Source organism: Sorex fumeus, unplaced genomic scaffold, assembly GCF_029834395.1.
Source record: "Sorex fumeus unplaced genomic scaffold, SorFum_2.1 ptg000063l, whole genome shotgun sequence".
Taxonomy (NCBI): Eukaryota; Metazoa; Chordata; class Mammalia; order Eulipotyphla; family Soricidae; genus Sorex; species Sorex fumeus.
Window position 1 is genome coordinate 28181195 of NW_026606120.1, and position 288358 is coordinate 28469552.

At 39.9% G+C, this 288358-nt stretch overlaps 1 non-coding gene and 1 pseudogene across 1 annotated transcript; both read right to left on the reverse strand.

Moving 5' to 3' along the window:
- Positions 1–47794: 47794 nt before the first annotated feature.
- LOC130034974 (contactin-associated protein-like 3) lies at positions 47795–231138 on the reverse strand (annotated as a pseudogene).
- On the reverse strand, positions 214104–214210 carry LOC130036262 (U6 spliceosomal RNA). The gene has a single exon (XR_008794315.1). It is a non-coding gene; the product is annotated as a U6 spliceosomal RNA (small nuclear RNA).
- Positions 231139–288358: the final 57220 nt, after the last annotated feature.

The window sequence follows — 288358 nt, forward strand, 5'->3', positions numbered from 1 at the left end:
CAAGGTAAACACCTATTGCAGTGCTACCCCTACAATCCAACTCTTATTAAGAAGTAGAATTAAGACGTTAATTGAGATGTTAATTCAGAGATTAATTAAGTTATTGGACTGAGGAGAAGAGAACCACCCCTAGGTGTTTTTCCATCCTTGAGCCTCATGGGCAGTCAGGAAGGGCTTTCTTTTGTTAATTTTGCTACCTGACTGGCCGCAGCCTCAGAGCTTATCGGAAAGCCAGGTATGAGCCAGCGGGGAAGGGGCAACTAAGGTCTCATGGGAAGGGGGGGCGGTACTTGCTTGTCCTTCACGCCCTACGAGGTCACAAGTTGCGCCCAGGAACGGCTATTCGGTAGAGCAATAACACCAGACGCACAGAAACCAATCTTGTAATTATCTGGCTCTTTGCAGAAATCCAAAACCACGAGGCTGCTATTGCGGCCTCGGGAGATAACATGATTTTCATAACCAGCTATAGAAAAGAAAGTATTTCACAATGCCTTGTCAGCAATTCTCATTGTTGGGGAGGAAATTCTAAGCAATAATGGTGCATCTTTTGTCAAATTAATGAATGTAATCAATGTAGAGAAGAGTGAAGTGGAAATCATCTGCCTCACAGGCATTGGGCAGGGTGGGAAGGGGGTATATTGGGGTTCTTGGTGGTGAAAAATGAGTACTGATGAAGGGAGAATGGTTTGACCATTGTATGACTGAGACTTAAACCTGAAAGCTTAGTAACTTTTCTCACAGTGATTCAATAAAGAAATATAAGAAGAAAAATATATAAATTATGAAAATAAAAGTAAAGTGTAGTTCATGCCCAATACAATCAGCTTATCAGTGGCTGATAAAGAGCAGTACTCCTACATAAAAAAAAGATAAAATAACCGAATACAAAGACATTCTACAGAATGGGAAAGGATATTTACCCCAATACCCATCTGATAAAGGGTTGATATCAAGGATATACAAAGCAGTGGTGTTGAACTCCACAAGAAGAAAACATCTAACCCCATCAAAAAATGGGGTGATGAAATGAACAGAGACTTTCCAAAGAAGAAATCCGAATGGCTAAAAGGCACGTGTGAAAATGCTCTGCATCACTAATCATCAGGGAGATGTTATCAAAACAACAATGAGATATCATTTCACACCACAGAGACCGGCCCACATCCAAAAGAACAAAAGCAACTAGTGTTGGCATGGATGCTGCGAGAAAGGGACCCTCCTTCACTGCTGGTGGGAATGCCGACTGGTTCATCCCTTTTGGAAAACAGTATGAATGATTCTCCAAAAATTAGAAATTGAGCTCCCATTTGACCCAGCAATACCACTCCTGGGAATATATCCCAAAGAGGGAAAAAAGTATAGTCGAAGTGACATCTGCACTCGTTTGTTCATTGCAGCACTCTTTACAATAGCCAGAATCTAGAAAAAACCCAAGTGCCCGAGAACAGATGACTGGTTAAAGACACTTTGGAACATCTCCACAAGGGAGTACTATGCGGTTGTTAGAAAAGATGAAGTCATAACATTTACATAAGTGGTACTACATGTACTGCCTGCTTTGGTCCCCCTTCAAGTTTTCTTTTAAGAAGTAATTCATAATTCCACAGAGGCTACACCAATTTACATTCCAATTGTTACTTTAGTAGGGTTTCTTTTTCCTTAGCAACATTTGTAGTTTTCAACCTTTTAATATAGCTCATTGCAATGAGTGTTTATTCTGAATTTGAGCTGAATTTCCTGAACAACAAATAAGTCCCATCCCCGCCTCCAATGTGTTTTTGGGACAAAAGTCTATTCAGATCTCTTTCCTATTATTTTTTAACATTTCTTATTCTTTTGTTTTTAAATTCTTTGTAAACTTTTTCTGGTATTATGATTATCAACTCCTTGTCCAGTTTGCAGTGTGAAAATATCTCCTAAAATCCAAGTCGCTAAGGTGTGATGATGTGTGTGATGTTGGAATTACGTGCGTGAGAAACCATCATTGACAGTATTATAAATCACAGAAACTCAATAAAAACATTTAAAAAATAAAATAGTTGTTTATAGCCGTTCTATACATTTTGGTGCAATTTATTATGTACCAATGACTAATATATAAGAAGATTAGCTAAAGCAACATGATTGTTGGTAGTCACAGAAATAAATTTCTGAGGACACTCAGGCCAGTCGGTAAACTTTCTTTAGTATTTTAATTTTTCTGTAGTAAAATTGCCTATAGTTCTGTTTTTTTGTGTCCTTGTTTTAAGATCTCTAAGAATCATCAGTGTCCTTTTAAGAAGAGGATCACCGGAAGCAATTAGCATGGTGTACTTCTTTTTGCAGGAACAAGTACCTTTTACGAGGAGTGAAAAATGATATTTTTATCCAGTGAACAAATCCCTGAAATGTATGCCTATCCAGTGATCTGACAAAATAGTTTCTCATTATTATGGACCCAAACTACTGCATCTAAGAAAATGTAAGCACTCGTCTATCATTTTTAAATGCTTTAGGAGCAAGATAAAATAACATGGTATTTATTTTTGCTTTTAGTTTGCTGTTGATGATATTTTGCACATAGCACTATTTACAGTGCTAAAATATAAAAATAAAGGTAAAAAAATCAAACAATTCCATAATTTTAACATGCAGTGTATGAAAAAAATGGCAAAATGCATGTACTTTGAAATATCCTATTTCCTTCTATTGTGCCGGGTCCTGGCAGTCGACCCCAGCACACTGAAGTATGATCCCCCCCGAAGTTCCAGACTTACTCCCTACAGGAGAAAGAGTGGGAAGGGTAGAAGCCTCTGCCCTGGCTCTCTGCTCACCACGAGATTCCTGCCACCCACCGTCCTTCCTTGAGAAAGAAACCAAGCAGAGTATGAGAGACTGGTGGTCAAGCAGTTCTCCGGTTATTGACTCTTACACAGGGGTTGTGCTAATGCACACACACAATTGTGGGCATTCCATACATGTATTGAGTTTATCTCCTGGAGCTCAGTGCAGGTGCTAGTTAATGATTTGTATTCCCCAATCACAGGCCCGGGTAAATGAGCTCAGGCAAATGTTTACTGTCACGACCCCATCCAATTGTGTCCTCTACCAGAATGCGTATATGTGTGGAATGCAGGGGCAAGCCCCTGGGCCCCAGGAAACAGGGATAGCACTTGTGATAAGGTTGGGGGGGTGGTTGAAGTCTCAGGCTGGCTGCTGAGACCCCAACACTATTGTTTATAAGAATATATATTAACAGTTGAGGGTGTTACAATTTGACAATTCTATGTTATCCATCATTTTAACTACCAAAAATTTAGAAACCATTGATTTTCAGTGAACAAGTGAACTCTGTCTAGGATTCATCTGTGCAACACCAGGGCTGTATCCCATAGACACAGATGTGTCCTAGATGACAGCTGGCACTCGTGCTCTGAAATCTTGGAAACAGAGTTCAATCACCAAACTTCCAGCAGACTATGTCAGAAACCTGTGGTCATCCTTCTCATAGGCAAAGTATTTATTCACATTTTCTTTGTGAATCCCAAAATGACTTCTTGAATCTTAGTCTAAAAAGGTAAAGGCCCTCCCGTTGATCGTCGATTTGCTCGAGCGGGCCCAGTAACGTCTCCATTGGAGACTTTGTTGTTACTGTGTCTGGCATATTGAATACCCTCGGTAGCTTGCCGGGTTCTCCGAGAGGGGCGGAGGAATCGAACTCGGTTAGGCCATGTTGGCTGCATGCAAGGCAGACGCCCTACCCACTGTGCTATCGCTCCAGCCCGAATCTTAGTCTATCTATCTTAATTTATTGACCCAAGTGCAACTTCTTGACCAGTACTGGATTTTCGAGATGGAAGATAACATGTTCACACATGGAGACTCAGTGCCTCCATTTTTTTCAAAATTTTCTTTTTCTCTCTATCAGATACAAGGCAGCAGCAAGTTCTACTCATAAACAAGTGGGTCTGAGATTCAAAGTGAATTTCATTCTCACCATTTGTGAGAAGGCCTGTGACATTCTCTTCCCTTGAAATAAAGTTCCAAATCTTCAGTGAGGGACACATCAACTGAAAAAGCATCAATTTTTTTTCTTGATTAAGACTTTTTTCTTCCATTTTTTGGTCATGGAGTCGGAAATGTTCAGAATAGATGTTCTTCCTCTTTTCCTGTAAAAGGCTATTTGGATGGTTTAGAGGGACATTTTAAAGCATAGGCAAAATTGGAACTGCAAAGCACACATAACTTGACAAAACCAAAAGCTTGTAGGAGATGTTGTTTGGTATGGTGTTGGTGTTATTTTCTTCTTGTTTACTCAAATTAAAACATTAGGTTTACTGAATTTCAGGATTAGTTCCCTTAGCACATGGTAAACAGTTATATTTGCATCTATTGAGGACAGAGAAATACTCGAGAGGGTAGGGTGCTTGCTCTTCTCTTGTGGAGTTCAGGTCTGATTCCCCAGCATCTCATATGGTCCCCCAGCCCCATTAGGAGTGATCTACCAGGAATCAATTTTGAGCACCACTGGGTGTGGTCAAAGAGCCAAAAAATACTTGTGTCTTTTATTCCTTTAATAATTCTCATTTCAATCTAGCTCATCTGTTTATACATTGATAAAAAGACGCTAGTAAATCAAACATGAACATTTGCATGTGGTGTAACTCAAGATCATTAAAACATCTTATTGAAAACTTGTGCTGTCACAGTCAATTTCCTCAGACCTAATTTGTTTTTCAGACAAAGTGAATAAGAACACTGTACTGTCCCAACATGTTGTTCACTTACAATGTTTGATCATTCTCCTCATCCTAGAACACCAAAATTTCCTTGTTTGAACTCAAGGTTTTCTCTTACCGATAGTTTTAAAGTCCATACAGTAAGAAATAGATTATTGATATAGATTTCCTGGCACATATCTCACGGACGGGGCCTGTGCCGTGTGGGAGTGAATGTTGTTAATGTGCTTGTAAGTTCGAGGTTCTCAACAGAAGCAGAAGTTTCTTCCAACAGGGAGACATAATGGACACCGTCTATACATATTTTGGAAAAGTGGGATGAAGGTCCAGTTGCTAGGGAATGCCTCCAAATATTAGAAATTATGTTACCATATTACCCACATCTGGGCATGTAACTTTGGGGTGCAAAAAAGCACGATAGGAATTATATCTGCAACTGTATGCTTATAACAGCATTGTACACAATGGCCAGAATCAGGATCCAACCCGCGTTCCCAAAAACAGACGACTAGTTTAAGAAGCTATGGTGCCGCTGTTATAAAAGAAAACGTCATGAAATATGCATATAAGAGGATGGATGGGGAGAATATCATGCTACACGAAATGAGTCAGAAAGTCAGGGACAGAATATAATGACTACACTTATTTGTTGAATATAAAAGAACATAATGTCATAATGAATTGAATATTATCTGAAATGGACTACTTTGAACAACTTGATAAAAATAAAATAATATTTAAGATAGCTGAGAAACAACAACAACAAACAAACGATTCTACTAAAGTCTTCTATAACCTGGACATTAACCCCTTGTCAGATGGGTAATGAAAGTATTTTCCACATCCTGCGGGGGCTCTGTGTATTTGACTCTCTGTTTCCATAGAGGGGCAGGAGCTCTTAGATGAATGTAGAACCATTTGTTTAGGATAGTTTGCACTTGCTTGGTCAGAGAGGTTTCATACTTCACGATGCTTTTAGCTTCCATATCACGGATGGTTCTGCCTACCTTATCCTCTCTGTACCTTATGAGGCAGATCAGACATTGAGGTCTCTAATGCACTTTGATCTGACTTCTGGGCCTGGCATTAGACAGAGGTCAGAGTTCGTATTTTTTCTCAGGTAGCTTTTCACTTATGTCAACATGTTGAAGAGCCTTTCCTCCCTCCATTTCACATTTCTTGCTCCTTTCTCTAAGATGAAGTGGTCATATAGTTGAGACTCTACAACAGAATAACAGAATATTGAACTCTGTACCATTGATCTGCAGGTGTTTTTCTAGTGCAATATCATGCTCTTTGAATTACTACTGCATTGTAATACAGTTTGAAGTTGGGGAAAGTGATGGCACTCATTTGCTTTTACCCAAGGATTGCTTTAGCTATCCGTGGGGGTTGATTGTTCCATATGAATTTCATGGTAAAAGGTAAAAGGTAAAGGCCCTCCTGTTGATCGTCGATTTGCTCGAGCGGGCCCAGTAACGTCTCCATTGGAGACTTTGTTGTTACTGTGTCTGGCATATCGAATACTCTCAGTAGCTTGCCGGGCTCTCTGAGAGGGGCGGAGGAATCAAACTCGGGTCGGCCATGTTGGCTGCTTGTAAGGCGAACGCCCTACCCGCTGTGCTCTCGCTCCAGCCCTTCTTTGAAGAATGTCATGGGTATCCTGATAGGGACTGCATTCAATCTGAATAGAACTTTGGGGATTATTGCCATTTTGATAGTGTTAATACTCCTTTTCATGAGATGGGATGTCTCTCCATTTCCTAGTGTGTTCTTTTATTTCTTGAAGTAGTGTTTTGTAGTTCTTTGTAACATTCATTCACGACCTTACTCAAAGTGATTCCGAGGTACTTGATTAACTGAGGCACCATTGGGTAAGAAACTGTTTTTTTTGTTGTTGTTGTTGTTGTTTGGTTGTTGATTTTGTAGCCTGCCACTTTACTTTACAAAGCTATTTTTCTAGGAGCTTTTCTGCAGATTCTTTAGGATTGTCTAAGTATTTTCTAAAGGCCTCCTCCTTCCCTCTCCATTGCTTTGATATCTTTTTCTTGCCTGACTGCTATGGTCAGAACTCCCAGTACTACATTGAATAGGAGAGTGGGAAACCTTGTCTTGTTGCCGATCTTAGTGGGATGGTTTTTAGTGTCAACACATGGATAATGATGCTCGCCTTTGGCTTGTGATAGATGGCTTTGACCATATTGACATAATATAGTCAATGCCCTTTTTGCTGAGACTTTCATCATCAACAGGTGCTGGAACTTGTCAAATGCCTTCTCTACATCTATTGATATGTCCATATAATTTTTTATGTTCTTTTATTGATGTGATGGAATATGTTGATTGACTTGCAAATGTTAACCCATCCTTGCATCCAGGAATAAATTCTACTTGGTCATGGTGTATGATCTTTTTGATGAGTCGTTAAATTCTTTGTGCTAGGATTTTGTTGAGAATCTTTGTGTCTGTGTTCATCAGGGATTTTGGCAAGTAAGTCTCTATCTTTGTGTTATCACGGTCTGCTTTGGATATCAGGGTGACATTTGCTTCCTAGAAAGTGCTTGGAAGTGTTTCTCGTTCTTGCTCATGGTGCACCCAGGTACAATGCAGAGAGTCTCATCTAAATGTTTCTGGGGGCCACACAATGCTGGCAATATAATCCAGCCCTACAGCATGCAATACCTAAACTCATGCCACTAGTTTATCTCTCTGGCCTCCTGCATTTCCTAATTTTTATTAGAAAATATTAGTATTTGATTAGAAACTGTGAGTTTCAAAGAAAAACAGGTGGATGTGAATGTTGTTGGTGGGTAAGTACCATTTCCACAGGCTGGTCCACGGCGGCTGATGGACGAAGGACCCGAGGAACTGACGAACGGGGCCCGGGACTCTGGCTACTCAGCAGACAGTTTATTTTTCTTTCCACCCCAGTGTGTTTGATCTCTCCCCTTAAGGTACAGTTGTTGTCATAATTTTGGTGGTGGTCCCAGTGATTATATTTCCATCATCCTAGTATTCCCCCAGACCTGAAAGTACTCTAACACTTTGCATTTTCTTCCTTTTTTCTCGTAGTCTCCTAGTCCTCTTCCAATCTTCATTGACATATAGTCCTCCTTCTAGTCCCCAAAGTTCCACAGTCCCAAAACTCCAAAGTCTCAGTTCTCATTCCCTTTGTCGTTGACTTTCTAGTACTTGGGTCTGTCACATTTGCAAGTATTTAAACTATGGCTGTGACTCCTTTGTCCTCTGGGAGCAAGAGGATTCGGGCACATATCGTACAATTCTAGAGAGCAAATTCTCAATTCTCAGAGAGTGTCAATAATGGCCAGCATTTTAAGATCACATGAGATCCCATACTCAGGAACAGTAATTCGCTGACAGGAGGCCGGGGTCTGAGACCAAAAAGAGGCACCACCTTCACTAAAAACCAAGTCAATGTCCTGTGACATTTGTATGATTTCAGTGAAAGTCTGTGTCTTCCGGACACAAGATTCCTGTCACTGAACTGCTGAATTACACCAATCGACGTAATCCCGGGACTGGAGCAATAGCACAGCAGGTAGGTCATTTGCCTTTTATGCAGCCAACTGGGGTTTCATTCTTACAATCTCTCAGAGAGCACAGCAAGCTACGTAGACTATACCCCCGGCACGGCAAAGTCTGGAAAGCTCATCTTCAAGTATTCTATATACCAAAAACAGTAACAACAAGTCTCACAATGGAGACGTTACTGGTGCCCGCTTGAGAAATTCAATGAACAACGGGAGGACATTGCCACAGTGCCATGTAATCCCTACTGTACCTCTGCTTTGAGTTTAACAGAGCATATACAATGTCCACCTGGGAACATTTCATGAAATTTTTCTGTGGGAGGTCCATTATGATTTAACAGAAATTTCTGCCACTCTCAGAAATCTTGTAATCAGTGAAAATGATGCTTGTCTTCCCTGAAAAAATTGAACATTGCTCTTCAATATTGTGTTTCCCAGTGCTTTATTTCACTAATTTTACTAAGAAGGCTGCAAATTGTTGTCCACAGAGGTGGTACAAGATAACATTCCCACCAGCAGTTGTTAAGAATCCTTTTACATGACATGCCCACTAACAGTTACTTCCTACTATTTTTGATGTGTGCCAAGTGAATGTGCATTTCCAGATTGTTTAAAAAATGAATTGTACCAGTCTATCACTTCATTAAGTGGAATGTTAGGACTTTGTCCTATGTCGGAAATATGTGACATTCTATTTGAGACCACTGTCACTTTCTAAAGAAGAAAGAGTTAAGGAATAGAATGCTGCTAGGAGACAAAAGAGCACTGTCATCAGATACAGTCATTTGTAAAACTCTTTCCATAATAGCTCTCCTGGTTTGATTGAGAATAAAACGAAGCCCACACAAGGACAGTAGTCTTTGTGTATACACTAAAGTGCTGGCTCCCAATCTCCCATTTTGGTGGCCAGAACTGCAAGTGCTTCAGCTGAGTTTCTTTTCAAAGGCCCCTTCACTAAAGGTGTCATAAGGTTCGAATGAAGCAAGATATTCTCAATTCAGATCTTGTCCCCAATGAAATAAAACACATGACACCATGCCTAGGTGACTGAAGTTTAAAACGAATAAAATATTTTCTCTGTTTTGAGGCTGAAAATATTTTCCTTAGGTTTGAAATTGGTGATTCTCTGGACAGTGGTTCAGAGCACAAAATAGAAACACCCGTGCAAAACAAGAATATCGCTGCCCCACACATGGAGTCTGAAAGTTTTGCTTAAAGGCCATGACATGGCAAAAGGAAGAACCTTCAGAGACTCTGCCCTCTGGAGATATACCCATGAGCCAGTGGTGGAGAGAAACTCAGGGATCCTAGTGGGGCATAGTCAGGCTTTGCTCAGCGTCAAAGGTCTCTGGGGAGACCCAGGCACAACCCTGACTGCACGGAGTCACAGAGATCTCATCCCACATTGCTGTCTCAGTACACTGATGTGCCCTGTTGGGCACCAAGTCTATACATTCCACTGACATTAGCTTCAGTCAGGCATTTCCTGGAACAGGACCTAGCCGGGTGAGGAAGTGATGGCATCGCTGTGTGTGTGTGTGTGTGTGTGTGTGTGTGTGTGTGGTGTTGTGTGTGTGGTGTTGTGTGTGTGAGTGTGGGTGCAAAAAAGTATGATAGCCACGTGTAGAGGCCCATGTGAGCCTGTAGCTTACCTGGATAGGTCACTTGAGGCCCACTGTGACACGCCTTGCCTGCAGGGGACTGCTTCAACTGGTGTGATAACAGATGGAAAGGCAGGGTATACTTTCTTCCTGGACCCTTACTAGACGCAACCTCTCTCCTGGGAGTCATCCTTAGGGAGCCCAGTGTCATGGGGGCTGGTTAGAGATGCATGTGATGGGCATCAACCTCTCCGTTTCAGGGGTTTCTCCTCCCGGGGCCTGACTCCTTGGGGAATTCTGGGCTTTTTTGAGTTGCTGTCCAGACCAAGGTGCTTCTGTGATCTGAGATGGGGATGGAGTGCAGGCCCCGTGTGGGGCACACTGAGTCACTGAGACCCTGGTGTCTTTCTCCCGCAAGGCCTGAGAAGAGGAATGAAGACACTGGCTTAGACTGCCTTAAATTCTACACCATTGGGGTGTACAATTGAAACCATGCGTTTATTGGTTAATGGGGACACAATAACACTGATACCGAAATCAAAAGTAATCAAAGAGTTATTTCAACAATAAGCTGGTACTACAAAACAGTAACCTAATCATTTGGGCTACACTCATGAAGAACAGAGGAAGATACATTTTAAATAAAGTGTATCAAGGACAAAGGAGGAAAAACTGCAATAGTTCCTCGAGAAATTAAAAAATATCATAAAGGTCTCTATGAACAAAGTATGCTGTAAAGTTTTATAAAATAGAACTAAAGAATAGATTCTTAGAATCATGTAATCTCCCATACTTTAATGAGGAAGAGAGAGAGAATCTGATCAAGCGAATCAAAAGCAAGGAAATTGAAAGAGTAGGTAAGAATGTCCAGAAGAACAAATGCCCGGGTCTAAATTGGTTCACTGGTGAACTCCCTCGAAATATTACAGGAAACTCACTCCCCTTGTTCTCTAAGCTCTTCCCAAATATTGAAGAGTCAGGAACCCTTTCTAGTAGGTTCTATGAAAGCCATGTTATACGGATATCTAAAGAAAGTAGAAATGATACTGGAAAAGAAAATATCGGTCTAATATCCCTGATGCACTTCCATAAAATATACTCAACATAATTAGGTGTTTCTATTTTACATTTTACCTTTGTATATCACAAATGTTAATTTTAATATAAAAGTGTTTCTATTTAAAAATAAAGAATAGTCTAGTGCCAGTTTAATTTTTTCAAATTTTCAAATGGGACAGAATTGGACAAACAACTTTTCAAAGTGGAGACAACTGTGAAATAAACTGAAATCATAGAAAAAATGAGAAAATTTAATATGCACTATAATAAATATTAGTCACTTGACTGGGTTACTTCAAAATGACACACATTATGGGGGAAAGATAGGGGTTAAAGACAGGACATTTGGAAGGAGAGTTTTTCCTGAAAATATAAAACAAAAATGAAAGTCAAGTCTAGATTTTTCAGAAGGTGAAATTGGTGTAGCTCAAGTAGACATGCGAAATCAACCAGGGAATAACAAGTTGTATTGGAATTCACAAGAAATGAGCTTAGGTCTTTGTGGCAGCGAGAGAGATGGTTCAGCAAAGACAAGGAAGGGTGCAGGAGCTGAGGGCAGGGCTGGGACTATCCACCTCCACTTGCTGCAGCCACATGTTGCTGGCTGGTGTCCTTTGTGCCAAGTCACAAAGCAGTGATGAGGGTCTGAGATTTAAGTGGCCAAACTGAAGCCCAGGGCTCATTTGCCTACTGGCACCTGTGCGATTCAGATGGCGACTTTGTTCTCTGCTCTGAAAAGCCTGATTCTTGTTTGGTTTAATATAAAACTCAATAACTGTGTGATTACCACAGTCCTTCTCATCCTTTGTGTTGTGACCACCTTTCTTCTAATATGGCCTTTTATCCAGAGGAATCCATACGTACCACCACCTGAAAGACCTAGGAACATCAACGAGGTAAGAAATCATATACGCAACCAAGAAAACAAGCTTCTCTCTCTTCTTTTTTAATTCTCTCTCTGCTTTTTTTTTTAATTACTTCTGCTTTCTTTAACCAAGTGGCGATATTTTTGAGATGGGCAAGATCAAAACAGCTGTTCTCAGGAAAGAATAAACAGGATCTTTCTGGGGAGAAGCCAGCCTAGGCAGAGTGGGGAAAATATAATTCAACACTTAAGCTATTTCTATGCAAAGACATCACTGTGGGCATCCTGAAGGGCTCCTGGGAGTGGTCCCAAATTTTGTGAGAAGCAACCTAAGACAAGAGATCTTAGATTCAGGGTGTCTGTGGGAAGCCAGCTCCCAACCCACTGGCAGGCATCTGACCCCTGCATTTGTGCAGTGGTGGCCAACAGAGGTCACTGATGAGAGTCCCTGTGAACTGGCCCCACAAATTTGGTCCTAGCTGACAAATCTGAGCACCCAGATGCCTGAGAACATCCGTGTTTCTTGAGTAGCAGAGCAGGGCGGGAAGGAATCCGGGGAGAAGAGGGGATGCTCATCGAGAGCCTGCTCTGATATTTCTTCTTGAGAGTGAAGTGAAAGAGAAGACCACCACAGGTCCTGAGTTAGTGAAGGCCCAATGTGTTCATGATCAAGAGGGTCCTTAGCTAGTCCAGAGAGGGAGCAGTGAGAGATGAGTCCCAGAGTCTGCCTTTTCTGCCTTCTCAGGGTCGAAGAAAGTCTTGCAAGAGATACAAGACAAGGACCCACGACAAGGTCAAAGGTAAGCTGCTGCCACAGCCAGCCCCTGACGTCACACCTCCCCTCATTCCCCTGGGATTTTCCTCCTGATCCCCAAAGTTGGGAAGTAGCAGAGTCATCCCTCAGAAAAGGCAGCCCGAGGAAGACGCTTGGATAGAACAAGGAACCTCGCCACAGTTCGGGTCTCCAGGCGCAGGCCCCTAGCAGCACGGGAATGGCCCTACCCGGTGGATTGTGTGTCTGGAGTGGACCTGCAGTCCTGGTCAAGGAGCAACCACCTTGTTCCCAGTGGGAACAAGAGGTTAAGCTGTGCTGAAACTCCTCTCCTGGGAGGGGGAGGTGGGGCTTATGCCTCTTCCCTTTGTCCCAACCTTGTCAACATTTGTCCTCCAAGGGGACACTGGCCTCAAGGACAATGAATGGGGAAGCAGTTCGTAAGTGATCTTGCACTGTCAAGATATAATGGCCAGACATAGGCAGCACCATGTGGCCTTGGACACTGACACTTGGGGTCCACAGTCAGATCCCTCAAAGATCTCCCCTGGGGAGAGATGTTAGGGGGCGGCCTGGGGCGGTACACAGGTCTCCCTTCACCCTGTGACGCGCTCTCCTTATGTGCAGCTTTCAGGGAGTGTCTGAGAGAATTGGATGAGGTTTGGAATATGGCGTTAGACATGCAGAGGTAAGGAATCATTCTCTGCATCCTGGGGCTCTCAGGGTTTATGGGGAAGGAGGCTGGGGGGTCACAGGATCCCCGGACTAAGGCAGCCTGAGGCTGACCTGAAGGGAGGGCCCTGGCTCAGCACTGGGGTGAGGCCTTCAGGCACATTGTGAAGTCGTGAAATCACTGTGGGACCCTGGAGGTGCTGTGTGCTGCATGCGCCCGTCTTGCCTGCCCACACTCCGGGGCCCAGGAGGCCCTGTCTGACACAGGTTCCCTCAATCTCCCACAGACAACTAAGGAAGCACATAAAAATAAAAAACCTCTCAGCTCATGACCCGCCCTGGCCAGACCCAGACTCTGGCCAAGAAACTGCAACTGTGGACTCTCCACTGGCTCCGCCTCCTCCTGCAGCCCCGTTGCCACCACCTGGGACCTTCACTCCCAGTTCCAGCTGTACCAACTTCTCTAATTCTGTCCGTTTGCTCCAGAGCAACTTGAGATCAACCTTGCCCCGGAAATGCCTCTGGCCATCACCACCACCACCACCACCACCACCACCACCACCACCACCACCACCAGCTCGTCTCTGCTCTCCCTTCTCAGCACCCGGAGAGCCAGACAGCTGTCCTCCCTCCACCACAGCCTCCTCTGTCTGCTGCACCTCGCTCTCCCTGGGGGAATTGCAGGCCCCACCACTGGCCAGCACCCCACATGCCTCCTCCGCCAGCTCGCGTGCCCACTGGCCAGCTTCTTCCATCAAAACCTTCTGGGGTGTCAGCCAGGCTGAGAGTCCTGGGCCGACTCTGTCCTGGCGGGAGACGAGGACCAAGACCCTGAACCTCCGGGCTTTATCCCCTTCTAAGTCCCAAGAGAAGCAAATTTCCTGTGTCTCACCAGCACCCCTGGTCTGCAGAGAGCCCATGTACCAACAGGCTGAGGCTACCCGCCTGTCTTTCATCAACCCTGCCTTCCAAGACTTGCTGGAGATGCTCATCAGCAAGAAAGTGGAGCAGAATGTCTGCAAGAGGGGAAGGAGGGAAGATTTTTCTGATGGCCCCGTGAACTCTTGGGCAAAGGTTTTGGCATCCCACCGTGGCGAGCAGGACTCTACAGGTTTCCAGTCCTGGAACACCAGATGCAGATCACTGCAACTGTTGGATCCTGAGAAGTCTGTATACCCTGACGACTGGAGAGCATGCATTTCGCAGACTTTCATGCAGCTCTACTGGGGTCTCCCCTTTCTGCACAGTGAATCCTTAGTGGCTCCTGTCAGGTTCGCCGACCCTCTCGTAAGAGGTCCATCGACTGTCTTTAACCCCAGACGTGTCCGTCTTGCAAAAAGACGCATCCTCAAAGCAGGGCCTTCTCAGCTCAAGACATTAAGTGAGCCTTTGCCTGCTGCTGCAGCCCCACCTCCACCTCCACCTCCACCTCCACCTCCCCCTCCCCCTCCCCCTCCCCCTCCCCCTCCACCTCCACCTCCACCTCCCCCTCCACCTCCACCTCCCCCTCCCCCTCCACCTCCACCTCCACCTAAGATTGCAACCAGGCCCCCGTGCCAGAGTCAGTTTCAGATGGACACTGAGGTCCGTCGCATATTCACACCACCTTCCTCACCGCCAGGAGAGCTAAACCAATCTCTCTTCACACTCTGGCCTAATACAGGGTCTTCTTCGCCAAGTGCCCTACAAAATACGCAAGGTTACCTGTTAAAGACAGAACGAGAAAGTGGAGGGACCTCACCATCTATTGCCACAACATCTCAGCATAAAGACCCTCCTGACCTCCACCAGCGCTCTGGAGGCTCCCCGGCCCACTCGCTCCCAGGGCAGTCTAAGATGCAGGACAGTCACAGGCTCTCAAAACCAGCTACTCTAAAGGGCCAAACTACCCCATGGAGGAAAGATCATGGGTGGAGGTGCCCACGGGAAATGGCATTAACAAATCAATTGAGCCAGGATCTAGGGCACAGTGTGGCGGAGATCCTAAGGGATGTTCTCACCGGCTCACCCAATTTCCCTGTAGAGATTGTCCATTCAAAACCTACCATCTCCAGAAGGGACTTTCTGAAACTCCCCACAGCGGACCAACAAAAGAGGCACCTCGAAACCTTTTTGAAAGGGAGTGCAGGCAGGAAATGGGAAGAGGCAAAGGCCAGTCAGGTCTCGAAAGATGCTCAGAGCTATGAACCTCATGACTATCGTGGTCAACCAAATGCTGGCCAGAGGACAACAAGTCTCAGTACACACCACCTGGGACTGAGTCCACAGCAGGTTGCGCAATGGCCCTCAGCAGCCACTCTCCCAGGACAGAGGAGCAAGTCCTCTCCTCAGATCATCCCATACAGGTTGGTGAGTCAGCTCTGGAACCATGAAATTGCCAGAAAGGAAGAGGACCACAATGATTTCATCAAGTCAAGAACACCGATTCCTGGCCAGAAGAAGAGTAGCAGGGCTGAACCCTCCCCAGACACTTACCAGCGAGCAGGACTACCGGAGGCCACATTAGGCTCCCAGTTGGTGGGGGTGGGACAGGACGCTAAATTGGCCAGCATTCGGGAGTTCTCGGCTTTACAAATCCCCATGGAATGTGATTATGTTCGAGGCATTCGAGTTTACGTCCCAACACGCTCGTCCACTTGCCATCAAAGCCTCTCACATCATCAAGACTCCAAGGGAGCACAAGAGAACTGTGTTCGTGCGTCCGCACTCCCAGAGTGGCCTGAGAGTTGGAAGAAGGCTCCAGAGCCTGAAAAGGAAATTGTCCTTCAGGATTGTTCGAGTGGGGTTCTCCTCTACAACAGTGCCACAGAAACACTTCTTCGAGACTGCCAGGATAATGAGTATGTGGTGGCCGATGTTTTGGCCAAAGAAGTTCCAAAGGCCGAACTCCACAGTGCCTCCAGAGAGGACTCCATATTTTCCCAATTTCTGCAGTGGTTTTCTCCCTGCACTGACAAAAGACTTAAAGTCCGGCTGCCCCAGTGCCAGCCCACACCATCCACTACCCGTAAACATGGGAGGCCGGGGAAAAGCAGGTCTCTCGCCTCAGAAGCAGAGACACTTAAGGCTGCTGTGGGCAACATTCTGGAGGAGAAAATTACCAGTCAGCAACCACAGCCGGCCTCCAAGGCAAGCAAGTCGAGAAGTGGTCACTTGCATTACCCGAGATCCCCTTGCCGAGAGCCAAAGGGAATGGTGACGAATAGCTCCCACACGGAAAGAGCCAGCCACAGGAACGACGACTATGACGCCAAGAAAGGGTTTTCCCAAAAGGGCCATTTTAGAAAATATGAGCTGGGGACCGCAGACAAACCCCGTCAACACAAGGCAAGGAAGATGGGAGCCTCAGACCACCATCCACATTGTGGACGACACTCTCAACAGAAATACATTGCAGACCCTCATTCAAATGATGAGCAGAGTCCTGTCATGCTTGGAAAACACCATTCTAAGCAGAGACACATCTCCTATCATTCAAGGTTCTGCCCTGTCTCTTAGGGGCTGCTCTCTCTACACTGCTCCTAATGTAACCGAATAAATTACATGGTCTCTCATGAAAGATGGTGGTCTCGTGCTGTGCCTTGCTGAGTAAGAGGACAGGGTGGGGTCCACTCTTCCTGAGTGCTAGTTCTTACTTTGAAGGGATGGGATCATAGAGATTTGCTGTTCACCTCAGAGTCTCTTGACTGCTTACACACCTCTGGCCCTCTGATCGCACCTTAACACAGCCCATCCAGAAAAAAAGGAATTCAGAAGCATTCATTCAGACAGGGGAAAACACTCTGTCCTCTTCCCAAAGCGAACAGCTCCAGGGTATGCAGAGGCTGAAATTCCCTTTGGGCTCTGGAGCACACATCACAGACTGGAGTGGGGACTTGACTAGCCTGAAGCTGGGAGAAATGGGAACCCACCCTTTTGGGGATTGGATGGCCCTGACCTGAGAAGCTTCTTCTCTCCCACCTAGAGGGATGGAGGACATATGGTTGTGGGTGGGTAGATGCTGAGGTCCTTGTTACCTAGAGAAGAGAGCAGCCCTCTAGGGACTTCAGCTGGGGTGAGACTGAGCTGTCCCCATTAACCACTAAACGCATGGTTTCAATTGTACACCCCAATGGTGTAGAATTTAAGGCAGTCTAAACCAGTGTCTTCATTCCTCTTCTCAGGCCGTGAGGGAGAAAGACACCAGGGTCTCAGTGACTCAGTGTGCCCCATATGGGGCCTGCACTCCATCCCCCTCTCAGATCACGGAAGCACCTTGGTCTGGAGAGTTCCTCAAAAAAGCCCAGAACCCCCCAAGGAGTCAGGCCCCAGGAAGGGAAACCCCTGAAACGGAGAGGTTGATGCCCATCACATGCATCTCTAACCAGCCCCCATGACACTGGGCTCCCCAAGGATGACTCCCAGGAGAGAGGTTGCATCTAGTAAGGAGTCAGGAAGAAAGTATACCCTGGCTTTCCATCTGTTATCACACCAGTTGGAGCAGGCCCTGCAAGCAAGGCGTGTCACAGTGGGCCTCAAGTGACCTATCCAGGTAAGCTTCAGGCTCACATGGCCCTCTACAAGTGGCTATCATACTTTTCTGCACCCACACTCACACACACCACACCACCGACACACACACACACACACACACACACACACACACACACAGCGAGGCCATCACTTCCTCACCCGGCTAGGTCCTGTTCCAGGAAGTGCCTGACTGAAGCTAATGTCAGTGGAATGTCTAGACTTGGTGCCCACCAGGGCACATCTGTGGACTGAGACAGCAATGTGGGATGAGATCTCTGTGACTCCGTGCAGTCAGGGTTGTCCCTGGGTCTCCCCAGAGACCTTTGACGCTGAGCATAGACTGACTGTGCCCCACTAGGATCCCTGAGTTTCTCTCCATTACTGGCTCATGGCAATCTCTCCAGAGGGCAGAGTCAGTGAAGGTTCTTCCTTTTGCCATGTCATGGCCTTTAAGCAAAATTTTCAGACTCCATGTGTGGGGCAGCGATATTCTTGTTTTGCACGGGTTTTTCTATTTTGTGCTCTGAACCACTGTCCAGAGAATCACCAATTTCAAACCTAAAGTAAAGTAAAGTAAAGGCCCTCCCGTTGATCATTGATTTGCTCGAGCAGGCCCAGTAACGTCTCCATTGGAGACTTTGTTGTTACTGTGTCTGGCATATCGAATACTCTCGGTAGCTTGCCGGGCTCTCCGAGAGGGGCGGAGGAAACGAACTCGGGTCGGCCATGTTGGCTTCGGGCAAGGCAGACGCCCTACCCGCTGTGCTCTCACTCCAGCCCTAGAAAATATTTTCAGCCTGAAAACAGAGAAAATATTTTATTCGTTTTTAACTTCAGTCTCCTAGGTATGGTGTCATGTGTTTTATTTCATTGGGGACCAGATCTGAATTGAAAATATCATGCTTCATTCGAACCTTATGACACCTTTAGTGAAGGGACCTTTGAAAAGAAACTCAGCTGAAGCACTTGCAGTTCTGCCACCCAAAATGGGAGATTGGGAACCAGCACGTTAGTGTATACACAAAGACTACTGTCCTTGTGTGGGCTTCGTTTTATTCTCAATCAAACCAGGAGAGCTATTATGGAAAGAGTTTTACAAATGACTGTATCTGACTACAGTGTTCTTTTGTCTCCTGGCAACATTCAATTCCTTAACTCTTTCTTCTTTAGAAAGTGGCAGTGGCCTCAAATAGAATGTCACATATTTCCGAGATAGGACAAAGTCCTAACATTCCACTTACTGAAGTGATAGACTGGGAGAATTCATTTTTTAAACAATCTGAAAATGCACATTCACTTGGCACACATCAAAAATAGTAGGAAGTAACTGTTAGTGGGCATGTCATATAAAAGGATTCTTAACAACTGCTGGTGGGAATGTTGTCTTGTACCACCTCTGTGGACAACAGTTTGGAGCCTTCTTAGAAAAATTAGTGAAATAAAGCATTGGGGAATCACAATATTGAAGAACAATGTTCAATTTTTTCAGAGAGGACCAGCATCATTTTCACTGATTACAAGATTTCTGAGAGTGGCAGACATTTCTGTTAATTTATAATGGACCTCCCACAGAAAAATTTCACGAAATGTTCCCAGGTTGACATTGTATATGCTCTGTTAAACTCAAAGCAGAGGTACAGTAGGGATTACATGGCACTGTGGTACTGTCCTCCCGTTGTTCATTGAATTGCTCGAGTGGGCACCAGTAACGTCTCCATTGTGAGACTTGTTGTTACTGTTTTTAGTATATCAAATACTTGAAGACGAGCTTTCCAGACTTTGCCGTGCCGGGGGTATAGTCTAGGTATCTTGCTGGGCTCTCTGAGAGATTGTAAGAATGAAACCCCAGTTGGCTGCATAAAAGGCAAATGACCTACCTGCTCTGCTATTGCTCCTGTCCCGGGATTACGTCGATTGGTATAATTCAGCTGTTCAGTGACAGGAATCTTGTGTCCGGAAGACACAGTCATTCACTGAAATCATACAAATGTCACAGGACATTGACTTGCTTTTTAGTGAAGGTGGTGCCTCTTTTCGGTCTGACACCCCGGCCTCCTGTCAGCGAATTACTGTTCCTGAGTATGGGATCTCATGTGATATTAAAATGCTGGCCATTATTGACACTGTCTGAAAATTGAGAATTTACTCTCTAGAATCCTAGCATATGTGCGGGAATCCTCTTTGCTCCCAGAGGACAAAGGAGTCACAGCCACAGTTTAAGTACTTGCAAATGAGACAGACCCAAGTACTAGAATGTCAATGACAGAGAATGAGAACTGAGAGTTTGGAATTTTGGGACTTTGGAACTTTGGGGACTAGAAAGAGGACTAGATATCAATGAAGATTGGAAGAGGACTATGAGACTACGAGAAAAAAAGGAAGAAAATGCAAAGTGTTGAGTACTTTCAGGTCTGGGGGAACACTGGGATTATGGAAATATAATCAATGGGACCACGACCAAAATTATGACAACAACTGTGCCTTAAGGGGAGAGATCAAACACACTGGGGTGCAAAGAAAAATAAACTGCTGATTAGCCAGAGTCCCGGGCCCCGTTCCTCGGGTCCTTTGTTAATCAGCCGCGGTAGACCAGCCTGTGGAAATGGTACTTATCCACTAACAACGTTCACATCCACCGGGTTTTCCTTGAAACTTCCTAGCCTTATTCCTCATTTTTAATACATGAGAAAGAGCATTCACGGTCCATTTCAAAAATAGGCTTAATTAAGTGCTAACAGGCATTTTGTCTGAAACTTCTGATTTCATTATCTTGTTTCATATGCTCTGGACACATGTAACCAAATTTGTTGTCTATCGCCTTATACTGGCAAAAAAATTAAATCAAAATTTTCTCATTTAAAAATGCCAGGTATTAAATTAAGCACGGTAATTTTAATAATCTTTCAACAAATTCACAATGGTTCATAGTAACCTAGAAGATTCTTTTAAATCGTGAGAATATGTTTTAACTGATGTATTATTCTAACTGAATACTCTCAACAAAGATGGTCATATTAGAATTGTGAAAACTTTATTGAGAGAACAAGGGGGAACACCCTGCCACAGAGACAGTGTGGGATGGGGGGATGGGGGGTGAGGGGATGCTGGGACCCGTGGTGGTGGATGATGGGCACTGGTGGAGGGATGGGTACTTGATCATTGTATAACTGAAACCCAAGCACAAAATTTGTAAGTCTATAACTGTACCTCATGGTGTTTCACTAATAAAAAAAGAAAAAAATAAAAATAAAACTTCATTGAATCTTCTTATTCTGGAAGGCTAAATAGTAATTTGTGTAAGTTCTATAAAATTTTTCTTTCACTGTCAGAATATGATTGGGATAAATCTTCTCCTTCAAATATTCTTCCTGTTTTCCATTTGTTCCCACATAAACTTCAATACTTATCAGAAATTATGTATCAGAAGTATGCTGCAGTGATCGCACAGTGGGTCGGGCATTTGCCCTGCACTCAGCCAACCAGGCTGACCCGAATTCGATTCCTCTGCCCCTCTCAGAGAGCCCGGCAATCTATCAAGAGTATCTCTTCCACAAGGCAAAGCCTGGCAAGCTACTGGTAACTTTTTTTAATATGCAAAACTCAGTAACAACAGTCTCACAATGTTACTGAGCCTGTTCCAGCAAATCGATGAACAATGGGAGAACAGTAACAGTGGTGTATCAGAAAAAAAAAACTATCAATATCGCAGGACAAATGTATGATTGAAGAGCACCTGGATTTCACCATATGAATCACTCATCATGAATCCATTCCTCTCTCCTTGTTGTCCCAGCCCCTAGCCCTTTGGTTTAATTGGGATAGATCTGTTTATTTTGCACCATTTCTTTAAAATCCATATACATGTGGTTGCTCAATACAAATGTAATTAAATTTGATTTTTCTCCTACAAAACTCATTAATGTTAATCCGATTACTTGATCAGCCAAAGAAGAATGCAGAGGGGCAGGGGGGATTTTTTTTTTTGCCCATATAGTCATCGTTGATGTCAAGAGAGGGGTGCGGCAGGGTGATACCATTTCACCAAAACTCTTCAGTGCCACCCTCGAGAACATCATGCGACGACTGGAATGGGAAGGAATGGGAGTGAAGATAGATGGTCGGCAACTACACCACCTCCGCTTTGCTGATGACATTGTTTTAATAACACCAAACATCAGCCAAGCGGCACAAATGCTGGCCGACTTTAACCGTGAGTGTGGAAAGGTAGGACTACAGCTGAATCTTACGAAGACAATGTTTATGAGAAACAGCCTTGTTCCTGACGCCCCATTCGCTCTCAATGGAACGACCATCTCCGAATGCAACAGCTATGTGTACCTAGGTCGAGAGGTCAACATGACAAATGACCTGGCACCCGAGCTGCGCAGGAGGAAGAGAGCGGCTTGGAACGCCTTCAAGAACGTCGAAGAAATAGCTAAGAGGACGAAGAACCTCCGGCTCCGGGCACATCTCTTTGATTCCACTGTTCTTCCTGCATTAACATATGCCTCAGAGACCTGGGCCCTACGCAAACAAGATGAGAACGCCATTCAGGTCTCCCAAAGAAGAATAGAAAGAGCTATGCTTGGAATATCACGTTTCACTCAAATGAGAGAACGAATCCGGAGTTCTGACATCCGTCGACGATCAAGGATCAGGGACGCTGTCTCATTTGCCAAGGTGTCGAAAATCAGATGGGCTGGTCACGTAATGAGATTTAAAGACGACCGTTGGACTAGAGCTGTTACTGATTGGATTCCACGGGATGTCAAGAGACCGCGTGGCCGCCCACCTACCAGATGGTCAGACTTCTTTGTCAAGATCATGAACGATCGGTTTGAGGCCCTCCATGTTCCCGGAGCGAAGAGATGCCATTGGGCTACACTAGCACGCGACAGGGACAAATGGAGACGTTACTGGCGCCCGCTCGAGCAAATCGACGACTAACGGGAAGTTAAGTGATTAAGTGATATAGTCATATTTGGACCAACTTACTGAAAAATAAGAGCTAGAACAGATTATTTTCCTTCTGTCAGAGGAAATCTGATCCTTGTGTGAAAGTTATGTACATGAAGAAGCCTCTCCAAGCTTAATTGCCACATGGAACCTTGTTACCCAGAGGCTCAAGAAGAGCAAGCTTAAGTATGCGCTAGTAATAGAGGTTCCAGATGATCGCAAATAGGAGGATTTGTAAGTTGACTTTCAAGTTGTTATCCAAACTTAGAAAATATCTCTCTCCAAGCTAGCTTTTATTTTTGCTAATTATTTCATGTTCTTTATACATTGTAAAGGCTATCTCAAGTTCTCTGAAATCCCGTGATTGCTCCAGAGTGTATAGGCTGTTGCTTCCACAGCTGCAGAGGTGAAAGGTACTGGCTGTTAATCAGTGTGTTAATCATGTACTGTTAATCATGTACTGGCTGTTAATCAGTGTGGGGCAGAACAAGTCTGAGATAACAAAAGCCCATCAGATAAACTTTGTGGCTACCTATTGTCATGTCTTATTTTCTCAGTGGTTTCTTTTCATTATATGACATAAAGTCATGCTGTGTTCCACTACCAAGTAAAAATCTCTATAATAATGTATTTCAAAAATTAAATCTTACTAATTATGTTTGAAGGTCTTATTGTCTGCTTTACAACACCTGAACTCTTCTGATTGACTTTTCCCATTATGTTCAGAGCAGTTTTTTTTTTTTCGTAAACAACATATATCAACTGTGGATCATCCAATGATATTGCAGTGCCTCGTGGAACTTGGAAGGAATTGTTTTTCTTTCATTTTTTTCTTTATTCACTGTGTGATTACAAAGTTATTCATGATTGAGATTCAGGCACACCTTGTTTCAACACCAATCCTTTCACCAGTGTCCACTTCTCTCCATAATTTTCCTGCTTTCCTGTGGGCTGGAGCAACAGCACAGCGGTAGGGTGTTTGCCTTGCACGCAGCCAACATGGCCGACTCAAGTTCGATTCCTCTGCCCCTCTCGGAGAGCCCGGCAAGCTACCGAGAGTATCTCGCCCACAGGGCAGAGCCTGGCAAGCCACCCGTGATGTATTCAATATGCCAAACACAGTAAGAACAAAATCTCCAATGGAGATGTTACTGGGCCCGCTCGAGCAAATCGACGAACAACAGGAGGGCATTTACCTTTACCTTTCCTGATTTGACTGCCTCTATGAGGGCACTTTTTAAGATATGTTTTTGCGTTGTTCTTCACAGTGCTGTTGCTGATAGGGTTTCATACATAACGTTTTACCACCTTTCAGCATCATCTCCTCCACCAGGTTGAATGCTACACTACACCATAGACTATGCCCCTGCCTGGCCTCTCCCCACGCCTCAGTAAGTGGCATGTTCCTACTGGAAACCAATTCTCATGGTCTTTGTTTCCACTGTATTTGGGCATTAATAATTACCTCATTACGTTTTCTAATTTTATCTGAAAAAAAATAAAGACTACCAGATTTACGTTCAATTCTAGGAATGGGTCTGAGAGAAAACATTTTTATTTGCTTTTTGGGTCACACCCAGTGGATGCACAGGGGTTACTTCTAGCTCATGCACTTAGAAATTACTCCTGGCAGTGCTTGGGGAACACATGTGATGCTGGGAATCGAACCCGGGTTGACTGCGTCCAAGGCAAACACCCTACATGCTGTGCTACTCTCCAGCCCCGAGAAAACATTCTCAAAACAGGATAAATATCTCAAGGCAAATTTTTGTCATAGTGAAAAATTATCCTCATGTCCACGACTTGCATACTCTTAGAACTTTAAAACAATCAAAGAAGGTAAAAAGAAAACCGAATACCATAGTTCACTGAATCAAATCATCGCATACATTTGCAGAAAACAGGCCTCTTATGTGAGACAGATGGAGCTTCCCCACCTCCCCACCCCCATTCCACTTGTAAAGATTTCTATTGTTCTTTGAGCCTACTCTGGACAAAGAAATTATTTTTGGAAAGCAAAGCCACCTTTGCTTTCCTATTTGGAATTGTCAGCTGCTTTGCGACCTAAGAATTTCTAGTCATTGTAGGCCAATGGACTATAGCAGAAGCAAAGATAAGACATTTTCATCTAGAAAACAGAAATGTCCTATTGCTTCAGGGCTGACTGCTTAGGATATTAAAAGCAGGCATTACCACTGGCAGTCAAAGGGCATTTTCTGACTTCACAATAGTTAGTCGCAAAAATCAACCAGAGTGTTTGCTCAGGAGTCCCCAAGAACACTCTCAGATTCAAAGAGACTTATTATAGGGACAGGGTCATGAAATCAGAAGAAAAAGTTGCTGCCTTATTTGCTATGATTTATGACAGCAAAGGGAAGCAGATGAAAACAAGATAACAGTAAGTAAAGGAAGCAAAATGCAATCTTTTCTGCTCCTTCTGCCACTGGGGTTATGCAGGTGGTACACAATAGCCCTCAGGTCTCCCAGCAACAACAAATGACTGCATGCAGGATTTCAACCAGAGAGCCTCAATGAACAGGTCTCCCACAAGATGTTCAGTTGGGCCTCCCCAAAATATTCAGAATGACTGAGCAGTCTGAAGAGTCAATTTGGCCAGAGAGACAATACAGCGGTGAGGGTGCTTGTCTTGAACAGACACAACTCAGGGGTCAAGTATGATACTCTACACTATCCCCTGAGAAGCGCCAGGAGTGAAAACTAAGATCCACTTTGGCGTATGAAATATTTCAAGATGAGACCAATCAAGGCTCTACAGCCTCACAATAAGTTTTTACTACTCACTTAAGTGTCTGAAAAAGTAGATATTAGGGAAATTACCCAAAACTGTGTTGTATTTTTTTACCAGAAATAAAGAAATCTACCTTTGTAACACAAAACACCTAATTGCAAATATGTGTTTCTATCATCACCTCAACCTCATGAAAGCTCTCCCCTCAATTCAGCTTTTTTAAGCCCCAGACCTACATCTCTATACTTAGCCCTGGACTCGCACATTCAAGATGCTTCATTCTGACTGGAATCCACATCTACTTGAACCTCCTTTAAGTATATAATTAAATGTTTTCTTCTTCCTACTAATCTACCTGATATCTTATTAGCTCATGAACTATATAGAGGAGTTGGAGAATGCACTCTGCTCCTCACCCAGGCTGAGAGGATGTCTTCTACCAGAATGCACAACACAGGCTCCTAACATCACAGTCTGACTGTTCGCAAGGACAAAGAGGGACTGTCAGTTAAGTCAGTGCTCCATTGGTTGACCGAGAGAAAGTGAAGACTAGAAATGGGAAAACACACACATCTTTGTGGGTCACTCCAGGGGACCCCTAGCACAGAGAGAGTCCATTCCCGTAGAGTCCCCTCACTGCTACCACACAGCTCACTAGATGGCTGGCAGTGAAGAAAGTGCCTAGGAAGTTCAGAACTAGAGACTGCACTGATTCCTGAAGAGCAGGACAGTTGATTTCATTGATATTTTCAGGAACCAGATTTTAGTTCCATTCACTCTCTCCATTGACAGCCTCTTTTCAATAGTTCATTTCTGCTTAAATTCTTCAATGTTTGTTTTCACCTTTTACTTGAATTTTTTTTTGATTCAATTAAAGAGCTGCCCTTTACAGCTATTGACAGTTGAGTCAGGCATATACTACTCGAATACCAGTCCCACCACTGGTGTCAGCTTCCCTCCACCAGTGTTTTCATGCTCCATCCTGCCCTTCTAACTCCCAGGTCCCACCCTCTATCTGCCACCTCGACAGGCATGTTTCCAAGCCTGTTTATTGGAGTCTAGCTCTCATGTTTTCTGTGTTGTTGAGTTTGTGCTTTGGAGATACAGCAATACTAGTCTCCCACTTCCCTAGTATGTGTGCCCCAGCCCCGAAACACTGTCCTCCCATTACTGCCATTTCTCATGCTCTTCCTTTGCCCCTCAATTTCTTTCCTTCTCTGTCTGTCCTTCTGCTCCATCTACTCTGGAGTCACAGGTGATCTAGGCAACACTCTCTTTACAACATTACATTTTCTATAACAAATCTACGTTCCGGTAGATATGTGAGATAATCCTGTGTTTGTCCTCCTTCTGGGTTACTTTGCTCCACGTGATATCTTTCAATTCCAGCTAGGTTGCAGCAACTTACATGATTTCATATTTGCTTCCTGCTGCAAGGAGCACTGAAATCATTCAATTTACTCCTATTACTTTCAATTAGACATGCTTCCCCCACCCTCTAGTTTCCTAAGGTGAAGATTAGATGATTTCTTATGTTCCTTTTTCCCAAACACAGGGATTCATAGCTCTAAATGGCCCTTGGAGTGTTCTATGTCCAGTGGGTTTTATACAATTGTATTCTCATCTATACTCAGTTCAAAGTATTTGGGAGGCACAACACTGAGCTGTGCTCAGGATTTACTCCTGGATCTCACATCAGGGATCACTTTTGGTGGGACTCAGGGAGACCATATGCACTTCCAGGGACTGAACTCGATCAACCATTTACAAGGCAAGCGCCCTAATAGCTGCACTCGGTTGCAAGCCTTATCAAAACTATTTTAAATTGGAGATTTATTCCTTGACCCATGCTATATTTAAAGTGTACTATTTAATGTGCAAGTGGGTTTCTTTTGTTTGTTTTACTTGTGTGTGGAGGGAGGGGCCATTAAGGGAGATTTTTCTAACCCTGATTTTGGTGATTGATTTTTAAATTTAACTCTATTGTAATTTAAGAGAAAATAGTTATAATTTTATTCTTCTTTAATTTTTGAAAGTGTGTTTTAGAATTCTTAGTTAACAGTCTATATAAGTTGAAAAAAATTGCTTTTCTAGCTTCGCGTGAGTAGTCAGTAGATGTCAATTGTATCTAGCAGGTTTTCTACTTATAGCAACTGTCTATTGCTGTCAAAGGAGTATCTAAAGTGAATAAATATATTTCTCTTTACAGTTCTATCAAATTTTCCTTGATTGCTATTAAATTTAAATTTTACAATTCATAAAGAGTAAGGATCATTTTGGATCCTTGGCTTTCCTTTCTCTCTCTGAATATTCCTCCTTATAACTTTCTTCCTTTGAACTTTTCTATCTGAACAATTATATTACCTTTTGGTCATAGACTGGAGTGGTAACAGAGTGGGTAGGTTGTTTGCCTTGCACGCGGAAAACCCAGGTTCATTGTCCGTCTCTCTTGGAGAGCCAGGCAAGCTGTTGAGAGTATCCCGCCTGTATGGCAGAGCCTGGCAAGCTCTCCGTGGTGTATTCTATCTGCCAAAACAGCAACAACAAGTCTCACAATGGAGACTTGTAAAGTCAAGTCTTTACTTTATGGGGACTTTACCGCGCCTGCTTGAGCAAATAGAGGAACAAAGGGGGGACAGTGATACAGACAGTGCTACCTTTTGTTCAGTATGACTATAAGATGTATTTCCCTGTTCATTTATGTTTTACGTGTCCTTTTATCTAAGGTGAATTTCTTTTTAATAAAAATCGCTGGTGTTTTTACTTATTCTGATCATGTGTCTTTTAGGTGGCATATTTTGGCAAGATATTCATCACGATTACTGATACAAGCTAATATCTAAATTTGCTGATGCCTTTTATTCATTGCTTTTCTTCTTTGCTCCTCTATGTTTTCCATTCTTTTTATGAATTTTTGTTTAAATGACTCCTCATGTATGATATTCTGTTATTTCTTATCATAATACTTATACTAGCTGGAGCTATAGCACAGCAGGTAGAGCGTTTGCCTTGCAAGAATCCGGGTTTGATTCCTCCGCCCCTCTCAGAGAGCCTGGCAAGCTACTGATAGTATCCCGCCTGCACAGCAGAGCCAGGCAAGTTCCCCGTGGCATACTCGATATGCCAAAAACAGTAACAGCAAGTCTCAATGGAGAGTTTACTGGTGCCCGCTCAAGCAAATTGATGAACAACATAGGACAGTGCGATAGTGCTACAATACTTATACTCTAAATCTATATTGCCTGGGAGTTTGCTTGAAGTGTTTTAAAGTAATTTGCATCTATTCTAATTAACACTATATCACTTCATTGTGCTAGCATTTTTAACAGGAAGATATTCCTATTCCTTCCATAAACAGATTCCTTGAATCTTTTGCCATTTATTTCACTAATACAAAACCATATGTTAAATATTTATGTACATTCATCGGCATGAGCATTCTATATACATGAGCATACATAAGTGTTGGTTTTGCTTTGAAATAAGTTATTACTTGTGGAACAAATTAAGAATACAAATAATTTAATAGCACAGCGGTAGGGCATTTGCCTTGCACGCAGCCAACATGGCCGACCCGAGTTCGATTCCTCCGCCCCTCTCGGAGAGCCTGGCAAGCTCCCCGTGAGGTATTCGATATGCCAGACACAGTAACAACAAAGTCTCCAATGGAGACGTTACTGGGCCCGCTCGAGCAAATCAATGATCAACGGGAGGGCCTTTTATTTATTATTATTATGACTTCCCTAATATTCTTCCTTTTTTTGGATTAATGATTTATTTCAATTTTCCTTTAAACACTTTTTTCATACTTTTATGAAACTTGGAATGCACAAAATAAATTCTCTCAAATTTGATTTGTTTGGGGCCTGGAGAGATAGTATGGGAAACGAGGCTCTTCCCTTGCCTGCTGCGATCCTGATTCAACCCCTGGCACTGCATGTGCTGTCCTGAGAACAGTCGAAGGTCACTCCTAAACAGAGAGTCAGGAAAAGTCTATGAAAATTAAAGGGTGGATCCCCAAATAACAATTACAAAACTTAAAAAAAATCTGTTTAAAATGTTTATATCTATCTGTTATGTTTGAAAAATAATTTGATCATGTGTAGAATTCAAGGTTGTTTAGGTTTTTCTCTCAACACAAAATTTACTTTACCCTGCTCCTCTTTTGGCTTGTTTCCTATGAAGCTAAATAGAAATTTTGTTGTTTGCTCTTATATTTTTTCCTTCTACTCTTTTAGAGATTTTTTAAATTGTCTTTGATTAACTTTCGATTATTATGTGCCTTGTTGTTTAAAAACATTGCCTTGCACGCAGCGAACATGGCCAACCCGAGTTCAATTCCTCCGCCCCTCTCGGAGAGCCCGGCAAGCTACCAAGAGTATCTCGCCCGCAGGGCAGAGCCTGGCAAGCTCCCCATGACGTATTCGATATGCCAGACACAGTAACAACAAAGTCTCCAATGGAGCCGTTACTGGGCCCGCTCGAGTAAATCAATGATCAACGGGAGGGCCTTTACCTTTACCTTTACCTTCACTTTTTGTTCCTTTGACAGACAAATGTTGGTGATTTTTAAAAAGAATCTTAAGATAGAGGAAAGTATAACGTATATAATGGCTATCAGCAAGAGGAGCTATCGTTGAATCATAGGAATATCTGAAGGAGAGGAAAATAAGTCAGGGGAAGAAACGATAACATATGAGATTGTAGCTCTAACCTTCCCCAGTCACGGAAGGGAGAATTGTGCATAGATTGAAGAGACCCAACAAGTACCAAAATAAACAAACAAACACAACTTGCAAGACAAATTGTAATGAAAATACCTGAAACTAATAAAAAACTGATTATTAAAAACAGCAATAAATGAGCCAAATCTAAAATACAAAGGAAAGAATATCACACTTACAATAGAACTCTATTATGAAACCATAGAAGCAAGACATAGAATGACATACCCAAAAGAAAGTTCTGCCGCCTCGGAGGGAGGAATCGAAACCTTCTCAAACAAACAAGTTCACCCTCAAAAAAACAAATATCTATGGGAAAATATAATCAAAATCACCTTTAGAAATTTGATTAAAACTTCATTTATATCAATAATTTCCTGGAATGCCAGCGAGGTGAACTCTGCAGGCAATGTCATAGGGTGACTGGCTGGATCAGGAACAACATACATTAGTTTTCTGCTTATAGGAAACCCATCCAAATTCACAGAATAAATACAAGCTTAGAAAGGATGGGGAGAAAAGTCATATAATGCAGTGGGAGGAAAGAAAGAGAGAGAAAAAAGAAAGAAAGACAAATCGAAGAAAGGAAGAAGGAAGGAAGGAAGGAAGGAAGGAAGGAAGGAAGGAAAGAAGGGAGGGAGGGAGGAAGCAAGGAAGGGAGGAATAGACTGAGGGAGGGAATGAGAGAGGGAGAGAGGAACAAAGGGAGGGGGAAGTAAGGAGGAAGAAAGGAAGGAAGGAAGAAAGGAAGGAAGGAAGGGAGGGAGGGAGGGAGGGAGGGAGGGAGGGAGGGAGGGAGGAAGGAAGGAAGAGAAAAGGAAGGAAGGAAGGAAGGAAGGAAGAGAGGAAGGAAGGAAGGAAGGAAGGAAGGAAGGAAGGAAGGAAGGAAGGAAGGAAGGAAGGAAGAGAGGAAGGAAGGAAGGAAGGAAGGAAGGAAGGAAGGAAGGAAGGGAAAAAGGAAGGAAGGGAGGGAGGGAGGAAGGGAAAAAGGAAGGAAGGGAGGAAGGAAGGAACAGAAGAAGGAAGGAAGGAAGGAAGGAAGGAAGGAAGGAAGGAAGGAAGGAAGGAAGGAACAGAGGAAGGAAGGAAGGAAGGGAGGAAGGAAGGAAGGAAGGGAGAGATAAAGGAAGGAAGGGAGGGAGGGAGGAAGGGAAAAAGGAAGGAAGGGAGGAAGGAAGGAACAGAAGAAGGAAGGAAGGAAGGAAGGAAGGAAGGAAGGAAGGAAGGAAGGAAGGAAGGAAGGGAGGGAGGAAGTAAGGAGGGAAGGAATGATAATACTAAGACAGCTATATTTATATCAGACCAAATACTATAAAATTTCAAGAAAGTAAATAGAGATAGAAGTAGAGATAGGATGGACAATATTTATTGATTTTGGGAGTACTAGTTCAAAACGACTAATTCTTAGCAATATATATGCACAAAATGAAGGAGCAGGAAATTTTTTAAGGTTCTGTTCAGAGACTTAAGGAACTCACTGAAATAATCACAATATCTTTAGCCTACAACATGCCACTTTTGCCATGAAACATCAGCTAAACCAGTAAGAGTACCAGTAAACAAACAGAAGCTCTAAATGAGAAAACTGGAAGAACTGGAATTAATTGATTCTTCATTCTCAAAAATTAATACATGTTCCCTTTATTCCAAGGACACGAAAGAACATTCTCCAGCAAAGATCACATGCTAGTGCATAAAGAAACACATATAAATTTACAAATATAGAACTCATAGCAGCATCCTCTCAGAATACAATGCCACGATATAAAAGTCGTCCGTAATTATATGACATGTAGAAACTGTAACACTTCGGAGCTGAAAAATGTTAAATAACAACAGGGTCAAAGAGGAAGTTAAGGAAAAATAAATAATCCTTAAAACTAGTGAGAATGATGTTTCGGAATCCATGGGGCACAACAAAATCTACACTATGGAGGAAATTCATAACAATAAAGGCCTACATTAGGAGAGAAGGTAAAAAGATCAAGTAAACTAAACACAGACTTTAAATACCTAAAGAAGCAAAAATAATATGAATTTCAAAACTAGCAGAAGGAAAGATACATTTTGAAAACTAACACAGAAATCAATGATATAGAAGTCAAGAAAGCAATCAGAGTTAGTTAAACAATAAATTGGTTCTTCAAAGCAACAAGCAAGAAAAACAAGCACTGGTGGAGGGATGGGTACTTGATCGTTGTATAACTGAAACCCAAGCACAAAAATTTGTAAGTCTACAACTGTACCTCATGGTGTTTCACGAATAAAAATTTAAAGAAAAAAATTCAAAGGAAACTGACTGCCTTTATTCTTTAAGCTCTTCCAAACTATTGAACAGAAACCCTTCCTAAGAGCTTCTGTGAAACCAATGTTACACTGATAGCCAAAGCGGTAGAACAATACTAGAAAAGAAAATGTCTGTCTAACATCCTGATATTACACCTCAGAGACCTGGGCCCTATAAAAACAGGACGAGAACACTATTCGGGTATCCCAAAGAGGAATCGAAAGAGCTATGCTTGGAATATCACATTTCACTCAAGTGAGAGAAGGAATCTGGAGTTCCTACCTCCACCAACAATCAAGAATCGGGAAGACTGTCTCTTTTGCTAAGGCGTCCAAAATCAGATGGACCGAACATATAATGGGATTTAGAGATGACCGCTGGACTAGAGCTGTTACAAACTGGTTTCCACGGGATGTCAAAAGGATGCGTGGCCGCCCAGCCATGAGATGGTCAGACTTCTTTGTCAAGACCTTGAACAAATGGTTTGAGGCTCTTCGTGTTCCTGGAGCGAGCACCCTTGGGCTACACTAGCACACTGCACGGACAAATAGAGACTTTACTGGCACTCACTTGAGCAAATCTATGAGTAACGGGATATCAAGTGATCAAGAACATTCTGATGAACATATGATAAATATTCTCAACATAATTAGCTATTTCTGTTTTATACTTTAGATCTGTAAATTATAAATTTTAATGTGACATGCTGGAGCAATAGCACAGCGGGTAGGGCGTTTGCCTTGCAAGCAGCCAACATGGCCGACCCAAGTTCGATTCCTCCACCCCTCTTGGAGAGCCCAGTAAGCTACCAAGAGTATCTCACCTACATGGCAAAGCCTGGCAAGCTACACAGTGCTCCCAAGTCACTTCCATTACTACATTTGTCTGTAACCACTTCTTTGTGCTCTCTTCCCCAACCAATTTGTAAGGTCTCATCCTTCTTAGACACTGAAACTTTACTGTAAGTTAATATTGCCTTTCTCCTCTCCTTATGTCTTTTGAATAGTTCACTTTAACGCAATGTCCTTTTTGTATATATACAGGAAGACAATTAATATTATGCTTTATAATTTAGGGTTTAATTGGCTTTGAATATTATTCACTCCCGGGCATCTGCTTTCTCAACTTAAGCCTCAGTTGCCCTCACTTCCTAGCACCCCCAAAGCAGGGTCTCGACATGGGACTGGATGGAACCAGGGCAAGCCGGTAAGTTATGTACTACCCTGGCATCGTGATGGGCCAGGCCATGATGCCATGATCCTTAACTATAGGTTAAGAGTTTGATCATAGGCAAATGCTGTCATGATCCAAAAGTAACGACGAGACTAGGACCCTGCTGCTAGGAATAGGAAAAATATCTGGCCTGAGCACTGCAGTCTGAGTTTGAGATGGCCCTGGGAGAGCAATTCTATAAGCTCAATGTATTTCTTACTGTGTCCATAAAAATGATTTATATTATGTATGCTTATATGTTGGTCAGACAAGGAGAGGAGAAACACACCCAGAGAAATCTGTTCTAGGGTGAGTTGATCTGCTAAATGAGAATCTGTCCTAGAAGCAGTTTTCCTGTGTGTCCTGACTAGCTTGGATGAGACTGAACTTTTCTCCCCCTCAAACTGCCTTCAGTAAATGATTTCAGTATACTGAGGCACTTTCCCTTATCTCACAGGAACCTAGCTGGTCTTAGGTATGCAGATCCCAGGTGCTAAGCCAGGCCTGATATTTGAGATATAGATGCCTGGCTCCAGGCAGGCTGATCTTGAAGATGTAGATTCCAAGCTCTAGAAGACTGGTCTTTGTGGTGCTAATCCAAGTGTTTGTAGCTTGTAAAAGGTGAGGCCAGGATTACTGGCCTTTGGATGTAAAGAAACAATGTATGTTTTGCCTCAATGTTCTTTCTGTAACTCCTTTTGATGACATCACTATATTACGCCTTTAAAGGTCCTATGATCTATATAAGGGAGATTTCAGGGCTCTCTGGGGGACAGGTGCAGCAGAGAACCTGGAAAGATGGGGCTGAGGACAGAAGCTGAGAGAACAAAGGTGCACGTGCTTGAGAGATCCTGGGGCTTCCATGACATATATCTCTTCCATGAAATAAATTGCTGCTAAGACCAACCAGCCTGGCCGTCGTTTCCTTCCCTCGCCTGACCATAGCCATCGACCTCCCTGGGGTGGGAAATGGCCTGCAACTACCGAATGCGGGCGGCGGGAGAGATAGGCCGTTGCCGTCCCTTGCCCATCCTTTTTTGTGTGTTTACAGAACCAAGCACAGTAACAATTGTCACAAAGGAGATGTTACTGGGTCCACGCAAGCAAATCGATGAACAACAGGAGGACAGTGACAGTGACAAATGAAAGTACTTCAGATTAAAAGTAGAGCATAGTCCAGTGCCATATATATTTTCAAGTTTTTAAAATGGACAAAATTGATCAAATAACTTTTCAAAGTGGACATACAGGTGAAATAAAGTTAACTAATCTATAATATAAGATTGAATATGGAATATAATAAATATAAATCATATGATTAGGTTACTGCAAAAAAATATATTATTTGGAAAAGATGGGGGTGAAAGACAGGACATTCTGAAATAAAGGATCCTGAAAAATTTAAAAACAAAATTCAGGTAAACCTCTAGATTTTTCAGGGTATGAAATTGGTAAACCTCACATACACATCAGAAATCAACCAGGGAATAAGAAAATGTACATGAAATTCACAGGAAATAACTTTAGGTCTTTCTGGCAGTGAGAGATGGTTCAGCAAAGACAGGGAAGGGTGCAGGAACTGAGGGCAGAGTTGTGACTATCTACCTCCACTTGGTGCAGGCACTGCAGCTGGCAGGAGTCCTTAGTGGCAGGTCACTGGGCATGATGAGGGGCTGAGGTTTAAGAGACCAAACTGAAGCCCAGGTTTCATTTGCATCTGTGCAATTCAGATGGAGAATTTTTTCTCTGCTCTGAAAAGGCTGATTCTTGCTTGGTTTAATGTAAAACTCAGAAACTGTGTGATTAGCACAATCCTTCTCATCCTTTGTGTTGTGACAACCTTTTTTGGATTATGGCCTTTTATCCAGAGGAATCCATACGTACCAACACCTGAAAAAACTAGGAACATCAATGAGGTAAGAAACCATACACAACCAAGAAAACAAGCGTCTCTTTTTTCTCTCTCTTTTTTTATTAGTTCTGCTTTTTAAAACCAAGTGGAGATATTTTTGAGATGGGGAAGACAATGACAGCTGTTCCCAGGAAAGTATAAACAGGATCCTTCTGGGCAGAAGCCAGACTAGGCAGAGTGGGGAAAAATATAACTCAACTATTTAGCTATTTCTATCCAAAGAGATCACAGTGGGTATCCTGAGGGGCTCCTGGAAGTGGTCCCAAATTTACTGAGAAACAAGCAAAGACAAAACACCTTAGATTGGAGAACAGGCCCACAAATTCTTGGCATATGTCTGACCCCCATTTCCTCAGTGGTGGCCAACAGAGGTCACTGATGAGAGACCCTAGCACCAGACCCACAAATAGGTCCTAGCTGAATGATTGAGCACCCAGATTCCTGAGAACATACGTGTTTCCTGAGCAGCAGAGCAGGGAGGGAAGGAATCCATGGGAGGGCTCATCAAGAGCCTCCTCTGTTCTTTCTTGTCTAGAAATAAGCGAAAGAGAAGAAAGCCACAGCTCTAGAGTAGTGAAGGACTAAACTGTTCATGACCACTGAGGGGCCTTAGCTAGTCTAGAGAGGGAGCACTGAGAAATGAGTCCCAGTGTCTGTCTTCTCTTACTTCTCAGGATCCAAGAAAGGCCTGTAAGAGAAACAAGGGAAGGACCCATGGAATGGTCAAAGGTAAGCGGCTGCCACAGCCAGTACCTGAGGTCCCCTCTCCCCTCCTTCCCCTGGGGTTTGCCTCCTGATCCCCAAAGGTGGGAAATGGCAGAGTCATCCCTCAGAAAACACAGCCCGAGGAAGATACCTGGACAGAACAAGGAACCTCGCCACAGTCTGGGTTTCCAGGCACAGGCCCAGAACAGTGCAGGACTGTTGCTGCCAGGTGGACTGTGTGTCTGGAGTGAACCTGCAGTCCAGGTCCAGGAGCTGGGACTCAGTCCCGGTGCGAGCAAGTGGTTTATCTGTGCTGACACTTCTCTCAAGTGAGGGAAAGGTGCGGGCCAAACCGCTGCCCCTTTTCCAAACTTTTGCCAACATTTGTCCCCCCAGGGGACAATGTCTTCAAGGAAAATGAATGGGGAAGCAGTTCTGAAGTGATCGTGCACCCTCAGGATAAAAAGTTTCAACACTGAAAGCACCATGTGGCTATGGAAACTATCTCTTGGTGTCCACAGTCAGATGCCCCAAAGTTCTCCCCTGGAGAGAGATTTTAGGGAGCCACCCGGGAGGCTCCAGGTTTCCCTTCACCCTGTGACCTGGTCTCCTTATGGGATTTCATACCATGGCATTAATTGTGCAAAGGTAAGGAACCTTACTCTGCACCGCTGCATTACAGGAGAAATGGAAGGAAAATTGGAAGGACCTTTCAGAAAAGGTCTTGATTACCATAAAGACAGGAATGGCCAAGTAGCCCCCAAACCGAGACAAACACCTAGGAGGAATCCAGTTGTGTATAAGACACAAGACAGACACAGGCTCTCAAAACCACTTACTTTTATGGGCTAAAGTAATTAATGGATGGAAAATTGTGGGTTGAAGTGCCCACAAGGAATTTCATTAGAAAATAATTAGATGCAGGACCTAGGGCACAGTGTGGGTCAGATCCTAAAGATGTCCTTACAGGCTCAGTCAATTTCCCAATTGAGATCATGAACTCACACAATACAAGATCGAGAAGGGAGTTTCTGTATCTCCCCACAATGGACCGACAGAAGAGGGATACAGAAAAAATTTGAAAGCAAGTGAGGTAGGAAATGGGTGGAAATAAAAGCTAGTGAGAGTTCTAAAGATGCTTATGACTCCAATCTTCTTACCTATTGTGGTCATCCAGATGCTGGCAAAAAGAAAAAAACAGCAAATATCATCTCCACCAGTGGATGGTGCTCAACATAGACGACAACCAGAGAACACCAGAGTTCTTCCCACACTTTATGAAGGTGCTGGTGGGTCATATTGTAAAGCTTCAGGTGAGACATAGGTGGCTCTTACCTCTCATGATTTTCAGTCCACAAATATCTTAAAGATACAAAAGTTCAACCTTCTCCTCAATCAACAGACTGTTCTTGCCAGAAAACCCAGCAATTTAGTTGAGACTGATTGTGAAGACTGATAGGAAAGTGAAGTTAGCCGGAATCTCTGAGAAACCACCTCTGGCCCGCCTGGAAGACAGGGCAATGAGAATAGAAGCCATTGGCCTTCCAGTTTTCTCCCAGTCTTGACAAGGGCTCTTTCTGTGCATAAGGACCCACAAAATATGAGGACACACCACCTGGGACAGAGCACACAGCATGATGCTCATTCACCTTCAGCAGCCACTCTGCCTGGACAGAGGAGCAAGTCCCCTCCTCAGACCGTCCCATATAGCTTGGTGAGCCAGCTATGGAACTATGAAGTGGCTTTGAATGATGGGCACTGCAGGGAAGAACTGAACTCAGGAATACCGATTCTCAGGCAAAAGAAGATGAACAGGGCTCAACCCTCACAAAACTCTTACCACTGAGCAGGACTGCCAGAGCCATTTTAGGCCCCCACAGATGGGGATGGGACAGGGCATAAAAATGGTCTACATTTAAGAATTATCAGCTCAAGATGTCTCTCTGGAATGGGAGTCTGTTACAGACATTCAAGTTTCTTTTCAAACAGGTTCTTACACACATTGTCAAAGCCTCATAAAACATACAAACTCCATGGCGGCACCAGCAGAAAAGACCTGTGATCTTGTGTTGGCACTTGCAGAGTCGCCTGAGACTCGGATGAAGGCCCCAGAGCCTGCCAAGGACATCGTACTTCAGGACTGTGAGAGTGGTAGAGTGGTGTCCTCCTGCGTGACAGTGCTACAGAAGCACTTCTCCAAGAGTGTAAAGCAAATTCATATCTCATTGCAAATGTTTTGGCATCTGAAAGAACAAAGGTTGACCTCCATGGTAACTTCAGAGAGGACTTACCCATTTCCCAGGCACTGAGTGAAATCATGTCAAGGAGGAGAAGCAGCCAGGGGTATCAGGAGTTTCCCACAATTAGCCATGACCATACCTCCATCTCACATGAGAAGGATTCTAAGCATCCCCAAACTTTGCAAATAGGAAACCGGTGTTCAGAAAACACGATATGTCAAAGAATTGGCTAGCATGATCCAGATCAGTAAGTGGAGGCCTCTGTGACTGAGTCCCAAGATCTGCAAGAGAGACAAGAACCTCTAGAAAATTTATTCAAAGCAAGTTCAGAGAATTTCTTGAATTCAGTGCTTTTCCCTCATGAACAACAAGAGACCTGAAAACCTGGTCTCAATCACGCACTAAGCAGAAATATGGGGGAACGGGGAAAAGCAGGTCACTCACTTCAGAAGCAGAGACACTTAATAAGGGTGCTTTTGGAAACATTCAGCAGAAAAAAAATCACCCTTCAGCAACCATAGCTGGCATCCAAGTCAAAGCAAGTATAAAGATAAACACACCAAGTATTTACTTACACTATAAGAGAAACCCTTTCTGAGAGTCAAGGGTTATGTGCGTGGAAAGATTCCACACTGACAAAGATATCCCCAAAGTCGATGTCTATTATGCCAAGAAAGTGTTTTTTAAAAAGTTCGTTTTGGAAAAGTTGATCTGAGGACAGTGGCCAAACCCAGTCAGTACAACTCAAGAGAGACAAGAGGCTCAGACGACCATCCACTTGGTGAAGACACTCACCGCAAAAATGATGCAGCCTCTCAACCAATCGTTCATCAGACTGCTGTCATGCTTGGAAAAATTCATTCTAAGGACAGACGCACCTCAAGGTCCTCCCTTGTCTACTAGAGGCTGCTCTATGTACTGTGCGACTCAAAACAAAATAAATCTCATGTTTTCGTGAGAGACGGTGGCCTCTGTCTGTTCCTTTCTGAGTAAGAGTACAGGGTGGAACCTAGTTTTCCTGAGATCCCCAAGTTCCTTTGAAGAGATGGGGTCACAGAGAAATGCTCTTAAACCTTTGAGCCTTGTAACTGCTTACACCTCTGAACAGAGGAGGGGGAGGATGGGTCCCTGAAACAGGCAGGTGTACTGAAGGAGGGGAGAGTGTGAGTTGATGCGAAGGGAATCCCAATGGAATTCCCAGGTGGTGGCTGAGAATCCCTCTGGGATGGATCTGAAGTACAAGAGACTGCCTCTGTTGGGGGTGTGATGGGAAGCTAGCTAGAGAGCTGATGTAGAGTGTGGTCTGTCAGAGTCGCTGTGGGTGTCACCAGAGATCTAGCAGTAACATGCTGCCCTAAAGGACTCTGAGTTCCAGCAGACGCTGCGTTTAACTCCTCCCCAGGCTGCTCTTCCATAGGGAATGGACAAAGGCTGCCCTTGTTCTGATACGTCCACTCCATGCTGCAGGAGACAAGAGGCACAAGTTCAATTCAGAGGGTATAGTGACAGGGAGGGTGGAGAAGAGTGAGTAGCAATGAGAACCTGCAGCCCAGAGCCCCTGCCCTGTCCCCACCCCTCCACTGCCCCCACATTTCCCTGACATCTTCACTCCAAGGGAGTTTTTCTACTTGGTGTATTATTCAATACCCTCTTAGTTCTCTCCCAGGTAGCCAGCAGCCATGGGGTTACACCACAGGCCCTGGTAAGCAGAAGAACACTAGAAAGGAAGGGGAGATGCTTTACCTTTGTGGACATGCACTCAGGATCCAGGTCCTCTCCAATTCTTTCAGGTCAGTTGCAAATGTGAGGATGGGTTCATTTGATGAGGAGAAGAGGCGAGAGCTCTCACTGGATGTTACCACCATATCCATCTATGGGAAACCCTGGGAATTGGGTCAAGCTTATAGTCATCAGAACCCTACTAGGAGTTTTCTCTGAGTTTAGTACCAGGACTAAGACCTGAGTACATTTTGGTTTGCAACCCCTTGAGTTAACACCATTCCCAACACTCAGGAAGTGCATTTATAAGAATATTTGATTAGTGTCTTTTTTTGTTAAGGGACTTGATTAAAGGAATTGTAGGTAAATGTGCTATTTGCAATGTCATTTCTCTTAACATTTAAGCTAGGGAAAAGATGGTTAGAGAGCTTTTAGTCACGACTTATTCTCTAAAACTAAATGATAGATGAGTAGATATTAAGAGCACTGTATTTGACAATTTTACATGAAATAGCGTGATTTGTATTATAGTCTTTGGAAGTTCCTTTTTCATACAATAACAGCTGCAATAATTACATTATATTTTGGATGTCAAAAGTCAAATTTAATTACACATTCAAATTAGATCTGTAACCAAAATGCAAGATTTTTGTTCCACACTTTCTTTTATCTGAGATATTTTGGAGTTTTAACTTTGTAGACTTTGTCCATAAATGCTTTTCAATTTTCAAGACACTCCTTTGAATGGATAGTTTGAGATGGGAGAAGAATGACTTTGGGGTACTGCAGAGAGAGTACAGTGATCCAGGCTCTTGTCTCGCCCATGTTGGACCCGAGTTCAATTCCCCACACTCCATGTGGTCCTTGAGATCCATCAGGACTGATCCCTAATCTCTGAGAGGGTAGTCAAGAGAAAAGCCCAAGAATTACTGGGTGTGACCCAACACCCCGTACCCAAGAAAAGAGCAGGTCTTTGGATTTCAAAAGAGCCTAAAGATCCCACCAACCTTTCACTGCCCATAACAAGACTTCGGTCCTATGAAGGTGACCTTAAGTCCCCAATAAGATGAACATATGAAGTATTCTACATCTCACTTCAATCTACATATCCAATGCTTTTTCATTGAAAATATTCATTTTGTCTAATAATTAGACTGCCAGCGAGATTTTTATATTTGCAAAACATCAGAAGCGGAAAAGATAGTAGTATGTACACTCCAGTATGTACCTTATTCCCTATCATGGCTAGAAAACTGGAATGATCAAGGCAGTGTCATGTAGGATCTATAAGGCAAAATAGCAAATAAGAAAACAATGAAGGCCCGAAAATCATACTTTGCACTTACAGACATACTGCTTTTGTTGTCTTGGTTTGGTTTTTCAGTTGACCCCTGCAGAGTTCAGGTTTATTCAGGGCTCTGAACTAAGGATCCACTGGGAAGCTATTTGGGGAACAAGTCGGAGGACTGGGGATCAAAAATGGGCCAGGGCCAGGGCAAAACAAGCAGCCCAACTCTTTACTAGCACTTCAGGCACCGGTTTCACTACCACACAAAATTTAACTTCCCCCAGGAGATGCCTGCCAGAGTCCCTTCATGGAATAACTGAAGCTGTCCGCAATGTCTTCACAGTTTGAGACCAGTTCTGAGTCAGGGCGGATGCCTGTGGTTTGTCCCTATGACCCTGGAGTTGTTCAGTGTTACAGCTCCTAGTTAAGAACTCAAATTGGTTGGAATGGCCATGGAAGACAGGAAAAGGTGTTCCTTGGACAACCCACACACACACACACACACACACACACACACACACACACACACACACACGCATTCATGCACTGCACCATCCTTCAGCCTTGAACACTCCCTTACACAGTGCCTAGGTTTATAAATATTCTCTCTCCTCACCCTGGCTTGTTTCTCCCATCAGATTACAGGAATTTAGTAGCAAGAGTAGGGTAAACAAAATATTTGTATTACAGGTTATCCATCAGAAACTCAACATTGTAAATACCAATATTGTCAAATATCCAATGTATTTCAAGTCAAAGTGGTAATGAGAATGCAATACTACTTACTAATTCTGCTTGGTTTGATTGGAAATGCATAAAAAGGAACTTGAAAATCTATAGTCCCAGAAAATGAGCACCACAGTTAGTTCAGATATCATAGAATATTGTGTCAGCATATCCCTCAAAATTCATATTCAAATTTAGCATGTAGCACATTCAGTGAGTATTCTCAATCTCCCTAAATGAATGGAGGGAAAATTGGCATTAAATCTCACAGAAATTGTACAGCATGCTATCTGAAGTAAGATTAAATGCATGAATTTTTTTAATACACTTAAACAGAACCATTCCACTCCTGCCCCATTTTTCACATATGTTTGAAATTAAGCCTTACTAATGATGATAATCGAATCAAGTTACCATTAATGATTGAAAATTGCTATAATTCTAATAACTTTGTAGTTTCAAACATTGACCAAATTATTAATGCAGACGTGTTGCTGGTGTTTCTGTCAACTTTGGTAAAAGTAGTACTTGCGTGAATTAAGAGATTAATTATTTTCCTACCCATTATGCATTTCGAACTTTTAAACATGAGCTCTCTGGTTCTTCAAATAGCTAGATATGAATACCATTCAAATTTTATGGGTTGATTATTGTAGCACTATAGCACTGTCCTCCAGTTGTTCATCGAGCGGCACCAGTAATGTCTCCATTGTGAGACGTGTTGTTACTGTTTTTGGCATATCGAATCCACCATGGGGAGCTTGATAGGCTCTGCTGTGCGGGCAGGATACTCTCAGAAGACTGCCGGGCCCTCTGAGAAGGACAGAGGAATTGAACCCAGTCAGCCCAATGCAAGGCAAACGCCCTACCCCCTGTGTTATTGTTCCAGCCCAGGATTGATTATTATTGTTATTTATTTATAGAAACGTTACCTTTACTATACTTGATGCTCACTATGATAATTTTTATACTTTAACATTTCTGTCACTGAACACTTTTAATTCTTATAGTATTGATACCTTAATGGGCTGGAGCATTAGCACAAATTGTAGGGTGTTTGCCTTGCACACAGCCAATGCAAACAACCTAGGTTTGATTCCTCCGCCCATCTCTGAGAGCCCAGCAAGCTACTGAGAGTGTCTCGGCCGCAGGACAAAGCCTGGCAAGCTACCCTTACACATTCAATATGCCAAATACAGTAACTACTGTCACAATGGAGACTTTACTGGGCCCGCTCCAGCAATACCGATAAAAAAAAATGGGATGACAGTGACAGTGACTTTAATGGGAATGTGTTCTTTCTAATAAAATTATCGAACAAAAAAAAACCTGCGAGTGATGTAATAAAGAGTCAAAAAAACAAAAATATAAAAATACACCAGATAATTATCCTGGAAGAATCAAGTTTTCTCAGCAGGACATTACACCACTGATATACCATTAGCAACCTGAAACTTTGCCATTTGGACCTGAAAAAGGTTCCAGAGGAAATATATTGAGATATTTTTACATCAAGCCTCTTTCAATGTCAAGTTTAGTACACAATTTCACAAACAGAAATTATATCAGAGACTTGTTGTAAGGTCAGATAGATTGCTTTAGACTTTTAGAATTGTCATCTTTGTATTTCAAGTGTTAATTACCTATAACATACTCCTTAATTTTTTTAGAGAAGGTGCAGTTTAAAAATACCGCTGGGCCCTGAGCTTTAGTACAATGGGTAGGGCATTTGCTTTGCTTGTGGACAAATTCTTTTTCTCCATCTTTTGGTATGGTCATTTAGATTTTATATTTTCTTTTATTGATATGGAGTACTATGTTTACTGGCTTGCAAATGGCAAATCATCTTTGCATCCCCGGAATGAATGCTACTTGGTCGTGGTGCATGATTTTTTTCCCCATGAGTTGTTGTATTCTCTCCAATAGTATTTTGTTGAGAATCTTTGCATCTGTGTTCATCAGGATTATAGTTCTGTAACTTTCGTTTTTGTGGTGTTTCTGTCTGCCTTGGGTGTCAGGGGGATGTTTGTCTCATAGAAACCCTTTGGGAGTGTTTCTATTTCTTCACTTTTCAGAAAATGCTTGAAAAGAATTGGCAGTATTCTTTTGGGGTAATTATTTTGGGGGTTGATAAGAATTCACTAACAAATCCATCTGGGCCTGGAGTTTTGTTTGGGGGAAGACATTTCATTACCATTTCAATTCCTCAATAATTATAGGCCTATTACAGTAATCCATATCTTTTGTGTTATGGGAATCCAGCCTTAGGAGGTTATAGGAATCCAAGAATTTATCCATTTCTTCAAGGCATAAAGGTTTTCAAAGTAATCTTTGATGATCCTAAGGATAACTGTACTTTCTAATGTAATGCCCTCCTTTTTTTTCTCATTCAATCACTTATATTTATTATTAGAGTAAGTTAATAATTATTAGTAATTAGTAAATTATTAGAGTTCTCGGTTTATCTACACTCCTCTCTCTTGTTTTAAGTCTTTCTATTTCTTAATTGATTTTTTTATTTTCTCAAAGAATCAGCTCTTGGTTTCGTTGATCTTTCAGATTTTGGGAGGATATTCCAACTGTTTTTTTACTCTATGCCACCTCTCTCTTTGTCTTCAGAGAGTTGAATCTGATGAGTCTGTGATAATTCTTAAGGATGCTCCTTGTAAGTAATTTTCGTCTTTGATCTTGCTGCTTTGGGTATTGTTGGTATCTTTATCTGTAGTTTTTTTCATTCTGATTAGGATGTGTTTTCCCGTAGTTTTATTAGGATTTCTTTTAGCTGGTATACTTAGGGCATTGGCACTACATTTCTGGCTTTGCTCTAGAGTCTTCTACCATACCTGGATACTCCTATATCTGGTCTTAAATCTTCAAACTGATATATGTAGATGCATTGTAACTTTTTCTGTGATAGCTTAAACCTAGGAGAATGATGTTTTGTTCTTTCTTTTTTTTCCCTGAGACTTTCTGTCTAAGAAATATTTCAGGTCATTTCTTCAAAGAGTAAAAGCAAATAAGAATAGAAAGGTATCATGGATTGCTGTCGACCCAAGCTTCCTCACTTACCTCCCTGACTTGTCTGTGCTTCCTACATTGTGCTACTTTGTTTTCCTTGAGAGAAAAGGGAGTAAGAGAAGGGAGGACCCCAGTCCACACAGGAGAGCCACGATGCCATCTTTCCAAGTAAAATAAAATGGTGAGCAACTTCCCTCCAATGAGATAGATGAGCAATTGTTTCTTTCTTCCTAGACAGTTGTTGGCTCCCTGGAGGAGGCTCCCCACCTCTTAGTTGTGTCCTAGACTGGCACACCCATCCGTGGCAACACTGTTCTCTTCATGCCCTTTCCGAGCAGAAGCAGTTACTTCCTTCTTCTATCAGAACTTTTCTCTCAGATATTACCTTTCCTATTTATGCTTAACTTTATCGTCTTTTAAGAGACACCGCAGGTTTTGTCTCAGTTTCGAAAACCTGGTTCCTAAGATAATTCATAAAAACGAAGCCAGCCTACTTGCAGGGAGAGCATGGCATAGCCCTTCCTAGTCATAACGATAGGAAAGAGCACCCTTATGAACTAGAGTGTAGGCAAAGAAACAGACTGAGTTGTTTCGAGTCTTTCATTTATGAACAGTTTGTGTCAGGTCTGAAGTTTATGAATAAGCTTTGCATGAACAAATCAAATGGGTATAATCGAAGGATTTTAGAACTGAACAATGGTGAACTCCATCCAAGTTATACCCATATGTACTACAGATAGATCAAACTTACAATATAATGTGGTTCATATATTCTTTTCTCTTTGTTGCTGTCTGCTGGAACAGGGGCTGTAGAGTTTAGTTAGACTAAAGGAGTGACTGGGAGTGAGGGCTGCTGATTTGTGTTTCTGTGTCTTGGGCCGTGCCTTCCTTTTGAAGGGCCAAATTGGCAGACACTTGTCTGCACAACGCTTCATGGAGGCAGGTCCCATTTCAGGTGGTAACCTGGAGAGGGTTGCTCAGAACTCTTTTTCTATTGTCCCTTTGGTGCGGTGCAGCCCAGGCAGAGCTCCCAGCATTCTCCAGGTGGCCTTGATCAGGGTCAGGGGCTAGTGCTACCACGCTGGGCTTTGCTTCTCCTCTTCAGACACCTTGATGCACCTGTTGTCTGGTTTTCCCATCCTGAACACAGCCTTCTCACGCTTCTCTGTAGGGAGAAGCATGGATCACCCTCGCTGATGCCGTCTGTGTTGCAGGTGAGGCCTCAGCTCAAGCCCCAAGTGATGACTCTCCTCAATATTCGGGGTCTTAGAGCCAATCAGTGGGGAACAGAACAAGAAACTTTTCATCTAGATAGTCTCTTCTTCATCTGGAGATTCCTCACTGGCCAGGCTGACTGATAAAAGTACAGCTTTTGTAAAAAGATAATCATGATTTAGGGAGTTAAGGAGCCCTAAGGATACTAGAGCAATTTAAGCTTTATTTTAAATGTTGTGATTTTGCTAAATGAGCTTGTGTTAGGTGGAATCCTGAGTAGGGTGTGGACCATGAACCAACTTCATTAGAGAAGTGGACTCTGTAAACGTGGCGGTACGGGTGCTGGAACAGTTGGATGGGTAAGTGGACGTATTAAGACAGGTAGAGGAAAACACCCTGGCAGATCTTGGGAAAACGCCTTTACAGGGCTGTAGCCGTGGAACACTTTGCGGATTCCTGGATTATGGGAAGTTGAAAACAAAAGCAATGGGGGTTTTGGTTTTTTTGTGGTGTGCTTTATCGAAGAGGCCAGCTGGGGAAGCAACTCAGAAGCAGGAGTCTTCATAGCAAGGGTCCTAGAAAGTCACATGCAGAACTTTTTACTAGGACATTTACTTTGGAAAGAAAGGGTCCTGTTAGTTCAGTGCACGTGCTGTGCCCCTTAGAACACAGATGAGGCATTGGTCCAAAATGGTTTGTTGAAGCTCTCAACATCCCATTTCATTCATTTTTTCTTCCTTTGTTTTTTGGTCACAACTAATAAAGCTTGAGGGTTGTTCCCAGCCCAGAGTAAACTAAATATCTGTTACCTCTCAGGGCTTTGGAGAATACCACAGGACTCTGTTTCACAGAACAATGGAAATACAGGTGAGGTCATCTAAGAAGAAGTTACTGGGGTAAAGATGTCAGTCTGTAATTGATGAAGAAAATACAGCACAGATTTGAACAAGGCATAAAACTCCAAGTCCAGCCCTGACCTTTATAAACCTTAATGATAAATTTTTAAGAGACGAAGTGTAAATCCATGTTTCTATTTAAAATCCAAGGTCATTATGCAAAATACAATTCAATTTTATAACATCATGTCAGAATTCTGAGAAAATGCCAAGGAGTGATTAATGAGTACACAAAGTCCCTGTTCCACATATCATAAAAGCCCTGAGCAGAGTGCATCTATATGCCGACTAGCTGTGGGCATTATTGTCACCACCTATTCCAGAAGGTCAAGAGGGGCTCTGGTTGAACAAGAAAGGCAAGTCATCATTGCAATAAATAAAGCATGGCGGCAGATCAGAAGAAGTACTCTTTCTGGCTTTCAGTGACTAAACTTTGCAGGTTGGGCTCACTTTTCAGAGCAGTCTCAGCATTGTCTCCATTCGGAGGAATTTTTGTCTCATTTTTCTGATGTAACCATCTCTGTTGGTAAATACATATTACTATGCCAGTGAGGCAGATCAAGATAAATATCACAACTGCTATCACTCCTAGAAAGAGAAGAATGTTAAAAATATAAATTCGGAACCTACATTTTAAAAATCAAATAGACTGCCTTAACATAATTTATATCAAAGTGCATATATCTATATAATAATTTCTATGAGCATATATATCCATAAACAAAGTCATATAAAACTAAGTTCACTTGTAAATCCATACAACTTTTAGATGTATCTAAAGTTTTAAACCTTTATCCAAAAGACATATGATTATTGAATTTATACTAATTTATACTAATGCCTTCACCCTTAGATACAAAAGTGTGACTTTTTAGAGAAGGCTCATTCTTCGTGCTAACAAGCAAGCAGGCATTGGTTATTTTAAAAGTAAAGGTAAAGGTAAAGGCCCTCCCATTGTTCGTCGATTTGCTCGAGCGGGCCCAGTAATGTCTCCATTGGAGACTTTGTTGTTACTGTGTCTGGCATATCGAATACTCCCGGTAGCTTGCCGGGCTCTCCGAGAGGGGTGGAGGAATCAAACTCGGGTCTGCCATGTTGGCTGCATGCAAGGCAAATGCCTTACCGCTGTGCTATCACTCCAGTATGATGTGAATAAAGGTAAAAAAGGTAAAGGGCTGGAGCGATAGCACAGCGGTAGGGCGTTTGCCTTGCATGCAGCCAACATGGCCGACCCGAGTTCGATTCCTCTGCCCCTCTCGGAGAGCGCGGCAAGCTAACGAGTGTATCTCGCCCGCAGGGCAGAACCTGGCAAGCTCCCCATGACGTATTCGATATGCCAAACACAGTAACAACAAAGTTTCCAATGGAGACGTTACTGGGCCCGCTCAAGCAAATGATGTAAATATTCTCATAATATTCTCATAATAGTACTGCTGCTGTACTATTGGAACTGCTGTAGTATAACATGTGTATCTTGTATCTGTATGAGGCCAAGGGGTGTCTTAATGGATCTGTATCCATGGAGACCAATATATTTCTCCCCTTCTATTGCTTATATGCAGGGCTTATGTCTTGTCTCTAATGAATACAATATAGCACATAAGTAATATACTTCATTATATGTACAGGAGCAATAGCACAATGGTAGGGCGTTTGCCTTGCACGCGGCCAACATGGCTGACCTGAGTTCGATTTCTCTGCCCCCTCAGAGAGCCCGGCAAGCTACCGAGAGTATCTCGCCCGCATGGCAGAGCATGGCAAGCTACCCGTGATGTATTCAATATGCCAAACACAGTAACAACAAAGTCTCCAATGGAGATGTTACTGGGCCAGCTCGAGCAAATCGATGAAAAACGGGAGGACCGTGACAGTGACAGTGACTACCAGATACATTAACATGGTGTTCTAGCATTGTCTCACTGGAGACTCTCCTTCTGAAGACTGATAGGTGGCAAATATTCATGCTGGGAGAAAGGATGTGGCAAGGAGAGGCTGAAAGATTCGGAGTGCCAAATGCAAGCTCTTGACAGCAGCCAGAAATAAAATCTAGATTTTAAAATCTTGATTTGTTCAGCCTTCTAACTTTATGATACTTAATGCTGTCACTGACCAGAAGATTCAGCTAAGCTATGACCAAATTCCTAGTCAACAGAAAATGTGATATAATAAATGTGGGTTGCATTACATAGTTAGAAGGGTAAAAATTCATCATACATCAACAGATAATAGATAATATGATAGTCTATTTGCAGAAATATTGATAGTTATATGTTAATTATTTGACATATCTTAATGGAAATGTTTTTAAGAATTGAAAATCTTGGCTATGATAATGATTCTCAATATTAAATTGCACAGCAGAGTAAGAATTTTGGGGTGGAATTCCTGGATAGAAGTATTATTTTTAAAAAATCACTTATAACTGCATTAGTGATATTAAAATTTCCATGCTATTAACATTAAACTGCTAACTGAAAATGTCATATTGGTATAGAACAGATATTCAATCTATATCAAATCAAGATATAAAAAACCTCTAGTCAATATACTTTTATGAGACTTGATAGTAATCATAGTCTCTGAGTCTTGGCCGCTGATGGGATTACACGGCCAAGACTCAGAGACTATAATATCCAGATCCCAGACGAGAACATCTTATTATCTCATTCCTACTTTGGACAAACTTGCAGGCTATCGAATGTAGCCTGCCCACAGGGCAGAGTCTGGCAAACTCCCCGTGGTCTACCAAATATGCCAAATACCAGTAACAATGATGGGTCTCATTCTCCTAAAGAGCCGTGAATATAATCTCAGGGCTAGGATGAAAGAGACGTTACTGGGGCCTGCTCGAGGCAATCGACGATTAACAGGATGATGAAAAAATGATAGTAATCATAGGTTAATGACATAATACTATAAAATATGTTACTGCTTAACTACATGATTCAAAATTTATATTATATACTTAGTTTCTTTAGTATATTATCCTAAAATAGTAAATGGTAATGTAATAATAGACTTCAATGTAAGTGGAATACAACAGACCCAAAGTTCTTTGGGTGAAGTTTGGGTAGACTATGTTTTAGGTAAACTCCATTTAAATGGAGATACTGCAGTGTTATTTAAAAAAAACAATAACAATTATAAGATTCCTTGATTATACACTTGTCACCATATACTAAAACATCTAGGATTTTATGTATATGATTGACTACTTTTCTTGTTTTGAGGATACAACCAATGGTGCTCAGGGCTTACTTTGACTCTGTGTTTAGGGATAACTATTGGCAGTGCTTGAGAGACCATTTGGGATGCCAAGGATCAAATTCAGGTCAGCCATGAACAATGCAAACATCCTATCTGCTGTTCTGTCTCTCTGGCCGTGGTTGATCAGTTTTGTTTGTTTTGTGAGGTTAAGTAGGATTCTGAAATAACCTTTCTTCATTCACTAGCTGGAAAGGATGAGATAATTGGCAAAATGCATCTGATTCCCTCCATTACCTTCCTATCAGCAACTCCAGTGTAATGTGCTTTTGACAAGTTTATTTGCCCAAATACAATATTAGTAATCCTTTGTGATCTTTGATTTAGCAGGTTTGAAGATAGTTAAAGCTAATCCTTCTTTCCTGTAACATTTTATTTTCTATACCATTCTTACCTTTCAATGAGAGAAAACAATAAAGTGCAAAATGTAGAAAAATCCACTCACTGATAACATCCCTTAAGCATTAAGTGGAATCTATTAGCAATTACACAAATACTTGGATTTGACAAGTAAATGATCTCAGTAGCCAAGACACTAGGGAACAATCCGTGACACCACTGCACAGATGTGTGGCAGATAGCAAGAGGACCCAGGAATATTGATCTGGGTTGTTACATTCTCAAGAGCTTCCTTGATCTCATTCTTCATTCCGTCTGTCAAGATACAAGTAGGATTCCTCAGGGAAACAACACTGGTGAGACTTAATGTTTCATATCCAGCCAATGATATTTGGATAAAAGCAATGAAGTTCTAGGGACCATGTATTTTGTTCTATCATACATTTGACTACTATCTGTGTTCTTCCTAGTAAGTGGGTACCAAATTTGAGGATATTGTGCAATTTTATCATCTTGGATTACTATTTTGAAGATACAAATCACATTGTCTTAAATTGGCTTTTACATTATAGTTGAGTCATTTCTTTACAAATCAACTAGAGGTTCAGAGAGATAATGCAGTAGGTAGGGCACTTGCCTGCACATAGCCAAACCAGATTTGAATCCCACAATTCCATATAGTCTCCTGAGCCCTGCCAAGAACGATCCCAGAGTTTGGAGCCAGGAATTCATCCTCAGCACTGCTGTGTGACCCCAAAAACCAAATGAAAAAGTAAACAATGTTTCAAGGTTTAATTCAGATTTTAACATGAAAGGAATCCCTTTAAGTGTACATTATAAGTAAGATACTTTTTATTCTTAGAATTATGTAATTGGGATTCCATACTACACTCACTGCAAAAAATAAAAGATTTTGATATAGGAATCAAAACATGAGCATTCCAGCCTATATTTGCTAACACATTAAAAAAAAGTCTGAATACTATGCCAATTTTGGGGAAAATATTGGTGTCCAGAAGAAAGTAAGCAAAATGAGGAGATCCATTCTGAGCTGGTGTCCAGTCTGGCTAAACAGTGGGCACCCAGCCAGATGACTCAGCCTGGGCGCAATTTTCTTACTGTGGACAGCTATCAAATGGAGAACAATTTACTTCCTACTCACCAGAGTTTATAAGGAACTAGCATTTCAGTAATGTCCTTAAAAGAGTGTATGTGTTCTTTGTATGGTAAGTAGGGATAATTGAAGGAAAATTGAATATTTATTTTTCAGACCAGAGAAAAGTCTATTTCAAGAACATATTTATATATTTACATTGAGTTTTTACTTCTTCAAATATACATAACCTAATATAAAATTAATCCAGGACAATATATTTATATGTACTATATGTATGCGTGTGAGATATCAAACCCAGCTGAAAAGGAATTACAGGTGGGGCCAGTCCCACAATCCTAGTGATTCTTGCTGCATTGGTGAGGGCCAACCAGCTTTTTGCTTTCCGCCTGTAGCCACCAAACCACACCCTTGCGATCAGCAAAGAGTATAGAATGCAAGGCCATGCCTATGCCAGGAATAACCACTTGAGCTACATTCCTGGTCCTAGTTACGTATTTTCACACTTAAGAAAATTACTACTTGGGGCCTGAGTGATAGTACGGTGAGTAGGGTATTTGTCTTACATTTGGCTTTCCTATGTTTGATCCTCAGCATCCCATTTGGTCTCCTGAATACTGCCAGAGTAATTTGTGAGTGGAGAGCCAGGAGTAATCCCTGAGCATCATCAGGTGTGACCCAAAAAAACAAAAAAGAAAGAAAATTGCTGCTCGCATAGTTTAGCTCTTTGTCTTGATATATACTTTAGTTTTAATCTAATTTCAAAATGTTTTAGGTCAATAGACTGAGCTGTGTAAGACTCTATGTCAAATCAAACAAATAAAAATAAATACCTCTTAAATAAATACATGCTGAGAAATATTTAAATATAAATGGCAACTTGCAAATGCAACTATGCTCCTTAGTTTAGTGTCTTTCAGCTATCCTTCATTAGGATCTTCAGGTGAAGGCAAGGCTGAGGGCCTCTGATACACCAGTGATGCAGAGAAGTGGTATTGCTCTATAGACAAACGACACACCCAACGAGTCTGAAAACATGAGATCCAAACTACAACAACCCGGCCTAACAATGTGCCTGGCAAGGAGGCCATGTGTAGGTAACCTGGGGACACTGGTGAGGGAAGGGGATTCTGGTGGGGGCATGGGGATAGGGCCATGCTGGAACCCTGCTTGTCTAAAAATCAACTATGAATATCTTTGGAAACCGTGTCATTTTAACACAATGTTTAAAAAAGAAAGATTTCCTTCTTCTAGCATGTCCAGAGGAGCTGGGTTGCTACATAACATTCCTGCGTCAAACAAATCCTTATGGCCTGCTATGGTCCTTGCAGGATGGGACCCGTTCTTCCCAGCTAGGTGCAGGGTTATTCTGACTTGGGGAACAACGGGAGGCGTGGTCATTCTAGGCCTCCTTACCTCCAATGACCGCGGAATCAGGCCTGTCCGCATTAACTAGGGGCTCTCCCTCATCTGTTGCTCCTGAACGACCTACAGCAGAAAAAGGGATAACGACCGAGTGGAGAGGAAAGGAGGGCTTCTGAGAGGGGGAAACCCACATTTAAAACAGAAGCACTGCAAAGGATGCGGACAGCCACGCAGAGGAGGGAGGCGAGGCTACAGAGCGGTCAGGAAGGTGCGGAGGGACAGAGCCCGGGGCTACAGGCCGACCACCGTGGCGCATGCACCTGGGTGGAGGGTACGCACCTGCACCGCCGGCGAGCGGGGTGGCCTGGCGTGCAGGGGCGCCGGACCCCGAGCGCCCAGCACAGCCGGACACTGCGCTCACGTGGCCTCGGACCCTGACCCGGGCAGGGGCTGCGGGGCGTAGCGCCGCCTTCAGGGGAGCCGCTGGCCCGAAGCGCACCGCCGACAGGCAGCCGGTGAAGCCGCTTCTTCCCGCGCGGAGCGTGTCGGCGTCTGCTCCGGGGGCGTCTGCAAGAGGAGGAGCGGGAGACCTTAGGGAACAGGGCCTGGGACACGAGGACGCGCGGGCACGGAGGAGGGACAGCGTGCACCTGCACCGCGGGCATCAGGTCACCCCGCACCCTCTGCCCGTTCTCCTTGGGACCGGTGAGCAACCAGATTAAGGAGAGGCACTGCAGCTCCCGCCTGCAAGCTCAGGGACGCCAGAACGGTTCCTCTGCCACTTTTCCTTTGTTAGTTTTATTTTGTTTTGCTTGGGGTGTGGTGGAGGGCGTTCCCAGCTAGCTGTGCTCGGCTCTTGGAGCCACATTCCACGGTGATCACCGCTTTTTCCTGGCTCTGTGTTCAGGCATCCATCTTGGCAGAGCTGAAGAGTAATTTGGCGTTGTGCTCAGGGATTACTCCTGGGAGTTCTCAGAGATTGCTCCTGACAGTGCTCAGCGCTTACTCCTGCTACTGCTTCAAGCTTACTCCTGGTTCTGGGCTCAGGGATCAGATGAGATCTAAGGATCAAACCTGACTGGCTGCATGCAAGCCAAGTGACTCACCTGCTACACTCCCTCTCTGGCCTTGCCACTTGGTTCTTTAAAAGTCATCATTCAAATAATTTGATGAGGAAGTGTGGCCCATAATCTAGGTACTGGACAGTGAGCGTACTGTGTTTGGGGGTGACAGGACTATGGCTCCCATCCCCAGGAAAGCCAACAGGCCTGTGAACACAGAATTCAGGACTGTCCACATGGCCCAACCTCACAGTGCTTGGGCGACAGAACCTACTCTTCTCAAATCATCTGTCTTCACGGTGGATGCTGTGTTTTATTCCTGTCCCCCAGAGCATTGATAGTTCTTGGCTTACTTATATACCATATATGTATGTCTGATATACATCACAATACAATATATGCATGTCTGATATACACCATACATACATTATATACATGTCTGACATACATCGTACATATAATATATACATTAGATTCAGTGCAGAAACTTAGAGCCCCTAATCTTTGGGGGACAATTTTGCTATTGAAGTCTTTTTCCCTTTTTGCTTTGATTTTCCTTTCTTTTTGGTTTTGGGATGCTAGGGACTACCCTCAAGCCACTTTTAATGCAATGTGGGGAACCACCTCATATTAATAAATGGTATGCAATAGCTGAAGCAAAAAATAAATAAAAGCACTAATGTCTTCACTTTGTCTTCACTGTCACTGTCACTGTCCTCTACTTGTTCTCATGGATTTGCTCGAGCCGGCCCAGTAATGTCTCCATTGTGAAACTTGTTGTTACTGGTTTTGGCATATCTAATACGTCACGGATAGCTTGCCAGGCTTGGCCATGTGGGCGAGATACTCTCAGTAGCTTGCCAGGCTCTCGAGAGGGGCAGAGGAATCAAAGCCGGCTCGTCCAGTCCAGCCGCTTGCAAGGCAAACACCCTACCGCTGTGCTATCGCTCCAGCACCTTTGTCTTAGCTGTCACTGTCACTGTCCTCCCATTGTTCATTGATTTGCTCGATCGGGCCCAGTAATGTCTCCATTTTGAAATTTGTTGTTACTGTGTTAGGCATATTGAATATGTCATGGTAGCTTGCCAGGTTTTGCTGTGCTGGCAAGATACTCTTGGTAGCTTGCCAGGCACTCTGCGAGGGGTAGAGGAATTGAACCTGGGTTTGCCAGGTTGGTCACGTGGAAGGCAAATGCCCTACCAGCTGAATTTAATTGAACATGATCATAATCAGAGGTGCCCTCATTGTCACTAAATGTACTGGATACATTGTACTGGATACATTGCTGAAGGGTGGCAGAACCCCTAAACACAGCACTTTGCCATTAGGATTATGCTGAGGTAGAGGCATTGGAAGAACAGCTGATTCGCAAAGGTTATTCAGGTCTCCTTTTTCTTCTTGATACCAGAAGATGAAACTTCTATGTGGAAACTTTGCTTCCCAAACTAGCAAGAAAGGAACATTACCACCAGAGCTGGAGATTCAAGTTCAGAATGTCTGGAGAAGCAAACTGTGTCATACAAACTCTTATCTTCTTTGCAATATATTTCAGCTACTCTTTTGTAATCACTACATTTTGTTCAACTTAATATACTAACAGGTGGGCCTATCTGCTTTGCCATCTTCATTTTCCTAACGAGGAATCTAGTACACATTATTTTTTTTAAATCAAGGTAATCTATCTTATATCAATTTAATTCTCATAACAAAGAAGGAAGGAGTAAAATATTGCATACTACAAACTCACGGATTGAATTTCTTAAATCATATTATAAATGTAACATTCATTCCTATTGAACTCATCTAATTATTTCATTCTTGTTCTTGAAAGGCAAATATTTGATATCCATATTTCTTCTGACTTGGAAAATTTCATTATGTTCTGTTGTTTGAAAAAAATAATCTAACTTTAAGACACATTTAAGGCAAATGTGCTGAAAGTCAAATGGGCTTACACATTCTGTTCAGTGATAATTTTAATGTTGCAAGCATAAGTGCTGACCACGTAAAGCATCTCCAAAAACAACTAAAATTAGTGCAGGATAATGATCATATATTTCTACTATAATGATAAACATTGCTCTGAAATTTTTTTATTAAATTGATTATATTTAGATAGATTTCAAACTAACATAAAATAATTCTGGTTCAAATCAACTAAATGATTATAAATTATAATAATTCTTTAGCAATCTATTTTTAAAATTTTACATTCAGACAATACATATATTTCTTAAACAAGGACATCTTTACTGTTATAAACTTGACAGACTACCAGGAAGAAATAAATTTCAAAAATAATAGCAATACAGAAGTTTTGCAAGTCTAAAATACTAAAGAAGAGGAAGAAGAAAACCAATTAAAATCTTAGTCTCAAAAGAGAGTTTTAGGGAAAGCTTATTTTCCTGATCAAATATAGACATGAATACAACAAATGCTGAGGTAACAGAGTGAATTACTTGTCTTAATAGTATTATAGCACTGTCCTCCCTTTGTTCATCAATTTGTTCAAGCAGGCACCAGTAACGCCTCCATTTTGAGACTTGTTGTTACTGTTTTTGGCATAACAGGAAGCTTGCCAGCTCTGCTGTGCGGACAGGATACTCTTGGTAGCTTGCTAGGCTCTCCAAGAGGGATGGAGGAATCGAACCAGAGTCAGTCATGTGCAAGGAAAATGCCCTACCCGCTGTGCTATTGCTTCAGCCCACTTGTCTTAATAAATAATAATTTAGTGAAATTTACTTTTTAAAGACCACCAACCTACATCTCTGTAGGTAGTGCCATTACTACAGGATGTTGGTTCTGCGACATATTACATTATATTTTTCTCTATTTCAGGAATTTGTGTTTTAGACATATGAACGTTTAAGGGTTCATGTACATGGATTTACGTCAGCACAAAAAGTACCCCTGAGCTGTGAACATGCTCATGCTTACATGCATGTATGGCAACAAGTCACATCAAAAAACTTAATGTTCACAGTTTCCATCTTGAAATCAACTTTGTGGTTCTTTCTTTTCTTGCAGGGCATACACGATGGTGCTCAGGGCTTACTGCTGACTCTGTGCTCAGGGGTTACTCAGTCCTGGCAGTGTTCAGAGGACACTGAGAATTTAACTCAGGGGATTAATCTCAGGTTGGCCACATTAAACACAAGCATCTTATTATCTCTCTGGCACCTATGTTTATTTTTTGATTGGAGAAACTGTCTCCACTTTTTTCTCAGAATATAAGATTAATATTTAATCTGAACCCTACTGTTCAAAATATAGTTTTAATCATTTTAGACAAAGTATATATTCAGTGCTTGAGTAATACTTCACTCTTCCTTCTCCAGAAGAATAATTATTTAATCATTGTCTCTTTCTTTCACAAATGAAAAATTGAATGATGATTACAAAAACATTATTTGTCACTGTAACTTTATTTTATCTTATTTTATTTGTTTTTTGGGTGACACCCGGCAATGCTCAGGGGTTACTCCTGGCTTTGCACTCAGTAATCACTCCTGGTTGTGCCGGGGGACCATATGGGATGCTGGGAATCGAACCCAGGTCGACTGTGTGCAAGGCAAATGCCCTACCTGCTGTGCTATTGCTCCAGCCCCTGTCACTGTAACTTTTGTTCAGAAAATTTTGGAAATTTTTCTCTGTGATTTTTTTGAAATTTATCTGTGCTTTCAGAAATGTTTCAAGATTTGTCCCAGAAATGTGTCTTTTCTCATGAATTCATAAGTGGATTTATGTCTCTTAAATTTCTTAGCTCAAAAAAAATGGGCCTGTAAGTATATCTAATTATTGTCTTTCTTCTAGTTTTCTTCTTAGATCTTCTATTATGCATGTTAGGTTTCTATATTTATTTCCAAATGCCTTTTTATTGTCAAACCTAATTTTTCTGATCAAAGTTGTCATTCACCAGAACCATATCCATACAAACTCAGCATCAGAATAAATAAAGTGTTATTAAAAATATATTGAGTATCATCCATCTTTCCTACTACTTGCCTTCTGAAAATCATCACTAAGGATCCTTCCTTTCAACTCAATTTGTTTGACTGTTTAAAGTGAAAGAAAATAAAATTAAAGTGGTGGAGGGGAGATATTAGAATTATTCATGCATTTAAAAATGTATACCTCAAGATGACAAAGGATTTGTTGTCATAATTGAATTAACCAAAACTTGAAAATACAGGCATATTAAGAAAAAAAAAAGTAAATGGAGACTTTAAAACAAGGGCAAAAATAATGTGAAAAAATGTATAAAAGTAAAACACAATTTATGACAATGGCCAAAAAGAAGGTGAACAAGTAAAATGTAAATGAAATATTTTAGGATTTTTATATAGTTTAGGATGCATTCAAAGTAGTAGTAGGTAATTGAAAGTAGCATTAAGTTATTCAAGGATGCATAGTTTATTCATAGGAGTAATTGAAAAAAATTGAGGCAAAAATATAATAATAAGGAAGTTAACTGCCCTAAACTGCCCATCAAACTACCCATCAACATAAAAATATAGACAAGACATTGTGATACATTTCATGCAATAAAAAAGCTGCAAAAGAATGAGTTACCATTACATGCAGCAGCACAGATACAGGCTCAAAATACTTTTTAATGGAGTAAACTGAGTATAAAATGTTTAGATTTTGTCATATCCAGCTTTACTCAGGGCTTATTCCTGTAGCTCTGTGCTCAAGGATCACTCTGGGCAATGCTCAGGGGACCATATTTGGTGTGAGAGATTGAACTAGGGTTGGCCACATCTAACCCCAGTAAGAGGGTGACTCCTTACTCCTGTATTATCTCTCTGGCCTATAAATATAAACCTTGCCCTACTATTTTGGAGTTGATAAAACAGTAAATTTCCTTTATTTTAAATAAAAGACATAATTAACAAATGACTACTTTGCAAACCTTCATTGTCTATGCACCAACATCTGATTATGATGAAGGAGAAATTGAGAAGTTCTACATGGAGCTGGAGAATTTCTATAAAGAAGACCACACCTTCTACAAGATCATTGTCGTGATTTTAATGGCAAGATAAGATCGAGAAGATCAGCCGAAGAACTCCACATCAAGACCCATGGCCTAGAATGGAATGCACAGGGAGAGTGACTGTCTGAGTTCATCATCCATGGTAACTCAGAGTTCCAGAAGGCCGAATCTAAACTTTAAAGTTTAAGAAGAGAACTCCCAGAAAGACCACCAACTGGGAGTCTCCTGGTGGATGGTTCTAAAATGAAATTGACCACATCATATTCAATCAATGGTCTTGCCTGACCAATGTCACTGTTGTCCCAAAATTCCAAAGGGGATCAAACCACCATCTCCTTTGTGCAAAATTATGCTTCAGGGAGTGGGGAGAAAGGGCTACAAAGTTTAAGAAGAGAATTCCCAGAAAGACCACGAACTGGGAGCTCTTTGGCACTATTGGGGCAACATGGGAAGATACCACCTTTGACAACATTGACAAAGAATACGATCGACTGGTTCAGCATCTCCATGATTGTTCAAGGAACACCCAGACAGAGATAGCTAGTAAAAGATGCCTGTCTTCAAAAACTGTCGAGCTCATTTGCCACCATGGCTTGACACAAGCCTCAGGTAACCGCAAGCGAATGTCTGAGCTCGCAAAGCAGTGTAGAGAAGCGATAAAGGAAAACCTCAAAGAGAGGAATAGCAGTGCTGCCTCATGCGGCAGAAGATAGGAAAAGCATTCACAACGTCCGACTGTACTTCGCCAACTACTAGACCAAGATGACTGCCCTCCGACGTCCTGATGGATCTATCACATCTTCCAAAAGGGCAATGGAGAAGATCATCTATGACTTCTTCTCGGATCCCTTTGATAGCCACATCCATCTGCACACATAACAAATTCCACAGGATGGATATGTTGTTCCCAAGGTTTTCCCTTCTGAAACCTGACACACCAATTGTTGGTAAAGAAGCAAACAGCACCTGGCCCAGACAATGTCAGACCCAAACACCTGAAGAACATGCAGTCAGTACTCATCGATACACTGGCTCGGCTTTTCACATGCTACCTGTCTGAATGCAAGGTTCTATCCCAATGGAAAAGCAGCAGGACTGTTTTACTATACAAGAAGGGAGACATCCATGACATTGGCAACTATCGCCTGATCTGCCTGTTGTCTGTGGTCTGCAATCTGTTCACTCGAGTCATCCTGAATAGGATTGGCAGAACACTAGATGAAGGACAACTATGCGAGCAAGCCGGGTTCCACAAAGGATTCAGCACGATTGACCATATTCACATGACAACCAAGCCCATTGAGGTCTTTCAGGAGTTCAAATGCCGCTCTGTCTAACGTTCATTGATTTAAAGAAGGACTTTGATTTTGTTGAGACTGAAGTGGTCGTCGAAGCCTTAGCTAAACAGGGCATTCAAACTCACTCAATACATCATGATCCTCCATGAGATGTATTATGGATTCACTACCAAGATCTCTCCATTCTACAAGAAAGTGATCATCCATGTCAAGAGAGGGTTTTGGCAGGGTGATACCATTTTACTGAAACTCTTCAGTGCCACCCTCAAGAACATCATGCAATGACTGGAATGGCAAGGAATGGCAGTGAAGATAGACAGTAAGCAAGTACACCATCTCCGCTTCGACGATGACATCATTCTAATAACATCAAATATTAGCCAAGCAGCACAAATGCTGGTCAACTTCGACTGTGAATGTGGAAAGGTTGGAATACAGCTGAATCTCATAAGACAATGTTTATGAGAAATGGACTCGTTCCTGATGTTCCATTCGCTCTCAAGGGAATGAACATCTCTGAATGCAACAGTTATGTGTACCTAGGTCGAGAACTCAACATGATGAATGACCTGGCACCTGAGTTGCACAAAGGAAGAGAGTGGCTTTGAACGCCTTCAGAGCGTTTAAGAAATAGCTAAGATGATGAAGAACCTCTGGCTCCATGCACATCTCTTGATTCCACTGTTCTTCCTGCATTAACATACACCTCAGATACCTGGTCCCTACAAAAACAGGATGAGAATGCTATGCACGTCTCCCAAAGAGGAACCAAAAGAGCTATGCTTGGAGTATCATGTGTCATTCAAATGACAGAAAAAATCCAATGTTCCGACCTCCGTGGACAATCAAGAATCAGGGATGCTGTCTTGTTTGCCAAGGCATCGAAAATCAGGTGGGCTGGATACGTAATGAAATTTAGAGATGACTGCTGGACTAGAGGCATTATCGACTAGATTCCACGGGACGTCAAAAGACCGTGTGGCCACCTATCTACAAGATGGTTAGACTTCTTCGTCAAAATCCTGAACAATCGCTTTGAGGCTCTTCGTGTTCCTGGAATGAGCAGACACCATTGGGCTACACTAGCATGTGACAGAGACAAATGGAGACATTCCTGGTGCCCGCCCAAGCAAATCAATGATTAACAGGAAATCAAGTGACCAAGTGATCAAGTGATGAATTTCTTAAAAGCATTTTCTTTCTCACTTCTTTTTAAATGAATACAATATGTATATAATCATGGTCATCCCATTGTTCATCGATTTGCTCGAGTGGGCCCAGTAATGTCTCCATCGTGAGACTTCTTGTTACTGTGTTTGGCATATCGAATACATCACGGGGAGCTTGCCAGGTTTTGCCATGCAGACGAGATACTCTCGGTAGCTTGCCGGGCTCTCTGAGAGGGTGGAGAAATCAAACTCAGATCGGCCGTCTTGGCTGCGTGCAAGGCAAACGCCCTACCACTGTGCTATCGCTGTAGTCCATGTATATAATAAAACATACAAAATATCTTCACTGACTGTGTATATTATTGTCATGGTTTATGGCCCATACCATGTCTAGAACAGCATTTTGGTGTTAATAAAAATTATACTCAAGTATTCAAATGCAGGGCATAACATTCCTTCTGAACTCTGCCTTATTTAAGTGTCAACTATATAAACATCTCATTGCATTCCTTTCCAGCGTTGGCATGGAAGTGGGGAGAAAGGGACCCTATACACTGCTGGTGGGAATGCTGACTGGTTCAGCCATTTCAGAAAACAGTATGGATGATTCTCAAAAAATTAGAAATTGAGCTCTCATTTGACCCAGCAATATCACCCCTGGGAATATATCCTGGAGAGGCAAAAAAGTATAGTCGAAATGACATCTACACTCGAATGTTCATTGCAGCACTGTTTACAATAGCCAGAATCTGGAAAAAACCCGAGTACCCAAGAACAGATGACTAGTTAAAGAAACTTTGGTATATCTACACAATGGAATACTATGTAGCTGCTAGAAAAGATCAAATCATGACCTTTGCCTGTAAGTGGATCAACATGGAAAGTATCATGCTAAGTGGAATGAGTCAAAAAGAGAGAGACAGACATAGATTGCATTCATCTGTGGAATACAAAGTAACAGAATGGAAGACTAGCACTCAAGAATAGTAGAGGTAAGTACCAGGAGCTTTGTTCCATGGCTTGGAAGTTGGCCTCACATGCTGGAGGTAAAGGCAGCTCAGATAGAGAATGGAACACCAGGTAAAGTGTGGTTGGAGGACCCACTTGGAATGGGAGATGTGCGCTGAAAGTAGACTATAGATCAAACGTGATGGCCACTCAATACCTCTATTGTAAACCACAACACTGAAAGGAGTGAGAGAACAAAAGGGAATGGTCTGCCACAGATTCCGTGTGGGGTGGGCGGAATCGCATGGGGTGTGTGTGGGAAGGCTACTGGGATCATCGGTGGTGAAGAATGGGCACTGGTGGATGGATGCGTACTCAAGCATTGTATAACTGAAACACAAGCACGAAAATTTGTAATTCTGTAACTGTACCTCATGGTGATTCATCAATAAAAAATTTTTTTAAAATGTTTGGAAGAATTCGCTAGTGAATCCATCCATTAATTCTTTCCTTCTGTCTGGTTTGGGGTACTTTTTTTTTTTCTTTTTTTATTAGGGAAAAACCATGAGGTACAGTTATAGGCTTACAAATTTTGTGCTTGGGTTTCAGTTATACAATGATCAAGTGCCCATCCCTCCACCAGTGCCCGTCATCCATCCCCATGGGTCCCAGCATCCCCCCCACCCTCAACCCCCCCCCATCCTGCCTCTGTGGCAGGGTATTCCCCCTTGTTCTCTCTCTCTTCTTTTGGGTACTGTGTTTTGCAAGAGAGGCTTTGAGTGGCAATCATGTTTGGTCTATCGACTACTTTTAGCATGCTTCTCCCACCCTGGGAGGACCCTCACAACACCCTTCATTTGGTACTCTCTTCTCTATCTGAGCTTCCTTTTCACCTAGAGCCTGTGGCTGGCCTTCCATTCATGGAGCAAAATTCCTGGTACTAATCTCAGCCATTCCTGGGTGTTACTCTCCCTTTTTGTTGCTTTATGTTCCCCAGATGAATGCAATCTTTCTGTGTCTATCCCACTCTTTCTGACTCATTTTGCTTAACATGATACTTTCCATGTAGTACCACTTGTATGTAAATTTCATAACTTCATTTTTTCTAACAGCTACATAGTACTCCATTGTGTAAATGTACCAAAGTTTCTTTAACCAGTCATCTGTTCTTGGGCACTCAGGTTTTTTCCAGATTCTGGCTATTGTAAAGAGTGCTGCAATGAACAAACAATTGCAGATGTCACTTCGACTATACCTTTTTGCCTCTCTGGGATATATTCCCAGAAGTGCTATATCTGGGTCAAATGGCAGATCAAATTCTAATTTTTTGAGAGTCGTCCATACTGTTTTCCAAAAGGGTTGGACCAGCCGGCATTCCCACCAGCAGTGAAGGAGGGTCCCTTTCTCGCCACATCCGCGCCAGCACCGGTTGCTTTTGTTCTTGTGGATGTGGGCCAGTCTCTGTGGTGTGAAATGATATCTCATTGTGGTTTTGATCTGCATCTCTCTGATGATTAGTGATGTAGAGCATTTTCTCATGTGCCTTTTTGCCATTCAAATTTCTTCTTTGCGAAAGTTTCTGTTCATTTCCTCACCCCATTTTTTGATGGGGTTGGGTTTGGGGTACTTTTGATGGTCCTTTCCTAAGATCTTAAGCTATGAAGTCAAGTTATTTATGTGGGTTCTATCTTCCTTCCTAAGAAACTCTTGCAGCACTGTAAATTTTCCCCTTAATAGCTTTAGTTTTGTCCCATAATTCTGGTAAGTCGTGTCTTCATTCTCATTTGTTTCCAGGTATCTTTTGATTTATTACTTGATTTCCTTCCTGACCCACTTGTTGTTCAAAATTGAGTTGTTTAATTTCCAGGTGTTTAATTTGGTTCTCTGCATTTGTCTGTGATTAACTTCTCTCTTCAATGCATCGTGATCTAAAAAGATAGTTGATACAATTCCTATATTCCTGATTCTATTGAGGTATTGTTTTGTGACCCAGCACGTGGTCTATTTTGGAGAATGATCCGTGTGCACTGGAAAGAAATGTGTATTCTCTCTCTTTGGGATGTAAAGCCCTGTATAGATCTACCAGCCCTCTCTCTTCTATTTCTTCCCCCAAAGTCAGTGTTTCCTTGCTGAGTTTTAATCTTCTTCAACTATCTAGAGGTGATAAGATGGTGTTGAAGTCTCCAACTACTATTGTGGTGCTAGTAATGTCCTTATTAAAATCCTTTAGCAGTTGTTTTACATATTTAGTTGGTCCCTCATTAGGTGCATATACATTTAGGAGTGTGATTTCTTCCTGCTGTACATATCTACTGATTATTAAAAAATGGTCTTCTCTGTCCCTTCTAATCTTTTCCACCTGAAATCAATGTTGTAAGATATTAGGATAGCCACCCCGGCTTTTCTGAGGGAGTTGTTTGCTTGCAGGATTGTTCTCCATCCTTTGAAGTAGAGACTATGTTTGCTCTGACTGTTCCAATGTGCTTCTTGTAGGCAGAAAAATGTTGGGTTCAGTTTCTGAATCCATTTTGCCACCTGTATCCTTAATTGGTGCATGTATACCATTGGCATTGAGAGATATTATTGGCACAGGGTCTTGTGCCATCTTTCTGTCGATGTTGTGCTTGTAGGATTTTTTTTCTTGCCCTTTTAGTCCTTGTTTTAAGTTTGCTTTTGAATCTATAAAGTTCTTGAGCTGTTGTTTATCCATGAAATAGTGTATAGTTCCTTCAAGTTTGAGTGAAAGTTTAGCTGGATAAATTATTCTTGGTGAGGTGTTAATTTCATTGATTTTCTTCACTACATCCCACCATTATCTTTGGGCTTGAAGGGTTTCCTCTGATAGGACTTCTGTAAATCTAAGGGGTGATTCTTTGTATGTGATTTCCTTCTTTGACCTTGCTGCTTGCATTATTGTGTCTCTACCCATGGCATCCATCATTCTGACTATGATATGCCTTTTTATTAGGTCTCTTTTAGCTGGCACACTTCTGCCTCCTTGGATCTGGATGCCTGCATTCTCCAGCTCTGGGAACTTCTCGGTGATGATATCTTTAACTGTGGCTTTTTCATTGGGTTTGCCTCCCTGTCCTTCTCGTACTCCAATGATTCTCGTGTTGTTCCTCTTGATTTCATTCCCTAGGACTCTGATTCATCCTAAAGCTATTTTGAGGTCTTTTCCCATTGCTTGTTATTGCCTGTAAGCTTTCTGCTGCTCATCTTCAAGCTTACTTATTCTGTCTTCAGCTGTAGTCATTCTACTGTTGAGGGCACCCACTGAGTTTTTTATTTTACCTACCGATGCTTTTATTTGTGACATTTCTATTTGCAGCTTTTTTACTTCTGCTCTCATTTCTTCCTGAGTTTTATTGGCTGTCCATTCCATTATTCGTTTCATGTCCTCCTTTAACTTGCTGAATGTATGTTCCACCTTTTCTTTGAGTTCATTGAACATCTTCAACATTTCATCTCTGAATTCTTTTTCGGAGACATCCTATTTGTGGGTAATTCCTGTTGAGCACTCTGGACTCTTCTTCATCCTCTCCCCGTGGTGGGGATTGTTTCTTCAAGTTGTTGTGGTGTTATGGAGGTGGGACCTTCCTGTTCACTATCAGTATTCTTCTCTTGCTTTGAGAAAGGATTCTGGATGAGCTTGGTTGATGGAGGTGGCTGTTTCAGTATACTTTGATTGGACTAGGCCAGTGGTCTATAGCCTAATGTGTTTGGGATAGTCAGGATGTCCACTTTAGAATAAGGAAATGGAGGTTTAGCTGTGAGTCCAATGTGCTGGGAAAGGGGGAAATAAGCTGCCGCTCGGAGGCTACACAAAGCATGCTGCCATACCTGTGGGTGGGAGGGGCCGCTTATGTCCCTGATGCTGTCATCTAATACCCTCTGAGGTGCTCCTGACGTTTCTGGGTGCCATCTTTTGGCAGTGCTCCGCATTTGCCTCTGCTGGCGCTGGGGTCTTGCAAGGCCCTGAGGTTGGGTCTGGGCCCATGATTTGTATTTAAATTAGGATTAAGCTGTTATTATATAGAACCTTGAGAAAGAACCTAATTAATCATCACTAATAAAACTGATTAAAAATAGGGAAAAAGAGAGTACATTGATTTGACAATAATGCTGAATTATCTTTTTCCAAAGGAAAGTCATAGTACATAACAATAGTAAATTGGTCATATAAGGACAAAAGATAAAATGGTTATTTTTAGCAAATGGATAGCTTAATGGATGAAAACAGCTTACAAGAAAAAAGTGCACGCTACCCGTGATGTACTCGATATGCCAAACACAGTAAGAAGTCTCATGATGGAGACGTTTCTGGGCCCCCTCGAGCAAATCGATGAACAACGGAGGACTGTGACCAGACCGTGAACATGAAAAAATTTGCAATAATTTGCTTTGAGAAATTGATGCATTTTTTTTACCAAGACTGATGGTGTATTTTACTATAATTTAATAAAAGGAAGTTTTCTTTATGCACTCTAATTGTGAACAAAAGAACTATAGGCTTCTTGTAGTTACTTATATAAAAGTAGCAACAAAATTAGATTAAAAACCACCCTAACATAAATTCATCTAAAACATGAAATATTTTATGAGCTTTTGATCAAGATGCATGCCCCTAGACACAGGTGAAATGAATATGTATAATTTTATTAGAGTTAATTGCTACAGGCTATAAATTTTACTTGAATTTCAACTTTAACTTCTAGCTGAGAAAGATAGTTCTTAACATATTACTCTTGAACCATGTCATTAATATTTTAAATTCTGTGCTAATAACTTCTATATTTAAATTTGTAGGAAAATTCAAATGTATATAATGAACTTTATCATTTTACTTTTTAATTAAAATGATCTCCTTCAAAAATGTGGTTAAATCACTTTTCATAGTTAACCACATACTTCTTTATTGTCTTGAAAAAATTTTTTTCAATTTTACACTTAGTAATAGCAATTTTCTATCTTGAATCATGGAAACTTCTGAACATGCCTCCTTTCTCCTCACAGACAGTGGAGTCACTGATGATAGGAAATTGTGTCTTTATTTATTTTGTTCATTGAACATGCCTGTCGTAATGACTTGGGGGAAAGTACATCTAGACATTTCTTTTGGCATTGAGAAAGAAATCAGCTCCCGGGGGTAGACTAAACCAAAATTCCACTCAGAGACTCCATATTTTCTAAGTGTGGGTCTGGGTGGTCTCATGGATTACTGGAAATAATCTATTACTAAGTCTTCTCAAATATAACTAGCATTAGGGCACCCAAAGAGCTCAATGATAGATTTTAAAAAAGGAACTCTTCTCATAAGAATGTTCTCATCTACTTGGATAAAATTTCCTCCACTTGGATGTTAAAAGCTCCATTTAAACAGTTATAGTAAATTTACTTCTTATAATATGTTCAGCAACGTCATTTTGTTGAGCACAGTCTTTAGGGAGGAAGGTCCATTCCACAGTTCTCTAAGGTAAATGTGGTCTTTGATTTTTATCTTTGTCCTTTTAAGAATTTTATTATATCTATATGCATTGCTGTTGTTATCATTACTGAATGCTAGGCGATCAGTTTATTTCTTTCAGTGGTTTTCCAGTTCTTTGTCATTTCTTATACTGTGTAAGTGTTTTAGATAGAAGTACAAAATTCAACTACATCATAAAAAATAGGGAATACAGATGACCAAGAAATTTAGTCAAAGTCATATATTGGGACTCAGATGCTCAATTCTACAACTGCACTTCTGTAGCTGCAAGTGTCTCCTATTCCAAAAGGGAAATAGTTGCTCCCATCTTCATTCCTGAACAAACTGATCCATCAGTGTATCCACAAAAGAGGAATGGAACTAGAACAGTGACCTCAAACAGGAGCCTAAATGTTAGCTGCCTTTCGGTCAAAGAATCAAGAAAGTCTTTATCCACTTTTAAGGCACCTTTATAATACAGAACCACCACTAGAGCAAGTCAAGAAGTCACGAATCTCCCAAACTAGTTTAATCTGTTTAATCTGGGATTAAAACCCTAAACTAGCTCAATCAAGAGGTAAAGTACACTCCTGATTTAGTTTAATCTGGATCTTCAACAGTTGCAACTAGAGATTTCACTTAAGCTGCATCACCACTTGTGCCTTGTCACCTTCACAAGAGCCCTGGCAAAGAACTAGAATTTGTAATATTTCCTTTGTCCATAAAATAAGAAATCATAATATTTGTCCATTGTCTGACCAAAAGTCATGATAGAATTTACAGTTACTGTGTATTTTTATTATCCATTCATGGGCTTTTCCTAATCTCAAGTTTTAACTAATGCACATGTATACAACTGGGATGTCCAGACCAGGAGTAGCAACAAGGTATAGTAACATTACTCTTAACAGTATACAGAGATATTATTCATAACAGTATAAGTCATAGTGCCTAAATAATCGTTTTAAAATTGGGGTAAAATAAATGACCTAAAGAAACAGTATATCATTGACTGAAAAGATAATACAGACTCTTTTGAACTATTGATCACAAAATATGAAGTATAGCAGAAGTAATAAACAGCCACAAAAGGGTTTTCCCCCATAACACTTAAATCTCAATAAAATTAATATCTTATATATGATGAAAAAAGATAAACTATGCCTTTCAAAGCTTATTTTAAACTAATTCTTGATGAAAAGGTAAAATTTAAATGTATAATGAGTTTTATATCCAGAGGTGAAGAGACAGTACAGTGGGTGGGGCATTTTCCTCGCATGCAGGCAGCTTGGGTCTCATTGCTGCACCACCTATTGTCCTTTGACGCCTCCCGGGAGAAATCCTTGAGGCCAGAGTGAGGAGTTAGTCTGAGCACAACTGGGTGGGTCCAAAAACCAAAGGGAAAAAATCATCTTCAAATAAAAGAGTATGATGAATCTGAAGAGAGTGAATAGTGGTCATGAAGGTATTTTGTAGAATATCACATCTGTAATTTGCTACTGTAGCACTGTCCTCCTGTTGTTCACCGATTTGCTTGAGCGAGCACCAGTAACATCTCCATTGTGAGACTTGTTGTTACTGATTTTGGCATATTTAGTACGTCACAGGTAGCTTGCCAGACTTTGCCGTGCAAAAATTGTTTTAATATATGGGGAAATACATGAATGAATATGAGTTAAGCGTAGGATGCAAAACTTGCAGTAGTCAATCAAACAAATTCTTATTAAAAACAGGGGAGGGGACCGGAGTCATGGTACAGCACTACCTGGGACAATAAAGGCACCTCTCCTCTTCACCCCCTTCCCAGGCAAAACAGGACCCAAAGCATACTTATTGGCTAAAGTAAAAATCATCCTTTCTAAAGTGTAAAAATCTAGCTTTATCAATAAGTCATTTATTGAAGCCTGATTTTTGTCAGTGTGAGTTTGGTTTATACAGTAGAATCCAAGAAGTTTAGTGTTTCCTAACTGCTAGACAAAAACAACCAATCTTCATTCTACTTGATTATCAAGCAAAGGCTGTGTCGAAAGGTCAGAAGCACTTATTCTTGATTACTTGTCCCCGAGACAAGGTCACAGCTTCTGAGAATTTTTCACTCCCTGGGATATCATAAATATGAGAAGGAATTCCTTTCAACATGGCAAACACCTTCTGGGTCTTTATCCTAACACTTCAGATCCTCATCATGAAGTGACAGCATTCTGACACTTACTGAAAATTGTCCCCAGTGTCAGGAATTTGACTGCATTGAATTCGGTCCCCGAGGACAGGATGACATGTGTCCTTGTATTCAGGTTAACCTATTGGATGTCCACCAGCATTGTCCATTCAAATGGTGAACAATTTTGATAATAAAAATGAGACAAAAATCATTTAAAAAATCAAAACATATGTTAATGATATTAGAAAGATCAAGGGAGAAAGCTGTTTTATAGAAAATTTTCATAATATATCAAATTCTACTCCACCCTGTCCCTTAATTTTTTTCCCCCGGTTAAGTACCTACCATAGATATATAATCAACAAAGAAATGTAATGAAATAGATATATAATCAACAAAGAAATGTAATGAAATCTTAAAATTTTTCAAATCTTAAAATTTTTATTATTTTCAAAAGGAAATTTCAAAAAGGAGATAGTATCCACTGTACTATCTCTCTAGTCTAGATATAAAATTCATTATACATTTAAATTTTACCTTGTTACCAAGAATTAAATTGAAATAAGCTTTGAAAGACACTGCTTATCTATTTTGATCATATGCAGACCATTTATTTTATTGAGATTTAAGTGTTACGGGGGAACCTTTTGTGGCTATTTATCACCTTTACTATGATACTTCATGTTTTGTTCTCAATGGCCCAAAATAATCTGTATTGTAACATGTACAGTAAACAAATATAGTGATTGAATATATAGATTATTCTTCAAAACACTTTTCAAATGCATAATTTAAATAGTCATTTTAAAAATATATTCTCACTCTCAGCCGGGTCTTACTTTCTCTGTTGAATTAAAATACTGGTAGCACTGATTCTTTTGTCATCCATTGGAAAATGTTCCCTTAGGAATGGGACCAATAGTCACTGTGATAAGCTGGACAACATTTCCATACCAAAGAAAAGGACAGCTGAGTATTTTAAATGGTCACATATTAATTACATTTAATAGGCTAAATAACAACTAATATCAAACAATAAAACATGCTGTTTATTGTCCTTGAAAGAACTATGGAAGTCTGCCAAAAGCATAGCTCTTTTCTTAGCATTTATTATCAAATGGACCACTTCTCTGAAAGTCACATTCTAAATTACTATTGATGCTGTTGTGTTTACTGTCTTACCTCTACAAAGACTGCGGCTGCTTCTCTGCTAATTGTCACCCGATGAAGTTTCCCATCAGCCATAGTTTTAGAGCCAAGATTAAAAATATCAGGTTCCTGGTGTCTGTCTAGTTTATATGTGATCTGCAAACTTCCTAAAGAAGGGGGAAATGGCATTTTAAACTAAAACAGAATTTCATAAAGAGAAAAGGAAAAAAAACCCCTTCCAGTGTGAAACCTAAACCTTTTACTTGTTGTTCAGTTCAATTTAAATCTAATGTGTATTTATTTGGGCTCACCTGATAATTAATATTTCTATTCAATAGAGCCAGTCTGAGTTGGGGAAAGACCCAGAATCAGGCTCTCACCAGACTGTTAGAGGCAGGAATAGGAACCTGTAGGTGGGCTTGTAAGAAAACCCAAGACAAACCAGGACTAAAATATGACCTGGGACCACTTAAAATTTCCACTGATCAGAACAGCACTCACTTGTGTGAAAAGGACCCCAGTATAGAATGGCTTTTTTTTTCAGATATAAGCTTTTCTATCCTAAGAAACAGTAAACCAAAGAACAAGTGTTTATTGAGCCTATGTCTTCTAGATTATGTCTGTGCCAGGGTTGTTGTAATTTACTGGATTTTGATCTTTTTGTGTACACATCCTGTCATTGTCACTGTCCTCCCGTTGTTCGTCGATTTGGTCGAGCGGGCCCAGTAACGTCTCCATTGGATACTTTGTTATTACTGTATTTGGCATATTGAATACATCACGGGTAGCTTGCCAGGCTCTGCCGTGCGGGCGAGATACTCTCGTAGCTTGCCGGGCTCTCTGAGAGGGGTGGAGGAATCGAACTCGGGTCGGCCATGTTGGCTGCGAGCAAGGCAAACGCCCTCCCGCTGTGCTATCCCTCCAGCCCTGAAAGCCAAATTCAGAGTGCCCTATTTTACTCTTAATTTCAATAGTAAAGACCTAACTGTCTCATTTATTTTGTGTTTTTACCTTTTGGGTCACACCTGTGGGTGCTCAAGGCTTAATCTTGGCAGGGCTCAGGGAGCCATGTACTATTGATGACTGAACTACATAGGGGGAAGCACACCACCACTGTACTATCTCACTGGCCTAAAATGTCTCTTTTTTCAGTTTTTCTTACATAAGGTAGAAACTTAAGTTAAACATAAGAAAATTAAAGCTTGGTTCTCAGTTAGTTATTCATGTGGTATTCATATTACTAAATGATAAAACCTCTGGCAATAATACATTAACATTCACTTTCCATAAACATAACTTCTTTTAATGTGGCTTATTTTGATGCATTTTAAATCAGTACCTGAAACACTGAAACACTGTCTTCCCGTTGTTCATCAATTTGCTCAAGCCCAGTAACGTCTCCAGTTTTTGAGACTTGTTGTTACTGTGTTTTGGCATATTGAATATGTCACGGGTAGCTTGCCAGGCTCTGCCGTGCAGGCGAGATACTCCGGGTAGCTTGCCGGGCTCTCCGAGAGGGACGGAGGTAGCTTGCCAGGCTCTCTGAGAAGGGTGGAGGAATCGAACCTGACTCAGCCTGGCTGGCTGTATTCAAGGCAAACAGCCCTATCACTGTGCTATCTGCATTTGCATAATTAAGTTTTGCAATTGCTCAAATTTTCTACTAATGTTTCTGAAGAATCAAGAAACAGGAAAAATAAGATAGATGTTAGTGATCTGCCATGATATGCAAATCCCTCTGAAGAGTGTACTATTACTCTTTTGTCCCTCTGCTTTCCTCCTTGGAAGGGAAACTTCCTCTTCTTTACTCTCTCCTTCTAAAGTAATCAGTGAGAGATAATGGCAAGATTTCTGAGAGCTCAGCTCCCACATGCTCAAGGAAGCAAGGTTGTAGCCTGGTTCTTTTCTCTAACTGAGCATCTTAGAATGATTTGGTAATCAAGGTTTGAGTAATCAAGTGTTGAGTAAGAACTCGCTTGGTTTTGGATACAGATAAGACATAAATAAGTGATGAGTTAGGTAAATCTTATTCATCTCATACTTATGGATATCAGCATACTTTGTTTGCTTTCTTCTTTTATTTATTTTTTTTCGGGGGTGGTGGTTAGACCAAACTTGGTGGTGCTCAGGAATTTCTCCTGGCGATGCTCAGGATTTACTGCTTTCTCTATACTCATGTATCATTCAGGGGAACATATGTAATGCCAGGGATCAGAATACAGATGCACAGAGTGCAAGGGAAGCAGCCTACATACTGTCCTATCACACTAGTCCCTGTTAGCTTATCTTTTCTTTTCCGGTTTTACCCAGTGGTGCTCAGAGCTTACTCCAGGCTCTGAGCTCAGAGATGGCTCCTTGTCATACCATGCAACCATTTGCACTGCAGGGAGTCAAACCCAGGTTAGCTGGTGTAAGACAAGTTTCTTTCATGCTGTGCTATCTTTTGGCCCCTTAAACCATATAAAACTATCTTTTATGAGGTTTAATGCAGCTCCTTGCTGAGATGGAGGAAATATTTTATGTAAAAAAAAATCTTATTTCATGGAAACCTATCCCTTGCTCATAGATCGGGAGGATTAACCTTACCAAAATGACACTACTCCCCAAGGCATTATACAGATTCAATGTGGTCCCTATAAGGGTACCCATGACATTCTTTAAAAAAATTGACAAAACATTCATAAAATTCATATAGAAAAATAATGTCCCACAAATAGCTAAAGCAATTCTTGGGAAAGTGTAGATAGGTTGCGTCATCTTCCCCAACTTCAAACTGTACTACAAAGCAGTAGTAATTAAAACAGCATGGTATTGGACTAGAAAAAGACCTGCAGACCAATGGAACAGAGTTGAATATTCTGACACAGTCACTCAAGTATATGATCACTAAACCTGTGACAAAGGAGCAAGAAACGTGAAGTGAAGCAAGGAAAGCCTCTTCAGCAAGTGGTGCTGGGAAAACTGGATAGTTATCTGAAAAAAAATTGAACTCAGATCTCTGTCTTGCAAGGTCCCTTGGGACCCTGAGGGAGATTCCAGAGTTAAAACTCTACTACTTAGTAACTCTCCATTTCCTTCCCCCTCCCTAGTAGAGCCTTAGCTGTGAAGCCCTTCCTTATTGGGATGTAAATTCTGAAACCATTTGTTGACTCTTCCCTGCTGGGATGTAAATTCAGAAACCATTTGTTGGCCCTTCCTTCTCTGTTACCTCTGTTAGGAACTTTTCCCTTATCCTCTTCCACCAAATCAAAGGGAGCCAGGTGATAACCAAATGTCCTAGTTACCCACTAGCCCACTAGCCACAATGCCTATGTACGTAAATGCTGATCTTTGAATCTATAGGCTAAGGAGTGATGTACTTTTAAATGGATTGGTTAAGAAAGTATATGTTGTTACAAATCTATTGGCAATGAAATGCATGGGCTTTGCTGTAATGGCCAGTGAAGGCCTATATAAGATCCCCTTTGAAGAAGTTCGGGGTCTTGCCTCACCTATCTGACCTGCCTGTCTGTGTAGGAGGCTTGACCCTGGCTTGCCAGTCTTACAATAAACTTTGCTTGCTCTTTGCAGTCTCTGAAGTCTCTTTGTTGTTAAAGGGAGATCACTATCCGCATCCTAACAGTCTAACCCAAGCACAAAAGTTAGATCAAAATGGATTAAAGACCTAAGTAGCAGGCCTGAATCCATAAGGCACATGGAGGAAAATGTAGGCAGAGTCCTCCACTATAATTGAAGCTAAAGGCATCTTTAAGGATTAAACACCACTGGCCAAGCAAGTGGAAGAAAACATAAACAAATTGGACTACATTAAACTAAGAAGCTTCTACACTGAAAAAAAACAGTTACCAAAATACAGAGAGAGTCCACTGATTGGAAAAAATTATTTATCCAATACCTGTCAGCAAGTTGTTAATACATAGGATATACAAGACATTAGTAGATCTGTGCCAAAAAATCCTCCAACAGCACCAAAATGGGGAGAGGAAATAAACAGAAACTTCCTCAAAAAGGAAATACAAATGGCCAAAAGACACATGAAAAACTGCTCTTCGTCAAAAAGTCATTAATCATCAGGGAGATGCAAATCAAAACAACATAAGATATCTTACACCAGAGTGACTGACACACATCAAAAAGAACAAGAACAAGCAGTGCTTCTGAGGAAGTGGGGATAAAGGAACTCTCTTTCATTGTCGGTAGAAATGCTGACTGGTCCAGCCTTTTTGGAAAACAATATGGGCATACCTCAAAAAACTAGAAACTGAGCTTCCATATGAGCCAGCAATACCAGTTCTGGGAATATATGCCGGGGTGCAAAAGTGCACAGTAGAAATGACATTTGCACCTGTATGTTCATTGCAACGCTGCTCACAATAACCAGAGTCTGGAAATAACACATGTGCCCAAGAACAGATGAATGGTTAAATAAATTTTGGTATATATACACAATGGAATAACATATAGCTGTTAGGAAAGATAATGTCATGAAATATCCTTATAAGTGAATGAACATGGACAGTATCATGCTGAGTGAAATGAGTCAGAAAGAGAAAGACAGACATAGAATGACTGCACTTGTTTGTGGAATATAAAATAACATAATGTAAGACTAACACCCAAAGACAGTTGAGTCAAGGGCCAGGAAGATTGTTCCAAGGTTGGAATCCTGCCTTACAAGCTGGGGGAGAAGACAGCCAGGATAGAGAAGTGATTACTAAGTCAGTGATGGTTGGAGGGATAGCTCAGGCTGGGAGATGTTTGCTGAATGTAGATAAAGGACCAAACATGATGACTTCTCAGTATCTATATCTAAACCATAATGCCCAAAAGTACAGAGAGAGTAAGAAAAAAATTGTCTGCCATAGAGACAGGGGTTGGTGTCGTGTGGGGGTGGATACTGGGGACATCTGTGGTGAATAATTTTATGACTGAAACTCAATTATGAAAGCTTTGTAACTATATCTCAAGGTGATTCAATAAAAAATGCTAATAAATTTACATACCAGATAAAAAATTTGTTTCCAAATTACCTGAAAAAGTCATTTAGATTATTGCTGAACAGAAAAATACATCCTGGGAGTAGTTTTATGTTGATCTCATAAAATGATCAGCATTTTATGGAAGACTCATTTGTTTATTCATTAAAATGTGGACATTATTTACACTTATTTGTGACAATAAGTGAAGCCTAATAAATAGAGATGTGTAGGCCACCCAATTATGCTGCACCTTAACATGAAAAGGACCCATCCCTGCATGGTGCTAACTTTCAATTTCATTCTTTTTAGTCTTACACTACAGACACTCACCATTTGTGGTGAGGATCACAGAAAAGTATTCCTCTGAGAAGGCCCCAACAAAGAGCAGTAGGGAGGGAAGCCCTGTTGTCCTGAAGCTTATTGCCGTCTCCTCTCCTGTCAGTGTTAGATCCTCATGGGATCCAGTTGCAAAGGAGCAGGTGTTCTTGCTGGGGGTGTGGTTGTAAGGTCCTTGAAAACTGTAAGTGATTGATGAGCCAGTTCTTAAATATGCAGAAACCTCTGGAATGACACACATATAACTCTTATATGTAAAAGCAAAAGACTTTTTAAAATTGAGTCCTTGTCATGTATAGTTGCAAACCTATTCATGCTTGCATTTCATACAATGTTTCAACACCCATCTCTCCATCAGTGTACATTTCCAACTAGTTCCCTCCCCCACACCTCTTCTCCAACCTGCCTCAATGGCATACTCTTTTCCTCTCTGTCTCTGCCTTTCTGTCTCTGTCCCTCTCTCTCCTTTTGAGCATTATGGTTAAATGCAAGAGTCTTGATCTATTTATATTTAAAGACTACCTAAGAGAGAAAACAAGAGTGACATCATTTTTACATGTTTTCTTGTTTAAATTTAGTTTGGATATTTTGGTTTGGGGGCCACACTCAGCAGTGTTCAGGCTTCTCTACACTCAGTGCTCAAGCATCACTTAGGGAAGTTCTCAAGGGACCATTTGGTGCTGTGATTGAATCCCTTCCTCCTACAGGTGCAACTAGCCCTCAGATGTCTTGCCTACTCGTGTGTGTGGGCTTTCACATTAAAAGTTTAAATTCTATTATTGGGAATGCTAATTCAAGTAGCCATCATGTATTGTTTATCCATTATGTATTGTCTATAATGGATAGCCAACGCTAATTGGGAAAATAGTATTTCAAAACTTAAAAATAGAATTACCATATTATTCAGCGATTGCACAGTTGTGTCATTACCTAAAGAATGTGCACATATCCATGTAAAGAGATATATTTATTAGCCATGTGCAGATCCCTGCTCATCACATCATTATTCATAATCACCAAGGGCTGGAAACAATCTAAGTGCCCATACATGGATGAATAAATAAAGATGCTGTGTGCAGAATTCATGAGAGAACGTTATTCAGCTGTGAAAAATGAATTAATGTCAATTGCAAAAACATGGATGGCCCCAGAGGATATCATACTCATTGAAACAGAAAACTAAAAACTAGATGATTTCACTCAGGTAGCAGCTAAAAAAATAAACAAATGAACAAATCAAATCAACTTTCTATTTATCCTCCTAGATCCAAATCAACCTGTAGCCTATAGAAGCAAAATAGCATTTACCAGAAGGGAAGATGAAACTTTTCACTAGACCTCAGGTGATGAGGTTCTTTATATTTATTACTGTGTATATATCTATAATTATATATAAATTACTGTCTATATATACTAAAAACTACATAATCTTATAGACCAATATTAATTCAGTGTAAATAGTCAAACTTTGCAATATTGATACAAAATAACTAATCCCGTCATAGACCCAAATCAAATGACATTATTGGTGATGCAACATGCTTCATTTCATGATAACTGAAAATCCAGTTCAGACAGAGTTGGAGGTTATGGGTCTCCTCGTGGCACTGCACTGAGGGGCCTCTGAGGACTGGCACCAAGATTTCATAGGATAGTATTTGAGGTCTGCAAACTGAACCTGGTCTCTTCTCCAGTTCAACAGCAAGATGGAGACAGAGCCCAGGGAGATGTTTCTGCAAGCCGTATACTACAACATTATTTTGTGTTTTCCATCCCTGGGATCCCTGTCCCGGGTTCCACTCACCATGGAAGCAGAAGGGCCCATCATAAGCAGAGGAGGTGCAGTCACACACAAACCCCCTAAGCCTCTCCTGGCAGAGGCCTCCATTGTGGCACAGATGTCCATAGCTAGCACAGTGACCTGGGCATCCTGGCTCCACACCTGGGGTCACTGTGGCTCTTTCTTCCAAGTCCAAGACCACCCCATTCAAACGCAGGGCCCGGATGCACCCCAGAAATCCTCTCTGCCTGGTTGCTGTACCTCCTGCCAGAGAAACACCCCAGATGTGTCATAGTCCTGTGTCTTGCCATGCTAATATTCCAGGGCAAATATATGACAGTACTAACACTAAAATACTGCCCCACGTGTTATGATCATATGTGGTTTTGAAACTATAGACTCTAGTCAATTTAAAAATCATCAAACAACAATATGGAAACAATATGGTTACATATTCTAACAGTATTTTTCATGTTTCATTTTGATTTTTGACATTCATTCCTTTATAAACAATGAAATATAAACTATCATTGTTTGTAAAGGAATCCTTTCAAAGTGATCCTTTGAAAAGTGATCCTTTTCAAAATTTATACTCAATGAAGTATGTGTGGAATACAGTTACATAATTAAAAATCTTTCCAATATATTATAAAATTATAGATTAGAATGCATAGAAAATATTACAGTTGTAATTTTGAAATATAAATATGCATTGCAAATTTATGTGCATTGTTTTGTAATCTTTGTGATTTATTATGTAATTAATATCATTATTGCTGGGCTAAAGCGATAGCACAGCGGTTGGGCATTTGCCTTGCACGCAGCCAACATGGCCGACCAGAGTTCGATTCCTCCGCCCCTCTCGGAGAGCCTGGCAAGCTACCGAGAGTCTCCCACCCACATGGCAAAGCCTGGCAAGCTCCCCATGATGTATTCGATGCCAAACACAGTAACAACAAAGTCTCCAATGGAGACGTTACTAGGCCCGCTCAAGCAAATCGATGAAACGTAACTGTGAATATGTCATAATATAATTTTATAATTTGTTTTGACTATCAGATATTGAACTATATAATAATACAAATATCATCTCTAAAATTTTTCTTTATATAACACAAATATTTATTAGAGATCTCTCTATTAATGAAGCTTTAGAAAGGAATAAAGGAAAGAGCAAAGAAAAAGAAATTTGAGACAATATCTATGGCTTCAGCTTATCTTATCTATCCTAACAATCTGAAGCTGGATGGTTTGAATACTACCTGAATAATAAATACTTTCCATTCATCACATCTTATGTGAGCCTAAGACAATTATTCTTACCTGTTGGGGGCTAGAGCGATAGCATAGTGGGTAGGGCGTTTGCCTTGTGCATGGCAGACCAGGGCAACACAGGTTCGATTCCGCAGCCCCTCTCAGAGAGCCTGGCAAGCTCCTGAGAGTATCTTGCCCGCACGACAAAGCCTGGCAAGCTACCCGTATTGTATTCAGTATGCCAAACACAGTCACAACTAGTCTCACAATGGAGATGTTACTAGGCCCTCTCACGCAAATCAATGAACAATGGGAGGACAGTAACAGTGACAGTTGGGAGCACAGGTGAAAGCTGGAAGCTTGTTTTAAAAACAGATCTGAGGGCTCATTCTAGAGATTCAACTCAATACTGGGATATGGGAGTTACCCAAAATGTGAATTTTCAGCTAAGTTCTCAGGCTTCAGTAATATTACCCTAAGGGATAATGTTAATTTGGAGTAGATTTTTCATAAATTCTTTTTTAAAATTTAACATTTCATTAGTTCTTTCTCTAGACTTGAAATCGGAAGATAGAGCTATTTAATATAATCTGCAATAATTAATTGAAGGAAACTCTAGCTCGGTAAGAACTAATTATGCTTGAAGTTGAATTTTATGATTCCATGAACTGTATACACACATAGTTTAACTCACTGCATAGCATTAGACTCATAGATGCTGGAGGTATCCTCTGGCAAAACAGACTGTATGCTAGTTTGTGATTTTTGTCTGTATCTAATTGGGTTGTGTCCTTATTTACTTAGAAATGTCTCATGTAAAACATAAAAAAATAGCCAAGTAAGAGTGAATCCTTTAATCTGCTTAGTTTCCAAATCACACTACTATTGTCTGAAATGTAATGTAGCAAAAATCATTTTTACCCCATGGAAGAAACTAACAGCAGTGAAACAATAAGCAAGACAATTAAGAGGGAATATTTCTAAGACTCAGATATTTAATGTTTAAAAAAGGATTATGAGGAAAAAGGAGAAAGCTTGGGCCCTAAATATGGTGCATGATATGGGACCAAAGGGAGGTGCAGAGAGAATTGAGGCTCAGACTGATGAGAGTCGTTCATGGATAAACACCCTGAGAGATGTCTGCATGACCCCTCAGATCTGTTTCCCAGGAGACAGATGATGACTGGGTCCCAGTTACAATGCATGTTCTCTAACTCCCCTGAGAGGCAAAGTAGGAGAAATAGACAAAAATTGGCAAGAGTTTTACAAAGACCATTGTTAAGATGTGACTGAAAGAAATACAAATAGACTCTATATGATATTGAGTGCAAACATGGGAAACAGTTCAATACAAGTTGAGAATTTTCTTTTGGTTGTATATGTGGTCAAGCCCCTTGATCCCTCTGGATCTCCACCCAACACTATATGTTAAATATGGAGACCTGAGATCATGGAGCCCATAGTAGTATTGTTTTGCCATTGCTAAGGTAACTATTTATAGTAACCATTGTCTCTTGGTCATTGTATCTATTCCCAGCACTGCACAGTTATGAATGACAGCACTCACCGACAAAGAGCTGGCTGTTGAGCTGTAAGCGGGAGTGCCCATCAGCAGGGCCCGACTGGGTTCTGACAGGGAGCTGATCCACTTGGAGAGTTGCTTCCTTAATGTTCCTCTCTGCCTTCACATAGTGCCACCGATTGTCATTCAAGGGGGTAGAGGACTTCACTTTGACTTCACAAGGTCCATTCCCCACATCAAATGAAAAGGTCACTTCCGCAGAAGCTAGAAATATAGATGTGAGTTGCTTATGGTCATTCTCAGGGAGAAAATATGACTTGAATAGATGTGAGAAGAGTATGGTGACATGCTCACATAAAGGGGACCTTGGGCTAAAACAGACTGCCATTCCCAGTTGGCTTAAGAGCAAAATAAGTCTGTACCTGGAGGGAAAAAGCAAAACTATTTTAGCATATTCCTTCTCAGGTGCACTATTCAACTTGCTAAGTAATTACTAAATCTTTAGTAACAAAACGAACAAGTTACCTGGTTTAATATGACAAATGTATTCATGTAAAAACGGTTTAAATCTTCACATAACTTTATTGCATGCACTGTATGAAATTTTGGAAGCAAGAAATTAACCTCTGCACAAAACAATTATAATGCACCTAATGAATTATATCAAACAGTTTCATAGCCTAGTAGGATGCTATTTGGCCCATTTGGTGTCAAATTCTGATTATACAAATTGCTATTCACAACACAAAATTGGCATAGGATATCACAATCCATTCCCTTACTATTGAAATGATCATTAAAGATTATAGAATTTTAGTATTTAATAGAAAAATACAACTGAAAAAGCAAACAGGCATCTTATAAAAATTAGGTCTATAAAGGGCATATTATTAATAATTAGGTACTCAGTGGTTATGTCCAGATAAGGTCACTCACCACGCAGCTCCAGCCGGATGAAGCCTGTGATTCCCAGGTTTTCTACAAACACTCCAGAAGGGGCTGTGGTCTTTAAAAAGAAAGACATGTCAGCACTAAGTTCTCCACGGAATGCTGGGAAATGGAGGTATGATGTTTCAGTATTTAAGGAAGCTGAATTCCAAAACGAATCTGTTTACAAAAAGAAGGGATACAAACAGTGAGAATAGGTTCGTCCCCAACGCTGCGTCTGACCTCTCCATCCCTCAGGTCAGTCTTAATTAGAACCCAGGACTTCGCTCTCGCTGCCTACGTGTACCAGACATTCTCTAAGACCCTGAGTCTACCATCCCTGAGCCTCCTCCTGTTCATCCTCAACACCTGATCTCTCCGTCCCTTAGGTTGTACTCCTCACACATTCCAGGTACCCATAGGGGGCATGGCCTCTTCCGCAGTGGGCATGGCCTCGCAGAAGTAGGCGTGACCTAATTTTGGACTGAGTGGCCACAGGTAAATTAATCATACCCAGCAATCTCATGTAACTCTCAGTCTCCATGCCACCATACCAACATGAAGAAACAGTGCAAATCCCCACCATGAGAAGAGGATGATGAAAAGAGTCCAGAAGCCTCATTAGGTATTACTCACCTATGGGACCTCTCTGATAAGAATTCAGATATGAAGTAATGAAGATGTTTAATGAATTCAAAGAAACAGTGAGACAGTTATCCAATAAAATAAGGAGGACATGACAGAAACAATGGATCGGAAAATCGAGAAATTACAGGAAGAAATGAGAGCAGAAATTGGAAAGTTATGCACAGAGGTGTCACGAATAAAGGACTCGGTAGATGATATAAAAAACTCAGTGTGTGCCCTCAACAGTAGAATGGCTACAGCTGAAGACAGAATCAGTGAGCTTGAAGATCAGCTGCACGAAGCTTATAAACAAACAAACAAAAAAATAGCAACAGACCTCAAAATAGCTCTAGAGCAAATCAGAGTCCTCGGGGATGATTCCAAGAGGAACAACATTAGAATCATTGGAGTACCAAGGATCAGGGAAACAATCCCAATAAAAAGCAACGGTTAAACAAATCATTGCTGAAAAATTCCCAGAGCTGGACAATGCAGCCATTCAGATTCAAGGAGCCCAAAGGGTGCCAGCTATAAGAGACCCTAACAATAACACTCCAAGACATAGCATAGAATGGTGGATGCTGCTGATAGAGATACAATACTGCAAGCAGAAAGGTCAAAGAAGTAAATCACATACAAAGGAACACCTCTTAGATTCACAGCAGACCTATCAGAGAAAACCTTCCAAATCCAAAGGAAGTGGTGGGATATAGTGAAAAAACTCACTGAATTGAGAGCTTCACCAAGAATACTCTATCCGGCTAAACTCTCACTCAAACACGAAAGGAACGGTACACTATTTTCTAGATAAACAGCAGCTCAGAAACTTCATAAACTCAAAACCAAACCTAAAAGAAGAGATAAAGGGGCTACTATAAGACAAGACAAACCCTACAAGCACAACAGACCCTTACAGAAAGATGACACAAAGCCCCATAAAATAATTTCTCTCAATGTTAACAATCTAAATTCACCAATTAAGAGACACAGAGTGGCAAAATGGATTCAGAGACAGAACCCAACATTCTGCTGCCTACAAGAAACTCATCTGAATAGTCAGAGCAAACACAGACTCAAAGTTAAAGGATGAAAACAATCCTGCAAGAAAACAGCTCCCTCAAAAAAGCTGAGGTGGCCATACTACTATCCAAGGACATACATTTCAGGTTGAAAAAGATTAGAAGGGACAGGAAAGGCCATTTTCTATTCATCAAGGAATACTTACAACAGGAAGAAATCACACTCTTAAATGTATTCGCACCTAATGAGGGAACAGCTAAATATTTAAAACAACTGCTAACAATTTTAAGGAGGACATTGCTAGCAAGACAATAGTAGCCACTGGAGACTTCAACATCACATTATCACCTCTGGATCAACAAGAACAAAACTCAGCAAGAAAAAAATTGGCTTTGAAGGAATAGAATAGAAAGGACTTATAGACCTAACAGAGCTTTACAGCCCAAAAAGAAAGAATACACATTCTTCTCCAGGGAACACGGAACATTTTCCAAAATTGACCACGTGCTAGGCCACAAAACATACCTCAATAGAATCAGGAAGACAGAAATAGTATCAACAATTTTTTCAAACCATGATGCACTGAACATAGAAGCGAATCACACACAGACATGGAGAACCAAATCAAATACCTGGAAATTAAACAACTCAATGTAGAACAATGAGGAAGGAAGTTAAGGACGAATTAAAAGGTACCTGGAAACATGAGAATGAAGACATGAGCTACCAGAACCTATGGGACACAGCTAAAGCCATGTTAAGGGGAAAATTTATGGCTCTGCAAGCATTTCTCAGGAAGGAAGAAAGGGCCCACATACACAACTTGACTTCACAGCTCAAGATCTTAGAAAAGGACCAAAAAAGAAGCCCAAACCAGGCAGAAGGAAAGAGATCAGAAAACTTGGAGCAGAAATCAACAATATGGAAACACAAAAAAACAATCCAAAAGATCAATGAAACCAAGAGCTGGTTCTATGAGAAAATAAACAAGATAGATAAACCATTAGCAAGACTCACAAAGAAAGAAAGAGAGAAAGGGAGAGAGAGAGGGAGAGAGAGAACCCCAATAAACCGAATCAGAAATGAGAAGGAGGATATCACAACAGAAACCAAAGAAATTCAAAAGATCATCAGAGATTACGTTGAAAGTCAGTATAACACAAAATAAGAGAACCTAGAAGTGGATAAATTTCTGGATTCTTATAATCTCCCAAGGCTGAATCAAGAAGATCCAGAATACCTAAATAGTCCTATTAACATCAAGGAAATTGAAACTGTAATCAAAATTCTTCCAAAAAACAAAAGCTTAGGTGCAGATGGATTCACTAGCGAATTTTTCCAAACATTTAAAGAGGACCTATTGCCAGTTCTTCTCAGGCTTTTCCAAGAAATTTAAGAAACAGAAACTCTCCCAAACAGTTTCTATGAAGCCCATGTCTCTCTAATACCAAAAAGAAAAAAGACATCATAAGAAAAGAAGAAAAGAAAAGAAAAGGCCGTTATCCCTGATGAACACAGATGCGAAGATTCTCAAGAAAATACTAGCAAATAGAATTCAAAAACTCATCAAAAAGATCGTTAATCATGACTAAGTGGGATTCATCCCAGGGATTCAAGGATGGTTTAACATTCATAAATCAATCAACATAATCCATCATATCAACAAAAGAAAAGACAAAAACCAAATGATTGTATCAATAGATGCAGAGAAAGCATTTGACAAGATCCAGCATCCGTTTATGATGAAAACCCTCACCAAAATTGGGATAGAAGCCATAGTTAAAGCCATCTACCACAAGCTTATGGCAAGCATCATAGTCAATGAGGAAAAACTAAGAGGTTTCCATCTAAGATTAGGGACGAGACAAGGGTGCCCACTCTCTCCACTGCTGTTCAATATAGTACTGGAAGTACTTGCAATAGTGGTCAGGCAAGAAAAAGATATTAAGGGCATTCAGGTAGAAAAGGAAGAAATTAAGCTCTCACTATTCGCAGATGATACGATATTATACTTAGAGAACCCTAAACCTCTACCAAGAAACACCTAGAAACAATAGACTTGTATAGTAAAATTGCAGGCTATAAAATCAATACCCAAAAGTCCATGGCTTTCCTATATGCAAATAGTGAGAGAGAAGAAAGTGACATGAAAAATACAATCCCGTTTACAATTATTCCCCAGAAAATCAAGTACCTAGGAATTAGCTTAACTAATGATGTAAAAGACCTGTACAAAGAAAACTACAAAAGGCTACTTCAGAAATAAAAGAGTACATAGGAAATGGAAAAATATCCCCAGCTCATGGATCAGGAGAATTAACATGGTCGAAATGGCAATACTCCCCAAAGCATTGTGCAAATTCAATGAGATCCTTATAAGGATACCCATGACATACTTCAAAGAAAAGGAGCAATTCATATGAAACAATAGCTAAAGCAATTCTTGGGAAAAAGAAAATTGGAGGAATCAACCTCCCCAACTTCAAACTCTACTACAAAGCAGTAATGGTACTGGAACAAAGGCAGAGCTGCAGACCAATGGAACAGGGTTGAATATACTGACATCTCCCCCCAAATTTATGATCATCTAATCTTTGATAAGGGAGCAAGGAATGTGAAGTAGAGCGAGGAAAGCATTTTAACAAATTGTTCCGACAAAACTGAATGGCTACATGCAAAACAATGGGCTCAGATCTCTACCTAAGACTATGTGAAAAAAGTAAGATCAAAATGAATTAAAGACCTCAACATCAGACTGGAATCCATTAGGTACATTGAAGACTAGGGTAGCAAAACCCTCCACGATATCAAAGTTAACGGTATCTTCAAAGATGACACGCCACTGGCCAAGCAAGTGAAAACATAGATAGACAAATGGGACTATCTTAAACTAAGAAGCTTCTGCACCTCAAAAGAAACAGTGACCAAACTACAAAGACAGTCCACAGAATGGGAAAGGATATTCGCCCCATACCCATCTGACAAGGGGTTGCTATCAAGGATATACAAAGTACTCGTTGAACTCCACAAGAAAAAAACATCCAACCGAATCAAAAAATGGGGTGATGAAGTGAACCGAAACTTTCTCAAAGAAGAAATCTGAATAGCAAAAAGGCACATGATAACACGCTGTACACCACTTATCATCAGGAAGATGCAGATCAAAACACATATGAGATACCGTCTCATACCACAGAGGCTGGTCCAGATCAAAAGAACAAAAGCAACTATGAAGTGAACCGAAACTTTCTCAAAGAAGAAATCTGAATAGCAAAAAGGCACATGATAACACGCTGTACACCACTTATCATCAGGAAGATGCAGATCAAAACACAAATGAGATACCGTCTCATACCACAGAGGCTGGTCCAGATCAAAAGAACAAAAGCAACTGGTGTTGGCGCTGATGCGGCGAGAAAGGGACCCTCCTTCACTGCTGGTGGGAATGCCGACTGGTTCAGCTCTTTGGAAAATAATATGGACGATTCTCAAAAAAGTAGAAATTGAGCTCCCATTTGATCCAGCAATACCACTCCTGGGAATATATCCCAGAGAGGCAAAAAAAGTATAGTCGAAATAACATCTGCAATTGTTTGTTCATTGCAGCACTCTTTACAATAGCCAGAATCTGGAAAAAAACCCTGAGTGCCTGAGAACAGATGACTGGTTAAAGAAACTTTGCTACATTTACACAATGGAGTACTATGTAGCTGTTAGAAAAGAGGAAGTCATGAAATTTACATACAAGTGGTACTACTTGGAAAGTATCATGTTAAGCCAGATGACTCAGAAAGAAAGGGATAGACATGGAAAGATTGCATTCATCTGGGGAACATAAAGTAACGAAATGGGAGACTAACACCCAAGAATGGCAGAGATTAGTACCAGGAATTTTACTCCATGGCTTGGAGGCCAACCACACATGCTAGGGGAAAAGGCAGCTCAGATAGAGAAGGGAACACCAAATAAAGGTGTTGGGAGCATCCTCCCAGGAGGGCAGAAGCATGCTGAAAGTGGACTATAGGCCAAACATGATTATCACTCAATGCCTCTCTTGCAAACCACAGGACCCAAAAGGAGAGAGAGAGAGAGAGAGAGAGAGAGAGAGAGAGAGAGAGAGAGAGAGAGAGAGAGAGAGAGAGAGAGAACAAAAGGGAATTCCACAGAGGCAGGGTGGAATGGGGGAGATGGGGGGTGTGTGGGATGGATACTGGGATCCATGTTGGTGGGAAAAGGGCACTGGTGGAGGGATGGGTATTTGATCATTGTATAATTAAAACCCAAGCACAAAAATGTGTATGTCTGCGACTGTACCTCATGAAGTCTCACTATTAAAAATTAAAAAAAAATAAGCAAAGTGCTGGAATATTGTGATTTCCTGATACAACACCCATTCACACAGGGCCCCCGAAAAGGTTTTGGCTTCACAGCCACCACTGACATCCTGGAAGGCCCTGGGGCAGCGCCACTTGGGTCTACACTGGTGATCACCCCATAAAAGCAGTAACATGGGAGAGTGATACGGAAACTGTGTTGTTCTGACTCATTCCCTCTGGCAGCTGTGTGGAGTATCAGTGAGGTAAACAGAGGTAGTATCAAGATCAGTTATGGGGTTCCAGCAACATCTAGATCAGAGATGTGGGCATGGAGGTGGCTTATGGATCTACATTTGATATTGAAGCAGTGAGATTTGTTGATGCATTATATGACTTTTGTGAGAGTAAAAAAAAGAAAATATGACTATTAGTCTAAGGAGCAACAGGAAGAATGGCGTGACCATACACATAACTAGTAGAGTAAGATTGTTGGGTAAATATTTTCTTCTTTATTTTTTGGCATATTGTGTTAAAATATGCTGCCACTCTTCAGTTCCATGAATCTCGAAATAGCAATTCTCTTTAGATACTACATTAAAAACTCGTAATACATGGGTCCAAAAAAAGCAAGAAGAAACATCACCTGCACTTCTATATTTATTGCAGCACTACTTACAATATTTACAATAGCTAGAGTTTGGAAACAACTTGAGTGTATAAGAAGATGTGACTAGATAAACTATAGTACATCTACATAACTAGTGCTACACAGGAAAAATGAAATCATGAAATTTTCCTATAAATAGAAATGGAGAGTATCATGTGGAGTGGAATGAGTCAGAAGGAGAGGGACGATATAGAATTACTGCATTCATTTCTGGGATACAAAAGAAAATAGTATGAAACTAATATTCAAGGCCATGGAAAACTGGAGCCAGGAGGACTGGTGAATTATTGGAAATCTCCACAAGTGTGTGGGAGGTGAAGGGTAGTCAAGATAGAGGTGGGCCTAGTATGACAAGAATAGTTGGAAATGACCACTCTGGACAAGAACTGAGAGTTAAGAGGAGGTAAAGAAATATACATCATAACATTTTAGTAACGATATTGCAAAATATAATGGCCAAAATAAGAGAAGAGAAAGAGAGGGAGAGAGGGAGAGGGAGAGGGAGAGAGATGGGAGAGAGAGAGAGAGAGACAAAGAGAGGTGCCTGCCATAGAGGCAAACTGGAGTGAAGGGGAGTGGGGGGCAGTGATGAGAGGGAAACTGGGGATACTGATGCTGGGAAATGTGCACTGTTGTAAGCATGGGTGTTGGAACATTGTGTGACTGAAACCCAATCATGAACAGCTTTGTAATTCTCAATCTCGTGGTGATTCAATTAAAGTATTAAAAACATAAAATAATTTAAAACACTCATCCAGTAGAAATGTAATGTTTTCATTTACAAGTAAGATAGTAAAACTTCATTTATGAGTGCTAATTGCATAGCGTTAGAATCCATGTACCCAAATTCCTCCTAGAGCACTGACATGTATTTTCAGGAGACAGGACAATTCCTTTATGTCACTTACTGTCCCCCTGGCAAAGCAGAGGCCCCAATATAAAGCTTGCTTCAGAGTGTCGTTGGCCTGTGTTTGTTGTCACTATCTGAGTGACAGGCAGATGCTCCTTATGGGAAAGGATGACTGTATCACTGGGCCTAGAAAACAAAGACAGCCACAAAACATTATTCTGAGCAACACACATCCACATAATAGTCTTTCATCACAGTTCAAGAGTTATCAAGCTAAATTTGTCCTTACCCAGCAGTGAGAAAAGAAAATGATTCATTTAAACATTGACAAAGATAGCAAAATATTTATTGGGGCCATCTGAAGATCAGAGATCATGTTTATTGACAACACAACAGTAAAGAAAGCAGACAGGTCCACAACTATAGTAAAGGGACAGACTAGAGGTAACATTTTTAATGCCACTAAGCAGCTCACTGCTCTAGGTTAGCCACTGTGCAAATTGTTATATGTAGAATTTTTATGCGAGTGATAGCAATCAGTCTTCATAAATTAAAAAAGCAAATAAACAATAACATTCAGGTGGTAAGCTTTATGTTTGGAATTCTCAAAACTTCAAAGGTATTTAAGAAACTCCTACTATAGTTGTCAGCATTTCCTTATTTGTTAATGAAATGAACTTAAAAAACAAATTACTGTCCAACACCAAGGCAAAAGGTGTGATGTGATGGACTCTTAAAATGATTAAAGAGACTCACTGTGTGTGTGTGTGTGTGTGTGTGTGTGTGTGTGGGTGGGTGCAAAAGTGGCGTGTCAATTATTGTCACAATATGCTCTCTTGACAATTATGAAGAATCTTCTGTATATGGGACATGTATAGAAATCATCACTTGTGGCCCCAGGAAACAGTTTATATTATAACAACAATGATGCTTCAGTACAAAAATAATGTTTTAGGAAGCATAATTCTATGGTTCCATCAAACAAAGAAAACAAAATGTAGGTGATAAGCTTGCTTTGTCACCTTTATAGAGAAAGTAAGAACACTTATAAACTCTAAATTTTTTATTTGTTGCATTTTAGTTGGAGGTTATGCCTAGCTGTGTTCAGGGATTTCTCCTGACTCTGTGCACAGAACTCTTTCCTGGCAGCACTCAAGAGGCCATATGGGGTAATAAAGATCAAACCCAGACTGACTGCACAGCGAGCATTTTACCTACTATGCTATTTCTTTGGTCCCAAAACTGTTGACTATTATACTGTGTACCTCAATTACATATGTGTATCTGATTTTTTAATAAATAATAACTTTTCTCACTTATCCTTATGATGCTTTGTGACAAACCTAGTAAGTTTTAATTTTTAAGATTACCAAATGACCACTCCTAGCTAGGGAAGCTGAAACATTTTCAACTGCAATTCCATAGGTTAAAAAAAAATACTTCGAATGGCTCAACTTAATAAGATTTGCAGAAAATCAAGACTAATACTTAGTCAAATTCTGCTTAGGTTCCAAAATATTTCCTTGAAGTAAAAAATTAAAACATTTGTTTTAGAGTTTTAGCCAAGAGACCATCAGTGCTCACGGTAAGACAATACATACACATACATATGTGAATGAAACATCTTGAATGTTAAAAAAAAATGCTTTGATTCTAGCTGTTTTTAAAACTCAGATAAAATTAAGTAACCGTTTTATCTGCCTAATCCCTGTATTTACCACGCACTGGCAGAAATCATCCCAAGCATATAATACCTGGTTTGGTCAGGAAGAGTGGTCAACAATCTAGAGTGCAAGCTTGGTTTATGGGGAGATCTGTCTGGAAATTAACTTTGCTAAAATAAGCTGAAATTAGTTTTAGTGTTTCATATCAGTAATGCTACAAATGAGGGCTGGAGCGATAGCACAATGGGTAGGGCTTTTGCCTTGCACGCGGCTGACCCAGGTTTAATCCCCAGCATCCCATATGGCCCCCTGAGAACAGCCAGGAGTAATTCCTGAGTGCAGAGCCAGGAGTAACCCTGTGCACTGCTGAGTTTGATCCAAAAAGAAAAAAAAAAGAGTATCATAGAAGGAGAATACATTCAGAAAGAACTGAAAAACACTGAAGTATACTAGAAGAAAAATAATTATATTATAACTTCTGTCACTGTCACTGTCCTCCTGTTGTTCATTGATTTGCTCGAGTGGGCCGGGTAACGTCTCCATCATGAGACTTGTTGTTACTGTGTTTGGCATATCGAATACATCACGGGTAGCTTGCCAGGCTCTGCCGTGCGGGCGAGATACTCTCGGTAGTTTGCCAGGCTCTCCGAGAGGGGCGGAGGAATCGAACTTGGGTCGACCATGTTGGCTGTGTGCAAGGCAAACCCCCTACCCGCTGTGCTATCACTCCAGCCCATTACATAACTTATTCGTTGAGTATTTTTGGTTTTAAATAACATTTTAAATGCTCTATTTCTCAAAGCAGTACAAAACTACACTTTCATTCTATTTTATAGACAATGCATAAAGAGCCCTGAAAAATCTTAAGAAATCGTAATGCAGATAGTGTTTATTAGGCAATAACAATAGTCTTTTTCATGTTGTTGCTTACTGTAAGAATCAGGCAGATTCCCTTTATCTAAGGGAATTTTGAGAAATTCTAATTTAACAGTTCTTTATGGGCACACATCATTGTTGACTATACTCATTTTATGCAGGATTTATTAATTTCCACAGTTCCCACACCCATTAAAATTTGCCTAACTTATAATTAAATGCTTTCCTCTTACCTCTATTTTTTTGTCTGATTGTGTCATACTTGGTGTTACTTTGGGGTTACTTCTGACTCTACTATCAGAGATCAGGACTGGTGGTTCTTAGGGACTATAGATGGTGCAAGGGCTTAAACCTGGGCAGGCTACATGGAAGGCAAGTGACTTAAGCCCTGGACAATCTCTGGCCCCTTGAGGACCTCTCTATTTCCTCCCAAATTTGTAAATGTTACATATCAGATAATTTCTCACAATAATTTTAAACATTCAGTAAGAGAACTTCTAAACCTATGTCTATTTTGTGTTTGGTTCCTTTCCTCATGCACCAGGAATAATTCTTACTGCTTGCTGTATTTCGTAGACTGCTTTTTGAGGCATAGCAGAACTTTTGACTCCTTACTTGCATTGGGAAATTTACTGGGAGAAATATTGGGTCAACTTTCAAGTTTCACAGTGCTTGGAAGAAAATAATTGGTGAGATCATAATTACCATCTAGAATTACATAATTTGAAACTCAAATATAGGCTCTCCTTTGGGTTTTGTTCTGTTTTCTCACTAATAAAGAGACCATTAGTCAGCATTGTAACACATTCTCATATTTATTAGGTGGGATTCTTCTCTCACCTGGCTCCTATTATAGGATGTTTTTTAGCTATTCATTCTTCGTTTCTTGTCCATATACATTTTGGAACAATTTGTCAACATTCTAAACAACAACAACAAAATGTTTGACATTCACTTGGAGCTAAATTAAATCAATAAATTATTTAATGAAAAATTAACTTTTCCTTTAAGGGAATTATTGCAAAAATGTGGTGTAGATGCTCACGTAAGTTTTCAGAACTTTTATAATTTTTTTCAACATCTTGCATATTGTGGTGCTTTCATTCCTCTCAGTTAATTTAGAAGGAAGTTTCATAGTATTTATTTATGTTTCTTCATAGGAATACAGTTCAATATTCATGATCTGTTATTAACTTGCTTTGTTTTGTTAGCAAGCATATTGCCTATGCATAATGCAATTTTTATTCATTTCCAGTGTTCTGTGGTTTGAATGGACACATTTATTTTGATGTTTTTAACATTCATTTCTAGCACCATTACATTATAATTAGAGAAATTGCTCATATTATCATAATTAAAAAATTTACTTAATGGAATCTTTGGAAAGTCACTTTATGAAAATTCACTATGCGTACCTAAGATAATCGTGTATTCTGTTAAGCTTATGGGCTGAAAAAGTCAACTTTCTAATTTAATTTAATTTGTTTATTAATTTCAGTTGTTTTGGAGAACACATCTGAAGGTACTCAGGGTTTACTACTGACTCTGAACTCAGGATTGATTCTTAGCAGAGTTCAGAAGACTATATGTGGTACGTGAAATCAAATCCAGTAGGCCCCATGAAAGCAAATTCCCTACTCACTGTATTATTCCTCTCAGTTGATATCTTAACTTTATTTATTTAGATTTAGGGTGGTGGTTGTGGGCTACAACCTCAGGGCTCAGGGATTTTCCAACTTGATTCTGTGCTCAGAAGTGAACCTTGGAACTCCGGAAACAATATGCTGTTCTGGTTTAGTTTCAAATCAGGTTTGGTCAAAATATACAAAAGAAAATTCTTAACCCCCTATTATCTCTCTGGCTCATTCATCTTGATAGTTTGTGTGTGTGTGTGTGTGTGTGTGTGTGTGTGTGTGTGTTTCTGGCCACACCTGACAGTGATCAGGACTAACTTCCAGTTCTGTGCTCAGGAATCACTCTTAGATATGCTTGGGGGTTCAAATGCAGTGCCAGAGATCAAACCAAAACTGGCTTCATGCATTAAGTAAATTTTTTAATTATGATAGTTTTTGTAATATGATAAGTTTCTCTAATTATAATGCAATGGTGCTAGAAATGAATGTTAAAAACATAAAAACCTTAGTCTCTGATCTATCCCTCTGGGTCCCATTCTTCAAAATATTTTACATCTTTAGTAATTGGTGTCTGACTTTTTAATTACTAAATTGTTTATATCACGGTTGGCTTATAAATTTCTTTTGCGGTTTTATTATTTTCCATATATATTGTGAATCATTTATATTAAAAGCATTTTTATTATAAAGTTAGGATCATTAGTTCTTTATGGTAAAATTTTAAAGTTTCATATTATAGTGACAATAAGTTTTCCCACATTAAAATTTTCAAACTTTACTATCTTGATTTTGTATTTGCTTATCAAATGGATTTTTGTACTTTTAATATTTCTGCATGAACAAAGAAGATATAGTTGTATTTTATGCAATAAGCTATAGGTAGACTTAAATGAATAATTTGTCAAATTCACTGTGTATGATTACTGAAAGGTTAATTATTTTCTACTTATTTAAAAAAAACACTCTATATTCTTTTGAATTAACAAAAATTTCAATAATTCATTAATTCTTTCTTCCTACATAGCTTTGAAGAGCACATGTTTTATTTCTATTGTCAGATATTTCCTTTAAAATTTTGATGTATGTACCTGAAGAAATTCTTGATAACATATACGATCATGATCATCCTGTTGTTCGTCGATTGCCCCGAGCAGGCACCAGTAACATTTCCTTCTTCTTAGCCCTGAGATTCTAAAAAGTGCCACATTCAAGGCTCTTTCAGCCTGGCTGTCCTCGCCGGGGATAATATATACTAAAATATTAATTCTAAATTTCAGTATTTTCAGGGCCAGAGCACTTTGGGCATTCTCCTTGCACATTCAATCCACAGCATTCCACATAGTCCTCCAAGCACTGCCAGGAGTAATTCCTGAGTGCAAATCCAGGAGTAACCCCTGAGTATTGCTGGTGTTACCCAAAAAAGCAAAAAAAAAAAATACAACCACTATTTTCACTGTAAGCATTACTTTGTTTTTGTAAGTTATTATCATTAATAATTGGATTTCTTTGTTTCTTGCATTTCAATTTCTCTTATGTAGTTATATGTTCTTTCTATATTATGCAACATGTCTGACATTTATCTCTTATATTGCACCCTCAAATCTTGTAAATTTCTTTCTTTGATGTAACTAGAAACCAATATTTCTCAAAGTAGGTGATGGTGAAGGGTTGGTGTTCATCTCAGATGCATCTTTGTTTGCTTAAAAAAGAGATTTCCAGGGGCATGGGAGTAATTTCTTAGTATACATAGATAAAATGTTTTAAATGTTAAAAATAATTTTAAAAAATTTAAGTTAAACAGTTTAAACGGAAATATTTCATATTGTTATAATAGTTTTAAAGTTTAAATGTATCTGAAATCTTCCCATAAGACTACTCTATCATTCTGAAAACTATTCTGTGGCAGAGGTGGAGAGTTAGGACAGGAGGAGGGTTATTTGCCTTGCAAACTGATGATCTGGTTCCCTCTAGGGATCTCAAAGAGTTCTCTGATCCCAGCCAGGAGTGATCGCTAAGTACAGAAACTGGAGTAAACTCAGAATTTCTAGATGGAGCCCAAAGACAAAAGCAAAAAACAAATAAATAACTTATTTTGTGGAGTCTAATGGCAGAAAATTTCTTCTGTGTTTGCTGCTTCATTTTATTTTACTTTTGAAACTAATAGCTTAGTATTTGAAAATTTAAAAAACTCTCTATTTCAGAGTTTTTCTGTGCTTAGTTTATTCTCTATGCTGTTGGAAGGAAATTGTTTATAATTGTCTTGACTTCTAAGTGCATCTCTGTTACTCTGTAGTCAATTTCTTGCATTTCTTTTCCATTAACTTTGATGTTCATGTTCTTTGATTTTACCATGTTATGTCCAGATCAGATTTTCCATACCTTTTGAGGCTTTTCAAAAAAATATTACTTAGTATCCCATTGAAAATCTATCTTACAAGCAAACAAAAAAACTACCTCTTTCTTCAACTTACCTGGGAAGCTAATATGATTCACAGGATGATTTCAGTAAGTCCCATGGTGAAGTATCCCCTACTGTGGGGGACACTGTTCTAGGTATTTGATGGTATAAGTAAAATTTCACTTGAGTCTAGAGGGCCTCTATCATCCTCTCATCCTATGATCAAACTAATCCACATGCCAAGGGAAGATTAGCTATGTGGCTATTGAAAACATATCTTTAAGCTAGAAAGGTCAGCATGCAGCAATTTTATTAATTGGGCTAAAGTTTACTGCAAGCTACATAAAAAAATAAAATAAAATAAAATTTACTGCAAGAAACTTTGGTACATCTACACAAAGGAGTACTATTTAGCTATGAGAAAAGATGAAGTCATGAAATTTACATACAAGTGGTACCACATAGAAAGTATCATGCTAGGCAAAATGAGTCAGAAAGAGAGAGACAGACATAAAAAGATTGCATTCCTCTGGGGAACATAAAGAAACAAAATAGGAGACTAACACCCAAGAATAGTCAAGATAAGTACCAGGAGGTTTGCTCCATGGCTTGGAGGCCAGCCACACATTCTAGGGGAAAAGGCAGTTCAGATAGAGAAGGGAGCACGAAACAAAGGGTGTTGGGAGGATCCTCCCAGGATGAGAGAAGCACGCTGAAAGTAGACTATTGACCGAAAATGATTGCCACTCAATGCCTCTTTTGAAAACCATGGCACCCCAAAGGAGAGAGACAAGAAAAGGGAATGCCCTGCCACAGTGGCAGGGTGGGACGGGGGAAGGAAGGGGGATGGGGAGTGGGAGAGATACTGAGATCTGTGGTGGTGGAAAATGGGCACTGGTAGAGGGATGGGTACTCGATGATCAGAGCCCGGCAAGCTACCGAGAGTATTTGATATGCCAGACACAGTAACAATTGAAACCCAATCACAAAAATTTGTAAGTCTACAACTGTACCTCATGGTATTTCACTAATAAAAATTTTTTTTTTTTCAATTTTTTCAATTTTTTTTTCTTTCTTTTTTTTTTTTTTCCCTTTATTTTATTTTATTTTTTTTAAAGTTGTAGGTTTACAATTTTTTGTGCTTTGGTTTCAATTATACAATGATCAGATACCCATCCCTCCACCAGTGCCCATTTTCCACCACCATGGATAATATCCCTCCCACCCCCATCCCCCCATCCCCCCGTCTCTGTGGCAGGGCAATCCCCTGTGTTCTCTCTCTCCTTTTGGGTGTTGTGGTCTGCAAAAGAGGCATTGAGTGGCAAACATGTTCAGTCCATAGTCTACTTTCGACATGCATCTCCCCTCCTGGGAGGATCCTCCAAACATCCTTTATTTGGTGCTCCCTTCTCTATCTGAATAGCCCTTTCCTCTAGGATACCAGACTGGCCTCTAAGTTATGGAGTAATCCTCCTGGTGCTGATCTCAGCTATTCTTGGGTATTAATCTCATACTTTGTTACTTTATATCCCCCAGATGAATGCAATCTTTCTATGTCTATCCCTCTCTTTCTGACTCATTTCGCTTAGCATGATACTTTCCATATTGTACCACTTGTATGTAAATTTCATGACTTCATCTTTTCTAAGAGCTACATAGTACTCCATTGTGTAGATGTACCAAAGTTTCTTTTACAAAGAGAGTATTTGATATGCCAGACACAGTAACAATTGAAACCCAATCACAAAAATTTGTAAGTCTACAACTGTACCTCATGGTATTTCACTAATAAAAAATTTTTTAAAAAAGAAATTTAATACTATAATGCTTTTGAATGGGTAGCATTAACTTGGTATTCCAATATTTTCTTATTAGAAAAATTAAACAGACAATGATTACTATGCACTGGTGAGCAGAAGAGTTAACCTTGATATTTTAGGCTTCAGATTAAATACACCATACACATAAAAGAGCTTATTTTTAATTTGCTTGGAAATCCTTTAATCTATTCTCACTTTAGTCATGTCTGATGTCTGCTAAGATACATGGTTTAAGCAATGAAAAAAATTACAGTTTGCACAGAAAAATGATATTCACCATTTATTCCAGCCAGCATCACAGTTGCAGTAATATTGAGAATCAATGCAATTCCCTCTAATTCACAGGTACAATTTTGTGCATCAGGCAGAGAGCCTTCCCAGTAAGTGTGTGTTTCATTGGTTCTTCCAACCCACCAGCTCACTGGGGTTCCATCTGCAAGACAAGAATGAGAAAGATGACACTTACATTGTCCCCCACTACCTGTGGCCCCAGTATCATTCCTGTTTTCTCCTTCTATTTAAAAAGTGAGATTGAAAATTTTTGTTTCAAAACTATAATAGCATGATTTATGTTTTATTAGAAAACGATCAAGGATGTCCTAGCTCATTCTGGCCTGGCATTTCCATGTTTATCTTGAGGATTGTAATACTTGGATACAATATCTAAAAATAATTGTCACTAGAAAACCAGAATAATTTAGACTCTGAATATAAAAATCTGTTTGATATCCTTAAAAGCTACTGGAAGAGTTTATGATTATGTGAAAAATGGGCTTATTTCGCTTGACTTGCTAGCTAAAATATGGATATTTTCTGTTATGTCTTAAAAGTTGCTTGGAGGAAAAACGTGTGTTCTTGCTCACTTTGACTAGGTTAGCACTATATTTGTAATGATGCTGTTCTTGGATCTTTAAGTCTCAGGTGAGCCCTGGAGCAAACCTACTTCTTCAACACAACCCCAACCTCAGTGCAAACGAAAATTAAGTGACCAGGTCAAAACCAGCCTCGACCCCACAGGGACCCCGTAGGCAATGACAGTTTACCTGGGAAGGAAGATTACAAGAGACGGAACATGAAAGCAGGCATTAGAGAAACACTCAGCAGAAAACAGCCAGGAGGGAACAGGAATACCATCAGATACACTGGCTCTGTCTGTTTCAGTGTGCTCTTTCAGACTGCTAGGTCATTCCCAACAGACGCCCCCCCCCCCCCCCATCTCCCGAACTGGACCATCACCCTGCTTTTCCCAAATATGCACAGCTGCCACTGTCCATTATTGCTCCTCGTTGGAAGAAACTTCTGCTTCTGCTGAGAGCCTCTGCGCTTATAAGCACATTAAATGCATTCACTGCCACCCGCCTCAGGCCCCTTCCATGAGATATGTGCCAGGAAATCAACATCAATGATTTATTTCTTACTATGTTGAAAACTTATCTCTAGGGAGGGGAAAATTTCCTTTAGCTTAAGAAATATTTAAATGATACTTTCCCAAATATTTTGAAAAGACAAAGTCCAATAATTATTCTCCCAGAGACTGACTAGCAAATTATTATACACAACTGCACTTCTGTATGTTTACATCAGAATTACTCATTTCTCTATAAAACAAGCAATCATTCAGAATACCCCAAAGAAAAGTTAGAGTCTAATTCTTCTTGAAAAGCAGCAGAAAAGATATCAATGTACAGAGAGCACGACTCCTCTTAATTATCTGTAGCGCCCTGCTTGACCCTCTTTGCGAACCAAAATACTAAAGGTTGCTATTGCAGCATCTTTGATGATCACAGAGTTCTCAGTGACGTGATCAAAGTTTCCAAGAATGTCAACGTCATCTTGTAACTTCTTTTACAGTCCATAATCAAGTCTCCTTAAACTAGCGCCAACATAAAGGCCCTGAAGATGTTAAAGAAAAGCATTCATATCCTCCCTTGACAGCATTCCTGCCTCACCCTCCCCAGCCCTTTGCAAATCCACCCTACTCCATGGACGCTGCAATGACATCCCAGATCAGTGGTATCCCCTCTTGTGATCAACACAAATGTCCAAGCGGCAACTGAATATTGACTACCATTCTCCAGTGGACCCATATAATTGTGAAGAATGTTCTCCCTCACACTGTAGCATTCTTTACTGCTTTCAAAATGCATCCTTTCTTGACGGCGTGGGAAGAGGGGGTAGAAGAGGAGAAGTTTAGGCAACACCCACGTGTGCTCAGGTTTTACTCCTGACTGTGCTTGGGATCACTCCTAGAGGCACCAGGGATCAAATCAGGATCAGCCATAGGCAAGTGCCGTAACACCAACTCAGAAGACTTCTCCTCTCCCCCTACCCCTGCCTCAGTGCAGCATTCCATAAAACATTACAATAAATAAAATCCTTGTGAAGGCTTAGTTATTTTTACTTCATAAGGATGGTATTGATTTCCTGCATATTCATTTGTGTATATTGGTTATTCAGAGAAAATCAATGCAACAATTTCAAGGCCTAGTAGGCTACACTATTTGTCTACCGCATCTTTACCTTACTTAAGAACTTCTAAAAATACATAGAACTGTACTAAAATTAAGTTTGTGCTAAAATTTAGTAGCAGCATATAAGTAATGTATATAAGTTGAGCATAGAAAGAAAATGAAATTTCTTATTTCATTTTCTTGCAAGAATTTGACAGGCTTCAAAGTATTTTCTCCTTCCATCTCCCCACTCCAATTAAATGTTTGTTTTCATTTGGTGATATGGCTGTCATATATCTTAGGTTTGACAACTTTAATCACTTGCAAATCAATAGGTAGATATTCATTCACTCTCTGTGCACAATTTTTACTTATCTTTGTGGGGTTCAATTTCTGGTATAGATTATATTCTGGGATATGTTTTTCCGGATACTCTGGGTGGGTTTGTTTTTAACTCTGGCAGTGGTTAATCACCTGGTTAGCACTAATTTGCTCTTCTAGAGGGTGCTTGTACGTTCTTCTACAATTTCAGTTTGGTGTTCCATTTTACAGTAACCAACTGCCAAACTAAAGTAAGTAAGTACTAAACCCTCTAGTACTAACTGTACATTCAATAAACTGAAAATAAGTAGCACTTACTTGATACACTTTGTCTGTGTGCAATTAAATCCTGCTGAGATTACTGTTTGAAGACAGAGTACTGAGATTATTTCCCAGCTGCTGGGTGATTTGCTGGGCATGGAAGCACAAGAGACTTGTCTCCCTCCTTCTGTCCCCCACCTAACTATGTCGATCAGAGAAAGAATAAAGTAGAAATCCACATGTTTCAAGGAACTGAATATTTTGGGGCTGAATATTTTGACAAAATGAGATATTGCAAAGGAAAAAAAATTAAAAAACTGATAATTATTAAAATTATAATAGATACTTTTTTTCTTGGGGCTGGAGCTATAGCACAGCGGTAGGGCGTTCGCCTTACAAGCGGCCAACATGGCCGACCGAGTTCGATTCCTCCACCCCTCTCGGAGAGCCCGGCAAGCTACCGAGAGTATTCGATATGCCAGACACAGTAACAACAAAATATCCAATGGAGACGTTACTGGGCCCGCTCGAGCAAATCGATGATCAACGGGAGGGCCTTTACCTTTACTTTTTTCTTTGGCTTGAAAAGCTGAAATCTCAACCTTCAGTGCTCAGAGCTTACTCCTGGCTCTACACTCAGGGTCACTCCTGATGGGGCTGGAAGGACCATATGTGTCAATCCTTAGCTCCACAGTACAAGGCAAACACCCTACCCTCTATCCTATTATTCTGGCCTCAACAGATACAAAATTAACAATCTACCACAATCTTCTATATCCTAAAAGAGACGTCTAGAGCTAACATTGTTTTCTAATTTGTAATTTCCTAAGACATAGAATAAATTTGGCCTGTGAAAAAAAATAGTCACGGTATAATAACATCCAAGCCATGTTCTAATTTACACTTTTTTATCGCCAAAAAATAAAGTGAAATGCTATCACCCTTCTTGGTGGATGAATCCTGAGCTTTCCAAGGACCACTGAGGCTCAGCTGCCCAGGTGAGTCTAGAAAAAGACTTCATATTGAACAAAAGACCCACATTGAACAAAGAGCAACAGATTGACATTATGTATTGCTTCAAGAAAAACGTGTAATTCTCAGACAATGAACTGGGCAGTGTGTTCAAAGACCTTTAATAGATCAGTGACTGCCCCCGTGACCCAGTTGGCCTCTAGCCCTAATGACTGATCACTTACCTTGGTGAGCTGGAAGCCTTGACTTCTTGCAGTGGAAAGCCAGCTCCTGCTGACAGTGATCTGCATGTTCAATCATTACTCGGAGCTGGTCCATGTTGACTGAGTACTTGAAGAATACTGGTTGGGGGCTTCCTCCATTTGAGCTCCCAGCCCTAGCAATATGGGACCCAGTGTGCCAAACGGAGGTCCACGTGGAATCTTGAGAGCAGATATGGTATGAGAGGGAGAAAGGAGAAGATAATGGATGGAAATTGTTAAAATAAACATTGGAATCAATTTTATCTGAATTGAGGGTTTTTTGTATATTTATCAAATATCTCTGAGATTAGAATAAAAAACCAGGATCCTATAATATTCAGATAGGTATTATCTATTATAATTTGCATTACTATGAATTGGTGGTCATTAGTTTTGATGAACTTTGTTGCAACAATACCATCAATACCATCGATGAGCCAATTCTTTTTTTTTTAATTTTTATTAGTTAAACACCATGAGGTAAAGTTGTAGACTCACAAATGTTTGTGCTTGGGTTTCAATTATACAATGATCGAGTACTCATCCCTCCACCTGTGCCCATTTTCCATCACCACTGATCCCAGTATCCCTCCCACCCCCATCCCCACATCCCACCCAGCTTCTGTGGCAGGGCATTCCCTTTTGTGCTCTCTCTCCTTTTGGGTGCTGTGGTTTGCAAAAGAGGTATTGAGTGGAAATCATGTTCGGTCTATAGTCTACTTTCAGCATGCATCTCCCATCCTGGGAGGATCCTCCCAACACCCTTTATTTGATCTATGAGCCAATTCTTAAGTTCTGTGTTTATGATATTCAAAGAAATAACTACAAATTTAAGACATAAAATTTTCTCATAATCTTTTTATTTTATTGCTATTAAAAGACAAGTATTTAATATGTATATCCTTTTCTTTTTAAATGTTATTTTTGTTGTTGTTTGGTTATTTTTGTTGCGCCACACTCAGTGGTCACACGTGGCTCTGTGCTCCTGATTATTCGTGGATCTATGGCTAGAGTCACACCCTGTAGAACTGTGGGGACTACATGAAAAACCACAATTTGAACCATTTTCATTTGAGCCACAGCCTCATACAAGGCAAGTGCCAAAGCTTTGTACTATAACTCTAGTTTCTTTTTCCTTTTAAATAAGTGTATTCCATGTTGGACTGAGAATCTTGTTCTACCTACTTGATGACCAAACAGGTCACATTAAGATAAAAATAACAGGAAGTAAATATTTTTGGCTAAACTTGATTTCAGTAACTCACCCACCACAGTGGCCAAAATCACAACAATTTGGAAATAACTAGGTTTTGTTTCAATGAGGTAGGAATGAGTCTCACAAACAGTGCTCAGGAAAAACAACTCCTCCATAAATAATTTTTGGGATTTAGGGGGGATACACCTGGTTGTGCTCAAGTCTTACTTCTGATTCTATGCTCAGTGATCATTCCCAGCAGGGTATGGGGGACCATAGAGGTGCCAGGGATTGAACTTGGGTTACCCACGTGGAAGGCAACCACCATATCTGTTATACCATCTCTTTGATCCTACCTTAGCACTGTTTTATTTTTGAGGCCCATCCCCCCCCCCCCCCCACACACACACACACACTCCTACCCCGACACTCTCCTAGCAATTTCTGGCCATTCCAATAGATAACTCAATTCAAGTGCCTGAGAATAAGGCTCTTCTTGTGCCCTGAAGTGGCGGAAATTATCAAGACAAACTTCTTCTAGGCAGCAATAGTTGTCCAAGTCTTGTCCTTCACACAAAAGCCTAATATAAACAAGTTTAAGTCTGAAACTTTTGTGTATATTTGTAGGTACAATGGGCTTTACCTCAAAGGACCATTCCACAGGATAATCGATTGACCACTCTAGGCCCACCAGCCCACAACCTATCTTTTCTAGAAATATGCTTCCCTGTTCTTACCTACAGAAAGTACTTCTTGTGGCCTTGCAGACATGCAGGATGGCTACCCTGAGGACATGAGCCTGCCGTCTTCTATACACTCGACCATCCATAAAGAAAACATCTTCACTATTTTACGCTTTCTACAACATACAGATCATACCATAAAGATATGAAAGTTTATGAACCCATAGTCTACGTGGCTCAGATGCAGACCAGAAGTTTCCCTATACAACTCAAGTCTAATAGAAAATCATATAAATGGACCTGTAATGTGAATTTGGTGACATGAAGAGCCATTTCCAAACTATAGAGGCAAAAATAGTCATGAATTGTATTTTTATTTTTAAATATATATCACATATTATATATATATGGACACACTTAAAAATAAAAACATTCTCTGGAAGACAATGAGGAGTTCCCTCTAGCCTCTGTCATGGGAGTTTGAGCCTGGGAAAAACTTAGCGAGCCTTTAGTTGTCACAAATCTTTAAACCATCAAGAACAGCAGAGATCCACATAGGTGAATCCAAGGAGCAAAAGGAATCCTGTCTCAAAAGCTATTGAAAATAATATCGCAGATCATGAAAAAACCAGGAAGAACAGAAATACACTAAATCAGTATGAGAGCTATTTTATGTTCAATAATGAAAAAGGGCTTAATAGAGCATTTCATTCTTTTTGCTTATGAAGCCAGTTGTGCTACTTGAATACTATATATCGTTCCCCTTTAATCTTGTCCTCACCAGACAGTCCACATTTCAAAACTTCCATGGAAAATTCCTTTAGTGACCCAGGATTATTTTTTGGTAATTACCGACTTCCATTTGTCCTCTGAGTTTATTCCTTCATAGGAAACAAGGGTAAAAGAAATCACATAAAAGATGGGGGAGGCTTGGGAACTCATCAATTATAATGCCAGTTTGTCATTTATTTTCATGGTTTATGGCACAAAGAAATATGATGTGCCTGAGTGGTTCATATAGGCCATTGGTCAGCATGATAAATTTATGGTCTCATATGGTTAAAATGTAATAGAAATATTTTTCAAGTGAGGAGAAGGAAAACGGTTGGGAAAAAGTCTCTGAAACTACTCTAGAAAAAAATAATACTAATTTAAATCACTGCTTTTTCTAAAATAACTTTAAATACCCCAGAAAGACATAATTATTTTTCTCATATTCCACAATGTGTTATTTGTATGGACTTCAAAAATATTAGTAAGACCTTGAGTTCAAGCAAGATGTTTTAACTATCCTGAGTTATACCACATGCAAATGTGCTTGTTTGTCTTACTGGAGTCTTTTTATCAATGCATAAGCAGATGAACTGGATTGAACTGAGAATTATTAAAGGTATAAAAGATACAAATTTTCTTTGGCTTTTTGACCATACCCAGTGGTTCTCAAAGTTTATTCCTGGCTGGCACTCAGGGATCACTCCTGATGGGGCTTGGGGGATTATTTATGATGCTGGGGAATCAGAGCTGAGCTCCACAGGAACAGAGCAAGCATCCTACCCTCTGTACTACTGCTCTGGTCCCCCAATAGATGCAAATTTAACTGTTTACCATGTGCTAAGGAAACTAGTCCTGAAGCTCATTTAATGTAATACTTTAATTTGAATAAACAGGAGGAAAATAACACAGACTCACCATACCAAACAACATCTTCTAATTGCTTTTGATTTTGTCAAATTATGCTCACTTTGCAGTTGCAAATTTGCCCTTGCTTTGCAATCTCCCCCTAAACTATCCAAGTAGCCTTTCACAAGAAACCAGGTGGTCAGATGGGGAAACTAAAAAACATCTTTAGTTTGCATGAAAAAAACACAAGTTCAAAGCACATCTGTTCTGAACATTTCCATCTCCGTGACCAAAAAAAACGGAAGAAAAAAGACTTCACAAGAAAAATCTGATGCCTTTCTAGTTGGTGAGTTCCTCACTCAAGATTTGGAACTTTATTTCAAGGGAAGAGAAAGTCAAAGCCCTTCTCACAAATGGTGAGAATGAAATTCAGTTTGAATCTCAGACCCACTTCTTTATGAGCAGAACCTGCTGCTGCTTTGTATCTGATAGAAAGGAAAATAAAATTCTGAGAAAATTGGAGACAGTAAATTCCTATGTGTGAACATGTTACCTGCTATATACAAAATCCAGAACTGCTCAAGAAGTTGCACTTTAGAACAATAATTTTGTTTTATATGTGTGTGTGTGTGTGTGTGTGTGTGTGTGTGTGTGTGTGTGTGTGTGAAACACCATGAGGTACAGTTTTATACTTACAAACTTTCATTCTTGAGTTTCAGTTATACAATGATCGAGTACCCATCCCTCCATCAGTGCCCATTCTCTACCACCAATTATCCCAGTATCCCTCCTACCCCACCCCCACATCCCACCCCGCCTCTGTGACAGGGCATTCCCTTTTGCTGTCTCTTTCCTTTAAGGGTGGTGTGGTTTGCAGTAGAGGTATTGAGTGGCCATTGTGTTCAGTCTATAATCTACTTTCAGCACAAATCTTGCATCCCAAGCGAATCCTCCAAACACCCTTTACTCGGTGTTCCCTTCTCTATCTGGGCTTCCTTTTATCCAGCATGTGCTGATGGCTTCCAAGCTGTGGAGCAGACCTCCTTTTACTTATCTCAACTATTCTTGGGTGTTCATCTTCCATTCTGTTACTTTATATTCCACACATTAATTTAGTCTTTCTATGTCTGTCCCCTCTTTCTGACTCATTTCACTTAGCATGATACTTTCCAGGTAGAACCACTTGGATGCAAATTTTATGGCTTCTAACAACTGCATAGTATTCCATTGTGTAGATGAACCAAAGTTTCTTTAGCCAATCATCTGTTCTCAGGCACTCGGTTTTTTTTCCCAGATTTTGGCTATTGTGAACAGTGCAGCAATGAAAATACAAGTGCAGGACAATAAATTAAGTAGATGGACTAAAATTCAAGTGGTTATTTTGGGATTCACAAAGAAAATGTAAATAAACACTATCTGTAAGAAGGATGACCACAAGCCTCTGAAATAGTCTCCTGGAAGTTTGCTGACTGAACTCCTATACAGAGAAATACGGGTGAGAGCCAGCTGTCATCTATGACACATCTGTGTCTCTGTGACACAGCCCTGGTGTCACACAGATGAGGCCTATACAAAGTTCAGTTGCTCAACTTCACAAAACTGCATCATTTTACCACAATTTTGGGGGCGAATTTTATGCCGTAAAAGAATAGTTACTGGAAGATGAGATGTTTGTTCACGGGCATTTATGAGCAAATGTGCTAGTGACTGCAAGTGGGAAAGCATGGTGTCCAATAGGAGCCCTGAGGAGCATGGTCAGATGGGACCACTTTCACCCAAGCTCAGGCGCTTTGTACTGAAGGCTCCTCAGGGCGAAGGTGACTCATATGTGCCCTTTCCTGAGTGGCAGAGGCCAGAGCTGTGAGTACATGGTCTCTCAGCTCTGAGAAAGGCCACTCCCTCAGACCTGGAACCCAGAGGATGGCCATTTCATTGGGAATACAGTTTTGTGTCACTCATCTGAGCACAGACTTCTATTGTTTTGCACAGCATGCCACTTACTCCTCATGATTTTACTCTTGATTTTCCCCTTCTTGTGGAATAGGGTGGTGGGGGGGGGGATAGTGGTCGGGAAACTGGGGACATTGTTGGTGGGAAATGTGCTCTGGTGGAACAATGGATGCTGGATCATTGTATGACTAAAACTCAATTATGAACAGCTTTGCAATGGTCTATCTCACGGATGTCCAATTAAAAAAATTTTTTAAAGTACTGAGTTCAAGGGCTGGAGCGATAGGACAGCGGGTAGGGCGTTTGCTTTGCACGCAGCCAACATGTCCGACACGAGTTCGATTCCTCCACCCCTCTCAGAGCGCCCAGCAAGCTACTGAGAGTATCTTGCCCACATGGCCAAGCCTGGCAAGCTACCCATGATGTATTCGATATGCCAAACACAGTAACAAGTCTCACAATGGAGACGTTACTGGGCCCGCTCGAGAAAATCGATGAACAACGGGAGGACCGTGACCGTGAATGAGTTCAAGCCCAGCTCAATCAACTTAGTCAATGGCTGAATAAATAGCAATACCCCTGCACTTAAAAAAAATTATAAAGCGTCTACTGTTAGTATTAAGCCAAGACAAAATTATGAAAAATTTTAATATATACCTTGTGATTTGTGATAATTCTGCGACCACTTATTAAAGGTAACTATATCACTGGAATAGATCTATATTTAGCTCCTTTTTGCCTTTATTGAGTTGTAGTAATTAATTTTAAAAGCCCCAGAAATTTCAATATTCAATTGTTACCTCTAAGAGCAGAAAATCTAGAAATATACTTTGGTTATTTTCTCACATTTTTTCTGATCATACATCTTCACACAAAGGTAACTCATATATCTTTATTATCACATCACAAAATTTTGCTCAGTATTAAAGATAAATTGCTTGAAAAATGCCAATATGAAAGCTTAAGACCTGGAGAAGTTTCATGTTTTATGTACAAAATTCAGAGGCTACTATATTTCTTGTAGTTCTGGAATATTTAGGTGATCAAATTAAGAACAGATAAATAACTATATACTGAAAGTTGCTTAGATTTTACTTTACAGATCAAGCATAAGGTATATCAAAGTAAAAGTGAGGTAACACGGAGGGTAAAAAACACACGGAGGGTATGCATGTGACTGATGCATGTTCAATCCTACCACCACATATTATTCCTGAGCTTCAACAAGAATGATCCCTAAACACAGAGTTGTGAGTTAATGCTGAGTAAAGCCTCAATGGCCCCAAATAAAAAATAAAATAAAACAAAGAAAAAAAATGTATTCATAAATATTGCCTTGTAAATATTATTATCCTACAATGTTGAGTGCACATAGACAAATCTGAAGATAAGCCAAATTAAAATGGGGTTTACATAATTTTAGAACCATCTACATTGATTTGGGGAATTTTGAGAATTCATAGATTATAAAAATCTGTGGTTGCTTAAGTATATCTATTTTGTTGCGAGTGCACAGAATTTTCATTAGGACAATTCCCCCTTTCATTTGGTAAAATGAGATAAGAAGGGGACGTTGTGGGTACTGACACCAACAGGCACAGTCATAGATGAGATGGACAGAAATTGCATCAAGTCTATCAGAAGTGTTGGCGCTTACATCAGGAAATGTGTTAGTCATTTGTTACATTAAATATACAGTAAAAATGTTCAAAGAACTAACGTTTATATTTACTTATTGACTACATTAAATATACAGCAAAAACATTCAAAGAACTTATGTTTATATTTACTTATTGGCTACATATATTAGGCCTAGGAGAAATGAAATTTTATTTATAGTTGAATATTGACACCTTATTTTATTAAACATATACATCACTTCACTTAATCACTTACTCCCCGTTATTCATCAATTTATTCGAGCGGGTGCCAGTAACGTCTCCATTCATCCCGGTTGCGTGCTAGTGTAGCCCAATGGTATCTGTTCGTTCTAGGAACATGCAGAGCCTCAAACCGATCATTTAGGGTCTTGACGAAGAAGTCTGACCATCTTATAGGTGGGCATCCACGTGATCTTTTGATGTCCCGTGGAATCCAATCAGTAATGGCTCTAGTCCAGAGGTTGTCTGTAAATCTCATTACGTGTCCAGCCCATCTGATTTTTGATGTCTTGGCAAATGAGACAGCGTCCCTGATTCTTGAGCGTTGACGAAGATCAGAACTTCGGATTCTATCTCTCATTTGAGTGAATCGTGATATTCCAAGCATAGTTCTTTCGATTCCTCTTTGAGAGACCCGAATAGCGTTCTCATCCTGTTTTCGTAGGGTCCAGGTCTCTGAGGCATATGTTAATGCAGGAAGAACAGTGGAATCAAAGAGATGTGCTCGTAGCTGGAGGTTCTTTGTCCTTTTAGTTATTTCTTCAATGCTCTTGAAGGCATTCCAAGCTGCTCTCTTCCTCCTGTGCAACTCAGGTGCCAGGTCATTCATCATGTTGATTTCTCGACCTAGGTATATATAACTGTTGCATTCGGAGATGGTGGTTCCGTTGAGAGCAAATGGAGCGTCAGGAACAAGGCTGTTTCTCATAAACATTGTCTTCATAAGATTCAGCTGTAGTCCGACCTTTCCACATTCACGGTCAAAGTCGTTCAGCATTTGTGCTGCTTGGTTGATGTTTGGTGTTATTAGAACGATGTCATCAGCAAAGCGGAGGTGGTGTAGTTGTAGACCATCTATCTTCACTCCCATGCTTTCCCATTCCAGTCGTCGCATGATGTTCTCGAGGGTGGCACTGAAGAGTTTTGGTGAAATGGTATCACCCTGCCGAACCCCTCTCTTGATATGGATGATTACTTCTTTGTAGAATAGTGAGATCTTGGTAGTGAATCCGCAATAGAGCTCACGAAGGATCCTGATGTATTGAGTTTGTACGCCCTGATTGGCTAGGGCTTCCATGACCGCTTCCATCTCAACAGAATCAAAGGCCTTCTTTAAATCAATGAACAGAAGACAGAGCAGCATGTTGAACTCCCGAGATACCTCAATGAGCTTGGTTATTGTGTGGATACGGTTGATGGTACTGAATCCTTTTCGGAATCCAGCTTGTTCACATGGTTGTCCTTCATCTAGTGTTCTGCTAATCCTATTCAGGATGACTCGAGTGAATAGTTTGTAGATGACAGACAATAGGCAGATTGGGCGATAGTTGCCAATGTCGTGAATGTCTCCTTTCTTGTATAGTAGTACAGTCCTGTTGGTTTTCCATTGGGATGGAACCTTGCATTCAGACAGGTAGCGTGTGAAGAGTCGAGCCAATGTATTGATGAGTACTGATGGTAAGTTCTTCAGGTGTTCAGATCTGATCTTGTCTGGGCCAGGTGCTCTTTGTTTCTTTACCGACGAGATGGCATGTTGGATTTCGGAAGGGAGAACATTGGGAACGACATATCCATCATGTGGTATGTGGTATGTGGGCAAGTGGATGTGGCTATTAAAGAGATCTGAGTAGAAGTCATGAATAATCTTCTCCATTGCCCTTCTGGAAGATGTGATAGATCCATCATGATGTCGGAGGGCAGTCATCTTGGTTTTGTAGTTGGTGAAGGACAGGCGGGCATTACATGTGCCTTATAAATATTTATTCTCTCTAGATTAGTTAATGCAATTAAAGATAAAAATTAATGCAACTGCAGACTATAAAATTAATGCCCCAAAATCCATGGTCTTCCTAAACGCAAATAATGAGAGAGAGGAAAGTACATGAAAAAAATCCCGTTCACAATTGTGCTCCAGAAAATCAAATACCTCGGAATCAGTCTAACTGAAGAGGTAAAGGCACAATGAAAACTACAAAACGCTACTCCATGAAACAAAAGAGGACATGAGGAAATGGAAACATACCCCCTGCTCATGGATAGGAAAAATTAACATTGTCAAAATGGCAATACTCCCCTACCGGGAGCCAAAAGGTCAGTACACCCTGACCTGCAATTTAGGAACTAATCTCTACTTGTAAAAATGTTAAAATACATTGTGTAAGCTTCTGAGCTATGCCCGAGATAACTGCCATGAGCCCGCCATTAGGGCTCACACCTTGATTCACTGAAAATCTGCATGTTTTGTTAATTTCCCATTTTGCCTACTTCCTCATGTAACCAATTATAAAAAACTATCTTGGGAGAAATAAATTTGGAGCTTGATCAGAGTCTTGTCTTACTCCCATTCTTCTGTCTCTCTCTCTCTTTTTTTTTACCACTCATACACCCTCTCCTGGTTATCCATGTTGACTAGTCCAGCGGGTCGTGGCACACACCAAAGCATTATACAGATTCAGTGTGATCCCTATAAGGATACCCAAGAAATTCTTCAAAAAAATAGATTAAGTACTCCTGAAATTCATATAGAACACAGCCCTCACAAATACCTAAAGCAATTCTTGGGAAAAAGACATGGGGAGGCATCACCCTCCCCAACCTCAAACTCTACTACAAAGCAGTAATAATTAAAACAGCATGGTACTGGAACAAAGCCAGGACTGAAGACTAATGTAACAGGGTGAAATATCTGTACACACAACCCAAAACACACACAACATCTAATCTTTGATAAGGGAGCAAGAAATGTGAAGTGGAACAAGGAAAGCCTCTTCAACAAATGATGCTGGCATAACTGGACAACCACATGCAAAAAAAAGGGCTTTGACCTTGACCTAACATCATGCACAAGTCAGATCAAAGTGGATTAAAGATCTCAAAATCAGGCCAAAATCCATAAGGTACATTGAAGACAAGGTCGACAAAACCCTCTATGATATTGAGGCAAATGGTATCTTCAAATATGATACTCCACTGACCAACCAAGTGGAAACAGAGGAAAAATAAATGGGACTATCTTAAATTAAGAAGCTTCTGCACCTCAAAAGATACAGTGACCAGAATACAAAGACAATCTACAGAATGGGAAAGGATATTCACCAAATACACATCCGATAAGGGGTTGATATCAAGAATATACAAAGCACTGGTTGAACTCCACAAGAAGAAAACATCCAACCGCATCAAGAAATGGGGTGATAAAATGAACAGAAACTTACTCAAAGAAGAAATCCGAATAGCAAAAAGGCACATGAGAAAATACTGAACATCACTAATCATCAGGGAGATGCATATCAAAACAACAATGAGATATCATCTCACACAAAAGAGACTGATCCACATCCAAAAGAATAAAAGGAACCAGTGTTGGGGCATGAACCTGGGGAGAAAGGAACTCTCCTTCATTGCTGGTGGGAATGTCAACTGGTTCAGCCATTTTGAAAAACACTATGAACGATTCTCAAAAAATTAGAAATTGAGTTCCCATTTGACCTAGCAATATGACTCCTGGGAATATATCCCAGAGAGGCAAAAAAGTACAGTAGAGCCTGATTCAAACAGGAACCTGCCCAGCACCAGGGTCCCTTCCCGGGTCTGCACAGCTAACTAGATCCCCTGAGAACGGCCGGTTTTCACCCTTGGTCTGCGGGGGACGGGAATTGAGGCACACCGCACAAAAACAAAGCTGAACCACTCTGGGCACTCTCTCCATATTCACCCAGGAACCCACCCGGAGAAAGGGCCCCTTCCCGGAGCCACAGCCATTAACGTGGCCAGAGTTATTCTCCCACTACATATCCCATAGGAACCATAAGTTATCCTCTTACATGGAACTTTCACTAAGTTAGTTTAACCACCAGACACACATTAGTCAATAATTGATTAATCCCATCTCAATTCATTCTGCAACTCAAGCAGAATAGTAACTGAGCGTGAAGGACTAAACCAAACTGATCACAATGGTAAAGCAACGCAAAAGCCCACCAAACTTTCTTATTGAACAGCCTAGCCCAGAAGACGCCAACAGTAATGAAGTTCTAGACACCCTCTCTGACAAGGAATTTAGAAGGGAGCTACTGAGGTTGCTTAGGGAGGTAAAAGAAACAATCGAAAGCAATGCCAATAAAAGACAAGAGGATTTAAGGTAGAAATTAGGAAAATGAAAACGGAAATGTCAGACCTGAAAAACCTGGTAGGCAAATTGAAAAACTCAGTGGAAGGCCTCAGAAGCAGAGTAACAGCTGCTGAGGACAGAATCAGTGAACTCAAAGATGAAGCCCAGAGACTCTACAGAAAAGAGCAGAAAATGGAAAAGAGACACACAATTCGTGAACAGATGGCAAGAGAAGATCGTGATGAAGCCAAGAGGGGTAACATAAGAATTATTGGAGTCCCAGAGGGACAGGAGGAAAACACTGATGAAGAAACTGTCAAAGATATCATTGCTACGATGTTTCCAGAGCTGAAGAAAACGTGTGACCACATTCAGGAGGCCGGAAGGGTACCAACTAGAAGAAATTCAAATGAAAATACCCCAAGACACATCCTGATCAAAATGAGCAAAACCTTAGATAGAGACAAAATTCTGAAAGCAGCAAGATCAAAGAAAGAAAATTCCTACAAAGGAGCATCCTTAAGATTCACAACTGATTTGTCTGATAAAACCCTCATGGCCTGAATACAGTGGTGGGATATAGTGAAAAAACTCAATGAAATAAATTCCTCACCAAAAATACTTTACCCAGCGAGACTCTCATTCATAACAAAAGGAACAACATACAGTTTCACAGACAAAAAACAGCTCAGGAACTTACAGTATATTCAACACCATGGTTACAAGAACAACTAAATGGGCTACTTTAGAGACAAGACAGGCCCCTCAAATACACCAAATTTCAACAGAAAAATGGGACAAAACCCGATAACAATAATCTCTCTCAATGACAATGGGCTAAACGCACCAATTAAAAGACACAGAGTGGCAGGATGGATTAGAAAATTGAACCCAACATTCTGCTGCCTGCAATAAACACATCTCAATAGTGAAAGCAAACACAGGCTCATAGGCAAAGGCTGGAAAACAATTCTACAGGCAAACAGCTCACATAAAAAAGCTGGGGTAGCCATTCTAGTATCAGACCACATTGATTTCAGACTGAAGGAGGTCACAAGAGACAGTGAAGGCCATTTCCTATTGATCAAGGGATCTGTACAACAGGAAGAACTTACAATACTAAATGTATATGCACCTAATGAGGGACCAGCAAAATACTTAAAACAACTACTCATAGACTTGGAGAAAGACATTGATAACAACACCTGCAAATTAAACAGTAAACTATTGGACAATGAGTGGCTTAGAAAGGAAATCAAAGAGGAAATCAAAAGATTCCTGGAAAAGAATGAAAAGCAGGACACAAGTTCCCAAAACTTATGGGACACAGCAAAAGCTGTGTTAAGAGGAAAGTTTATAGCTCTACAATCATTCCTCAGGAAGGAGGAGCAAGCCCACATAAATAACCTAACCTCACAGCTTAAGAGCGTGGAGAAGGACCAACAAAAGGAACCCAACCCGAACAGGAGGAAGGAAATAATAAAATTCAGAGCAGAGAATAACGAGATGGAAACCCAAAGAGCAATCTGAAAGATCAATGAAACCGAGAGCTGGTTATTTGAGAAAATATACAAGATCGATAAGTCTCTCGCAAAACTCACAAAGAAAGGGAGAGAGAAAACCCTAATAAACTGAATCAGAAATGAAAAGGGTATCATTACAACAGAAACTACAGAAATTCAAAGGATCCTTAGGGAGTACTTTGAGAAGCTTTATGCCACAGAACATGAAAACCTCAAGGAAATGGAAAAATTACCTGATTCCTATAGACTCCCAAGGCTGAACTAAGAAGACTGGGAATACCTGAACAGACCTATCACCATCAAGGAAATTGAAATGGTAATAAAAAGTCTCCCTAAGCACAAAAGTCCTCGCCCAGATGGACTCATTAGTGAATTCTTCCAAATCTTTCAAGAGGACTTACTCCGAGTCCTCTTTAAGCTTTTCCACGAAATTTAAATATCAAAAACACTTCTGAACAGTTTCTATGAAGCAAATATCAACCTGATACCAAAAGCAGACAGATATACCACAAAGAAAGAGAATTACAGGCAAATATCCCTGATAAACACAGATGCAAAGATCCTCAACAAAGTATTAGCAAATAGAATCCAACGATTTATCAAAAAGATCATACACCATGAACAAGTAGGACTCATCCCAGGGATGCAAGGGTAGCGTAACATTCGGAAATCAATCAACATAATCCATCATATCAACAAAAGAAAAGATAAAAAGCATATGATCATATTAATAGATGCAGAGAAAGCATTTGACAAGATCCAGCACCGGTTTACGATGAAAACCCTTGCCAAAATAGATATAGAGTGGATTTTTCTCAATATAGTTAAAGCCATCTACCACAAGCCTACAGCAAGCATCATCCTCAATGGGGAAAAACTGGGAGCCTTTCCTCTAAGATCAAGGATGAGACAAAGATGCTCACTCTCTCCACTGCTGTTCAATATAGTACTGGAAGTACTTGTAATAGCAGTTAGGCAGGAAAAAGATACTAAGGGCGTTCAGGTAGGAAAGGAAGAAATCAAGCTCTCACTATTTGCAGATGATTTGATACTATACTTAGAGAACCCTATAACCTCTACCAAGAAATTCCTAGAAACAATAGACTTGTATAGAAAAGTTGCAGGCTATAAAATCAATACCCAAAAGTCCATGACTTTCCTATACGCAAATAGTGAGAGAGAAGAAAGTGACATGAAAAATACAATCCTTTTCACAACTGTGCCACAGAAAATCAAGAAACTAGGAATCATCTTAACTAAGGAAATAAAGGACCTGTACTACGAAAACTACAAAAGTCTACTTCAGGAAACAAAAGAGGATGCAAGGAAATGGAAAGATATCCCCTGCACATGGATCAGGAGAATTAATATGGTCAAAATGGCAATACTCCCCAAAGCACTGTACAAATTCAATGAGATCCTTATAAGGATACCCATGACATTCTTCAAAAAATGGAGCAAACACTCCTGAAATTCATATGGAACAATAATCATCCATGAATAGCTAAAGCAATTCATGGGAAAAAGAAAATGGGAGGAATCAACCTCACCAACTTCAAATTCTATTACAAAGCAATAATTACAAAGTAATAATTAAAACAGCATGGTACTGGAACAAAGGCAGAGATGCAGACCAATGGAACAGAGTTGAATATACTGACATCTCCCCTGAAACATATGATCATCTAATTTTTGATAAAGGAACAAGAAATGTGAAGTGGAGTAAGGAAAGCCTCTTTAACAAATTTCGCTTGCAAAACTGGATGGCTACATGCAAAAAACTGGGCTCAGATCTCTGCCTAACACCATGTATAAAACTAAGATAAAAATGGATTAAAGACCTCAACATCAGACCAGAATCCATAAGGTACATTGAAGACAAAGTTGGTAAAACCCTCCATGACATTGAAGCTAATGATATCTTCAAAGATGTCACACCATTGGCCGAGCAAGTGAAAACAGATAGACAAATGGGACTTTCTTAAACTAAGAAGCTTCTACAGCTCAAAAGAATCAATGATCAAAATAGAAAGACAGTCTACATAATGGGAAAGGATATTCGCCCAATACACATCTGACAAGGGGTTGATATCAAGGATATACAAAGTACTGATTGAACTCCACAAGAAGAAAACATCCAACCCCATCAAAAAATGGGGTGATGAAATGAACAGAAACTTTCTCAAAGAAGAAATCTGAACGGCTAAAAGGCACATGAGAAAATGCTCTACATCATTATTCATCAGGGAGATGCAGATCAAAACCACAATGAGATATAATCTCACACCACAGACACTGGCCCACATGCAAAAGAACAAAAGCAACCAGTGCTGGCACAGATGTAGCGAGAAAGGGACTCTCCTTCACTGCTGGTGGGAATGCTGACTGGTTCAGCCCTTTTGGAAAACAGTATGGACGATTCTCAGAAAAGTAGAAATTGAGCTCCCATTTGACCCAGCAATACCACTCCTGGGAATATATCCCAGAGAGGCAAAAAAGTATAGTGGAAATGACATCTGCACTTGTTTGTTCATTGTAACACTCTTTACAATAGCCAGAATCTGGAAAAACCTGAGTGCCCAAGAACAGATGACTGGTTAAAGAAACTTTGATACATCTACAAAATGGAGTACTCTGTAGCTGTTAGAAAAGATGAAGTCATGAAATTTACATACAAGTGGTACTACATGGAAAGTATCATGCTAAGCGAAATGAGTCAGAAAGAGAGGGACAGACATAGAAATACTGCATTCTTTTGGGGAACATAAAGTAACATAATAGGAGACTAACACTCAAGAATAGATGAGATAAGTACCAGGAGGTTTTTCTCCATGACTTGGAGACCAGCGACACATGCTTTGGGAAAAGGCAGCTCAGATAGAGAAGGGAGCACCAAATAAAGCATGTTGGGAGGATCCTCCCTGGATGGGAAAAGCATGCTGAATGTAGACTATAGACCGAACATGATTGACACTCAATGCCTCTTTTGCAAACCACAACACCCAGAAGGAGAGAGAGAACAAAAGGGAATGCCCTGCGATAGAGGCAGGGTGGGATGGGTGGGGGGGGAATGGGGGGGAGGGATACTGGGATCTGTGGTGATGGAAAATTGGCATTGGTGGAGGTATGGGTACTTGATCATTGTATAATTGAAACCCAAGCACAAAAATTTGTAAGTCTACAACTGTACCTCATTGTGTTTCACTAATAAAAATTTTAAAAAACATTATTGCAACTGGAATTTTTCATTTTTTAAAAGTCTATGGCATTTGTTGACATGAACTAATAAATAAAATCTATTCATTTTTTAGATTATTGAGTAGAGACTACAATTAATTTTAACCTAAAAATTTTTCAAAATTAATCAAATAACTTTTGATTACTACTCTTTATTGGCTTATAATATTATATTTAATACTTCAGCTGGAGTGATAGCACAGCGGTAGGGGGTTTGCCTTGCATGCAGCAACATGGCCAACCCGAGTTCGATTCCTCCGCCCCTCTAGGAGATCCCGGCAAGCTACCGAGAGTACCTCGCCCGCACGGCAGAGCCTGGCAAGCTCTCCGTGACGTAACAATCACAATATAATCACAATTTAATAGAGCTGCCACAAATCAAACTCTACTTTCCCCGATTTTATTTTGCGCAAAATAAACATTACTATGATTTTGACTATTATAAAAAGAGTTCATTAGAATACCTGTCATGTTGCAATATACAAGAGATGGTCCCAGTGGGCCACTTCCATCGGAATCAATATAGTAGAGTCCTGAGGAGTTTCCCCTGTGCTTGTAGGCTTCACAAGACTGCTCGTACAGTGCTGCAAAACACATGATCTCAGACAACACCACAATGAGCTGTGTCCCTCTAGCAGCTTTATTGTGTGATGCCTTCCCCTGGCAGTACTCACTCTGAACTGCTCTCATGCACATTTTCTCTAGAGGACTGGTCTCTGTTGCAATTAGGCAGTGAGCTGAATCTGAGACATTTTAAGAGTTATTGCTGTGGGATATGTGAAGCTGAATCCCTTATGACCTTCAGATACATCCAAGTATCTGAAGCACATTAGCTCACCTGTCAGTATATAATAATAGATACTATTATTTTTTATTTCCTTTATATTACTCAATAGTTATACTCTTTGTTTAATTAAAGCAATTTATATATGAAATGAAATTTTAACAATTCATTTTGAAAGATGCAGTTTTAAAGATGCACTTTACTAATGAGCAATTCTGCCTTCTTCACTTTGTAAAGCTTGTTTAACAGAACTTCTTAAAATTATCCATAATTATTATTCAAGAAATTGGAACTCAAACAAAATGTGTGTGAAAACCTCTTTGTAATTTCAGTTTATCCTGATTCATTTTGGAATTTTTCATATTACCAATAATTTTTTCTATAAACAAGGAAAATTATTTACATGTGCAGATGATAGACTTAATATTTAGAATAAGTTTTTATGAATAATCAACTGCAAACATCTCATTTGTTGCTTGGACAGGAATAATCTTTAGAAAACCTGTAAAGCTCTCAATGACTGCCAGAAAATGGCACAGGGCTCTTTCTGGCACATGGTTGGATTGGCACTTTAAAACACTAGTGATCAGATTTGGCATCCACACCAACTCTCATGTAAAAGTACAGGAAAATCCTTAAATTGAACTGATCCAAGAAAGGGGGGTAGGGAGGGAAAGAGATAAGAGGAGGGTGTGAACATTGATCTGTCTGCACTGATGAGATTCTAGATCTAAAGTTTTAAACCCTGTAACTACTCTCCATAGCTAAGGAAAATGCAGAGAGGGCTTCAAGAATTACTGTTGTTTGTCTCTCAAAAAAGGGAAAATTTTAGGAATTAATGTTTGTCCAGGAATTTTATAAAAAAGACACTGTTTTATTAAATATAGCCACACATCAATCAATGTGTCCAGGTTGGAGTTTCCCAAGTAAATAACACAATTATTGCCACTTATAGTGATGGAAACACAGACAATATTGATAGCGGTGGTTACATTTGGATTAGGATTGAAATTTCCTATGGAAATAGAGTATGAAAACCTGTTCTTAATGTGAATGCACATATGTACTAATTGTGTACTTGGAGCAAAATATATTTATTGCATACCAAAAGACAATAAGCTTATGATCTCTTACTACTGATCTAGAAACCTCAGGCCCTTATTTTATTTTTCAGTAGAGAACCACAATGAAGTCAATTTAATTATTAGGAAAATATTTTTTCACAAGTGAAAAAAATCTATTATTTCTCATAATTGTATTCATACTTGTTTAGATTATAATTATATCAAAGTGAGATATTATTTTAGCTTTCATTCCTTAATCACTAACATTCAGCAGGTATTGAGTCATTGATTAAAATATCTGCTAGATGTGATGAGGGATGATCCAAGTAAGAAATTGACTGTTTAACACAAATGACTCTGACCAAATCTCTCAACGTTTAATTTCTGGTTATTCAGCCCATTTCCAATGAAGAGTAGTCCTGTAAATTCTAACCTGACACCATTATAAAAAATAGAGGCAAGTGAATTTACTCTGGTTGAATTTACCTTGTGTTTACGGGGTTATTTACCTCCCTAAGTTCAGCAAGATGCTGTGGGCTCCTCTGTGGAACTGCCAAAATGGGGACCAAGGGTTCTTATCTCAACACAAATTCCTAAATTTCCATCCATATCAAACTGGACCATGTCAATTCACATGCTGCCTTCTTTCCACACAGTGTAAAATCTATTAAATAATTTTAAGGAAGAGCTCTCAGAAATGAAACATAATCTCTAATAAGAACTGGTGGTGGTTGGATGTGCTCATTTTTATATCATGCTCTTACTTAAAGTTCCAGGGAAAGAAGGTATGTATGCAGAAATGACAACAGTGTTATACAAATAAGGGGAAGCTAAGACAAAAGCCAATAATTAGAAAACCATGAGAATTTCAGGACTCTACTAAGAGGAATCACTGTCACTGTCACTGTCACTGTCCTTCCGTTGTTCATCGATTTGCTTGAGCGGGTCCAGTAATGTCTCCATTGTGAAATTTGCTGCTACTGTGTTTGGCATATTGAATATGTCACGGGTAGCTTGCCGGGCTCTCCGAGAAGGGCAGAGGAATTGAACCCTGCTCGGCCGGGCGGGCTATGCGCAAGGCAAACACCCTACTGCTGTGCTATTGCTCCAGTCCACTAAGAGGAATAAGTGGGTCTAATCATTTACTGGTCAGAGAAGTTTGGTTAGCTTTAAACTTGAGAAAATTATTTTTCAGGAAAGAGAAATTAAATTAAAATTTGTAGACAGATAGTAAATTCCAGTATGTTATCATCATAAAAATTTATCATGAAACCCAATAACTTGTTTTGCTACAGAACTCAGAAACTAAAATTGGCTCAAATTTAAACAGGGTAAGTTATATATTCTAGATTTTAAAAAAGAACACTTTATAATTTTTTTTAATACTTACTATTGCTTGGGCTGGAGCGATAGCACAGCGGGTAGGGCGTTTGCCTTGCACGCAGCCAACATGGCCGACCCGAGTTCGATTCCTCCGTCATTCTCGGAGAGCCCGGCAAGCTACTGAGAGTATCTCGCCTGCGTGGCAGAGCCTGGCAAGCTCCCCGTGACGTATTCGATATGCCAAACACAGTAACAAGTCTCACAATGGAGACGTTACTGGCCCCGCTGGAGAAAATCGATGAACAACGGGAGGACCGTGACTGTGACTTACTACTGCTTACCTTCTATTTTTTCTTGTCTATTTATTGATGTATTTCTGTAAGCTGTCATGACATCATTAGAAATTAAAATTTGTTAAAAGTATATCAGACAGGTTTGTTCCTTGCTGGGAAAGCCCATGTTATCTCTTGAACATTTGTCTCTTTCTTTCTCTTTCCTCACATTTGTCTAAGTAAAACTATTTTTAAAGCAAATTAGACTCAAAGATTGAGTCTCTGTTTTCTGCTATCATTTTTACACCATATGTTTGCGCAGATGCATATAAACATAGTTATGAGAAGGAAAATCGGAAAATAATGAAGAAGGAGACTAAGCAGTTTGCAAGGCTTACAGGAATGGCATGTAGCACCTGTGTAACCAGTGTCCTGGCAATCGCAAGAGAAAGTGTCCCAGGACTGAGAACATACACCCCCATGTTCACAATAGCTGGGCAGGCACCTAGAAGAAGACATACACACTATTACTGCCCAACTCCATCAGGAGTTATATGCATCTTAGTACTAATCCGCTGCTAGAAAAATTGGAGGAAGACAATGAACTCAAAAGAAAGAACAAAGATAACTAGTTTTGTCAACATGATTTCCTAACATAACACCACCATGGTCTAATAAATTTTGTAGAGTCTACCAAAAATTACATACTGGGGATAGATACACTCACTGTATATTGTATTATATCAGGAAATAGGCTTGCTTTTCCTAAAATGTAATAAAATTAATTTCATACAGGACCATGGTATAAATTGTTTAGAGTGACCATACACAGCACATGTTACTAGCCTGCATCTCTGTATGTGTAGTATAGTATAAGTATAGGAAAGAAAATATTATAAAAGATTCTCCCTTTTGAGAACTCTCCTATAGAAAAGCACTTGGGTTGAATATTGACCTATTTTGGCCAATGGGACATGAGTACATTGCTTTCAGCAGTGGACCAACTCTCATTTTATTCTTATCCTATAACCCCAGCCATATGAAAAAACAACAACACATACTTATATGGTAAACATATGCTTAGGGTGCACAAAATTCTGAGTTATCTCCCCAGCACCAAATGGTTCACTGAATACTGCCAGTTATAGCCCTGGTGAACCACAAGCACCACTGGCACAAGTTTCTCCAGAAGCATCTTTTTTAAAAGAAACTTAGGCTTCAGCCAATAAAATGACAAATAGGACAAATGCTTAAGAGGACTATAAACCATCCACCTCCACTGACCGCAGATGACTAACTTAACAAAAGCCACAGAACTGTGAATTTAACCAAGAGGAATTTCAGTCATTATGTTTTACGGTACTTTATTGTGCAGCTAAAGCTAACTGCTCTATGAACCTACCATTAGAATTTGATGCCCTATTGATTTAGTACATAATTTCAAATTTTAAGAGAAATAAGAAATGAAAAACAAAATATTTCAACAAAAATGAACCAGTGGAATACAATACAGAGCCCCAAATTAAAGTCACCAGAATATGGACAGCCAATTCACTTATTTATGAGGTGGGGGGCCCACAACTGGTGGTAGTCAGGTCTTACTCCTGGCTTTGTGTACAGAGATGACTTCTGGTGAGGCTTGGGTGTATGGTATAGAGAATCAAGCTGGATGCTTCACATGCAAGGAAGCATCCTTAACTGCTGTACTCTGTTGCACTCTTTCTCTCTGTCCCCACAATTTTACTATCTTTTAAGGAGAGCATGAAAAACAGTTTTGAAGAATTACTCTTGGCTTTGTGTTCAGAGATCATTTCTAACTATACTGAGGGGACTTTTTCTGTGTTCTGTAGTGAAGCCAGGCCAGTCATGTGCAAGGCAAATGCCATAGCAGATGTACTATTTCCCCAGCCGCTGTCAATTTATGACAAATAGGCTAAGAATATACAATGAGCAAAGGAAATCCTCTTCAACAAACACTGTTGAGAAAATTGAACAGCTACATTTTAAAAAGTAACCAGATAAATATTTAACATAAAAAGGAAAAATAATTTTAGATGGATTAATGGTATGGATTAAATCCTAAACTATACATAAGAAAATATGTGTTACACACTAGATATTGATACATACTAGATATTGATAACAGATATTTGCAGTCTCAGTTTTAATATCAAGGGCATCAAGAGTTAAAATAAGAGTGAAAGTAGTATTAAATCAAAATATGAAAAGCTTTTGTATGGTGAAAGAAACTAGTACCAGAGCAAAGAGGCAGCCTAATAATTGGGAAAAGGTATTTTATACATCATGTACCCTACAGACAGGTTTGTATATAACGCATGAAGGAATCACACAATTCAACTAAAACAAGAAAAATCAACACAATAGAAAATGGACATTAATCTGCATAGACTCTTTTAAAAATAAAAAAAATATATAGGAAGAAAGAAAACTAAAGATGGCAGTGTGGACATGCAAAAGTGCTCACTCCTTATCATCAGAAAAATGCAAATCAAAATCACATTGAGTTCTCACTGCATATTTGTGACAATGACCCTTATCAAAAAAGCTCTGCAAGAGCCATAGAAAGGCCAGGGGTGGTCTATTATATAAAGGAGGCATGGGACCTCTGGCACCACAAGGACAAGACAAAAAAAATTTTTTTAAAGATCAGAACTAGGGGCTGGAGAGATAGCACAGCAGGTAGGGCATTTGCCTTGCATACGGCTGACCCGGGTTCGATTCCCAGCATCCCATATGGTCCCCTGAGCATCGCCATTCATTCATTGCACACAGCTGACCCAGATATAATCCCTGGCATTCCATATAGTGCCCTGAGCACTGCCAGAAGTAATTCCTGAGTACCAAGTCAGGTTACCCCTAAACATTGCTGGGGTGTCAAAAGAATAACAACAAAAAACTGCATCTCTAATGATTATTAAAAACATTTACGGTGCACTGTGGACAGGAAAAGAGACCTTAATTCAGCACTAATCCATAGAAAAGAGAAAGTTCAATGAGATGCCATTGCATACCTTATAATATGGATATTGTAATAATAATGTTAAAAAGAAAGTTTAATATAGCTCAGTGATAGACTCTCACTTTGCATGTGTTAAGGCCTGGGTTCAATCCCTGGCACCAAAAAAAATAAATAACTAAACAAAATTAAAACTGAAAATTAAAAGAAGGCAAACAAGTGATGGTGAAGATAATGTAAGCTCCCCGTGACATATTTGATATGCCAAACACAGTAACAACAAAGTCTCCAATGGAGATGTTACTGGGCCCGCTCGAGCAAATCAAAAATAATGAATTACTGAAATACTATATCGATATGGGGATGTAAAATGGTGCTTTGGCATTTGTTATAACAATTATATAAAGCCACTGGAGCGGTAGCACAGCGGTAGGGCGTTTGCCTTGCACGCAACCAACATGGCCGACCCGAGTTCAATTCCTCCGCCCCTCTCAGAGAGCCTGGCAAGCTACCGAGAGTATCTCGCCCGCACGGCAGAGCCTGGCAAGCTCCCCGTGATGTATTCGATATGCCAGACACAGTAACAACAAAGTCTCCAATGGAGACGTTACTGGGCCCGCTCGAGCAAATCGACGAACAACGGGAGGGCCTTTACTTTTACCTTTACCTTTACTGACCACCCAGCAAGTGTATCACTGTCACTGTCACTGTCCTCCCGTTGTTCATTGATTTGCTCGAGCGGACCCAGTAATGTCTCCATTTTGAGACTTATTGTTATTGCGTTTGGCATATCAAATACATCATGGGTAGCTTGCTTGGCTTTGCCATGTGGGCGAGATACTCTCGGTAGCTTGCTGGGTTCTCCAAGAGGGGCGGAGGAATAGAACCCGGCTTGACCCGGCTGGGTGCGTGCAAGGCAAACGCCCTACCACTGTGCTATTGTTCCAGCCCTGCAAGTGTATATGCTAGAGTATATATCCTAGAAAATTGAAGATTTAGTTGCAGATAACAACTTGTGCAAAAGCATTTGTATCAGCTGTAGCCATAACTCAAAACTCTAAACATTCATAACCTAAATTTCATAACAACATTTATCAGCTGATGAATGGATAGCTATATTTGGTATGATTTTACAGGATACAGTATTTTTTATCAAATATAGTGATAGCTACTTTTCCTAAAAGCATAAAGATAAAGCGCATGTTCAATTTCCTAATTTACAATGTGCGTTCCCGAACCATTAATTATCTTCATGTGATTTATGATTTTTAGTGAAAATAAATTTGTACTGAAAAACACCACCTTGCACACAAACTTGACGTGGTTCATAAAATCATGATTTGCTTTTATACCCTCCTAATTTCAATTTTATTTTCAATAAGTTGGGTCTGGGGAGATGGTAGAGCAGAAAAAAGTTGTTTGCCTTGCATGCACTTGATCCAGTCTATGCCTGGCAGTATCTGTGGTCCTCAAGAACTGCCAGGAGTGACCCCTGATAGCAGAAGAAGAAGTAAACCTAAACTTTATGGGGTGTGACCCCCAAACAAACAAAACGAAACAGTGACCATGAAATTGCTGATACTGAAATGTATCACATAGTAATATTCAAACAGAAAATGTCCAACAGAAAACTATAATTCAATCATTTAATAACCAAAATGAGCAAATACAATGACAAGAAGATCACTTTCTTCCCAAGCATACAAAAATACAAACTATACACACATTACGAAAGTCTATGCTGATCGCAACACTGGAAACATTTTATAATTATTAAGAAGACAAGAGATAATTGACCTTTCATAAAACTTGCTTGTCAGTGAATGGTCACGGAGAGTACTATGCTAAGTGAAGTGAGTAAGAAAGAGAGGGACAGACATAGAATGATTGCACTCATCTGTGGAATATAAAATAACACAACATGAGACTGACACCCAAGAAGAGTAGAGACAATGTCCAGGAATATTGCTCCATAGTTGGAAGCCTGCCTCATGTGCTGAGGGAGAAGGCAGCTGGACTAGAGAAGGGATCACTGAATCAACTATCGTTGGCAGGGTCACTTGGGATGGGAGATGAGGGCTAAAAGTAGATAAAGGACCAAACGTGGTGGCCTTTCAGTATCTGTATTGCAAACCATATTGCCCATAAGTAAAGAGAGAGTAAGAGGGAAATTGTCTGCCATAGAGGCAGGGGGATGGGTGGAGCATTGGAGGGGGTATATTGGGGAGATTGGTGGTGGAAAATGTACACTGGTGGAGGGATGGGTGTTCTATTACTGTATGACTGAAACTCAAACAAGAAAGTTTTATAACTGTGCTGACAGTGATTAAATAAAAAAAATGGAAAAAAAATGATACTGACCTTTTTAAGAAGAGTAGTAGGCAAATATTTTCTCCCAGTCTGTGGAGTGCCATTTTATTCTGGCAATGATTTATTTTGTAGTACAGAAATTTCTTATTTTGATAAAATTCAACTTGTTTAGTTTGCTACCATTTTCTTGTCCAATGTCAATAAGTCATTGAAGAAGCCTCTAGATTCAATGTCATGAAGGGTTCGTTCTATGTATAATTTATGAATTTGAGTCTCAATATTTAGGTATTTGAGCTATTTTTAATTGACTTTTATGCATAGTGTGACATAAGCTATTTTTAATTGACTTTTACGCATAGTGTGACATAAGATTCATTTTTCTCATCTGGCTGTTTAGTTTTTTTCATCAATACTTATTGAAAGGTGGTTAAATGTACCACTTCATGTTATTAACTCTTCTGTCAAAGATATACCTGATGACTGATCTTTGGGCTCTCAATTGCATTTTATTGATCTGCATCTGCCATTTTCCCAGTGACACACTGTCTTTATTAATATAACTTCATAGTATGATTTAAAACTGGAGTGAGAAATGTTTCCATCTGTTTTATTGAAGGGTGGAGAGTTATGCCATAAAAATTTCAACAGCATCATTTTTCATTTGTCTCTTTAAAATTTTTCACTTGTCTCTTTAAAATGTCATGGGTATTTTCATAAGGACTCCATTGCTTTGGGTACGGTTCTCATTTTGACAAAATCAATTCTTCCATGATCAGGGAATATATTTCCATTTTTTGTGTGTCTTCTTTAATTGCTTTTAGTAGTAATTCATAGTTTCTTTATATAAGTCTCATAAGTCATTTCTTGTGTTAAGCTGATTCCTAGGGACTTTATTTTGTGGTCTGCAGAGGCTAACTGTGAAGCACTTAAAAAACTTAACAAGAAAAATACTCCAATAAACTTCATCCAAAAATAGGGAGAAGAGATAAACAGACACTTCCTGAAGAAAGACATGCTGTTGGCCAGTGAGAATATAATTAAGAAAGAAAAAGTTCTGCATCAAGGGGGCCAGAGAGTACAGTGGGTAAGGTATTGTCTTGCATAAGACCTATCCAAATTCAATCCGAAGCACATTGAATGGTCCCTGAGGTTTCCGGAATGATCCCTGAGTGCAGAGCCAGAAGTGTGCCCCGAGCAACATCTCAAAAAAAAAAAAACTCTGCATAACAAATCAGCAGAGAAATACAAATCAAAATTAAAAAAGAGATATGGCCTCAGACCTGTAAGACTGGCCCAGAGGGGAAAAAAAAGCAGGGATGGCAAAGATGTGGGGGCAAAAGGAACCGATATTCACTGCTGGGAATGTCAACTGGTTCAATCCTTCTGGAAAGCAACATGGACAATTCACAGAAGAAAGAGTTGAGAACCAGAGAGATCAGCAGCAGCAGAAGAAAAAGCACATTCCCTGCACATAGTCAACCTGGGTTCTATCCCCAGCATTCCATAAGATCTCCTGATAAACACCAAGAATGACCCTTGAGCAAAGAGCCAAGAGTAACTCTAAGTACAACTGGGTGTGATCCAACCCACATCCCTGCTCAATAATATCTAAGACTTGAGCTTCCATAAAACCTGGAAATTTCATTTCTTGGCATTTCCCCCTAAAAATTCTACTCAGAAAAGACATTTGCATTCCTCTCTTCATTGAAGCACAATTCACAATATTCCAAAAATCTATGAATTATCTAAGTGACCAAGAACAGATAACTGGATTAAGAAACTTGTATATATTCACAATAGAATACTATTTATCTATAAGAAAAGACAAAATCATGATTTTCTGCTAAACTGATGGAGTATCACGCTGAGTGAAGCCAGCTAGATGGAGGGAGATACAGAATGGCTTCTAGCATAAATAGGGTGAAAAGAATAGAAAGGAAATAACAAATGAACTAATGCAACAGAATCTGTAAACTGGTCTACATAACTGAGCTTTCTGTGGTTGGAAGACAGTAAGAAAGGAGGACTGAGGGGAGAGAGAATGGTGGAGGAAACGTGCACTCTGGTGGAGGATGAGATCTTTGAACACTGCACACATGAACCCCATTGACAGGATTGTGAATCATGGTGAATTAAAAAACTTTTTAAAGAAGAAAAAAGGTTTCCATGAATAGGTAGTATCCTTAGTCGATAGTATGTTCATTGGAAGAGCATGGAGAGCTCCATATCCTTCCTAGTCTCGTCAATCAACTTCCATAATCATTGCCAATTAGGAAAGGTAAAACAAATGTCATTAAGAACAAAGTAAGGAAATTAAAAGACGAAAGGAAGCCTCTGGCTGTTATATGATTTCCCTGTTCTGAATTCTACATAATTCACACTCCCACATACTAAAAATTCTATAGATGGATCTGAAGAACTCGTTTCACTTTCTCTTAAAACACACAAAAATATAAGAACTGGATTCAGAACAACTTACTTAAGTTTAAAGGAAACTAGATATGGATATGTTGAAATTTAAATATACTTATTTTTTTAATTTTCATTGATCTCACAACAGTTTTTCTACCCCAAGTTTGTGAACTCTAAGGAAATTTGGTTTGTGCCTGTGTTTTCGTAAGTGGAATACTTTGTGTCAAACTTTAATTTCTGAGTAGTTTTCCTAAGTAAATGTATAAAGAGGAACCCTTACTTTCTAAGTCTGTAAATTACAAAAATGTAAATAAATGAGTAGAATCAAGTTCAATGAAGCTAATTAAAGGTATTAAATTTAGTTCCAAAATAATTCCACAAATATTGTTTAATTTATATTAGTCCTACTCTTCAGTGTCCTTTATAGTAATTACATTGCACCTTTTCCTTCGACCTTAGGCCTTTGTGAAAGATGTATTCAAGCAAGTTCAAGGAGTTAAATTTACAGCAAAACGTTGGGGCAAGAGTAACTGCTCACCATCTCTCCCCCATCCCTATATCATAGTTCTGTGTTGGCCATTGCACACTGTGACCAATCTGGGACTGTCAAGCCATTATACAACCTGTAGACAACAGACAGGACTACGGTGTGAAGATGGGACCGTTCTATATCTCCTACAGGGAAGAAGTGGGATGAATTTCTAGACCTGGCCTGAGACCTTGTTTCCTACCAGAGTCCCTGATTTTACGCCCCACAGAAGTCAGCTTAACAAAGGTGAAATGATGCAGCATCTTGAAAGAAAGCTAAAGTTGCTATAGAGGGGCTGGAGTTATAGTACAGATTATAGGATGTTTGCTTTGCACAATAGCAAACAACTAAATCATCCCATATGGTCCCCTAAGACCCACTCCGAGTGATTTCTGAGTGCAGAGTTTGGAGTAAGACCTAAACAAAACTGACCGTGGCCCCAAAACAAAACAAATCTCCTATAGAGACCCAGGAAAAAGGTTAGGGAGATGGATGTTCGTGGTTGGCTCCCTATTGGTTTTTTTGAGAAAAAGTTAGGTACTGAACATCAACATTACACATAAACACTCTTCTACCTGACTTTACCAAATAAGAATGAGAAAACCAGATTTTGTGCCCAAATTGGAAGTTTAGCTCCTTAAGAAAATAAAAAATAACTCTTTATTTCCAGAAATTATGGGCCAGACAACTTGTGTCCTTCAGTAACTGCTCTGCTGAGAGCAGTTATTTTCGAGCTTCAGCTCTTTGAGAGCAGCTATTTTCTGGATTCTATAATGATGCATGATGCCTTCCATATCCTGAGTTTCCTCTTTTCTAGAAGAAGCAAACACACACAGGAGAAACAAGATGCTAAATGAAGAGACAGAAGCTAAATTGGAATGTGACTGTGTCCAGACGTGAGAGTAACCGCACTTATGCTTATATCTTAGCAGCGTTCCATTGTCAAAGAAGACCAGCATGTGGTTTCTCTTTACACAGCCAAAATGGGATCAGTCTGCAAAACTCTCCAGGAAAAGAGAAATCATGGCATCTCCACACCCAGCAAGGGCCAAACTGTTTTCTGACCAATGACGTGGAAAAGGGCAATGAAGGCTGGGGTCACACTGACCTTTGAAAAGCATTAGCCCTAAAGGCAAAGTGAGTCAGGCATTTCATCATGTAATAGGAGGATTGTAAATAATAAAGTGTAGGCAACATGGAGCAACAAACACAGATTTATAGATGGGGATCAGGTTTGGACAGAAGAAAAACTTGATAAGTCACTTTGCAACTGTGCAAGGTTGCAGGAAAGAAGGAATAGAAACAGGATACTCTTCTCCAGAATGAGGGGAAACAACACTCAGTTCTGAGGTAAAGCTTAAGAATATGCCCTGTTGGGGATATGATGCCCCCAGCAGGTCGGTCTGTACCTGTGAGGCGAGTGCATCAGCAGCCTGACGGCACCCTCAGACTTTCAGATACCCCAAAATTGCTGCTGTGCCTTTGGGCAGACCCCAAAAGCTTGGGGCAAAGTTTACCAAGACAGTAAATGGCCAAAAGTTAGGTATGTGGGAGACACACCCACAAACCACCCCTGGCCCAGCTATATAATTGGAGGCATGGCCTCTCTGGTTCCTGATCGAACTGCTTAACGGCCATGATCCCAAAGACTCAGAAACAAATCTCAAAACCCAGCAGCTTTTGGCAGAAATGCATCTGGACCATATAAAAGGTGGCTGCCACCTCAGAGCTTATAGGAAAGCCAGGTATGAGCTGTTGGTGACGGGGCAACTGTAGTCTCATGGGAAGGGGGATGGTACCGGCTCATTCTTCACGCCCTACCGAGGTCATGAGTTGCCCCCCACGAGCGGCTCTCCAGCACGGCCATGGCTCCAGAGGCAAAAGGGCTTAGTCCAGAGTCCGGCAGCTTGTTGCAGAAAAATTAATGGACCATGCGTTAAACTATGGCACCATGCCTCCCCGGGAGGGAAAGGGTGTTGCTCCCTTCCACCTCCCATCCCTCCCCGCCCCCTCCCCAGCAGCAAGGTGGCTGCCGCCTCAGAGCTTATAGGAAAGCCAGGTGTGAGCCAGCGGGGACAGGCAACTGCAATCTCATGGGAAGGGTGGTGATAACGGCTCGTCCTTCACGCCATACCAAGGTCACGAGTTGCCCCCAACGGGTGGCTCTCTGGCTCAGCCATAACACCATACGCACAGAAACCAGTCTCATAATTATCTGGCTCTTTGCAGAAATCCAAAATCGGGGCCGCGTGACATTATATGATTCTCATAACCAGCTATAGAAAACAAAGTATTTCACAATGTCAGCAATTCTGATTGTTTGGGGGGAAATTCTAAACAGTAATGGTGCATTTTTTGTTGAAATAATGAATGTAATCAATGTAGAGAAGAGTTAAATAGAAATCATCTGCCTCACAGGCATTGGGAGGGCTGGGAGGGGGTTATATTGGGGTTCTTGGTGGTGAAAAATGAGTACTGGTGAAGGGAAAGGTGTTTGAACATTGTATGACCGAGACTTAAACCTGAAAGCTTAGTAACTTTTCCCACAGTGATTCAATAAATAAATATAAGAAGAAAAAATAAATAAATAATATTATGAAAAAAAATTAATTTGGAGTTCATGCCCAATTTATCAGCTAATCAGTGGCTGAATAAATAGCAGTACTCTACATTAAAAAAAGAATATGCCCTGTTAAAGTTCTTTTCAACTTTGAGATATTTCTTTCTATAATATTACTGACTATAAAAAAAATGAATAATAGAAAATGTTGACTCTAGTCCTCAAAACTGTGCTCTTCCCCCATACTGTTTCATTTAGAGATACACACCATGATCCAACCAGAACTGAAGAATTACTCTTTTGGCTTGACTCATTAATGATCCATCATTCACAGTCATGAAGCAATCAACTTGTGATTCTGCTCACCTAATACTCATAAATCGCTCTATAATTTGTTTACAGAATCTCTATTCCCTATTTCAAACTCCCAATCTTCACGATTCAGACCAAAATATTTCACCCTTAAATAAGTTGCCTCTTGTGTTCTTCTCTGCTGTCTTCACTATCATCATCTTCACCAGATGTCAGAGTTTTGCTAAATAGTATAAAGGGGGACCTGGCATTGAGCCCTTCAGAGATATTTTAAGAACGTTAGGTCAACATGTAGAGCCTCAGATGGCTCCCAGGCCTCTGTGGTATACCTCTGTCATACTAGTTAGTACCATCTCCCATGTGCCCTCGTCTATTCCTCTAAGTCAGTGTTGCTAGTGTAGAAATCTTTAAATGGATCAAACTTAATTGCCACACTTTGGGCTTCGATACAAGGCTCTGCCTTGCTCTGGACTGCTGGCTTCTCCCACTTGATTCCCACCCACATTTTCATCAAAGTTTAGGTGTGTCTTAATAGTGATATATAGTTCAAATACAGAGAACTGCCCCCAGATGCTTACAACCCCCAACTTATTATTATTCTATAGTGGCAGCTTTTGTTTTCGTGTAAAGAGAAAACTATATTTAGTTTTTAAGGTAATAGAGCCTTAGTGTCATGGATGGGCAAAATCTTGCTTCACTGAAAAGCATTTTACAAAGGCTAGCAGCAGGCCAATGGCCTACAGACCATTTTAAACAAAGACTAGTAGTGATATTCCAATAAATTCTCACTCTGGACCAGGCAGCAGGGATGACACAACTAAAGTAAAATGCATCTTCTTTACTATTTATTTAAATGAAGTAAATTGTTGTGTATTTTTGAAACATTGGAACACTGCAAAAGCACTGATGAAGAGATTCCATTCTTTTAATTGAATTAAAATAACTAATAAAAATGGGCTGGAGTGATAGCACAGCAGTAAGGCATTTGCCTTGTGCGCAGCCAGCCCAGCCGAGCTGGGTTCGATTCCTCCTCCCCTCTCAGAGAGCCCAGCAAGCTACCGAGAGTATCTCACCCGCACAGCGAAGCCTGGCAAGCTACCCATGACATATTAAATATGCCAAACACAGTAACAACAAGTCTTAAAATGGAGACGTCACTGGACCTGCTCGAGCAAATTGATGAACAATGGGAGGACAGTTTTGTCTGTTTGACAGATTAAAAAACAAAGAATACCATGATTTATCTAAAAACATTTGGGGATAATATTTTTAAATAAATGAGATGGGGGGCAGAGAGATAGTGCAGTGAATAAGATATTTGCCTTGTACACAGCAGACCTAAGTTCAGTCTCTGGCCTGTCAGGGACCCTGCAACGCTGTCAGGAGTGATCCCTAAACACAGAGTCAAGGAGCAAGCTCTGAGCACCACTGGGTGTGACAGAAAGAAAGAAAGAAAGAAAGAAAGAAAGAAAGAAAGAAAGAAAGAAAGAAAGAAAGAAAGAAAGAGAGAGAGAGAGAGAGAGGGAGGGAGGGAGGGAAGGAGGGAGGGAGGGAGGGAGGGAGGAAGGGAAGGAAGGAAGGGAGGAAGGAAGGAAGGGAGGGAGGGAGGGAGGGAGGGAGGGAGGGAGGGAGGGAGGGAGGGAGGGAGGAAGGAAGCACAATTACAATTAGATGTGGCTTCAAAATCAAAACAAATGAACAAACAAACAAAAATCACCTTTAGTAGCTATGTCAGACATCAAAAAAGTGAGTAGCTCTTTCATACATAAAGATTTGTGATGCATCTCAATTTTTGCTTAAAGGATATAACTTCATATTTTATATATCTCCAGAGATTTCAGCATATTTTGCATTCCATTTTATGAATGATATAGAAAGCTTATTTTCCTTTTTTATATATCATATACACATATATACATATGTATACAGTGTAGCAGTGAAATAAAGGTAGATACACTTTGGTGGGTGCTAAAGGATCTTTGCACACAAGAGGGAAATGTGGAGTCCCAATGTGAGAGAAATACTGTACATCACATGCTGTGAGTATTCTCTGAGATTCAGAAAAAATGACAATTTGGCCTCTCCGAGAGAACTGGGACTTCTGATCGTTCTAGCTATTATAGCCCCAGTGGGTGCCTTACCCTATCTCAGAGTTAACATCTCTGACCCTCTCTCAATACCAAGATTCAGGATTCTATATGTGGTTCTATAATTTACAGATGATATCAGTTTCTATAACCAAAATAACATGCCTAATATTAGCTCAGTGAAGAAATCCTATTAGAACTGAATTTCTGAAAACAAATAAGAATAAACACACAAGCCATCATAACATATGAGACAGAGCAAAAATAATACTAAAAGGAAAATTTTTAACAATGAAGTTTTACATTAGAAAACAAAAAGAAAATAAGTTCAAGTAAATGTTAAGGAATTAGGAGAAAAATGTTAAACTTAAAGTCATCAGAAAGAATGAATTTTTAAACTCACATGATGTCCCAAGACTGAATTAAAAACAAGTAAACAAACAAACAAACAGAAAGCCTTAACAGGCTAATACAATGATACTATTGAAAAATAAATCATAAGTCTCTCCAAAACAAGTTTGTGTGCAAATGGATTTAAGGGTAAATTCTACTTTAAATAAAACCCCATCTTTAAAATACTAAGATCATGTGGGGGGCCAAGGAGATGACTTTGAGACCCAAATTTGATTCCCAGCACTACAAGGTCATCTAGCACTGCTAGAAGCAAAACAAACAAACAAAATCAAAGCCCCGAAGATATGTTTTCTATCTTTCTTAAGATCTTTAGGAAATCGGAACAGGAATTCTTCCAACTACTTTATGTGAGGAAAACACCAAAAGACAAAAACCAAAAGCAGAAAAAGCTAAAAAGAAAAAAAAAGAAAAGAAGAGAGAGAGAGAGAGAGACTGAACATCAATATGCGTATAAAAACCTAGATGCAAAGATTTTCAATAAAATGTCAATGAGATGAATTCAACAACACATTAAAATTATCATACACCATAAACAAGTGGTATTTATTTTTGGGATGTTAAACCATATCAAAAAGAAAATTTTTTTAAAAAATCACATGATCACATAAATAGATGTTATTTATGATCAAAGCATAATGAAGTGGAAGGCATTCCTCAATATGGCAAATGCCATATATAGCAAACTCAGTAAATATCACACTTATTTAAAAACAAAATGCTTTTCCTAAGAAACAACAAATCAACTGTGTGCATTCTTCCCACTATTATGAAATACAGTAGTCAAAAGTTTCAGTCAAAACAGTTAGCTAAGAAAAAAAAAGTAAAGGAGATTTAACTTTAAAAAGTAAAGTTCAAAAAGTAGTTAAGTATCACATTTTATAAATAACATGACAATATGTTAAGAAATCCCTGACAGTCACCATAATACTACTAGAAAAAAAATTTTTCAGAGAAAAAAATCTGTATAATTCAAAATGTTGCATTTATAGAGTAAAATAAGAAACTAAAAGAGAAACCAAAATCTATATCTCATTTACTATAGCATCAAAAATAAATATTTAATAGTAAGTTAACAAATAAGGTTAAAAAGATATACATACTAAACTACAAGTTACCATAAAAAAGGGAAGCTACAAGGAAATGGAAAAAGACTACATGTTCATGGTTTGAAAGAACTGTCATTGTTAAAATGACCATTTTACCCAAAGCAATAAATACATTTAACATAGAATAGACACTGATCAATTTGTGTGAAGCCACAGAAACTCCAATGAGCCAAAGAAATTATGTGGAGAAATAAGATGAAGGGCACTGCATTCCCTAACTGTGCATATAAAAAGCAATAGTATCAAATCAGTTTAGTACTGGAACAAAGGTGGATTCTCAGACCAATGGAAAGTTAACTTATAGCAAAGAAGGAACAAAACTGTCTCAATAAATTATTTCTGGAAAACTGGGTTAGCCACAGGCAAAAGAATCACAAAAGTTAACTCAAAATGCATCATATAATTAAATGCTCGACCGAAATTTTAAAAATACCAAAGAAAGCAGAGGCAGAAAAGTGCATAATATTGACTTCAGTGGGGAGTTTAATGATTAAATATAAAAGCAAAAGCAATGAATGGGATTAGATCAAAGTAGCTCTGAGTCAAAAATGCGAGGAACAGATAGAGAATGACTGCATTCATTTGTGGTATATAAAAATAATATATAGTAGAAGACTAATATCCATGTACAGGGAAAACAGGGGCTAGGAGGACTGGTCAATGGTTGGAACTAACCACAAGTGTGTGGGGGGCTGAGGGCAGGTAAGGTAGTGAAGAGACTAGTATGACAGAAATAGCAGGAAATGATCACGCTGGACAAAATCTAAATGATCAAACTAGGTGAAGGGATATTCTTGATAACTTTCAGTACCAATATTGCAAATCACAATGCCCATGAGGAGAGAGAGATAGAAGGAGAGAGAGAAAAAAAAAGCCAGAGAGTGAAGAAAAGTCCCTCCCATAGAGGCAGGCAGGAGGTGGGGGATGATAGAAGGGAGCCTGGGGACACTGGTGCTGGGAAATGTATACTGGTGGAGAAATGGGTGTAGGAATACTGTATGACTGAAATCTAATCATAAACAGGTTTGTAAGAGTGATTCAATAAAGTAAAAATTAAAAAGTAGTTCTGTACAATAAAAGCTAAATGGTAGAGAAAAAATGCATATCTGGGACTGGCGTGACCGTATGGTGGGTAGGGTACTTGCCTTGTACTCGTGACACTCAGGTTTGACACCCAGCATTCAATATGGCCCCCCAAGCACTAGCAGTAGTTATTCCTGAATCCAGGAGTTAACATTAAGCACCGCCAGTCTGGCCAATAAAGAATCAAATAAACAAAAATATGCACATCTAGGAAAAAAGATAATATCCAAGATAAGTTGAAAACTGAAAAAAAACCAACAACAAAAAAGTTTACCAGTAAAATGGCGAGAAGTGTTACACAGTCGCTTCTTCAAACAAGATATACAGAAGGTAAATAGGTACCTGACAAATGTGTATTATCAATGATTATCGGGAAAACGAAAGTTAAAATGCCAAAAAGACATGCCATAACAGTGAGACTAAACTATGTGAAAAATATTGGAAACATGTAATGAGAAGATTTAGAAAAAAAGGAGCCCTCATTTACTTTTGGTGGAGATGAAAAAATGATTTCAGTCTTTATGAAAATCAGTATGGAGATTTCCCCCAAAATTAAAAATAGAATTAGCATGAGATTCAGCAATTTCACTCCTAGTTATCTATTCCAAGAATATAAACCATTCATTGAAATTATGTATGCACAGCAATTTTCATTACAGCATTATAGAAAATAACAAAAAAATGAAAACCACTGAAGTGCTCAATGGCAGATGAATAGAGAAGTTACAGTATGGGGTTGTGATGTTCAAAAGATATTTGCATGAAAAACACTAACAGTATTGCAAATCCTGGTACCTCAATAAAAGTAATTTTAAAAATCAGCCTGTCAAGGAGACAGGCCTATCGAGATATCTATTAGGGTTGTGGAGGTGGGGGTGGCATTCAATGGACTCTTCAGTAGAATGTTGTTTTGGCCAGTATCCCATTCTGTACAAGGTTTTCAATATCTTTTGTGTTTTCAATATTCTGTTGTGAAATTATAAAATTGTTTTGTCTTGGTGTCATACCGAGGTTAGAGAGAGACCATCTGTGGTATTGAGATGGAATCCATCTTGGTCACATGCAAAGAAGTTTTCTTACTCACTGTACTATGTTTTTTTTTTTCTTCATGTTTAGCTTGTGCTTATTTTACCCTTTGGAAGGGGTATCAGGTGATGATAAGAAAATCCACTTTTCCAGCTCTTGATTTGTTACTTAATCTGCTACCCAAATTTGAAAACCTGTATATGTAAATAATCTAGTAACTCCTTACCTGTCAGTCAGACTACAGATGTCTATTTGCAGGTCATGGAAACTGCCCAGCTGCCCCTGCTGTACTGCGATGAGATCCACCTCCTTGTGGCTAACGGAGATGAGCCGCATGCAGCCCTGAAATCCAGGATTTCTGCATCCAGAGCCAGAGTTGCTATCAGGACAGCCTAAAAGGGCAAGCAGACACACACACACACACACACACACACAAACACCACAAACAAAAACCGTTACACCACAGTGTTTATTGTAGAAACTACCCCTGGGAATTACAATCCTCTTCCCTTTGGAGCAGGACAGAGTGCTAGGAAGTTGACAGGAACAAGAGTTTCTGGTATTGGTAACATGAAAAATATAAACTAAGGCCAAGTTTATGGAATGACCAGAAGAAGGTAAGGGGTAAAAGTATAGAGTTAGTGAAAATCTGTTTTAAGCAGAACTTGGTTTTCTTTTTAAAAGCATAGGTTTCCATGCCCATGCTCCAGACAGTTCCTCGCACCCAGATCCACCCAGCCTGCCTGACCCATGCCATCCTCCAGTGCTTCCTGCATCCACCCCATGTGCCAGGTGAGTGACCAGAAGCCGGTGGCCATTCCTCCTTTTACGCTGCAGTCAGCCTCTCAGACCAGGATACCACCTAAAGCCTGGCAGGGGGCATGGCCTCTGTGGCAGGGGGTGTGGCCTTTACAGTAGGAGGTGTGACCTTGGGGTGGGGCCAGTAATCTTCCCCATTCCTGGCACCCTGGAGTCACATCCCACTCTTCATCACCTAATTCCATGAAGAACATCCTAGCTATTTCAAATACAATAGGCCAAAAGTCCACTAGTCTATTACAATTTCACCAAAACACCAGTGAACATAAGAAGCCACACAAGCTCATTATAATAAAAGATCACAGGCTCACCAGAGGCCTCACATACAGAGGAGCACCTGAGAGGAAGGACTTATAGAAGGTGGAAAACATGACCACCATCAAGTGAGCTCATCCAGAATACTTTCTCGCAGCAAGAGGAAATAATGATAGTGAACTAGAAGGCCCCACCTCCATATAACCACGACAATATAAAGAAGCAGCTCAAATTCCCACAGGAGGAAAGGATTAAGAGAAGAGTCCAGAAGCCTCAGCAGGCATTACCCACAAATACAATCTCTCCGGTAAGGGATTTAGAGATGAAATGTTGAAGATGTTCAGTGAACTCAAGGAAATGGAAAAGGCATACAGTAAGTTAAAGGAGGACATGAAAGAAAGAGTGGAATGACAGACAAGAAAATACAGGAAGAAATGAGAGCAGAAATTAGAAAGCTACAAACAGAAGTGTCACTAATAAAGGATTCAGTAGATGAAATAAAAAGTCAGTGGGTGCCCTCAAACATAGGATGGCGACAGCCGAAGACAAAATCAGTGAGCTTGAAGATGAGCTACAGAAAGCTTATAGGCAACAATAAATAATGGGGAAAAAACCTCAAAATAGCTCTGGAGTGAATCAGAGACCTAGGGGGTGAATCAAAGAGAAACAACATTAGAATAATTAGAGGACCAGAAGGACTGGGAGGCTAGCCCAATGAAAAAGTCACAGTTAAAGATGTCATTGCTGGAAAGTTCCCAAAGCTGGAGAATGCAGGCATCCAGATCCTAGGACCCGGAGGGTGCCAGCTAAAAGAGACCCAAATAAAAAGACTCCAAGACATATCATAGTCAGAATGATGGATGCCACGGATAGAAACACAATACTGCAAGCAGCAAGGTCAAAGAAGAAAATCACATACAAAGGAGCATCCCTTAGATTTACAGCAGCCTTATCAGAGGAACCTTTCTAAGCCCAAAGACAATGGTGAGATGTAGTGAAAAAAACTCAATGAAATGAACGCCTCACCAAGAATACTATATTCGGCTAAACTCTCACTCAAGCTTGAAGGAACAATTCATGAATAAAAAACAGCTCAGGAACTTCAGACTCAAAACTAACGTTAAAAGAACTAAATGAGCTACTGTCAGACAAGAAAAAAATCCTACAAGCACAAAAAAACTCTACAGAAAGATGGCAAAAATCCCCATGGCAATAATCTCTCTCAATATCAGTGGTCTAAATGCACTAATTAAGAGACACAAAGTGACAAAAATGGATTCAGAAACTGAACCCAACATTCTGCTACCTATAAGAAACACATCTGAACAGTCAGAGCAAACACAGACTCAATGGTCAAAGGATGGAAAACAATCCTGTGAGCAAAGAATTCCCTCAAAAAAGTTGTGGTGGCCATCCAAGTATCTAACCTCATGGATTGCAGGTTGAAAAAGACTAGAAGAGACAGTGAAGGCTATTTTTAATAAACAATGGATATGTACAGCAGGAAGAAATTACAGTCCTAAACGAATACACACCTAATGAGGGACCAGCAAAATACTTAAAACAGCTGCCAACAGTTTTAAGTAAAACATTGCTAGCAACAAATAGTTGTTGGAGACTTCAACACCGCCTTGTCACCTCTGGATAGAGCAACAAGATTAACACTCAGCAAAGAAACATTGGCTTTGAAGGAAGAGATAGAAGAGAGAAGGTCTACACAGGACTTTGCATCGTCCCCAAAATGAATACACGTTCTTTCCAGTGCACACGGAACATTTTATAGAATAGAGCACGTGCTGTGTCACAAAACACACCTCAAGAAAATCAGAAAGATAGACATCATATAACTATCCTTTCAGACCACAATGCACTGAAGATAGAACTTAATCATGCACAGACACAGAGAACCAAATCACCTGGAAATTAAACAACTCAATGCTGAACAATGAGTGGATCAGAAAGGTAATTAAGGAAGAAATTAAAAGCATAAAGAATGACATTACCATGATACTGAACTCAAACTAATGAGCAGGTTTGATAAGAGGTACTAAATAGAAAGTGTTTGAAAATAAAATGAAATAAAAATAAATGTCATAAATTGAAAGCGAAAAATAAATTTTATTTATTAAAATTCATGCTAAATACCTAACTTCTGTGTGTCTGTAGGCATGCGCAGGCATACTTTTAAAGAATTTTTATAACAATTGTTTTGCACCTCTAAGATTTATATTTACATTTAAAATATTTTGTTGAACTGGACACTTCAGTCAATATCATAAAGAATTAAGAACTATCTTGTATTGCCATGTCAATGGAAAATATGAAGAAAAATATATAAGAATACTCCTTGTAGGGCATTTGTCTTGCACTCTGCTGACCTGGCTGACCTGAGATCAATTCCTCTGCCCCTCTTGGAGAGCCCAACAAGCTACCGAGAGTATCTACCCTGCACAGCAAAGCCTGTCTTCCCATGACGTATTTGATATGCCAAACACAATAACAACAAGTCTCACAATGGAGATGTAACTGGGCCCGCTCAAGCAATTGATGAACAACGGGAGGACAGTGCTACAGTGCTACTCCTTGTAGCATCGATTTTTTTCAATAATAGTAATTTTCACAACTTCTGGTACAGTCCTTGACTGTCCCATTATATATTACAAACCACAATATCTACATGGTTGCTTTGTTTTATTCCAATGGAATTTGCAAGAAAACAATGTTCTTTTAATAATGATAAGAAAGGAGATGCTTTAAAATAAAAATCACAGCAAGATGGAATTTAAACCTTCATCCATCCCCTGCTGTGGGTTAACAGAATCTTGAGAATTGCCACATGTTGCCCTGAGTTTACCTCTATTAATCACAGCTTCTTGTACACTGCAAGTTTAGAATGTAAAGGAGTGGACATTTAGGAAAAGGACTATTACAATGATTACAAAGAAACAATCATGGGACTGGAGCAATAGTACAGCAGGTGAGCATTTGCCTTGCACAAGGCTGACCAGGTTTCAGCCTGTATGATCTCCAGAGGACCATAAGGCATGATTTCTAAAACTCAAAGCCAGGAGTAACCCCTGAGCATTTCCAGGTGTGACCCCAAAACAAAATTAAAAAACATCTGGAGAGGCCAAAGATATGGTTGCTGTACCTACAAAGAAGCAGTTGTTGCAAAACGCGTTTGTGACAGGCAGTGACTGGGAGAACAAACGAACATTTGTACTGACCCCAGTACCACTCCATTCTTTATTGCCTTTGGGTAAAACTTTCCCTGGCTAAAGGGAATTGAATCTCCTAAGGTAATGCTCTTCCCAGAGATAACCAATGTTCAAAGGGACAATGGATACAATCGTGACCTAGACACATTTCCTCATCTGGGACTCCCTGGAAGGGATTCCCAGCACCAATATCTCATATAGGATCACTGAGTCATTACAAACGTACCACCAGTCAGCCTACTCCGCTGTATATCCATCTGTTCTCTCCACCCTTCTAGGGGTTGTTGGCAAGAATTAATCTCACTGAACCACGTCCGCACAAATCTTCCGTGAAGAGGGCCAGTATAGTGCCGTTGGACACTTGCCTTGCATGCGGCTGACCCGGGTTCAACCCCAGGCACCACATAATGTCTCCTGGCTCCTGAAGACAGGGCCAAAAGTAAGCTCTGAGCACTGCTGAATATGGCCACCCAAACAAACAAGCTAAATCTCCCACACAGAGGAAGAGTCCTGAAGAATCCAACACTGTAGGAGTGTAGGCTATTATCACATAGCACTAATTTAATTGACTGTCCTATTTTTAGTAAGCAAACATGAATGAGACACATTATTTCAAAATATTTAGGCTTTTGTTTGTTGTTTTGCTTTGTTTTGTTTTCAGGCCACACTCAGCAGTACTCAGAACTTACTCCTGGCTCTATGCTCAGGATGCATCGTTCCTGGGTGCTGGGGATTGAACCCAGGGTGGCTGCCTGCAAATGCTCTACTGGCTTACTATCCCGCCACCATGAAAATATTCAGATTTTACTTCCAAAAAAAAATTTTTTTTTTATTTCCCCAATTTTTTTTTTACTTTAAAAAAAATTTGGAAGTAAAACAGATTTTATTTGGAGGTTTTGAAGGGAAAGAGGAAGAGAAAGTGGGAGCAAGTGGAGAGTATTATGCTCAAGAGAGAACGTGGACTTCTCCAAGGGCAGAGAGAGCCCCTATACACATCTGAGCATTAGACAGGAAAGCATGAAAGTACACATCTCAAGAAAGGAGATGTGGTGACAAATGAGCTCCGACACCACATCTTTGCTTCCCAACATTCCATAAGGTCCCCCAAACCTGACAGGAGTGAATCCTCGGTGCTCAGGAGTAAACCCTGAGCAACTCAGGGTGTGGTCCAAAAAAATAAAAGCAACAGCAAAGAACAAACAAGGGTTACCTTATTCTTTTCTATTTTTCCTTTTCTGTTGTTTGTTTTTTCCCTTGCTTTTAGATAACAACAGACATTGCCCAGAGCAGCTTGGTGCTCAGGTTCTCTTCCTGGAAGTGTTTGGGGGACCATGAGGTACCAAGGATCAAAACTGAGGTCTTCTGCATGCAAAGCAATGTTCACAAAGCATGTGCTCATCCCTTTGAGCACAAGCATTATCTTCAGCTGATTATTCTTAAAAAACAATAGATACAAAATTTTGTAGGTGAAATTTTTGTAGGTGAAATTTGCATATATAATATGGAATTCTCCAATTACCACAGTGTCTCACTTTCTATACTACAAAGATCAATAAATACCTAGAAAATCAACACTGGACTAGCACTGTAGCACTGTACTCCCATTGTTCGTTCATTCATTTGCTGGAGCAGGCACTAGTAACATCTCCATTGTGAGACTTGTTGTTACTGTTTTTTGGCACATTGAATACACCACCGGGAGCTTGCCAGGCTCTGCCATGAGCATTGGAGTAGGCAGCAAATTAAATCTGCATAAGGATTTTATCCTTGTTTATTGTGTTTTTTTTCCTGATCACAGTGTCTGCCTATCCTTGTCTTTGTCCCTGAATGTTTCTTTTTGTCTTCAGCTGGAAATGGTATTTAAGCTAGTAGCTTATGCATTCTTGGGAGTTACTCTGACTTCTTATATAAAGGAGTAAATAAATAGTAAACAAATTAATAAAATTGTTTATTTTTCTTATATTTATAAGAGATTTCAGTCAAGAAATTAGAAGAGAAGAAGAAACATTAGTTTTCCCAGTTTCCCTCCTATGTATTTTCAATAAGAGCTCAAATTTTAGTCTTTCTTTTATTTTGGTTTGTGGAAATTTTACATGACATACTATTTTTTTCCTTAAATTTTTATTAGTGAAACAAAAAGAGGTACAGTTGCAGACATACAAATTTTTGTGCTTTGGTTTCAGTTATACAATGTTTGAATACCCATCCCTCCACCAGTGCCCATTCTCCACCACCACCAGTCCCAGTATCCCTCCCACCTCCCTTCCCTCCATCCCACCCTACCTCTGTGGCAGGGCATTCCCTTTTGTTATCTCTCTCCTTTTGAGTGCTGCGGTTTGCAAAAGAGATATTGAGTGGCAATCTTGTTCGGACTATAGTCTACTCTCATCACGCATTTCCCATCCTGAGAGGAACCTCCCAACATCCTTTATTTGGTGCTCCCTTTTCTATCTGAGCTGCCTTTTCCCCTAGCGTGTGCGGCTGTCCTCAAAGCCATGGAGTAATCCTCCTGGTACTTATCTCGGCTATTCTTGGGTGTTAGTCTCCTATTTTGTTACTTTCTGTTCCCCAGATGAATGCAATCTTTCTATGTCTATCCCTCTCTTTCTGACTCATTTCGCTTAGCATGATACTTTCCATGTAGTACCACTTGTACGTAAATTTCATGACTTCATCCTTTCTGACAGCTACATAGCATTCCATTGTGTAGATGTACCAAAGCTTCTTTAACAAGTCATCTGTTCTTGGGCACTCAGGTTTTTTCCAGATTCTATCTATTGTAAACAGTGCTGCAATGAACAGACAACTGCAGATGTCGCTTCGACTATACTTTTTTGCCTCTCTGGGATATAGTTCCAGGAGTGGAATTGCTGGGTCAAATGGGAGCTCAATTTCTAGATTTTTGAGTATCGTCCTTACTGTTTTCCAGTCGGCATTCCCACCAGCAGTGGAGGAGGGTCCCATTCTCTCCACATATGTGCCAGCACGGGTTGCTTTTGTTCTTTTGGATGTGGGCCAGTCTCTGCGGTGTGAAATGATATCTCATTGTTGTTTTGATCTGCACCTCCCTGATGATTAATGATGTAGAGCATTTTCTCATGTGTCTTTTAGCCATTCGAATTTCATCTTTGAGGAACTTTCTGTTTATTTCGTCGCCCCATTTTCTGATAGGGTTGGGTGTTTTCTTCTTGGGGAGTTCAACCAGCACTTTGTATATCCTTGATATCAATCCCTCGTCAGATGTGTATTTGGCGAATACCCTTTCCCATTCTCTGTACTGTCTTTGTATTTTGGTCACTGTTTCTTTTGAGGTGCAGAAGCTTCTTAATTTAAGATAGTCCCATTTGTCTATCTCTGTTTTCAGTTGCTTAGCCAGTGGCGTGACATCTTTGAAGACACCATTAGCTTCAATGTCATGGAGGGTTTTGCCGACTTTGTCTTCAATGTACCTTATGGATTCCGATCTGAATGACATACTATTTTAAAATAGTCAAAGGTTAGCTCTTCAGGGCTGGAGAGATAGCACAGAGGGTAGGGCATTTGCCTTGCACGCGGCCGACCTAGGTTCAATTCCCAGCATCCCATATGGTCCCCCGAGCACCGCCAGGAGAAACTCCTGAGTGCAGAGCCAGGAGTAACCCCTGTGCATCGCCGGGTGTGACCCAAAAAGCAAAAAAAAAAAAAAGGGTTAGCTCTTCAAGTCTGTGTTCTCTATTGAACACTTATCTCGCTTGTTTATCTCTATGTATCCTTGCTTGCTTCATCTTTCAAGTTCATGTTTCCTTTTGAACATGTAATCTTTACCTTTTCCCCCCCTTTCAATTTTCTTATTTTGGGGGGAGGGATGGTTATGCTCAGGGATCACTCAGGGGTTATGCTCAGGGCCAATCATGGCTCTTCACTGAGGAATTAGTCTAGGTGTTGCTGGGGGACCATTTGGGATGCAGGAATCTAAACCAGGTTGACCACATGCAAAGCTTTATCTTCTGTACTATTACTCTAGCCCTACTTTGCATATTTCTAAGTAAGTTTTGTGCAATAAAAACTTATCTTGTTTCACTAAAAATAAAGCCAGAACAATCATTAAAGAGAAATAATTTCTTCTTATTTGAACCAGGCTGGATGTTTGGATTAAACAATAATTTTTTTAAGGAACTATCAAGCCAATAGTTGTTAGAGTAGTCATGTGAATCAGAAGGACTGATGTTTGTGAACTTCTGGATTGATGTAAAAATCAGGAACAATTATGAACAGCCACCCTTCAGCAAAGTATTCAGTATATTGGACCTACTTTAGTGACAATGAGGGCACCTCTGATTATGGTCATGTTCAATTAAATTCAGTTAGCTAAGAGAAAGGTGCTGGAGTGATAGCACAGTGGTAGGGCATTTGCCTTGCACGTGGCCAACCCAGCCGACCTGAGTTTGATTCCTCCACTCCTCACAGAGAGCCCAGCAAGCCACCGAGATTATCTTGCCCACAGGGCAAAGCCTGGAAAGCTATCCGTGACATATTCGATATGCCAAACACAATAACAAGCCTCACAATGTTACTCGGCCTGCTCAAGCAAATCTATGAACAACAGGAGGACAGTGACAGTGACAGTGACTACAATGTAAAGAACTGTTTATTCTATAACTTTCTTTTTACCATTTTTAAAAATGTATTCCAAAGAGGATAATTTATAAAAGAATTTCTAAATGGCTGGCTCTATTTGAAAAAATGATTCATCTTTATACATTACTTCTATATATAGTACTAGCAACTATAGGAATGTTAGGAGAAGAAAAGGGAAGTAGTAAGTGAATAAACAGCTTTATATAATTATTATTATTATTATTCTCTTTCAGCATATCTTTCTTCCACCAGATCCCAAACTCAAGCAAACTTATCTAAACTAAGTCAAATGTATTCACTCATAAGGAAAACTTTGTAAAAGTGGAACTTGAATGAGGTAAAGGTCAAGCCACTACTACCGATTCACTTTCCAGAATTGAGAAAGAGGTCAAGAGTAAGGGACCAAGGCTCAAGAGAGCTCAGGACAAGTAACCATAGAGAAGACTGACCCCAACATTGTACTGGTAAAATGGCAGAGATCATTCCTCAGTCACCTAATTTTGGATTAAGAGTGAAAGTGAATGGTAATGTTTATTACTGTCACTGTCACTGTTCTCCCATTACCCATCGATTTTCTCGAGTGGGCACCAGTAACATCTCCATTGTGAGACTTCTTGTTACTGTTTTTGGCATATTGAATATGTAACGGGAAGCTTGCCAGGCTTTACCATGTGGGCAAAATACTCTCGGTATCTTGCCGGGCTCTCCGAGAGGGGCAGAGGAATCGAACCCAGATCGGCCACTTTCAAGGCAAATGCCCTACCTGGTATGCTATCACTAGAGATTCATCACTGCCAAGGGAGCCATAGGTTAAGTACCACTGATGATAACATAAATTATCAATCATTTCACTATAGTACAATGAGTATTTAGTGAAATGTCTTTACAGTACACAGAAATGCTGACATTTAACACAAGGATACTCAGGGGATTCTGATTATCGTTGAGTATTCCCTAACTTTGGGGTATAAGTATGTCATTAAATAGATTCCATTAAAAGAAATTTATTTAGAGCCTGTCTTTCAACTACCCCAAATATCAGGCACCAAAAAAAAATTGTGCATGGTGTGTTTATTTAATAGGTACAAGTAGGCATTGATGAACTGAAGGTTCAAAGCAAGGACTCAAATGGTTCTGGGGACCCCGCATGCCGGGTCTTATCCTGGCTACCCAGGTGGATGAAGGCCTCCAGAATTAAACCTTGATTCAGCAATTTGCAGTCATCAGTGCCAACATTGTAATAGACTCATCTCAGAGACACTGTTTTTTACAGGCAACTATTTTATAACCAGGCTAATGGTCTGCATATCAACAAAACTCTATGAAAAACAACATGTCTATCATCCTTTGATATGCTTTGCTTCCAAATATCTAGATTCCTCTCACAGATATTAATGAAGCCACATATTAATAGCACACTCATCATCACTTCTGTGCATCTTGAACATTTGTTCAACTTAACAATTGAAAAATGTCACTGATATATTAGTGCATGGCTGCTGTGTCATTAGATGAACTGTCCACATTGGGGAAATCAGACAATTGATGTATAAGGGAAAAGTAAAAATACAATGGCAAGATGACTCTTGGCAGTTGTACAAGAATACTCACAGCACTTTTCACTGTTAAAAAAAAGAAATCTGAGCACCAACTCTTGAATTTCAGATAGAGACAGAAGAGATAATCAAGATTATAAATAAAAATCATAATCAAAGTGAGAATGAGTTAACTATAGCTCTTCATGTTTACTAAGCTAGATCTCAAAAAAGTCATAAAACTTACAGTATTATCTTACTGATTATATATTTAAAAACAAGCCAAGACAATTTTAACTGCCTATGAAAATTAGGGATTACAAAGAAGAGTACAACAAAGATCAGTTTCAAAAAAAGATGCAAGGCAATATCTACAAAAATGAGAATCTGAGGGCGGAACTGAAGCATTGTCATGATGTATACTATCAAAAGGACTGTCACTTGATTTTGTAGATGATAGAATGTGCCTATGTATATTATTTAGGAAAGATTAGTATTTATTTATTTATTTATTTATTTTCTTTTTTGGTCACACCGAGCGATGCTCAGGGGTTACTCCTGGCTCTGAACTCAGGAATTACTTCTGGTGGTGCTCAGGGGACCAAATAGGATGCTTGGAATCGAACCCTGGTTGGCTGCAAGCAAGGCAAATGCCCTACCTGCTATTGCTCCAGCCTCAGAAAAGTTAAAGCATATACTCTTTTTTCATTGGGCTGGAGTGATAGCACAGCGGTAGGGCGTTTGCCTTGCACGCAGCCAACATGGCTGACCCGAGTTCGATTCCTCCGCCCCTCTCAGAGAGCCCGGCAAGCTACCTAGAGTATCTTGCTCACACGGCAGAGCCTGGCGAGATACCCGTGAGGTATTGGATATGCCAAACACAGTAACAACAAAATCTCCAATGGAGATGTTACTGGGCCCGCTCAAGCAAATTGATGAACAACGGGAGGACAGTGACAGTGACTCTTTTTTCATAGTAATAACTGATTGATATCACAAAGCTTTGAATCACTGTATCACTGCCATCCCATTGTTCATCAATTTCCTCGAGCAGGCATCAGTAACGTCTCCATTTGTCCTAGCCCTGAGATTTTAGCAAGTGCCTCATTGGAGGCTCTTTCAGGGTCAGGGAAATGAAACCCATCATTGTTACTGGGTTTTGGCATATCAGATATACCACAGGGAGCTTGCCAGACTCTGCCACATGGGCAGGATTCTCTTGGTAGCCTACCAGGTTCTCCTTAGAGTGAAAACTAGAGGTCGCTTCCAGGAACTTGGATTTATAGTCTCTGGATCGTCACCGTTAATGATATTACACATCACCAGGGGCAGTTTGTGGGTGTGACTGCCAAGCTACTGGAAGATGGGGGATCTGGGTGGAGGAGGCCCAGTCCCAATCCGAGCAGGCTTGGAGGTCTCAGGCCCAGGTCCCGCATACCTGGGTTCCTCTGCAGTTCTTTCATGCATGAGGCTCATCTGAGTGTGTGGAAAGTGGTCTTAAGCATGGCTGTGGTTGGGTTCCAGTGGTCTTCAGCTGTTGGGGCTCTGCTTGGGGTGGGAAGGGAAACTCAACCTGTCCACTTTCAGGGGCCCTGGTGAGGACAGTCAGGTGCAGGGGAAGGAGACTCTGTGTTGTTCTCTTCCGGGAGCTTTATAGTCTCTGGATCTTGGCCATTGATGGGATTACTTGGGCACCGGGGGCAATTGGTGGGTGTAATTATCTAGCTAGGGGATCTGGTTGGAGGAGGACCAGTCCCAATCCAGCAGACTTGGAGGTCTCAGCCCCAGGTCCCACACACCTGGGTTCTTTTGCCAGTTCTTTCATGCGGGAGGCTTGTCCAAGCATGTGGAGAGTAGGCTTTGAATATTTATGAAAATTTCCTTCTCTAGCTATACATTTCATTAAATATAAAGATTGTTTAAATTTTAAGGATTTTGAAATTTGTCTAAATACTTTGAAATAGTTTTAAATCGTTAAAAATTTTAGAAAGTACTTTATTTTGCATCATTCAATATTATATCAAGCATTTGGTTTATTTCTTTTATTGATTTAAATTTTTTTCCATTTAAATGATAATTATTGGATAAATTATTTCATTTTGAAGGAATTTGTTCCTCTAAGAAGCTGTAAAATCTTTTAAACTATAAGATTTATACTTACAGATTTACACTTATGATGCATAAGCATAAAACTTTAGTAAATGATCTGGGTCAGAAATGAACCACAGTTAGCATGTGAGAGGACCAAGAAATCAAGGTTGCTGGTTGCTGGTACCAACCTGCCCTTCCTAGTGAATGCTGCTTCAAGAATCTTAGGAGTCATGCTTTATGTGCCTGTTGTCAATTCCTAGGGAAGATACTATACTTTCTGGTCAGGCTGTCAATTAATCACTCTATCTTCACCTTGATTCTAAACTTATTTTAAAAATAAATAATTACAAAACACAAACAAAATATATTAAGGAGTCTTTCAAGACAATGAGAAATATATCTTGTATGGCATCTCTAAGCTTCCAGAGGACATGTGATTCTTTACTTCAATGTTCCTATGTATGGGAGTATCACCTTCAAAATCTTCATTCCACAACAACACTCTGGCTAAGGTGATCCCACTGGAATCAATCAAGTGATGATTGGATAAGGAAATAATGGGATATAAATATAATGTAATTTTGTACTATAAGAATAGAGAAAACCAAGCTGTTTATTGCCTAGTGGATGGGTGGGGGTTGTATTATGTTGAATGAAGTTATCCAGAGGTTGAAGAACAGGTACAGAACAATCTCTCTCATCTGTGCCATAGAAAGCGACACATAGTAAGAGAATAACAATTGCCCAAGGCAACAGAACCTGAGAAGTGGTAGGCTGAACTGGGGTGGGTGAGGAGTTAAGATGAAGAGACATCTGAGACAACAGTGGGGAGGGAAGTAGGCATTATAGTGGAGAGTGTGATGTTGACACATTATAGCCATAAAACCCTACTAGTAACAGTATTGTAAAGCACAGCACTTAAAATCAGTGTTAATAAAAGATTCACTCTTGGGCCAGAATGATAGTAATACAAGGGGTAAGATGCCATTCAGGTGGACAACTGGTGAGATATCTGGCACTACATATGGTCCTCCAAGTACTGCTAGTATTGAACCTTGAGCACAGAGCTGGGCGTAAACCCTGAGCATGGTTGAATTTGGCCCCAAATCACAATTAAAATGCACTGAGGAGGTGAATTTTCCATGCTCCATCCATTTACTATGCTTAGGGTAGAGAGGCCCTGCTGGGGTTTTGGTAAATCTCATCACCAAGCAAAGGGATCACTGTTTATAGCTGCTACCTACAACTATTGATATGCCATGCAAAAGTGACTTCTGTCGAGAGTGGCTAAGAAGTAGTTCTTGGCAAGTTGCAGATCCTGGCTCAGCAGGACAAGGTGGGGTACCTGGCTACCTCTTATGGGCTTCCAGGTGCTACCATTGCTGTCATATGCTCAGGGGCCGCACTACTGAGTCATAAAGCTCCAGGTAGAAGAAGAACCAACAGAGTAAAGGAGAATAATCCTGACATATGGCAGCATGATTAACACAGAGCATCTGGAGAGGATTGGCTTTAGGAACTTACAGAAAAGCAGTCAAGACTAGAGAGGAGAACAATGCCTTCCAATGCTGTCTGCACAGAGAATGATCTAGAAAACAGTAAGGAACCTGTTGAACAGACCTCATGACCTGAGACATTAGCAGCTTGTGAAACAGAGGCAGGCACCAACCTTTTGGAAGCTTTCCAGATAACTGTGATATAAAGGTATTGCAAAACACTAGTGTCAAATTTCTTTCTTTGTGCATATTTAAACAAGGCCACCTAGTAAATATGCACTTTGGGTCATGATTTTTTCAACTTTGTCCCCTCAAGATTGCCACTGACCATAGCATAATTAAAAATATTCATTTTTAACTTTATTTTAAAATATTTGTTGTCTTGGAGCCAAAGCAATAGTACAGTGGGTAGGGTGCTTGCCTTGCACATGTTAGAGGCATGTTCAATCCCATGCATTCCCATATTGTGGTCCATGAACCCTCCAGGAGTGATCCCTGAGCACAGAACCAGGAGCAAACCCTGAGCACAGCTGGGTGTGATCCAGCCCCAACCCCACAAAGAATGTTTGTTGTCTTAAAATAAGCCGGATTACCTGTTCCTTTCACTTACCTCCCAAATAGTATGTGTCACCAAAATGAATCTGCCCATGTAGGTAATGTGCTATGGAAGTTGCATTATCATCTACTGTCATACTCAGGTGACTCCCTCTAGTAGATATGGACACAGAATGCCACTATCCATCATTTAGTGCAGAACCTGAAAGTAAAAAAATAAGTTAAAATAAATTCCTATAAACTCTTCAGATTTTGCCTCTAAACAGGACACATGCTTGAAAATATAATGCACTTCTTGGATCATCCTGCAAAGGCACAGTGAGCTCACCCAAAGTCTGTGCAGCACATTTAGCTGCTTGGACAAAAGAAATCACCATCTGGAAGGAGGGATGGAGTCTCTTGGAGAGAGACAGTAAGAAACGCTAGATGCAAGATTGTGGGGAAAGGGGTGCACATTATGCAATTAGGCAATGCACTTCGATTCATAGATTGACCATTGTTAGCTAGGAGGAGGGTACAGTTCATGCTGGTTTAATGACAAGTTGATCAATGAATTTGGTGATTAGAGGGTTCTCATATCTAGGCAAATATAATCTATCATTTACTTATATATTTTATAACCTAATTTACAATGTTCAACTTGCAGTATTATAGTCTGCATGCCCTCTGCCAAGACTGTAGCATTTGGCAGTCACTATCTGCTGTCATTTCTTGTATGGCAGTAAAAAGGCTCATTTCTTGACACTATCATTCAGTTACATTTGAAAATTACAGACATGTGACAGGAGAGATAGAACAGTGAATAGACTGCTTTCCTTGCACATGGTTGGCCCGGGTTCCATCCTCAGCACCTCAAATTGTTGCCCTGAGTCCAGCCAAACAGCATCCACAGAGTCAGGAGTAAGCCTGGAGCACAATTGGGTGTGGCTATTAACCCCCACCCGGTTTATAAAAATGTGAAAATTATAGACAAAGAAGAAATGAAATAATGAAGGGGCAAAGAGGTAACAAGAATAGAGAGTCCAATTATTTTACATTAGAATGTGGAACAGCCTTTTTTTTGGAAAAGAAAAAGTTTTTATTGAAAAACTTTAGAGAGATGTGAAGGGAGGGAGAGATAAAGAGATGGAGAAAGAAATAGAGAGAAATATAGAGGTATGTTTTTCTCTCTCACTAGAAAGGGGGAAAAAGGTAAGAATACATTCAAGGAAGGATGTGTGAGCCATTTCCCCAGAATGAGGAAATCCAGAAAATGTGTGAAATTCCACATCTCAGGCAGATCTAGGTGAAAGAGACTACTCCAAGGGCCTCATAAAAATGGAATTTTCATGATTTGTCCTAAACAATCATAAAATGAACTATTTACAGTGACAGGACATAGGGCTTATTTCAATCTTGTATTTATTTCAATCCACTTCACTAATATCTGGAGAGTTTGTAACATAAGATATTTTATAAACTTTTATGTTAGAAATATAATTTTCCTTATTTCTGTGTACTGTTACTCCCTATAATAATCTTAAAGATTATTTGGAAGAATATATTATCAATTTTTTAAAAGAAGTAATCTAAGTTATAATAAAACATGAAAATTTGTTGAACAAGATGTAAAGTATTTCAAAACGATGTACCTATTTATATGTGAGTATACATACACTTGTACATATACATATTTTTAGTGTGTTCATACTTAAACATTTATAAAAATAGAGTTAAATCTGAAGGAGAGGCTCTTAAATATTAAACTAAATTTTTGGATTAACAAAGTATGCTTATTTTTTATTTTGACATTTTTATATTTTCCATATTTTCCAAATGCCATAGTGTACTCTGCCAATAAGTATTATTTTTAAAAAACTAATGTTAGTTTATCCAAAAGAAGTCATTTTATGTTAATTTTGTCTATGATATAATGTTTTTTCTCAAAGTGATAGACTGGAAAATGATCATGAAGTTTAGTCTGGATTAGTTTAGACATTGCCACCAACTGTCCCATGATGAAGGAACTTAGAGTAAATGAAAAGTGAATGTTGCATCAGTCATAATAAACCAGTAAAGAGTAGTGCCCCAAACCACTCATCTAGACATTTTTTTGTTAGCTTCTTGGAGGCAAACAATCCCACATTTCAACAAATAATTAAGGTCAGTTTCTCACACTGACCACAAACCATGCAAATCTTCATCCTTTATGCTGTAAGAGTTAATCAACCTTGGAGGAAACAAGGCCCTCTCTCTTTTATGGGGAAACACAACACTTGATATGGCAACTGGAGCTTCTATTCAGATGTGGCATACGCTATGTCCATTCATATTTCAATTGCGAAAATTAAGTCAAAGGCAATGACTACATTCCCTTCTTCCCATGCTCCTGGACTCCATTAGATGCACAGATGGTCACTGGTACTCAGCAATGCACAGAGATGCTTGCTTCAGTTAAGAGGGCTTAGGACTTGGTCAATCAGGGGAAATGAGTCACAAAAGAAACACATCGAACTTTGTCCTATAGTAAGTTCTTCTCCACATGGGGAGTTACTTTTCCTTTCTCTTCTACTTTCCAATAAACTTTGCTACTTTCCAAAAAACAGAAAATAACTTTATTCATTTATTTAACTAAAAACATTATTATCTAAGCTTAATTTATGTTCAGGTTATTAGTTAACCACATTGGGGCAGACCCTGGATGATTAGATTATAGTGTAATGCAGTCCAGCAGTTTCATTGGTATGTTTGCCAACTAAAAACCTGAAAATGATATGGGCTGTTTACAAACCTATCGAGTTAAAAGTCAACCTGTAAGAATTTGTTTCTAGTAAAACTGTTATCCCCAAGTAAAATATGATCATATATTTTCAGTAGACTGTCTGAAAGCCATTTCTATCTTAATACTACATACAGTGTTTATTGTCCAATTAACCAAGTAAATCCATGTTCTTCCCCTGTTCTTCAAACCACCTTTTTGATTTTTCCTTGATTTCTAATTTCTGATTCCAACATGGGCTTGAGATCTAAGAAATGTTCCTAGTATAACCCAAAAGATCACGAATCCTGTTGACAATGCAGCTGTAACTATTTTTTCAAGTCATTAAATCTTAATTTTATGCTTCCTGACACATTTACAGATTTACAGGAATGGAAAAGTTTGAATTTAGTTCTTTGGAGATGAAGCAATAGTACAGCAGGGAGGGTAATTGGCTTGCATGCAGACAGTCAAGATTTGATACCCAACAAACCTTATAATCCCCTGAGGCCTGCCAGGATTGATCCCTGAACACAGAACCAGGAGTAAGCCCTGAACACTGCTGAGTGTGGTCTCAAAACCAAACTTATAAAATTCAACTCCTCTATCAGTAATATAATGGGTCTCATTCTCCTGACCCTGAAAAAGCCACCAATACGGTAGCATTAAAAAGGATGAGGAAGGAGAGCCTCATAAAATCTCGGGGCCGACCTAGGCTGCCAAAACGAAGAAGGACAAAAATGACTGTAGTTTCAATGCATGTATGCCGGCATTGGATGCATACATTGAGGACCTGATGGTGCAAGCACGAAAGATCAAGTATGACATCATTGGTCTGACCGAGACAAGAAGGCATCAATCACATCACGCTGTTTTCGACACTGGGGAAGAACTATTCCTCAGAACATGGACAAAAGAGGTGTTGGTGGTGTTGGTGTCCTTGTCAATATGAACTTAGCCATAAACATTGATTCATTAGAATGCCCAAGAACCCAAATCGGAAAATTACACGTGAACAGATGTGGCTCACTGCTGGCAGTATCTATCTTTGTTGCTACGCACCAACATCCAATTATGATGAAGGAGAAATTGAGAAGTTCTACATGGAGCTGGAGAAGTCCTATAAAGAAGACCACACCTTCTAAAAGATCATTGTTGGTGATATTAATGCCAAGATAGGACCAAGAAGATCAGCCAAAAAACTCCACATCAGGACCCATGGCCTTGAATGGAACGAACAGGGTGAGAAACAGTCCGAGTTCATCATGTTGACCAAGACCATCCATGATAACTCGCAATTCCAAAAGGCTAAATCTAAACGTTGGACATGGTAGTCTCCTAGAGGACAGTTCCACAATGAAACTGACCACATCATATTCAATCGATGGTTTTGCCTGACTAATGTCACTATTGTCCCAAAATTCCAAACGGGATCGATCCACCGTCTCCTTTGTGCAAAATTCTACTTCACAGAGGAGGGAGAAAAAGCTACAAAGTTTAAGACGAGAACTACCAGAACGACCACCAACAAGGAGCTCTTTGGCACTATTGCAGAAACATGGGAAGATGCCATCATTGACAACATTGACAAGGAATATGATTGACTGGTTCAGCACCTGGATGATTGTGCGAGGAATGCCAAGCGAGAGATAGCCACAAAAAGATGCCTGTCTTCAAAAACTCTTGAGCTCATTCTTCAATGTGGCTTGGCACAAGCCTCAGGCAACCGCAAACATCCAAGCTCGCAAAGCAGTGCAGAGAATCGATAAAGGAAGACCTCAAAGAGAGAAGAGCAGCACTGCTGGCAGATGTGGCAGAAGCCAGGAAAAGCATTTGCAATGCCAGTCTGTCTTTCGCCAACTACAAGACCAAGATGATTGCCCTCCAATGTCCTGATGGATCTATCACATCTTCCAGAAGGGCAATGGAGAAGATTATCCAGGACTTCTGCTCGGATCTCTTTGATAGCCACGTCCACCTGCCCACATACCAAATTCAGCAGGATGGATATGTCATTCCCAACGTTCTCCCTTCTGAAATCCAACATGTTATTTCATTGGTAAAAAAGTGAAACGCACCTGGCTCAGACAAGGTCAGTCCTGAACACCTGAAGAACCTGCCGTCAGTACTCATCAATACACTGGCTTGGCTCTTCACACGCTACCTGTGTGAATGCAAGTTTCCATCCCAATGGAAAAACAGCAGGACTGTACTACTGTACAAGAAGGAAGACATCCACAATATTGGCAACTATCACCTAATCTGCCTGTTGTCTGTCGTCTACAAGCTGTTCACTTGAGTTATCCTGAATAGGATTGGCAGAACACTAGATGAAGGACAACCATGTGAACAAGCTGGTTTTTCGAAAAGGATTTAGCACAATCAACCATATCCACATGATAACCAAGATCACTGAGGTTTCTCAGGAGTTTAACTCTTTCTAACATTCATCAATTTAAAGAAGGCCTTTGATTCTGTAGAGACAGAATCAGTCCTCGAGGCCCTAGTCAAACAGGGTGTTCAAAGTCAATACAGCAGGATCCTCCGTGAACTGTATTGTGGATTCACTACCAGGATCTCACAATTCTAGAGGAACGTGATCATGACGTCAAGAGAGGGGTTCAGCAGGGTGATACCATTTCACCGAAACTCTTCAGTGCCACCCTCGAGTACGTCATGCGACAACTGGAATGGGAAGGAATGGGAGTGAAGACAAATGGAGACGTTACTGGCGCCCGCTCGAGCAAATCGACGACTAATGGGAAGTTAAGTGATTAAGTGATGCTTTACCACCTTTAAGAAAGATAGCTGAATTGTCAGACTGGAAGAAACATTTGTAAAGCATATCTGCACCATAATAACTACATCTAACTACATCCATTAAAGTGGCCTGGAGTAATAGTACAACAGGAAAGTTGTTTATCTTGCATGTGGCTGACCTGAGTTTGATCCCTGGCACAGTTTGTGGCCCAAAACACAAACAAAAAATTAAAGACAGTGAAAGTTACCACTGAAGGTGGGAGTACATCAGAAGAAAGGCAAACAGAATAATAAAACTTATAAAAGAAATAAGGGACTCAGCCCAGGCAGTCGACCTCCACGACCCAACCACCACCACGCTCCAGGTCATTTTCCACATGCTTGGGCCAAGGTTCACAGCTGCGTGAACATACTACTAGACATTTTCCATAATTACCACACTATATTTGATTGGGTTCAGACAGTATTTGTTGCCTACTGTCTGAACCCAGTCAAATATAGTGTGGTAATTATGGAAAATGTCTAGGAGTATGTTCACTCGGAGAGCCTGGCAAAGTACTGAGAGAATCCCGCCCACACAGCAGAGCCTGGCAATCTAGCCATGGAGTATTCGATATGCCAAAAATAGTAAAAATAATGGGTCTCGTTCCCCTGACCCCGAAAGAGCCTCCAATATGTTGGGAAAGGAAAGGCTGCTAAAATCTCAGGCCTAGGATGAATGGAGGTGTTACTGGTGCCCGTTTGAGTAAATCGATGAACAACTGGATGACTGATACAGAGATACAATGATTAAATAAAATGAATGGACAAGCAACTCAACTATCAATAACTTTGTAAATCATGTTTTTAATGTAAAAATCATAAAATTAAAAAATGTACAAACTGATGCACTTTGACACAAACTGTGGTTATCAGAGGGAAGGAGATTGTAAGGATTGGGAGAAAATATGGGTTGAGAAAAAATACCCTGGAGGTTTAAGAAAAAGTGCTGGTGTTATTTTTTGTAAATTTTCTTTAAATGTACTTAACTGCAAAGGTAATCAGCAAGTATCAATAAAAATTTGTCCTTAGTTCTTTCATAAAAAATAACAAATGTTGAAGTTTAAATGCTTAAAAATTGGAACAATAAAACATTTCTGCAAAGCTCCACTCTCAGATTTCAGAAAATTCCATTAATATGATATGTAATGAGAGAATAGGTGTTGTGTACCCATGAGAATCAGTAAAATCTATCGTATTCAGATCATATTGCATGAGGATTTCGAATTTACACAAACCAAGATTTAACTTAGTGAATCTCAGACAACTCAATTCCATTCCTAGGGTCTAAAAGGAACTTCACATTATCAGATTTTTCCATATATAAAAAAATTTAAATTCTACTATTTAAATATAAAACCCATGACAATGGTCGCGTAATATATTACTTTCACATTTAACATTTGTGAAATAACATGTCATGAGTGTGCCTAGATTTACATATTAATGGGCTTTAAAATGCAAGATAATCCCCAAAGTTCAATAATGTCATAACTTTAGAAGTTATTCTATACACAAATGGATTCTCCTTGGAAAATAGTCAAATATCTACCCATAGTTACAAAAATACATCCAAAACCAGCAGCCCCCCAAAGGGAAATAGCAGCTCTGACAAGCCCCGTAGCACTAAAGCACTATCTTCGGTTATTCATCAATTTGCTCGAGCGGGCACCAGTGACGTCTCCATTGTGAGACTTGTTGTTACTGTGTTTGGCATATCAAATTCACCATGGGTAGCTTTCCCGGCGTTGCCGTGTGGGTGTTATACTCTTGGTAGTTTGCCGAACTCTCTGAGAGGGATGGAGGAATTGAACCCCGGTCAGCCAAGTGCAAGGCAAGTATCCTACTCTCTCTAGCCCAGCTATGACAAGAGAGAGGAAAATTATGACTTGAAACTGTTTAAAATATATGTGTGTATAATTCAACAAGACAGCTAAAAATGTGTCTTCTCAAAACTAACAAGGATTAAGCTAATGCATTTCATTATTTTAAAGATATCATAACTATCATTCACCTTATAAATAAAATTATTTTCTGAACTTTTAAAATAATTGTGCTAAACTTCCATCATAATGTTATGTAAACCACAGGTAAAGAAAATTTAGCTTCTTTTGGTGTGATTATAAATGTTAATGGATTCAATTGTTTGTTAATTTTAGAGATGCCAACCTTGGCTCAGTCAGAGATTAAATGCCTATTTGTAGGATAACATTGGTTCATCCTTTCTCCCTTGGCCAAGGAGTTTAGGTTTTTTGAGTTACGCCCATCACAGTGCTCCTGAGGCACTCCCATTCCTCTATGTTAATCTTTAACTTATTCTCTGTGCTCTGCTTCCCTATCTTTTAATCACCTATATCCCCAAATTAAACCCTGTGACTTGTAAGGTCAGATCCTGCTAAGGACTCTGGATTTTGTATTTGTAAGTGAAATATTGTTTTTCTCTTTCCCTTATGTCCTTTGCATGGTTTACTTTACAGCAATGTCCTTTTTGTGTTGACACAGGAAGACAGTTAATTCTGTGTTTTTGTAACTTGGGAGATAATTGAGTCCAAATAATATTTACTCCCAGACATCTGTAATATTTACCTCAACTTAAGCCCTGGCTGCCTTTCGTTCCTAGCACCCCAAAGCAGGGTCCTGATGAAGGGACTGGATGGACCCAGGGCAAGCTGTAAGCAACCCTGGTTTCAAAACAGGACAGGGTATATAAGTGCCATAAAACATATGATTTAAGTTGGTGTTGAAATATTGAATGTAATCAATTAATGTGAACAACCTGATGAAAATAAAATTTAAAAACTTAAGAAAAGTAAATGATTGCACTCATGTTTGGAATATTAAAAAATATAGTGAAAGACTAATACCCAAGGAGAGTAGAAACAAGGGCCAGGAAGACTGGACCATAGTTGCAAGCCTGCCTCAATTGCTGGGAGAGAAGGCATATGGGATAAAGGGATCACCATGACAATGATCACTCTGGATGAGAACTGCTGGCTGAAAATGGGAAAAGGAACAAACATGATAACCTCTCAGTTCCTCTATAGCAAACCAATGCCCAAAAGGAGAGAGAGCGTGAAAGAGAGAGAGAGAGAGAGAGAGAGAAAGAGAGAGAGAAACAGACAGAAAAACATAGAGAGAGAGAGAGACAGAGACTGGCAGAGACAGAAAGACAGAGACAGATAGACCAGAGACACAGAGACAGGAACAAAGTTCCTGCCATAGAGGCAGGCTGGTTGAACAGGGGAGGTTAAGAGATAGGAGGGAAGCTGGGGACATTGGTGGTAGGAAATGTACACTTGTGGAGGACAGAAGGATGGGTGTTGGCACATAGTATGACTGAAACACAGTGAGGAACAACTTTGTAACTAACTGTTCTTCAAATAAAAAAAATTAAAAATTGAAATAAATAACAAATATTTGGAGTTACTTTAATTTACCTGTAGTCACATAAGCAGGAAATAACAGTAAGAAATTAGTCAAGTTGACTTAGCTGGCAAGGAACTAAGAGATGGAAAATAAAAAAAGAGTTAGCTTATAGGAGAAGAGAGGTATCTCTCATATTTTAGTGAAAGTATAATGTTATGATTTTGGGAAAGCACCAAAACCGTTTAATAATTTCTGAAACTATATAAAACATTTGACTAAAATGTTATATTCAGGAATTATATCAGTGAAAATTCTAAGCAAAAATATATGTACCTGTGCAAATGCTTCTCTTTTATTTGGCAAGTGGGAGTTGCAATCACACCCAGCAGTGCTCATGGCAGGGCTTGGGGGGACCATATGCAGTGTTGAGGATCAAATCAGGGTCAGTCATCTGCAAGACAAATGCCCTACCTGCTGTACTAGCACTCTGGCCCCACAAATGTCTGCTTTTAGTAATCAAAAAGCAAGAATAAAGCAAATGCCCTCACTAGGAAATGACCAAATACATAATACTATACTTTCATAATGGAAAGTTTTAAAGCTACTCTGACATAGAATTAAATCACTGAAGTGAGATGTTTCTGTCAGAAAATCAAAATGAAAAATAAGCTTTAACAATTTCATTCTTGCTAACAGTATAAAATGTGGAGGCATGTGTATGCATTAATATGTGTGCCTATCAGTCTAGTGATTTACATAAAATTCTATTTTTATATATATGGAAAGACAAATACTTGATTAGTATCAATGTGGCTTGGTTGAAAAGCAAAACTTGTGGGTAGAAAAATCAGAAGTAAAAGTAAACCAACAAAGAAATAGCAATAGCAGCCAACTTTCAAGGACTCGCTCATCTCCCCCAACCCAGGTACAGGTTTGGTGGGAATGTCCCAAAGGATACCAGCTAGATGAAATCCAAATAAAAATCCAACCTCAAGATATTCTCCCCTCCACATCACATATGAACAATAAATTACCCTCTTATGTTAAACTTTCACTAGAGCAGCCCAAACACCAAAAACACATTAGGCCAATAATTTATTAGCCCCACCTCAATTAATATTACACCAAAAACACAATAGTAACAGTAAGCTTGAAAGTCTAAACTGCACAGGTCACAATGGTAAAGCAACACAGAAGCCCACCAAGCTTAGTTAGTGAAGAGACTAGTCTAGAAAATCAAATCAGTAATAATGCACTAGACAACCTCTCTGATGAGGAACTTAGAAGGGAGCTACTGAAGACGATTAGGGAGCTAAATTAAACACACCACCAAAACAATACAAGAGAATCTGAGAGCAGAAATGTGGAAAATACAAACAAAATTACAAACAGAAATGACAGATCTGAAAAACCTGGTATGTGAATTGAAAAACTCATTGGAAGGCCTCAACATCAGAGTAACAGGTTCTAAGGAACAGAATCAGTGAGTTTCAAGGTGATGCAGAGAATCTCCAGACAACAACAGAAAATGGAAAAGAGTCTCATAATGAACCAACAACTGTGAAGAGAAAATCGGAATGAAGCCAAGAGGAATAACATACGAATCATTAGAGTCCCAGGGACAGGAAGAAAACCCTGATGAAAAAGAAACTGTCAAAGACATCATTGCTAATATGTTCCCAGAGCTGAAGAGCACATGCAACCAGATTCAGGAGTCCCAAAGGGTACCAGCTAGATGAAATCCAGATAAAAGTATTCCAAGACACATCCTGATCAGAATGACAAACACCTTAAACAGACATAAAATTCTGAATGCAGCAAGATCAAAGCAAGAAATTGCTTATAAAAGTGCATCCTTAAGATGTACAGCTGACTTAAGACAGTGATGGGATATAGTGAAAAAACTCAATTAAATAAATTCCTCACCAAAAATACTTTACCCAGCTAGACTCATTCATAGTGGAAGGAACAACACACAGTTTCACAGACAAACCACAACTCAGGAACTTCATAAACTCTAAACCATGGTTGCACGAACAAGACAAGAAAAACCCCTCAAATAAACCAAAATTCAGCAGAATGATGATACAATACCCCATGATAATAATAATCTCTCTTAACATCAATGGGCTAAATGCACCAATTAAAAGACACAGAGTGGCAAGGGATGGATCAAAAATTGAACCCAATATTCTGCTGTCTGCAAGAAACACATTTGAACAGTCAGAGCAAACACAGATTCAAAGTCAATGGCTGGAAACAATTCTTCAGGCAAACACCTCTCTCATAAAAGCTGGGCTGGCCATTTTGGTATCAGACCACATTGATTTCAGACTGAAGAAAGTTCACAAGAGAAAGAGAAGTTCATTTCATATTGATCAAGAGATCTGCACATCAGGAACAACTTACACTCCTGAATGTATATGCTCCTAATGAGGGACCAGTGAAATACTTAAAAGAACTACTCACAGACTTGAAGGAAGACACAGATTGCAACACAATACTAGTGGCGATTTCAACACTGATTTGTCACCTCTTGATAGTCAGCTAGACTCAATCTTAACAAGGACATGCTTTATTTGATGAATAAATAAAAGAAAGGAGCTCACTTAGTAGATATATACAAGACACTTCATCCTCAAAAAGCTGAATACACATTCATTTCAAGTGAGCATAGGACTAAGACTGACCACAAGCTGGGCCAAAAAACATACCTCCATAAAACTAAGAAGATAGAGCTGGAATCAGTTCTTCAAAGACCACGATGCACTGAATATATAAGGGAATAAAACACATAAACAGAAAATAAAATCAAACACCTGGAAATTAAGCTGCTCACTGCTGAAGAATGAGTTGCTTAGAAAGAAAATCAAAGAGAAAATCAAAAGATTCCTGGAAATGAAGGAAAATGAAGACACGAATTACCAGAACTTATAGGATACAGAAAAAGGTGTATAAAGAGGACATTTTATAGCTCTACAAGGATTCCTCAGGAAGGAAGAGAGAATCCACCTAAGTAACCTAACCTCACAGCTTAAGAGCTTGGAGAAGGACCAACAAAAAGAGCCCAAAGCAGGAGTAAGGAAATAATAAAACTTAGAGCAGAAATTAGTGAGTTGGATGTCCAAAAAACAATCCAAAAGGTCAATGAAAATAAGAGCTGGTTCTCTGAGAAAATAAACAAGATCTATAAATCTGTAGCAAGACTCACAAAAAAGGAAGAGAGAAAAACCGAATAAATAGAACCAGAAATGAAAAGGGGATATTACAACAGAAACTACAGAAATTCAAAGGATCATCAGGGATTACGTTGAGAATCTTCATACCATGATACAAGAAATCCTTGAGGAAATGGATAAACTCCTGGATTCCTATAGCCTTCTGAGACTGAACCAATAATACCTGGACTATCTAAACGGACCTATCACCATCTAGGAAATTGAAACGGTAATAAAAAATTTCTCCCCAAAAACAGAAGTCCTGGCCCAGGTAGATTCACTGGTGAATTTTTCCAAATCTTTAAAGAGGACATAATCCCAATCATTTTAAAGCTTTTTAAGGAAATTGTACAATTATAAACACTTCCAAACAGTTTCTATGAAGCAAACATCACCCTGATACCAAAAGCAGACAGAGATATCACAAAGAAAGAGAACCACAGGCCAATATCCCTGTTCTTTTAATAATGATAAGAAAGGAGATGCTTTAAAATAAAAATCACAGCAAGATGGAATTTAAACCTTCATCCATCCCCTGCTGAGGGTTAACAGAATTTTGAGAATTGCCACACGCTGCCCTGAGTTTACCTCTATTAATCACAGCTTCTTGTACACTGCAAGTTTAGAATGTAAAGGAATGGGCATTTAGGAAAAGGACTATTACAATGATTACAAAGAAACAATCATGGGACTGGAGCAATAGTACAGCAGGTGAGCATTTGCCTTGCACAAGGCTGACCAGGTTTCAGCCTGTATGATCTCCAGAGGACCATAAGGCGTGATTTGTAAAACTCAAAGCCAGGAGTAAGCCCTGAGCATTTCCCGGTGTGGCCCCAAAACAAAATTAAAAAACATCTGGAGGGGCCAAAGATATGGTTGCTGTACCTACAAAGAAGCAGTTGTTGCAAAACGCGTTTGTGACAGGCAGTGACTGGGAGAACAAACGAACATTTGTACTGACCCCAGTACCACTCCATTCTTTATTGCCTTTGGGTAAAACTTTCCCTGGCTAAAGGGAATTGAATCTCCTAAGGTAATGCTCTTCCCAGAGATAACCAATGTTCAAAGGGACAATGGATACAATCGTGACCTAGACACATTTCCTCATCTGGGACTCCCTGGAAGGGATTCCCAGCACCAATATCTCATATAGGATCACTGAGTCATTACAAACGTACCACCAGTCAGCCTACTCCGCTGTTCATCCATCTGTTCTCTCCACCCTTCTAGGGGTTGTTGGCAAGAATTAATCTCACTGAACCACGTCCGCACAAATCTTCCGTGAAGAGGGCCAGTATAGTGCCGTTGGACACTTGCCTTGCATGCGGCTGACCCGGGTTCAACCCCAGGCACCACATATTGTCCCCTGACTCCTGAAGACAGAGCCAAAAGTAAACTCTGAGCACTGCTGAATATGGCCACCCAAACAAACAAGCTAAATCTCCGACACAGAGGAAGAGTCCTGAAGAATCCAACACTGTAGCAGTGTAGGCTATTATCACATAGCACTAATTTAACTGACTGTCCTATTTTTGGTAAGCAAACATGAATGAGACACATTATTTCAAAATATTTAGGTTTTTGTTTGTTGTTTTGCTTTGTTTTGTTTTCAGGCCACACTCAGCAGTACTCAGAACTTACTCCTGGCTCTATGCTCAGGATGCATCGTTCCTGGGTGCTGGGGATTGAACCCAGGGTGGCTGCCTGCAAGTGCTCTACTGGCTTACAATCCCGCCACCATGACAATATTCAGATTTTACTTCCAAAAAAAATTTTTGTTACTTCCCCAATTTTGTTTTTTACTTCCAAAAAAAATTTGGAAGTAAAACAGATTTTATTTGGAGGTTTTGAAGGGAAAGAGGAAGAGAAAGTGGGAGCAAGTGGATAGTATTATGCTCAAGAGAGAACCTGGGCTTCTCCAAGGGCAGAGAGAGCCCCTATACACATCTGAGCATTAGACAGGAAAGCATGAAAGTACACATCTCAAGAAAGGAGATGTGGTGACAAATGAGCTCCGACACCACATCTTTGCTTCCCAACATTCCATAAGGTCCCCCAAATCTGACAGGAGTGAATCCTCGGTGCTCAGGAGTAAACCCTGAGCAACTCAGGGAGTGGTCCAAAAAAATAAAAGCAACAGCAAAGAACAAACAAGGGTTACCTTATTCTTTTCTTTTTTTCCTTTTCTGTTGTTTGTTTTTTCCCTTGCTTTTAGATAACAACAGACATTGCCCAGAGCAGCTTGGTGCTCAGGTTCTCTTCCTGGAAGTATTTGGGGGACCATGAGGTACCAAGGATCAAAACTGAGGTCTTCTGTATGCAAAGCAATGTTCACAAAGCATGTGCTCATCCCTTTGAGCACAAGCATTATCTTCAGCTGATTATTCTTAAAAAACAAAAGATACAAAATTTTGTAGGTGAAATTTTTGTAGGCGAAATTTGCATATAAAATGGAATTCTCCAATTACCAGGGTGTCTCACTTTCTATACTACAAAGATCAATAAATACCTAGAAAATCAACACTGGACTAGCACTGTAGCACTGTACTCCCATTGTTCCTTCATTAATTTGCTGGAGCAGGCACTAGTAACATCTCCATTGTGAGACTTGTTGTTACTGTTTTTTGGCATATTGAATACACCACTGGGAGCTTGCCAGGCTCTGCCATGAGCATTGGAGTAGGCAGCAAATTAAATGTGCATTAGGATTTTATCCTTGTTTATTGTGTTATTTTTCCTGATCACAGTGTTTGCCTATCCTTGTCTTTGTCCCTGAATGTTTCTTTTTGTCTTCAGCTGGAAATGGTATTTAAGCTAGTAGCTTATGCATTCTTGGGAGTTACTCTGACTTCTTATATAAAGGAGTAAATAAATAGTAAACAAATTAATAAAATTGTTTATTTTTCTTATATTTATAAGGGATTTCAGTCAAGAAATCAGAAGAGGAGAAGAAACATTAGTTTTCCCAGTTTCCTCCTATGTATTTTCAATAAGAGCTCAAATTTTAGTCTTTCTTTTATTTTGGTTTGTGGAAATTTTACATGACATACTATTTTTTTCCTTAAATTTTTATTAGTGAAACACAATGAGGTACAGTTGCAGACTTACAAATTTTTGTGCTTTGGTTTCAGTTATACAATGTTTGAATACCCATCCCTCCACCAGTGCCCATTCTCCACCACCACCAGTCCCAGTATCCCACCCACTTCCCTTCCCTCCATCCCACCCTACCTCTGTGGCAGGGCATTCCCTTTTGTTATCTCTCTCCTTTTGAGTGCTGCGGTTTGCAAAAGAGACATTGAGTGGCAATCTTGTTCGGACTATAGTCTACTCTCATCACGCATTTCCCATCCTGAGAGGAACCTCCCAACATCCTTTATTTGGTGCTCCCTTCTCTATCTGAGCTACCTTTTCCCCTAGCGTGTGCGGCTGTCCTCAAAGCCATGGAGTAATCCTCCTGGTACTTATCTCGGCTATTCTTGGGTGTTAGTCTCCTATTTTGTTACTTTATGTTCCCCAGATGAATGCAATCTTCCTATATCTATCCCTCTCTTTCTGACTCATTTCGCTTAGCATGATACTTTCCATGTAGTACTTGTATGTAAATTTCATGACTTCATCCTTTCTGACAGCTACATAGTATTCCATTGTGTAGATGTACCAAAGCTTCTTTAACACGTCATCTGTTCTTGGGCACTCAGGTTTTTTCCAGATTCTATCTATTGTAAACAGTGCTGCAATGAACAGACAACTGCAGATGTCGCTTCGACTATACTTTTTTGCCTCTCCGGGGTATAGTTCCGGGAGTGGAAGTGCTGGGTCAAATGGGAGCTCAATTTCTAGAATTTTGAGTATCGTCCATACTGTTTTCCAGGGCTGAACCAGTCGGCATTCCCACCGGCAGTGAAGGAGGGTCCCTTTCTCGCCACGTATGAGCCAGCACCGGTTGCTTTTGTTCTTGTGGATGTGGGCCAGTCTCTGCGGTGTGAAATGATATCTCATTGTTGTTTTGATCTGCACCTCCCTGATGATTAATGATGTAGAGCATTTTCTCATGTGTCTTTTAGCTATTCGAATTTCATCTTTGAGGAACTTTCTGTTTATTTCGTCGTCCCATTTTCTGATAGGGTTGGATGTTTTCTTCTTGGGGAGTTCAACCAGTACTTTGTATATCCTTGATATCAACCCCTTGTCAGATGTGTATATGGCGAATACACTTTCCCATTCTGTGGACTGTCTTTGTATTTTGGTCACTGTTTCTTTTGAGGTGCAGAAGCTTCTTAATTTAAGATAGTCTCATTTGTCTATCTCTGTTTTCAGTTGCTTAGCCAGTGGCGTGACATCTTTGAAGACACCATTAGCTTCAATGTCATGGAGGGTTTTGCCGACTTTGTCTTCAATGTACCTTATGGATTCCGATCTGAATGACATACTATTTTAAAATAGTCAAAGGTTAGCTCTTCAGGGCTGGAGAGATAGCACAGAGGGTAGGGCGTTTGACTTGCACGCGGCCGACCTGGGTTCAATTCCCAGTATCCCATATGGTCCCCCGAGCACCGCCAGGAGAAACTCCTGAGTGCAGAGCCAGGAGTAACCCCTGCGCATCGCCGGGTGTGACCCAAAAAGCAAAAAAAAAAAAAAGGTTAGCTCTTCAAGTCTGTGTTCTCTATTGAACACTTATCTCGCTTGTTTATCTCTATGTATCCTTGCTTGCTTCATCTTTCAAGTTCATGTTTCCTTTTGAACATGTAATCTTTAACTTTTCCCCCCCTTTCAATTTTCTTATTTTGGGGGGAGGGATGGTTATGCTCAGGGATCACTCAGGGGTTATGCTCAGGGGCCAGTCATGGCTCTGCACTGAGGAATTAGTCTAGGTGGTGCTGGGGGACCATTTGCGATGCAGGAATCTAAACCAGGTTGACCACATGCAAAGCTTTATCTTCTGTACTATTACTCTAGCCCTTCTTTGCATATTTCTAAGTAAGTTTTGTGCAATAAAAACTTATCTTGTTTCACTAAAAATAAAGCCAGAACAATCATTAAAGAGAAATAATTTCTTCTTATTTGAACCAGGCTGGATGTTTGGATTAAACAATAATTTTTTTAAGAAACTATCAAGCCAATAGTTGTTAGAGTAGTCATGTGAATCAGAAGGACTGATGATTGTGAACTTCTGGATTGATGGAAAAATCAGGAACAATTATGAACAGCCACCCTTCTGCCAAGTATTCAGTATATTGGACCTACTTTAGTGACAATGAGGGCACCTCTGATTATGGTCATGTTCAATTAAATTCAGTTAGCTAAGAGAAAGGTGCTGGAGTGATAGCACAGTTGTAGGGCATTTGCCTTGCACGTGGCCAACCCAGCCGACCTGAGTTTGATTCCTCCACTCCTCACAGAGAGCCCAGCAAGCCACCGAGATTATCTTGCCCACAGGGCAAAGCCTGGAAAGTTATCCGTGACATATTCGATATGCCAAACACAGTAACAAGTCTCACAATGTTACTCGGCCTGCTCAAGCAAATCTATGAACAACAGGAGGACAGTGACAGTGACAGTGACTACAATGTAAAGAACTGTTTATTCTATAACTTTCTTTTTACCATTTTTAAAAATGTATTCCAAAGAGGATAATTTATAAAAGAATTTCTAAATGGCTGGCTCTATTTGAAAAAATGATTCATCTTTATACATTACTTCTATATATAGTACTAGCAACTATAGGAATGTTAGGAGAAGAAAAGGGAAGTAGTAAGTGAATAAACAGCTTTATATAATTATTATTATTATTATTATTCTCTTTCAGCATATCTTTCTTCCACCAGATCCCAAACTCAAGCAAACTTATCTAAACTAAGTCAAATGTATTCACTCATAAGGAAAACTTTGTAAAAGTGGAACTTGAATGAGGTAAAGGTCAAGCCACTACTACCGATTCACTTTCCAGAATTGAGAAAGAGGTCAAGAATAAGGGACCAAGGCTCAAGAGAGCTCAGGACAAGTAACCATAGAGAAGACTGACCCCAACATTGTACTGGTAAAATGGCAGAGATCATTCATCAGTCACCTAATTTTGGATTAAGAGTGAAAGTGAATGGTAATGTTTATTACTGTCACTGTCACTGTTCTCCCATTACCCATCGATTTTCTCGAGTGGGCACCAGTAACATCTCCATTGTGAGACTTCTTGTTACTGTTTTTGGCATATTGAATATGTAACGGGAAGCTTGCCAGGCTTTACCATGTGGGCAAAATACTCTCGGTATCTTGCCGGGCTCTCCGAGAGGGGCAGAGGAATCGAACCCAGATCGGCCACTTTCAAGGCAAATGCCCTACCTGGTATGCTATCACTAGAGATTCATCACTGCCAAGGGAGCCATAGGTTAAGTACCACTGATGATAACATAAATTATCAATCATTTCACTATAGTACAATGAGTATTTAGTGAAATGTCTTTACAGTACACAGAAATGCTGACATTTAACACAAGGATACTCAGGGGATTCTGATTATTGTTGAGTATTCCCTAACTTTGGGGTATAAGTATGTCATTAAATAGATTCCATTAAAAGAAATTTATTTAGAGCCTGTCTTTCAACTACCCCAAATATCAGGCACCAAAAAAAAATTGTGCATGGTGTGTTTATTTAATAGGTACAAGTAGGCATTGATGAACTGAAGGTTCAAAGCAAGGACTCAAATGGTTCTGGGGACCCCGCATGCCGGGTCTTATCCTGGCTACCCAGGTGGATGAAGGCCTCCAGAATTAAACCTTGATTCAGCAATTTGCAGTCATCAGTGCCAACATTGTAATAGACTCATCTCAGAGACACTGTTTTTTACAGGCAACTATTTTATAACCAGGCTAATGGTCTGCATATCAACAAAACTCTATGAAAAACAACATGTCTATCATCCTTTGATATGCTTTGCTTCCAAATATCTAGATTCCTCTCACAGATATTAATGAAGCCACATATTAATAGCACACTCATCATCACTTCTGTGCATCTTGAACATTTGTTCAACTTAACAATTGAAAAATGTCACTGATATATTAGTGCATGGCTGCTGTGTCATTAGATGAACTGTCCACATTGGGGAAATCAGACAATTGATGTATAAGGGAAAAGTAAAAATACAATGGCAAGATGACTCTTGGCAGTTGTACAAGAATACTCACAGCACTTTTCACTGTTAAAAAAAAGAAATCTGAGCACCAACTCTTGAATTTCAGATAGAGAGAGAAGAGATAATCAAGATTATAAATAAAAATCATAATCAAAGTGAGAATGAGTTAACTTTAGCTCTTCATGTTTACTAAGCTAGATCTCAAAAAAGTCATAAAACTTACAGTATTATCTTACTGATTTTATATTTAAAAACAAGCCAAGACAATTTTAACTGCCTATGAAAATTAGGGATTACAAAGAAGAGTATAACAAAGATCAGTTTAAAAAAAAGATGCAAGGCAATATCTACAAAAATGAGAATCTGAGGGCGGAAGTGAAGCATTGTCAAGATGTATTCTATCAAAAGTACTGTCACTTGATTTTGTAGATGATAGAATGTGCCTATGTATATTATTTAGGAAAGATTAGTATTTATTTATTTATTTATTTATTTTCTTTTTTGGTCACACCCAGCGATGCTCAGGGGTTACTCCTGGCTCTGAACTCAGGAATTACTTCTGGTGGTGCTCAGGGGACCAAATAGGATGCTTGGAATCGAACCCTGGTTGGCTGCAAGCAAGGCAAATGCCCTACCTGCAATTGTTCCAGCCTCAGAAAAGTTAAAGCATATACTCTTTTTTCATTGGGCTGGAGTGATAGCACAGTGGTAGGGCGTTTGCCTTGCACGCAGCCAACATGGCTGACCCGAGTTCGATTCCTCTGCCCCTCTCAGAGAGCCCGGCAAGCTACCTAGAGTATCTTGCTCGCATGGCAGAGCCTGGCGAGATACCCGTGAGGTATTGGATATGCCAAACACAGTAACAACAAAATCTCCAATGGAGATGTTACTGGGCTCGCTCAAGCAAATTGATGAACAATGGGATGACAGTGACAGTGACTCTTTTTTCATAGTAATAACTGATTGATATCACAAAGCTTTGAATCACTGTATCACTGCCATCCCACTGTTCATCAATTTCCTCGAGCAGGCATCAGTAACGTCTCCATTTGTCCTAGCCCTGAGATTTTAGCAAGTGCCTCATTGGAGGCTCTTTCAGGGTCAGGGAAATGAAACCCATCATTGTTACTGGGTTTTGGTATATCAAATATACCACAGGGAGCTTGCCAGACTCTGCCACATGGGCAGGATTCTCTTGGTAGCCTACCAGGTTCTCCTTAGAGTGAAAACTAGAGGTCGCTTCCAGGAACTTGGTTTTATAGTCTCTGGACATCACCGTTAATGATATTACACATCACCAGGGGCAGTTTGTGGGTGTGACTGCCAAGCTACTGGAAGATGAGGGATCTGGGTGGAGGAGGCTCAGTCCCAATCTGAGCAGGCTTGGAGGTCTCAGGCCCAGGTCCCGCATACCTGGGTTCCTCTGCAGTTCTTTCATGCATGAGGCTCATCTGAGTGTGTGGAAAGTGGTCTTAAGCATGGCTGTGGTTGGGTTCCAGTGGTCTTCAGCTGTTGGGGTTCTGCTTGGGGTGGGAAGGGAAACTCAAACTGTCCACTTTCAGGGGCCCTGGTGAGGACAGTCAGGTGCAGAGGAAGGAGACTCTGTGTTGTTCTCTTCCGGGAGCTTGGCTTTATAGTCTCTGAATCTTGGCCATTGATGGGATTACTTGGGCACCGGAGGCAATTGGTGGGTGTAACTGTCTAGCTAGGGGATCTGGTTGGAGGAGGACCAGTCCCGATCCAGCAGACTTGGAGGTCTCAGCCCCAGGTCCCACACACCTGGGTTCCTCTGCCAGTTCTTTCATGTGTGAAGCTTGTCCAAGCGTGTGGAGAGTAGTCTTTGAATATTTATGAAAATTTCCTTCTCTAGCTATACATTTCATTAAATATAAAGATTGTTTAAATTTTAAGGATTTTGAAATTTGTTTAAATACTTTGAAATAGTTTTAAATAGTTAAAAATTTTAGAAAGTACTTTATTTTCCATCATTCAATATTATATCAAGCATTTGGTTTATTTCTTTTATTGATTTAAATTTTTTTCCATTTAAATGATAATTATTGGATAAATTATTTCATTTTGAAGGAATTTGTTCCTCTAAGAAGCTGTAAAATCTTTTAAACTTAAGATTTATACTTACAGATTTACACTTATGATGCATAAGCATAAAACTTTAGTAAATGATCTGGGCCAGAAATGAACCACAGTTAGCATGTGAGAGGACCAAGAAATCAAGGTTGCTGGTTGCTGGTACCAACCTGCCCTTCCTAGTGAATGCTGCTTCAAGAATCTTAGGAGTCATGCTTTATGTGCCTGTTGTCAATTCCTAGGGGAGATACTATACTTCCTGGTCAGGCCGTCAATTAATCACTCTATCTTCACTTTGATTCTAAACTTATTTTAAAAATAAATAATTACAAAACTCTAAACAAAATATATTAAGGAGTGTTTCAAGACAATGAGAAATATATCTTTTATGGCATCTCTAAGCCTCCAGAGGACATGTGATTCTTTACTTCAATGTTCCTATGTATGGGAGTATCACCTTCAAAATCTTCATTCCACAACAACACTCTGGCTAAGGTGATCCCACTGGAATCAATCAAGAGATGATTGGATAAGGAAATAATGGGATATAAATATAATGGAATTCTGGACTATAAGAATAGAGAAAACCAAGCTGTTTATTGCCTAGTGGATAGGTGGGGGTTGTATTATGTTGAAAGAAGTTATCCAGAGGTTGAAGAACAGGTACAGAACAATCTCTCTCATCTGTGCCATAGAAAGAGACACATAGTAAGAGAATAACAATTGCCCAAAGGCAACAGAACCTGAGAAGTGGTAGGCTGAACTGGGGTGGGTGGGGAGTTAAGATGAAGAGACATCTGAGACAACAGTGGGGAGGGAAGTAGGCATTATAGTGGAGAGTGTGATGTTGACACATTATAGCCATAAAACCCTACTAGTAACAGTATTGTAAAGCACAGCACTTAAAATCAGTGTTAATAAAAGTTTCACTGTTGGGCCAGAATAATAGTAATACAACGGGTAAGATGCCATGCAGGTGGAAGACTGGTTAGATATCTGGCACTACATATGGTCCTCCAAGTACTGCTAGTATTGAACCTTGAGCACAGAGCTGGGCGTAAACCCTGAGCATGGTTGAATTTGGCCCCAAATCACAATTAAAATGCACTGAGGAGGTGAATTTTCCATACTCCATCCATTTACTATGCTTAGGGTAGAGAGGCCCTGCTGGGGTTTTGGTAAATCTCATCACCAAGCAAAGGGATCACTGTTTATAGCTGCTACCTACAATTATTGATATGCTATACAAAAGTGACTTCTGTCGAGAGTGGCTAAGAAGTACCTCTTGGCGAGTTGCAGATCCTGGCTCAGGAGGACAAGGCAGGGTACCTGGCTACCTCTTATGGGCTTCCAGGTGCTACCATTGCTGTCATATGCTCAGGGGCCGCACTACTGAGTCATCAAGCTCCAGGTAGAAGAAGAACCAACTGAGAAAAGGAGAATAATCCTGACATATGGCAGCATGATTAACACAGAGCATCTGGAGAGGATTGGCTTTAGGAACTTACAGAAAAGCAGTCAAGACTAGAGAGGAGAACAATGCCTTCCAATGCTGTCTGCACAGAGAATGATCTAGAAAACAGTAAGGAACCTGTTGAACAGACCTCATGACCTGAGACATTAGCAGCTTGTGAAACAGAGGCAGGCACCAACCTTTTGGAAGCTTTCCAGATAACTGTGATATAAAGGTATTGCAAAACACTAGTGTCAAATTTCTTTCTTTGTGCATATTTAAACAAGGCCACCTAGTAAATATGCACTTTGGGTCATGATTTTTTCAACTTTGTCCCCTCAAGATTGCCACTGACCATAGCATAATTAAAAATATTCATTTTTAACTTTATTTTAAAATATTTGTTGTCTTGGAGCCAAAGCAATAGTACAGTGGGTAGGGTGCTTGCCTTGCACGTGTTAGAGGCAGGTTCAATCCCATGCATTCCCATATTGTGGTCCCTGAACCCTCCAGGAGTGATCCCTGAGCACAGAACCAGGAGCAAACCCTGAGCACAGCTGGGTGTGACCCAGCCCCAACCCCACAAAGAATGCTTGTTGTCTTAAAATAAGCCGGATTACCTGTTCCTTTCACTTACCTCCCAAATAATATGTGTCACCAAAATGAATCTGCCCATGTAGGGAATGTGCTATGGAAGTTGCATTATCATCTACTGTCATACTCAGGTGACTCCCTCTAGTAGATATGGACACAGAATGCCACTGTCCATCATTTAGTGCAGAACCTGAAAATAAAAAAATTAAGTTAAAATAAATTCCTATAAACTCTACAGATTTTGCCTCTAAACAGGACACATGCTTGAAAATATAATGCACATCTTGGATCATCTTGCAAAGGCACAGTGAGCTCACTCAAAGTCTGTGCAGCTCATTTAGCTGCTTGGACAAAAGAAATCACAATCTGGAGGAGGGTTGGAGTCTCTTGGAGAGAGAGAGTAAGAAACGCTAGATGCGAGATTGTGGGGAAAGAGGTGCACATTATGCAATTAGGCAATGCACTTCGATTCATAGATTGACCATTGTTAGCTAGGAGGAGGGTACAGTTCATGCTGGTTTAATGACAGGTTGATCAATGAATTTGGTGAGTAGAGGGTTCTCATATCTAGGCAAATATAATCTATCATTTACTTATATATTTTATAACCTAATTTACAATGTTCAACTTGCAGTATTATAGTCTGCATGCCCTCTGCCAAGACTATAGCATTTGGCAGTCACTATCTGCTGTCATTTCTTGTATGGCAGTAAAAAGGCTCATTTCTTGACACTATCATTCAGTTACATTTGAAAATTACAGACATGTGACAGGAGAGATAGAACAGTGAATAGACTGCTTTCCTTGCACATGGTTGGCCCGGGTTCCATCCTCAGCACCTCAAATTGTTGCCCTGAGTCCAGCCAAACAGCATCCACAGAGTCAGGAGTAAGCCTGGAGCACAATTGGGTGTGGCTATTAACCCCCACCCGGTTTATAAAAATGTGAAAATTATAGACAAAGAAGAAATGAAATAATGAAGGGGCAAAGAGGTAACAAGAATAGAGAGTCCAATTATTTTACATTAGAATGTGGAACAGCCTTTTTTTTGGAAAAGAAAAAGTTTTTATTGAAAAACTTTAGAGAGATGTGAAGGGATGGAGAGATAGAGAGATGGAGAGAGAAATAGAGAGAAATATAGAGGCATGTTTTTCTCTCTCACTAGAAAGGGGGGAAAAAGGTAAGAATACATTCAAGGAAGGATGTGTGAGCCATTTTCCCAGAATGAGGAAATCCAGAAAATGTGTGAAATTCCACATCTCAGGCAGATCTAGGTGAAAGAGACTACTCCAAGGGCCTCATAAAAATGGAATTTTCATGATTTGTCCTAAACAATCATAAAATGAACTATTTACAGTGACAGGACATAGGGCTTATTTCAATCTTGTATTTATTTCAGTCCACTTCACTAATATCTGGAGAGTGTGTAACATAAGATATTTTATAAACTTTTTTGTTAGAAATATAATTTTCCTTATTTCTGTGTACTGTTACTCCCTATAATAATCTTAAAGATTTTTTGGAAGAATATGTTATCAATTTTTGAAAAGAAGTAATCTAAGTTATAATAAAACATGAAAATTTGTTGAACAAGATGTAAAGTATTTCAAAACGATGTAACTATTTATATGTGAGTATACATACACTTGTACATATACATATTTTTAATGTGTTCATACTTAAACATTTATAAAAATAGAGTTAAATCTGAAGGAGAGGCTCTTAAATATTAAACTAAATTTTTGGATTAACAAAGTATGCTTATTTTTTATTTTGACATTTTTATATTTTCCATATTTTCCAAATGCCATAGTGTACTCTGCCAATAAGTATTATTTTTTAAAAACTAATGTTAGTTTATCCAAATGAAGTCATTTTATGTTAATTATGTCTATGATATAATGTTTTTTTCTCAAAGTGATAGACTGGAAAATGATCATGAAGTTTAGTCTGGATTAGTTTAGACATTGCCACCAACTGTCCCGTGACGAAGGAACTTAGAGTAAATGAAAAGTGAATGTTGCATCAGTCATAAATAAACCAGTAAAGAGTAGTGGCCCAAACCACTCATCCAGGCATTTTTTTGTTAGCTTCTTGGAGGCAAACATTCCCACATTTCAACAAATAATTAAGGTCAGTTTCTCACACTGGCCCCAAACCATGCAAATCTTCCTCCTTTGTGCTGTAAGTGTTAATCAACCTTGGAGGAAACAAGGCCCTCTCTCTCTCTCTCTCATGGGGAAACACAATGCTTGATATAGCAACTGGAGCTTCTATTGAGATGTGGCATACGTTACGTCCATTTATATTTCAACTGCGAAAATTAAGCCAAAGGCAATGACTACATTCCCTTCTTCCCATGCTCTTGGACTCCATTAGAAGCACAGATGGTCACTGGTACTCAGCAATGCACAGAGATGCTTGCTTCAATTAAGAGGGCTTAGGACTTGGTCAATCAGGGGAAATGAGTCACAAAAGAAACACATCGAACTTTGTCTGATAGTAAGTTCTTCTTCACGTGGGGAGTTACTTTTCCTTTCTCTTCTACTTTCCAATAAACTTTGCTAGTTTCAAAAAAACAGAAAATAACTTTATTCATTCATTTAATTAAAAACATTATTATCTAATCTGAGTTTATGCTCAGGTTATTAGTTAACCTCATTGGGGCAGACCCTGGATGATTAGATAATAATAGTAATAATAGACTAGCAGTTTCATTGGTATGTTTGCCAACTAATAACCTGAAAATGATATGGTCAATTTACAAACCTATCGAGTTAAAAGTCAACCTGTAAGAATTTGTTTCTAGTAAAACTGTTATCCCCAAGTAAAATATGATCATATATTTTCAGTAGACTGTCTGAAAGCCATTTCTATCTTAATACTACATACAGTGTTTATTGTCCAATTAACCAAGTAAATCCATGTTCTTCCACTGTTCTTCAAACCATCTTTTTGATTTTTCCTTGATTTCTGATTTCTGATTCCAACATGGGCTTGAGATCTAAGAAATGTTCCCAGTATAACCGAAAAGATCGCGAATCCTGTTGACAATGCAGCTGTAACTATTTTTTTTCAAGTCATTAAATCTTAATTTTATGCTTCCTGACACATTTACAGATTTACAGGAATAGAAAAGTTTGAAGTTAGTTCTTTGGAGATGAAGCAATAGTACAGCAGGGTGGGTAATTGGCTTGCATGCAAACAATCAAGATTTGATAACCAACAAACCTTATAATCCCCTGAGGCCTTCCAGGAGTGATCCCTGAACACAGAACCAGGAGTAAGCCCTGAACACTGCTGAGTGTGGACTCAAAACCAAACTTATAAAATTCAACTCCTCTTGACCCTGAAAGAGCCACCAATAGGGTAGCGTTAAAAAGGATGAGGAAGGATAGCCTCATAAAATCTCGGGGCTGACCTAGGCTGCCAAAACGAAGAAGGACAAAAATGACTGTAGTTTCAATGCACGTACGCCGGCATTGGATGCATCCATTGAGGACCTGATGGTGCAAGCACGAAAGATCAAGTATGACATCATTGGTCTGACCGAGACAAGAAGGCATCAATCACATCACGCTGTTTTCGACACTGGGGAAGAACTATTCCTCGGAACATGGACAAAAGAGGTGTTGGTGGTGGTGGTGTCCTTGTCAACATGAACTTGGCCATAAACATTGATTCATTAGAATGCCTAAGAACCCAAATTGGAAAATTTCACATGAACAGATGTGGCTCACTGCCAGCAGTATCTATCTTTGTTGTCTACGCACCAACATCCAATTATGATGAAGGAGAAATTGAGAAGTTCTACATGGAGCTGGGGAAGTCCTATAAAGAAGACCACACCTTCTAAAAGATCATTGTTGGTGATTTTAATGCCAAGATAGGACTGAGAAGATCAGCCATAAAACTCCACATCAGGACCCATGGCCTAGAATGGAACCAACAGGGTGAGAGACAGTCCAAGTTCATCGTGTTAACCAAGACCATCCATGATAACTCACAATTCCAAAAGGCTAAATCTAAACATTGGACATGGGAGTCTCCCAGTGGACGGTTCCACAATGAAACTGACCACATCATATTCAATCGATGGTTTTGCCTGACTGATGTCGCTATTGTCCCAAAATTCCAAATGGGATCAGTCCACTGTCTCCTTCATGCAAAATTCTACTTCACAGAGGAGGGAGAAAAAGCTGCAAAGTTTAAGAAGAGAACTACCAGAACAACCATCAACAGGGAGCTCTTTGGTACTATTGCAGAAACATGGGAAGATGCCATCACTGACAACATTGACAAGGAATATGATTGACTGGTTCAGCACCGCCATGATTGTGCGAGGAATGCCAAGAGAGAGATAGCCACAAAAAGATGCCTGTCTTCAAAAACTCTCGAGCTCATTTGTCAATGTGGCTTGGCGCAAGCCTCAGGCAACCGCAAGCTAATGTCCAAACTCGCAAAGCAGTGAAGGGAATCAATAAAGGAAGACCTCCAAGAGAGAAGAGCAGCTGCACTGGCAGATGTGGCAGAAGCTGGGAAAAGCATTCGCAATGCCCGCCTGTCGTTCACCAACTACAAGACCAAGATGACTGCCCTCCAATGTCCTGATGGATCTCTCACATCTTCCAGAAGGGCAATGGAGAAGATTATCCAGGACTTCTGCTCGGATCTCTTTGATAGCCTTGTCCACCTGCCGACATACCAAATTCCGCAGGATGGATATGTCGTTCTCAACGTTGTCCCTTCCGAAATTCAACATGCCATTTCGTTGGTAAAGAAGTGAACAGCACCTGGCCCAGACAAGGTCAGTCCTGAACTCCTGAAGAACCTGCCGTCAGTACTCATCAATACACTGGCTCGGCTCTTCACACACTAGCTGTGTGAATGCAAGTTTCCATCCCAGTGGAAAAACAGCAGGACTGTACTACTGTACAAGAAGGAAGATATCCACAACATTGGCAACTATCACCTAATCTGTCTGTTGTCTGTCGTCTACAAGCTGTTCGCTCGAGTTATCCTGAATAGGATTGGCAGAACGCTAGATGAAGGACAACCATGCGAACAAGCCAGTTTTCGAAAAGGATTTAGCACAATCAGCCATATCCACATGATTGATAACCAAGCTCACTGAGGTTTCTCGGGAGTTTAACTCTTTCTCACATTCACCAATTTAAAGAAGGCCTTTGATTCTGTAGAGACAGAAGCAGTCCTCAAGTCCCTAGCCAAACAGGGCGTTCAAAGTCAATACAGCAGGATCCTCCATGAGCTGTATTGTGGATTCACTACCAGGATCTCACAATTCTAGAGGAAGGTGATCATTGACGTCAAGAGAGAGGTTCGGCAGGGTGATACCATTTCACCGAAACTCTTCAGTGCCACCCTCGAGTACTACATGCAACAACTGGAATGGGAAGGAATGGGAGTGAAGATAGATGGTCTGCAACTACACCACCGCCACTTCTTTGATGACATCATTCTTATAACACCAGACATCAGCCAAACGGCACAAATGCTGGCCAACTTCAACCGTGTGTGTGGAAAGGTCGGACTATAGCTGAATCTAATGAAGACAATGTTTATGAGAAATGGTCTCCTTCTGACGTTCCATTCACTCTCAATGTCTACCTGCCCACATACCAAATTCCGGACGAACATCTCCAAATGCAACAGTTATGTGTACCTAGGTCGAGAAGTCAACATGTCGAACAACCTGGCACCTGAGTTGTGCAGGAGGAAGAGAGTGGCTTGGAACGCCTTCAAGAATGTCGAAGAAATAGCTAAATGGACAAAGAACCTCCAGCTCCAGGCACATCTCTTCGATTCCACTGTTCTTCCTGCAATAACATACGCCTCAGAGACCTGGGCCCTACGAAAGCAGGATGAGAACTCTATTTGGGTCTCTCAAAGAGGAATTTAAAGAGTTATGCTTGCAGTATCATGCTTCACTCAAATGAGAGATAGAATTGGAGTTCCGACCTTTGTGGACAGTCAAGAATCAGGGATGCTGTCTCGTTTGCCAATGCATCGAAAATGAGATGGGCTGGACACGTAATGAGATTTGGAGGCAACCACTGGACTAGACCCATTACCGACTTGATTCCAAGGGATGTCAAAAGATCGTGTGGCCACCCACCTCTGAGATGGTCAGACTTCTTCATCAAGACCGTGAACGATCAGTTTGAGGCTCTTCATGTTCCTAGAATTAGCAGATGCCGTTGGGCTACTTAGCACATGACAGGGATGAATGGAGACATTGCTGGTGCTCACTCGAGCAGATCAATGAGTAACGGGATATCAAGTGATCAAGTGAACTCTTCTATTATCAGTAGGTTTTGTTTCATATTTGTGAAAACAGAAATGTTCTCAAACTCAAAATTTATTATCATGAAAGGCAACGAAAAAATCTAATTAAAACATGAAGAAATTGATCCTAAAATAAAGTCCTCTATAACTCAGAGAACAACAAAAAAATCCCTAAATGCTTCTTCCAGTCTGACAATTCAGCTATCTTTCTTAAAGGTGGTAAAGCATATCTGCAGCATAATAACTACATCTAACTACATCCATTAAAGTGGCCTGGAGTAATAGTACAACAGGAAAGGTGTTTATCTTGCATGCAGCTGACCTGGGTTTGATCCCTGGCACAGTTTGTGACCCAAAAAAACAATCAAAAAATTAAAGACAGTGAAAGTCACCACTGAAGATGGGAATACATCAGAAGAAAGGCAAACAGAATAATAAAACTTATAAAAGAAATAAGGGAATCAGCCCCGGCAGTCGAACTCCATGACCCAACCACCACCACGCTCCAGGTCATTTTCCGCATGCTTGGGCCGAGCTTCACAGCCGAGTGAACATACTCCTAGACATTTCCCATAATTACCACACTATATTTGATTGGGTTCAGACAGTAGGCAACAAAGAGAAATATATATATATATATATATATATATATATATATATATATATCGGCGAGCCCGGCAAACTACTGAGAGAATCCCGCCCGCACAGCAGAGCCTGGCAGTCTAGCCATGGAGTATTCGATATGCCAAAAACATTAACAATAATGGGTCTCATTCCCCTGACCCTGAAAGAGCCTCCAATACGTTGGGAAAGACGAGTAAGGAAAGGCTGCTAAAATCTCAGGCCTAGGATGAATGGAGGTGTTACTGGTGCCCGCTTGAGTAAATCGATGAACAACTGGATGACTGATACAGTGATACAATGATTAAATAAAATGAATGGACAAGCCACTCACCTATCAATAACTTTGTAAATCATGTTTTTAATGTAAAAATCATAAAATTAAAAAATATACAAACTGATGCACTTTGACACAAACTGTGGTTATCAGAGGGAAAGAGATTGTAAGAATTGGGAGAAAATATGGATTGAGAAAAAATACCCTGGAGGTTTAAGAAAAAGTGCTGGATTTAAGATAACCATTTAAATGTTTAAATGTATATGGACTAAGGAAAGGAGAAACATGTCCTTGAGCTGATCTCCTAGCAGGAGGAGATCTTTGTCTTAGAAGAGCTTCCTGAAGGAAGGGCTTTACATATGTTGATTGTGCTATCTCACCTAGGTGTGATTGGTATCCCCAACCTTTGGAGGCTGGGCTCTTGACTAAGGCACTGAGACCAAGTGCCAGGAGACTAAGAGGGGAAAGAAGGAGACTGGAAAGAAGGGCAGCTTGAGACTGGAATGGAGCACTCAGTTAGATTGGAATAGGCGCGTGGGGAGAACGAAATAAATGGCAGGACAGAGATTGAAATAAATGGCAACTGATCACCAACCAGCTTGGCGGCCCCGTTCCCTCCTTCATGTGTTTGTTGGCCGCTGTCAGAGGTAGGGGTGGGGAAGTGGCTCATCGCCACCTAATGTACGTGATGAGAGTGCCCACACTCCCTTTTGAACACACACCTATTAGGGAGCACATTTTTACCTGCTGTGACACTCCTCAGTGGATGTACAAGATGGAAGAGACTCAGCTGAAGTTTTCCATCATTTAGAGAAAGACTGAGGTCTCCGGACCCATGATGAAACCAGCTAGTAAATACATGTCCTGCTCGGTTCCATGTCCGAAACTGTAAAGCAAGAGACACTTCATCCTTTCCTGGGGTGCCTGGAACAACCAAGTAACTCCTGGGGCTCAAAAATGTTATGGGCACAGGCTGAGGATACAGACAGGAGAAAGTCACATTTCCCTGTGGATACAGTAAAAGACACCGTTAGGAACAAGAGTGACAGTTTCATTTCAGTAGCAGCAGTTTTCCAAGATTCATCTTTTTTGCAAACATCTCAGTAAACACGTATTTTAAATATTAGTCCTCTCCAAGTAGACAAACAGAATCATTCACAATCCTTCATACCATTCTACTCTGGATTGGTCAATGTTTGTTTGTTGTTGTTATTTTAGGGCAACACCCAGCATGCTCAGGGCTTACTCCTGGCTCTGCTTCGGGAATTACTCCATGTGGGGTTTGGGGGACTACATGAGGTGCTGGAGATTGAACCTGGTTTGGTCAGGTATCCAGCAAGGCAACCACCTTACCTGTCTGTGGTACTTTCCCTCTGGCACCTAGTTTGGTCAACGTTTTAGGAAATTTCCAACTTCATTTCTCAGTGTTAGCAAAGGGATCTATAGCAACTTTCTCCCTGAGTTTTTGGGCTGAGTAAAAGATACAATAGAGGAGAGCTTTTCTCCCTTGAGATGTTACATGTTTTCATCAGTGAAACAGGATCATGAGTTCCAGGAATTATTCTTCTATTCTTTTTTTTTTTTTACTCTGCACTTTCCTTCTTTTTAAAAAATTTTTATAAGTGAAACACCATGAGGTACAGTTGTAGATTTACAAATTTTTGTGCTTGGATTTCATGGTGGTGGAAAACGGGCACTGGTGGAGGGATGGGTATTTGATTATTGTATAACTGAAATCCAGGAACTATTCTTGTCACTCAGATGATAGCGACTCTTAGTGGGAGGAATATTTATGGACATCTGAGGGAAAATGTGCAGTCAGCCAAGATGAACCAGAAGCAGACTTACCTCTTCAAAAGTTCTCACAGGCTTTCACCCAGAGGTGTTACTGGCCAAAAGTTTAACCCATCAGTTGGGAATGCTCTTAATTTTTCACAATTCTATTTAAAAAACAACACTTTATAGTCTAAATTATTTTCATTGCTCGAAGAACAACTCTCTTTAATCATAATGTCTGAAGAGAAAAATCTGAATGCAATTCCAATTAAGTTTGCTATAAGAACTTTTACCTGCTATTGGATATGTTTTCATAAATTTCACAGGGAAGCCTATATGTCCCCAAATTTCCCCTCATCCTCAACAAATATTATGTTAAGAAAAACAAGACTCTAGACACCAGAGCATATTTTGAAATCACTATAATCAGGTCAATGTAGTATTGGTATTGACATAGATATTTCAATGGAACAAAAATAGTCAACAAAAGCATCGGAGATGTTCACATATGCTCAGGATGGAGTGAAATTTATGATGATTCAACTATGTGGAGGAAAAGATTTGGTTCACTGCTCTAGCAAATAAACAAATGGAAATTTATCAGATAAAAATTAAAATCAATGCTTATGTAACATAAAATGATACATATTTAGATTTTTAAAACAATAAAACCATTAGAAGATGTTACAGGAAGATTCATGAGGCCAGATACATTGTCTAAAGTTTTAGTCACATTCTGAAAAAAGCTACAAGAAAGTACATAGATAAACTGATGACTAACAAAAATATCTATGCACCCAACATACCATAAAATCTTTAAAACAAAATTAATACAAAAAATGTTTTAACTAAAAATGATAAAATGTTGTTTACAACATAAAACTATAAATTAATATGAAAGTTCTTATAAAAGTAAACAGAAAGGTATTCAAAATAATAAGACATAATAATCAATGTTCACATTGATAAGAAAATAAAATACAAATCTATGGAAAGCCAGAGACTGGCACACATCAAAAAGAACAAGACCAATGCCAAAGTGGATGCAGGGAGAAAGGGACTCTCATTCACTGTTGGTGGGAATGCCAACTGTCCGAACCTTTATGGAAAATAATATGGGTATTCCTCAAAAAACTAGAATAGAGCTTCCATATGATGTCAGCAATACCACTTCTGGGAATATATCCCAAGGACCCAAAAGCACACAGTAGAAATGCCAACTGCACTTCTATGTTCACAGATCTACTCAGAATAGCAAGAAACTGGAAACAACCCAAGTGCCCAAGAAGAGACGACAGGATAAAGAAACAATGGCACACCTACACAATGAAATACTATGCAGCTATAAGGGAAAACAAAGTCATAAACTTCGCTTATCTATAGATGAACATGAACAGTATCATGCTGAGTGAAGTGAGTCAGAAGGAGAGAGACAGACATCAAATTATTACACTCAGACTCAGCAATTAGAAGACAGTAGCTCGCAGAAGATTTCTCAGGACCCCATACCGAGCAGATTTGACTCAGGCATCTCAGATGGAGCAGGTGCCTTCTCTCTGCTTACTCCAAATGAAACCCTGGTGGGCACAAAATTCTTAAATAAAAACCCCCGTACATGGGACCAGGGACTGAAAACTCCAGGCCACATGGTGACAAGGGACGGACAGTCCCTCCTCGTCTCTCTTCCTGTATTCCTTGGCTGTCATGCCTATAAACTGTCTCCAGGACCAGTTAAGTATATCAACTGCCTTCACCCAGAGACTCACAAATGAATCTCAGAATGGATTTAGTCCCTATATAGATGTCTCCAGATCCCAATTATTTACAGTTTTAGAATTCCAGGAGAATGCATCTGCAAAAGCAGCTGTGTGACCTCTCATTATATTCATAATGAGCAATAGAAAATAAATTACCTAGCATCTTCCTGTGGCAGGCAGGCTTGAGTAGTGGTGGGAAAATTTGAAATAATGATGGTGGGAAGGTGTAATGGTGGTGGGATTGGTGTTGAAATATTGAATGCAATCAATTAATGTGAACAACCTGATGAAAATAAAATTTAAAAACTTAAGAAAAGTAAATGATTGCACTCATGTTTGGAATATTAAAAAATATAGTGAAAGACTAACACCCAAGGAGAGTAGAAACAAGGGCCAGGAAGACTGGACCATAGTTGCAAGCCTGCCTCAATTGCTGGGAGAGAAGGCATATGGGATAAAGGGATCACCATGACAATGATCACTCTGGATGAGAACTGCTGGCTGAAAATGGGAAAAGGAACAAACATGATAACCTCTCAGTTCCTGTATAGCAAACCAATGCCCAAAAGGAGAGAGAGAGAGAGAGAGCGAGAGAGAGAGAGAGAGAGAGAGAGAGAGAGAGAGAGAGAGAGAGAGAGAGAGAAACAGACAGAAAAACATAGAGAGAGAAAAACAGAGACTGGCAGAGACAGAAAGACAGAGACAGATAGACCAAAGACACAGAGACAGGACCAAAGTTCCTGCCATAGAGGCAGGCTGGTTGAGCAGGGGAGGTTTAGAGATAGGAGGGAACCTGGGGACATTGGTGGTGGGAAATGTACACTTGTGGAGGACAGAAAGATGGGTGTTCACACATAGTATGACTGAAATCCAACGAGGAACAACTTTGTAACTAACTGTTATTCAAAAAAAATTAAAAATTGAAATTAAAAAAACAAATATTTGGAGTTTCTTTAATTTACCTGTAGTCACATAAGCAGGAAATAACAGTAAGAAATTAGTCAAGTTGACTTAGCTGGCAAGGAACTAAGAGATGGAAAATAAAAAAAGAGTTAGCTTATAGGAGAAGAGAGGTATCTCTCATATTTTAGTGAAAGTATCATGTTACAATTTTTGGAAAGCACCAAAACTATTTGATAATTTCTGAAACTATATAAAACATTTGACTAAAATGTTATATTCATGAATTTTATCAGTGAAAATTCTAAGCAAAAATATATGTACATGTGCAAATGCTTCTCTTTTATTTGGCAAGTGGGAGTTGCAATCACACCCAGCAGTGCTCATGGCAGGGCTTGGGGGGACCATATGCAGTATTGAGGATCAAATCAGGGTCAGTCATCTGCAAGACAAATGCCCTACCTGCTGTACTAGCACTCTGGCCCCACAAATGTCTGCTTTTAGTAATCAAAAAGCAAGAATAAAGCAAATGCCCTCACGTGGAAATGACCAAATACATAATACTATACTTTCATAATGGAAAGTTTTAAAGCTACTCTGACATAGAATTAAATCACTGAAGTGAGATATTGCTGTCAGAAAATCAAAATGAAAAATAAGCTTTAACAATTTCATTCTTACTAACAGTATAAAATGTGGAGGCATGTGTATGCATTAATATGTGTGACTATCAGAGTAATGATTTACATAAAATTCTTTTTTTATATATATAGATAGGAAGACAAATACTTGATTAGTATCAATGTGGCTTGGTTGAAAAACAAAACTTGTGGGTAGAAAAATCAGAAGTAAAAGTAAACCAACAAAGAAATAGCAATAGCAACCAACTTTCAAGGACTCGCTCATCTCCCCCAACCCAGGTACAGGCTTGGTGGGAATGACATCCAACCTCGAGATATTCTCCCCTCCACATCACATATGAACCATAAATTACCCTCTTATGTTAAACTTTCACTAGGGCAGCCCAAACACCAAAAACACATTAGGCCAATAATTTATTAGCTCCACCTCAATTAATAAGTAAAGTAAAGTAAAGGCCCTCCCGTTGATCATCGATTTGCTCGAGTGGGCCCAGTAACATCTCCATTGGAGATTTTGTTGTTACTGTGTTTGGCATATCGAATACGTCACGGGGAGCTTGCCAGGCTCCGCCGTGGGGGCAAGATACCCTCGGTAGCTTGCTGGGCTCTCCGAGAGGGGCGGAGGAATCGAACTCGGGTCGGTCATGTTGGCTGCATGCAAGGCAAATGCCCTACCGCTGTGCTATCACTCCAGCCCTCAATTAATATTACACCAAAAACACAATAGTAAACAGTAAGCTTGAAAGTCTAAACTGCACAGGTCACAATGGTAAAGCAACACAGAAGCCCACCAAGCTTAGTTAGTGAAGAGACTAGTCCAGAAAATCAAATCAGTAATAATGCACTAGACAACCTCTCTCATGAGGAACATAGAAGGGAGCTACTGAAGATAATTAGGGAGCTAAATTAAACACACCGCCAAAACAATACAAGAGAATCTGAGAGCAGAAATGCGGAAAATACAAACAAAATTACAAACAGAAATGACAGATCTGAAAAACCTGGTAGGTGAATTGAAAAACTCATTGGAAGGCCTCAACAGCAGAGTAACAGGTTCTAAGGAACAGAATCAGTGAGCTTCAAGGTGATGCAGAGAATCTCCAGACAACAGCAGACAATGGAAAAGAGTCTCATAATGAACCAACAACTGTGAAGAGAAAATCGGAATGAAGCCAAGAGGAATAACATACGAATCATTAGAGTCCCAGGGACAGGAAGAAAACCCTGATGAAAAAGAAACTGTCAAAGACATCATTGCTAATATGTTCCCAGAGCTGAAGAGCACATGCAACCAGATTCAGGAGTCCCAAAGGGTACCAGCTAGATGAAATCCAAATAAAAATATTCCAAGACACATCCTGATCAGAATGACAAACACCTTAAACAGACATAAAATTCTGAATGCAGCAAGATCAAAGCAAGAAATTGCTTATAAAGGTGCATCCTTAAGATGTACAGCTGACTTAAGACAGTGATGGGATATAGTGAAAAAAACTCAATTAAATAAATTCCTCACCAAAAATACTTTACTCAGCTAGACTCATTCATAGTGGAAGGAACAATACACAGTTTCACAGACAAACCACAACTCAGGAACTTCATAAACTCTAAACCATGGTTGCATGAACAAGAGAAGACAAACCCCTCAAATAAACCAAAATTCAGCAGAATGATGATACAAGACCCCATGATAATAATAATCTCTCTTAACATCAATGGGCTAAATGCACCAATTAAAAGATACAGAGTGGCAAGGGATGGATCAAAAATTGAACTCAATATTCTGCTGTCTGCAAGAAACACATTTGAACAGTCAGAGCAAACACAAAATTACACAGATTCAAAGTCAATGGCTGGAAACAATTCTTCAGGCAAACACCTCTCTCATAAAAGCTGGGCTGGCCATTTGGTATCAGACCACATTGATTTCAGACTGAAGAAAATTCACAAGAGAAAGAGAAGTTCATTTCATATTGATCAAGAGATCTGCACATTAGGAACAACTTACACTCCTGAATGTATATGCTCCTAATGAGGGACCAGTGAAATACTTAAAAGAACTACCCACAGACTTGAAGGAAGACACAGATTGCAACACAATAAAAAGGTAAAGGTAAAGGCCCTCCCGTTGATCGTCGATTTGCTCGAGCGGGCCCAGTAACGTCTCCATTGGAGACTTTGTTGTTACTGTGTCTGGCATATCAAATACTCTCGGTAGCTTGCCGGGCTCTCCGAGAGGGGCGGAGGAATCGAACTCGGGTCGGCCATGTTGGCCGCTTGTAAGGTGAACGCCCTACCCGCTGTGCTACTAGTGGCGATTTCAACACTGATTTGTCACCTCTTGATAGTCAGCTAGACTCAATCTTAACAAGGACATGCTTTATTTGATGAATAAATAAAAGAAAGGAGCTCACTTAGTAGATATATACAAGACACTTCATCGTCAAAAAGCTGAATACACATTCATTTCAAGTGTGCATAGGACTAAGACTGATCACAAGCTGGGCCAAAAAACATAACTCCATAAAACTAAGAAGATAGAGCTTGAATCAATGATCTTCGAAGACCACAATGCACTGAAAATATAAGGGAATAAAACACATAAACAGAAAATAAAATCAAACACCTGGAAATTAAGCTGCTCACTGCTGAAGAATGAGTTGCTTAGAAAGAAAATCAAAGAGAAAATCAAAAGATTCCTGGAAATGAAGGAAAATGAAGACACGAGTTACCAGAACTTATAGGATACAGAAAAAGGTGTATAAAGAGGACATTTTATAGCTCTACAAGGATTCCTCAGGAAGGAAGAGAGAACCCACCTAAGTAACCTAACCTCACAGCTTAAGAGCTTGGAGAATGACCAACAAAAGGAGCCCAAAGCAGGAGTAAGGAAATAATAAAACTTTAGAGCAGAAATTAGTGAGTTGGATGTCCAAAAAACAATCCAAAAGATCAATGAAAATAAGAGCTGGTTCTCTGAGAAAATAAACAAGATCTATAAATCTGTAGCAAGACTCACAAAAAAGGAAGAGAGAAAAACCGAATAAATAGAACCAGAAATGAAAAGGGGGTATCACAACAGAAACTACAGAAATTCAAAGGATCATCAGAGATTAATTTGAGAATCTTCATACCATGATACAAGAAATCCTTGAGGAAATGGATAAACTCCTGGATTCCTATAGCCTTCTGAGACTGAACCAATAATACCTGGACTATCTGAACGGACCTATCACCATCTTAGGAAATTGAAACAGTAATAAAATTTTTCTCCCCAAAAACAGAAGTCCTGGCCCAGGTAGATTCACTGGAAAAATTTTCCAAATCTTTAAAGAGGACATAATCCCAATCATTTTAAAGTTTTTTAAGGAAATTGTAAAATTATAAACACTTCCAAACAGTTTCTATGAAGCAAACATCACCCTGATACCAAAAGCAGACAGAGATACCACAAAGAAAGAGAACCACAGGCCAATATCCCTGATAAACATAGACACAAAGATCCTCAACAAACAAATTCCAACAATTCACCAAAAAAATTCATACACTATGACCAAGCAGGATTCATCCCAGGGATGTAATGATGGTTTAATATTCACAAGTGAATCAATGTAATCCATCATATCAATAAAATAAAGGGTAAAAACCATGTGACCCTATCAATAGCTGCAAAGAAAGCATTTGACAAGATAGAGCTCTCATTTGGGATAAAATCTCCCAGGAAAATGGGCATTGAAGGAAATTTCCTCAATATAGTCAAAACCATATACCACAAACCCACAGCAAGCATCATTTTCGATGGGGAGAAACTAAAAGCCTTCCCTCAAAGATCGAGCATGAGGCAAGGTTGCCCACTCTCACCATTCCTGTTCAATATAGTACTGGAAGTCCTGGCCATAGCAGATAACCAAGAGAAAGATATCAAGCTCATACAGATAGCAAAGGAAGAGGTCAAGCTATCATGCACTGTAGCACTGTGGCACTGTCCTCTCGTTTTTCATTGATTTGCTCCAGCGGGCACCAGTAACATCTCACAACAACTTGTGAGACTTGTTGTTACTGTTTTTGGCATATCAAATATGCCACGGGGAGCTTGCCAGGATTTGTCGTGTGGGCAGGATACTCTCAGTAGCTTGCTGGGCTCAGTGTTAAAAGTTTTTTTAGATAAAAAGTATTTTGTCTTTAGGGCCAGAGAAAATACAGTAGATAGGGCACTTGCCTTGCAAGCAGCCAACGAGGTTCCATCTGTAGCTAACACCTATAGTCTCCTGAGCACCACCAGGAGGAAGCCCTGAATACAGCAAGGTGTGGTCCAAACCAATTCCCGAAATCCAAATAAGAAAATTTTGTGTTTGTTTAGAATCAAGTACGTGATAAAGGGCAATTAACGCAAATCAAATTAAAGAACCAGACTGTACTAGTTTGAATATTTAAAGGGCTACAGAGGCCCTTTAAATTATCAAGACCATAGTGAATTGTATACTGTTATTTAAAACTGGAAAGCAAAACTTACCCCTTTTAAAAATTTACCATCAACACCAAAAGCAGATATCTAATTCATTCAGAATTTGTTAATGTGGCTTATTAAATGACAGGGCAATTCTCTTAGAAACTAAATGATAAAAAGAAATCTTCTAAATTCTAATAACGGAGGCTGAAAATCCTAGCAAAAGCTACAGTTATAATTTGTTTTTGTTTCAGTAATTATAAAAACAAACTATAATTTGTCTTTCACCCCAGGGTATGTACAAGACAAATTTTGAAACAGAGCTACAAACAACACAAAATCTAGCATAAACCACAGGAAGTAGTTTTGGAATACACATCCAACTGCAAACTGAATGGCAAATTGAGATATTTAATCCCCAAAAATCTTCACCCTTGTCCCCCACATTGCATGACAAAAATAGGTTAGCTAATTTTGTCACAATGATAAAATGAGGTGTTCATTTATAACATAGCATTAACAAAATTTAAAAACATTATAAAAATTATCATTTTCACAGGCAATTCGGATACTGTTTTCTAACAAAAGATAACTGGGGTTTATTTTATTTTAAACTTCCAAAGCCTAAAATGATTTAGCAAGCAATGTAGTACAGTTAGTTAGAAGAGCACACAATTCAGTCAGAAAGCCTCGATTTGAAATTCCACATTTTCTGTGCAACCTTACACAGGTTAATTAATATCTTGGGAATAACATCAGTTTCTTTTTCTATCTGCACAACTGAAATATTATCTAAAAACATTTGTTGTTTGAAAGATGAATGTCAGGATGGCCGAGTGGAAAGCAGTAGTAATTAAAACAGTATGGTATTGAACAAGAAACAGACCTTCAGACCTATGGAACAGAGCTGAATATTCTGTTACAGACTCTCAAATATACAATCACTTAATCTTTAATAAAGGAGCAAGAAATATGAAGTGGAACAAGGAAAGCCTCTTCAACAAGTGGTGCTGGGAAAACTGGATATCTATCTGCAAAAAAAAAGGAACCAGGCACAAAAGTCATATCAAAGGGGATTAAAGACTTCAATATCAGACTCGAATCCATAAGGTACCTGGAGGAAAATGTAGGCAGAACTGTCCATAACAATGAAGTTAAAAGCTTCTTTAAGGGTAAAACACCACTGAACAAGCAAGTGGAAACAAACATAAACAAATGGAATTTCATTATACTAAGAAGTTTCTGCACCTCAAAATAAACAGTGACCAAAATACAGAGAGAACCCAAGGAATGAGAGAGAATATTTACCCAATACCTATCTAATAGGTTGTTAATACCCAGGATATACAAGTCACTAGTTGAATTGTAGAAGAAAAACTCTTCCAACTCCATCAAAAAATGGGGAGAAGAAATTAACAGAAGCTCCCTCAAGACAAGTACAAATGGCCAAAAGACATATGAAAAATACTCTACATCACTAATCATCAGGGAGATGCAAATCAAAACAACTATAGATATCATCTCACACCACAAAGACTGGACTACAACAAAAAGAACCAAGAACAACCAGCGCTGGCGCAGATGTGCGAGAAAAGAACTCTCTTTCATTGTTGGTAGGAAGGTTGGCTGGTCAACCTTTTTGGAGAACAATATGGGTATTCCTTCAAAAAGTAGAAATTGAGCTTCCATATGACCCCTCAACATCTTTCTGGGAATATATCTCGAGGGTGCAAAAAAGCACAGTAGAAATGACATCTGCACATGTATATTCATTGCAGCAATGTTCATAATAGCCAGATCTGGAAACAACCTGAGTGCAGGAGAACAGATGACAGGTTAAAGAAACTTTGGTACATTTACACAATGGAATACTATGCATCTGTTAAGAGAAATGAAGTCATGAAATGTGCTTATATGTGGATGATCATGGATAGTATCATGTTAAATGAAATGAGTCAGAAAGAGAGAGACAGGCTTAGAATGACTGCACTAATTTGTGGAATACAAAATAACAGAATATGAATCTGATATCCAAGGACAGTGGACACTAGGGTCATGAATATTGCTCCATAATTGGAAGCCTGCCTCATTAGATGGGGGAGAATGTAGCCGGAATAGAGAAGGGATCACTAATTCTATGGTGGTTGGAGAGATCGAACGCGATGGGAGATGTGTACTGAAAGTAGATAAAGGACCAAACATGATAGCCTCTCATTAGCTATATTGAAAACCATAATGCCCCAAAGTAGAGAGAGATTATGGGGAAAACTGTCTGCCATAGAGGCAGGGGAAGGTCTGGGATGTGTGTGCTTGGGATACTGAGGACATTACTGGTCAAAAATGTGCACTAGTGGAGGGATGGGTGTTCAATCATTTTATGACTGAAACTCAAATATGAAAACTTTGTAACTGTATCTCACAGTGATTCAATTTTTAAAAAAGTAAAATAAAACAGCAAAAAATGCTTCACCTAAAAAAAAGAAAATAGACACTACATTATCGTCTTTCAATGATGATAATTTAACAATGTTATGAAATTATGAATTTGTCTTTATATACATAGCAGAAACCAAACATTAACAAAAAATTTATTTATAACTTGTACCTTCCCAGCTTCTAGAAGAAGTATATTTTAAAAAGCAAATCAATAAAAAAATTGTGTTTCCTTTTCTCTTGAACTCATATATAGATTTTTCTTACCATGATGAGGATTTGTGGGCTTTTTCTCTTGGATAATTCAATGACATCTACTTCATTATAATAGAGATTTTCAAGACAGCCATTAAAGTTTTTACGTGGTAACACCATTGATTTTCTATGCTCGGGGATCCCTCCAAAGCTAATCTTAGAAAGAAGAAAAATGACATAAATAACACTATTTAATGAGTTTCTTATCTGCCAAAAATATTTCTGAGGAACAGGAAAATCATCTAATTTATCTGGCATTAATGATCATGTTAAGTATATGATCAGATTTATAGATGATTCAGATTTACATATCTCCATTTGTCATATTTAAATAGTATGTTTAATACTCTTACAATTATCTTCTCCTATGGCACTATAATTTTCATTGATGGATAATAATTTATCTTTATTTCCATATAAGTCTGGATTAGTCTAATAAGTGACCTACCGTGGTTACATCCTACTTTATTAATCTTTCAAGTGACATATTTGAGAATACTGGATTTTGCCAATATTTAAGTTAGAATAATATACATTTAATGATTATGCTGAAATCATTAATACCAAATAACTTTTGAAATGTTCTAGATTGTTATCTGCATTGTGGAATTGCTGATTTTAAGAGTGGATTTGGCAATGTGCTGAAATTTGCATTATGTCTTTAAAAATTACATGAGATAATATTTTTTAAAATTAAGTCACAATAAATTACAAAGTTACACATAGTTGAGTTTCAGACATACAGTGTTCCAACACCAATCACTTCACAAATGTTAATTTCTCCCCATCAGTGTCCCCAGTTTCCTTTTCAACACTCAGCCTGCAACTTTGACAGGCAAAATTGGTTGTTGCAGTTTGTACCTCATACTTTCACTGGTTCTTGTTGACTCTGTGGTTCAGATATATAGATAAAACAGAGCTCCACACCACCACTATGTCCAAGGAGTCCCCAACTCCTATTTCCTTCTGTCCAACTCTTCTTATTTCTGTACCTTGCTTTCTTTACTTCCGTAACCTTCTAAGTTTTATAATCTAGGAACAGGTAACCTAAGAGTTATTTGAACTAAATGGGTGCATTATTTAAAAGAAATCAAATTTTGGCACAAAAGAATTACTTCTCCAAATTATCTCTGTTGCTAATCTGTTTAAGATTGCCTTACAACTCAAAGTATCTTCAAAAGCTAAACTAGATGTAATATAGTTTGAAAGTTCCAAACTTTGTAAAATGTTGATGTCATATCAAAAGTGTTTCATCTACTTATTCCCTAGATGTAATGACCACTTAATCCCATGTGAGAGTAACAATAGTAAGGGACAATCCATCACAATAGCATATAAATGTATTCCCTACATTCTTGTGTATCATCGACCACAAGAAATATTTCACTGTAATTCCCAACTCGTAAGAAAAACTTTTTCTGTACACAGTGGTACATTTTCTAATAGGTAATAATGTATTTTATTAAGGAATAATAGACATCTCACATTATATTAGTCTCAACTATTATATTAGTCATAGAATAAAAAAACTTTCTGTACACAGTGGCACATTCTCTAGCAGGTAATTATGTATTTTATTAAGGCATAATTGAAATATCACATTAAATTATTCTCAGGTTAACACCATGATTTAATGGTGACATATGATAAGAAATGATCAGATGATCACAGTAAATCTCTTTGCTATCCATCACCATCTCTAGAAGGTAAAAAGGGAAAGTGTGGTGATGAGCATGGTGCCATAAGATTGAATGTTTAAAGAATAAATGTTAATATTCTTATAAATCCTGGTATTTACATTTAAAAAGTACATCCAATATATTAGAAAGTGATTTTCACACCTCATAATCAAGATCCAAATAGTCAGGCTCTCCCTTAGCCTGGAAGTGATGTGTGTGTCTGTCCACAGTGAAGTTGACATGAGTGTGGAGGAGCTCAATAAGGACACAGTGCCAGTGCTGGTCATCTAGCAGGCTGCCCAGAGTGAGGACCTCCTGGACATCAGAGGAGGGTGAGTTAGAGTCTCCTAAAAAGAGAGAAATGGTAAATGAACAATTCCATCCTGTTCATACTATTGAGGTTTAGCACTTCTCACAATTACACTTTCCTTCTGTCCCAAGGACTGGTGAACTGGTGAAACTATTCTAGTCATGAAGCCAATTTTCTTCAGATTTTGAGTAATTCTATTTCATTTGTCCTTATAATTATGATTCATATCATTTTTCTTGTCTTTGCAATAATGGTAGATAACATGTTGAACATATAAAATAATCATTTTATAGAATAATCAAGTTTATAAAACTTTTTTCATAAAAGCATATTCAAGATACATTGTTGTTGCCTTTTCAAGATACACACTCAGTTATAGGATAATCCATGCACCTAGAAAGTCCTGGCTTATACCCTTGGACCATAATACTAGTTTATAGGTTATTTCTTCCACTTTCAATAGTATCCTGGTTTTAGGATAAATCAATAATTTACTTGTCAAAAATTAGACATAAAATTTTATCTAACTAATTTAAATTCCCCAAAGCATTTCCCATAGATTTACCTGAATTAAGAAATAAGACAAGTTTTCCTTTAACTAATTCGAGTGTGATATATTTGCCATTTTGTCCTTCTCTGTACAACAGAATCCCATCATTTTGCCTGGTCTTAAATTTCAAAGAAATCACATCTTTTGTTGAGCTCATGTATTTCTGCTTAACTGTATACAATAAGTTATTTCTCCCATCAAAGTTAATCATCTCAGATCCTACAACAGAAAACATTAACATGTTACTGAAGTATAATATATTTTATCAATTAGTTGAAATGTGTAAGTCAACACACAAATAGAATATCTCTGGTCTGTTTAACACAGTAAAAAACTACACTGTCAATTTTCTCTGTGCACTAAAAAGAACAATACTGGGACTCAATTCTTTGCCTCTTTTGACATTTCTCCGAAAAGGCATCTTCTCAAAAAGTCCATATGTTTGCATTGGTCTATTTTCATTCTGTGAACACAGTGATTATAGAAAGATGTTGAAGACTATCTCTCACAAGGAAAGTCTTTTCTTATATTTTATGGTCAGTGAATATTGTTTCACTGAAATGCTATACTTTTTATATACTGACAAAAGATATTACTAAAATTCAATGTAAATGAGTTCAATTTTAAATCAGTAGTTTTAATTTTAATTCCTATAGAGCAAACACTCCCATATACTTTTGCTAAGAATAAGTGTCATAGGAATTTACATTAGATTTACAAAACTCCTCTGAGCTCTTAGTAAAGGATCCTCAGTCATCTAGAAAGCATATCTATTCTGCATGGTACTTCAAGAAAACATGAAAGCCATTCTACTAGGTGTCTTTTCACTGTGATGTGACAATTTCTTCTCTACTTTCTGACAGTGTCTTATCTTTCTGACAGGGTCGCTTGCATTCAATTTATATTTAAAAGTTTCATCACTAATATAAAAACAACCTCAGTCAAACTAGTGTTAAACTGGTTTTAATACATAGCAATATATATAGAAGAATTAATATCATCCCCACTCTCATATTTCACAACTTAAAAGTCATCAAAATACACTTGTGTAATAAATGAAAGTATAAGAAAAGATGAAACTGATATCTTTCAATCTAACTTTTATAAAAATGTGTAGTTTAAGAACAGAGAGACAAACCAGGGGGCAGGGCATTAATCTTACATGTGTCTGACCCAGGTCAATCCCTAGTACCCAATATGATTCTATGAGATCTACTAGGCATGATCCCTGAGCATCAATCCAGGAGTAAGCCTAAGCACTGAGCCAGGAGTAAGCCTTGAGCACTGCCGTGAGAGGCACTTCCCGAACCCCCCCAAATAAAGTGCATCTAACATATACTTGATATGCATCTCATTAAGTTTAACTAAACAATTTAAAGTAATCCCTTTATGTTTAAAACTCAAGTGTATAGTAAAGAGACAGTACAGCAGATGGAGAACTTACATTGCAAGCAGACATCCCAGATTCAACCCTTGGCACTGCATATGGTCCCCAGAGCATTGACTGGAGTGATCCCTGAGTCCATACTAGTTGTTATCATAGCTAGTTGTTATCCTCAAACCAAATAATAATAATAATAACAATAATAATAGATCAAATAAATCAATGTTATCATTGACCATAGCTAGTTGTTATCCTCAAACCAAATAATAATAATAACAATAATAATAGATCAAATAAATCAACCATTTCATGTAGCTACCCCTTAAAAATTGAGAAGTTTGAAGACAAAAAATTGATGAAGCCAGAATAAATTTTAAAACTATTACATTTAGACAATATCATTTTCCTCCATGTACATTGCTGAAAGGCAAAAGTAACAAACTTTTTTTAGTGGATAAGGAATTTTAGTTTTATAAATAACTCTTTTAAAGAGTCCTCCTACTTTATTGTCAGCTCTTAGTTACACAGGAAATCAGAATGTTAACAAGGCGTTTGGCATACCTCTCTCACAACACTCAGGGAAAATGTCCTAAAAGAGAATCCAACGTTGAAGTAGGGCAGGCACTACTAGTAACCATGTCTGCGATTATTCAAAAGTGAGATCAGTTACCTATATTGTAAAAGAAACTTCTCCCAACTTCAGGATAATGTCAAGGAAAATCTGCATAAGTGGGTTAAGACAATGACTACTCATTAGAATTAGTTCCCAGAAGCCACTCTTTAGGGATGGTGTTATGGGAGCGTTTCTGGAGAAGTCCTCAGATATGCCAAAGACCACACATCCACGCCACTGATTTCTCTGCCAGAAGTATCTGCCACCACAAAATCCCTCAGCACCTTTACAGCAACATGAGATGTGGGTGTGTTGGAAGAGGAGCAAACCAGAGCTGTATGCTCTCTTGACAACAGACAACAGTTCTATCCTGGGGGACAATGAGACTTGGGTGAGTGAATTCAGGATTCAGTCTAAATCCATCTAAAACTTGCACATTTTGTTCTGCTGGTCAGTGTAATGGGGAGAGGGGGAGTGAATTTGCTCAGTCCACTTGTAGGAAGAGGTTGCAGGGTGCTCCATGCTTTCACACTCACACTTTCTCCACTGTAGCTGTGCCTTCCTAACCCTGGCTGGCAGGTCTTTGTCAGCCTGCAGAGTTGGGTGAGGTCGGGCAGCACTGTCCTTAAAGTGGAGCTGTACTCTGGCAATTGCTTCATGCTTTTGATCCCATTGTGGAAAACAGCCCAGAATAATTTTGATCAGATAATATTTGTCATAAGATTTTCTGTTGGTCCTATTGTTTGTTTGTTTGGGGAGGTAATTAGGCACCATCCAGCATGCTCAGGGATTACTCCTGGAGGTGCTTAGAACATACACAGTGCCAAGGACCAAACCAGGTGGGCTCCAGGCAAGTAAAGTACCTTAATGACTGTATTATCTCTCCAGCCTCCTCTATCTTTGTAATAATAATGTCACTTTTCTTTGAATTAGATGTGCTGGTGTGTTAATGCAAAGTGCTGAGACCATCCCAAAATCTCTGACTGGATGTATCTGATGATGGGCCTGGGAATTTGCTGTTATCATACATTCTCTAATTAATAAAATTTTATAAATATATTTTGAAAACTGCTGCTCTGAAACATAATTTTATTAACTGTGGTTGCAGTCCCATAGGGAATCATGTAACTGAACGTGGGGATAATAAAAAATTGGCAACAGTAAAAGATTTCTGAATGCACAATTACTAAAAAATTAATTCAAGGGCTAGAGAGATAGTACAGAAGTTAAGTACTTGCCTCACTTGCAATAAACCCACATTCAATCTTTCCCGAGCACAGAGCACCTTGGATCCACGAGGTGTGACCTAAAACCCTTCCCTAAATTCATTGAAAATCTATGACACAATCATAAACAGGATGCTTTTTAATACCTTTGTCTTAAATTTTATTATTTTCATATTGAAAATCATGGACTTTTGCATGTTGATGTTGTAGCCTGCCATTTTATCATACATATCAATTTTTACCAGGAGCATTTGTAGAAAAATATACAATAGTTTTATGTGGATTTAAATTTAAAGTTATTTGTACGTCCCCCACGCCCCACCGAGGTCGCCAGCTGCACCCCACGAGCGGCTCTCCGGCACGGCCACGGCCCTGGAGGCACAAGGACTTAGCACAGAGAACCAGCCGCTTGGAGCAGAAAAGCAAATGGACTATGTGTTAAACCGCGCCACCAAGCCTGCCTGGAGGGGAAGGGTGTTGACCGGCCCGCCCGCTCCTCTGTGGAAAGAAAGATGGCGGCCGCACGGGAGCCTTGTGGACAGCAGGCTTGAGCCGGGGTTGGCGGGAGCGGCAGGGACCTAATGGGAAGGGGGCCTTTGTGGGCCGTCCCCCCACGCCCCACCGAGGTCGCCAGCTGCCCCCCACGGGCGGCTCTCCGGCACGGCCACGACTCCAGGGCACAGAAACCAATCTCTTAACTATCTAACTTTTAATAGAAATTCTTCCAGGGTCAATAAGTAAAATAGCAGAAATTCAAAACCACGCGGCCGTGACATCATTTTATTCTTAAACCAAGTTGTAGAAAGCAAATCATTTCACAACGCTGTTCCAGCATGTCTGATTGTGGGGGGTGGGTCGTAAACTCTAAACAATAATTGTGCATCTTCTATCGAAACAATCTATCTAGTCAAAGTAGATCGTCGATTGCCTCGAGCAGGCCCCAGTAACGTCTCTTTCATCCTAGCCCTGAGATTATATTCACGGCTCTTTAGGAGAATGAGACCCATCATTGTTACTGGTATTTGGCATATTTGGTAAGCCACGGGGAGTTTGCCAGACTCTGCCTTGTGGGCAGGCTACATTCGATAGCCTGCAAGTTTGTCCAAAGTAGGAATGAGATAATAAGATGTCATAAAAAAAGTTTTGATAAGATGTCGCGCGGCCGCGAATGCGGCCGCGCGGTTCCGGGATCTGCATTTTATAGTCTCTGAGTCTTGGCCGCTGATGGGATTACACGGCTGTAATCAAAGTAGATAGAGTATTAACTAGAACTCATCTGCCTCACAAGAATTGGGAGGGGTGGGAGGTGGGGGTTTATTGGGGTTCGGGGTTAAAAATAAGTATTGGTAAAGGGAAATGTGTTTGATATTTACAGGACTGAGACCTAAACCCGAAAGCTCTGTAACTTTTCCCACAGTGATTCAATAAATAAATAAATTATAAAAAAAAATAAAATAAAGTTATTTGTAGATTAAATTTAACTTTTTTGTAAATTTAAAGTTTTTTAAATAAAAATCATGACATCTGCAAAGAATGGAAGTTTGACTTCTTCCTTTTCTATCTAAAAATTTTTTAAAAAGATATATTTCCTTACCTAATTGCTATGGCAAGTGTTTCCAATACTAATTTGAATAATAAGTGGTGAGAGTGGGCAAACTTTGTGTTTTATTTTTAAGGGAAAGGACTTTGATTTCTCCCCAAATGGTTATAATATTTGTTTTCGCAATTCATTCAAAATAAAACCCATAATGACCCTCAGGGATTTCTGACTTTGGTTGCTTGCATTGCATGTCTTGAAAGAAGATGGAGTGTGGGCAGAGAAAAATGGAGGAATATGTGCTCTAAAGCACATACATTACACTTTATGGAACATTCTACCCAGGTACAAAAGCTGTAGAATATGATAAAGACACAAAATTATAATATAAGCGAAACCAAAGCACTACAGTTACCAGGGCTTAAGCTTGGAGAGGCTCCAGGTCAGAGAGAAAAAGGAAGACATCAGGCAGAGCCCAACAGACTCCTAGTGCAGATGAGACAGAGTTGAGTCTGCTGAGAGACTAAAGCACCTGGAATGCATCAGCAGAGTACTGAGAAGAGAGAGGCAGAGAATGCAAGTGACTGAGAAGCAACATTTCTAAAGCTTTCAGAAAAGCATGTATCACTGCATGCCTTGGGGCTGGGCAAAGAACCACCGATATGAATGGGAAATAGGATTTACACACACAGGACTAGTAGCCATTCTATTACTTACTCACCCAGAAATCTCAATACCCAGTGTCATTGGGTGGAGCGCTCAAGATGGTCTTACTGAGGAGTGGGGAATAATTAACTCTAGACCAAACACTGAACTGACTGGGAATAACAACTTTTAAAAGACATACTTAAGTGGATAAAGTTCTTTTTTTTTAAATTTTATTGAATCACCGTGAGATAGTTACAAGCTTTCATGTTTGGTTACAATCACACAATGATCAAACACCCATCCTTCCACCAGCGCACATTCCCCGCCACCAATATCCCTGGTATGCTCCCCCTTTCCCACCCTTCCCCTGCCTCCATGGCAGACAATATTCCCCATAATCTCGCTCTACTTTGGGGCATTATGGTTTGCAATACAGACACTGAGAGGTTATCATGTTTGGTCCTTTATCTACTTTCTGCACACATCTCTCATCCCAACTGGTTCCTCAAGACATGAGGATCAAATTCTTAACATTCTAAGACACCATCCAAATATATATTTGAATGAAGTTCAAAAATATTACAATGCAAAAACATTAAACAAAACAAAAGTAAAAGTCTTATCTTTAACCAATATTTACAAGCATACATGGAAACTGAAAAGAATGACCCAGTGATGAAAAAAAAATCAGTAAAAACTCACATAGAGCTGATGCATGTTAGAAAAACAAAGACAATGATGATGAACAATATAACCTTATTATATTTCCAAAAGTTAAGCAGATTCAGGAAAGATGCCAAAAAAACCCTACAATATCCTTGAAGAAAAATACAAAATGGAAAGAATGCCAGAGGAGATCAATGAACTTGAAAATTAATAGCAATATATTAAAATGTAACCAAGAGGAAAAATAATAATGCAAGAACAGAAACAGGGCTGTGAAGAATTGTGAAGTAAACAAAATCAAGGAGTAAAATACGTAAATACATATATATATACATTTGTACGTATATATATATTTCATCTGATATATGGTATTTGCAATTGAGTCCCTTAAAAAGAAAAAGAGAAAACTGAAGAAAGATATAAAGTTGAATATTTTAATATCCACTAACTCTAAAGACAAAAAGTAGAAGAAAACAAAAAATATATGCCATGAACAAATTTCTTGGCCCTTAAAATCTCTGGGGAGGAGGAGGATTGGAGTGTAGCAAAGGGAGGGTAAAAAGTGGTCGAGGTTTTTATTTTGGGTCACAAGTAGCAGTTCTCAGGGTTTACTCCTGACTGAACTCAAGGATCACATCTGGAAGGGTTGAGGGATCATACACGTACCGGGGATTGAACCTGGGTCAGCCTCATGCAAGGTAAGCACCCTACCTGCTGTGCTATTGTTTGGGCCTCAGTAAATTATAGTATTTTAAAACAAAATTTTTGATGAATTGAAGCTATCAGTATACGTGACATAGTACAATCTGAATTTGCTTGTTCACCTACATTATATAGGGTGTGTATTATGTCTTTCAGTATTTACTTTCAGTGAAATACCTAGTGGTGCTAATTTATGAACTTGTTTCTTGTTTTTCCTTTTTAAAAAATACCATCACTGGGAAAGAAATTATACAGGGTGAAGACATGTGCCTTGCATGAGGCCAACCCCAGGTTATTTCAGGGCACCACATGGTCCCCTGGTAAATACCAGGTGCAACTGTAGGGGAGCCCCATGCACCAGGCAGGTGATTAAGAATAAATCAGGGATACAGGCCGATATCCCTGATGAACACAGATGCAAAGATCCTCAACAAACTACTAGCAAATAGAATCCAACTACTCATCAAAAAGATCATACACCATGACCAAGTAGGATTCATCCCAGGGATGCAAGGATGGTTTAACACTTGGAAATCAATCAACATAATCCATCATATCAACAAAAGAAAAGATAAAAAGCATATGATCATATCAATAGATGCAGAGAAAGCATTTGACAAGATCCAGCACCCCTTTCTGATGAAAACCCTAGCCAAAATGGGTATAGAGGGGACTTTCCTCAGCATAGATAAAGCCATCTACCACAAGCCTACAGCAAGCATCATCCTCAATGGGGAAAAACTGAGAGTCTTCCCTCTAAGATCAGGGACGAGACAAGGATGCCCACTCTCTCCACTGCTATTCAATATTGTACTGGAAGTACTTGAAATAGCAATTAGGCAAGAAAAAGATATTAAGGGCATTCAGGTAGGAAAGAAAGAAATCAAGCTCTCACTATTCACAGATGATATGATACTATACTTAGAGAACCCAATAACCTCCACCAAAAAACTCCTAGAAACAATAGACTTGTATAGTAAAGTTGCAGGCTATAAAATCAATACCCAAAAGTCCATGGCTTTCCTATATGCAAACAGTGAGAGAGAGGAAAGTTATATGAAAAAATCAATCCCGTTCACAATGGTGCCCCAGAAAATCAAGTACCTAGGAATCAGCTTAACTAAGGAAGTAAAGGACCTGTACAAAGAAAACTACAAAACGCTACTTCAGGAAATAAAGAGGACATGAGGAAATGGAAAGACATCCCCTGCTCATGGGTCGGGAGACTTAACATTGTCAAAATAGCAATACAACCGAAAGCACTGTATAAATTCAATGCAATTCCTATAAGGATACCCATGACATTCTTCAAAGAAATGGAGCAAACACTCCTGAAACTTATATGGAACTCTAAGCCCCCACGAATAGCTAAAGCAATTCTTGGGAAAAAGAAAATGGGAGGAATCAACCTCCCTAACTTCAAACTTTACTACAAAGTGGTAATAATCAAAACAGCATGGTACTGGAACAAAGGCAGAACTGCAGACCAATGGAACAGAGTTGAATACACTGACATCTCCCCTCAATCATATGATCATCTAATCTTTGATAAAGCTGCAAGAAATATTAAGTGGAGTAAGGAAAGCCTCTTTAACAAATTGTGCTGGCATCACTGGACGGCTACATGCAAAAAAATGGGCTCAGAACTCTGCCTAACACCATGTACAAAGGTAAGATCAAAATGGATTAAAGACCTCAACATCAGACCAGAAACCATAAGGTACATTGAAGACAAAGTTGGCAAAACCCTCCATGACATTGAGGCTAACCGTATGACACGCCACTGGCTGAGCAAGTGAAAACAGAGATAGATAAATGGGACTATCTTAAACTAAGAAGTTTCTGTACCTCCAAAGAAACAGTGACCAAAATACAAAGACAGTCTACAGAATGGGAAAGAATATTCGCCGAATACACATCTGACAAGGGGTTGATATCAAGGATATACAAAATACTGGTTGAACTCCACAAGAGGAAAACATCCAACCCCATCAAAAAATGGGGCAATGAAATGAACAGAAACTTTCTCAAAGAAGAAATCCGAATGGCAAAAAAGCACATGAGAAAATGCTCTACATCATTAATCATCAGGGAGATGCAGATCAAAACCACAATGAGATACCATCTCACACCTCAGAGACTGGCCCACATTCAAAAGAACAAAAGCAACTGATGCTGGCACGGATTTGGCGAGAAAGGGACACTCCTTCACTGGTGGGAATGCTGACTGGTTCAGCCCTTTTGGAAAACAGTATGGACGTTCCTCAAAAAATTAGAAATTGAGCTCCCATTTGACCCAGCAATACCACTCCTGGGAATATATCCCAGAGAGGCAAAAATGTGTAGCCGAAGTGACATCTGCACTTGTTTGTTCATTGCAGCACTCTTTACAATAGCCAGAAACTGGAAGAGACCTGAGTGCCCAAGAACAGATGACTGGTTAAAGAAACTTTGGTACATCTACACAATGGAGTACTATGTAGCTGTTAGAAAAGATGAAGTCATGAACTTTACGTACAAGTGGTACAATATGGAAAGTATCATGCTAAGCGAACTGAGTCAGAAAGAGAGGGACAGACATAGCAAGATTGCATTCATCTGGGGGATATAAAATAACAAAATATGAGATTAATACCCAAGAATAGGTGAGATCAACACCAGGAGGATTACTCCATAGCTTAGAGGCCAGCCGGGTATTCTAGGGGAAAGGACAGTTCAGATAGAAAAGGGAACACCAAATGGAGGGTGTTTGGAGGATCCTCCCAGGAGGGGAGATGCAGGTTGAAAGTAGACTGGACTGAACATGTTCGCCACTCAATGCCTCTTTTGCTGATCACAACACCCAAAAGGATAGAGAGAACAAAAGGGAATGCCCTGCCACAGTGGCAGGGGGGATTGGGGGATGGGGGGGATGAGGGGGGAGGGATATTATCCTGGTGGTGGAAAATGGGCACTGGTGGAGGGATGGGTATTTGATCATGGTATGAACGAAATCCAAGCACAAAAATTTGTAAATCTACAACTGTACTTCATGGTGTTTCACTAATAATAATAAAAAAAAATAAAAAAAGAATAAATCAGGGAGTAATTGCATAATGAATTTACTAGATGTTAGATAAAACTGCACTGAACAATATCTACTATATATTAAAATATGACTGGGATAATTTTTATATTATTTTAGAGTTAATTAGATTTCACAATTGTTAATCTACATTTCTACTATAAATATACTATAAGATTATATGGTTGGAGTTGAGAGAAGCATTTTTATTAGATAAAAATCTATCTTCTCTTTATACTTTGATATAAATCGAGAGTGAGAAACCCAATACCAAATTGAGCAGCCTGCAGAGAATGGGCACTTGCTCTCCCTGACATAGGAGCCCAGGTGCCTGGCAGGCAACTACTGTGTCATTCATTTTACCAGTAAAATCAATTTTCTACTCTTTTTAATAACTGAAATGGGAGCACATATGGGAGCACACTATTCTCTTTATGACTACAGAATTTTAGATCTGAAGAACGTCTGGGGTTTTCCTTCTTTATCAATTCCTTCTACTATACATCATATCTTTCTAGTTCTATTAACAGTTTCTAAATCCATTCAGAGTGGGAGAGCTACAGACAAGAAGGAAGTTCTATCCGTACTCTTTTCTCAAGCTTCTTCAAGTACTTAACAAATATGGGTTATGTCATTTTATTCAGTTTAGGAGCAGGTTAATAAATATTGACATGTCTTGAGTTCATTCACCAAAATCTCTATTTTCATTGCATTGATATTTTAAAATATAACAAGTAAATAAATAAATTACAATTGCATACTGGTCTCCTCTTCCCTGTTGACTTTCAAAGTCTTGTCTTTCAAATAACTTTCAAAGCTATTTTCAAAGTCTAGTTTGACATGACTGGGACACTGGGAGTCATAACACAGAGGAAAGGGCACTTGCCCAACATGTGACTTGCCTTGCACATGCCTTGCACTTGCCTTGAGTGAAAGGCAAGGCCTAGAGCAGGTCCAAAAGGAATGTGGACATCAGGTGGATAGAACTGCTGGGAGGCAGCAAGGGAGGAAAAGGAAAGTGGCTCAGATAGCTAACATGACCCAGAAAAGTCAATAAGACACAGACAAGGAGAGCCCCAAAGCAGACCCAGGACCTTGCCTGTAGACTGGTTAGGCCCCTAAGACCACACCATTTATCTCTACTTGCTACATATACACACATCATCATCACCATTATCACCATAATCATCATCATCATCGAAAGACAGAGTGCATATGCCATTTCAGGAAGGCAAGAAAATGTTTAAGCTTCGAGTTATCAGTAGTATAGCAGTTAGGGCATTTGCCTTGTTCGCAGCTGACCTAGCTTCAATTGCAGCATCCCATATAGTCCTCTGAGAACCATGAGGAGTTAATTCCTGAGTACAGAAACAGGAGTAACCCTTGAGCATTACTGACTGTGGTTCAAACACCAAAAAAGAAAATGGAATGTTTATAGGAATAGTAATGTAATTGTGGACAAGTGTAAAGAAAAGCAACTTAAAAAGCATTGAAAGAAAGAGATACTGCCTGTTAAGATAAGCCACTGATGCTCTTCTCAACATAAAGTGTTCAGTGAAAACACAAATGACAAAGATAAAATCCATTATTACTTTAAAAGAGAAATGTACACATTACACACTCATCAAAAAAGTAAACTGTGAAGCCCTGGTGATTTGTTATCTGTCTGACATACACAGAGACAGAGAGACAGACAGACAGACAGAAAGACAGAGACAGAGACAGAGAGAGAAAGAGAACATTGTCTCTAACTGCTCATGTTTACTGAATGACAGCTAGCACCACAGCTCCAAAGCAAAGCAAACTGGAAATTCTGGGTTTCAGACACTCAGCTTTAATCTTCCTTATGCTGTCTAAACCAAGGAACTAGCTAATACATTCTGCCAAAGTAATATCAAGTTAATGGCAAATTCCCATCAAAGAGCATTTTGAGGTTTGAAGTCAGTACCCCTGAAGTTGTTTGCAGAATATGGAAGGAGATGCTAATTTCAGGGGATCAAAGGGAATCTCTAAATATCAGGTGTCCTAGCTATGGAAGTCTGAGCTCATTTAAGAGATCCAAGAAACAAAAGGGTGGAAAAAACTGACTAATGCAAAGCAGGAAAAAATATGGATGCAAACACAACACCTTCCCCAGTTTAATAGCCCATGGAAATAGAAACACCAAAATATAGACAAAGTTTGGTAAACAGTGAAACTTTGGGGATTGGGAAGGTTTAGAATTACTCTCATATCTATAATGAAGTTCCTTGTGCTAACCTCACCTTCAGAAATCACATTATCTATGGATAACCAAAGTGATAATGTTGGCATTTTCAATAACTCACTATACCCACAAAGCCTGTCCCTGCAATAATTAAACCTTAATATCTTCTGATGAGTATACTCCCTCCTTTCTACTACACTACCCAAATATTTTACTTTGAAAGTATAATTCTGGTAATGTTCCTTTACTCCTTCTCTCCCTCCCTCCCCACTTCCCTCCCTCCCTCTCCCCCTCCATCTCTCCCTTCGTCCCTTTCTGCCTTCCTTCCTTCTTTCCTTTATTCTAATACCTAGGTATCCTCTAGACAGCCAGAAAACATCTTCATTGTCCCAAGGTCCAGTTTTCTTTGATCTCTAAAGCAGTGCAATTATCACTATACTAAACTCATTTGGTTGGTGTGGTATTCAAGTGAAAATGTCTGTAGGAGTGTGGTAGTTAGTATGTGACACATTATGAATTCTACATGCGGTAGATATTATAATTACATACTTATGCCAAACTAATGCTTGACTCGGATACAGAATAAGGTATGAGGAAGTGTGAATGATCAACCTGACCTTAACCTAAAATGAAAAGTTGTTCCCTGAGGCTGGAGCAATAATATAGCAGATAAGGCATTTGCCTTGCATGCAGCAAATCCAGGTTCAATCTCTGGCACCACATATGGTCTAGAAAGCTCAACAAGACTGATCCCTGACACATAGCCAGGAGTAAGTCTTGAGTATTGCCTGTTATTATCCAAACCTGAAGGGAAAAAAACCCAATCTTATTATGATCCAAGTTAGTCTACATTTTTTCAGTTTTTTAAAGATATTTCTTTAAAAATAGTGTGATTTCTACTATCTAATATTTCTACTAAATAATATTTTGTATCTTCAAAATAGCAACTTGAGGATAGATTTTGTCAAATACTCCAATGTTTGTGACTTTTCTAGTTTTATTTTTTTATTATCAGTGGAAATCAGCAGGTAGAATATACAGAGGATGTTCTAAAGTTTAGAGTAAATTAAGTTACATGGCTGTACAGAAAGCATGTAATGAGGGGGTGCAAATAGAATGTAGACAGTGTGGGGTCCACATATCACATGGGCATCTGGGCCTGCGACACCCACTCCCACAAGTGTCCTTACAGTGTCAGAAAATAGCAAGCAGGTTTTAAGTTAACTTCTGTTGTCAATTTGAACTTTGTTAATTTTATGAACATGCACTTTGGGAAACTTTAGACATCTATGTCTCTAAACTTCTGACTAGGTATCTGAACTCAACTCTGAAAGAACAGCAGTATTATCAAAGATATCCATTCAGTCCAGTTCTACACACACAGATATTTAAAAGGCTGAAAAGATCAATTATGGAGCAGTGGGTAAAGAAAAAAAACATGATGTACTGTTTTTAGTATCTACATTATAAAGCATAATTCCCAAAAGAGAGGAAGAGAGGAAGAAAGAAGAAGAAAAGAAGGAAGAAGAAGAGGAAGGAAGGGGGGAGGATAAGGGGGAGGAGGAGAATGAGGGGGGTAAGAGGAAGAAAGGAAGAAGAAGAAAGAGGAAGAAGAAGAAAATTCTTGCCATAGAGGCAGGCTGGATGCAGGGGTGGGGGTGACAGGGGGGAAACTGGAGACATTGGTGGTGGAAAATGCACACTGGTGGAGGGATGGGTGCTGGAACATTTTGTGACTGAAACCCGATCATGAACATCTTTGTGAATGAATATTTCATGTGATCCAAGTTAAAATAAATAAACAACTATGATAATCAAAGGACATAGATCAACAAGGATTTTCAGTTTGGGTTTTGTAATGTCCTGCTAGGCTGGAGCGATAGCACAGCAGTAAGGGCGTTTGTCTTGCAGGCAGCCAACATGGCTGACCCGAGTTCAATTCCTCGGCCCCTCTCGGAGAGCCTGGCAAGCTACCGAGGGTATCTAGTCCAGCTGGCAAAGCCTGGGTAGCTACCCATGACGTATTCGGTATGCCAAACACAGTAACAACAAGTTTCACGAAGGAGACATTACTGGGCCTGCTAGAGCAAATCGATGAACAACAGAAGGACTGTGACCGTGATCTCAGTGAACAATATCCTGCTAACATGGAGTTAGCATGGTAAAATAGACATTTGGGCATAGCCATCACTCACTGTATGCACATCTGTATACTTCAATCCGCATCCCGATCCTGCCCTTAGGGTTCCAGGCCACGGGAAGGAAGCGCAGAAATCTGGCTTTAAAGGGAGAATGGAGTCTGTATTGCACCACGCTGTCTGCATTTGAGTTTCCTGGAAAGCCCTTGGAGAAAAAAAATGATAAATATAGGTAGAAGATCATCTTTAAATTGTTACCCCACTTGACAATAAGCAGCAGGTGCTCCACTTTATCAAAATGCAGAACTGTCCTTTTTTAAAGATTTTGCTAACATTTAACCTGGAAAATGACAATTTCTCCTCAGGAAAGTGACAACCTCTTCTCAGAGGGTGGATCAATAATCTTCATCAAGATTTTTCTGTTTGAAGACTATTTTAAATTTCAGTGCTACATTAAATGGGCTATAAAACGTCTACCTTCAAAAGCTGCTATTAGAAAGGTGCTCATCTCCTAAACCCATTTTCTGATTCCAAAGCAAGTCAATGCAACCATATGAACGCTCTCCATCTTTTCCTCCTCTTTCTTTATATTATCTTAGGGTATTTTTCACATTTAAAATGACTATTTTTTGCTTTTTATTTATTTGTATAAATATTCTTACTAAAGCATCATTACTTACAAATTTACTGATAGTTGTGTTTTAGGCACACACTAATTCAATAGCAGTCCCTCCACCAGTGTCAGCCTCCCTCCACCAGTGCTCCCATATCCCTCCCCATCCCAACCCCCACTTTACCCCTACCTGTCAGCTGTCAGCGTGACAGGAATATTGCAAAGTTTCACTGGTTACTGCTTAGGTATCATGTCTTCAGTTTTTTTAAAAAAAATATGGAACGCTTTATGATTTTGCACGTCATCTTTTTGCAGAGACCATGCTAATCTTCTCTGTATCGTTCCAAATTTACTATATGTGCTACCGAAGCGAGCATATGTCTTCAGTTTTAATGAATCTGTGTTTTGGAAATCTGGCTATACCCCTCCCCCATATCATCGGTATAAAAAAGCCCTGATGCCTATTCAGAGATAAGTCCATTTCACAGATAAGTGACATCATCCTGTGTTTGTCTTTCTTCTTCTGGCTTATGATTATCTTCTGGTTCCATGTTGTGGCAAATTGCATGACACATCAGATTAAGGTTAGATATCCAGGATATATAAAGTACTCACAAGGAACTTCTCCATTTTAGGCATTTAGCACATTGGTGGTTCTATGGTAAGAATTTTACATCAGAGAATTTGAGAGCTAGAAGAAATCTGAGAAATTTTCTAGTTCAAAATCCATAACTTAAAAATATAAAGCCAAAATAAAAGTAGAAAGACTCTTTGAAGGTAGAAGAGATATTATTCAACAGAGTCAGGATTAGATCCTATGTCTCTGGTCATGAAACATAATGTTTCCCTCTGATATTCAGATGATCTCATATCACCAGTATTTAGGGGACACTTTGCAGAAACACCAACATCACCTGCCTCAAAATACAGAGGTGTGTTTACTTAATTATAGTAATCTGACTCCATGCTAGAGAGGTCCAAAATGATACTGAGTTTTTATAGAAAATACATGGCTTCTGTCTCATAATTTTTAAAATTAGAAACAACTAGGGGGGAAGCAAATAAAAAGGATAATATATATACTTTATTTATAGATACATAAGTTTTTAATGATTTAATCAACAAAGGTTTAATTTATTTAAATTTTATCATTACATATAAAAGCAATAGCACAGCGGTAGGGCGTTTGCCTTGCACGCAGCCAACATGGCCGACCCGAGTTCGATTCCTCCGCCCCTCTCAGAGAGCCCGACAAGCTACCGAGAGTATCTCGCCTGCCCGGCAGAACCTGACAAGCTACCCGTGATGTATTCAATATGCCAAACACAGTAACAACAAAGTCTCCAATGGAGACGTTACTGGGCCTGCTCGAGCAAATCGATGAACAACGGGAGGACAGTGATTACATATAACAATGAAAAGACATACAAACACAGGAAAAACACCAACACACACAGAATGAATTTTCTAGACTCTCCACCCCACTCACCCTGGAAAATGTTTCTTTAGTAGTGTTTACTGAATTGTTTGGTCTGTGCTTTTGCCTGTGCTTTTATGTAAAAATTAGAGATGAATTTAAAGATATATTTGTTTTATAGGACAGTGACAGTGATTTGTTTTATAGCTACCTATTAGCAAATTAACACCCCCCAAATATCCACTCTTCTCCATTCTAGTAAACATTACCACCACATTACACCAGTAAAACAATGACTTGTTTTTAAGATGGGCAGAAAGTCACAACTGTCTATAAACAACAGCAGTCTTCTTTGTATACAAACATTTCAACCAGCTCCCTTTCCATTTTTCCTTCCACTGGAGAATATGCTATAGTGTAAAGGTTGTTTTGCAGTAGCCAGAATATCAACCAGCTATTTCTGTTCTCAACATCTTATTTTATTTAGCTTTTTTTCATTTTTTGATTCTGTGGTTGACAATACTATTAATAATGGCTTCTTGTGTCCATAATTCAAATACCACATCCATTATAACCGTACCCCCATCCTAAGAACCCCAACACTCCTCCCCATCAAACCCTCCCCCCAACTCGATTGTGAGAATCAGTTCTCCCATTAAATTTGCACCTTTGTTGCTAACTTGCTGTATGTTTTTAATTCCCAAAATATTTGAGCAAGATCATTCTACTCAAAGCATTTTAGAAAATGGGCCCAAGATTCTTCTTTTAAAGCCTCATTTTTCTTTTGAAATTTGACATCACTGATTCTTCATCAAGTACTTAACTGATTTTCCCAGATCATCAATGCATCTTGAAGCTGCAACATATTAGAATTAGAGCTAAAAGTTTTTAGACAAAATTACACAAAGTGTAAGAAAATTTGCACAAAATGTAAGAAATGTAATTAAACAAAATGTAAGAAAATTTGCCCCATTCAATGACCTGTTACATTATGCTCTGAAAAATAAAAAAGAACGAATCCTTCAGTATGATGTCTCTTTTGAAATTTATGAAAAATTATAAAGTATCTAAGTTCTATGAACTTTATGGAACATATATTCAAAACAAATTTAGAGTTATTTTGACGTACTTTACCTCCAAAATCTCTTCTCTCATCTCACAGTTTTAATATCCAGAAACATAAAGGTGTTCACAAAATAGTACTTCATTCAGTAGTAATGAAATTAGAAAACCAGAGTCAATACTCCTCATGTTTATTTGCACTAGGAGGACAAAATCACTTATCTTCTAAGCAATTGATACAAATAGCTGGTTATAAAGATAAAGACTGCCCACGGACTGAGAAAAATTATTTATCCAATACTCATCTGATATGGGTTGTTAATATCGATATCAAAGGCACTGGTAGAACTTTACAAGAACAAAACATACAATGCTCTCAAACAATGGTAAGAAGAAATGAACAGAAACTTCCTGAAAGAACAAATACAAATGGCCAGAAGACACATGAAAAAATGCTCTACATCTCTACTATTCGGGGAGATGCAAATCAAAGCAACAATGAGATGTCATCTCACACCACAAAAACTGGCACACATCAAAAAGAGCAAGAGCAATTATTGCTGGCATAGATGTCAGGAGAAAAGTACATTCCTTCATAGTGGGTGGGAATGCCAACTGGTCCAACCATTTTGGAAAACAATATGGGCCTTCCTCAAAAAACTAGAAACTGTTCTCCTGAGTGATCTTCGCTCAATTGTTTAAGGATGGTTAATAATGGCTCTTAGACCAAATAAAGGGTGTTTGGAGGATCCTCCCAGGAGGGGAGATACATGTTGAAAGTAGACTATGTACTGAACATGTTTGCCACTCAGAGCCTCTTTTGCACACCACAACACCCAAAAGGAGAGAGAGAACACAGGGGATTGCCCTGCCACAGAGGCAGGGTAAGATGGGAGGGATGCGGATGGGAGGGATATTATCCATGGTGGTGGAAAATGGGCACTGGTGGAGGGATGGGTATTTGATCATTGTATAATCGAAACCCAAGCATAAAAAATTGTAAATCTACAACTGTACCTCATGGTGTTTCACTAAAAATAATTTAAAAAAAAAAAGATTTACAGCCAACATATCTGATGAAACCTTCAGGTCTGAAGACAGTGATGGGATATAGTGAAAAAACTCAATGAAATAAATGCCTCACCAAAAATAAAAAAAATAATGGCTCTTAGGTCAGATGTCTAGGAATAAGAATCCATTTGTGAGGAACCAGCTGTTCATCTGGGCCAGGCTACTGAGTGTCTCCACGGCAGTGTTCTGGTATGCGCAAAATGAAGTAGAGATGCTGACTGAAGGGGATAGAAAACAGGCTCCAGTGTAAAAGACACCTAGGGAAGAGCTCCTTTCCTTAATATTCCACAGAGCCGCAGGTTGGTATAACTGTGATATTACTCTGAAACATCTGGGGATGAAGAGCTTCAGAAAGAAACCTATACATAAATACACATTTTCTCTAACTAATCTGTCCTTTTTTTTTTCTGTTCATCTTTGCAGATTCCCAGTCATTGAAGCAAAGATGTTTGTTTGGGGGGTCACATGTAATTTAGGGGTTATTGTCTGTGTGTTCAGGGGTCACTACTGGCATTACCTGAAAACCATATGTAGCGGTGGGTAATTCAGCATTGACTGCATGCAAGACTAGCGCCTTAACCCCTGTACCATATATCTCTGGCCAGGATGCAGACCTGCATGTGGAGATTGCCCTTAATTGAAGGAATTAGACAAAGCAGGTTCCTATTTCTACCTGAAAGTTCTATATACTATTAATTATTCTCTTATTGATACGAAGGAGTAACTCTTTATGCAACAATCCAAATCAACATCTTTTTTTTAATTCAATCAGCGTGAGATACAATTACAAAACTTTCATGTTTGAGTTTTAGTTATACAATGATCGAACACCTATCCCTCCACCAGTGCACATTCTTCACTACCAATGTCCCTTTCCAACCCTTCCTGCCTCTATGGCAAACAATTTCCCCTATACTCTCTCTCTCTCTACTTTTGGGCTTTGTGGTTTGCAATATGGCCAAATAAACATCTTATAGTACTTTATCACTGTGGATAAAATTTTATTTGCTTAAATTAGTGGAATCTATATTCACTAAAATATTTTGTACTCACTTTAGAGGCATCTAAGAAATGAATCCAAGAAAGGAGAAGAGAAAAAAATAGTATCTAATTATTCATCAAAGAGGTTTGATGATATTCCATGCTGGAAATGAAGGTCAGGCCTTATTATCAGCTCATTTCAAACATCATGACATGATTTTGGTCACCTAAATCTGACTCAATGCAAGGAAGAGCTTATTGATGTCGCATTACTTATAAAGCAACGTTCCTTTTAATCATTTTCCTTCTAGATTATTTTAGAGACATTAAAGAAAGTTTTAGGAGAAAATCCCCTAATTTATTATAATAGATATTCTCAAGTTCTATCACAAATCTTAGAAATATTTTAGAAATGTAACTAGGATATTAATATCATGCACTTCATCTACTTCATGTACAATGTTATCTATAAATTAGTAAAGGAAGGGATTTTTTTCAAGTTGTAAAAATGTTTAAAAGGCAAGTGTTGAAAAGTCATGATTGAAGTCTAACACAGGCGTATGCAGATGAGTTGTAAAGGATTGTTAGATGAACACCAATAACTTTTGAACCACTGGACAAACCACAACGTAGGATTGAGATTTACCACAAGTAGACTTTTTAAAATTATTACTATTATTGAATCACTGTGAGAACAGTTACAAAGCTTTCAGGCTTAAGTCTCGGTCATACAATGATCAAACACCCATCCCTTCAGTAGTGCACATGTTCCACCACCAAGAACCCCAGTATAACCCCCATCCCACCCCTCCATGCCTGTGTGGCAGATGATTTCCACTTTACTCTCTCTCTCTACTTTGATTACATTCAATTTTTCGACAAAAGACCCACCATTATTATTTGGAATTTTCCCCTAACAATCAAACCTCCTGAAAAGGCACTGTAGCACTGTCCTCCCGTTGTTCATCGATTTGCTCAAGCAGGCACCAGTAATGTCTCACAACAAATTGTGAGAATTGTTGTTACTGTTTTTGGCATAACAAATACATCACGGGTAGCTTGCCAGGCTTTGCTGTGTGGGCGAAATACTCTCGGTAGCTTGCCGGGCTCTCCAGAGGGGTGGAAGAATCGAACCCAGGTTGGCCGTGTGCAAGGTAAATGCCCTACCTGCTGTGCTATCGCTCCAGCCCTCTGAAAAGGCATCATTAGATAATTTGTTTTCTATTGCTGATAATGAAGAGCATATGATGTCACGTGGCCACGCAATTTTGTATTTCTGATATTTTAGTAATTAAATCTGGAGGGATGTCTGCCAGAAGCCAGTGGATTATGAGATTAGTTTGTGTGTCTCTGGGATCATGGCCATTCCAGGAGTTGGTAGAGTCATTTGTGGGCAGCAACTCAGGGTCTCGTCAGGGCAGAAGGAAGGGCCAGTTCCGCCCCCATATCCCGTCAGGCCTGGTGTGTCTTGTCACTGCAGACTCATACCCCTCTGTCAACAGGCTCTGAAAGATGGTGCCAATGAGGGGAAAATGTGGAAGGGACAACGCCCTTTCCTACCCGGGGTGGCAGGGGCCGTAGCTTAATTCACAGTGCAAAAGCATTTCTGCCAGAAGCCTCTGTGTTCCAACAAATATCCATTTTAAGTTTGCTTGTATTTCTTCTCTAGAGTATCTAGGGAGCAGCCTAGGTATTCAGAAATAGAACATGAGTCTCCAAAGCTGTTGGATCCTAGTAGCCTCTTCTGAAAGTTAACCATACTTTGCTCTAGGTCAAGGGCTCTGATCCTCCTATTAATCCAACAATCTTTATTGAACCACAGTTGCAGGCAATTGTGAATAAGACAGCAGGGGAGAAGAACAAAGGCAACAGTTGCCTTTCTCAGAACTGCTAACATTTCAGCCTAACGCACTTCTATCTGAGCACAGTTGGTACCCAGAGAGAAAGGGAAATGCTCATCTCTGGCAGTTTGAGAATGTGACAGAACATTTTGTTTGGCGGCCTTATTCTTTTGCTTCTGACTGGTTCTGTGGAAAGAACATAAAACATCTAGAAAGCCTACACCAGGATAAGTGGTTTCTATGTGATTTCTGAAAGTGTTTTGTTTTTACAATATCTCACTTTTATTGTACAGCTGTCTATGCCATGAGTACATTTCAGAGAAAAATCTTAAGTGAGCATTCAAAGAGAGCAATAAAAACATATTGAGTGAGATCAAGTGGGTATTTGAACAATTTATAATTACATTTCCAAATATAAAATGCTTTATTCCTCATGAGATGGGCTTGTTAGGAATCAGATAAATTCATGAATGTGCTCAATTTCCATTATGTTTTTCTCAGAGGCTATTTCTCTGAAAATGTTTAAAGCTGCTTAATTGAAGATATTTTAGGAAAAATACCTTGACCATCCTGCAATTTTTATAAAAACCACTTAAAATGATTTTAGAACTGATGAAGGATTTTCCTGTTATTGGTCTGTGAAGACAATTTTTATTCTATATATTTTAATACACAACATTTTGAAAATAACTATAGTGGGGTAGATGTCTATACAGGAATGACATTTTCCATACAAAACCTGTTTCTTAAAGATAAATTAGGAACAGAGGGAGAGTCAGTGTCCTTTTTTTCCTCCATTTGGACTAGCCTGTCTTATCAATGAACACGAATCCCATCACGCAAAAGAGTCTGGGCCTAGAGCCTACAATCACTTCTAAACTGGACCCTTTGACCCAGAAACTACAATAGTTTTCCACAGAGTGTTCTACCAGGGCCCTGTGATTCCTGGGCAAGCAAGAATTTTCTTGCTGAACGGCATCTTAAAATCAAGAACTTTAAGATCTGGCCCAATAGTAAAATCAATAGACAGAAACCAATAAAACATGGTCTTGAAAATTAATTAAAATACAGGACTAGGGGGTCTTTCAGGGGTCAGAGGTAGATGCTTGGCAAAGCTTTTTTGTTTTTTTGCTTTTTGGGTCACACCCAGCAACGGTCAGGGGTTACTCCTGGCTTTGCACTCAGGAATTACTCTGGAGGTGCTCCGGGGACCATATGGGATGCTAGGAATCGAACTCGGGTCAGCCGAGTGCAAGGCAAATGCCCTACTCGCTGTGCTATCACTCCAGCCCCTTGGCATACCTTTGTATGGAATAAGGAGGTATAGATGAAAAAACTTACCATGAGAGGCTGGAGTAATAGTACAGCAGGTAGGGTGTTTTACTTGCACAACGCTGACCAGGGTTAAATCTCAAAATCCCATATGATCCCTTGTGCCCCACCAGGAGTGATTCTTGAGTGCGAAGTCAGAAGCAAGCACTGAGCACGATGTGTGTGGCCCAAAACAGGAAAGAAGGGAGGAAGGGAGGGAGGGAGGGAGAGAGGGAGGGAGGGAGGGAGAGATGGCTGGGTTCTGGAGGTTTTTGGTTGTAAGGGCTCTGCTTGGGGCAGGGAGGGAAACTCAACCCACCCCTTTTCAAGGGGGTCCTGGTGAAGACATCCTGGCACGGGGGCAGGAGACTGCATTGCTCTCTTCTGGAAGCTTTGTTTTATGGAACAAAGCAGAACCCCAGCAGGTGAAAACCTCCAGAATCCAACCAGAGCCATGCCCAAAACCACTTTCCACATGCTCAGACGAGCCTCACGCATGTAGAATATGGCAGAGGAACCCAGGTATGCTGGACCTATGGCTGAGATCTCCAAGCCTGCTCAGATTGGTCCTGAGACTCCTCCGCCCAGATCCCCAGTTTTCCACTAGTTTGGCAGTCACATCCACAAACTGATCCTGGTGCCATATAATCTCATCAACGGCCAAGATCCAGAGTATCATTTAATAGTATAAAAAGCCCATGAAAGAGTAAGGAATATAACTGTCACTTTCCAAAAATCAGCAAGGAGAGAAATTGCTATCAGATAGATCTGGGAAGTGGAACCTTTTGAACCAGTCCACATGACAGAGGCATTAGTGAATGAGTACTGGGTTAGTTTCCATGCCTCCTCCCCAAAACGTGGATGCCACTAAGGTTTAAGATGGATTCGGTACATGCAAAAAGACAGGAATAAGAAGATGTTGCTTGTATGCTGCTTAAGAGCACAGCACCAAGGGTGTCACTGATGTTATTGTGAGCAGAAGCCAGGAGTGCTGTGCTCAAACACTCCCTGTGAATGGCCCGCATAAGGCACACTAAGTGTCTTAATGCCCCAGCAAGAACCTGCAATGTCAATCCCATCCCACCTGACTGCCTTTCCCTAGACAAACGCAAGGCAGTTTGATGGGCGTGAGAAATAGAAATACTACTTACATGAATCTGAGGGAAATCAGAAGTCTTTGTTGGAAATGCAAAATGAGGCTGCCTCTGTAGAAAGCAGCCTTTGAGGGTCTTACAAAAAGGGAATATAGAACTGACATAAAATCCATCAGTTATACTTTTATGTACTGTAGAAATCAAAACAGGATCACAGAGATTCTTGTACACTACAGCATCATTCACCAAGTCAAGAGGAAGGTGAAAGGCATGCATGAATTTCTAGCAACGTATTGATTCAAAGGCATGCAGTATTCACTGGATAAACAGCTACCGGAGTCCATTCAGTCTACAAAAACCACCACACACTGGGTAGCTTATGAATAACAGGAATTTACTGCTTGCAGTTCTGGAGGATACAATTCTGAGATAAGGGTGACAATATGTTTTAATGGTGTTTTAGCTTATAATAATGATTTGTAACAATGCCTTATAAACTAAGAAACTAGCACATAAGTATGGAACACATCTATATGCTTCATATAATGACATGTATTCCTCTATGCATAGTTTTAAATTCTTCGATGTTTCTTGCAGTCTTATAATTGTTATAGAAGTAACACTGGTTTATCAAATTACATATATTTTAGATGTACAGCATTATAATTTGACATGTCATCACCAAGTTTCTATCCACAACCATATAGCTGAACCCCTGTAGTTAATCACCATCCTTCTCTTCTGCTCTCTATGTCCAAGAGTTGAATTAATTTGAGTTTGACCATTTCTTTATTTTGTGTCTTTTTAGTTTATGTAAGAGTGAAATCATGTCATCTTTTTTTATCTCTTTCTCAATTATTCCACTTAGCATAATACACTCAAGGTCCATATATTAATGGAAATGGAAATATTTCACCTTTTTTATTAGCTAAATAGAATACATTTGCATATATATAATTTGTGTGTGTGTATATATATACAGATATATGCCACATTTATTTATCCATCAATGAATACTGATTTCCCCCAGTGCTATAGCTATTGCAATGAACATAATGATGCATGCACCTTGTAGAATTGTTGTTTTAGTATTGTAAGGATGAATAGAGTGGATAGTTTTCATGTTCATTGATAGCACTTTAATGCTAAAATATTTTAATTTCTCTAATCTATCAATATTTTATTTTATTGTCTAGTTCTTGATTTCAGAGAACCAGGCAGGCTACCTAGAGTATTGCAGACACTATCACAGAACAGTCTGGCAAGCTCCCCATGGTGTATTCCATATGCCAAAACCCAGCAACAATGATGCGTCTCATTCCCCTGACCCTGGAAGAGCCTCCAAAGTGGCACTTGCTAAAATCTCAGGGCTAAGCCAAATGGAGACGTTACTGGTCGATGAACAATGATGAACAATGGGGTGGCAGTGATACAGTGATAGATTCTGGATTCCACCATTTACTTAGTAACACATACCTTATTACTAAACAAAAATTCCTATAACTGAGTGGGTACCTTTACAGTGGCTAATTTATTGTAATCACATCTATTTTAAAAATAAAATAAGGTCACTTAATCACTTAATCACTTAACTTCCCGTTAGTCGTCGATTTGCTCGAGCGGGCGCCAGTAACGTCTCCATTTGTCCCTGTCGCGTGCTAGTGTAGCCCAATGGCATCTCTTCGCTCCGGGAACATGGAGGGCCTCAAACCGATCGTTCATGACCTTGACAAAGAAGTCTGACCATCTGGTAGGTGGGCGGCCACGCGGTCTCTTGACATCCCGTGGAATCCAATCAGTAACAGCTCTAGTCCAACGGTCATCTTTAAATCTCATTACGTGACCAGCCAATCTGATTTTCGACACCTTGGCATATGAGACAGCGTCCCTGATCCTTGATCGTCGACGGATGTCAGAACTCCGGATTCGTTCTCTCATTTGAGTGAAACGTGATATTCCAAGCATAGCTCTTTCTATTCTTCTTTGGGAGACCTGAATGGCGTTCTCATCTTGTTTGCGTAGGGCCCAGGTCTCTGAGGCATATGTTAATGCAGGAAGAACAGTGGAATCAAAGAGATGTGCCCGGAGCCGGAGGTTCTTTGTCCTCTTAGCTATTTCTTCGACGTTCTTGAAGGCGTTCCAAGCCGCTCTCTTCCTCCTGCGCAGCTCGGGTGCCAGGTCATTTGTCATGTTGACCTCTCGACCTAGGTACACATAGCTGTTGCATTCGGAGATGGTCGTTCCATTGAGAGCGAATGGGGCGTCAGGAACAAGGCTGTTTCTCATAAACATTGTCTTCGTAAGATTCAGCTGTAGTCCTACCTTTCCACACTCACGGTCAAAGTCGGCCAGCATTTGTGCCGCTTGGCTGATGTTTGGTGTTATTAAAACAATGTCATCAGCAAAGCGGAGGTGGTGTAGTTGCCGACCATCTATCTTCACTCCCATTCCTTCCCATTCCAGTCGTCGCATAATGTTCTCGAGGGTGGCACTTAAGAGTTTTGGTGAAATGGTATCACCCTGCCGCACCCCTCTCTTGACATCAACGATCACTTCTTTGTAGAATGGTGAGATCCTGGTAGTGAATCCGCAATACAGCTCATGGAGGATCCTGATGTATTGGGCTTGAATGCCCTGATTGGCTAGGGCTTCAATGACCGCTTCCGTCTCAACAGAATCAAAGGCCTTCTTTAAATCAATGAACGTTAAGCAGAGCGGCATCTTGAACTCCCGAGAAACCTCAATGAGTTTGGTTATCGTGTGGATATGGTCGATGGTGCTGAATCCTTTGCGGAACCCTGCTTGCTCACATGGTTGTCCTTCATCTAGTGTTCTGCCAATCCTATTCAGGATGACTCGAGTGAACAACTTGTAGATGACAGACAATAGGCAGATCGGGTGATAGTTGCCAATGTCATGGATGTCTCCCTTCTTGAACAGTAGTACGGTCCTGCTGGTTTTCCAGTGAGATGGAACCTTGCATTCAGACAGGTAGCGAGTGAAGAGCCGAGCCAGTGTATTGATGAGTACTGACGGCAGGTTCTTCAGGTGTTCAGGTCTGACCTTGTCTGGGCCGGGTGCTGTTTGCTTCTTTACTGACGAAATGGCGTGTCGGATTTCGGAAGGGAGAACGTTGGGAACGACATACCCATCCTGTGGAATTTGGTATGTCGGCAAGTGGACATGGCTATCGAAGAGATTTGAGTAGAAGTCATGGATAATCTTCTCCATTGCCGTTCTGGAGGATGTGATGGATCCATCAGGACGTCGGAGGGCAGTCATCTTGGTCTTATAGTTGGCGAAGGACAGGCGGGCGTTACGAATACTTTTCCCGGCTTCTGCCGCATCTACCAGTACTTCTGCTCTTCTCTCTTTGAGGTCTTCCTTGATCGCATCTCTGCACTGCTTTGCAAGCTCGGACGTTAGCTTGCGGTTGCCTGAGGCATGCGCCAAACCACGCTGGCGAATTAGCTCAAGAGTTTTCGAAGATAGGCGACTTTTTGTGGCTATCTCTCTCTTGGCGTTCCTCGCACATTCATGGAGGTGCTGAACCAGTCGATCGTATTCCTCGTCAATGTTGTCAACAATGGCATCTTCCCATGTTGCCGCAATAGTACCAAAGAGTTCCCAGTTGGTGGTCGTTCTGGGAGTAAAATAAGGTGAAGGCTTTTTTTTAACATTTGGGCTGGAGCAATAGCACAGTGAGTAGGAGCAATAGTACAGCTGGTAGGGCATTTGCCTTGCACGTGGCCACCCTCCTCCATCCCTCTCGGAGAGCCTGGCAAGCTACTGAGAATATTCTGCCCGCAGAGTATCCCGCCCACATGGCAGACCCTGGCAAGCTCTCCGAGAGAGATGCCAAAAACAGTAACAAGTCTCACAAAAGAGACATTACTGATGCCAGCTCAAGCAAATTAATGAACAATGGAAGGACAGTGCTACAGTGCTACATTTGGGATACAGCTTGCTCTCTCTTTTTAAAGAGGTGGTGGCTGCCTTTTTCCCTCTGGAAAGAAAGATGGCAGCCACTTCGGAGCTCTCTGGAAAGCCAGGTATGAGCCAGTCGTGATGGGACGACTGAAACCTCATGGGAATGGGGGCGTTCCCGGCTCGTTCTTCACGTCCTACCGGGGTCACGAATTGCCCCCACGAGCAGCTCTCCAGCATAGCCATGGTTCCAGAGCACAGAAATCAATCTCATAATTATCTGACTCTCAGCAGAAATACTTACAGGCTTAATAAGTAAAATACAAGAGATCCAAAATCACTTGGCCATGACATCATTTGATTCTTGTAACCAGTTGTAGAAAACAAATTATTTCACAATGCCTTTTCAGCATGTCTGATTTGGGGGTGTAAACTCTAAATAATGGTGTAAACTCTAAATAATGGTGCATCTTTTCTCGAAACAATGAATCTAATCAAAGAAGATAGAGTGTTAACTAGAATTCATCTGCCTCACAGGCATTGGGAGGGTTGAGGGGAGGGGTTATTGGGGTTCTTGGTGGTGAAAAATAAGTATTGATGAAGGGAAATGTGTTTGATAATTGCATGACCGAAACTTAAACCTGAAAGCTTTGTAACTTTTCCTACAGTGATTCAATAAGTAAATAAATAAAAATAAATAAATAAATAATGAATTTGCTAAAGAGGGGAGATGGGGACAGGGATGGGACCTCAGGTCTTTGGTGGAGGGATGCTGACATTGGTGGTGAGCTTGGAGAGAAAATATTAAATACCGGAAACTGTTATTAATAGCTTTGTAAATCATGCTGCTTAAAATTTTATTTATTGTTTGGGAGCTACATTCAGTTGTGCTATGGGCTTACGATCGGATCTGTGATCAGTGATCACTCCTGGTGGAGCTCGGGAGACCATATGGAATGCCAGAGATCAAATCGAGGTCATCCAGGTACAAGGCAAGTGATATACACACTGTATTTTTGCTCCAATCCCTGATTTTTTAAATTATAAATAAAGATAAAGGCCCTCCCGTTGATCGTCGATTTGCTCGAGCGGGCCCAGTAACGTCTCCATTGGAGACTTTGTTGTTACTGTGTTTGGAATATCGAATACTCTCGGTAGCTTGCCGGGTTCTCCGAGAGGGGCGGAGGAATCGAACTCCGGTCGGCCATGTTGGCCGCTTGTAAGGCGAACGCCCTACCCCTGTGCTATCGCTCCACAGCGATAGGGCATTTGCCTTGCACGCAGCCAACATGACCTACCCGAGTTCGATTCCTCCGCCCCTCTCGGAGAGCCCGGCAAGCTACCGAGAGTATTCGATATGCCAAACACAGTAACAACAAAGTCTCCAATGGAGACGTTACTGGGCCCGCTTGAGCAAATCGTGCAACTGGCATGAGATGAATAAATATGGTGAAATGAAAACATTGTGAGAAATGAAAAACTAAAGTTCTCAGAAAAAAAATAGAAAAATTCAATAATGAACAATTTCAGTACAGTGTGAGCCTTTGGGGGCTGTGAAGAGATGTGGCCAATAGTGAACAAAGGAAGAACATTCTCCATGGAAAGCACAGATCCCAAGAAGGTTGATGAATGAAATTAGTCCAAGGAGAGGGACAAACACTGATGATATTTCGCATATACAGGCAATAAAGCAACACGGAGACAATGGTGGAAGGAAGGGGACAGGCTGATGGAGGGGGTTATGCTGGAATGTTTCATGTTTGAAGTCTTACAACTATCTACAAAATTGGTGCCTCAAATAAAATTTTATTTAAAAAATTTAAGTTCATCTCTATTGTCTCTGAAACCTACTATTAAGGGCGAGTGAGGTTGCTCTTGGATTTCAATGGGGATTTATCCTGCGCAGCATTGTGAAAGAAGCCCTGTTAAAACTTCTCTGCTTGCATTTGACTTAGAATCAAAATCTTCCCATTACTTAACAGTCTCATGTGATGAACTGAGCTTTCCTTCTGTATGTGTTAGCTACATATCTAGTTAGGGTCTATCTGAGAACAGCAACTTTGCCTTGATTAAATCCAACAAGTCTCAGCTGAGAAAGTATAACTCCGGGAACATCAACCCCTAACCTAATAGTTTTCAGAGCCTTGGAGGGGAAAACGCATCAAGAAAATCCAATTGCTGTCCATGGTGCTAAGTGCAATCAACAAAACTGTCCAGCTATAAAGTCACTGCCACAACAATAAATGAGGTGGAAAGTTAAGTACCCAATTCTTCTCAGTATTTGTACTTCAAACTATAATGCCCATAAGTAGAGAGAGAGTAAGAAGGAAATTGGCTGTCTTAGAGGCAGGGGGTGGGGTCAAGTGGGAGTGGTAGGAGGGATACTGGGGACACTGTCGCTAGAAAATGTGCACTGGTAAAGGGATGGGTGTTCAATCATTGTATGACTGAAACTTAATTATGAAAGATTTACAATTGTATCTCATGGTGATGCAATAGAAAAATAAAAAAGGAGCCAATTGAGTCCCAGACAAAGTGAGTTACATGAAAATGATCAGCATAGAATCACTAGGTGTTAGTCCACTCTGCTGAAAAAAAACATAGAAACTTATTAAGTGGCTAGAGCTATAACCCAGCGGTAGGGCGTTTGCCTTGCACCCAAGCCAGCCTGTCCGAGCTGGGTTCAATTCCTCCACCCCTCTCGGAGAGCCCAGCAAGCTACCGAGAGTATCTTGCCCGCATGGCAAAGCCTGGCAAGCTACCAATAATGTATTTGATATGCCAAACGTAGTAACAAGTCTCACAACAGACGTTACGGGCCTGCTCCAGCAAATCGATGAACAATGGGAGGACAGTGCTATACAGTCCTATAATAAATAATCAACATTGAAACTAAAGTTAGTTCAGATCTCCAACAGTCAACATTAACCTACAGACCCTTCTTTGTCACATGCCACATAATGTGCTTATTAATTCTGTTGAGGCATCCACTTATTAGCAAACATATATTAGCAAATATACATTCTGTCACTGTCACTGTCCTCCCGTTGCTCATCGATTTGCTTGAGTGGGCCCAGTAACATCCCCATTTTGAGACTTGTTGTTACTGTGTTTGGCATATTGAATACACCACGGGTAGCTTGCCAGGCTTTGTCATGCAGGCGAGATACTCTCGGTAGCTTGCCGGGCTCTCCAAGAGGGGCGGAGGAATTGAACCCAGCTTGGCCGGGCTGGCTGCGTGCAAGGCAAATGCCCTACTGCTGTGCTATCACTCCAGCCCAAATATATATTATCAAACAAATTTTAGAATGACTGAATTAACACAAATCTGTTCCTAAATATTGAAGTATGAAGGGCAGAGCTCCACACTTAGCAGTGTATACTTTCCTGGCACACTCTTCTCTAACCCTGACTCAGGGCTTAGTTTTATGACTGCACACATTTTATCCCTGACAAACTGAAATCCTGGATCTGTAGGGCAAACATGGATCCTTCAATGACTCATCCACAACTCCATGATCTTCAGTCCTTAGTAGAATGGGCAGGACTATTTCATCAGATCAATTTTCCTCTGATTAGAGACAACTGATGAAGACAAAATGCTTTCTCACAATGTAACCAGTATAGGGTAGTCAAATCCAGAAGTCAATGTGCAGAAGGCACCGAACAAGACTCTTGGTCACTTGCAATGTCAGAGATGCTGCTAAATCCTCTCCTTCCAGTATAGTCTAATTGCTAAACTATGCAAACTGACTTGAATTTATTTCTATGATTTATAACATTACAGGTGGAGGCTTAAAGAAAAAAGAAGACAAACAAGCAATGATAAAAAAAATGCTTATGAACAGATGACAGTAAAAACATTCAAAGAAGGAAAGAAAAAAAGATAGAAGGTAACAGAGGCATTAGGAGATGAAAGTGCCAAAATACGGGGGTATGGTGCTGCCAGCAGGTCAACCTGTACCTGCAGGGCGAGTGCATCAGCAGCCTTATGGTGCCTTCAGACTTCCTGATACCCCAAAATTGCTGCTGTGCCTTTGGCTGGATCCCGACAACTTGGGTTCAAGTTTGCCAAGAAATCAAAGGCCAACTGTTAGGTATGTGAGAGCCACAACCCACAAACCACCTCCTGCTCAGCTATACATAATGAGCAATACAAAAGAGAGTATGGGGGAGATTGTCTGCCATAGAGGCAGGGGAGGGGTAGGATTGGGGGAAATACTGGCAACCTTGGTGGTGGGAGATGTGCAATGGGGGAGGGTTTGGTGATCGATTATTGTATGATAAAATTGAAACAGGAAAGCTCCATAACTATCTCATGGGGATAAACAATAATAATAAAAAATTGTAAAATTAACATTCTGGGAAAAAAAGTAATGTGGAGTTCATGCCCAATTCAATCAGCCTAATCAATGGCTGAATAAATAGCAGTACTCCTACATTATTGATTAAAAGAAAAAGAAAGTGCCAAAATAAAGTGGGATCCAGGAGATGCTGGAGGACACGTAACCTCCTGGGAACAGGAACTCAGCAGTCACTGGGCCAGATGGTCCTTGACAGATGAGTTCCATGTTGATGACATTGGCTGCCACACCATCCATGGCAAGCAAAAAAAGAGGCACTATGAGACTGAGTGTTAGTGGGTAAGTCCATGGTAAGCCCAACATCAGGAATGGAGGTGGGATGGGAACTGACTCAGGACAGGCAGGAAAACTGAGGTGGCTGACTGGCAAGGGATACAAAAGGTCCCATGAAGACAGAGTAGGTGCATGGGGCTGGAAAGGGGTTCCCTAGAGCCCCAGCACATACCAGACTGTCAGAACAGCAAACCAAGCCTAGGCTCATCTGGGGTCCCAATTAGTACTCAGAGCCCAACTCGCAATAGCTTGGCTTTACATGAACTGGTGCACAAGATTTATCTCATAAAATTATGGCCGTGAACAAAGAGCTCAGTATATCTATTGAGATGTCTTTGCTTATTTAGTATCAGGAAACAAATTTAAAACATATTCCTGATTTCTCAGTGATCCTCTACCTCTTCACTTCATTGTCATCAACCACTCTTCAGCAGAAAACTACCTCTGATGTGGTTGAGCTGGGTCTGCAGGGACACTTCCAGTTTCCATGGTCACTCTGGATCAAGCCTTGTCAAACCAGGGGCCTCCTAACTGATTAGCGAAAACTATTCTTGTCCATATTTTTTTAAAATGTGCATGTTTTGGTCATCTCATTCAAATAGTGACACCTCTCTATATTTCAAATGAATATTAGCTCAACATGTCAAACAGCGTATAGGACCTGAGTTATACTGAGTCTCTTGGTAAAAGATGAAGATAACTTTTCTGTCACGTAAGAACATGCTTGTATTATGCCTCTAACCTTTATTTATTTATCTATTTATTGTTTTATTTAATTTAGTTTTTTTAACTCAAACATTTCTATTTTAATGATAGGGGGCACATACAGAACTGGGTATTTGACATTTAAAACATTTTTTTCTTATTTTAACAAATCACAATGAGATAGTTACAGACTTACAAAGTTTCATGATTACATTTCAATCAAATAATGTTTGAGTATCCATGCTTCCACCAGTGCCCTTTCTCCATCACCAATATTCCCAGTATCCCTTCCGCCACCACCACTCCATCCCACCCCCCACCTCTGTGGCAGGCACATTCCCTCTAACTCTCTCTCTCTCTCTCTCTCTCTCTCTCTCTCTCTCTCTCTCTCTCCTTTTGGGTATTATGGTGTGCAATGCAGGTACTAAGTGGCCAGTATGTTTGGTCCAGAGTCTACTTTTATCATGCATCTACCATCCCAAGTAATCCCTCCAACCATCAATTACTTAGTGGTCCCTTCTCCATCACAGCTGCCTTTGCCCACAGCACAAGAGATTGGCTTCCAAGCCATGGAACAATCCTCCTGACCCACATCTCTACTATCTTTAGGTGTAGTCTCCAATTGTGTCACTTTATATTCCACAAATGAGAGCAGTCATTCTATGTCTGTCCCTCTCTTTCTGACTCATTTCACTTAGCATGATACTCTCCATGTTGATCCACTTATACGCCAATTCCATGACTTCATCATTTCTGACAGCTGCATAGTATTCCACTGTGTAGATATTCCAAAGTTTCTTTAATCAGTCATCTGTTTTCAGGGACTCGGGTATCATGTCATCTGCAAGTAGTGAGAGTTTGATATCTTCCTTTCCTACTTGGATCCCTTTAATAAATTTTTCTTGCCTAACTGATATGGCAAGCACTTCCAGTGCCAAATTGATATAGTAGTGAGAGTGGGCATCTTTGTCTTGACCCTGATCTTAGAGGGAAGGCTCTTAGTTTTTCCCTATTGAGGATAATGCTTTTCGTAGGCTTGTGGTAGATCACTTTAACTATATAGAGGAAAGTTCCTTCAATGCCCATTTTGCTGAGAGTGTTCCTCATAAACAGTGCTGAATCTTGTCAAATGCTTTCTCTGCACCTATTGATATGATTATATGGTTTTTATCTTTTCATGTATTGATATGATGACTATATTGATTGACATGTGAATGTTAAACAATTCTTGCCTCCCTGGGATGAATCCCATTTGGTTGTGGTGTATGATCTTTTTGAAGAGTTGTTGAATTGCATTTGCTAATATTTTGTTAAGGATCTTTGAGTCCATGTTCATCAGGGATATCAGCCTGTAAGTTGCTTTTTTTGTGGTGTCTGTGTTTGCTTTTGTTATTAGGGTGACTAGTGCCTCATAGAAACTCATAGAATTTCTGTTTCTTCAATTTTCTGGAAAAGCTTGAAAAGGACTGAAAATAAGTCCTCTTTAAAAGTTTGGAAGAATTCATTAGTGAATTCATCTGGACCTGGACTTTTGTTTTTGGGAAGACTTTTGATTACTGTTTCAATTTCCTTGATGGTGATAGGTCTATTTAGGTATTCCAAATCTTTTTCTCTCAGCCTTGGGAGGTTATAAGAATCCAGAAATTTATCCATTTCTTCTGGTTCTCTTGTTTCGTGGCATATAGACTTTCAAAGTAATCTCTGATGATCTTTTGAATTTCCTTGATTTCTGTTGTGATGCCCCCTTTTCATTTCTGATTCGGTTTATAAGGGCTCTCTATCTCTCTCGGTCTCTCTCTCTCTCTTTCTTTGTGAGTCTTGCTAGTGGTTTATCGATCTTGTTTATTTTTTCTCAAAGAATCAGCTCTTCGTTTCATTGATCTTTTGGATTGTTTTTTGGGTTTACATGTCATTAATGTCGACTCTAAGTTTTATTATTTCCTTCCTCCTGCCTGATTTTGGCTCATTTTGTTGGCCTTTTATAAGATTTTTAGCTGAAGTCAGATCATTTACAGGGGCCCTCCCTTTCTTCCTTCCTGAGAAGTGCTTGAAGAGCTATAATTTCCCCTTCAATATTGTTCTAGCTGCGTCCCACAAGTTCTGGTAGCTCATATCTTCATTCTCATTTGTTACCAGGTATCTTTGGATTTCTTCCTTAATAGCCTCCCTGAGCCACTGCTGTTCCACATTGAATTGTTTAATTTACAGGTGTTTAATTTGATCCTCCATATCTGTGTGTGAGTAACTTCTATCTTTAGTGTACCACGGTCTGTAAAGAGTTGATACAATTTATATCTTTCTGATTTTATTAATGTAAGTTTTGTAGCCCAGCACATGGTCTATCTCAGAATCTGTTCTTGGAATCTCTCCAGTGTGGTAATATTTCACATGAGTTGCTATAATTCACTGCTTCAGGGAATTAAATACATCCTCTATGATTCCCAGGAAAAAAGGCTCTCTGAAGTGTGAGCCTGTATCTCCTGGATTTCTTCCCAGAGTCTCTTTCCTTTGCTAATTTTTCTCAATACCCTTTAATAAAGCATAGTCTTGACTGTAAATATGTATTTGGGTTTGTGGGTGATCCCAGAGGGTCAGCTTGTAGGAGAAGTCTTCTTCAGGTCTGCTAGGAATACAAGAAGCACTGCAACCCCCATAAAGAAGGACCCTGCCACATCTATCCAACTTCAAACCTATAGAAACTAACATGGTAACTCTGCAATAGATGAAACCACTAAGTATGTGTGACCTGTTCCAGTGTTGATAGAGAGCCAAACAGGAGGCAAGTTGACTAAACAGATATGATTTTAATTAATAAATAATGTAAATATTTTAAGGAAATTATTTGATACCTTAAGTTCATATTAACAGTTCACTTGGAAACAACCACCTGGGAAATGGTAGAGTTTCCTTGGGTAAGGTATATGGAAAAACAGTCAACACTATAAAAAAAGGGCCAGGGAATAACCTCAGAGAATCAAATTAATGAGATTTATTGATTTTAAATCAATTGGGTCCACAGACCCAGAGAAGATGACTCATGTAAGCCATGGTGTGGATGCTGAAGATGCAAGGAAGAAACTCCTCAAAGGAGCTCAGAATGTAGAACAGAAGCAATCCATTTTTCACTAGAGCTGCAAGGTCCTGTTAGCTGAAGAGATACAAAAGCATGCAGTGTGATGAACCAAGAAGAGAACTCTGAACAGAAGATGTGATTCAGAGTACACAATTGGCATGCATGAGGCTGAGTTTAATACTCAGCACTGTCAAAAATAAATGGCATTCTGAAAAAGGCTCTGCTCACTGCTTATATCAGCCAAAACTATTTCTGCTCAGCTCTAGTCTTCATGAAGTACTAGGGTTCCAAGGAAGGAAGGCAGGGAATACGTGCAAATGAGACAGGGGCCTCATCAGCTTTTACAGAGTTTGCTGTAAAAGCTGATGAGGTTGCTGATCCACAGCCAACCTCAGGTGCATAGTCTAGAATAAACAGTACCAATGCTGTAGGCACTACTTCACCAAGTGTGTCTGCTCTGTGAGCGAACTGTCATGTGATGATGTCAACCAGGTACTGAAACCCTTCAATCTTCTTGGTTGGATGGCAAAAATATGAAACAATGAATCTAAGTTATTAATTTTTAAAATAAATACAGCTGTGCTCAACCTAATGGAATCAATGATGGACAACATATATAAAGGTGTTTCCAAATTTCTTTCGACTAATGAGTCAGCTTACAGTGTTGGTATACAGCAGAAGCAAGAGAAAACTATGAATGAGGAATCTTATCTCTTCTCTTCAGGAAGTACCTTCTTCAATTGCTTTGCCAGCAACATGGAAAATTAAATACACTATGACATTTCCACCACTGAAAATCACACATTTCTTTACATATCTTCATCATTAATTGTTAATATACAAGTCTTGAACAAAAATTCTCTATATAATATGCTTCATTAAGATTTGACTATAATTCACTCTTAATTTTATCCTGACCATGTTTGAACATTGTGGCCTAGACTTAGCTCATTAATATCTGCTTCTACTAATCCACGTAACAACTGTTTATCAGAAGTTTCTGAACAAGTACATGTCGATTCTAGCAAATCTCCTTCCACTTTGTTCTTTTATCTAGACAATTGATTAGTTCTTATTTCAATTTAATCACTTAATCACTTAATCCCCGTTATTCATCGATTTATTCGAGCGGGTGCCAGTAACGTCTCCATTCATCCCGGTTGCGTGCTAGCGTAGCCCAATGGTATCTGTTCGTTCTAGGAACATGCAGAGCCTCAAACTGATCATTTAGGGTCTTGACGAAGAAGTCTGACCATCTTATAGGTGGGCGTCCACGTGATCTTTTGATGTCCCGTGGAATCCAATCAGTAATGGCTCTAGTCCAGCGGTTGTCTGTAAACCTCATTACGTGTCCAGCCCATCTGATTTTTGATGTCTTGGCAAATGAGACAGCGTCCCTGATTCTTGAGCGCTGACGAAGATCAGAACTCCGGATTCTATCTCTCATTTGAGTGAATCGTGATATTCCAAGCATAGTTCTTTCGATTCCTCTTTGAGAGACCCGAATAGCGTTCTCATCCTGTTTTCGTAGGATCCAGGTCTCTGAGGCATATGTTAATGCAGGAAGAATAGTGGAATCAAAGAGATGTGCTCGTAGCTGGAGGTTCTTTGTCCTTTTAGTTATTTCTTCAATGCTCTTGAAGGCATTCCAAGCCGCTCTCTTCCTCCTGCGCAACTCAGGTGCCAGGTCATTCATCATGTTGATTTCTCGACCTAGGTATATATATAACTGTTGCATTCGGAGATGGTGGTTCCGTTGAGAGCAAATGGAGCATCAGGAACAAGGCTGTTTCTCATAAACATTGTCTTCGTAAGATTCAGCTGTAGTCCGACCTTTCCACATTCATGGTCAAAGTCGTTCAGCATTTGTGCCGCTTGGCTGATGTTTGGTGTTATTAGAACGATGTCATCAGCAAAGCGGAGGTGGTGTAGTTGCCGACCATCTATCTTCACTCCCATGTTTTCCCATTCCAGTCGTCACATGATGTTTTCGAGGGTGGCACTGAAGAGTTTTGGTAAAATGGTATCACCCTGCCGAACCCCTCTCTTGATATGGATGATTACTTCTTTGTAGAATGGTGAGATTTTGGTAGTGAATCCGCAATAGAGCTCACGAAGGATCCTGATGTATTGAGTTTGTACGCCCTGATTGGCTAGGGCTTCCATGACCGCTTCCGTCTCAACAGAATCAAAGGCCTTCTTTAAATCAATGAACGTTAGACAGAGCGGCATCTTGAACTCCCGACATACCTCAATGAGCTTGGTTATTGTGTGGATATGGTCGATGGTACTGAATCCTTTTCGGAATCCAGCTTGTTCACATGGTTGTCCTTCATCTAGTGTTCTGCTAATCCTATTCAGGATGACTCGAGTGAATAGTTTGTAGATGACAGACAATAGGCAGATTGGGCGATAGTTGACAATGTCGTGGATGTCTCCTTTCTTGTATAGTAGTACAGTCCTGCTGGTTTTCCATTGGGATGGAACCTTGCATTCAGACAGGTAGCGTGTGAAGAGTCGAGCCAATGTATTGATGAGTACTGATGGTAAGTTCTTCAGGTGTTCAGGTCTGATCTTGTCTGGGCCAGGTGCTCTTTGTTTCTTTACCGACGAGATGGCATGTTGGATTTCAGAAGGGAGAACATTGGGAACGACATATCCATCATGTGGTATGTGGTATGTGGGCAAGTGGATGTGGCTATTAAAGAGATCTGAGTAGAAGTCATGAATAATCTTCTCCATTGCCCTTCTGGAAGATGTGATAGATCCATCATGATGTCGGAGGGCAGTCATCTTGGTTTTGTAGTTGGTGAAGGACAGGCGGGCATTACGAATGTTTTTCCCAACTTCTGCTGCATCTACCAGTACTGCTGCTCTCCTGTTTTTGAGGTCATACTTGATGGCTTCTCTGCACTGTTTTGCCAGTTTGGATGTTCGCTTGTGGTTGCCTGAGGCATGTGCCAAGCCACGTTGGCGAATAAGTTCAAGAGTGTTCGAAGAAAGACGGTTTTTTGTGGTTATCTCTCTCTTGGCATTCCTTGTACAATCATGGAGGTGCTGAATCATTCGATCGTATTCCTCATGAGATTTATTGATTTTAAATCAATTGGGTCCAAAAAGTATTCCTTACTTTTCTCTAAGTTTTCAGGGTAACTTAAATATCCAACCCGCACGGCAGAGCCTGGCAAGCTATCCATGGTCTATGCCAAATAGGCCAAATTGATATGCCAAATCCAGTAATAAATGGATCTCATTTCCCTAACCCTGAATATGCAGAATCGAGAAGGATATGGAAGGAGAGGCTGATAAAACACCAAGGCAGACATAGGCTGCCAAAATGCAGAAAAACAAAAATGATTGTCTGTACTTTTAATGCTCGTACGCTGGCATCTACTGCATCCATTGAAGACCTTATGGTACAAGCGCGAAAGATCAAGTACGACATCATTGGTCTGACCGAAACGAGAAGACATCAATCCCATCATGCTGTTTTCGACACTGGAGAAGAACTGTTCCTTGGAACATGTGATAAAAGAGGCGTCGGTGGTGTTGGTATCATTGTCAACACAAACTTAGTCACGAGCATTGATTCATTCGAATGCCTAACAACCCGAATCGGACGATTACACTTGAATAAATATGGCTCACTACCGGCAGTTTTTATCTTTGTTGTCTATGCACCAACATCCAGTTATGGTGAAAGAGAAACTGAGAAATTCTACATGGAGCTGGAGAAGTTCTATAAAGAAGATCACACCTTCTACAAGATCATTGTCGGTGATTTTAATGCCAAGATAGGACCAAGAAGATCAGTCGATGAACTCCACATCGGAACCCATGGCCTGGAATGGAACGAACAGGGTGACAGACTGTCTGAGTTCATCATGTCAACCAAAACCTTCCATGGTAACTCACAATTCCAAAAGGCTGAATCTAAACGTTGGACATGGGAGTCTCCCGATGGACGGTTCCACAATGAAATAGACCACATCATATTCAATCGGCGGTTTTGCCTAACCGATGTTGCTGTTGTCCCAAAATTCCAAACGGGATCAGACCACCGTCTTCTTCGTGCAAAATTCTACCTCACAGAACGAGGAGAAAAGAATACAAGGTTTAAGAAGAGGACTCCCAGAACAACCACCAACTGGGAGCTCTTTGGCTCTATTGCGGCAACATGGGAAGATGCTGTCATTGACAACATTGATGAGGAATATTTCAATTTATATTAAAAATAACTAATAAGAGTTCCAAAGATTAGAAGTAAACAGACAATCATCTATTAAGTTACAATAAGTAAAATTATTCTAAAGAAATTCAAAAGAGATCATTTGTTATCAAAGTAATATTATCATCTGCTGCCTGTTAGCTTTATATATAAACAACATTGCAAGGAAATAAAGACTTTTAGACTTTCAACATGGTAATGAAGAAAAAAATAAGTATACAACATTCTTAGCCTAAGTTAAATGGTAGCTAAACCACATAATTCTTATTGTGACAAGCACAATCACAACAAAATTTACATTTTTTTACATTTTTTTTGTGTTTTTTTCGAGGGGCCACACCTGACTGTGCTCAGGGTTTGCACCTGGTCTATACCTGGTCACTCCTAGTGTGGGCCTCAGGAGACCATATGGGGTACGAAGGATTGAAGCCAGCTTGCCTGCATGCTACGTAAATGGCTACGTAAATGCCGACTATCTCTTTAATTCCTAAACACATTTTCTTTAACAACTAATATGCTCAACAGAAAACACTGAATGAATAAATGTGCAATTAATTGATAGAGTGGAGTAACAATTAGATCAAGTAGAGTGCCAGATTAAACCTAGTTTAATCTTGTCATATTTCTTTTAATTCCACCAAACTACACAGGTGTTGTTGTACATACAATTTCAAAGTCATTCAAATATGTGATTAGAATTTTAGACCCTCTGTAAACTAACGACCAGATTCTAACTAAACATAACTTCCCTCAGAAATCAATTTTCTTTCTTGTTATATTAATAAGGTAACATTTAAATACTCTTGAAACTTTATATCACTTCAATTCTTGAAAGATAAAGGTAATGAATATAGGTTGATTTTCTTTTTTTGTTTTACTCTGAAAGGAGGGCTGGGTAATGAATCGATAGTCCTTGGTTAATAACTAAGCCCTAGCAGACCTTTCAAAGTTTTCCACTCTGACTTTTATTGCTGCTTGTTGACTATTCCAATGCCAGATGCCTTTGACATCCTGTCTTGTCTCTGATGTTCTATAGTTCTAATATAAAGTCTTGCAGTTGGGGATTTATTTTCCTTTTCGTTGTGGAGATTTGAGAGACTTTTGTGCTTTCCATCTCTTTCCATCTTTTCCATCTGTCTCATTGTGGTATATTTGTTATTGATTTCAAATTTATCTTTAATTGTTGAGTCCCTTTTAACAAGTTGTGTCTAATTTGCAATTGCAGTTGAATTCTTAATTTCAGTGATTCCATTTTTATCATTTTAGCTATCATTATTTTTCAATTCTATTTGATCACTTTAATAGTTTTATGTCTTTTCAATATCTCTACCTTTTATTTCTTTATAAATATGAAACAAGTTTTGCATTCTAAATCTATCTTATTATCTACATTCATTTTCTCTTGATTTTATAGTTTGCTACTTCAACTGATTCTCTCTCATGGCGGTTTGTTTTCCCTTGCATCATTTAAAAAATTTTATTGCAGAGATGTGTTCACTGGAAACAGATCTGTGAGCTTACATGGTTGCAGAAGGAATATACCTTCAATAGGAAGAAAAGATGTGAAGAAAAGGTCTTTACAACAGAGGAAGGGCCAATGAAAGGGTGACCTGGTGAAGGACACCAGTGTGCAGCTACATGGGTGCAACTTAGAGCCTGTTAAAGGAAGAAACTGAAGCAATAAGTGGAAAAGGGGGTCTTTTAAGGAAAAATCTGTGTGGTTCTTGAAAAAGAGTACTCTCGTATTAGAATAGCAAGTGGGTTATATAAAAAAAGTGATGTCTGGGGAGATAGTTCAGTGGGATGGACTTTGCTTTGCATGAAGGAATCTAGGGGCAATCACAACTTAAAGACAATAAAAAGAAATGGACAAATATTTCAATAGACATTGCTCCAAGGAGAGAGTATAGGTATACAATAGCATATGAAAAAAATTATCATCACTGATGATCTAAAATAAGGCCATAATGAGAGATCAACTCATACCTGCATAAATAGCTCATGCCATAAGCTGCAATAACAAGTGGAGGAGAAAAACTCTTATGCCAGGGGTTGAAAGTAAACTAGTAAAATTGTTTTGTAAAGTGCTACAAAGCCTACATAAGTAGAGATATAGCTAGCTTATGACCAAGCAACCATACATTTGTACTTCTCTCTCAATATGGAAACATCGTATCACTGTAACATTTTTATTTACAATATCTGAAATATGAAAGCAACCAAAGTGCCTATCAATAAAAATCATGTGTTCTATTTATCCTAGTCATGAATTAAAAAGATGAAATTTTGCCATTTAATACTAAATAAAAGGAACTCATAGTTATATCAAACAAATAAGTCAGAAAGTAAAAGGCAAATATTGTTTCATTTCACCTTATATGCAATATAAGGATATAAAATGAGGTACAGACAAAATAAAAAGACAAACCATTGGATATTGATAATTGAACTAAAGTTGGTTAACTCAAGGAGATAAAAAGGGTATATGAGAAGGGATATAAGGTATGAGGAGGAATTAAAAAGTAAGTTAATGAGATAATATTCAAACAACAAATAACGAAGGAAGGAAGGAAGGAAGGAAGGAAGGGAGGGATGGAGGGAGGGAGGAAGGAAGGAAGGAAGAAAGGAAGGAAGGAAGGAAGGGTGAAATAAATCATACCCTATATTGTTTTGCTGACTGAATATGAAATGCTTAGAGTCAGCCATGGGACCTCTTCATGTAATAAATAAATGGCATCAGAACTTGAACAACTCAAAGGAAACTACTTCTTAACTACTTGAAAATCACTATTAAACATACATGATTATTTTTCATAGATCTTCCATCTACTTTCAAAGTAACATATAGCAAGTCCTTGAATTTAAAGAACGAAATAAGTAGGTCTTGGAAATTTCTATTCTCCAAGTACTTTAAACGTGGTGTTTATAAAATAAGGATTTTCAGTGTGCTAAATACACTAATTCTTTCATTCATTTGTGAATATTGCGTGCCATCAATAAGCACTATAACTGTAGCAAAACATTATTGCAGAATGAACAAAGGTAGAAAAAAATGAAGGAATCTAGTGTCATCCCAAAGCAAACCCTGCATTAAGGAATGGACTGAGTGCAGACCCTGACCTGAGTCCAGCAGAGAGTCCCACTGGATGTGTGTACCATAGTCAACTTAAGCACAGAAGCAGAGGCGTGGAATGGGGAGCATGGTGTTGGCAGTGTGTATATGTGGACTAGATGAGCATCCCTTGGAATGGATGTCTGGCAGGCCAGCGACAAACCTCTGGTGCAGGCTTTGAAAGTACTAAGAAATAAGCTGGAAGTGGAAGTAAGCTGCATGCTGCACAAGATCCACAAAAACTCAGGAAACAAGGTTGGGAGTGAGCTGGCATGAACCAAAGGAGGCGCTGCCATAGCTTCATCTGATGGCAGGTGAGAAATCACCTGCCCACCAGGTCTACAGGTGAATAAGATCTCAGAAGACCTAACACTTGGTTAGCCAAAGCTACTGACTCAGCTCCTCCCAGCCCACAGTGATGGACTCATAAGATTAGGCCCCATGAAAGTAGCAGCCAGGGGTCTGCACCCAGACCTGAGGAGCACAGTCGAGGGAGCGGCAGGTTTCCAAGCTCCAGCGAGAGTTTGAAAGAAAGTGTGAAAAAGCACCCTGTGGAACCTGACATATTTGGCCTGGAAATAATGCAAACTACATTTTAGTCTAAGAGCATTTTATTTGGGCTGGAACAATACGACAGTGGGGAGGGCGCTTGCCTTGTATGCAGCCAACCAGGTTCAGCTGGTCCTGTGAGCACTGCCAGGAGTGATCCCTGAGTGTAGAATAGAGAGAAGCCCTGAGCACCACTGGGTGTGGCCCCCACTAAAACAGAGCATTTCATTTTTCTGACTCTTGCAACTGAAAGAGTTTTGCCAATACTCCAATCCTTGGCACTCACAACTTTTTGTTGTTATTATTCCACATACAGACAAGCAGCTTTTAAAGGCTGGGGCACGCTCTTCATGCAAAGGGCAATATTTCATGCTCACGGCCATCCTACAGTTCTAATCACTCTTCCACATGAGAAGCAGAATAATAGAGGGACTGGATCCCAAAGGAAGCAGTGAAGAAGAAAGGCTGCCTGTGTGGACTACCCATTTTGTGCAAGTCAATTCAGGCAAATCAGTTTTTCAAGACAATTACTAATCCTCTTTGAGCATTAATAGAAAGGGAGGAAATCCTGAAAGTTAGGATGAGGGGAGCAGGGGGACAGGAGACGCTGTCCAGCCTCATATCTAGATAATGGGAATGCAATAACATAACAGTACTCCACAGATCAAAAAGCACACAACCCAACGGACTGGAATCTCCTTTTTCCTCCTCTATTCTCTATGCTTCATCCTGTAACAATATTCACAATGGCAAAAACATATGTGTGTGTGTGTGTGTGTGTGCGCACTGTAGCACTATAGCATTGTCCTCCCGTTGTTCATCAACTTGCTTGAGCAGGCACCAGTAACGTCTCCATTGTGAGACTTGTTACTGTTTTTGGCATATCAAATACGCCACAGGGAGGTTGCCAGGGTCTGCCATGCAGGCAGGATACTCTCGGTAGCTTGCTGGGCTCTCCGAGAGGAATAGAAAAATCGAACCTGGGTCAGCCACATGCAAGGCAAACGCCCTACCCACTGTACTATTGCTCCAGCCCAGTCTGTGTGTGCACACACTCAGAAATTCTAATGGAAAATATCTAAACACACCATTGTACCAAAAGAAATTAGAAATAACTCAATTTCATATTACTGCCAAATCATATATATACATATATAAATATATATATGTGTGTATGCATGTATGTACACATATATGTGTGTATGAGTGTGTGTATGTATAGTTTGGGAGTCATACTCAGTGGTGCTCAGGGACCATTCTTAACCATTCTTAACTCTGTGCTAGGAATAATTCCTCATACCACTTAAGGGACCGTGTTGGGTGCCAGGATTCAAACCAAGGTGAGACACAAGCAAGACAAGTGCTTTACCTCCAGTCCTGAAAAAAATCGTTTACCTGACAAGTATGCCCATCTTTCAGAAAACAAGTCTTATCACAAGGAGAATCAGTAATTCCAATCACTAGTAGTTAAATCTTTCAAATCTTTCAAAGATCAGGATTTCAGGTTCACTCAAATATATCAGGGCCACTAAGGTAGATATCACAAAGAACAATAAATTACTATTATCAAAATTTATTTTGCAAGTTTAAGGAAAAAAGCACTTTTTAGTACCACACAATAGTTCCAAATAAGTCACTTTATTTACTCTAGTAGGTAATGAACTCCAAAAGATTCCATTAATATAGAGACCACCGTGGTCTTTATATAAAACCTTTCCTTGTAACTTTATGCAAATAATAATTTGGAGTTTACTCCCTGAACTCTGTTCAGCTTATCCATTTTTGTTCCACAAATTTCATTTAACTCTTAGTAATGACTGCACATTGAAAAAGATGTTCTCTTGGTTTTGTCTGTTTGGTTTTGGGGGGGGGGGGGCAACACCAACACAAAGTTACTCAGGGCTTACTGCTGGTCTAGGCTCAGGGATTACTCCTGGTGGACTCCGGAATGATATGTGGTGCCAGAATGAAACCCCAGTTGACCTTGTGCAAGTCAAATACCCTGTACTATTTCTCCAGCCCTGAAAAAGGTACTTTTTCAAATGTTAAGATTTTTTCTTTTTTCTTTTTTTTTATTAGTGAAACACCATAAGGTACAGTTGTAGACTTACAAACTTTGGTGCTTGGGTTTCAGTTATACAATGATCAAATACCCATCCCTCCACCAGTGCCCATTCTCCACCACCAATGATCCCAGTAGCTCTCCCAACCCTCCACCCTATCCCCCGCCCTTTTATCATCAGAACAGCCAAGAATCAATACAACATGGCAAAACAAAAACAAACCTAAGAATCACAGATACTTAGCAACTAATGAGTATCTGTAGCACTGTAGCACTGTCCTCCCCTTGTTCATCAATTTGCTCGAGCGGGCCCAGTAATGTCTCCATTGTGAGACTTCTTGTTACTGCATTTGGCATATCGAATACATCATGAGTAGCTTGCCAGGCTTTGCAGTGTGGGTGAGATACTCTCTGTAGCTTGAGGGCTCTCCGAGAGGGGTGGAAGAATCAAACTCGGGTTGACTGCATGCAAGGCAAACGCCCTACCCACAGTGCTATTGCTCCAGTCCAATGAGTATCATGATGCTATTTTATTTTTTATGTTGTATTACTTTCAGAGTAGACATTTTCTTATCCTCAAGTTTCTAAACATCAAAAAACACAATAAATGCAAGACTACATAAAAAATTCTCAGTCTCAGAAATCTCAATTTGAGCAGATGTCTACTTGGCATATGTTATTTTTCTTAGATCAACAAATCTTAGTATATAAAAAATAATTGACAGTTCTTAAAATATTTCTGTCCATAATAAAATGATGCTTAAAATGACTTTCTTTGAACTGAGTCAAACAACTGAAGAATTTTATAATACTAGTTGAGAAACTTTCATTGTATCAACCGACCTTTGAATAAAAATTCTACCAGTCATTTCTTAGTACTGTATTCACAGTGACCTGGGTAAGTTCCTGAAGCAAGTTAAGTGGTTCTCTAACACCCTAAAACATAAATCAACTGAAGAATATGAAAACAATACTTTCAACTGAGTGTCTGCCATTTGTTATGGTTTGGGGACATACCTGGCCATCTCAGGGCTTACTCCTAGCTCTGTGCTCAGAGATTACTCATAGTGGGTATAGAGGAGTGCTGGGGTTCAACCCAGGTCAGTGGCATGCTCAGGTGGCATTTCTTAATGACAAACCCAGAAATCCAAATTGAAAAATATCTAATTGCACCATAAGAAATTATAGAGAGCTCAATTCCACATAGCTGCCGAATCCAATATATGCTTCTCTTAAAAGTACTGACAGAGGCTCCTAATTCCTTACCAGCTCTCCCTTCCCATCCACTTACTCCAAGATATTCAGCATCCTGCCTGCTACACATAGATTATCCTGCCACTTCTTCCTACAATTTATCATCCTAGAAATGGTGAATATTTAGCTGACCTCTATCAAGCTCACTGGTTTCCCAAGAACTTAGAGATACTAAAATAAAAATCAAATATAACCTGGAGTTCTGTCTCTAGAGTGCAGCCAGTGCAATGCTTGCTCACAAGCTCTGTGGAGTCCTAAGTGCTCCACATAATGCGGCTGCTATCAAAGGGGGCATGAGGTGCTCTGTGTCTAAACCACAGGACTCTAAGTACAGAAACTCCCACGACTCTGAGCAACGCTCAAAATCCCTCCTACCACAATGAACCAGTGAACACAGGTGATTAAACTTCCTCTCACCCATTCACTAAGGCAAGCAATAAGACAATATCTGAAAGCTGTCCCTACCTGACACGTGGTACATTAGACACTTCCACTTGACACATATAAAATCATTCCATCTGCCAATTTAAAAAGCAATCTTCTTTCCAAAGTTATATTTAACCAACACAACCTGCATGAGTATCTATCTGCTCCTGAAGTACTCCCAAGTTAAAACTCAATGAAAGTCAATACTCAGATAATATCCACTACAGTTTTCTTTCTTTATTTGTGATTTGCAAGGAAGTTGTTTTCTAAATTATAAGTAAACTGTTTGCAAGGAGCCTGTCAGAGAATCAAACGGGCTCACAAAAGAAGGAACTGGGTCACTCCAATGGCTGCATCCCACATTTTATTCAGGAAATGTATTGGGAAAATGAGAACGGAACATGAGCAAATATGTTAGCAGGCCCTGAAATTCAGACTTTTAGAGAAGAACTTTAAGCAAACTCAATCAACACACTGGAATTTCTAGCGTTTGAATACAATTCCCAGAAACACCCAGATCTTACTGTTTTAAGGAACTTAGAAAATCCAAAACCACTTTGCTTTTTCTTTTTAAAGGTAAAAAAAATCTTACAAATTCTGTATTTTTTTATTCTAAATTACATAGAATGATGGGTAAAAGCTTTTACAATTTTTGGAAACTAAGGAAAAAACAAACAAAATTGAACCAAAGCAATAGTGTTGCAGGGAGGGTGCTTGCCTTGCAGGTGGCCAAACCAGATCCAAACCCCAGAGCCCCAACAGGACCCGGCAAGCTACCAAGAGTATCCCACCTGCACTGCAGAGCCTGGCAAGCTACCCTTGGTGTATTCAATATGCCAAAAACAGTAACAACAAGTCTAACAACAGAGACGTTACTGGTGCCTGCTCAAGCAAATTGATGAACAGGAGAACAGTGCTACAGTGCTACCCCCAAGGGCTCCAAAACTCTATTCAAAATGGACATTTTAACTCATATTCATTGTAGCACAATTCACAATAGCCAAAATCTGGAAACTACCCAACTGCCCAAGAACAGATGACTAGGTAAAGAAACTTTGGCACATCAACAAAATGGAATACTACTTGGTACTAAGGACAGATGGAATCATGTAATTTGCCACTACATGGATGGACATGGAGAGTATCATGCTGAGTGAAGTTAGTCAGAATGATCTCTCTCATCTGTGGGATATAAAGAAACCATGCAGGAATAATTAATGCTCAAAAGGCAACAGAAGCTGAGAAGTGGTCTTCAGAAGGACTCTTATCTAGGAAAGGGGTTGGGGAAGGGTGGCACCAGGGCAATGGTAAATGGAAGAGGACACTCTGGTGGAAGGCTGGGTGTTTGAATGATTTATGCTTGAACCTTACATTTACAGTTTTATAAACCACAGTGCCTGAATTAAAAAAAAATCTTTCCTATTAAAAAGAAAATTATACAGATGATACATCCAATGTTTGGAGTGAGTCCTACTTCCTTCACAGAACTTCTGATGTTAACATCTCATCCAGACTGCAGAGTGGTGCTTTTGTTATTGAGAGCTATAGGCCCAAAGTCAGAAAGAGTTTCACTTTCGGTGGGGCTTTGTTTGGTTTGGGAACCACATAGAAAGATACTCAAGGGCTACTACCAGCAGAGTTTGGGAGACCATGTGGTGCTGGGGAATCAAACCTGCACCTCTTGAATGCACAGCACTAGACCTTTGAGCTACTTCCCTGGCCCTGTGATATTTAGATTTTTTAAGCACATCTGTGGCTTTCTTTAATATGTTTGCTGGTTTGCATGTGTTTGGGGCTGCCTAAGTCGTGTTCAAAAATCAAGGGTCCCAAAATGACTGACGCTGGCCAAAGGACACAGTGCTGGTACCAGGATTAAACCAGGACCCTAGTGGAGACTCCAGGGCCACATCTGGTAATGCTTGGGGACCAAGTGTTGTTGGGAACAGAACCTGGATCCTTACATGCATATTAACTCCTATACTATCTCATTAATATCTTATTAGTGCTCCGGAAACTTTGGTCATTTTAGTCCTAACATCTTATCTGGAAATATTACTTCTGTTCTTAAAGCACTTTTTAGGGGGGAAAACAGCTTGAGCAATATTGATTTCTTGGATGTAGCCTAAACCTAGCCCTTCTGGCAAACTTCTTTTTAAAATGTCTCAAATAATATAACCTTAGTAATTAAAATTTCAGATACATTGATATAACTTATTGGTATGTACACATACAGACAAATGCTGCACAGGACTGGACAGCAAGTAGGGCACTTGGCTTGCATGTGGCTGACCCAGGTTCAATCCCTGGCATCCCATTTATCCCCCAAGCCTTCCAGGAGTGACCCCTGAGGACAGAGCACAGATCCAGGAGGAAACTCTGAGCACCACTGAGTGTGGCCCCCCCAAAACACAAACAAACAAACAAAAAAGCAAATTTAAAAAAAATGGTGCCTAGGACGAAACACTAGTCAGCTGCATGAAGAGAAGCGATGTACTTACTTTATGATTTCTCTGGCCTTACACTGGCTTCTTTACCTGGCTAGAAACATGCCCCACTTCCTCCTGCCACTCACAGTCATGGTTTGGTGATTGTCAGCGTTTTCTCCTGCATTTAGGTGCTTTGCAGCCAGACTCCCACAAGATAGGGCCCTTGTGGGTCTGTATTCCGTGGTACCCTGGCACCCAGGAGAGTGCTTGGCACTGGGTAAACACCTGTCCCCATGGTGCTGAACCAAATGAGTTAATTATAGACTTAATGATAGATTGCTGGGAGCCAAGGAGGCCTGTGATGTGGGGGAGGGGAAGGGGAAGCCGGGTGCCATGAGGGGTGGGGGCGTGGAAGAGAACAGACGAAGCAATCTGCCTGACCGAGGATTTTCAGCTTTACTTTCCTAGTGGATAGCACAGTGGGTAAGGCGTTTGCCTTGCATGAGACCGACATGGCCAACCCGAGTTTGATTCCTCCACCCCTCTCGGAGAGCCTGGCAAGCTACCGAGAATATCTTGCCTGCATGGCAAAGCCTGGAAAGCTCCCCGTGATATATTCGATATGCCAAACACAGTAACAACAAGTTTCACAATTTATTGTGAGACGTTAATAGTGACCACTCGAGCAAATCGATGAACAATGGGAGGACAGTGCTATGTGCTCAAATACTCTGGAGTTAAAGCAAAATGTAATTGATTCAAGCAAGATGCTTCCTTGGACTTCAGGAAATAAAATCAAATAGAAAATAATGAGCTAGCTCATTCACCAGGTACCCGCCTGGCACCAGGGCCCTTTCCCAAGCCTGCACGGCCAACTAGAGCCCCTAAAAACAGCCAGTTTTTACCCTTGGTCTGCGTGGAACGACGGGAATTGAGAGGTACACCATGTGAAAACAAAAGTGAACTACTGGGGGCACTCTCTCCTCATTCACCAGGAATTATTGGAGTCCCAGAGGGACAGGAAGAAAACCCTGATGATGAAGAAAGCATCAAAGACATCTTTACTATGTTTCCAGAGCTGAAGAAAACATTTGACCACATTCAGGAGGCACAAAAGGCACCAGCTAGAAGAAATCCAAATAAAAATACCCAAGACACATCTTGATCAAAATGACCAATCCTTAGATAGAGACAAAATTCTGAAAGCAGCAAGATCAAAAAAGAAAAGAAAAGAAAAGAAATTTTCTATAAAGGAGTATCCTCTAATTCATCCCAGGGATGCAAGGATGGTTCAACATTCGGAAGTCAATCAACATAATCCATCATATCAACAAAAGAAAAGATAAAAATCATATGATCATATCAATAGATGCAGAAAAAGCATTTGACAAGATCCAGCACCCATTCATGATGAAAACCCTTGCCAAAATGGGGATAGAGAGGACTTTCCTCAATATAGTTAAAGCCATCTACCACAAACCTACAGCAAACATCATCCTCAATGGGGAAAAACTGAGAGCCTTCCCCCTAAGGTCAGGGACGAGACAAGGATACCCACTCTCTCCACTGCTGTTCAATATAGTACTGGAAGTACTTGCAATAGCGATTAGGCAAGAAAAAGATATTAAGGGCATCCAGATAGGGAAAGAAGAAATTAAGCTCTCACTATTCGCAGATGACATGATACTATACTTAGAGAACCCTAAAACCTCTACCAAGAAACTCCTAGAAACAATAGGCTTGTATAGTAAAGTGGCAGGCTATAAAATCAATACCCAAAAATCCATGGCTTTCCTATATGCAAATAGTGAAAGAGAAGAAAGTGACATGAAGAAAACAATTCCATTCACAATTGTGCCCCAGACAATCAAGTACCTAGGAATCGCCTTAACTAAGGAAGTAAAGAATCTGTACAAAGAAAACTACAAAACGCTACTTCAGGAAATAAAAGAGGACACGAGGAAATGGAAAAGTATCCCCTGTTCATGGATGGGGAGAATCAACATTGTCAAAATGGCAATACTTCCCAAGGCACTGTACAAATTCAATGCAATCCCTATAAGGATACCCACGACATTCTTCAAAGAAATGGAGCAAACACTACTGAAATTTATATGGAACAATAAGCCCCCACGAATAGCTAAAGCAATTCTTGGGAAAAAGAAAATGGGAGGAATCAACCTACCTAACTTCAAGCTCTACTACAAAGCAGTAATAATCAAAACAGCATGGTACTGGAACAAAGGCAGAGTTGCAGACCAATGGAACAGAGTTGAATATACTGACATCTCCTCCCAAACATATAATCATCTAATCTTCGATAAGGGGGCAAGAAAAGTGAAATGGAGCAGGGAAAGCCTCTTTAATAAATTGTGCTGGCAAAACTGGACGGCTACATGCAAAAAAGTGGGCTCAGATCTCTGCCTAACGCCATGCACAAAAGTAAGATCGAAATGGATTTATGACCTCAACATCAGACCGGAATCCATAATGTTTATTGAAGACAAAGTTGGCAAAACTCTCCACGATATTGAAGTTAGTGGTATCTTTAAAGATGTCATGCCACTGGCTGCGCAAGTGAAAACAGAGATAGACAAATGGGACTATCTTAAACTAAGAAGCTTCTGCACCTCAAAAGAAACAGTGACCAAAATACAAAGACAGCCTACAGAATGGGAAAGAATATTCACCAAATACACATCCGACAAGGGGTTGATATCAAGGATATACAAGGTACTGGTTAAACTACACAAGAAGAAATCACCCAACCCCATCAAAAAATGGGGCGAGGAAATGAACAGAAACTTTCGCAAAGAAGAAATCCGAATGGCAAAAAGGCACATGAGAAAATGCTCTACATCACTAATCATCAGAGAGATGCAGATCAAAACAACAATGAGATATCATTTCACACCACAGAGACTGGCCCACATTCACAAGAACAAAAGCAACAGGTGCTGGCGCGGATGTGGCGAGAAAGGGACCCTCCTTCACTACTGGTAGGAATGCAGGCTGGTCCAATCCTTCTGGAAAACAGTATGGACGATTCTCAAAAAATTAGAATTTGATCTCCCATTTGACCCAGCTATAGCACTCCTGGGAATATATCCCAGAGAGGCAAAAAGGTATAGTCGAAGTGACATCTGCAATTGTTTGTTCATTGCAGCACTCTTTACAATAGCCAGAATCTGGAAAAAACCTGAGTGCCCGAGAACAGATGACTGGTTAAAGAAACTTTGGTACATTTACACAATGGAGTACTATGTAGCTGTTAGAAAACATGAAGTTATGAAATTTACATACAAGTGGTACTATATGGAAAGTATCATGTTAAGCAAAATGAGTCAGAAAGAGCGGGATAGACACAGAAAAATTGCATTCATCTGGGGAACATAAAGCAACAAAACGGGAGACTAACACCCAGGAATGGCTCAGATTAGTACCAGGAATTTTGCTCCATGACTTGAAGGCCAGCCACATGTGCTAGGTGAGAAGGAAGCTCAGATAGAGAAGAGAGCACCAAATAAAGGGTGTTGTGAAGACCCTCCCAGGGTGGGAGAGACATGCTAAAAGTAGTCTATAGACCAAACATGATTGCCACTCAATGCCTCTCTGGCAAAACACAGTACCCAAAAGAAGAGAGAGAGAACAAGGGGGAATGCCCTGCCACAGCGGCAGGGTGGGACGGGGGGGGGGGGGGATGGGGGGTGGGAGGGATGCTAGAACCCGTGGTGGGGGAGGATGGGCACTGGTGGAGGGATGGGTACTTGATCATTGCATAACTGAAACCCAAGCACAAAAATTTATAAGTCTATAAGTGTGCTTCATGGTGTTTCACTCACTAATAAAAAAAATGATAAAAAAAATAAAGACCTTTAAAAAAATAAAAATAAAGGAGTATCCTCTAGCAAAATTCACAAAGAAAGGGAGAGAGAAAACCCTTATAAACTGAATCAGAAATGAAAAGGGGGTCATTAACAACAGAAACTTCAGAAATTGAAAGGATCCTCAGGAAGTACTTTGAGAAGCTTTATGCCACGGAACATGAAATGGATAAATGAGGAAATGGATAAATTCCTAGATTCCTATAGACTCCCAAGGCTGAACCAAGAAGACCTGGTATACCTGAACAGACCTATCACCATCAAGGAAATTGAAAAGGTAATTAAAAGTCTCCCCAAGCACAAAAGTCCTGGCCCAGATGGATTCACTAGTGAATTCTTCCAAATCTTTAAAAAGGACTTACTCCCAATTCTCTTGAAGCTTTTCCACGAAAATGAAATATCAAAAACACTTCCGAACAGTTTCTATGAAGCAAATATCACCCTGATACCAAAAGCAAATTGTGCTGGCAAAACTGGATGGCTACATGCAAAAAAAATGGGCTCAGATCTATGCCTAACACCATGTACAAAAGTAAGATCAAAATGGATTAAAGACCTCAACATCAGACCGGAATCCAAAAGGTACATTGAAGACAAAGTTGGCAAAACCCTCCATGACATTGAAGCTTCAAAAATGTCACACCACTGGCCGAGCAAGTGAAAACAGAGATAGACAAACGGGACTATCTTAAACTAAGAAGCTTCTGTACCTCCAAAGAAACAGTGTCCAAAGTACAGACAGTCTACAGAATGGGAAAGGATATTTGCCCAATACACATCCGACAAGGGGTTGATATCAAGGATATACAAAGTACTGGTTGAACTCCACAAGAAGAAAACATCCAACCCCATCAAAAAATGGGGCAATGAAATGAAAGTAGGCTATGGACCGAACATGATTGCCACTCAATGCCTCTTTTGCAAACCACAGCACCCAAAAGGGGAGAGAGCACAAAAGGGAATGTCCTGCCACAGAGGAAGGGTGGGACAGGGGGGATAGGGGGTGGGAGGGATACTGGGATCCAGGGTGGTGGAAAATGGGCACTGGTGGAGGGATGGGTACTTTATCATTGTATAATTGAAACCCAAGCGCAAAAATTTTAAGTCTACAACTGTACCTCATGGTGTGTCACTAACAAAAATTTTTTTTAAAAAAGGAAAGAATGAACTATCAGAACAATTGATCATTTCTATATCATATGTTCCCAATTAAGGAAGTAAGAAAATCAGCCAGGCCTCTGCTACTCTTATGCAAGGATTTTTAGAGATACTTTACTTACTTGAAGGACCTTCCAATGACTTAATTGAGCTCAGTTTTCTATGTTAAATTATTCTGCAATTCCGTTGTACAAGCTAATGGCCATGCTTAATGTCTTAGCAAAATGACAAATGCTCTGTTAGAACATCTATGGTTTTAATTATTTCAAATATCCCACTTTAATTCATAAAGATTGATTGTTGCACAAACTAAATTAAAATGTGTCTGAAGCACAGGGCAGTAGGTGCTTAACAAGAGAATCAGGCTCATTTCAAGAGTGACTCACACCAACTATGAAATTAAATAAACTAATAAATGCCAGAACACCCTCAGCCCAGCCCAGGGCTTCGGTGGATGAACACAGGGGAAAACCAGTTTATTTCATTGCTAAGGAAATTATCCTGGGAGGTGGCAGAACTAGAGCCTCATGCCTGGACTGACTATGTCTGCTGGCTCTTTCTAGCAACGCACTCAACAGTCCCACTCCGCAGCAACTCATTTTTAAAATTCATCTCACTTTTAATTTTGAGGGGTGGACATAAAGAGAATGTAACAACTCTCTGGGAAAGAAAAGACGAATTGGGGAGATTTTCCATAGTAATAAAACTTTGGAAACTTTTTTTTGATTTGTAGATTTAAATGTCCAAAGGCATTTGCATCCTTTGGAGGAAGCATCCTCGGATCCCCAAGTTCTAGAGCTTACCGAGAAGCAAAGGCTTCTCACTGAGTCGACGAAATGAATCACACGCACCACATTCCACAACATGCAATGCACAGACACCCGTCAAAGCGTTCCATTCGCAACGTTGGAGCTCAGATCTTCAGCCCTTCTTCTGCTCTTGGGTTTGTGCTGGGAGCGGAGAGGGGCGGCGGCCAGGTAGATCTTGCAGCGGACTCAGCAGAGCGGCAGCTGCAAACCGAGCAAATGCAGGACCTGGGCGGCCAGGAGTTCCTTTTCTAACTGGACAGTACCGAACTCTGTCTCCAAAGACAACTCAAGATCGCCTTGGCCAAGCCCTCCTCTCCTCTCCTCCTCCGGCTCTCGAGTCCTCTGCCCCCTCCTCACTGTCATGCAAATTTTAGTTTCACCAGCTTTACTAGAAAAGCGGCGACTTCGCGAGGTTTACTCAAAGCCGCAGTCGGGCTGGCACGTCGGAGCGAGCCTATGCAGAGCAGCGTGGCCAGAGGTAGACGCAGGCCCGGACTGGCCGCTCAGCACCGAACCGGTCAGGTCCCTCCCGAACCTGCCCGCGTCCCTGCACGCGCCGGCGGACGCTCCACGCGCGCCAGCGGGGTCCGCACGCGGGGCGAGGCGCGCGCTACTCACAAGCATCCCCCGCTCCTCCCGCGCTCCAGCGCTGAGCAGACAGCAGCAGCAGCAGCCGGACAAGGGCTCCGGTCACGGTGCTCATGCTCGCGCGTCCTCGGCTGCTCCGCCTGCCTGCCGGAGCTGCTCGGACCCGCCGGCCCTTCTCCGGTGCCGCGGCGAGCGCCCTGCGCCACGCCCACCCTACCCTGCTCCCGCACGCAGCGGACCCTGGTGGCGGTGCTGGGAACTGCAGGCGAGCGCGGACCAGACCCGCAGAGGCGCTGGAGGTGCCCAGGGTTTCACCTCCCTGGGTCCAGCCCCCATTAGCCTGCGGGGGAGCAGCCAGGAGCCAGGAGCATTGGCTGCGTTGTGCGTTAGCACTAAGTTTTAGAATTTTATTTTTAGTTGAATAAAGAGAATCCAGAAGAAAAATATTCCTGAAGAAAACTTTTACAGGTCTTGAAAAGCATAGCTGATTGTTTTGTTTTTTCCCCTTCGTTTTGTCATTTTACAAATGTGTGTGTGTGATCACCACACTATACACTTTAAACTTGCGTATTCCTGTGTATTAAATCATACCGCAGCAAAGCTGGAATAAACCATCTCCGCTTCAGCTATAAGGACAGCACTTTATAATAATGAGGGTTTGTGTTTGTATATTAAAAAGTTATGACCAGTGTCATGCCTTGATCCCCATTTATATGAATTTCGTTCGTGAAATAAAATATTCAAGCTTGGAAATCACATTTCCATCTTGGAACGTCCTGGGGTCCATGGGGGTTCATATTGTCCCTGGAAACGAAGCAAAGGTCTGGGGCTATTCACTTTGTTGCAAATGGCAGTATTCTATCATCTTTAGAGTTGAGTATGTAGACTGTATTTTATTTATCCATTTGTCAGCAGATGGGCACTTAGATTATTCTAATTATTGGTTGTTAATAGGGATATACTAACTATGGGATGAGTTTAGCCTTCAAATTTGGGTTTCCATATTTTTTGCGTGTGGCATGGAATACTAAGTCATATGAAAATAATTAAGTTAAATAGAAGCTCATTAAGGAGAGAGAGAACAAAGGGAATGCCCTGCCACAGAGGCAGGGTGGGATGGGGGGGATGGGTGTGGGAGGGATATTGGGATCCATGCTGGTGGAAAATGGGCACTGGTGGAGGGATGGGTATTTGATCATTGTATAATCGAAACCCAAGCACAAAAATTTGTAAATCTACAACTATACCTCATGGTGTTTCACTAATAAAAATTTTTAAAAAATAGAAGCTCATTTTATGTGTTCTTTGAGGAATTGAGGGATACATCAGCTGTGCTTGGGAATCAACCCTCAGGTAACATATTCGGTGCTGTGGATCAAACCCAGGTCAGTTGATGCAAGGCAGGCACCTTACCAACTGTGCTCTCTATTTGGTCCTAGAAATTCTATTTGAAATGATTTATTATTAATTTTTAGATTTGGGGGCTACACCTGACGAGCCTCATGCATGAAGGAACTGGCAGAGGAACCCAGCTGCATGGTTCCTGGGGCTGAGATCTTTAAGCCTACTCATATCGAGACTGGGCCTCCTCCACCCCATTTTTCAGTAGCTAGGCAGTTACACCCACAAACTGCCCCTGGCGCCAAGAAATCCCATCAATGGCCAAGATCCAGAGACTATAAAACAAAGCTCCCGGAAGCATGTGGCCGCATATGCTACCACGAAACCTCTTATAGTCTAGTTCTCCTTATGGGAGAACCCAGGATGCTACCATGCTGCCCTCATGGCAGAGCCTGGAAAGCTCCCATGGTGTATTCTATATGCCAAAAACAGTAACAATGATGTGTCTCATTCCCCTGACCCTGAAAGAATTCCCATCCTCCAGTGTGGCACCGTTGGGAATGATGAGTAAGGAGAGGTTGCTAAAAACTCAGGGCTGGGAGGAATGCAGACGTAACTGGTGCCTGCTCAAGTGAATCGATGAATAACGGGATGAGAGTGGCAGTGACAGGGCTACACCTAGCCATCCTCAGATATCACTCCTGGTGGTGCTCCGTGGATACCAGGGATCAAATCCAGGCCAGCGGGGTGCAAAGCAAGTGGTCTACCCTCTATACTATCTTCCTGAGCCCTCTATTTGAAATTCTTGATGAATACTGCCTTTATAACTGTCACTGTCACTGTCACTGTTCTACCGTTGTTCATCAATTTGTTCGAGCGGGCTCAGTAACATCTCTATTGTGACACAGTGTTACTGTGTTTGGCTTATTGAATACGTCACGGGTAGCTTGCCAGGCTTTGCCATGCAGCTAGATACTCTCAGTAGCTCGTCAGGCTCTCCGAGAGGGGCAGAGGAATCGAACCTGGGTTGGTCAGTTCAGCCGCTTGCAAGGCAAACGCCCTAACCACTGTACTATTGCTCCAACCCAAATGAATTAATTCATATTCCCACAAAGAGCACATAAATGTTTCCTTCTCTATACATTCTCTCCATAATTTTTCTAGACTCTGTGATATCATCATTTCAGATGTATGAGTTGATAACTCATCGTTATTTTAATTTATATTCCTCTAATATCAACAGGTGGCAAAAATCTTTCCATGTGCCTATTAGCTAAGTGCATCTTCTTTGGAGAGATGTCTATTCAACTCTTCTGCCAATCTTATTATGGTACTCATTTCTTTGTTAACATTCTTTCTATAGTTTGGATGTTATTCCCTTGGTAGATGCATTAAATGAAAATATATTACCCCACTCAGTGTGGTCTTTTCATCTTGATGCAGGTTCCTTGCACTGTGCAATGCTTTTTATCCGTTTAATATAATCCCATTTGTTTATTTTGTTTATATATTTTTTCTTCCTGGGAGTGAACTTCCTAAACACAGGTTTTTGTTTTTTTTTTTTTTTTTTTTTTTTTTTTTTTTTTTTTTTTGCTTTTCAAGTCACACCCAGCAATGCACAGGAGTCACTCCTGGCTCTGCACTCAAGAATTACCATATGGGATGATGCTGGGAATCAAACCCAGGTCAGCCACATGCAAGGCAAAAGCCCTACCCGCTGTGCTATTGCTCCAGCCCCCTGAACACAGCTTAATATTAATATTAAGGTATGTATTATTTGTGATTTCTTCTGTATACTTTATGGTACCATCCAATTTATTTTTATCTATTTTGGCTTTCGCCTTACAAGCGGCCAACATGGCCGACCCGAGTTCGATTCCTCTGCCCCTCTCGGAGAGCCCGGCAAGCTACCGAGAGTATTCAGTATGCCAGACACAGTAACAACAAAGTCTCCAATGGAGACGTTACTGGGCCCGCTCGAGCAAATCGACGATCAACGGGAGGGCCTTTACCTTTACCTTTACCTTTTTGAATTTATTTCAAGAAAACTATTTTGCTTCACTACTTTGTCTCCTCCTGAAATTCATATTTGCAAGGGATTTCAATGGACTTGGAATGCCTGTGCTAAGGTTAGGACTGACTTTCTTTTCCTGCAAAGAGCAACTTTTAGCTCCAGCTTTAGTCCACGGCTCCCTGAAAATTCTGATGGTGAGGAGCAGCTCCCGCATGATGCAGAACAAGTGGGCTTCAGGCACAGACTGATTGCTGCCACTTGGGGATGGGGGATACCAATGTCTGTGCCTTGTGGTTTGGGGCTCACTTTCCCAGTCCTGTCCCACACTAGTTATTTCCCTGGATGGCCAAGGTGGATCTAGCTGAGAGGTGGAAAAGCTGCTTTCTCAAGGTTACATCCCTCACTCCCCACTCTACCAAGTCACCTGCAACAAATAGACTGTATTACTATGTGTGTGTGGGGGGTGGGGAGTAGGTGCTTTGGGGGCCAGACCCAATGATGCTCAAGACTTACTCCTGAGTCTGTGCTCAGGGATTGATAGTAGACACAAACATTCTAGTTCTTGTCCTTAAAGAGTTAAAATGAAAAACAAGGGCCAGAGAGCCAATGGCAGAACACAACAAAAGACTTTATTTAGGGAAACAGAAAGGAAGCTAGAGTGATGCCTGGAAGCACCCAGGTTATGGGAGGGCTTTCCTAGAGCAGTCTTCTGAAGAAAGGCTGCAGCACTTCCCCACTGATACCTTCTTAACTGAGAATTTTGGGTAGATATTACTTATGCTCCAAGTGGGCCATTAGAACAGCAGAGAGGATGCTGAGATGATTCTCTTCTGGTGTCTGGGTCATCCAGCCCATTAGGCACCATCTAGGTCTCCCTGTGGTGGTCCTCAGAGGGCGATTCCATTTAAAGGGCCATAGCCCTAATCCCTAATCTGCCCTGCCTGTTCCCCTTTGTCACTATCAGGATCACGCCTGGTGGGGCTTGGGGGAGGGACCACCAACAGAGCCCAGCATCAACCTAGTCAGCTTCATGTAAGGTGAGCCAGCAACTTGCTCTCCTATTGCTCCAGCCCAATTCTGCTTATATTTTTGTTGGGAAGTTCTGCATCTATCTTTATCAGAGTATTGGCCTGTATTTGTGTATGTGTGTGTGATGTCTTTATCTGTTTTCACAAAAAGGATGTTAGTTTATAGAATGTTCTTAGAAGCTTTACTTTATTTTCAATCTTATGAAAGAGTTTGGTAGAAAAGGGTATTAATTCTTCTTTGGAAGTTTAGTGGAATTTAAAACTATCTGGTCCAAAGTTTTCATTTGAAGGTGGCTTTAAGTACTCTTTCAACTTTATCACGAAATATGGATCTGATCTGGTTTTCTGTTACTTCCTTAATCATCCCTGAAATATTATGTTCTAAGAATTTGTTTATTTCTGTTTATTCAGATTATTATCAATAATAATAATAATCTCCCATGAGTTCACGTATTACCTGCTGGTGCTTCTCTTTTATTTCTGATTTTATTTGTGCGCTTGTAGTCTTCTTTTGCAGGAGTCTGGCTAAAGGATTTTCTATTAACGACCATCAAAGTACCAGCTCTCAGATTTTTTATCTTTTGGATTATGATTTTAACCTCTAATTAATTTCCACTCTATATTTCAGTACTTTTTCTTCTTTTTTCTGTTTACCTTATGTTCAAGCTAGCTCTTTTTTTAGTTTCACTTTCATTCACTTCCTTGATGGCTATAAATTTCTCTCTTCACTCTAATTTTGCTGAATTCCATAGATTTTTATAAGTTCTGCTTCATCAAGTAAATTTTATTTTACTTTTGATTTTGTCATTAACCAAATAGATGTTCAGTAGCATTTTGCTTATTCTCCACAAAGTTTTGGTCTCCCCATTTTTTCTTTTGATTGCTTTTTAGTTTCATACCATTATGATTCAAAATAGATGCTGGGTTTTAATATCTGTATACTTATTGAGATTTGTTTTGTGGTACCAATGTATGTTTCATTCTTTTAGAATGCTCTGTGAGCACTTGAAAAATCTGTATATTCTTATGGTTGTGCTATGGCATACTCAGATTTTAAAGGCAAAGGGCAGAAGACAAGATGGTGGAATTCAGTAGAGACGACTTTAGAGAAAGTAGGGAAGAGTAGGGAAGCATGGAAAGGGGTATTCATAAGGAGAAATCATGAGAAATGTGGAATAACTCTTTTTTCTATTTTCTTACTGGGTGGATGGGCGAGTCCTCTGCATTGGGCTTAAACAGAGGTGCTGAGGAAAGAGCAGGATGCTTGACTTATCTTTTGTCTAACCTGGGTACATATCCTGGACACTTCCATTCTCAGGATTTTTTTTCCCCTCTGGAAATTTTTTTTTTACACACTTACCCTGCTTATTACCCCTCCCGACCTTGTCTTCAAGTAGCCTTATCATGAGATTAAATACCCATTAAATTCCACTCTTATTTGTCATTTCGCCCCATTGTTTTCTATTTTTTTCATCTGTATGATGTGTCCATCAATAAAGTGTAGTGTTCAAGTCCCCTGTTATTACTGGGTTGCTGTCAATATCTCACTGTAAATCTGTTAATTTGCCTCTATGCTGGACGCCATCATGTTTTTCTGTGCTAGTTATTTTTGTGTCCTTACACTACGTTCATCTTCGTCTCTTGCTATCTGTTTAGGCTGGAAATCTACTTAACAGATATACATATAATCCCTGTAGTTTATTCTTTGTTTTTAATTTTCCATTGATTGAAGTAATGGTTTTTATTCAATCATTTAAAATTTTTGTTTTCCTTTATAACTTTAGAATTCAGTAAGCATAGATTAGATGTTATTTTTTATTGGTCATTCTGTGTTTTTTAGTTGATGAGTTCAGTCTGTTTACATTGAATAATTACTTCTATAGGATTCACTGCTGCCATTTTGTTCTGTTTCTGAGGAGTTTGTCTACTTTTATTTTCTTATGTAAGTTTGGTGAATTTTCTTTTCTTTCCCCATTTTTTGCTTTTGTTTGTTTAGGGGCTACACCTGGCACCCGGCATTGCTCAAGGCTTACTCCAAGTTCTGTGCTCTGGGATCACTCACGGCAGGCTAGGGGAACATATGGGGTGCCATAGACCAAACACAGGTCAGCTTGGTACAGGGAAAGCGGCCTACCTGCTATATTATCCAGGCCCTCCCTCTCTTTCTCTTTTTCTTCTTCCTTCCTTTTTAAATTTCTAATAAGAAAGTTCTTTTAAATATTTCTTATAGGAAAGAAGCAATATTAGCAAACTTTGATTTTGTCTATAAAGGCTTTATTTCTTCAAATCTGAGCATTTTAAAAACAGGATATAGTATACTTGGCTGAGCAATTTTATCTTAAAATATTTTGACCACATCATTCCATTCTCTCCTGGACTCATATTGAGAATACTGTGGAAAGCATGATGGAAGTACCTGATCCTTTTTCCCCTCCCATTCACCTTTAATATCTTTCTTTCTATTTCATTCTTAATAGTTTCCCTACTTGGGATCTTGGTTTTGGTCCAATCGTATCTAGGTAGCCAGACATTCTATTAGCTTCATGAACTTTTAGTTTTGTTGTTAGGATTACATCCCTTTTCACTATTATCTATTTGAATAAGCTCTCTGTTTCCTTTCTTTTCTCTTTCCCTTCTGGGACAGCCATTATTCTTAAATTGCCTTTTCTAAATGAGTTTACAGTTACATAAGTCCCTTACTATTTCTTTCAGTTTTTTTCCTTGTTTTTGCAGAGCTGGGGATTGAGCACAGCACTAAAGCATGGAAAACAAGTGCTCTACTGCTGAGCTACATCTCTGATCCTAGACATCTTTTAATGTCTTTCCAACTTCTTCCTCTCTTTCTTCCCCTGAATAATTTGCATATATCTTTGAGTTCACTGTCTTGTTTCTCTATTTATCTCATTTGCTTCCATGGCTTTCCCCTGATCTCATGTATTGATACCATCACATCCAGAATCTGTTATTTTCTCATCAAAATATACAATTTCTAACTTCTAGCCATTCATATTATCTCAGCTCATTTCTTTTTTGAGTTTTGTTCTATCTTTTTCTGACTTAGCTTTTATGCATTCTTTTGACCTCCTTTTTGAGCTCCTTTTCCAAGTTTTTATCCACCTGTTGAGTTTATTTATTATAGCAATTTTGAACCTCATTAAGGAGCCATATAATCTTTCTTATCTTTTAGATTGATTCTGGAGAGTCATTTCCACCTTGCAATGCCATATTCTCTGAAGGTCTCATAATGCATTTATCATAATGCATATTTTGAAGCAATTTATTTTTTCTTTGTGCTTTTAGCCTCTATAGACTATAAAATAAAGCCCCCAGAAGAGAGCGATTTAGAATCTCGCATGGTAGAGCCTGGCAAGCAACCTTGCTGTGGCATATTCGATGTTCCAAAAACAGTAACAATAATGGGCTTGATAAGTAATTGTGGTTACATCACTGAGGACTTGTAAAAAACTAAACTCGCGGGAGGTCGTATGTTCACGGGCTCTCTGGACTGCTCTGTCTCACTGCCCGCGTTTGGTGCTCTTGAGCAGCTGTGTGTGGCCTGGATCGGGACAACTGTTGGCCAAGAGTAGATAAAGGAAGAGAAGAGGGCCAGGCTGCTTGGTCTTAGTAGCAGTTTATTACAAGGAAGTTTATCCTGTAGAAGAAATTTATGTTATGGAGGGCCCAGTTTCTCTCAAGCAAGCCCCTTGCTAGCCTCTCCACAGTACTTCTTGCCTCCCTGCTCTCTTCTCTCTCCAGCTCTCTCACCTCTCCAACTCCCCTGCCATCTGGGCTGACACTGCACCCAGCCAGGTTTTCTAAAGCCCTTCCTGACTGCCCCAGGCAAAATACCTCCTTAAGGTGTTTTTCTCCTTTCCTCAGTCCAATAACTACCAACATATCAATACTAGCTATTTTTGTATGGACACAGTAAAAAATAACATTGGGACTTTTAGGGTAGCTCTCCTGGGGACATCTTTCCACAGACTCAGACTACAGCGCTCAGGCCAAATTAATCATTCCTAACCCGAGCAGGGTTCAAATCTAGTTATTACATTTGGATCATGACAGCATTTGTCCATGACGAAGCTCTTATAGTTAAGCATTATGGCGCTTTGGCCAGGCCCATCTCGATGCCAGGGTAGCACATAGCTTACCTCTTGCTCTGGTTCCATCCAGTCCCTCATTGGGACCCTGCTTTGGGGGGCAGTAGGAAGTAAAGGCAGCTGAAGCTTAGGTGAGAGAACAGATGCCCAGGAAGAAAATATCACTGAGAGTCACATTACAAAAGCTTGTCTTCTTGTGTTCATACAAAAGGGAGAATGCTCTGAATAGACTATGCAAAGAACTTCGGGAGAAAAGAAAAATAATATTTGCACAAAGAAGTTATAAATAAACACAGAGGAATGGGAGTACTGTGATGGGAGCAACCCAATATACCTAAACTACCTGAGGCTATGCAGGAAGGACAAAACAGTGTTATCCTACAAGGACTAATCTCAGGGTTAAAGGAGGAAATGTGTGTCAAGTGAGAGAGTGTTTTGTGACAGGTGAAAGGGTACTGGATTAAGGAAGTGTGATGCTGGAGTCCTAGGCTATAGTTTAGATGATGTGGAGACATCATTTTGCACATTTTTATAGCCAATGGCTCAAGCCCAATGCCTCTCAGTGTGTAAGTTGAGGGTGTGCATGTGTGTGTGTGTGTGTGTGTGTGCACAAAAACCTAAAATAGCAAAACTAAAATTTCCTATTCACCCCCAGCCCAGCTTTTACAGTAATCAAATTAACATCAGATTAGTAGAAGAAAAAAGATTGCATAACTAATCTACATAGACATGAGGGTACAAACTCAGTGGAACTAAGTCCGAAGATGTGGGAGAGACTACATATATATATATATATATATATATATATATATATATATGATAGCACAGCAGTAGGGCATTTGCCTTGCACGCAGCCAACATGGCTGACCCGAGTTCGATTCCTCTGCCCCTCTCTGAGAGCCCGACAAGCTACCGAGAGTATCTCACCCGCAAGGCAGAGCCTGGCAAGCTACCCGTGATGTATTCGATATGTCAAACACACTAACAACAAAAGTCTCCAATGGAGACGTTACTGGGCCCACTCGAGCAAATCAATGAACAATGGGAAGACAGTGACAGTGAGATATATATATATATATATATATATATATAATGTCTATATATATATATATATATATATATCCTAAACTAAGAAACTAAGAAGTAGACAAAAACCTGGATATTAAGGAGAGAAGAGAGACATTCACACGAAAGAAAGAGACTTATATGATAAAAGCCAGATTCTCTGTGCTGGTGTTTGTCCTGCCATATAGATCAACTTATCCAACTGAAACATATTTATGGTCAAAACATTAGTAGGATCTTGGTAATACCTCTCATTTTTATTCTTTTCTATAGTTACAGGAAAGGTAACTTGAGGTTACCTTTCTGAGGTTACCAAACTTCTTAAGTTTGCACAGGGCCTCGAGTAACTGCAGCTTCAAATAATCTATATGTTTGTGTGACACATGGGAAGGCCTGGATCTTGAGGAGATATTCAACACACACACACAAAAAAAATATGAATTTAGCAGGAGTCAGGAGATAAGTAGATAAAATAGGAAATATTTTGCCAATGTTCAAACATGTGTGAAGAGTCTTTGATCTTTCCCACAAGTATAAACTCAGGATACACCCCATAAATACCCAAACTCAAGTAAAGTCATTAAATACTCTGAAAGTTAGAATACTGTGAATAAAGTATATTAGTATTTCTATTAGTAGAATTGTCACCCTAAGGCCTTCAGAAACAAATCCTGAGGAAAAGTACTGAAAGACAGACTCTGGAGAGAGGGAATGTCACATTGGTGATTACAACACAACTGCATAGAATCTTTCGAAGGTTCCCGCTCATGAGCTCTTCGTAGAATTAGTTCTTCAAAGCTGAGGTTTTTTGAAACCAAAGATTTTTGTATTGGATAGATAAATCTCAGCTAGAAGAATATGTCTTTCCATTTTAGCCAGCTACAACCCAGTATGACTTTGGGGGAATTAATTTTGGGATCTAAAGCGACTTAGACAAAACCACAAGGTATGAAAACAATATTGCATGGCACTCTCAAAAGACCTTAACTATATTTTTTATGGGATTAACACACACATGTTCTGGCATGGTGAGAATCAGAGAAGCTTAAAATTAAAGGTTTAAAATTAAAATGAAGAGGAGTCAGTGGTTAACACGCCTCATTCAAGCAATGCAGTCTCCGTACCACATGCATGCACTGTCAGGCCTCAACAGCAAAGGAACATTCAAAAGAGAGAAGAGAGCTATGGGAACTTCCTTCCATTGTAGCAGAGATACAAATTTCCAGAATGAATTACTTGAATTTCCAGAATAGTACTTCTTAAAAAGTTGTTTTCACTGGGAAAAATGTGGGAGGCAAAGTTGAGAGTATGTGATAGTTTTTGTTTTGTTTTGTTTTGTTTTGTTTTTTGTTTTCCACTTAAAATTAAAAGCAACATCTGGTCTTGACATAAATTTTAAGAGTCACATTAGAGGAATTTATTTAGAATATATTTTGGTTCGAGGGACACATCCAGTAGTGGCCAGGGCCTACTCCTGACTCTGCACTCAGGTATTACCAGCAGCAGTGCTCAGGGCACTATATGCAGTGCCTAGGACTGAATCCAGGCCAGCTATGTGCAAGGAAAATGCCCTTCCTGTATTATCAATCCAGCCTTATATGTAGAATTTAAAATACAGCATTTTCAATATAGAAATTAAAGTGCATGCAAACATTTGTGATAAGTACAAAAACAAGGAATGTGAGTCTACATAGAAAATCACACTGAGTAGAACTGAAAAGAAGATAAAATTGCGTGACTTTCATTGTTGAAATTAATGGTAAAAGCTAAGAATCTCCTTTTAAGAAGATACAGATACAAATTTTTAAATAAGAACCTTAATAAAGTTAATAAAATATATTGTGTCCCATTACTGGATGAGACAATAATATTCAGCATGTCATTCCTTGATGAAAAGATAACTTCTAAATTTCCTTAAGTACAGAATTAAATTATTTCCAGAATCGGCTTATATAAATAAGAAATCTATTAGAAATCACTAAAATTTTAACCATATACTACTGTTCTATGTTTTTATGCTCTAATGATGAATATAAACCATAAATTCTTCAGAAAGAAAGGAGGGTTGAAATTACTGTTGCATTTTTTTCTATTGCACTAATACTTAAATATTCACTTATATCTCTATTAATTGCATATTTCTTCGCTTCATTAACGGCTCAAAGTCCTTAATTTAAATAGTGCATAAGAATAAAATTTATGTTCTGATAATTAAAGTTGAAGAAATCTCATTTTTGAAAACATCATTAAAAGTATTGTAAATTGGTGTCTAAATTAAATTCTTTACAAATGGAAGATATTATGAAATATACTACAATGGGGGTGAAACTAAAGCTATTGTACTAAATAAAATGAACCACTTCTAAAAGAATAAGAAAATATATGATTTTACTTATATGAAGCACATGGAATAGATACAGGAAGTAGGACAGTGGTTATTGAGAGAGTGAGAGAAATGAGGAAAAGGAATTAATGATTAGTGAATATAGACCTTCAATTGGGGAAAATTAAGTTTAAGGGACTCTGCCTCCTCCTTGCACATGCCTCAGGCATCCTCTGGGACCCTGGGCTTTCCACCATCCCTGAGCCCCTTCCTGTTCATCCCAAATGCTGCACCCAGTTTTCATCCTCTCCCAGGTCAGTGAATATTTGAACCCAGGACTCTGCCTCCCCCCCCACACACACAGGGGTTATCTGGGACCCTGGGCCGCCCAACATCCCTGAGCCCCTTCCTGTTTGTCTCCAACATGTGCCCAGTTTTCATCCTCTCTAGGTCTGTACCACCCCTCCACACCAGGTAACCATAGGGGGTGAAGCCTCAGGAGAAGTGGGCGTGGCCGCTGCAGAAGTGGGCGTGGCCTATTTGGGGAACGGCAGATGTTCACGCAGCTGCAGGTAAATTATCCAGACCAAGCAATCTCCTGTAACATCTCAGTCTCCATACCACCACCACAACATGAAGAAACAACGCAAATCCCCAGCACAATGTGAGGACGATGAAAGGAGTCCAGAAGCCTCAATAGGTAACCCACATAAGGGAGCTCTTTGATAAAGAATTCAGATGTGAAGTAATGAAGATGTTCAATGAATTCAAAGAAATAGTGTCACAGATATCCAGTAAATTAAAAGAGGACATGAAAGAAACAATCAAGAAAATACAGGAAGAAGTGAGAGAAGAAATTAGAAAGCTACAGACAGAAATACCACGAATAAAGGATTCTGTAGAATAAATAAAGAATCCGATTATAAATAACTATAGTATCCATGGATATGAAAAGTCCAGGAAGACAAATCTATAGAGAAAAATTTCAGTTATGGCTGCTAAACAGTAGAATGGCTACAGCTGAAGACAGAATCAGTGAGCTAGAAGATGAGCTGCAGAAATCCTACGGGCAACAACAAACAATGGCAAGAGACCTCAAAATAGCTCTAGAGTTAATGAGAGTTCTAGGGGATTCCAAGAGGAACAATATTAGAATTATTGGAGTACCAGAAGGGAAAGAAAACAATCCCAGTGAAATAGCCACGGTTAAACAAATCATTGCTGAAAAATCAGAGCTGAACAATGCAGGCATCCAGATTCAAGGAGCCCAAAGGGTGCCAGCTAAAAGGAAGAAATCAAAAGATACTTGGAAACAAGAATGAAACATGAACTAACAGAACCTGTGGGAAGCAGCAAAAGCTTAAGGGGAAAACTCATAGCTCTGCAAGCATTTCTCCAGGAGGAAGAAATGGCCCACATAAATAACTTGACTTCACAGCTCAAGAACTTAGAAAAGGAGCAAAAGGAGCCCAAACCAGGCAAAAGGAAAGAAATAATATCCTAGAGCTGAAATTAATAACATGGAAATCCCAAAAAACTATCTAAAAGATCAATGAAACGAATAGCTGGTTCTTGGAGAAAATAAACCAGATTAATAAACAACTGTGAACTATATCACCCAAAAGCAGAGAATAAAAGGGAGTGTACCTGCCACAGAGGTGGAGGGGGGGAATGGGGAGGGTGGCGGGAGGGATACTGGGAACATTGGGGTTGGTGAATGGGCACTGGTAGAAGGGTGGGTACTCGATCATTGTATGACTGAAATTTAATCACGAAAGTTTGTAAATCTGTAACTGTGTCTCACGGTGATTCATTAAAAATTTTTTAAATGAAAGAAAATATAGTCATATATATATGTTTTAATTTGAGTAAGTTAGCAGGTCCTTATTTAGACTAATTTTAATTATTAAAATGTTAAGGAAAAAACAAATGAAATTCTACTACATATTTGAACATGAAGAAACTTTGGAAATATGCAAAGTGAAAGAATCCGATTATAAATAACTATAGTGTCCATGGATATGAAAAGTCCAGGAAGACAAATCTATAGAGAAAAATTTCAGTTATGGCTGCTAAATTTTTGAAATGATGAGAAAATTATGTATGTGGGATAAGGGAATATGAAAGATTACTTTCTGGTATAATGAAAGTTTTCTAAAATTGATCTCAGAAATGAATATTTAACTGAGTAATCTTAAAAGAGCACTTAAAAGAAATGTATATTCTTAAAAGTGTCTATTAAACGGAATTATCTGGCATTTGAATTTTATACAAAGATATTTTTTAAGCATGTAGGGTTGGAGCGATAGCACAGTGGTAGGGCGTTTGCCTTACAAGCGGCCAACATGGCCGACCTGAGTTCGATTCCTCTGCCCCTCTCAGAGAGCCCGGCAAGCTACCGAGAGTATCTCGCCCGCACGGCAGAGCCTGGCAAGCTCCCCGTGATGTATTCAATATGCCAAACACAGTAACAACAAGTCTCATGATGGAGACATTACTGGGCCCGCTCGAACAAATCGATGAACAACGGGAGGACCATAGGAATCCTAGAAACATGTTGACTATATTGACTTTTACTTTACTACAAGGATTCAAGAAACAGTAGAGGGGTAAAATGTTTTTCTTGTACACATATCTCCTGGCTTCAATCCCTGACATTGCGTGATTCCTTAAGGTCTGCCAGGGATTATCCCTAAACACAGAGTCAGGAATAAGCCCTGAATGCTGCTGGGTTTGACCCAATTCCCATCTCCCCCACAAAAAAAGTTTGTCTGACGAAAGAGCAGAGAGGAAATTGTTCTCCTTTCCTCTCTATGTTCTTCTGAGACTGATCAGGCATTCAAAATAGTAACAGAAAGGGGCTAAAGGGATAACACAACAGGTAGGCACTTTCCTTGCATGCGGTTGACCAGAGCTCCATCCCAACCTCCCCTATGTGGTTCTCTGAGCCCTGTCAGGCATGCTCCCAGAGAACAGAGCCAGGAAGGGAGCAAAAGAACAAATTCCTTTATATACATATGAAGAATCTACATGGATGTATATTCAAAAGTAAAAGGGAGCAAAATACTTTTTTGTTGTTGTTGTTTGTTTTTTTACCTTGACAAGATATGGAATAGGAGCCTGGAGCTTTAAAGAGAGAAGAGGTGTCTTCATGGCAAAGGGACCAGGGATTCCTCTGTACCTAGACATTTTCCCTCCAACACAGATAGGTTTTTCTGTTTGAAAGGTTCTTCCTGAAGATAATCCTGAATATTTCCTGAGATAATCCTGAATCGAATTTTTGTTGTTCTAGGTAATAAGGGAATGTAAAAAAAGCTCTTGAGTCTGCAGGCCTAATTGAACACAGCTTAAACTAACAGATGCATCTTCTGATGTATTCTAGACATATGAGGAGGCCTAGACTTCATGGATAAATGAGAGTAAAAAGCCATTAAGCAGGACCAAGAGACATACCTTAAAGTGCTGTGCACATGCTTTGCGTATCAGAGGCCTGGGTTTGATGCCTGGCACTACACGGCCTCTTTGAGCAGCATTGAGAGTGATCCTTAAGCACAGAGCCAGGAGTAACACCTGTAACTGCTGGTTGTGCCTCTCCCAAAAAGCCAAACACCCACCCATAAGCAGCAGTGTCAGCTATTTAGTGCCACAACTGACTGTGGAACAAAACAAACCTCATGGGTGAACCTGCCATCTTAGCTTGGCAGGTTCTGACTTGGGAAGGCTGGCTGTTGACTGACCTATAAAGGTCCCATCCAGAGTTACCTTGTCTCATCATATGGCAAATGAGTCCAGCTAACATTTCCCAAGAGTCACACAGAAAGAAGCAAGAAAAGAGGCAGTAACATACACTATTCTGCTCTGAGGCTCTGTGTGTCTCTTGGAAGACTGGTCAAATTCCTTTGACTAAAGCAAGTCTCCTGGCCTGCTCAGCATTAAGGGTTTGGAAAACAGCTCTGCCTCTCTAGAAAAGAATCTGGTAAGTCAGCTGGCAAGGAAGAGTAATCGGGGAGGGTGACGGTGAAGACTTTAATTAATACCTCCATTTCTTCTCCTACACAAGATGCTCACTATGGAGAAAATGAAGTAGAACAGAAATGAAAATTTCCCCTACCTTGCTGCTTTAATTTCTCCCCATTTTAACTTAAAATTGTATTAGAAACTTTGAGATGTCTTGCTTTTTCCAATTTAATCTTGATTTAGATAATGGAAACATTTAACATTCTTGTATTTTACTTTGAATAATGGCCGTATAATTTAAATAGCCTTGCAAGCAAATAGAACCTAATTTTCAAAAGGAAAATTTGATGTAAATGCCACTGTGAGCTTGTAACATCAGCCTAATGATTTGCTTTCTTAATTGAAGGAAGAGTGAGCTTTTGCAAAGAAAGACGTATTTTTAATGTTTTTCTAGACATTCTTATCTTATCACAGAAATGCATGCTTGCATGTTCAATATAACTAGCAGAGAGAAAAGCTATGCTAAATTCTACATACACAGCATCACTCACAAACTTCTACAGTACGATCGCTGTCATTGATATAACTATCTTTCTTCACTTGCATACATTTATAGGACTAGGCTCATTTTATCTGTAATGCTATTATAATGTGATATAATTCTGCAACTTGCACTAGGTTAGAATTTTGGATTTTCATTTTTTGTTTTCAGTAAGTGCTTTCGCATTTGAAAAATGAAATCCTATGTTTGACTGTCCATCGAAAACCATTCTGACTCCTAAATGAGTCTGGTCTGGTGTGCTTTTTTGACCTCGTTTGATGTTGTAACATTTTCTACCTGATTGACTTTGATAATTGGTAACATTAATTAAATGACACATACCCACTTTAGAGTAGTAGATATGTTTATTTATTATCCATAGGCATAAATAAAAAGAAATGATTGTATCCTAAGAGCTAAAATGAAACGAGCAACCAGCTCTGGTAGAATTTTTTGTTTTAAAGAAATGATTTAAAAGTAGACATCTTTTTCACTTGGAGGTTGTACCTGCTGGGAAAGAGATACAAGCTTTGCCTCTCAGGACTTCTCTTTCATGGGTTTTGATAACTACAGACTTTAATGGTTTTGAACAGGGCAATAAGAAGACACTTTCCATTATACTCAGCACAAGGAAGTCCCCGAGCCTCTCTGCCTTTTCTCCCTGTTTAGATTAGGGAAACAGTGTTCTGTTCTCTCTTACAAAAGGGAAAATGAGAGTGACTTCTGAGACCCAGCAGACCACTGACAATGTTTTCTGAAAAATAACTCTGTCCCTTTCTGATCCCTCTGGAATGTAATTTGAGCTTAAATACAAAGCAGCATCCCTTGAAATCAGTTTCATATTTCTTTAGTCTCATGAATTCAGCCAACTGACTTTTCCAATCTCATCTTCTGAGCCACTAACAATACTTAGTAATCAAGTAAATACAGGAAAAACAAGCAAGCAATTTTTTTTTCTTTTTGAGTCATGCCTGGCAATGCACAGGGGTTACTCCTGGCTCTGCACTCAGAAGTTGCTCCTGGCGGTGCTCAGGGGACCATATGGGATACTGGGAATTGAACCCAGGTCAGCTGCATGCAAGGCAAATGCCCTACCTGCTGTGCTATCTTTCCAGCCCCAAGCAATTTTTCTTTAGATTTTTTTTCACATTGGGTAAAAATTAAAAATTATTGTGTTGAAGGACAAAGTGTAATAATGAATATGTATGCACTGAAGAATTTAGCTTGATGATGTACTGAAGGCCAAAAGCTTCCAGCCAAACCGGAAAGCATTCTCTAGGTGTTCATTATGAACTGCTTTCTCTAAAGACCTTTTGTGAGCAGCCTCCAGGAGAGGAGGGGAGAAGAGGGGAAGGGAAGGGAAGAAGAAAGAAGGGTAAAGGAGAGAAGGGGAAGGGAGGAGAGAAATATGCAGTATTGGGGGGAAGGTGGCCTGTTACTCAGGAGTTCCAGAAATTCCTCCCACCACTAATCAGCCAACCAGGCAGGGGTGCAACACCAGGGTCTGAGGGTGTAGTGCTGCTTGGATTTTGTGAGGTAGAGTATTACTGGTCTACCACAGGGCAGCTTGGGGGTCTCCAGGAAGGGTTGCATGCGGTGAAGTTCAAGGATCATGTGGTGACAGGGCTTAAACTGGCGGTTGGTTGCATTTAAGCCATACCCCTTAACCCCTGTTCTACTTCTCTGGCTCCAAAATAATGGTTTTAAAATAGCATCTTTTAAAACATAAGAAATATTAAGACATGCCTAAGTCATCATAGAAAAAATCCAGTTTGTAAAGTGTTATTTGAGTTATTGAGTGGGCAGGAGGCCCAGAGGAGAAATGGAAAGATTTGTTCATGCCAGGAGGGAAAATTTATCCTTTAAGGGACAGAATTTGTCAGTAAGAAAGTTAGTTGTGGGAAGAAGAAATAACTCTTCCAAATGCTTTTATTTTCTTAATCCTGCATAATTTAGCTACGAATGGAGGTTGGTTGGCAGTAAACTACTGCAGACACTTAGAAATCAGCACACTGAAAAGTGGTTGAGTCTCATAGCACAATTAAATATGCATTGTCCATTAATGACCAAAATCTTAGAATGATGCCAATTAAAACTGTGATGAGATTTGCTCCTGCTATTTTCTTCAAACACAGAAAAGTCTCTCTTGGTGTCATACCTCAAGAGAGGTAGATATATAGAGGCAGAAAAGATTCAAGAACTGATGCCATCTGCCAAAAATTTCATAATCTTGTGTCATGTTGAAAATAAAGTGAGAATTATTGGAAAACAGCCATACATACCTGGTTCTCATTTCTCAGGGAAAAGATGGGTCTGGGGGAGGGAAATGGGGCTTCTGAAGCAATCTGGCTGGAAGGATAGCAAATACAGTTTGAACTTAATGTTTAATGTGGAGCTGTTGAGAACATCTCCATATTAATTCTGGTATAAATTCTGATGATGGTCACAACTTTACGCAGACCCTGAGAAGTTAAAGGACAGTATAGATTTAAATACTTGAAGTCATGATGCTTTAAATTCACTCATTTTTATAGCATTAAGTGTTATTGCTTGATAACATTACATATATCTGGAGCACATCATAAATCAACATGTGCATCTAATTCACTACTCATTAAAAAGTCCAATTCTGGGACCAAAGAGATAATACAGTAGGTATGGAGCTTGTCGTGCACGTAGCTGACCCAGCTTTAATCCCTGGCATTCTTTGTGGTCCTCTAAGCCTGATCCTGAGCACAGAGCCAGGTATAAATCTTGGTGATGTAGGCAGGTAGATTAGGGAAGCCCTCCTCTCCCCATCATGGCAATGAAATTTCTGGGAAGTAACAAAGCCACCAGTTCTAAATCTGACCCACCTTGTGGATACAGAAAGCAAGACCTGGTAGGACCTTCTCCAGAAGCCAACCCTGAGGAGACCGGAACCCTCCCTACAGAAAGGGTCTGAAGGAAATTACTGGAGAACCCTCAATTCTTCCCTTTAATCTTATTAACCCTCAGCTAGTCCAGACCAGAGAAGACTGACACACCCTCTTAGAGAAGATCCAGCAGGAACAGAGGTCAAGAAAATGAGTTTCAAAGAAGACCACTCTCCACTTGGAAATAACCCTAGCAATGTACTCTTACTTAGACAAAGCCACATGTGGGGTGACTTGGGAAGACCCTATGAAAGCCACCTTGAACCAAGGAAGGGCAGGCATATGCTGCTCAAGTTCACGTGCTGCTTGTACCCACATGGTCGAGTACATGTGGTGCCTGCATCTTCCCTCTTAAGATGTGTACTTTCATGTTTCATGTCTAATGCTGGGGTGTGTGTAGGGGTTCTCTCTGCCTTAGAGAAGCCCAAATTCCCTCTCAAGAGCATTTCTCTCTCACATTCTCTTCCTCCTTCCCCTTTCTAAAAACCTCCAAATAAAATCTATTTTTACTTCACTGTTTCACTACTCCTGATTTCTTGAAGTTATAATTTAAGGTATTTTGGGTTGCATAACAAATATTGATCTTAGGTCCAAAACTCAAGGAGGCAGTAATGTGACAACACTTTATATTTTTTCATTTTCTAGGAAACCAACTGAATTTATAATCTAGACTTCATGTTCCTGTGGTCTGCAGTGAAGATGAAAGACAAAACCCGTGATTCCTTCCTTCATTATTGTCATCCTGAAGTTTTGCTGCCCTGAAGTTTAGATGAGATCTAAAGAGTCACTTCCTGATATCAACTTCAGCCTGCGTGCACACTGCCCTCATACCTTGGAGGTTATTGTCCCCCCCACCTATTTTCTTTCTCTCTTACATACCATAATTACTTTATAAATTGACTTCTCTTGCATTAAATTCTATAGAGAACCCCAGACAAGAATTGAAGAGCTAAAATTACAGAATAAAGTGAGAGGAGAGTAAAAGGCAAATAAAAAAAATAAATAAAACTTGATTGTTTCTATAACTTGTCCCGAGGATTAACTTTTAAAAAAAATTCTGAGAAATCTTGGTATCTTGGTATCTGTGATTATGTCATAATCTAAATATAGCAATGGACATGCAGATAATTTTCTATCTCACTATGGAAACAGCAGCCTATGGATAATCCCTTCCAACTCCTCCCCACAGAAGCTCCAGAAATGAGGTGCTGCGATGGACACCAAGGTGAACCTTGGGGTTGATGGTTTGACATTGCAAAAATGATGATGTACAAAGATAGGAATGAAAGAAATTGCCTGATACTCTCTGGGTTCACAAATGGAAGAACAAATGTTGTGGTCTTAGGCTTCTGAGGGTGGGACCCTCATGGTGGACAGAGGTGACAATTCCCAGGGTGTATGGACAACTCAATACTATTCCCCTATTACACAGTAACTGTGAACATGTCCTTGTCCTAGTGGATATGGGGCTACTGTGAGCTGAGCAGGTATATGGGTCTGACTCCAGCAGAGCAGTAATTGCTGGGTTTTACCTGGTGGCTTTTTCTGAGAGCTCATTGGACTGGCAGCAGCTATGTACCTGGACTCACATCCATTCTCTTACTGGGTGGGTCACCTACAATGATACCATATGACAAGTGCTCCCGATAGCACAGGAAAAGAGATTCATGCCAGCCTTTGGTGGAATATTTGCCATGGAATGGAATGGGATGCTTATCAACTATTGTCCTCTAGTGTTTCTCCTTTCCCACAGTATAGCAGTGGGGGAAACTAACTAACAATTTTACCTAGCTGTTGTATGTTCTATTTACTTGTGGAATATGGACCCAATGTATAGCATGACTCATCACTCCAGGAACCTTCTGGAAGATTGTGTGACATGCAGAGTATGAGGACGGTAGACTCAGTAAAGAGATTTATCTTCACTCTCAAATAAAGGACACTAGCCCTCCCCTATCACCCAAGTAGCTGTGTGGAAAGCTGAGGATACAGGGCCCATACTGTTGGTTTTTGATATGCGTTGGTGCTCTTCTATACGTCTCTAACAAATTCATTCTTTCTTCAGGTCCTCTGAGAGCTTTCTTTGGAATAGAAAATCATTATGCACCAGTTTTCATAAGTTTAGCCTCTGGCATCACATACATCAATACTAGGTCTCAAACTATACTTATTCCTTGAAGTACCCTATAATCTTGGGGAAATTACTGGAAAAAAAGATATAAGAGCACTCATACATGTCATCTTAGTTATTAGTACTGTCATGTTGCCTAAATTCCCTAAATGTCATTGTGTATTTTGCTCTGTTATCTCATAGTGGTCAGATTATTCTGATAAAATAAGTTATTCTGACCCAATATATCCAAGACATGCCTTCAATTGTAACTGAGTGAAATGAGAAATCCTATGAGGATTATTAGTAGTCTTTCTTTCAGGAAAAAAAGAAAAAAATGTATTCCCTTTTATCTATAAACTTTACGCCTTGTGCCATTGAGTCATATACTTTGCATTTCCCCAAATAAGGGCAACTGTGCAACATCCCACACAAAGCTCACTTAGGTACTTTTCTTTCTTTAAACTTTTTTTAACTTTATGCACCATGAATTTACATAAGTGATAATGATAGAGTTTCATACATACAAAATTCCAGCACCATACTCTCCACTAGAGTGTACCTTCTTCAAGATAACCTCAACTTCTCTACCCAACCTCCACATGGCAAGCTCAGTTCTATGGACTGTTCTTCAGATCCCTTGTCATTGATATCTGTTATTCCTGTCATAAGTGTCTTTTAACCACACATTTGATGGATATCATTGTGAATCTGTCCCTCTCCTTCTGGGTGATCTCACTCAGCTTGATACTCTCCAGACCCATCCATGTAGAACCAAAAGGCATGGCAAAATTTTGCCCTTTATGGATTTGTTTTGGGGACAAACTCAGTGGTGCCTAGGGATTACTCTAAGCTCTGAATTCAGGGAATCTCTCCTGGTGGGGATCAGGGGACCATATGTGGTGCCAGGGTTAGACTCTAGGTCAACGTACAAGACCTTACACACTGTATAATTTTATTCTTTCCTATAGCCAAGTAGCATGTCATTTTGTGTGTGTATGCATGTATATATATATTAGTTTTTTTTTCCACTCATCTGTTTTTGAACACTTGGTTTGTCAGACATTTGAGACAGTATAGCAGTGAAGCTTCACAAGTTTTTTTCACACTTGCAGACAGTGCCTATAAGATCTACTATATCAAAAGCTTGCATCTTGTATTTTTTCCATTATTTTACAACTGGAAAATAACCCACAATATATGGTTGCATAAAAGCAAAGCTGTATCTTGGGAGAATATTTCAGAAATAATAATATCAATTATAAAATAATGACAATTTTAATTCAGTATTATTTTCCTTACAAATAAATCACTCTTAATTTCTGGGGTCAGAGAGATTTTACATTGGGTAAGGTCAACCTTAGACTTGACTAACCTGGGTTCGATCTCCAGCACCACATATAGTCTCCCTTTCACATCACATCAGGATCACCAGAAGTGATTCCTGAGCACAAAGCCAAGGGTAAACGCTGAACACCACCAAGTGTGGCCCCCAAACAAAACCCAAATTAAACAAAACAAAAAATTCCATGAAAGTAAGGCTTGAGTCAGAGGTACCAGAAGTTGCACCCCAGGATATGTCTAACATATATAATTGAAAACCATAATATATATTTTTATATTTCAAATTCTTCTTTCTTTGAAGCAAGTCTTAATGATGAGTTTTGATATCTTTGTAGCAACAATTAAATATGCATAATTGGTAAACATGAATTATTTTGTTTAAGATTCGAGGTTTAAATGACAGAGGAAGCCTCAGTTTCCACTTCCAGTTACTATCTGTGACTGCTCCCATACTACATTTTTAACACTCCTGCAAAACACTTGTGCACTCTTGCTGACAAATAAGAACTTAACAATTCCCCTAAGTCAGAGGTTCTCCCACAGACCATAGGCTCATGGAGATTAAGACAATAGATAATACCTAAGACCAATTGCCAGAGAGATAATAGAAAGGTCCTGAAGCTACAAGTACAATCCTTGCATTTTCTGTAAACATTCTTTTCACTTGGTAAGTAACACAAAGATCCAGTTTTCCTACTGAAAAAAAATCTACTAAAGGAACTATACTTGGGACAGTGCAATGGTGCTAGGATTGCTGTTGAAATATTGAATGTAACAAATCATTATGAACAATTTTATAAAAATAAATAAAACATGTATAACATTTACAAAAAAAGAAGGAACTACATTTAACTCACTCTTATACTAAGTTCCTCCTCAGCTGGGGGTTTCTTTTTCTTTCCCTTCTGCTTCCCAATAAACCTATTTCAAAAATAAAATAAAATATTCATGAGTTATGCTTCTAATTTTATTATATTAAGAGTCATAATGAGTGGTAGTTAACTACACTTTTTTAACCACCAGAAGTACCATGATACTTCGGCATGCGCAGCTAGCTTGATCCCCTAGAACAGCCAGTTTCCCCCCTTGATCTGCGCAGGACGGGAACTGAGACACATCTCACAGAAACAAAGCTGAAAGGCTCCAGGCATTCTCTCCTCATTCAAACAGGTACGGCCCTGGTGCCCGTTTCTATATTTATTCCATGACAACATTACCATGACAACATATTGTTTTTTATACAATATATAGCTTTCCACTACAATGTGAAGTAAGGAAATGTAATAGCTTTTTTCTCTTTTAATAGAATTGCTTTTACTTTTTTGCAGTTTTATGGTTACATACAAATTTTAGTAGAGCTTATTATAATTCTTTCATCAATATCATTGGTATTTTTAGGAGATTGCATGGAATCTATATGTGCTTTGGGTAAAATGATTTTTTTCACTATGACAATTCTTTCAATCTAGGAACATGAAGAGTGTCCTATTTCCTAGTATCCTCTTCTGTTTCTTTCAATAGTGACTTAGAGTATTCAGCCTTTAAGCATCTCTCACACATTTTGTTGATTCCTAAGATGTTTTTAGAAACTACATTCAATGTAGTCTGAGTTATTTTGATTTCACGTGGTTATTTGCACATGGAATTGCAGCAGGTTTTGTTTGGCATGTGTTGACTTTGTATCTTGTTACCTTGCTACATCTATTTATTATTATTATGTGATTTTAGGGAGAGCCATTAGGGTATTCTCTGTACATTGTTATAGTACCCACACAGAGTGCTAGTGGAAAGTCTTTCATCTGGATCCATTTGATTTCTTTAGCTTACTTCTTTGCTGTAGTGAGGATTTCTGAAACTCTATTGAGCAACAGTGGAAAAAGTAGACATTCTTGCTTGTGCCTGCTTTCACAGGAAAGGATTTCACTTATAGTATTCTAACATTTAGTAAAATGCTTGGTCTTAAGGAAGCAATTTTGTTATATTTGGGGGATATTTGGGAGGGGCACACCTGGCAGTTCTCAGGAATCACCCTGGTGGTTCTCAGGGGAAAATATATGGTACGTGGGATCGAACCTGGGTTGGTAACCAGTGAATCAAGTACTTTACTCCTTGTAATATCTCTTCAATGAGATTTTGCATTTTGGCTTCATTTTTAACCCTCTATACTTTTTCTGACTCAATGAAAATATTTTAACTCTTTTCCTTGCTTCATTAAAATGTGTTCTTTTAAAAGCAACCATTGTTGGCGCAGATGTGGCAAGAAAGGGACCCTCCTTCACTGCTGGTGGGAATGCCGACTGGTTCAGCCCTTTTGGAAAACAATATGTACGATTCTCAAAAAATTAGAAATTGAGCTCCCATTTGGCCCAGCAATACCACTCCTGGGATTATATCCCAGAGAGGCAAAAAATTACAGTCGAAATGACACCTGCACTTCTATGTTCATTGCCACACTGTTCACAATAGTCAAAATTTGGGAAAAAAACCCCGAGTGCCTGAGAACAGAGGACTGGTTAAAGAAACTTTGGTACATCTACACAATGGAATACTATGCAGCTGTTAGAAAAAATGAAGTCATGAAATTTACATACAACTGGTTCTACATGGAAAGTATCACGATAAGTGAAATGAGCCAGAAAGACAGGGAGAGATAAAGAAAGTCTGCACTCATCTGGGGAATATAAAGTAACAGACAGAATGGGAGATGAACACCCAAAAATAGTTGAGATAAGTACCAGGAGGTCTGTTCCATGGCTTGGAAGCCAGCAGCACATGCTGGGGGAAAAGGCAGCTCAGACAGAGAAAGGAGCACGAAGTAAAAGATGTTTGGAGGATTCTCTTGGGATGCTAGATGCGTGCTGAAAGTAGTCTATAGACCGAGCGTGATGGCCACTCAATACCTCTACTGCAAACTACAACACCCTAAAGGAAAGAGGGAGCAAAAGGAAATGCCCTGTAAAAGAGGCGGTGTGGGGGATGGGGTGGTGGGAAGGCTACTATGATCATTGGTGGAGGAGAATAGGCACTGGTGGAGGGATGGGTACTTGATCATTGTATAACTGAAACCCAAATCTAAAACTGTACCTCATGGTGTTTCACTAATAAAATAAATAAATAAATAAAATGTGTTCTTTTACTCACTGTTCTAGTGCAACATTGTATAAAATGATCAACACTAGGAACACATGTCTATTTACATGTAATAACTTGTAATCATTTGTCATACCATTGTTCATCGATTTCATCGAGCAGGCGCCAGTAACATCTCCATTCGTCCCTGTCTCATGCTAGTGTGGCCCAATGGCATCTGCTTGCTCCAGGAACACAAAGAACATCAAACTGTTCTTCATTAACGAAGAAGTCCTACCATCTCATAGGTGGGCGACCAGGTGTTCTTCTGATGTCCTGTGGAATATAGTCAGTAATGGCTCTAGCTTAGCGGTCATCTCCAAATAGCATTATGTGTCCAGCCCATCTGATTTTCGACACACTGGGAAAGGAGGCAGCGACCCTGATCCTCAATCGTTGACACAGGACGGAACTCCAGATTCCTTCTCTCAGTTAAGTGAAGCGTGATACTCCAAGCATAGCTCTTTTGATTCCTCTTTGGGTGACCTGAATAGCGTTTTCATCCTGTTTTCCTGTTTTTGTAGGGCCCAGATCTCTGAGGCATATGTTAGTACAGGAAGAACAGTGGAGTTGAAAAGATGTGCCTGGAGCCAGAGGTTCTTCATTGTCTTAACAACTTCTTTGACTGTCTTGAAGGCATTCCAAGCTGCTCTCTTCCTCCTGAGCAGCTCAGGTGCCAAGTCATTTGTCATGTTGAGTTCTCGACCTAGGTACACATAACTGCTGCATTTGAGGTCTGTTCCATTGAGAGCAAATGGAATGTCAGGGACTAATCTGTTTCTCATGAACATTGTCGTCGTGAGATTCACGGGCAAACCAACCTTTCCACATTCACAGTTGAAGTCGGCCAGCATTTGTGCCACTTGGCTGATGTTTGGTGTTATTAGAACGATGTCATCAGCAAAGTGGAGGTGGTGTAGTTGCCGACCATCTATCTTCACTTTCAGTTCTTCCCATTTCAGTAGTTTCATGATGTTCTTGAGGGTGGCACTGAAGAGTTTTGGTGAAATGGTATCAACGTGCCGAACTTCTCTCTTTATGTCAATGAACACTTCTTTGCAGGATACTGAGATACTGGAGTGAATCCATAATACAGCTTCTGATGATCCTGATGTACTGAGTTTGAATCCCTGTTTCAGTAGGGCTTCGATAACCACTTCAGTCTCAACAGAATCAAAGGCCTTCTTTAAATCAATGAGCGTTAGACAGAGCAGCATCTTGACCTCTCATGAAACCTCAATAAGCTTGGTCACCAGGTGGATATGGTGGATAGTGCTGAATCCTTTTTGGAACCCAGCTTGCTCACATAGTTGTCCTTCCTCTAGTGTTCTGCCTGTTCTATTCAGGATGACTTGAGTGAACAACTTGTAGACAACTGACAACAGGCAGATTGGGTGATAGTTGCCAATGTTGTGGATGCCTCTCTTCTTGTACAACAGAACGGTCCTGCTGGTTTTTCACTGGGTCGGAAACTTGCATTCAGATAGGTATCATGTGAAGAACCAAACCAGTGTATTGACGAGAAGTGTTGGCAGATTCTTCGGGTGTTCAAGTCTGACCTTGTCTGGACCAGGTGCTGTACGCTTCTTTACCAAAGAAACGGTGTGTTAGATTTCGGAAGTGAGAACATTGAGAACGTTCTTCTGCAGAATTTGGTATGTAAGCAGGTGGACATGGATACCAAAGAGATACAAGTAGAAGTTGTGGATAATCTTCTCCATTGTGCTTCTGGAAGAGGTGATAGATTCATCAGGACGTCAGAGGGCGGTCATCTTGGTCTTGTAGTTGGCAAAGGACAGGCGGGCGTTGAGAATACTTTTCCCAGCTTCTGCCCCATTGGCCAACAGTGCTGCTCTTCTCTCTTTGAGGTCTTCCTTTATTGCTTTTCTGCATACCTTTGCAAGCTCGGATTAGCTTGTGATTGCCTGAGGCTTGTGCCACAGCACATTGTCGAATAAGCTCGAGATTTTCCGAAGACAAGCATCTTTTTGTGGCTTTTCCACTCTCATCATTCCTCGCGACATTGTATTAACTGATCAATACTAGAAACACATATTTATTTATGTGTAATGTTTAAGCTAACTAAATGAAGTTAAAATCAATTTTTAACCTCAGTGCACATATTTCAAGTGTATATTACTACATATGACTAATGGCTCCATAATAAGACTATGTTGATATAGGAACTTTCCTTCTCTGCTACTCCACAGTACTTACTACTAGTGAAGAGAGAGGCGCAGCAGGCATAAAACGCTTTTTATTTTTTATCACTGTGAGCATAAATGAGTTTTAATTCGAGTTTGGTTAGTAGTGTTTATGACTCTGACACTGATGTACCAAGATAATGCATGTCTCCGCCACTGGCAGCCCGCTCCACTCTCCCCCCTCACTGGTTTTCAATGTTCCTTCCCTCCTAGCCTTGTCACTTATTTATGGGCTGGCAGTTACAGTTTAGGTGCAGTGTCACCTCTCTTAGCATCATCCTATTTTTAGTGGCCTTCTTTCTAGGTTCCCATGTTACTTTTAGTCAGCCTCTTCTTTCCTCTCACCCCTTCCCGTAAACTGGAAATTCCTAGGCCTGTACTCAAACATTTGAGTTTTAGTGTCAATACATACTGACATCGTTTTGTATTTGTCCTTATTGGAATGACATAACTATTTTTGTTTTCTTTTGATTTGTTTTGCATTATATACCAGTTAACTTGACTGGACTCATTCCCTCCTACTATCCTCCATGAAGGCAACATCATCTTATTATCAATAACATAAATAATACTAAAAAAGAGAAAATTAGAAAATAATAACTAGGGAACATTCCTGCCCAAATCCTTAACAAGATCTTATCTTTAGCCTAATTTTCAAACTGAATCCAGCAATATATTAGATTGATAGACTCAGAGAAAGGTTTTGACTAGATTCAATATTCATTCAAGATTTAAAAAGCTAGACCTGAATATAATAGTGAATGAAAGATATTTCAAGATAGTAAAGACCATGTACCACACATTCACAGTCAACATCATACTCAAAGGTGTGAAAGTAAAAGCCTTCCCTTTGGGAGGAGAGATAAGCAAGAACGTCTTCTTTTTCCACTGCTGCTCAGTATAGTTTTGGAAATACTTACTAAAACAAATCAGGAAAGAAAAATCAAAGGGATCCAGAAGAAAGTAGTTACACTATTACTCTGTAGATGATATAAGAATATACAGAGAAAATCCCCAAAGATTCAGCCTAAAAATGTTTATTAATGATAAATACTTATACCAAGCTACAAAGTCAATGAATGCAAAGAACTTTACACTTCCATGTATAAATAATCATCTAGAAGAAAAATAAATCAGCAAAGCCACTTAAATTTCATTTCTAAAAAACTCAGTAATCAACATAGGATGTGAAATACATATCGTGCAACAATCCCTCTGAAGAGACTGTGGTATGTATACAAGATGGAATATTGTTTATCTTCAAGAGATGATAAAATCATTCTGTTTTCAGCAAATGTGGACAGAACTGGAAGATATCATGTTAAGAGAAATAAATCAGAGTGAGGACAAACATCAAATGATCTCGCTCAACTGTGAAACACGGAGAGACAAAACAAAGGAATAGATAGAATTACACAGTGGCTCACCCTCAGTGTTGGTCACAAAACTTATTAACGATCAGTTTGGGGACAGTTGGAGTTGAAGATGAGCAGACTACAGGTACTGTATGGAGACTCGGTGGAGGACAATGGTGGTGGAAGTGGTGGTTGCAGTCATTGTGCATGGCAACCCAATATACATTTGTAAATCTGAAATATATTAAACAAAAATTAAAAAAAATAAATGGTGTGTGATTATATAAATGAGATCTATGAGATAATATCTAAGGAAATTCCTCTTGCTCTCCAAATAGCTACTTCTTACAATGCTTGTCAAAAGATCATCATCCTTAAGGTCCTTTGTATCTCATAACCTAAAGTATATTGAATACTCACATTATAACAGAGAAGATTTTGATCTCATACTCTGGGGGGTGGGATGAGGAGGAATGTATAAATTACACCAGTGATACAACTAGAAAACACAAACTCTCATCTGGATGACTGCCTTATCTGATATTTGTAGATGTGAGTGAGTCACATGAGTCCTTTTTTTTTTTCGAATTTAGAATGATTTTTCAGAAGGTTGGTTCAGAGACCATTAATTTACTCCAAATACTTGTTTCTGAAGATATTGTGCTTTATCACTACTATTTATCTTAAGTGCTAACAATGTTTGCTGGCTCACTCTAGAAATGCACCTTTCCCTTGGACTCTGGAGTAGGAAGTCCACAGACTCGGGAAGGACAGAATGACTTCCAGGCCCTGTTCCACTCCAGGAATATTAGGCTAAGGGTATTTCCATCTTCAGGATATCTCCTCCAGGAGTTCTGTTCTGAGTCCTCTCATGGGAAGATATTAACTTTATCTCTCCCATATTAATTCTACTTGTATCTCTATTCAGCACTTTTATTCTTTGGTTATGGGTATCAGTGGTGCTAATATGATCACTGTATTTCCCAAGGATACACCTCGATGTCTCTGATTTGTTTCCTGCAAAGTTCATGATACACCATGTGGAATTACAGGTACAAGAACCTACAAGACATTGTAACAATGGTGTATATTGACACAAAGACATGGCTCCATTTTATTTTTATTCTTATAAATCTTAATCTGTGAAATTGCAAAGTCATTCGGGATTTGGTTTCAGGCACACAATGTTCAATGCCAATCCCTCCCTCAGCGTCCAATTCCCTCCACCAATGCTTCCTCCATCCAAATCTATTTGCATCCTTCTTCCCAGTCTGCCTCTAAGACTGGCACTTTTTAAAAAATTAAACATTTTCACTGTAATTTACAATGCTTTACTGAAAGAATTTCATGCCTAACACTTAACCACCTTTCAGCAACACCTCGTCCTCCTTTGTGAAAGTTTCCTCCACAATTGTTCTAGCCCACTGTTATCTTCCCCACTCCTCAACCACTGCCAAATAGTATGCTTACTACTGAAGATCAGTTCTCATATTCTTGCTTCCATTTGGGGGGGTACTAGTAATTGATTTTCTATTTGACCCATCATTCTATTTCTTGAAATATTCACAATGAGTCAAAAATATGGATAAAAGACATTTGCACCCCTATTCTCCCTGCAGCACTGGAGAGACAATAGCCAAAATCTGAAATCAGTCTAAGTGTTCAAGAAGAGATGAGTGGATAAAGAAACTACAGTGCTTATAAAAATAGAATATTACTGAGCCACAAAAAATAATATCATGCACTCTGTGGATACATGAATGGATCTAGAGATCATTATCTGAGTACAGTCACTCAGAGGGAGAGAGAGCCACACAGAATGGTCTCACTCATACCCAGAATAGTAATGAACATGATGGGGGAATACCAAATGCCATTTTACCTCACAATGAGCCATTCTCTTTATATTTATTTGTTATAGAAAAAAATCAGTTTGCATAACTGAGAATGTTTCTGTAAAATGCTATAATTGAAACTTCTCTCTCTAGATACTGAACTCAAGAATCCACAGATCTGATGAAGATGGGAGGGGAGTCAGAGCACATTTCATAGTCTTTATAGGCCACATTAGAGGCATCTAAAGAGGCTACTTAAGAACTGATGTGGCCCTAAAACTTTGACCCTCCAGTTTTATTTTCCACCATAGATACCTTATGAGGTCATTACCTTAGCTCAACCTAATGCAAGGTAGGTTTCTGGGTATAGCCCATGTATGCTTATATATATAAAATGTCTCTATTCCTCCCAAGACTCCCCCGAAGCTCAAATGTTGAAATTGTTAACTGTGAAAGATGATAAGAACTGGGGCCACAGGGAGGTATTTCGGTTCTTAGATTCAAAAACTCATCTTTGGAGGTTTCTCACAGAAATATCTCTATAAAAAGAGGTCTCTGAGAGATCGCTACTCCTGAACCATCATCTGAGGATACAGCATGGAGACTATGGATCTGAACCCACATGAAGTACTTCATAGAAATGTAACTGCACTTGTTCTTGAATTTTCCAGCCTCTAGCAGTGTAAGAAATAAGATTTTGTTTTTAATCTCTTGTTTAAATCTCATTTGTGTTGTCAACGGAACAATAATAAAACTGTATGGGAGTGGGTATTATTTTTAGTTAAATAAGAATTTGGTTTGACATTATATGAACAGATTTTAGAGAAAAGTATTCTTGAACTTATGTTCAAAGTATATTGTTGAAGGATGTGTTTGTGTGTTTTGTACATGTATAACTCATCCCCAAATTTCTATTCAGCTCCAGAATTATAAGTGTCACGAACTAGTAGCATTATCGTTTTAAACTTTATCTACTCATAATTCTTTCAACGGTCACAATAATGACTTTGGGTTTCCTTGTTTTATGCTGCTTTCACTGGTGCTCCAGAGATACTCCCATCTCTGTGCTGGGGAAACACTCTCAGGGTATTCAGGAACAATGCAGATCCGGATATTAGACCCAGGTTGCCTACACCAAAGAAACTTCTCGGCATTGTCAAACCACCAGATTTATGAATTTTGAATCGTTGCTGTACTGTTTTGTGTAAAGGTCTCTTTGATTCAAAGAGGAACAAAACTGCACAAAATTTCCAAAACTTACAACTATATTTATAAGTTAGTATAAAAGAATTTAAATTTTGGTACCTCAATTTATAATGGAAAATATTATGTGGGAAATTTGTAATCAAGGAGAACCCAGGAATACAAATCTCTGTAATATCACTTGACTTCCAATGCTAACTTATATTTTAAAAGGATAAGGCATTGGTGGTCACAAATCAAGATCTCTAGGGACTAAGAGAACCAGGTAATATCTAGGTTTCAGGTGAAATGAAAGACAAGCAACACACCTTGAGAAGAGGGAAACATTGGTGTATTAGACTGGTGGTAATAGCAGAACCCATGCTTCAAAAGAACAGAGTTGAAACAAAGGTGAGAGCTTCACTTTATATATCTATTCTATAAAGTGGGGATTGGAGTAGTTG